Source organism: Chroicocephalus ridibundus, chromosome 21 (genome assembly GCF_963924245.1).
Source record: "Chroicocephalus ridibundus chromosome 21, bChrRid1.1, whole genome shotgun sequence".
In the NCBI taxonomy this organism is placed as follows: Eukaryota; Metazoa; Chordata; class Aves; order Charadriiformes; family Laridae; genus Chroicocephalus; species Chroicocephalus ridibundus.
This window is the reverse complement of record NC_086304.1, coordinates 2,940,965-3,203,124: the sequence shown is the minus strand read 5'-3', so window position 1 is coordinate 3,203,124 and position 262,160 is coordinate 2,940,965. Positions and strand designations below refer to the sequence as shown.

At 63.8% G+C, this 262,160-nt stretch overlaps 26 protein-coding genes, 3 long non-coding RNA genes and 1 other non-coding gene across 45 annotated transcripts in view; 21 read left to right on the top strand and 9 right to left on the bottom strand.

Annotated features, from left to right (window-relative positions):
• KIRREL1 (kirre like nephrin family adhesion molecule 1) overlaps positions 1-1,460 on the top strand; it is a 30,786-nt gene extending 29,326 nt beyond the window's left edge. For all 3 annotated transcript variants that reach the window (XM_063357292.1, XM_063357291.1, XM_063357289.1), the window contains one exon: positions 1-1,460. This exon is cut by the window's left edge and continues 1,075 nt beyond it. The gene's annotated coding sequence lies outside the window, so the exon portion shown is untranslated.
• Positions 1,461-6,546: 5,086 nt separating this feature from the next.
• Positions 6,547-9,245, top strand: LOC134525965 (uncharacterized). Its single transcript, XM_063357303.1, has 4 exons — positions 6,547-6,631; positions 6,884-7,207; positions 8,031-8,095; positions 8,248-9,245. Exons 1-4 carry the CDS (start codon positions 6,568-6,570, stop codon positions 8,638-8,640), a joined length of 846 nt encoding a protein of 281 aa, XP_063213373.1. The 5' UTR covers positions 6,547-6,567; the 3' UTR covers positions 8,641-9,245.
• Positions 9,246-9,918: 673 nt separating this feature from the next.
• On the top strand, positions 9,919-16,442 carry LOC134525964 (SLAM family member 5-like). Of its 2 annotated transcripts, none has more exons than XR_010073870.1 (7): positions 9,919-10,200; positions 13,087-13,428; positions 13,901-14,194; positions 14,313-14,432; positions 14,532-14,612; positions 15,350-15,474; positions 15,569-16,442. XR_010073870.1 is itself a non-coding variant. In XM_063357301.1 (7 exons), the coding sequence occupies exons 1-6, from the start codon at positions 10,128-10,130 to the stop codon at positions 15,464-15,466; spliced, it is 1,038 nt and encodes a 345-aa protein (XP_063213371.1). In that variant the 5' UTR covers positions 9,919-10,127; the 3' UTR covers positions 15,467-15,474; positions 15,569-16,442. The 2 variants fall into 2 exon arrangements, 1 of the variants encoding a protein (XP_063213371.1); XM_063357301.1 differs by having other exon boundaries at positions 14,532-14,623.
• Positions 16,443-22,000: 5,558 nt separating this feature from the next.
• LOC134525953 (uncharacterized) lies at positions 22,001-32,696 on the bottom strand. Its single transcript, XR_010073869.1, has 3 exons — positions 32,253-32,696; positions 24,977-25,376; positions 22,001-22,991 (listed from the first exon to the last, which is right to left on the bottom strand). It is a non-coding gene; the product is annotated as an uncharacterized LOC134525953 (long non-coding RNA).
• TRNAR-UCU (transfer RNA arginine (anticodon UCU)) lies at positions 26,635-26,708 on the bottom strand. The gene has a single exon. It is a non-coding gene; the product is annotated as a tRNA-Arg (tRNA).
• Positions 32,697-42,728: 10,032 nt separating the features above from the next.
• On the bottom strand, positions 42,729-46,848 carry LOC134526090 (uncharacterized). Its single transcript, XR_010073891.1, has 3 exons — positions 44,869-46,848; positions 43,004-44,745; positions 42,729-42,866 (listed from the first exon to the last, which is right to left on the bottom strand). It is a non-coding gene; the product is annotated as an uncharacterized LOC134526090 (long non-coding RNA).
• Positions 46,849-52,091: 5,243 nt separating this feature from the next.
• Positions 52,092-106,891, bottom strand: LOC134526091 (uncharacterized). Its single transcript, XR_010073892.1, has 5 exons — positions 106,749-106,891; positions 103,946-104,380; positions 102,032-102,940; positions 87,270-87,363; positions 52,092-54,040 (listed from the first exon to the last, which is right to left on the bottom strand). It is a non-coding gene; the product is annotated as an uncharacterized LOC134526091 (long non-coding RNA).
• Positions 106,892-106,933: 42 nt separating this feature from the next.
• Positions 106,934-134,407, top strand: CADM3 (cell adhesion molecule 3). 3 transcript variants are annotated; one of them, XM_063357533.1, is made up of 10 exons: positions 106,935-107,120; positions 122,771-122,911; positions 123,139-123,291; positions 123,519-123,656; positions 123,878-124,048; positions 124,561-124,651; positions 125,627-125,796; positions 128,890-129,015; positions 129,518-129,583; positions 130,068-134,407. In XM_063357533.1, exons 1-10 carry the CDS (start codon positions 107,051-107,053, stop codon positions 130,184-130,186), a joined length of 1,245 nt encoding a protein of 414 aa, XP_063213603.1. In that variant the 5' UTR covers positions 106,935-107,050; the 3' UTR covers positions 130,187-134,407. The 3 variants fall into 3 exon arrangements, with proteins under 3 accessions (XP_063213602.1, XP_063213603.1, XP_063213604.1); XM_063357534.1 differs by lacking the exon at positions 129,518-129,583 and having other exon boundaries at positions 106,936-107,120; XM_063357532.1 differs by lacking the exons at positions 128,890-129,015; positions 129,518-129,583; positions 130,068-134,407 and adding an exon at positions 127,691-128,845 and having other exon boundaries at positions 106,934-107,120.
• A 698-nt stretch (positions 134,408-135,105) lies between these two features.
• Positions 135,106-137,712, top strand: ACKR1 (atypical chemokine receptor 1 (Duffy blood group)). The gene is made up of 2 exons (XM_063357549.1): positions 135,106-135,452; positions 136,447-137,712. Exons 1-2 carry the CDS (start codon positions 135,432-135,434, stop codon positions 137,365-137,367), a joined length of 942 nt encoding a protein of 313 aa, XP_063213619.1. The 5' UTR covers positions 135,106-135,431; the 3' UTR covers positions 137,368-137,712.
• Positions 137,713-138,970: 1,258 nt separating this feature from the next.
• Positions 138,971-140,089, top strand: LOC134526081 (serum amyloid P-component-like). Its single transcript, XM_063357560.1, has 2 exons — positions 138,971-139,034; positions 139,287-140,089. The coding sequence occupies exons 1-2, from the start codon at positions 138,971-138,973 to the stop codon at positions 139,904-139,906; spliced, it is 684 nt and encodes a 227-aa protein (XP_063213630.1). The 3' UTR covers positions 139,907-140,089.
• Positions 140,090-140,398: 309 nt separating this feature from the next.
• On the top strand, positions 140,399-142,780 carry LOC134526076 (serum amyloid P-component-like). The gene is made up of 4 exons (XM_063357551.1): positions 140,399-140,642; positions 141,308-141,398; positions 141,600-141,769; positions 142,033-142,780. The coding sequence occupies exons 1-4, from the start codon at positions 140,579-140,581 to the stop codon at positions 142,626-142,628; spliced, it is 921 nt and encodes a 306-aa protein (XP_063213621.1). The 5' UTR covers positions 140,399-140,578; the 3' UTR covers positions 142,629-142,780.
• Positions 142,781-143,451: 671 nt separating this feature from the next.
• On the top strand, positions 143,452-145,808 carry DUSP23 (dual specificity phosphatase 23). 3 transcript variants are annotated; one of them, XM_063357563.1, is made up of 4 exons: positions 143,452-143,629; positions 144,823-145,135; positions 145,318-145,499; positions 145,669-145,808. In XM_063357563.1, exons 2-4 carry the CDS (start codon positions 144,866-144,868, stop codon positions 145,694-145,696), a joined length of 480 nt encoding a protein of 159 aa, XP_063213633.1. In that variant the 5' UTR covers positions 143,452-143,629; positions 144,823-144,865; the 3' UTR covers positions 145,697-145,808. The 3 variants fall into 3 exon arrangements, with proteins under 3 accessions (XP_063213633.1, XP_063213632.1, XP_063213634.1); XM_063357562.1 differs by having other exon boundaries at positions 143,456-143,629; positions 144,863-145,135; XM_063357564.1 differs by lacking the exons at positions 143,452-143,629; positions 145,669-145,808 and having other exon boundaries at positions 144,670-145,135; positions 145,318-145,503.
• Positions 145,809-148,003: 2,195 nt separating this feature from the next.
• IGSF9 (immunoglobulin superfamily member 9) lies at positions 148,004-160,232 on the top strand. Its single transcript, XM_063357519.1, has 20 exons — positions 148,004-148,524; positions 148,773-148,964; positions 152,896-153,048; positions 153,179-153,330; positions 153,572-153,689; positions 153,872-154,013; positions 154,221-154,366; positions 154,503-154,645; positions 154,727-154,867; positions 155,020-155,136; positions 155,444-155,594; positions 155,746-155,869; positions 155,967-156,142; positions 156,274-156,524; positions 156,731-156,815; positions 157,218-157,388; positions 157,606-157,651; positions 158,017-159,363; positions 159,667-159,812; positions 160,007-160,232. The coding sequence occupies exons 1-20, from the start codon at positions 148,467-148,469 to the stop codon at positions 160,216-160,218; spliced, it is 4,071 nt and encodes a 1,356-aa protein (XP_063213589.1). The 5' UTR covers positions 148,004-148,466; the 3' UTR covers positions 160,219-160,232.
• Positions 160,233-162,924: 2,692 nt separating this feature from the next.
• TAGLN2 (transgelin 2) lies at positions 162,925-166,346 on the top strand. The gene is made up of 5 exons (XM_063357552.1): positions 162,925-163,065; positions 165,288-165,492; positions 165,580-165,754; positions 165,829-165,931; positions 166,025-166,346. The coding sequence occupies exons 2-5, from the start codon at positions 165,313-165,315 to the stop codon at positions 166,164-166,166; spliced, it is 600 nt and encodes a 199-aa protein (XP_063213622.1). The 5' UTR covers positions 162,925-163,065; positions 165,288-165,312; the 3' UTR covers positions 166,167-166,346.
• An 895-nt stretch (positions 166,347-167,241) lies between these two features.
• CFAP45 (cilia and flagella associated protein 45) lies at positions 167,242-175,963 on the top strand. Its single transcript, XM_063357297.1, is given in 12 exon segments — positions 167,242-167,282; positions 167,284-167,380; positions 170,093-170,229; positions 172,151-172,292; positions 172,765-172,935; positions 173,172-173,350; positions 173,570-173,699; positions 173,964-174,110; positions 174,200-174,313; positions 174,569-174,762; positions 174,997-175,221; positions 175,420-175,963. Coding segments are annotated over 12 exon segments (1,701 nt in total). The 3' UTR covers positions 175,544-175,963.
• A 1,245-nt stretch (positions 175,964-177,208) lies between these two features.
• On the top strand, positions 177,209-181,661 carry VSIG8 (V-set and immunoglobulin domain containing 8). The gene is made up of 7 exons (XM_063357298.1): positions 177,209-178,837; positions 179,226-179,401; positions 179,723-179,924; positions 180,014-180,178; positions 180,390-180,512; positions 180,645-180,780; positions 181,351-181,661. Exons 1-7 carry the CDS (start codon positions 178,789-178,791, stop codon positions 181,520-181,522), a joined length of 1,023 nt encoding a protein of 340 aa, XP_063213368.1. The 5' UTR covers positions 177,209-178,788; the 3' UTR covers positions 181,523-181,661.
• A 2,202-nt stretch (positions 181,662-183,863) lies between these two features.
• Positions 183,864-187,103, top strand: CFAP126 (cilia and flagella associated protein 126). The gene is made up of 5 exons (XM_063357159.1): positions 183,864-183,948; positions 184,026-184,088; positions 185,568-185,648; positions 185,772-185,948; positions 186,476-187,103. The coding sequence occupies exons 1-5, from the start codon at positions 183,922-183,924 to the stop codon at positions 186,878-186,880; spliced, it is 753 nt and encodes a 250-aa protein (XP_063213229.1). The 5' UTR covers positions 183,864-183,921; the 3' UTR covers positions 186,881-187,103.
• A 1,301-nt stretch (positions 187,104-188,404) lies between these two features.
• Positions 188,405-199,173, bottom strand: SDHC (succinate dehydrogenase complex subunit C). Of its 2 annotated transcripts, XM_063357160.1 has the most exons (6): positions 199,091-199,173; positions 195,425-195,481; positions 194,486-194,587; positions 193,682-193,743; positions 191,307-191,470; positions 188,405-189,349 (listed from the first exon to the last, which is right to left on the bottom strand). In XM_063357160.1, the coding sequence occupies exons 1-6, from the start codon at positions 199,108-199,110 to the stop codon at positions 189,245-189,247; spliced, it is 510 nt and encodes a 169-aa protein (XP_063213230.1). In that variant the 5' UTR covers positions 199,111-199,173; the 3' UTR covers positions 188,405-189,244. The 2 variants fall into 2 exon arrangements, with proteins under 2 accessions (XP_063213230.1, XP_063213231.1); XM_063357161.1 differs by lacking the exons at positions 195,425-195,481; positions 199,091-199,173 and adding an exon at positions 195,141-195,145.
• A 1,260-nt stretch (positions 199,174-200,433) lies between these two features.
• MPZ (myelin protein zero) lies at positions 200,434-202,830 on the top strand. Its single transcript, XM_063357113.1, is given in 6 exon segments — positions 200,434-200,905; positions 201,426-201,592; positions 201,693-201,906; positions 202,000-202,135; positions 202,282-202,342; positions 202,481-202,830. Coding segments are annotated over 6 exon segments (957 nt in total). The 5' UTR covers positions 200,434-200,829; the 3' UTR covers positions 202,784-202,830.
• A 4,756-nt stretch (positions 202,831-207,586) lies between these two features.
• On the top strand, positions 207,587-212,194 carry NR1I3 (nuclear receptor subfamily 1 group I member 3). Of its 2 annotated transcripts, none has more exons than XM_063357435.1 (8): positions 207,587-207,849; positions 208,013-208,248; positions 209,319-209,449; positions 210,737-210,897; positions 211,017-211,231; positions 211,348-211,493; positions 211,619-211,910; positions 212,024-212,194. In XM_063357435.1, the coding sequence occupies exons 2-8, from the start codon at positions 208,070-208,072 to the stop codon at positions 212,151-212,153; spliced, it is 1,254 nt and encodes a 417-aa protein (XP_063213505.1). In that variant the 5' UTR covers positions 207,587-207,849; positions 208,013-208,069; the 3' UTR covers positions 212,154-212,194. The 2 variants fall into 2 exon arrangements, with proteins under 2 accessions (XP_063213505.1, XP_063213503.1); XM_063357433.1 differs by lacking the exon at positions 207,587-207,849 and having other exon boundaries at positions 207,944-208,248; positions 211,619-211,735; positions 211,805-211,910; positions 212,024-212,193.
• Positions 212,195-212,242: 48 nt separating this feature from the next.
• On the bottom strand, positions 212,243-217,041 carry TOMM40L (translocase of outer mitochondrial membrane 40 like). 3 transcript variants are annotated; one of them, XM_063357436.1, is made up of 9 exons: positions 216,604-217,028; positions 214,988-215,055; positions 214,807-214,899; positions 213,698-213,799; positions 213,480-213,585; positions 213,232-213,354; positions 213,031-213,107; positions 212,819-212,921; positions 212,243-212,734 (listed from the first exon to the last, which is right to left on the bottom strand). In XM_063357436.1, exons 1-9 carry the CDS (start codon positions 216,701-216,703, stop codon positions 212,595-212,597), a joined length of 912 nt encoding a protein of 303 aa, XP_063213506.1. In that variant the 5' UTR covers positions 216,704-217,028; the 3' UTR covers positions 212,243-212,594. The 3 variants fall into 3 exon arrangements, with proteins under 3 accessions (XP_063213506.1, XP_063213508.1, XP_063213507.1); XM_063357437.1 differs by having other exon boundaries at positions 212,573-212,734; positions 213,232-213,328; positions 216,604-217,041; XM_063357438.1 differs by lacking the exon at positions 214,988-215,055 and having other exon boundaries at positions 216,604-217,039.
• Positions 217,042-218,120: 1,079 nt separating this feature from the next.
• Positions 218,121-219,168, top strand: LOC134525950 (apolipoprotein A-II-like). The gene is made up of 3 exons (XM_063357283.1): positions 218,121-218,275; positions 218,685-218,904; positions 219,002-219,168. Exons 2-3 carry the CDS (start codon positions 218,702-218,704, stop codon positions 219,117-219,119), a joined length of 321 nt encoding a protein of 106 aa, XP_063213353.1. The 5' UTR covers positions 218,121-218,275; positions 218,685-218,701; the 3' UTR covers positions 219,120-219,168.
• Positions 219,169-219,439: 271 nt separating this feature from the next.
• UFC1 (ubiquitin-fold modifier conjugating enzyme 1) lies at positions 219,440-221,245 on the top strand. The gene is made up of 6 exons (XM_063357282.1): positions 219,440-219,619; positions 220,337-220,404; positions 220,562-220,625; positions 220,739-220,815; positions 220,920-221,010; positions 221,130-221,245. The coding sequence occupies exons 1-6, from the start codon at positions 219,497-219,499 to the stop codon at positions 221,199-221,201; spliced, it is 495 nt and encodes a 164-aa protein (XP_063213352.1). The 5' UTR covers positions 219,440-219,496; the 3' UTR covers positions 221,202-221,245.
• Positions 221,155-228,192, top strand: USP21 (ubiquitin specific peptidase 21). Of its 3 annotated transcripts, none has more exons than XM_063357280.1 (14): positions 221,155-221,197; positions 223,438-223,523; positions 223,597-224,395; positions 225,292-225,351; positions 225,621-225,744; positions 225,842-225,953; positions 226,042-226,179; positions 226,277-226,341; positions 226,433-226,536; positions 226,620-226,706; positions 226,827-226,905; positions 227,059-227,166; positions 227,789-227,899; positions 228,017-228,192. In XM_063357280.1, exons 3-14 carry the CDS (start codon positions 223,622-223,624, stop codon positions 228,178-228,180), a joined length of 1,926 nt encoding a protein of 641 aa, XP_063213350.1. In that variant the 5' UTR covers positions 221,155-221,197; positions 223,438-223,523; positions 223,597-223,621; the 3' UTR covers positions 228,181-228,192. The 3 variants fall into 3 exon arrangements, with proteins under 3 accessions (XP_063213350.1, XP_063213349.1, XP_063213351.1); XM_063357279.1 differs by lacking the exon at positions 221,155-221,197 and adding an exon at positions 221,617-221,692; XM_063357281.1 differs by lacking the exon at positions 221,155-221,197 and adding an exon at positions 221,617-221,692 and having other exon boundaries at positions 227,785-227,899.
• Positions 228,193-228,473: 281 nt separating this feature from the next.
• PPOX (protoporphyrinogen oxidase) lies at positions 228,474-233,258 on the top strand. Of its 2 annotated transcripts, XM_063357177.1 has the most exons (12): positions 228,479-228,893; positions 228,978-229,112; positions 229,980-230,095; positions 230,546-230,678; positions 230,782-230,926; positions 231,024-231,214; positions 232,032-232,092; positions 232,186-232,304; positions 232,413-232,526; positions 232,629-232,778; positions 232,857-232,899; positions 232,992-233,258. In XM_063357177.1, the coding sequence occupies exons 1-12, from the start codon at positions 228,807-228,809 to the stop codon at positions 233,126-233,128; spliced, it is 1,431 nt and encodes a 476-aa protein (XP_063213247.1). In that variant the 5' UTR covers positions 228,479-228,806; the 3' UTR covers positions 233,129-233,258. The 2 variants fall into 2 exon arrangements, with proteins under 2 accessions (XP_063213248.1, XP_063213247.1); XM_063357178.1 differs by lacking the exons at positions 231,024-231,214; positions 232,032-232,092 and having other exon boundaries at positions 228,474-228,893.
• Positions 233,259-233,345: 87 nt separating this feature from the next.
• On the bottom strand, positions 233,346-236,577 carry B4GALT3 (beta-1,4-galactosyltransferase 3). The gene is made up of 6 exons (XM_063357179.1): positions 236,163-236,577; positions 234,924-235,159; positions 234,649-234,839; positions 234,408-234,530; positions 234,108-234,212; positions 233,346-234,022 (listed from the first exon to the last, which is right to left on the bottom strand). Exons 1-6 carry the CDS (start codon positions 236,416-236,418, stop codon positions 233,527-233,529), a joined length of 1,407 nt encoding a protein of 468 aa, XP_063213249.1. The 5' UTR covers positions 236,419-236,577; the 3' UTR covers positions 233,346-233,526.
• Positions 236,578-241,688: 5,111 nt separating this feature from the next.
• Positions 241,689-246,770, bottom strand: ADAMTS4 (ADAM metallopeptidase with thrombospondin type 1 motif 4). Its single transcript, XM_063357047.1, has 9 exons — positions 246,337-246,770; positions 244,388-244,711; positions 243,994-244,126; positions 243,715-243,885; positions 243,322-243,608; positions 243,036-243,222; positions 242,735-242,910; positions 242,470-242,645; positions 241,689-242,361 (listed from the first exon to the last, which is right to left on the bottom strand). Exons 1-9 carry the CDS (start codon positions 246,472-246,474, stop codon positions 241,953-241,955), a joined length of 2,001 nt encoding a protein of 666 aa, XP_063213117.1. The 5' UTR covers positions 246,475-246,770; the 3' UTR covers positions 241,689-241,952.
• A 3,714-nt stretch (positions 246,771-250,484) lies between these two features.
• Positions 250,485-256,308, top strand: NDUFS2 (NADH:ubiquinone oxidoreductase core subunit S2). Its single transcript, XM_063357531.1, has 14 exons — positions 250,485-250,613; positions 250,746-250,852; positions 251,933-252,123; positions 252,754-252,874; positions 253,028-253,140; positions 253,276-253,350; positions 253,498-253,575; positions 253,785-253,870; positions 254,220-254,339; positions 254,469-254,598; positions 255,114-255,209; positions 255,450-255,533; positions 255,987-256,044; positions 256,158-256,308. Exons 1-14 carry the CDS (start codon positions 250,528-250,530, stop codon positions 256,193-256,195), a joined length of 1,383 nt encoding a protein of 460 aa, XP_063213601.1. The 5' UTR covers positions 250,485-250,527; the 3' UTR covers positions 256,196-256,308.
• Positions 256,309-256,608: 300 nt separating this feature from the next.
• Positions 256,609-258,324, top strand: FCER1G (Fc epsilon receptor Ig). 2 transcript variants are annotated; one of them, XM_063357265.1, is made up of 5 exons: positions 256,609-256,815; positions 257,222-257,313; positions 257,528-257,569; positions 257,868-257,888; positions 258,136-258,324. In XM_063357265.1, exons 1-5 carry the CDS (start codon positions 256,758-256,760, stop codon positions 258,190-258,192), a joined length of 270 nt encoding a protein of 89 aa, XP_063213335.1. In that variant the 5' UTR covers positions 256,609-256,757; the 3' UTR covers positions 258,193-258,324. The 2 variants fall into 2 exon arrangements, with proteins under 2 accessions (XP_063213335.1, XP_063213334.1); XM_063357264.1 differs by having other exon boundaries at positions 256,613-256,815; positions 257,865-257,888; positions 258,136-258,322.
• A 1,645-nt stretch (positions 258,325-259,969) lies between these two features.
• The window catches only part of FCGR2A (Fc gamma receptor IIa), an 8,719-nt gene continuing 6,528 nt past the window's right edge, over positions 259,970-262,160 (bottom strand). Inside the window, exons 9-12 of the mRNA XM_063357615.1 lie at positions 261,024-261,045; positions 260,822-260,923; positions 260,535-260,722; positions 259,970-260,115 (exon numbers count right to left, since the gene is read on the bottom strand). Coding sequence (XP_063213685.1) covers positions 259,970-260,115; positions 260,535-260,722; positions 260,822-260,923; positions 261,024-261,045 — 458 coding nt within the window. The remainder of the gene's footprint in view (positions 260,116-260,534; positions 260,723-260,821; positions 260,924-261,023; positions 261,046-262,160) is intronic.

Here is a 262,160-nt window from a genome sequence, read left to right as displayed (position 1 = left end):
AAAAACGCCCCTTCCCAGCCCATTCCCGTGCCCTGTGCCTTGATTTTGGGGACAGCTCCCCCCCCTCCCCATCCGTCCCGCTTCCCAACAGCCCCCACGCCAACCCTCGGAGCAGGGGGTGCCCCAGGGGATGGGGACTGGCGAGTTCACAGCAGCAATCCCCCCCCCAGCAGCCCCGTGTCCCCCCCCATACGCACACTGGTACCTACGGGACGGGCTCCCACCCTGCCCTTGTCAGCGGGACCCCAAGCAACACCCGGTGGAACCGTCTCCATCCCACCGCCGGCGTTGGCGATGGGGGGGCTACCTCTTATGAATGTACAGAAAGGTGTAAATAAGGGGGTGTCGGCACCCCCCCAGCCACCAGCGAGCGTTACCGCCCCCTCCCCAGCACGCTCCCACCCCGGCACCCCAAGGTTTGGCGAATGTTTTGAGCCGCGGCAAACCAAACCAGCTGGGAAGCGGGAGCTTGGCCAGTTCCCCCAGTTGCAGGGACTGGGAGGCACTGGGCAGCCGGGGCAATGGGGACCCCCCCGTTTCGCTGCCTGCAGCGATGACGCTCTCCCAGCCACAGAGCTGGGGGGGACGGGGGTCTTGTGGGGGTGAGTTTGGGAGGGAAGGTTTTGGCTTCCCAGTCACATTACTGCCCGAAGCTGTCCCCAAAGTCCCCCAGGATTAGGTACGAAACACGCCCCCCCTCCGGTGCCACGCGCGGCCACCCCATGGGGTGTCCCCCGGGGAGGGGGGTGACAGGCTTTGTCCCCATCCCACCGAGCACCTCGCTCCCAGCCGCCGATGGAGCCAGCCCCCGTGGGGCTGGAGCTGGCCCCGTGGCGAGCAGGTACGATACGGGGGGGTGCTGACAGAGCCATGGAGCCAACGCAGCCCCAGCGGCACGGCCGGGGGGGTCCCCTGCCCCTCGCTTTTCCCCCACTCAACCCACCCCCCCCCCATAAGGTACTGTCAGGACGGGCCAAACCCTGGAAGGTGCTGAGCCCGCGCCCAGCCTGAGCCTCCGACTGCAGGACTGCGTGCCATTTCTTGCAATGGTGCCTGATTTAACCCCCACCCCCTTCCTCCTCACACCCGAATCCCCCCCACCCCCCAGGGACAGCCCTGTTTTGGGGGTGGGGGGCTCCCGCCCCAGGTGCTGCACCCCCACATCGATAGCAATAGCCACCGCGGGCCGTGTCCCTCCCCAGCCACCCCCGGGGGCCCTGAATCAAAGCCGAAGCTTTAAATTAACCCCCCCCAGGGGATGGGGGGGGGAACGGGGCCCCCCCAGGCCACGGGCGAGCCCCCCGGCAGTGGGCAAGTGGGTCCCCTCCTTAGCACAGGCTGTTTTAGACCCCCCTAGAGACACGTATCTGTGATCCCCCACCCTGCCCCAAACCTCCCATTTTTTTATTTTCCATTTTCCTTTTTTTTTTTAAATATTATGTACTATATTTTTAGTCTTAAACACGATATATTATATATATTTAATTTTTTTATATATATATATATAAATATAAATGTTAAAAAAAAAAAAAGGGGGCTGCAGGTCACCTTTGTTCTGCGGGAGCATCGTGACGGGGTGGGGAAGGGGCCGGGGGGACGACAGAGCGGGGGCCGCAAGGTCTGGGGGGGACCCAGCGGTGCACGGCCAGCAGGGTCGGGGACAGGGGTGCTACAGGGACAAGTTCCTTCCCCGTGCCCAGCACAGGGCAGTACTTGGACCTCGGGTGCCAGTTGCGCCGGGCTCCGCCGACCTGTTTCACCGGAGCTTTTAGCCGGAGCTGATGCCAGGAGGGGCAGGGGAGGTCTGCCAGCCCCTCCGCACCCAGCCTGCCTTTATTTTATATATATATATTTGTGGGTTTTTGTTTTTTTTTTCCAGAAACCCCTGCAAACAGGCTCGCTTAACGATTTTGTTTCCCTACAAATGTAGCCTATTACTTGGTGTGTTTCCACGCCTGGTTTATTATGCATGAACCAAGCAATTTGCCTGCTGCTCCCGGGACCCATCTTTAAAACAAAAAAGGTGCTTTGTCATTCTTAATGGCTTTTGCTGGAGCGAGGAGCAGGCGGATGGAAGCACGGATAGACGGATGGATGGACACGGAGGGAGAGAAATTAAGTTTCTTCTCCGTCCATAACCCCTCTAACTCCAACACCACCGTGCGAACCAAGCCAGGCAGCTTCAAAGAGACGGGCTCAGCCCCGAAATCCAAGCCCCAGAGGTGTCTCTACCTCGCTGAAGAGGCAGCTTCCTTTCCCCAGGAAACAAATCTCCCCTCCTCGCCATCCGGCTAATTTATTCCCGAGCTGTATTCTAATTTATTCCCCAGGACGGCGGCAGGCTCACCGCCTCCTCACAGCGGCACAGAAATCTCTCGCCTTGTTCTTCCTCCCGCTTCCCTCGCGAGGCTGCAGCCTTCGGGGGAGCAGGGGGGAGGAATTCGGGGTGGGCTGCGGGATTTTATTTCTATTCCATCCCTGCAGGCCCGTTCTCCCCTCGATGCGACGGAGAGGAGGGCGGCAGGCAGGAGGCAAGCGTCTCTGCCAAAGTTTGCGGTGGTGGGTGAAACCCCTGCCCTCATCCCCACGTTTGTGGGGGAAGAAAAACTCCCCCGTGGACCAACACATACTCACCCTCAGGTCGCAGGATTTTCTCCAAAGTCCATCCCGTGCCAGCAAAACTGCCAACCCGCAGCCTGGAGCTTGTTTACTGGGGGGGTACAGACAGCCGCGATTTCACTCCGAGTCACCCTGACAGCTGCAGCAGGTTAAAAAAGAAGGAAAAAATAATTAAATAAAGATTCCCTCAAGAAAACCGTAATTTGTCTCTCAGAGCCCAGCACCCGATAATAACACGCTGTAACCAAACAGAGATATGATTCCCGTCCCTTCCCTCACCGCCGGCTGTCACGCTGGAATTTAATCTTTCAGCCCTCTGTTACCCAGGCTGGTGATAAAATATAATTTGATTTTGCTCCTAATAAATCACGAGCTCTTGGAAGGAAAAAAAGACAGAGGGAGGGTTCAGGTTCCCTGAATTTGTCTGCACGGCAGAAGGATGGAAAAGTGGGTTAACCCAGCACCCCAGCACCGTGCTCGGCATCAGCAGCCGCCCCCAGTGCTGGCAGACGCAGGAAGCAGCGAGGCAAAGCAGCAGTTACAGGCAGGTGCTGCCGACAGGCCTCAGTTTCCCCAAGTTCCCAGGGCTCCCGCAGGGCCGCAGCGGGAACAAACCACGAGGGCAGTGACTGTGGGACAGTCTGACACAGCAACCGCCCCTCCAGCTGCAGCCCGGCAGGGCCTACCCTGGGTAGGGTGGCTGCTTTGAGCAGAGAGAGGGACCAAGGGGGTGAGATTCCCCCCTCAGCCCCAGGCCTCAGTCCTCAAAGGGCTCAGAAGCCGGCCTAAGCGCCAGGCCTCGGCTCTCACAGGTCTCAGTGCCAGTCCTGGGCCTCAAAGGGCTCAGGAGCCAGCCTCAGCATCAGACCTCGGCCCTCACAGACCCCAGCACCAGGCCTCGGCCCTCACAGACCCCAGCACCAGGCCTCGGCCCTCACAGACCCCAGCACCAGGCCTCGGCCCGCACAGGCCTCGGGAGCCAGGCTCCGCACCAGGCCTCTGCCCTCACAGACCTCGGGAGCCAGGCTCCGCACCAGGCCTCTGCCCTCACGGGCCTCGGGAGCCAGGCTCCGCACCAGGCCTCTGCCCTCACGGGCCTCGCGACCAGGCTCAGCATTGGGCCTCTGCCCGCACAGCCCTCAGCTGCAGGCCTGGGCCCTCACACGCTTCAACGCTCACAGAGCTCCGCCTCGCCCCTTCAGGGCAACCGCCCTGTCTCACCTGGGAGGGGCGGGGCGGGGCGGGGCGGGGCGGGGCGGGGCGGGGCGGGGCGGGGCGGGGCGGGGCGGGGCGGGGCGGGGCGGGGCGGGGCGGGGCGGGGCCTCGCCGCACAGCACACACCCTCCCTCCCACACCCGGCCCGCCCGGGCACTGCGAGCCCCTCCCCGCCGCGGGGCCATTTATAACCTCGGCAAATCCCGCGAGACTTGGGGGGTGGTACCGTAGTCGTGTGAGAACGAGGCGCGGGGCGGGGCTTGCGCCAGCGCTGCGCCCACGGTACGTCATCACTGGGCGCTCGCTTCGCCCTCTTCCTACGTCATCACTGCGCGCCCGGCTCCAGGGGGGTGCGGGGTCGCCGGCGGGGGGAACCGAGAGGGCCCCGGGAAGGGCCGGGGGGAGCTCGGCGGCGGGGGGGGGGGGGGGGCGATGGTCTTGGTAGGGCCTGAAGGGAACGGGGCTGGGGGGGGTGAGAGGGCTGGAGGGTCCGGGGGGAATGGGGGGGGCTTGGGCCTGGGCCCCTTCGTGGAGCAGGTCATGGAGCCGTGGAATGGTTCGGGTGGGAAGGGACCTTAAGGACCATCCCGTCCCCCCTGCCCTGGGCAGGGACACCTCCCACCAGCCCACGTTGCCCCAAGCCCCGTCCAACCTGGCCTTGAACCCCTCCAGGGATGGGGCAGCCACAGCTTCTCTGGGCAACCTGCGCCAGGGGCTCACCCCCCTCACAGCCAAGAATTCCTTCCCAATATCCCATCTAAATCTCCCCTCCTTCAGTGTGAAACCCTTCCCCCTCGTCCCGTGGCTCCCCTCCCTGCTCCGGAGTCCCTCCCCAGCTTTCCTGGAGCTCCTTGAGGGCCTGGAAGGGGCTCCAAGGTCTCCCCGGAGCCTTCTCTTCTCCAGGCTGACCAGCCCGGCTGGAGCTCTGTGGGTGCGGTGCTCAGGGCCACGCTTTAGTGGTGGCCTTTGTAGCATCATGGAACAGTCTGGGTTGGGAGAGACCTTTCAGATCATCGAGTCCAACCATTAACCCAGCCCTGCCCAAACCCCCACAACCCCACGGCCCTCAGCACCGCGTCTGCCCGGCTTTTAAATCCCTCCAGGGATGGTGACCCGCCGCCCTCCCATGGGCAGCCCATTCCGATGGTTGACAACCCTTTCAGCAAAGAAATATTTCCTAAAAATCGATCCTAAACCTCCCCGGCACATGGGTTAACCGTTGGATTTGATCTTAAAGCTCTTTTCCAAACAATTCTATGATTTTAGGGCTGGAGGGGTCAGGGCTGGCATCTGACCCCGAGCTCAGGGGCTCTGGAGGGGCCAGGGCTGGGGGGACCCAAGGCTGGGGGACACTGGGGACCCTGGTGGGGGTCCGCCACCCCCATAACCCTGTTCTGCTCCTTGGCTGGGGGGCGGCGGCCAGAGCTGGGTCCCTCCATCCGCAGCCTCACCCACACGCAGGTCCCTGGGGGGACTGAACGCCGACACGCCGTCCCCGAGCAGCACGGGGGGTTCATCCCGGAGCGGGGACAGGACGACACGGCCGAGCCCGGAGCGGGGACAGGAGGGGACGGGATGGGTTTGCCGAGCACTTCAGGGCTCTCCCGGGGAAGACGCCGCTCGCAAAGTGCTAAATAGTGTTACTGCCGGCCCGGCCCCGGGAGGGAGCGCGCCGTAAGAGTGAAATCTCTATCCCAGACTGTCGGTGATGAATAATAAAACGCTGCGTTTCTCTTCTCAGCCCCCTCCGGCGGCCGTTTCTGGAGCGCTGGCCTAGTTCGCAGCACGGCGCTTTGGCGGGGGCTGGGGGGGGACACACACCGAGTGCCAGCGGGAGCCGCTCGCGGCAGCCTGGCGTGCTTCGGCCGCGGCGAAGGGGCTTCGCTCTCCCGAGTTCGGCTGCCCCTGCCCCTCGCAGCGCGGCGAAACCGGGACCCAGCCCCAGCGCTGGCAGGTTCCGCTCCGGCCGTGGCTGCGGGGGGCACGGGCACCCCCCCGTTTATGTTACCTCCTGGTTTTAAATGGGTGGGTTTTGGTCACCAGCGTGTGCTGGAGGGAAAGGGGGGCTGGCATCGGCTTGCCACGGGGGTCAGTGCCTCCTCCAGCGCTGGCCTGGCCCTTCGTCTCGTGCGATGGCAGCGCTGGGGGTGAGCCCCAGGCGTGGGGGGTGAGATGCCACCCACGGCACCCACCAGATCCCCGCAAAAATACCCTGTTTTCTGTCTGCGGCGGGTGACAAGCAGCCGGGACTGTCAGGGAGTCCTTTCCTGAGGCCACACTTCCCTCTGCTGGAAGGCCAGGTGGGCGCATCCTTCTCCAGCCAGGAGATCTCTGGAGTTACTGGGAGCAGAGAAACCCCCCCCCAGCCTCGGGTTGTCACCTGCAGGGAGAGAAACCGGGTGGGGATAACACGCAGCGGTGCCTCGGCCACCCGTTCTCGGGAGCTGAAGCGAGGGGCGCAGCCTGGCGGGGCGTCACTCCTGCTCCTCGCCCCCCTCCGCCGAGCCGAGCCAAGGGGCAACTTGGCCGGCGACTCATTGTGCCCTCCTTGTCACCCTGAGCTGGCTGCCGCGGGGCCGGCAGCGCAGGAGGTGAAGGAAGGGCTTTGCCGAGGTGTGAAATCGCGGCCGGGGGGGGGGAAGTGGTGTCGGTGCGATATTGCAAACGCGGACCCCCCACCCCCACTTTGTGCTTTCGGTTGCTGCAGGGCGAGAAGGCAGCGGAGGGTCAAGGATGGGCCGGTGCCGCGGCGGCCTTTTCGGGGTTGCCTTGCTGGCCACGACCATCGGCTTTGCAGGTGGGTGGAGGGCGAGGGAGGGGGTGTCTGCAAAACAGACGGGGAGGGAGGGCTGGGGTCAGCCAGAGCATCCCGCCATGCCAGCCAGACCCCCCCCAGCGGGGGCGTTTTGGGGTCCCCCATCTCTCTGTGTCTTTAGCCCCGGGGGGAAGGAAGGGGGAAATCGGGCTCCTGGCACCTGCCTTCGCTTTTTTTCTGCACCCTGTTTTTCCTGATGCACCCATTTTTTTCTGATGTTCAAATTACCCCAAGCCCGGGCGCAGCCCCGGCAGGTGAACGGCGTCCTGGGGGGGTCCGTGCTGCTCTCCCCGCTTCTGCCCCCCAACAAGACGGTGAAGGAGATCGAGTGGAGCTTTTCAGCCGGCGCCGGTGCCACCGTTGTGGTGGCAGGGTTCGGCCCCGGAGGCTTCGAGCGCCCCGACCCCAAGGACCAGTTCAAGGAGCGGCTGGAGATGTTCAACGCGACGGCGCTGAAGATCAGGGCCCTGGAGAGGGGCGACAGCGGGGTCTACGGGGCTCGGATTAAACTGCACCCGGCGCTGGTGGAGGATCAGTCCTTCAACCTCTCCATCTACGGTGAGCGGCTGCAAAGCAGGGAGGGATGGAGACCATAGGAATTATTTATTTTCAGGACGTGGCCCCTCCGTTGGCGCAGCTGGGATGTTCCCAGCCCTGGGGACTGATTCGCCCCTCTGTCCCCCGCCCTCCGCGTCTGCAAAGTGACGATTTGCTGTCACCTCGAGCTGAGTTCTCAGCAAGGCGTGTGGTTTTCCTGGCCACGAACAAGCGCGGTGCCTGCCCTCCTGCCTGCCCGGGGCTCAGCGTCGGCCGCTGACCAGGGCCCTGCTCTCCCCCCGCACAGCAGGTAGCCACTCGCTGCTCCTCGCTTGCCAAACGGTGGCTGCCGGGCCCAGGCGGGTGAGCACGTTGGCAGCTCCAGCTCTGAGCTCCCCATGCCATTTCCCGACCTCCCGGCTCTGGCACGCTGCGGCCGTGCCGGGCTTGAGCTAATCGGCTCTGGCAGCCGGCCACGGCAACGGGGCGTGTGGCCGGTCCCCGCGGCCACGCTGCTTCTTGGGCCGCATCCCGGCTGCTCCCAGCCTTTCGGTTGCCCCCGCGACGGGAGGGCAGGGGGGAGGATCCGCTTTTACCCGTGTGTGTAATCCCTTCCCGTCGCAGAGCCGCTGCCGGAGCCCGGAATCCGGAGCTGGCTGCTTTCGAAGAGCCCCGCGTGGTGCCACCTCCTGCTGGAGTGCCACCTACCCAGCGGGACGGGGGGCACTGTCGCCTGGATGAGAGGCTGGGGGGAGCCGGGGGGTGTCAGGGTGCGTGCCCTCTGCGGCGGGGTGCTCCAGGTTGGGGTGCAGCCCGGCTCCCCCAACACCACCCTCACCTGCAGGGCCTGGCGTGCCCTGGAGGAGCGGAGACGATCCATCCACCTGGCCAGCGTCTGCTGGAACGGAGGCAAGAGCGGCGTGGAGGGGTCGGAGGGAAGGGCGACGGGCTTTTGGGGGGTCTCCTGGTATCTCCAGGTACCCCCGAGCTCCCTCCTGCCCCCCAAAAGGGCTGTTTTGGCAGTCGGGCATCACCTCACTGCTGTCCTTTCCCCTGCGCAGGGGATGGCGTCAGGCCCGGCCGCTGGACCGTGGTGGCTGCAGGGATGCTGCTGGCAGCCTACGCCGCCAGGCTGGAGTTTCCCAAAGTCCCTCCGTGGCACCGTCCCCAATGAAGAAGGATGCGGTGACAGCTCAGACCTCCGTGCCCGCCTTCGCCGACGCTCTCTGCTTCACTCTGGCGCTGCCCGGCTGCTCCCTGTGCCGTGGGGACATCCCTGTCTGTCACATGCCAAGAACTTCTCCCAGCCGCAGGGAGCAGCTCCGGCAGCAGCGCGTGCCAACGGGAATGGCGACCTTAGGACCGATCCCGTGTCCTTGTCCTGGGTCCCACCCCGAACATCCCGGCAGAGGATGGAGCTGGCAGCATTTTCCGGCGCAATGGTGGGGGAGTGATGGACCCAAAGGTTCCCAAAGTTCGGTGCTTCCCAATGTCTGGAGCCGGCACCCCACGCCTTCGGGCAAGCCCCGGCGAGGTGCTGCCATCTCCCCGTCCCGCAGGGACCACGGGGGATGTCTGACATGGTGACGCTTCACCTCGCCGGGGACATCCCCGCCTGCAAAACCCCTCAGCGCCGGCTCGTGGGCAGGAGGGTTCAGCAGAAGGAAACCCCCGCCTCGCGCAAGGGCTGGTGTCACCCCCGGCCAGCGCCTGCCGCAGAGCCCCGTCGCCGGATGGATGGTCTTCGTGCCACCCAGCCACGTTGTTCCTCAGCTCTCAGACCAGCCAGTTTTCCCCGTTTCAACTCAGCAACTTTCATTTCCCCTCTGCCTTCCAGAGGTGTGGGAGGAACTGGCGGAGCGGGCGGCGCATCCAGCCCCTGCTCGGCTGCCCGCTCCGCTCGGGGAGACCCCGGCGGGCAATTTTGGGGCGTTCACTTGTCACAAACATCCCGTGTCCCTTCCCCAGGCCGCCCTCAGTTTCCCCAGCACTTTGAGGATCCTCGTTTGAATGCGCCCCGTGAGAAGGGCCGGAGTGAATTGTCCCCGGGGTGCAGGTTACTCATTTCGCTCAGAGGCAGGGGGCGGCCAACGCTGTCGCCCCCGCTCCGTCCCGCTGCAGGGAGAGCAGCCCCGCTGCGGGGGCTGCTTCCCCCCTCCCTGTTTTCCACTTCGACATGCTGGAGCTTTTAAATAAAAAATAAGCTTTCTGCGCCGCTAATGGAAAGCGCTTCCTCCCAGCCACAGCCCCCGCAGCAGCTCAGGGCTCCTAAATCTTGGCTGGGAGGGCTCGCGGGGGGGAGCAGGGGGGCAGTTTTCTGCAGCCCCCCCAAAGGGGGAGAGGTGGGGGGGGAGCCCGTGGGGATGGTTTGGCAGGTCCACGATTGCGTTGGCATCACCACCGCACCCTTGCCAGGGCATCCCATTCCGCAGGTGCATCCCCCGTGATTCAGCCAAGATCTCGCAGCCCCATGGGACATCCCTTCCCCTGCTGCTTTCGGCACCCAAGGGTGCTCAGGCACCCTCATACCCCCGTCCCCGGGAGCGGAGCTGGGGGTGGTCCCCCGACCCGGCTCTGGGATGCTCCTGCTGCCTGGCTTTTCCCAGTTAAGGGCTCTGGACATTGGGAAACCCCCGTTTCAACGAGCCCCCAGGGCCAGCGGGACACCCAGCACGGGCATCGCCGCCGTTAATCCGGGCACTGACGCGGGACGCGCGGGGTCGGGGGTTACCCGTCAGCCCCCACCACGCTCCCTCCGCATCCCCGCCGGCGTGGGTCCTGCACGCTTCCCTAATCATTTCTGGCGAGCTAATTAATAAGCTCGCTGCGCCCCGCGATGCAGGGCTTCCTACGGGTTGCGGCGAGAGGCGGCTTTGCTCCTCCCCGTCTCTCCTGCCGCTGACTCTGCCCACTGAGCCGCACGAAGAGCCGAGGAGGAGAAATGGAGGGGGAATTGGCCAGGAGCAAAGCCCGGCTGCCCTCGCTGCTGCTGGCGCTGCTGGGCCTTGGGCCAGGTGAGTGCGTGGGTGGCCGCCACCCAGCCGCCGTCCCGCGGGTGGCAGGGGGCTGGCGGTGGGGTGGGCTGCGGGCAGGGATGCCGACCCCATCCCGCCTTCTCCCTGCCCGCTGGGGGCTCATCCCGACCCGCCCCGATGCCTCCCCCCCCACCGCCATCCTCCAGCCCTCCGTGCTCCCCGGATGGTTTTGGGCAACGCTGGTTTCAAGCGGTCCAGCCTTAACGAGAGGTTTTGTAACGAGGCGGTGGCCGAGCAACCGCAGATGCCACCCCCCCGCTTCCACCGGCTCCATCCCCCTGTGAGGGTCCCCTCGCCCCCAACGTGTCGCCCCAAGGAGCCCTTTAACCCCCCGGGGCCGTGGCGGATGCGGCTGCAAAGCGGCTCCTTACGTAAAGCGGGAGCGAGGAATCCCCTTAATTCCCAGCCCGCTAATCCGCACGTTCAATAATTCCCATAAAACCTCCCAATTCCTACAGAAAGCATCTTATAGTACAGGCAGATTAGCCAGGGAGGGGGGACGGGGGGGGACGGGGTACCTTCCTAACGATTAATTAGCTTCACGAGCACGACAGGCTGTCACCGGGCGGTGATGGCACAAGGTGCCAGCCCTGCCAGCGCTGATGACAAATCTCTGACCCAGCTAGACGGAAAATAGGCTGTTAACGACGCTTCGGAGTTTTCCAGCTGCTTTCTTTGATCAAAATTATTTGATATCAGAGCGGAGCGCGGCGGCGGTGGGGGGGCGGGGGTGGGGCAGTGGTGGGAAAGAGCAAAACCCGGACTAAAATCAGCCCCAGAGACCCCCCCAGTCGGGTGAATCCAGGTGCCGAATGCGAGAGGATGCATTGGGCATCGACGCCTTTACCCCCTTCCTCACCCACCGGATCCTGCCGGGGGATGGGGGGGGTGTCAAGGCGGTGGGTTCCCCAAATCCTGGGGTAAACAGGATGAGCCGGGAGGATGCCGGGGGCGGGTAGGGGGGGGTGAGGCGACGGCCAGGCTCGGCAGAGGCCTGGCACCGGCCGCCTTTTCCCAGCCGTCATTTCCTCCGGCCGCTCATACAATAGCGCGGGGGCGGCCGGTGGGGACCCCCCCCACACACACACTTCCCCTGGAGAGCCGCGGATGTGCCAGGGGAGGGTGGAAAATGCCGGGAGGGGTGCAGGGAGGATGCCCGTGTCGCTGCCCGTCCTGCTGCCTCTTCTCCTGCCTCTTCTCCTGCCTGCGGGGTGCCCTGGGCCAGCAGCCCCTGGTTTCACCGCAGTGGGCATTGTCCCGCCAGGGAGGGACAGCCCATGGATGGCGGGACAGAGGGACAGAGGGACAGAGGGACAGAGGGACAGCACACGTGCACCTCCAGCCTTCCCACGGCCGACGCATCTGCCCAAGCTCCTCCATAAGAATCCCGATGAGCTTCCCCCAGGCATCCCCCCCCGCCCAGCTCCTTTCTCCTGCTCAGGGTGGTGGCTGTCCCCTACTGTCCCCCTCGGCGCCTGGGGACCCCCAGCTTCCCCATCAGCACCCCACTGATCCGCCCCCCCCTGACGTCCCCCACATGGGCTCAGCATCCTCCCTCCGGAGCCATGCAGCGACGGTGCCCGCGGCCGGGGCAGCATCAGGCGGGGCCCCAAAAACTTCACAAATTGCCCCAGAAAAGAGTCCGAAATTTGGTCAGGGTTAAGATTTCGGCCGGAAGAACGGGAATCGCGGCCGGGGATAAGCAGGATCAGAGCAACAAAAGCTCCGGCGACGCGGAGCGCGTCTTATACAGCGAAGCAAAGAGGCAGCTTGTAACGCGGGGCTGCGGGAGGGGTTTATACGAAGTAAACACTGGGATGGCTGCGTTTAATCTGCTTTAATATACTGGCACATCTGCTTCTGCCTCCCGCGGGCCTGGGGGGGGCGGCGGTGGGGGGCACCCAGGCCATGCGGGACCCCTCACCGTGGCGGGGACCCAGCCGGGATGAGGACAAAGCCGCTCGCCCCGACCTTGCCGTCCCCAGGGCTGAGCATCCCGGTCCCCGCGTGGGCCGAGGAGCGGGAGAAGGGGGGGCTGTTCTCCCCACGGCAGAGGGGACGTGGGGGGCCGCGGGGGCCGGCAGAGGAGACAGCTTGTAGGTAGGCGGGAGCTGCCAGGAGCGAGGGAGGTGGTGCCGAGCAGCTCCTGGCATGATTTTGCAGAGAGCTGGTGATGCTGCCGAAAAAAACCCACCCAAGCCGTGGTGGAGGCTCAGGCGAAGGGGCCAAAACTCGCCCGGGATGGAGGCAACAAACTCCATCCCGCCGGGAATCGCTCTGGTCCTGCACCCCCCGGGTGGCTCTGTCCCTCCCGGATGCAGCGGCCCCCCACCACGCAGGGACCCCCCGGCCGTCCCCTTAACCCTTGTCGATCTTTCGTAGGCATCTTGGCCGAGGGGCGGTTTAAGGCGGACAATGAGGTTTTGGAGCTGCTGGCTGGGAATTCCTCCCAGAGCCTCTTGGAACGTTGTACTGGTGAGAGCCCGGCCGCAGCCCCGGGGTCGGCAGCGTTCAGATGGGGCCGTTCCATCTGAACCAGTAGATGCTTTATATTTTTCCTGTGGCAACCAGTTTCCAAGCCCGGCATCCTTCCTTCCCTGCCGGAGCAGGAGGTGGCTCCGGCAGGACAGCGGGTCATCCTGGGGGGGACATCCCTGTCCCCAGCCCGGAGAGGAACCGGCCAGCGGAGGGGAGACCAGGCGGCTGCATCAGGGCAGGAAGATGCTGCTTCTTCCCCCCTCTCCCCAAAAAGGGACTCATCCCTGAGGGTCCTTCCGTCCCCAACTTGTCCCTGCTGTCCCTGTCTTGTCCCCGCTGTCCCTGTCTTGTCCCCAGACGCCCAGTGACTTTCAGCTTTGTCCACAGAGCTCCTCTTCGGCCAAGCCCGGGCGCAGCCCCGGCAGGTGAACGGCGTCCTGGGGGGGTCCGTGCTGCTCTCCCCACTTCTGCCCCCCAACAAGACGGTGAAGGAGATCGAGTGGAGCTTTTCAGCCGGCGCCGGTGCCACCATTCAAGTGGCAGAGTTCGGCCCCGGCGGCTTCGAGCGCCCCGACCCCAAGGACCAGTTCAAGGAGCGGCTGGAGATGTTCAACGCGACGGCGCTGAAGATCAGGGCCCTGGAGAGGGGCGACAGCGGGGTCTACGGGGCTCGGATTAAACTGCACCCGGCGCTGGTGGAGGATCAGTCCTTCAACCTCTCCGTCTACGGTGAGCGGCTGCGCGCTGGGGCCAGAAATAGAAAACCCTGAATGTGAGCACTAACCCCTTTTACAGGTGGGGAAACTGAGGCACGGAGCAATGATGGAGTTTGCCAGGGTAAATTGAAAGCCCTGAGTACAGGCACTAACCCCTTCTACAGGTGGGGAAACTGAGGCACAGAGCAATGATGGAGTTTGCCGGGGTAAATCAAAAGCCCTGAGTACGGGTACTAACCCCTTTTACAGGTGGGGAAACTGAGGCAGGGAGCACTGATGGGTTTCCCAGGGTTAGGTGAAAGCCCAACCTTTGTGCCCCAGTGCTTGCAGCCCCTCAAGCTCTGTAAAAGGCCAAATCCTGTCACCCCAGGGCTCCCTGGGCTGGCCATGCCGGGCCTTGCTGGGGACCAGCGTGACAGTGGGGACGAGCGGGGTGGAGAAAAATCTGCCACCCCATGGTGACCCGTCCCTGCCATGGGTCGCAGAGTCGGTGCCGAGCCCCCGGACCCGCAGCCAGCTCCTGGCCAGCACCCTGGAGTGGTGCAACCTGACGCTGCAGTGCCAGGGCACCGGCAAAGGCGCCGTCAACGTCACCTGGAAGAGGGACAACATCATCCGGGACCTGACCTCCGACCGCCACCAGCTCTCCCCGGACGGCACCACCTTACGGGTGGCCCTGCCACCCACCGCCGCCAACGTCACCTACGCCTGCACCGTCAGCAACCCCGCCGACCAAAAGGTCGTCCTCTTTGACCTGCAAGCCATCTGCCAAAGCGGAGGTGAGACCCTCGCACCCGGGAGGGGGGCTCGGGGGTCCCACACCTCCTGGGGTGGGTGGGCTCAGCCCTTGGCGGGGGGGTTGGCACCCCTCAGTTGCCTCTCTCTGCTCCCCCCCAGGGGGACAGACGTCCTTCTCCAAGTCGGGGTACATCGTCCTGACCCTCATCCTGCTGGCGGTGAGCCTGGGGGGAGCCTTCTGGTGCTGGCGGATGAATAGCGAGAAGGCGGCAGACCCAGGCAAGTGAAGCCCCTGCCCCCGGCATTCCGAGAGCCGGCACGGCTTTGGGGGGGCTGAGGGTGTTCCCCAGCCCCCCGTGATGTCCTGGTCCCCTGCAGCTGCCACCCCCACGGTCCCTGCCGAGGAGAGCCCCTCCGACCCCCAGTACACCGAGATCGTGCACCGGAGCCCCCCGGAAGGTAATGACCAGGTGAGGCCCCCGGGGGGGGGCTGGGGGCTGCTACCCGGGGAGGGCTGTGCCGGGGGGTCACAGTCCAACTGGGGGCGCAGCCACTCTGGGGGTCCTCAGCCATACCAGGGCGCCCCACCACACCGGGGTCACAGCCGTGTCGGGGGCTGGGACACATGGGAGTCCTGGCCACACTGGGGGTCCAGCCACGCCAGGGGTCCCGGTAACACTGGGGGTCCCAACCACAGCCCAAACTGGGGGTCCTGGCCACACTGGGGTCACAGCCACACTGAGGTCCCAACAATACTAGGGGTCCTGGCCATGCTGGAGGGTTCAGGCCAAACTGGGGGTCCCAGCCATGCTGGGGTCATGGCATCACGGGGGTCCCAGCCACGCTGGGGGTCCCAGCCACACGGGAGTCATGGCCAGACGGGGGGGTCTCAGCCAAACTGGGGGTCCCAGCAACCCCAGGGGTCCCAGCTACACTGAGGTCATGGCATCACGGGGGTCCCAGCCGCATCAAGGTCCCAGCCACACTGGAGTCACGGCCATACTGGAGAGTCTCAGCCAAACTGGGGGTCCCAGCAACCCCAGGGGTCCCAGCCACAGCGGGGTCCTGGCCCCAGGGGACACCCAGACACCCATGGGTGCACGGCTCTGCTGGGGCAGAGCATCCCGCAGGGGCTCCCTGGGGCCAGTGGGTCCCTCACCATCCCCCCTCCTCGTTCCCCCAAATTCCTGCTGCAGGGCCTGGGTCACCCCGAAAATAGCCAGGAGCAGAGCTCGCCGCAGAAAGCACCAGTCACCACCGTCTACGAGCAGATCCGCCGGGCGCCAGAGGACACGGCCGAGGAGGTGACATAGACCCTCAGGTGCGGCGGGGGCTGCCCCCAAAAGGGGACCAGGGACAGGGGGCGTCTGCATGTGGGGATCCCCCCCCAGCTGAAGGGTTCCTCTCTCCCCTAGGCACCCGCAGAGCCGCAGCATCGGGATTTTCCGGAAGGGCTGTAAAGTGCGTTGTGTGCCAAATCCGAACCCTCCAGCCCCTGTTTTGGCTCCGGGGATGGGAGGCCCCATCTCGGGGTGACAGCCGGACGGACGCTTCCCCCCCCTCTCCCCCTGACACCTCCAGTTTCTCTCCAACCTCCTTGTCTGACGCCCTCCGAGACTTTCTGGGGAGCGGGATCTCGGACCGAGGCAGAGACCAGCGGCGGCGAAGCTGGGGGATCTTCCGTGGTCCCCGGATGCCCCGGGATGCTCTGGGATGGGGGGGGGATGACACCGGGGTTCACCTCCCGCATGCCACCACTGCCAGGCTCGGCCAGGGCTGGGGACACTGGGGAGGGCACAGGGACACATTCTGGTGCTGGTTGGGCCGTGCCGCTCTGGCACAGCACTGTGGGTCCAGGATGAGACCCCTGGGGGGACACTGACCCCCCCCATCCTTCCCCAGCCCCCTCCCAGCCTCCAGCTCCTCGCGGGGACCTTCTGTGCGGTCCCACCCGCTTCACCACTGCCACAGAGACACGGGGGGGGGGAGACACCCCAGCATGTCCCCCCCAGCCCCGTCCCATGCGGCTCCATTGGAGGGGACCCGGGTGGCATCTCCGGGGCCAAAGAGGGATGCAGAAGGGACCGTCGCCCGTGCAGATCCACCAAGGAGCACCCCCGTTTCCCCCCCATCCCCCACACCGCCATAGCCGTTGCCCGTGCAGCTTGTGCACCGTCGCGACGGAGGGGGTGTCACTGCCTGTGTGTCCAGCACCTACTGTCACGGGGCCCCTCGCTCAGCCGGACCTCCCGCCGCTGTACAAACAGCAAATAAATGTTGGTGAGATCACAGGGGAGAGCTGGCAGGGGGGTGGGCACACGTGGGCACGCGTGTGCATACACGTGCATACATGCGTGTACATGCCTGTTGCTCTCTGTGCAGCCAGTCATGGACCCGTTGCACTAAAAGCATCCCCGGGGCCGCGCAAACTGCCCAGGTTGGGGGCTGCACCCCGAGAAACCCCAGCCTGCCCCCCCTGCCATGCACGGAGGGGGATGCAGTCACCTCTCGCTTCCCTTGTCGGAACAGCAGCCGCGGCGTGACCTCCGTTCATGGTCTGTGAAATGCCTGGGACCAGCCCAAACCCCACATTCCCCGCCTCCGAAACCCGGGGGGTTCCCGCAGCCCAACTCTCCGTCGCAGCCAGGACACGGCAGGAGAGCCCGGGGGTGCCAACAGCGCTGTCCCCAGAGACCTGCTTCTCTTTTATATGTCTCCTCCCACCGCGGTGGGGGTTCTGCTTCAGCGAGAGCTTCTCAAGCGAAGCCTTTGCTGCTGGCAGGGAGGAACCGGCCAGGCCCCAGTGGGAAACGCAGCCTCGGGGCAGGGGATGGGACAGCCCGAGTGCAGGGGACGGGACATCCCAGATGTGGTGGATGGGATATCCTGGTTGTGGGGGACAGGGCATCTGGGTACAGGGGACAGGACATCCCAGGTGCAGGGCACAGAAGGACATTCTGGGTGCAGGGGCCAAGAAATGCCACGTGCAGGGGACAGGGCATCCCGGGCACAGGAGGACATCCCACGTGTGGTGGACAGGACATCTCGAGCACAGGGGACAGGACGTCCCGGCTGTGTGTGGGGAATAGGACAACCCGGGCACAGGGGACAGGACATCTGAGGTGCAGGGGACAGGAGCATCCCCAGTGCTGGGGACGAGACATCCCAGGCTCAGGGGACAGGAGCATCTGGGCGCAGGGGACAGGAGCATCCCAGGCACAGGGGACAGGACGTCCCAGATGCAGGGGACAGGACATCCCAGGCACAGGGGACAGGACGTCCCAGATGCAGGGGACAGGAGCATCCCAGGCACGGGGGACAGGAGCATCCCAGGCACGGGGGACAGGACATCCTTGTGCTGGGAGCCCATCCTGGGTGCCTACCCCAGGGAGCGTGAGGACAAGCCATGGCTTCCCCTCCTGGCACCTTGGCTGTGGGAGCAATCCCTGGACATTGGCAATTTTTCCGCCCAGCCCTGGAAACAGCGTTATATCTATTTAAAGCAAGGTTTGTGTTCCGACCTGGTCAAATTAAGTTTAATTACCGACCTGCTCAGGCTGTTGGCGCGACGTCCGAAGCTGCAGCGCGGGAGCAGGCGTCGGTGTCTCCAACGGACGCTGTCTCTCGGTGTGGGGCCCGCCGTGCCGCACACCCCAGCCGGGGCAGGGGTTCTGGTGTCCCCACCGCTGTGTTTTTCTCCCCTCGCCCCGTGTCACCCGCCGTTACTTCCGTGGTACCTCCATCCATCCCCACCCTGTCCCCGCACCCCCGCTGCAGGCCCAGGTGGCCTCCGCCGGCCTCCGGGGACGCTGGAAATGCCCGCCAGCCCTGCGACATGACTGTGCTCTTCCCAAACGACGGCAAAGGGACAACGACTGACCAATTCTCCAAAGTTTTTAAGGACAAAAAGCCGGGTTTGGGTGAATTTCCCGCCGCAAGGCCCCGTTGCCACGGCAACGGCCCCGCGCGCCCGCCGGGGCATCTTCACCATGGGTGAGCCAATCAGTGCGCGGCCGCCGCGCTCCCATTGGTCGGAGCGCCTTGCCGCGCTCCCATTGGACGGATGGCCTCGCCGGGGTGGAGCGCGGCGGGGATTGACGGCGACATTGGACCAATGGAGCGAGGATATCCAAGGGAGGAGGCGGGCGGCGGCCAATAGGCGCGCGCCGTGGGCGGGACAGGACGGGGCGTTCCGGAAGCGGAGGGGACCAGGGGAAAATGGCGGCCAGCTCGAAACTGGAGCGGGGCGGCCCGGGGGGAAAGCGGGGCACGGCGGGCGGGTCCTCGACCGGGCAGGGCCCGGGGGTTCACCACGACCACGTTGTGAGGCAGCTGGACCTCGTCAAGGTGAGCGGGGGGCGGCGGGAAACATGACGGGGGGCCTGAGGGGGCCCAGAGTGGAGGCGGAGGGGCTGAGGGGATCCCCAAGGGGAGTGTGGGGGGGGCTGAAGGTGGGACTTGAGGGAGGCTGGGGGGGGCCTCGAAGGGTGATGGAGGGGGCTGAGGGGGGGGACGCGGGGATCCTGAGGGGGAACGGGGGGGTTGAGGGGACCTTGAGAGGGGTTGGGGGGGCTGAGGGGGGGGGCGGTCCTGAGAGGGCTCTTAGGGGGGACAGGGGGGGAACGGGGAGGCTGAGGGGGGCCTGGGGGGGGACTACATTCCCCCCAGGACCCACTGGGACCCCCCAGAACACTCCCGCACTCCTTCCAGAACCCCCTTGGGGCCCCGCAGGACACCCCAGAGCCCTCTGGGACCCACTGTTGTCCCTTCTGGGACCCCACCAGAGCCCCCCAGGACTCCCTGGGATCCCTCATGTTCCCCCAGGGCTCCCTAGAGCTTTCTGGGACCCCCCCACATTCCCCCTGGGACCCTTCCACACCCCTTTCAGGACCTCCCCGAGCCCCCCCTGACACCCCAGAGGCCTCTGGGAGTCCCCCCTCATATCCCCCCGATCTCCATGGAACCCTCCTGGGAGCTCCCCCACCCCCTGACAGCCCCCCAGAGCCCTCTAGTATCCCTTGGGACCCCCTGCAGCCCCCTGGGACCCTCCTGCACTCCCCCCCACCCCACCCCAGGACACCCCTGGAGCCCCCTAGGACACTCCAGAACCGTCTGGAACCCCTGGAGCTCCTCCTGGTACCCCCCACATCCCTCTGGGGCCCCACAGAACCCCCTGGGACCCCTCACATGTTCCCCCAGGACTCCCTGGAGCCTTCTGGGACCACCCAACGTTTCCCCTGGCACCCTCCCACATTCCCTCCAGGACCACCCAGAGTCCCCTGGGACCCCCCAGGACCCCTCTGGCACCCTCCCACATGCCCTTCAGGAGCCCCTAGAGGCCCTTGCAGACACGCCAGAGCCCTCTGGGACTCCCTGGAGCTCCTCCTGGTACCTCCCACACCCAACTGGGACCCCCTGGGACCCTCATAATGCCCTCTTCTCCCCCCCCCCAGGCGACACCGGCTCCTGCTAAATCATCTGGGAGCGACGGAGCCCGACGGAGCATCTCAGGGAAGGGGCCAGCTCTGGGTCTGGTCATTTTGGGCCTTTTTTGGGGGTGAATAAAAGGGGGTGGGTGTGTTCCTGGGGAGCTGATGATGTCATTTGGGGCACCCCAATGTCACTGGGGGGGTCATGATGCTGCGGAGGAGCACGTCAGTGGGGGATCCCCGAAAGAGGTGGGTCACGGCCCCAAAATGTTTGAAAATTCCTTGTATGCATTACAAAAATGTTAAAACCTGTAACTATGGGCGTGAGGCATTGAAATAGAAAACAATCTCTCATTTTTTTATATCTATTGAGAAATAATATTTGTTTATGTACGCAAAATGAGTTCAAAATAAAACCCTCTAAGGATTCTATGATTGATTCTGTATTATGTAAAAGATCTTAGAATATTAAAATACTTTAAAAATCTATTTATAAAAAGATATTAGTGTCAAAATAGATGCGTAAGCAGACAGCCTAAATTGATATTTTAGATCATAAGTGTTAATGTATAAGTCTAAGCAGATTTTCTATATCAGTGTAAACAGATAATGTAAATTCTCTAAATATATATATATATATTTGTGTAAATAGATACGTGAGTTTAAATGTATTTGTGCAGCCAGAAAGGAAAAAATAAATAAAATTTCATGCTCAAAAGCCAAAATCACTGATTTTTACGTTGTGGATGAGGTGCCCCCTCACCGCCTCCCTCCCTGGTCCCTGTCGGACTCGCTGCTGTCACATGCACACACACACCCAGCCCCAGTGCCCCCGCGGTGCGATGCAGCGTCCCTGGGGCTCATTTTGGGGGGAAAACCCTTGTTCCGCAGGTTTTGGGTGCAGAGGTGCTGGCTGGCCCTGCCTGGGCTGCGAGGGCGGACGGGGCCGGGAGCCCCGCGACCCGGTAAGCGGGTACGGTCCCTGGCTGGACTAAAGTGGGCTGAGAGCGGTCACTGCTCATCACACTAATGAGCGCTGGATAATTAAGGGGGTGCTGCCGCCTGGCGGCCGGTCCTGCGGGTGGGGAGCCGCGCGGGCGCCCTGGCCACGCCCCCCCAGCCGCCCTGGCCACGCCCCCCCAGCCGCCCTGGCCACGCCCCCCAGCCGCCCTGGCCACGCCCCCCAGCCGCCCTGGCCACGCCCCCGGGGGCGCTGTGCGTCAGTGCCGCAGCTCGTGCGCATGCGCGGCTTCGCGGCCCGACCCGGCGCCGAGCCTCGCAGAGCGGCGGTCGGAAGGCGAGCCGGGCCCGGCGGGCTCCCCACCACCCGGAGCGGGTTCTGTGCCGCCCGCCCGGCCCCGAAAGCGGCCATCGGCGCTCTGGTACCGGCTCTTACCGCGCTCCCGGACGGGCCCGTCAGCCTTCTGTGTGTCTAGCTCTACGGCCACGCGGTCCTCCAAGGCACCGGAAGTGCCTGTCAGTCGTCCAGAAGTTCTTTCTCGCAGTTCAGTCCTCCAGGACACGCCGGAAGTGGCCCCTCAGTCCTCCCACGGTCGTCTCTATGGCAGTTTGGGCCATAGAGAAAACCCCACAGAAAATGGTTAACCATTACCAATTAACCACCGTTAACAATTGTTAACCAGGGTTAAGCGGGGGAAAGTCCCCGCTGTGGGGGAATGGGCCCCAAAGCGGGACGGGAAAAGGAGAAGGGGAAGGGGCAGCTGCGGATAAATGACTTCGACGCCTTCAAGAGAGATTAGAGGGCGAGTTTCTAAACGCTTTCTATAAATATGCTTTATATGCATTTTAGAAACCTTACATAGCATATATACACCTTATATACCATATATATAGTGGTATATATATACCATGTATACCATTATTTACACTCATGTATATATTTAGACACACACACATATATATTTAGGGAATATGTATAATCTTTTTACACTTACATAGAATCTCTCTCTAGACTTAGGTCTACTTAGACTTTAACACTTACATAAACACCAGGACTATCTGTTTTGACGCGTCAGTATCTTTTTATAAGCAATTTTTAAAAAAATGTTATATTCTAAGATCTTTTATGTAATACAGAATCACAGAATGGTGAGAGAGACAGGATTTTATTTTGTACTCACATACATAAATTATTTTTTTTACATATATATATATATAAATGATTTTTCTCTCTTTCAACGCCTCACACCCACAGTTACAGGTTCTAGCGGGTTTTTTTTTAATCGCCCTCCATGAATTTTCAGACATTTTGGGGCCGTGACCCACCTCTTTTGAGGGGGAACCCCCTGTGACCCCCACATCCCCCACTCACCTGCTCCTCCGCCGCATCATCGCCCCCCCCCCGGTGACATCAGGGTGCTCCAAATGACATCATCACCCCCCTCAGACACCCCCCGGCTTTTTATTCACCAAAAAAAAAAAAAAAAAAGGCCCAAAACGCCCAGACCCAGGGCCGGCCTCTTCCTCTCAGGGGGGCTCCGCCACCGGCTGCAAACCTGGGCTGGGGCATCTCTCGAGCAGCACCAGACGCGCCCAACGAGGCACCTGGAAAACAAAAATCCCCAATTAAAGAGTTCAGCGGGCTAAATAACTAGCAGAAAAGACAGGAATTCCGTCAGACTGAGGGACGGGACAGGAGCTGAGCTACAGGAGGATTGTGGGGAAACAGCTCAGCTCGAAATACAGCACAGCCCGCAGAAGCCGGAGCCATCCAAACCCTTAAAATCAGGATTAAGACGAATTGATGCCATTTCGAACGTGTTCTGAGTGTAACAGCGAACCCTCCGGCCGGCGCTGGGCAACACCGGCCCCTTCCCGTTTCCCTGAAAAGGTGAGCGATAGGTTTACGTGCACCCAATAAAAATACGCTATAAAAGTATCTGACTTTCCTCTGGCGGTACTTTAGCTCGCACAGCTGGGAATTGATACCACGACACTCTCTCTCTCTCCCCAAAATACACAGTTATAATCGGACTGCGGGGCTTTTTGTGCGCTACACAAGGAGGAGGGACATCTGGCCGGCGGCACTGCCCGAGAGAGGTGCTGCTGGGCTGGCGGGGGAACGCGCCACTGAAAGCCGGACAGAAGTCAAGAGCACGCCGCCTAAATATTTGGAAAAACCCCGTTACGTTCGGTTGCCTCTTTTTAAAGACTTAGAGCAAATCCCTTCCTCGATCTCCACAGCACCTCGTAGGGCTTCAGCTCCCTTTCCCGCTCTCTCATCCCGTCAGAGCCCCCCGTCGGTCTCTGCTCCGCAGCTGCTTTATCCTTCTCTCCCCCGTCCCGGGGGTTCCCGCTCGGTTCCTCTCTCACTCACTCATCTCTCCGCTGCCAAAACGCTCCGTCAGGCTCCGGTGCTCCCAGGGGATTTGGCAGGAGCTGGTGTCACCTGGTGGGGGGGGGGGAGAAGAGTGTGTTACGGGGGTCCCAGTGGGGTGTGAGGGGTCCCAACGGGATGTGGGGGGTACCAGGAGGAGCTCCAGGGGGTCCCAGAGGGCTCTGGGGTGTCCTGGGGGGCACCAGGGGGGGATCTGTGGGGCCCTGGGGAGGTGTAGGAGGGTCCCAGAAGGCTCCGGGGGTCCTGGGAAAACATGAAGGGTCCCAGGGTGTCCTGGGGGGCTCTCGTTGGGTCGGGGGGGGGGGGGGTGAGCCCAAAGGGTCCCAGAGAGATGCGGGGGGTAGCAGGGGGCTCTATAAGGGGGTGTGTGAGGGTCCCAGGTGGCTCCAAGGGGTACCGGGGGGCTCTGGGGGGTTCTCAAGGGGTGTGTGGGGACCCAGAAGGTCCCAGAGGGCTCTGGGGTGTCCTGGGGGGCTCCAGAAGGCTCGGGGGAGTCCCATGGGGAGTCACAAGGGGCACCAGAGGGTGCAAGGGGATTCTAGAGAGCTCTGGGCAGCTCTGAGGGGGTGTGGGGGGTCCCAGGAGTGTCCCAGGGGGATGTGGAGGGTACTGGGGGGGGCGGGCTCCAGGGGGTCCAAGAGGAAACTGGGGTGTGCTGGGGGAACTCCAGGGGAATCTGGAAGGGGTGTGGGGGGTCCCATAATTCTCCAGGGAGTCCTGGGGGAACATGAGGGGTCCCAGGAGGTCCTGGGGGACACGGGGGGCATGGGGGGCTGTCCCAGGATGGTCCCAGGGGGATGTGGGGGGTACTGGGGGGACTCCAGTGGGTCCCAGAGGGCTCTGGGGTGTCCTGGAGGGCTCCAGGGGGCTCAGGTGGTCCTGTGAGCAGTGTAGGAGGGTCCCAGGGAGCTGCAGGGGGTCCCAGAGGATTCTAGAAGGCTCTGGGGGGGCTCTCAGGGGGTGGGTGGGGGTCCCAGGGGGGCTCCAGGGGGTCCCACAGGGCTCTGGGGTGTCCTGGAGAGGGTGTTGGAGGGTCCCATGAGGTTCTGGAGGGCTCAGAAGGGTCCCAGAAGACTCCAGAGAGTTCTGGGGGAATATGAGAGGTCCCAGGGTGTCCTGGAGGGCTCTGGAGTGTCCTCGGGGCCTCCAGGGGACTCTGGGGGTCCCAGAGGGGTCCTGGGAGCATGTGGGGGGGAGTCCCAGAAGGCTCCAGGGAGCCCTGGGGAAACATGAGGGGTCCCAGAGGGCCCTGGGGGGCTCTCGGGAGATGTGTGGGGTCCCAGAAGCGTCTCAGGGCGATGTAGGGGGTACTGGGGGAGGCTCCAGGGGATCCCAGGGATCTCTGGGTTATCCTGGGGGGCTCCAGGGGTATCTGTGGGGTTCTGGAGGGGGTGTTGGAGGGTCCCAGGGGCCTCCATGGAGTCCCAGGGGGAATGTAGGGTGTCCCTGAAGGCTCCAGGGAGTCCTGTGGGAACACAAAGGGTCCCAGGCATTCTGGATGGCTCTGGAGGGTCCAAGGAGGGTCCCAGGGGGATGTGGGGGGTACCAGGAGGGGGCTCCAGGGGTTCTCAGAGGGCTCTGGGGTGTCCTGGGGGGCTCCAGGGGATGCTGGGGGGTCCTGGAGGGGATGTGGGAGGGTCCCAGGAAGCTCCAGGGAGTCCCAGGGGGAACATCAGGGGTCCCAGGGGGTCCTGGAGGGCTCCAGAGTGGTCCTGGGAGAACATGGGGGGTCCCAGAGCACTCTGGGGGGATCTCAAGGGGTGCAGGGAAATCTCTCCTTTCTCCCCTCATTCCTACCAAATTTTACTTTGTGCGTGTGTGCACGCCCATGCTCGCTGTCCACATATTTTCTCTTTCTCAGAACAATCTCCTTCTGGCCTTTCGGGGCCCCCCCGGATGTCATGGCCATGACACCTACGTCATGATGAACGTGGGTGAGGAACACCCAGCACCACCAGGGGCTGGTCTCCCAAAGCAGCTGAACTCTGGCATTGGCACAGACACCACAAGGAGAAAAAGAAACCAGCCAAGCTCACCAGCAGCTGAGAGAGGGGGACTGGTTTTCCACCAGAGACTGGAAATCCCGTCAATGGGGGGGGTCTCGGCAGGCGTGCCGCGCGGCATGCTCGCAGGCGGAAAGGTTGAGGAAGGGAGTGTTGGGTGACCCAAACGCAAACGTATTTCTCTGCTCCTGATGAACTGAAATCGTGATGCGTCCTGGTCCTGGGATAAGGCTTGATCTTTGAAGGTAACCTTCTCTCCAGGGCGTGTAGAAAGATGGACGGAGACCGGGGTCCCTGTGGAGATCGGAATGGACCTGGCTGATCCAAGGACACCTTCTATATTTATTCCACAAGCTTCACGCGTCCAAGCGGCAAACCTGGCTCTCCAGAGCTGAGCGTACATCAAGACATCTCCAACGATAGGAACTTCTCTCTGAAGAGTGTACATGAAGCACCCAGGTCAAGCACCCTTCCTCCAACCTTCAGCACTTCTCCACCGTAACCAACGGCTGCAGCAGCCTGGAAAAGCCCCCTCCAGCAGCCCCCACCGAAACCCATTCACTGCACTCCCCTGCGGCTCCCCTCCTTCTCGTCTCGCTACTGACAGCAAGGAGATCGCGTAAGAAGTTACGTGCTAATACCTCAGAACATCCATGAAAGAAAAAGAGTCAATTTGCTACTTAGGAAGAGGAACCCCCCCAGAGATGTGGAGGTGGCTGCCACCAAACGTGCATCTTTTAAGTAAAACCAAAAAAAAATAAGAGCGTTTGGCAAAGAATTTCTAGAAGGTGGTGTCATAAATGTAGATTTTTTTAAGATCCTGCCAATTACGCCAATTTGTGACGGAAGAAATATTACGGATCCTACACAACTTTGAGGTAGCAGCAATTCAAGATTCATTAACACAGGACTAGGCTGTACGATTTTTTAACAATACTTATTCGCCATCCAGTTATCAGAGGGATTTAGTAAAATTTGCTATAATCAACACAGCAACGTAGCTAAAGGTTGGAAAACGGCAAGGTTCACCCAAAACTCACGACGGAATTTCCTAAGTCAAATTGCACAGGCACACAAACAGATACAGAGGTTAGCCTAGGAAATCAAGATGTTTCTCCTTCTGCAAATTATCGGTCCCAAACAATCTTTGAACCTTGAGAAATCTAATTGTAGTGAATTACTCGCTCTTCCCCTTCATCCGCAACCAAGAACACAAGGTTGGCCGGTCCTGCCGTCGCAACGCGGCCCAGGAGTTCTGCACTACCACAGGTGGAAATTCAGAATATAGACCTACTTTTTGGGGGTTTTTGTCCAGGCATTTGAAAAGAAATGACCTCATTTATCACACGAAATAGCCACAGAAGGCTGCCTAGCTACCTGATTTCTACTGGAAAGCACGATACTTTTCTTAAGAAGGTATCAAAGATGGGACCCATGAGCACTATCGGGGGAAAGAAGTGGGGTTAAAACACCTCGTTATTCCGGAGGTACCAAAAGGAATGAGGAAAGGGGAATACGATCAGAGAGAGATGCCTCAGAAAGGGAGCACACGCACGAACGTTACATGCATCAGCTGTGTCGTGAAAAGTCGTTATCTTCCCATCTGAAGCCCTCAGGGGCGTTATAAATGTAACGGATTGGGACCTATAAAGGAAGATGCATGAAAACAAAAGAGACACCTGCCTGGAGATCATCTCTGCCGGGACTCGAACCCGGAACCTCTGGATTAGAAGTCCAGCGCGCTCGTCCATTGCGCCACAGAGACCTCACCGTGAGCGCAGCATCCGCACCAGAACTGAAAAATCCCGCAGCCCCCCCATCACCGGAGGGTCTCAACACCCCCCTCTCACAGCGCGGTGCCGAGGCAGCGCGAAAACCCGCTGCCCAGATTGATCTCCCTTGCAAATCGCCAGCTCTCGGCACCCCCTTCTTCCACAGGGATGGGCGATAATTCTGGGAAGGATCTACATCTCTCTCGGCAGCAGGGATGCAGCAAAAACCTGGATGCAGGCTTCTATCTTCCTCTCTGGCAAGCTTTCCGCAGCACCTCTAGCTCGACCGAGGGCAGAGCTAAATCCTGGAGTAGAGTTAATTGCTGCATCTCCCTCAGCATCCTCACTGCAGAAGCCAAGAGAGATGAAAGCGGATTTAGCTTCCGACACTGAATGCTAACAATGAGGAAGAAAGCTCTGTCGCGACGAAAAATGCAGAAACCTGTGGCCTGAGCTGAGAAGTAGAAGGAAAAAGCAGCTATCGTGTTTTTATTTTCAGCAAGCTGTCAATCGAGGGTTTAATGTTTCTCTGTGGGCATCTTCCATTGGAAAAAAAATTAAGATTACATCAAAACAACAGGAAATATCCCTTTACATCCGCTGAGCTACTGAACAATCGATCAAACCCCGTGACGCGATTCTTTGTTGTGAACGAACACATTCTGCATTTCTAGAACGCGTGAGTTTTAGAGTATTGTTTACTCACAAAACATGCTCTTAATTAGGGACAAACGTGAAAGGCGAGATGCTAAAGCTGACGAGCTTTTACCTCGGGGTCGCTGTGACCTGAAGACAAAACCCAACCTAAGCCAGGTCCCACCAGCTGAGAACACCCCACCCCAAGGATAAAGCGATATGAGATTTGCCCTTCGATGGAAGCCGGCGTACAACTGACCGGAACGACGGATAAACCCTACCACCACCTGTACCAGGCACCAGCGTGAGAGCCTGGAACCTCAAAATAATTGTCTCAAAGCTTGCTTAAGCTTCTGCAAATCGACGGCCGGGCTTGCAGCTGGCAAGAAGCTCACTTGTGTCTATTTAGCACCTTCTGCAGACCATTCTCTTGCTTATCAGTCCCCACCCAAGATTGCCATCACCTGAAAAGGGTGTGGGTCTTTGCTTATGGGAGACCCTGCTGACCTGGGGGCTTTCCCAGATGTGTCCCGATACCCCAAACTCGCTGAGGCATGAGGACTGTGCTGAGCCAAGTGCTGCCCAAGCAGCAAGGGGCAGGAAGAGCTCATACGGCCACCGTGTCAAACGACAGTTAGCTGGGCAAAGGCCACCATCACGCTGACTGGTCAAGCTACGGACCGACCTGGACTATAACTGATGCGGTGACCCACCACAACTGGAAGCGAGACCCCCTCACCACCACCACGACTTGAGAACCACGGTTGGACTCGATGATCTCAAAGGTCCTTTCCAACCATGAAGATTCTATCAACGGGACGCCGCTGAAATTCCAGAGGACCGCCGAGACGTCGTCGGGCCCGTGGTGGTGACTACACTCTTGCCGTGCTCTGTAATACTGCTGCTCCTTTCTGCCTTTCCTCTACTTCCACCTTTACTCTATCACTCGTCTCAGCGACTATGGCTGGGGAATAACAATGAACCTGCGGTGAGCAGCATCCGACATCGTTTGTGTCTTAATCTCACGCTTGGAAATCATTGAGAACCTCTCCTGGGCCCAACGTAGTCGGACTGGGACATAAGTACCAGTTTAGACCGACGAAGACCTGGCGCCACTGACCGTAGGTGTGGACCACCCACACGGAACAAGCGCGTACGGATCCTGCGTGGGCCAAGTACACACTGATTACGGGAGCAACAGCGATCTATTAGCCCACCCCTCAACATGAAAAACGCGACTGGTCTATACAACTGTCTCATCGCGTATATAATCCCTGCTTTCCTCCGTATCCGTGTCCTCCATGCACGAGGCCGGGGCACCGCTCTGCACATAGCTAAGACACAAAAGAATAAATTCCGTTGGTAACTCCATGCTAAGCATCCGTGCCTCCCGTCTCGGCTGGCGAAGAACCGACTTTTACACAAACCGGGCCGTGAAATCACGTGGCGCTACCAAGAAGAGGCACGGCGCTAACAATCTCAGCACATCTAATGCAATACCAATGAATTTGGGTTTGGTTTTGTTTTTTTTTTTCCTTTTTACTGATGCTCTGGGGCTTTGGAAAGGTTTACGGTTGTCTTGACAAGTAAAATCCAGCTAGAAGTGGTGGGAAAGAAGGCAGGGGTTTAACTTCTATCAGATACAACCCTTCCTGCTGCAAAAGATACCCAGGAAATCGATAATCCTTGAACTAAATTACTCTGTGAACCAACCGTAGTGCCAGTCTGTAGCGCCGTCATCACAGCAGTGCCTTGAGAAAAACTCAAAGTCTAAAAAAAAAAAAAAATACCTATCTACAGGGCAAACAAAGGCTGCGCTTAAAAAAGTCATATAATAAATCTTAGACAAAGTTATAAAGCACTAATATAGAACAGAAAGGAAGAAAAAAACCTCCCCCCCAGCCTGTGGCTGCACGATGTGCATTCCTCACGAGAGAGGACAACAACCGGCTCTTGTAATATGATTTTGGGAGGCTGCTCCTCAAGAGCAGTGCCTATTTTCAAGCCATTAACAGTTCTGTCAGCAAGCGGAAAATCTGGAGCTGAAGTATTGAAATTAAACCAATCTCAGAAGGACGACTGTGGCTTTGTGGGCAGCCGCATCCCAGGGGTCGGCGGGCAGATGGGATTTGAAAGAACCCCCAGTTCCTCCTGACCGGAGCTTGTCGCAGCTCCGCAACCTGCCTTTGCTCTCATATGTCTTCAAATAACGCAGAGCCCAGCGGCACACGTGCCCGTCTTTGCACCTTCAGGGATTTGGCCACTCTCCCCAGGGTACCGGCTGTCCCTCTGCCGTCCCCCCATAGGACATACTTGGGAAGCAGAGACTGGAACGAGCAGCACAGAGGGGCAGGTAGCTTATTTTTGGTGCTGGGATGTGCCAACACACCCATTTCTGCGGGAAGAGATCACAATGGAGTTCAGTAAGTTGTGCAATATCCCTCTTTGGATACAGAGGAGGAGGTGCTTATAATGCGCGCGTGTCCCCAGCACGCAGAAGTGTGGTGGGAGTGAAAAAGCCGCAGGGGGTCCAAGCAAGTGGCAAAGTGGCCCACAGCTCATCCCTGATGGCCTCCCAGCAACAAATCTGCTGCAGACAGGAAGAACATGAGCAAGGATGCAGTGGACCGGGGTGAACCGAGATCACGTACTACCTTAGAAACAGGTGGGAAAGGCCTTTTGCAAGACACAGACTGAAGCAGTGAGATGGCTTCCTTGAGCCGTAAGGTGCCACCTCACGTCAAGCTGCTCTAGGGCAGCATCGTCAGTGCCGAGAGACTCGAAAAAAATCTCTTTGTACACCTAAACAATAGCAAATCCGTATCAGAGCTGGGGCTGTTTTAAGGCATTCGTGGCTAAAGGCTTTATAGTTTACACAACTGCCCTAGTACCGAATAAAACTTCCGAGAGCCACCAAAGAGCCAGTCCCACCACACTCAGGATAAAGCTTTAGAAGCCGCACGCTTGCAGGCCATGAAGCCCCTTAACCTGCGTATCCACAACGCAGAAGCGTTTTCCCCAAACCCTTACAATTTGCAAGGTATATTCTTGTCTTTTTCCTAAACTTGTGATCCTTTCTTTATTGCTCCTTCCTTCTTTCGCCAGCCATCCAAAACGCAGCCAGGCACCTCGCACTTGATTTCACCACCACATCCCATGCGTCTTTAAACCCTCCAGCGCCTTTCTGACCCTACCTTTGACTGTGGGACTGCGACGGTTCATCAGGGGCTCCTGTATTTTGCTCCCCCTGATAATTTAGGTGTCATAGCGAGACACAGAGCCAGTTTCAGAAGCTTTTGGGCTGGCTTTGGTGGCCGTCCTGAAGCTTGCAGGGCCAGGACACAATTCAGCAAGATTTTTCTACAAGCTTACAGTTACATTACAGAGGATGCTCTTTGAAAAACCAGCTCAGCTGTCATCTCAGTATCTAAGATTATATATATATATATACACACACACACACAACTGTTGCCCCCAGCCCCGTCCAACCTGGCCTTGAACCCTTCCAGGGATGGGGCAGCCACAGCTTCTCTGGGCAACCTGGGCCAGGGGCTCACCCCCCTCACAGCCAAGAATTTCCTCCCAATATCTCATCTCAATCTCCCCTCTTCCAGCGGAAAACCCTTCCCCCTCGTCCCATGGCTCCCCTCCCTGCTCCAGAGTCCCTCCCCAGCTTTCCTGGAGCGCCTTTGAGGGACTGGAAGGGGCTCCAAGGTCTCCCCGGAGCCTTCTCTTCTCCAGGCTGAACCCCCCCAGCTCTCTCAGCCTGTCCCCACAGCAGAGGGGCTCCAGCCCTCCCAGCATCTCTGGGGCCTCCTCCGGCCCTGCTCCAACAGGTCCAAGCAAGATTTGAAGCACCCAGAAGGCAAAACCACTCCCTCTTCCTTTATTCTTCACTGAAAACTGGCATTAGCAATCTGTGCACGCTGCTAGCGTCACGAGAGCCAAAAACCTTTTAGGTCTGATGGAGTTTGATGTCGCCAGCAGGACAGAGCCGTTCATGCTGCAAAAATTCAGGGCAGATTTTAGGGCCAAGGGACTGGAACCTCTCCTTTCTTCCAAGGAATGTTGACCCACCGAATCCTAACACAGCGTCATGTTATTTTCACTAAAAAAAAAAAAACCAACGCAAACTAGTATTTTACCCCTAAAATTACAAGTTTAGCTGCAAATTGCTATCCTCGCGCAGTGCTAGGGTTTGTGTATTGTGGTGAAGGCGCAGTGTCTTGGCTTACCCTGGATACCCGGCCGTGTCCGGGCAGGGTGGGCACAACCTGCCCCGTTTCTCCACGCTCAACTGGTGGCTCCAACCTCTCCCAGAGCCGGGAATGGCGGTGACACCCATCCAACACTGGGACATGGCGGTGATACCCTCCCAGCCACCGGGGCATGGCGGTGACACCCTCCCAGCCACCGGGACATGGCAGTGACACCCACCGGGGCATGACGGTGACACCGTCCCAGCCACCGGGACATGGCAGTGACACCCACCGGGACATGGGGGTGACACCGTCCCAGCCACTGGGACATGGGGGTGACACCCACCGGGACATGGCAGTGACACCGTCCCAGCCACCGGGACATGGCGGTGACACCCACCGGGACATGGCAGTGACACCGTCCCAGCCACCGGGACATGGGGGTGACACCCACCAGGACATGGCGGTGACACCGTCCCAGCCACCGGGACATGGCGGTGACACCCACCGGGACCTCCCAGCACCGTGCTGGCTGCTTGCCCAGGCTCTGCCAAGCTCCTTCCACCCCCACCCCAGGCCCCTTCTAATCTCCACGTTTCAGGTTTTGCCTCTTTTTTTCTTCCCCTCTGAAAAAAAACCCAACAAACAAACGCCAACTCTCACAGGATTTCTCTGGTAACCCAAATCCCGTCGGTCACTTACGCTCGCTCAGCCTGAGGTACTGAGGCGCCCCCTCTGCCGCTCCCCAGGTCTTGGTTTCAGCTCTTTTCCTTCCACAACTTGGTGTCTTCTTGCAGCTTCGGCCACCTCGGGTGTCCCGGCCCCCCCCGAACCGGCCCCCCCGGCTCCCCCCGCCACAGCGGGACAGGCCCCGCCGGCCCCGGCCCCCGCCCCGAGGCCGGCCAAGATGGAGGAAGGGGGGGGGGGGGGCGGCTCTCCGGGCGCCTTCCCGGCCCCACACAAAGCTCCCGCGGCTCCGGGCTCCGTCTTCTCCGCTCTCAGCTCCAACTTTCTGCGCTCCTCGGCTGGGCCCGCCCGGGCCTCTTCTACCTCGGCTTCCTCCCTCCTTTCCGGCACTTCCCCCGGCTCCTTTGTCCCCTCTCGGCCTGCCCTTTCCGCCCGGGGCGGCCCAGCCGGACGGGGTTTCCATGGGAATGGGGCGGGGGGGCGGCAGGGGAGGACGGGGAGAAGGGCTGAGGCGGCCGGGCCGCCCTTCCCGCCGCGGCCGGCCGGGGCCTGGGCAGGCGGGCGGCCCCTCGGGGGCCGTTTCCTCACAGGGAGCTCTTTGTTGGGGTTGTGGTTTTGGGGTTTGTTTCTTTGTTTGTTTGGGTTGGTGTTTTTTTTTTTTTTCCCTCCGCTGGAAGGGAAAAGTAACAAAGACAAAACAAGCAAAGTAGAACCATAGAATCATAGAATGTGTTGGGTTGGAAGGGACCTCTAAAGGCCACCCAGCCCTTTAAAGCAGGGACATCGTCAACTGGATGAGGTTGCTCAGAGCCTCATCCAGCCTGGCCTTGGATGTCTCCAGGTCTCCACCCCCTCTCTGGGCACCCTGGGCCAGTGTCCCACCACCCTCAGTGGAAAGAACTTCTTCCTCATGGCTGATCTAAACCTGCCCCGCTCTAGTTTAAACCATTGCCCCTCATCCTGTCGCTCCGTGCCCTTGCAAACAGCCCCTCCCCAGCTTTCTTATAGGCCCCATATGAAATACGTGGTGGAAAGCCCTCGTCCCCACCGTGGCCACGGCCGACGAGCCGCCATGGGAGCAGCCCCACTCGGGGAACTGCGGCCGGCTCTGCCCAGCGGGGTTTGCCCCGCAGATCCCCCACAGATGGGGGGAATCAACGCCGGGGTGTAACAAGAAGCAAAAGAGCCCCTCTGCTGTGGGGACAGGCTGAGAGAGCTGGGGGGGTTCAGCCTGGAGAAGAGAAGGCTCCACGGAGACCTTGGAGCCCCTTCCAGTCCCTCAAGGGGCTCCAGGAAAGCTGGGGAGGGACTCTGGAGCAGGGAGGGGAGCCATGGGACGAGGGGGAAGGGTTTTCCACTGGAAGAGGGGAGATTCAGATGAGATATTGGGAAGAAATTCTTGGCTGTGAGGGGGGTGAGCCCCTGGCCCAGGTTGCCCAGAGAAGCTGTGGCTGCCCCATCCCTGGAGGGGTTCAAGGCCAGGTTGGATGGGGCTTGGGGCAACGTGGGCTGGTGGGAGGTGTCCCTGCCCAGGGTGGGTGGAACTGGATGGTCTTCAAGGTCCCTTCCCACCCGAACCATTCTCTGATTCTAAAATGCATAAGAAACACCCTCCTTTACGGCCACAAGCTGGGCTTTTGCTTTTAATGTATGGTTCTTGTATTATTCTGGTTGGTTGTTTTTCCTTGAGGAATAAAAGAATAAAAATTAAGAGGTGTCTAACACAAAGGGAAGGTAAACTGGGGGGGTCCCTACGGAGGTTTAGCCAGGCAGCAGGAGCAGATTTCACAGAATCACAGAATGGTAGGACTGGAAGGGACCTCTGGAGATCATCTAGTCCAACCCCATCTGAGGATGGAGAACACATCAGTAGTGGTGGCAACACACTGCAAACTCTTCACGTGGGTTTCACCCGTGAAACCAATTGCTGCAGGACAGCAGTGGGCCCAAAGATCTTCAGGAGGTCGAAACAAGCCCATGGCATTTATTTAGGTAGCAGAAACAGACCCTACAACCCTACTGATCCTGAGCAGGAACAGCAGGATTGCTTTCTCCTCTCATCCAGAGAGGTGAAAGACCCCTACTCGGAAGCTGGGATCCCAGAACTGGTAAATGAAATGGCTCTGGAGGACACCAGCTTCAGGAGGAAGGCGATGTATTTAAACACGGAGGCTAAAGAGACTGGAAAGGGTGTGCTCACAGGCCTCCAAAAGCTCTTGTGGCTAGTTTGCAGAACCAGAGGGTGCTGCCTACTGATGCCTCGCCAGGAATCACGGGTGACGAGAGGCTACAAGAGTCTGCAGGTGTGCTGTGTGTCCCCTTTGCCAGGTCCCCGTTTTGCTGGGACTCTTCTGCTGCTGGTGGGAAGGATCTCTGTAGACAATGTTGTGTGAGAAGAGGCTGGACTGCTCTTCTACATCCCCTTTACCTTTCCTGGTACACCTGAGCCATGTTGGAGGAAGAGTCTTTGGAGGTCCACCACCCAACCTCCCGTTCAGGGCTAGACTTCCACTTTGTGGGATGCCCTTTTCATAAAGGTCTTTATGGAGAGCCTTAGTCCCATTTATTTCCTCTCTAACATCCCCTTATGCTGTGCTTTAGTTCTTCTGTTCCCATATATGCCCACTTGGTGCCACTCTTAGTCCACGTTTCTCCTCAGTAGCAAAGCAGCAAGTGCGAGAGCCTGTAGTAGAGCAGGAAAACAATGTCTAGGGCAAGCCAAACAGAAGGAAGTTTGGGAAAATAAAATAGGGTTGTCACAAGACCCATGGAGACAGTTCCTGCAAAGTTTTCCTACAGCAAGACCATTTCTTCATGCTGAGGGGTGCCAGTCCTCCGGCCACGGGAACTCAAGCACTAAGACAACATCGGATCTTACTCCATCAGCTGTTTAGGGTAACCTCAGAGTGCTTGGACATCCCGAGGACAGGCAGCTGAGCTGAAATGGGACTCCTGGGCCCATGGGCGGACGGTGTGGCGTGAGGCTGGTCAGGGTCGTTAAAGGCCTATTAGCGCCTTCAAGGCCAATGCCATTGTGGTGGGATAAAAAGCAAGCTCAACTGGCACCTCCTGGACCTTTCATCTAAGCCAAGCACTGTAGGAGTACCCACAAAGTGGTGTCACACCAACTTCTGCCTTCGCATCTGCAGACCAAGGACCTCACGGATCCATTCCTTCAATCAGGGAATGAAGGGATGTCAAATGAAGGGATTGTCCCCAAACCTTCTTAAAGAGGTCCCCGCCGACCTGTTCAAAATGGTGTGTGTTAAAGAAAGGGGACCGAGGGGGACTTTGTGCTCAGGGGCTGGTCCTTTGAGGGGATGTCCTGGTAGATTCAGGGCCAAAAGGATGAGGTCACCTCCTTAGCCAGGGGCAAGCTGGATCAGGCAGCTGAAGGAGTCCAGAAATGGTTCTGCGTAGGTAAAGGTGCTTCCTGTCTGCACAGTCCAATACTGCGGTAAGGCGGGGGTTCTGCAGACAGAAAACGTCTCTGAAACCCTTTTTGGGGCAGTTTACGGAAGATCTTCAAGTGCACAGGGAGCAGGTACAAACTGGCGCAGAGACAGTCCTGCAGGGGCAAGCAAGGTTTATCCGCAAGAACCATTCGTTTCCCAGGGCCCTGGAGGACACGCACCCATCCGATCCTTTGCTCTTCGCTGTCCCTTGGATTCCCCGGCTCCAGTGCGAGCACCTGAGGGGAAATCGAGCGTGGGTTAGGATTTACTGTAGCCCGATAGAGGCGAAGCTCCGCGTCCCACGTGGTGCCGGGGGTGAGACCGAGCACGTTATTTGCCACGTCCACAAACTGCACCGATGGCGTCGCGCTCTTCCTCTCTCCAGCTGATCAGGATGAAAGCCTATTAGTGGAACATACAAGCGGAAAATAGACATAAAGACAAACATGTAGATCCCTTCAGTAACGTAGGGTGTAAATAAGGCCTAAAAGAAGCTTGCCCGTATAGTACGTCAACATAGTTCCCTTTATCGGCCAGATTAGCACCATCTCACAACAGCGAGCGAAGCTGAACTTGCGATCGTATCATTGTTGTAATTATATGCTCAATATTAGCAGATGCTTTTTGGCATCTCGCCTCGTTAATGTCACAACCGAAGAAACAGAAACACCGTAACGGGGTGACTAAACGCGAGCAATGTCTCTAGCTGCGTGAAGGAACGGGGATGAGGTGGTTCACCTCTTTGCGGACGAGGTCTCAGCCGCCGTCCCTGGTCCGGGCTTGACTCCACGGCTGGAACCAGCATGGGCCAGTGCAATCGGGCACCTACAAGCACAGACAGGAGTAAGTCCGAATCCTCATGGGGCATTGTCCTGACCAGCAGTTTTTAACAGACCGGACCATTACTTGCCAGCCCCAGTTTGGTGGAAAAGTGGGATGATCTCCCCCCAGCCCTCCCAAACTGCAGCCTGGGGGCCATACAATTCCCGTTTTGCTATGAAAGCAAGATGACATTATCCCGCTTCTCCCTAAATAGGTGACTTCCACCCGTCTAAGGTTGTCCAGATTTTTAACAACAATTTGAGCATCTGCAACCAGTGAGATGTGCAATGCCACTGAAAGGATTCCTTGTCTTTTTGAGATATTCCACATATATGTGTGTATAAAACCATTCACATCGCTAGCTCTGCTTGGCTGGAGAGCTTTTCATTCGTATTTGAGCTTCCTAAACAGCAACCCGTATTTCATAGCTTACTAATAGCTACCGCTGCCAAATTCCCCTTCTCCCGTTTGGAAGAATACATGAATTTTCCTTCACTTGCAAGTCTACCGCATGTTTTGTGACTGCAATTCTCCTGGACCACGCTCATAAAACGTTGGGACAATTTGCATCATCTCTGCACGGTTCATAAATCTGGTTTTAATTGTTAGGAGCCGTCTCTGTCTCCGTGAGTTACGGAGACACATGAAAGATCAGGACGAGCGAGGCGTTGACCGCGCGGCAAGGACTCAGCCCCACAGGCCGAGCGTGAAGAACGTCCAACCCAGCTCAGGGCTCCACCGATAAAAGACCTACAAGCTAGGTTAGGTCAACGCTCGCGCATTTATTAATCGTGACTTCTAAAGGCGCCGTGAGGAATCGCAACCTGCCGACCTCGAAGGTCTGTGCCGACCCGATGCCTGCTCCTTGTCTGCAAACTCAAGGAGTTTGGGGAAAGACTGGGGGAAGGCGTGCTCTGGATGTGATAATCAAGCCCCGGTGACAGCTCAATTTATCACCGGGCACGTTTCGGCATTTGGACTCAGGAGAACGTTCCCCGTTGTCATTGCTTGCTTTTTACTCCCAATGAAAAATCTCCGACGAGATTCGCAGCGACGGCTCTCTTTGCATTCCTGGCGCACACTCAGCTCGCCAAGCAAGTCTGTAAATAATTGAGCACCCGCCATTCCCTTCGCAGCCCCCACCAGCACCAGCTCAGTTTGCTCTCCGCAGCAAATATTTAGTGAGGTAATCAATCCAAAAAAAAAAAAATCTTAATTTGGATAAGAAAATTAAATGCTTTTCCCAGATCTTGTATCCGATTATCTCTGGCATCCATTCTGCCTTTCTTAGACAGCCTTTCTCAGGGTAGGTGCTGTACGAGGAGATAATTATGGAGGATCAGAGAAGCAGTTCAATTAGCTCCAGCTAATGCTTCTTATTAGCATTTTGCTGGAGCTTGTAGAGTTTTTCAGCTGAAAAAGATAAACAAGCTCAAACATTCACATACCAAAGCTCAGACAAAAACAGAAACAAAGGAACAGGGAGAATGTCAGGAAAATGAGGGAAGAGCAGGTTAAGCAGCAGGGGCTGCCGCCAAACACGGGCAGCGTTATCGCACGGCTCGCAGGGCACGGATGCAACGCCTGGACTTTGGGGGCTTCGGCATCTGGGCAGGAGCACGTTTGAGTCACGGAGCACAGCCGGAGCCTGCTGTCATGAAGGAGGGAGTCCTAACGCCAGATCAGACGTCCAACAGGAGAGAAGATAGAATCACAGAATGGTTCGGGCTGGAAGGGACCTTAAAGATCATCTCATCCCACCCCCTGCCCTGGGCAGGGACACCTCCCACCAGCCCAGGTTGCTCCAAGCCCCGTCCAACCTGGCCTTGAACCCCTCCAGGGATGGGGCAGCCACAGCTTCTCTGGGCAACCTGGGCCAGGGGCTCACCCCCCTCACAGCCAAGAATTTCTTCCCAATATCTCATCTCAATCTCCCCTCCTTCAGTGTGAAACCCTTACCCCATGTCCTATCATAACACTCCCTGCTCCAGAGTCCCTCCCCAGCTTTCCTGGAGCCCCTTGAGGGACTGGAAGGGGCTCCAAGGTCTCCCCGGAGCCTTCTCTTCTCCAGGCTGAACCCCCCCAGCTCTCTCAGCCTGTCCCCACAGCAGAGGGGCTCCAGCCCTCCCAGCATCTCCATGGCCTCCACCGGCCCCGCTCCGACAGCTCCGTGTCCTTCTTGTGCTGAGTTGTGCCGAATTGTGCTGAGTTGTGCTCAGAGGACCTAGGGGGAGCCCAGGTCTGTGGTGCGTCTCTGTTCAGACACCCGCTACCGACATCGCTGACGGGCTCAGCTTTGGCCAGCGGTGGTTCCGTCTTGCAGCTGGCTAGAAACGACTCTGCCAGACGTGGGGGCAGCTTCTGGCATCTTCTCCCAGAAGCCACGCCTGCGCCTCCCCCACTACCAAAGCCTTGCCACGTGAAGCCAATGCACGGGCTTCTTAATAATTTCTATGGCTTGTTTTATACTGGTGGCCAGACCTTATGATCTTGTGTTTGATACCTGATGTCTCTGCAGACGCCCAGGTCACCTCCAGGGCTGGAGGGCAGTAATTTGGCTCTTACAACAGGGTCATTTCCCTCTATTTGTCCACCTTTCCCTGTAGTTTCTCATTCTGCTGCCAGAGTCCAAACGTCACAGGGGCAGCAGTGCCTGTCAGCGCCTAGAAAAATCCTCCTCTTTTTCCTAAAGACCTTTTGGAGAGACTGCCTCGCATTGCAATGTCCCTTACTACCGGAATCACCAAAGCAACGGAAAGTCCCTTGAACAGAGGCGTGATGCGACAGGTTTGAACTGATAAGTGATTGCTTTCTTCTCCTCTTGCGGTCGAAGGAGATTGTCACCTAAGGAACACGATAGCAAGGCAGGGCTGATAACAGCGCAAGCTGGTTGAGGATCCAGGCAGGCAGCCCCTGAAGACCAGCGTGGGATGTCCAGACAGAAACATGCTTCAGTTTCTCTTCTCAGACTGAGACATCCCAGATAAAACCCTTATCTGGCCTTTTCTCACATCAAGATGATGCTTCAGTCTCATTCTCAGAGCGCAGCAGGGGCAGGCGTCGAGGGAACAGCTTTAGCGCATCGTTTGCTTCAGCCAAAGCTGGATTTTTCCACCCAAAGGTGAGTTTGGTGGGGGCAGTCGTGTCCCCGGCTGCGCGGTGTCGCTGCCAGGTTGTAGTTTTGGTGTGCGCCACGGCACGGGCAGGCTGAGGACGGCTGTCGGCTCAGCCCAGCCGACCCGGGGATGCATCGAGGCAAAAGCGACGATGCCCTGGGCAGCCTGGGCTGCGGCGGAGCCCTCAAACATCACCCTGCGATTTTTCCCTCTCCACCCAGAGGCCCGAAAGCGTCATTTACAAACGCTCCGGCGCCTTTTCTGCCCGCCTTTAGACGGGGGAGGGCAGCAAAACGCTCCTTTTGAAGGAAGGGAAAGCAGGTGGGAAGAAGAGCGTGAGGTCTCCATTCGGGGAGGTTTTGCTGTTTGCTGGGAAAAATTTCAGCCAGAATCAATTTCTGTTGCTCTTACAAGAAGGGCTGGCTGCCACCCCAAACGTTTGAGGCCCAAACTATGAATCCGCTCCCACCAGATACTCGCAGAAGTTGGGCTTTTTAAGAGATACGATGCAGACGCCGCTCAGGTTTTGGGTGCCGGAGGGAATCCACAGCTCCCAGCCTGGCAAATGCCAGTCCCCCACTCGAAGCGCAGCCTTGCGCTTCCGTCTCCCCTCGTAAATTAAGAGGTGTCAGATGTTCCTTGGCACAAGGTCTCTTGTCATCCTCAGTACCACATCATTTGAACGCTTTCCTGCATGTTTTTGGCCATGCCGTGCAAGCCAGCGCTCGCTCTCAAATAATTTCCAGGCACAGGGGAGGGACTGTTCCCAAGAGGCTCTGGTTGAGGGCATCCTCCTCCGAGGAGAGCTTAGTGGCGTAGATACGCACCCCACCGTTACAGTTTAACCTCCAGACCTGAGAGCGGTCCCAGGCACGTTTAATTTTGTAACACGGATGCGCTGATCCCACCGCGTCCCAGCACCCATCCTCAGAAGCCTTGCGATTCCCAGGCTGCGTGGAGCCAGTTTCAGCTCCTCGGTGCCTCTTGCCACCCCTCCTGCAGGGATGCAGAAGCTCTGCCGAGCCTTCATCACTGGGGCTGTCAAGCCCACTGGTGAGAGTCATCTATCCAAATTTAGACAGCCGCAAAGTCGATGTCTCCAATGAGCTCATCGGTTTTTGGTCCCTTTATAGCCAGTGGCAAGAAACGGGGATGACTCACGCAGCAGTTGACACCTGTCCCAGCGTGAGCTGACTCACCTTCAGGAGGTGCCCCGTGCTCTCCACCGCCCCGCGCAGCTCAGACGTTCATCTCCAGGGTTTGCGTGCTGGAATCCAAGCGGATGTATCCCATTCCCCGGAGCAACGTGTCTCAGGATTGCTGACTGCTCGCACCTACCGACGCACCATTCACCCCATAACCGGGCCTTAATTTGCCCTCCACGACCCGCTCGGATGAGCTTCCCCAGCCACACCCCCTGTATCTGCGCATAAACCTCATTTTCTCAAGACAGGCTCAAAACTAAGGAGAAAATACAACCACCAGAAAGTTCAACTGAAAGTACTACAAAACCTTTCTTAGTTGCTGCGGCTGAAAATAGAGTTGCTCGCGCACACAGGCTGTTCTTCCTTTAAAAAAAAATAAATAAATAAAAATCTTTAAACTGCCTTGAATGCGTTTGTATTTATAGCTGAGAAAACACGGCTTCCCCCGCTGAAAGCCTGTGCGAATGCGACCGTTCGCTCAGTACGTGTGATGGAGGAGCGTGAACCCGCCAGGTGGCTGCAGCGTTGCCGGCGCGTGGAGTTCATTCAACCCTCCGCGCTCCTCCTGGGATTCCTGCAAGACGCAGAGCCCGAGCAGCAGCCAAAGCCGGCGGGTCGTACCCAACCCAGCAGGGGCCGGCACTCAAACCAGAGCGGGGCCGTGGGGCGGACTTTCAAAACCCAGGGAAAAGCCAGCCTGAGGCAGAGAGGTGGTTGGAAACTCATCCAGGAGGCCAGATCTCCTCTGGTTTCAGGCTGAAGTCCAGCTGGTGACCGCAGCTGATCTCTGGATACAGACCCGTATCACCCTGCCAGCACCAAAGAGGCCAGGTTTGCAGAGCTGCAGGCGAAAATTACTGGAGCCGAGACCACGCTCGTCCGAGAGCTCTGGTGTTTGTAGGTAAGCGCGAGCTCTTCCAGTGTTATTGCTGTTGTCATTTTATCAGCTTGCTGCAATCTGCTGTTTTTTCTATATTTGACTGTTTATAATTAGCCCGCTGGGTTCGCCATTCTCTCAATTTCTTTATCTGTTTCCTGACAGTTTTGGAGATGGCTCCGTTTTAAATATATACTGTGCTTTAAGAAAAGAAACTCTTCTCCGGCTCTCTTTGAAGCTCAGCACTCTGGGGAGAGTGCCAGTAGACAGGCTTTCGGCTCAAAGAATATGGGTAATAAGGGACAATTAGGTGGCAGCAAACATTTAATTATCAAATGTATCGGTGCTTCTTACACTGCCTGAAGTTAAGCAGGTGCCTTATACGCAGGCTCCTTCAAATACCAAATGCAAAAAACGTTTCAGAGCCAGCCCAAATGTGCAGATGAAGACGTTTAGGCTATAAATTAGGCAGAGGTTTTTAGCAAAAGCCTGGAACGGGCTTCACGTTGCATTTAGCATCCGCAGGGGACGGCGAGGCAGGTTGACAGGAGACTGCGCACCCTGTAGTAGAGAGGACCAGCTCCTGCCTGGGCCACGGCTGGGAAATGCCCCGGTCAGATGCCACTGCCCTCGAGATGTCCCGGTTCTGCTCGTACCTGGGGTTGCCCAAATCCACGTCCCTTCAAGAGAGTGGACTGTCCGAGGCTGAAGCCACCAGAGGTGTCTTACCTTGTCCTGGTCATCGGCGTCACTCGCTGTCTCTCACTGGGCAGTGGAAAACACACCAATTCCTGAGATCCCCAAATTTCTCTCAGCTGTGAAGAGCCACAGGCTCCCTCGTCAGCCTCGGCGGATGATGCGTAGGGTGGAATCAAACCTGGTGGAGAAGCTCGGAGCAAATCCCCTGCAATCCTTTCAAAGCCGGTGGGAGAGCAGCCTTGCTTAGGTGCCGCTCATCCGTTGGATGTTCCCCTGAACGGTCCCACCCTCCCCCCTGACGGGATAAATCCCAGCACCTGGATGGAGAGAAGCCCAGCCTGTGCCACCACGTGCCGCAGATGCACCTCACGTTTTTCAGAGACGAGGCTGACGCTGCTCGCAGGGACAAGCCGAGAACGGAAACTCGTTTATTCCAGGAAAACAAGGACGTGTTCCTGGAGACAAAACAGATTTACAAAACTCCTTGCAGCTCCAGGACATGCCAGGTCTTATACACCTCACTGCCGGAAAAAAGGGGTCAGGCAGACCCCCCACCGAGGGGCCACAGCACCACCTTGTCCTTGTCCCTCACCAGCCGCTCACAGAACATCTCCGGAGCCTGCAGTACTGAAGGCGAGCAGGATTCTTCCCGAAAGCTTTACCAAGCGCGAGGTAGGAATCCTCTGCCAAAAAAAGGGGGGTTCTCCTGTTCTCCAGCCCGTGTTCCCCCACTCAGCTCCGTCACTCGGACCCTACCAGAAACGACCACCCGCACTTGGGCTGGTCCAGCTTCGTGAAACATTTGAAAGAAAAAAAAAGCGTTGATTTAAACCGACTGAGAGCTGCCAAGGTTAATTCTTAAAACAATTTCCCATACATCCCGTATTCATCTGGGAACTTCTGTTCTTGCATCTTGCAAGGAACGGCACATCCCCCGGACAGAGGGACAGGCCGTGCACTCGCGCACCCAGCTTCCTAAATCTACACCGGCGCCTCATACTTCAGCAGCTCTGTGTCCCTTCCTGCGCTTTCTTTTTCCAGTCTCGGGACGGGGATGTGTTTCTTGTGCTCCAGCTCAAGCCAACGGTCTCCTCACTCCTTGCAAAACACGCCTGGGAACCCCAGCTATTTTGACCTGTCCCCCTTCTCTCGTTCTGCCTCCTTCATCATTTCAGGCACAAAATTCAGATTCTATGATTCTAAAACCTGGCCTGAGCGTCCCGTGGGTGGCATGGGAGAGGAGGGAGGGTGTCAGGGACTGCCTGGCGTGGGCGCTGCCTCCCTGGCGGCTCTCCTGCCGCTCTGCTTCATCGATGTCAAAGCTGGAGGCCTCTTTTCAACACCAGGTCTCCTGCACGTTGCGAGCCAGCAAATCGAATCACAGAAGAACGGTTCGGGTTAGAAGGGACCTTAAAGATCATCATGTCCAGATCTTGTGGCATCTGGAGGCAGAGCTCGGGTGGTCGGTTTATTTTTACCATGAAGTGTCAGCTTGGGCTTTAAAAATCCCATCGTGGTGGGGAACGCTCACTTACCTCTCTCCTGATGGAGCGCGGCTGCTGCTTCCAACGCCTCATCTCCCCTTCAACTTTCCGAACCTCCTTCCCGGGCAGCTTCTCTTCACCCACCTCCTAGGAAAAAAAAACCAAACGCGACCCGCTGCCTCGCAGGTGGTGTCAAACCTCGCTTTTCAGACCCAGGTCCAAGTTGTCTGAGGCGCGAGGGCCAAAATGGGCTCCTGTTCCTGCGGTGCTCCCCTCGGCGCTGTGCGTGCAGCGAGGGCTCTCCTCCGCCTGCTTTCCGCTGGTCCAGATACGCACAGTTCCCAGGGAGCAAAATCCCTCGGAGACGGTGCACAAGGGACGCTTGCTCGTGGCTGGAGAGTGCAGCGAAAGCAAGCGTTAATTCCACTTACAGGAGGAAATTGGCAGGAGAGCAACTGAATTTTCCGCCCAGCTCTAAAGTGCTCTCAAAGCTATCTAATTTATCACTGCGGCAGCAGCAGCAGCCATTCAAATGCTCTCCCAGCTCCCTGGCTTTGCAATCAGGCGATGAGATGACTTCATGTTAGCAGACGGATCCAAGTTCTTTGTCCGTCTCCAGTTCTTGGGTCCTCACCAGATCTTGCGGTTGCGCGTGGCCCTTTGGGCCCTCTGCTGCGCCGCGCCACCGTGGGCGGCTCTGAGAGGCGTAGACTCTGGGCTTGGTGCTTCAAACCACCACGCTCGCTCGGAGGAGACTTCTGTCTGCCCAGGGTGCCTGGCTGGGGCTTCGGTCTTCAAGGAGCAAAGGGCAGTGGGAGGTTGCGGTGGGCTGTGCTCCTTTCCCTGCGCCCTGGTGAGAGAGGAGCGGAGAGGAGCTACCTTCTACTAAGAGAATCACGGAAGGAATCATAGAAGAATCATAGCGGACAGTAACGTCTCTTGTCTGCGTACCAAAAGTTTTAGTTTAGCCTACCTCAGAAGAGACGTGAAGAAAGGAGAATATTTTGCTGCCTTCAGGAAACCAAGAAGCACCCTCCTGCACCGGTACGAGACGTGGGCAGCTCTGCGAAGGCCAGGCGTGCTGATAAAACAGGCGCGCTCGGAGAGAAATGTCTTTTTGAGCAGTTTCTGACACGCGTGTAACTCCCTCAGACAGCTTCGTGTGCCCTCTTGGACACGTGGGCCAAAACTCCCGGTCTAATTTCTCCTCTGGCAAGAAATCGAGAGGGAAGACGCGGCTGTGATAAATCACCGCTTCAGTGAGGTCTCTGTCGCTGCCACACGGGCTGCCCTCGTAAGCAAACTGAAAGGAACAAGATCCAGCCCAAGGCAACACCATTTCGCGAGGTCTTCTGGATGCTTGGAACAAGGTGAAGCTGTCAGGGTAAGTTCAGCGGCGTCAGCTCTGCCCTTCTGTTAAGATCCGCGACACGAACCGCAGCCGCTCCGCAAAGATTACCAGAAATATAAAAAATACGGCATCTCCCTCAGGAAGGCAAGAAACAGCTCTGCTGCAAGACACCGGCAAAACATCCGGAGACAATGACCAGAAGCTTCTAATTATCCTACTCCATAATAATTAATTGAAATGAGGAAGTACGCACGCAATATGAAAATGAAGGGATGTACTGAGGGGGATTTAGCAGCGTATTTTCCCCAGCTGTGGAGAGGGACAACAGGGGAACGGCTTCTCCCAGCTGAACCATCCCTGGGAACGGAGCAGGGAAGGAGTCCAGCCTCCAGTGGGAAGGGGGCAGGGGTGGACCAGGCTGGTGTCACTCACTCATGACTCAGCCACACTGACAATACCAACAAACCACCCCAAACCGCACCAACCTAAAAAAAACCACCAACCCCACGTGGCAAAGGCTGTGGTCAAAGAAAAAGGGGCACTTGTGGGCTCTGCTGCCCACCAGCCCACCGCTTCCATTTCTGCCCCCATGCCCCCTTCACTGGGCACTTCCCCGAGTCCTTCGTCTCCCCTCATCCCCGTCCTCCTTTGCCAGGTCCACCCCGTTTCCACCATCCTCTTCTGTGGTCTCCTCCCACGCTCTCGGTGCGTTTCTTCCTCTCTCCTTTTGCCGTGTCTCCTCACGCCCCATGTTCTCTCCACGCTCCCCTTCTCCCGCAGACAGAGAGCTGCCACCCCACGTCCCTCATGAGATCCGCCTCCCAGATGCTCACCCCCACGGGACACATACCAGCCTTTCTCCGTGCAGAAGTCATCTACCTGGGCTTCTGCAAAGCGTTTGACACTGTCCCGCACGACATCCCGGTCTCTGAACTGGAAAGGCACGGATTTGATGGACAGACCACTGGGTGGATAAGGAACTGGCTGGATGGCTGCGCTCAAAGGCCTGCGGTCAACAGCTCAATGTCCCAAGTGGAAACCAGGAGCGAGTGGCGTTCCTCAGAGGTCGGTACTGGGACCAGCGTTGTTTAACATCTTTGTCGGAGACATGGACAGTGGGATCGAGTGCACCCTCAGCAAGTTTGCCGACGACACCAAGCTGTGTGGCACGGTCGACACGCCGCAGGGAAGGGATGCCATCCAGAGGGACCTGGGCAGGCTGGAGAGGTGGGTCCGTGCCAACCTCACGAGGTTCAACCAGGCCAAGTGCAAGGTCCTGCACCTGGGTCACAGCAATCCCAGCACAAACACAGGTTGGGCGGAGAATAGCTGGAGAGCAGCCCTGAGGAGAAGGACCCGGGGGCGCTGCTGGACGAGAAGCTCAACAGCAACGTGCGCTGGCAGCCCAGAACCCCCCGCAGCCTGGTCTGCCTCAAAAGAAGCGTGGGCAGGGGGGCGAGGGGGGGATTCTGCCCCTCTGCTCTGCTCTGTGAGACCCCACCTGGAGCCCTGCGTCCAGCTCTGGGAGCCCTCAGCACAAGAAGGACACGGAGCTGTCGGAGCGGGGCCGGAGGAGGCCCCGGAGATGCTGGGAGGGCTGGAGCCCCTCTGCTGTGGGGACAGGCTGAGAGAGCTGGGGGGGTTCAGCCTGGAGAAGAGAAGGCTCCGGGGGGACCTTGGAGCCCCTTCCAGTCCCTCAAGGGGCTCCAGGAAAGCTGGGGAGGGACTCTGGAGCAGGGAGGGGAGCCATGGGACGAGGGGGAAGGGTTTCACACTGAAGGAGAGGAGATTTAGATTGGATATCGGGAAGGAATTCTTGGCTGTGAGGGGGGTGAGCCCCTGGCGCAGGTTGCCCAGAGAAGCTGTGGCTGCCCCATCCCTGGAGGGGTTCAAGGCCAGGTTGGACGGGGCTTGGAGCCACCTGGGCTGGTGGGAGGTGTCCCTGCCCGGGGCAGGGGGTGGGATGAGATGATCTTTACGGTCCCTTCCCACCCGAACCATTGTCTAAGTAGGGGAAAGCGGAGGAAAGGGGGTCCTTTACCCTCTCGCTAGCAGCTCTCTCCACCAACCGCTCCTCCTCCAGCTCTGTGGCTGAGACGATTGCAGCCAGAGCCCCCTGACACTTGGAAGCCATGAGGAGCGGAGCAGAAGCCAGGCTGTGCCTTTCCTCAGGCACAAAGGTGGGACGCAGGGACAAGGCACAAGGCTTTTTTCTTTTTGCAGCAACCATGCCTGGGAGAGACGCGGTGAGAGGGGGGCTGGAGCGTGAGAGCTCGGAACTGGAGATTTCGCTGAGGTCCTCCGCTAGAAACGTATTCACCTCGTGGCGATCCCTCGTTTCTAATGACTCTGAGACCCAGCAATTCACTGGGCTCACGGCCGTGTTGCCGGTGCTCCGGTTGCTCGGTCGTGCGACGCCCAGGCAAGCGCTTGACGGAAACTCATCAAATCACAACCAAAGCTGTTCTCATTCAAGACGGCAATTTCGACAAGGAAAAGGAATACGCGGCGGGTGTCGAAGGACAACGACACTATCACCAGAGAGGAGCCGAGGAGCGCAACCGCCTTTGTGAAGTTTTCCCACGTGGTGCAGATAAGGCTGGATTTACTGTGGGCCTTTGCTGCCCTAAACCTCGTACAATGGCTCCATCCATCCAGACTAAATAAAAAGTTGCGGCTCGCCCTGCCTTTGATGGGGAAAGAGAGAGGCCCCCCCCTCCTCTTCATTCTGGAAAAAAATAATGACATCAGGCTGCCAAGGCCCCGGAACAGAGACACCGCGCTACGATTTACAGGCGAAATACAACAGGAGCGAAGGTAGAGATCGCCTTCCTGACCTCGCAACACCCCAGCGCACAAACCCGCCCCGTCCCTTCACCAACTTGTAATGTTGAGGCAAAATGGGGTCCTGAGCCCGGGGCGGGGGGGAGGGTTTGGGACCCCCCCAGGTGGGGCTGGTCAGGGCCATCAAGGCTGTTGGTGCCCTCAGGGGCGCAGACACCTGCTTTTCAAGCGACGGCGGCACATAAAATCCTGCTCGGAGGACCGCGACGTCCAACATGCACGATGCACGTCCCTTCTACACGTGGCGGATGTTTTTCTGCGTCGTTACATCTCTCTTTTTTTTTTTGCAATATTCCGTGAAAGCGTAACTCAAAACACTTGACACGCAGAGAATTTTCCGAAGCCCTGCCTGGCACCCGCTGTAATGAAAGGCAGGATCGATCTGCTTAAACCCACTGAAACGTTTCGTCGCGGATTGGCTCCTGGGAGGAACCATACACAAGCGGGAGAAAACGTTCAGATCCGGTGCCTGGTGTGTGTACGACAGGACCGACGCCGGGCGCGCACGCGGCGTTTCGCCCCTACATCTGTAATTTTAAACCCAGGCGATTGTCGTCCCTGTTCTGGGGCTGGCTACATAACGCAGACCTGGAGGAGCTTCCCAAGTCGCTCTTAAATCCGGCGTTTACCCTGGGTCGCCTGAAGCAGTTATTTTAGCGAGACACCCCGGGGAGGGATTCAACCGGCTGTTTATAAACGCTTAAAACACAGGCACCTGCATGTCACCCAGGCACCCACAGCTGCCTTTACTGGCAGCGGAGGCAACGGGTGCGGGTCATGTCATCCTAAAGCAGGCAGCTGAAACAGCTTAAACGAATCTTAAACGAACTCCGCTCCCAAACGTAATTTAAAGAAGCAAAAAGACAGCAAAGGCAGGGCCTCCTTGAGGGCTCGCTCTCCTGACAGATTCCCCTCCTTGTGCAATGTCGGGATCGTATTTTGAGCTTGAAATTGCGGAAAATCTTTCATCCCCGAGTCTTAGGACATCTCTGCCTGTTGTACGAAAGATTCCTCCGCCGGCGATCGCCGCTGGGTACGCTAACAGCGCGCGCGGCCAAGTGACTTCCCAGCCTCTCCCTTGCGTTGCCGCCTTTCCTCTTCACGCCAAACCCTGCAGAGGCAACGCTGCCTCAAGCCGCTCTTCTAATAGGGCATTTCTTAGCTTTTTCTTTGTTTTCTTTGGAAAAGCCAGTGCTGGAGGTGTAAAAGAAGGTGCCCCACCGCTTGGAAATTTTGCTAGCCGCCGGCATTTGAATTGATGGGCCACCAAAAGGGAAAAAAAAAACCTGCCCCAAACCTGACGGCGCAGAGGCAGGAGGCCAGGGAGCCCCTTTCTTTGCGCGAGAAAAGGATTTGATAGCGGCTCTGAAGCCGGGGAGGCATAAGGGGACTTCTTGCACGGGTCTACGCTCTAAGCAAGCGTCAAGTCTTCTGTCCCGTCTCGCCGCAGCATCTCCAGGCACGCGGTGTGCCCCTCCGCCCGGCGACGCTTCCAGATTTTACGGTCTCTGCCCTTGGCTCGGTCTGGGTCAACGCTTTGAACTTCAGCTCCAAGGCGCGGGCATTCAGAGACAGATCATGACGCTTATTTATGACACCCGGAATCAGCTGGACCGTTCCTGTTCAACGTTCTAAACGGCTTTTTTTTTTTTTTTCTTTTTTCTTTTCTCTTTTTTCCCCCCCTCCAGGAGGATTACCACAGAGCACTACTCTCTGTAAGTTTTTGATCCACGCACCAAAAAATGAGCTGAAGGGAAGAAGGGAAGCCATCGTGCAGCTCTGGAGGAAGCAGATCCTGACGCCGCTGCAAGATCAGCGATCTCCAGTCGTCCCACCAGCCTGAGAAAAAGCTGCCGCCTCCCTCCAAAGTGCGGTACGGCTCCGGCAGCGTCAGGAAATGGCGCTGAAATAACAGCCCGGCCCGGGTGCAACCCTGACTTCGTGCCTTTGAAACCCATGTGCGAAGAGGGATCAGATGTGAGGAACGCAGAAGGGTTGGGAGGAGAGACAGCAAGATGTCAGACCTTCCGAGAAGCAGGTTGCCATGGCGACTGGCTCGTTTAACCCAATAAGGGTCAGGCAACCCCTCATGTTCAAGCTAATTTAATTAAAGAGGTGGGAAGGATGAGGAAAATACATTGGCACAGGCTCGGCTTCAGGACGCTGTTCCTCGGGCTGGGCAGGGTTCGCCATGCCAGGTTTTGGTTGGGCACCTCCAGCATCACGGGGCCCTTGGTAACCAAACGCAGCCCCTGGGGAGGAACGAACCAGAGAGGAAGGATCAGACGCAGAGGACACCCCGCGGCGGGGAGACGGCGTGCAGTGCCTCCCATCCCTCCCCCTGGCTGCCACGAGCGCATCTCTCCCAGGATGAGGGAGCTTCCAGCCGCACTGGATGCTCTTCTCGATGGGATCCTTGCCTGAGCCATCGGTAACGGGGCTTTATCTCCCTTCTGAATTTGAAATGCGGATAAAGCAAGGCTGGCAAGGTAATTATCCCTCACTGTCAAACATGGCTCTTGGTTTGCTGTCTGCAGACAGCTGGAGAGTGATGAGTCCCTTTGTGTTTGCAGCGGCCTTGGATTTGCTCCAGGAAAAGGTGCAAACAGGCAGGGAAGTTTTGCATTAACACGCCCCATCGGCACAGATTCCGCTAAGCCGGAGAGAAGGGGCGCCACTGAAGTGAGAGGGCAGCCTGGGCCCGAGCGTGAAAACGGCTCCGAGCTGAAAATGCAAATCTTCGGCACAGGGAGCTGATGTCAGACTCGCAGAAGACCTCGCCAGGCACCCAAAAAGTGCTGTGCCCTATGGAAAGTCTGGTCCTTAACGGCAAAGGGCTGGAGCCCCTCTGCTGTGGGGACAGGCTGAGAGAGCTGGGGGGGTTCAGCCTGGAGAAGAGAAGGCTCCGCGGAGACCTTAGAGACCCTTCCAGTCCCTCAAGGGGCTCCAGGAAAGCTGGGGAGGGACTCTGGAGCAGGGAGGGGAGCCATGGGATGTTGGGAATGGGTTGAAACCAAAAGAGGGGAGATTGAGATGAGATGTGGGGAAGAAATTCTTGGCTGTGAGGGGGGTGAGCCCCTGGCCCAGGTTGCCCAGAGAAGCTGTGGCTGCCCCATCCCTGGAGGGGTTCAAGGCCAGGTTGGACGGGGCTTGGAGCCACCTGGGCTGGTGGGAGGTGTCCCCAGGGCAGGGGGCTTGGAACTAGATGATCTTTAAGGTCCCTTCCAACCCGAACCATTCTGGGATTCTATGACTTCGAGAGGTTTCTCTGCCGTAGCGGGGTCACCGGGAGCTTTAGGTGTTACCACTGACCACCCTTTCACTCTCCGCCCGAAGGCGTGCTCCCCACGCAAGCGTTGGAGCTGCCACCTGCTCATTCCCTCCCCTCCTCTCTCTGTATCTCTGACCCCTGGCACCAGCTTCTCCTCCCGTCCCTGCGCTGACCCACAGACCCAGGGCACCCCTGGAGATCGCCGAGTCAAACTCCCCTGCTCAAAGCAGGGTCAGCTGGAGCAACCGGAGTGTCTTCTCGCTCCCAGCATGTCACCAAGTGCTGTCACAGGACACAGCCACCCATGGCGGGAGGTGCCACAGGCTCCGGCATGGACAAAATGTCCCCAGTGCCAGACTGGGAGGGCCACTAGAGCATCGCCCTACTGTCGATGGTCACCATCCCTCTGTTGGTGGACAGATGGCATGGGGGGATACCAGTGAGCCAGTCGCGTCCCCTCCCTCCCCAGTACAGATGTCGGCTTCGAGCACCCTCAACTCCAAAAGCAGCCCGGGGCCACCCACACAGAGAGAGACACGTTTTTAGGCAGAAAAACCCCATCCAGTGCATACCTCTTGCCGTTCATCACCCACAGGGTCTGGCTCCTTGCTTACTCCCGTCTTTTGGCGTCTCAGGACCCATTTCTGCGGCAGGAAAGGCTCGGTCTTGGGTTTTTTTTCTGTTAAAAAACCACCCAACAAACAACTCTTTCTCTTTTCTGAATCTTGTCCAAATTCATTCACTGGCCCTCTGCCTCCCTTCTGAATGACTCCAGGGGAGTCCTCAAGTCTCAGCATTATTATGTTTTATTTATACAGCACAATAAACGTACGTGGCACTTTCCAACACACATCAAACGGCGAGGTCCCTTTTCTGATGAGTGCACAGTTTGATTCAGAAAAAAACACTGTATGTAAAACGCAACAGTCTCCTGGCCTGCGTCAGCTGAGCTGCGCCGGTGAGGAGAATGATGCCTCTTTGCTGTGTTTCTCCAGCCCCTAAAATTTAAAGAAATGGAAGAAATCCCTTCGAATGGCCCCTGGTGACAGCACTCATAGAACGTGTGGGGTTGGAAGGGACCTCCAAAGGCCACCCAGTCCGACCCCCTGCAGTGAGTAGGGACATCGTCAACTAGATGAGGTTGCTCAGAGCCTCATCCAGCCTGGCCTTGGATGTCTCCAGGGATGAGGCCAGTGTCCCACCACCCTCAGTGGAAAGAACTTCTTCCTCATGGCTGATCTAAACCTGCCCCGCTCTAGTTTAAAGCCATTGCCCCTCGTCCTGTCGCTCCGTGCCCTTGCAAACAGCCCCTCCCCAGCTTTCCTGGAGCCCCTTGAGGGCCTGGAAGGGGCTCCAAGGTCTCCCCGGAGCCTTCTCTTCTCCAGGCTGAACCCCCCCAGCTCTCTCAGCCTGTCCCCACAGCAGAGGGGCTCCAGCCCTCCCAGCATCTCCATGGCCTCCTCCGGCCCCGTTCCGACAACTCCGTGTCCTTCTTGTGCTGAGGGCTCCAGGGCTGGACGCAGGGCTCCAGGTGGGGTCTCACCGAGCGGAGCAGAGGGGCAGAATCCCCTCTCTGGATCTGCTGCCCACGCTTCTTTTGATGCAGCCCAGGATACAACTGGCCTCTGGGCTGCGAGCGCGCGTTGCCGGCTCACGTCCAGCTTTTCACCCACCGCTCCCTGGAGCCGTTCAGGTTTACACCCCTGCGTCTCTCTGCTGCTTGCGCCAGGCACGTCTTTCAGGCCCTGCTGGGGACGTTGGTCCTCACAAGCAGCAGCGGCGATTCAGGGGTCATAGAATCCCAGAATGGTTCGGGTTGGAAGGGACCTTAAAGATCATCCAGTTCCAATCCCCTGCCCCGGGCAGGGACACCTCCCACCAGCCCAGGCAGCACGTCCTGCTCCAAAGGTTTTCACCGGCGAGACCACACCACGTACCCAGAGAGCGGCCGCCGCCAGGAGAAAGCAGAAGAGCGCAGGCAGGGAAAAAAAAAAAAAGAAAAAAATGCAAGCAGGAGAAAAGGGAGCTGCTTTTATTGGTGGAAACTGTTAAAAACCACCACTCTGAGCGCTCTGGGACAGCTTCAGCAAAGCGCGAAGCACCAAGCTGGGGAGTCCCTTGAGAGCGAAACGGTGAAAGAGAGGACAAAAAAAGCAGTTTTCCAAGCACCTGCGGGCGCTCCGCTGTATGCCCAGCAAAGCACAGTGCATTCCTTAGCGATTTGGATCATTTTGGACTCAATCTAAGAATACCTGGTGGTGAAGGCCGAATAATTAGTTGTGAGCATCTCACGTTTTCCAAAGAACTGTTCCCTCTGCGCACAGCTACGCTCCCCTAAAAAAACCCCAACGGTGAGTAAAGGCAAGGCTCGGATAAACAAATAAGAAAGGGAGTGCCTGGAGGCATTTGTGCTTCCCCGCGGGTGCACTGGATGCGCTTAATCCAAAGCTTTTTTCCTCCCTCAACCTGGTGAAAATCCCTCCCTGGGGGGTTCGGGAAACTTTTCACACTGACCTGCCCTGCGCGAGGTGCCGGGAGCCGACTGTCGACATCGCCGCGGCCGGTTTCCCCCCCGGGCTGGAACGCAAGCCGCGGTGTCAGCGCGGTTCGCACCCGCCGTGAGATGTTACCGCCGCGCAGCGTCAGAGGTGACAGCGTTACAGCAGCCCTGGGATCGCTCTGCCGGGAAGCACGACAATTGTTCATTTCTGTGCCGCGCCGCGTATACTCTCAGAGGTGGAAACGATGAAGCCTAAATCCATTTAAATTTTCTAAAACGCTTTTGGGCTGGGGAATTCTGCACTATTCAAATCACAGGGTTCAAATGATCTCAAATAGCTAGGGCAGAGAGGGGTGGGGGATTTTTTGGTTGTTTTTTCACTAAGTGACCCAGCGTAGAAAGTTCATAGAATCACAGAATGTGTTGGGTTGGAAGGGACCTCCCAAGGCCACCCAGCCCTTTAAAGCAGGGACATCGTCAACTAGATGAGGTTGCTCAGAGCCTCATCCAGCCTGGCCTTGGATGTCTCCAGGGATGGGGCCTCCACCCCCTCTCTGGGCACCCTGGGCCAGTGTCCCACCACCCTCAGTGGAAAGAACTTCTTCCTCATGGCTGATCTAAACCTGCCCCGCTCTAGTTTAAAGCCGTTGCCCCTCGTCCTGTCGCTCCGTGCCCTTGCAAACAGCCCCTCCCCAGCTTTCCTGGAGCCCCTTGAGGGACTGGAAGGGGCTCCAAGGTCTCCCCGGAGCCTTCTCTTCTCCAGGCTGAACCCCCCCAGCTCTCTCAGCCTGTCCCCACAGCAGAGGGGCTCCAGCCCTCCCAGCATCTCTGGGGCCTCCTCTGGCCCCGCTCCGACAGCTCCAACTCACTCCTCTGGATCCCTCCCCAAATCTTCACAGGTCTCCTGGGGAATTCCCAGTGAACACATCTCCCCACTGCATCCACAGAGAGGGATCAGCAGCTCTCCCTGGCAGGGGTGAGAAATGGGGTGAGGGCTGATGGCAGCAGGTATCTGAACCTCAAACCCTCTGTTCATCTGGACACCTGGACCTACGCCACCATCCAGAAGGAAAACCGCCCGGAATGCTGAGGGCTGAGACCAGAGCGGAGGTCCCCGTGTCACCGCGGCGGCTGTGAATCGCTGCCATCTGCCGCTCCGCGAACGCGGGGCCGCGGTGCTCTCAGCGCTCCAGAAGACCGAGAGTTTGAACACAGGCTGCCAAATTAGTTACAGAAATGTAATCACATCTATCCACCAGAGAGACCGCGAACGGCTGACGCGCGCGAGGAAGGCGAGGACCGGAGGTGTGCGGGAATGCAGATGGACTGGGACAGCCCTTTAAGGCAGTTCAGCGATAATTGTTGGGAGAACTCCCCAGCTGATCCCTTTTGCCGGTGCCGGGTTTAAGCTCCCTAACGGAGGGGGGGGGGCGGTCAGAGAAGTTCCTCTTTAACGATTGCCACTTCACATCCCGCCCCCTTACTCGAGGAGCAGAAAGTATTTCATTATCCCTCGTTATCGGGAAACATCTTCCTGTCGCTTTTAAAATGCAGAACAGGAATGCCGATGACAACGCATGGCTTTCCTCCGCGGAGACTGCCGAGTTAACCGCTTCCACGTGGGAGGGAGTCTGCGCCGGTGCTCGTATTCCTCTTATTCCTGGGAGAAATACATAAATACATAATCGCCCTTAATTCCTCCAGACAGGCGACCGCTTCGCAGGACTCTCAGGCTGTCACTCTCAGCTTCCAAAAAGGGACAACGTCAAGCGGCTACAAGCAGCCCCTGACACATTTTTGGGGCCAAACAGCACTTTTTAGCCAGCCAGTCTAGGCTCCCAGGCCAGAGACAGGGATGCTCCCCACGGAAACAGAGACGCTCCCCGCAGAAATCCTTGGTCTTTTCTAAAGCCCGGAGCTTCAATTACGAGGTACGGGTGACGTGTCGTGCTAGACGGGAGTCTGTGCAGGAGGAAGGTTCACCGGGAGAACCGGAGCCTACGCGGAGCAAGCATTGACCTCTTCCCAACGCAACGATCGTGTGCGTCTCCACCCCCTTCCTGCCCCTGCACCATGACGGTAGGAGCTCCCAGAGGGGGAACGCGCGTGTGTGTTGGTGCCACGAGAATCACGGCATCACAGAATGTGTTGGGTCGGAAGGGACCTTTCAAGGCCATCCAGCCCAACCCCCCCTGCAGTGAGCAGGGCCGTCCTTAACTGGATCCCTACACACCCGCCATTCAAGAAGCGCTCGACCTCAGCGAAAGGAAGAGTCGTAAACAGCCAAACTCTCTGTCTCGGTTCTCCTCGCGTGATCCGCTCTTAATAGACCTTGCACCTTGGCACCTGCGTGCAACGCTCTTAGGGAACCTGATGAAAAGCGGGGAGGGGAGACGCTGAGTAGCGTCTGTCGACCCACGGCTCCGGGCTATTAGGAAAGGAGACGGTGTTTAACGCATCGGAGAAAAAAGCGTGGGGGACGCAGGATCACTCCCAGGCACACGCGTGCGTGCACACACACACACACCCCGCCCCCACACGCTCAGATGTTTTATAGGGCGGCGGAATCAGCATTCGTTTTACAACTGACCTGGATTGCTAATGCGACGAAGCCAAGGCCCCCGGCACCGCTCGGAGGGCATGGTAACCAGCGCGCTCTCGGGGCGACGTGCACTCGCGTCAGTCCCGTCTCCGCTCCAGTGTGCCATCTGAATGGGGTCAGACATCAGGTTGGGTGGATTTTCCGCAGTTGGCCAAGCCCTTTAGAAAGCAGCTTCCGAAAAGAGAAAGGAAACGGGATCCAAAAAGTGACTCAGGAGGAGGAAATCAGTCACTCATTAGCTCTGGGCCTTGAGGGGAGAGCTCACCCGTCCCGCGGACCAGGGCGACACGCAGCTCGTACCAATCCAGCCTCTTTGGAGTGCCAAGGGGAACCACCAAAAAGAGAGAAAAAAACCCTTTATGGTCGGATTGACCCCACCCAAGGGTGGGAGCTGCGCCGCTGGGAAGGCAGGAGGAGACGGCGTGCCCCGCTCCAGAGGGCTGGTGGCAGCTGGGATTGACCGAGACGCTCCGAGAGGAGGAATCAATCCTTATCTGTTACAGCACCTCAAGCTCAGATGTACCATGGCAGAGCACGCTCCACCAGCTTGGAGCATGAATTTTGAAATAAACCCCTTTTTTTTCCCGCTTTGGGCGCAGTTTGTTGCTGATGCCATTGCGGTACCGCAAGTCCACATTCTCCAGAATTTCTGATGGACTCCGACGCGTGAGATTGGAGTCAATGAAGCACGTTGTTGTGGTTATTGCTCTGCTCCCGGGGTTTCAGCAGAACACACAGCGTTTGGGGCCAGGCATAAATATCAGCTGAGCGTAGAAACAGCCCAGTCGGGCTTTCGTTGGAAGTGCTGGGATACCACAGGAGATGCACTGTACGCCTTCGGAGATCGCTGCAGGCCAGGCGGGATAGTCCAGAGCATCTCAGCATCAAAAGCTTCAGCGTGAGCAGCTAAGCCCCAGACATCAACCTTACCATGAACAAATCGCCCCCCAAGATCTAGTCAGGTGGTGAGGTCTCCGTCTCCGGAGACATTCCAAACCCGCCTGGAGGCGTTCCTGTGCTCCCTGCTCTGGGTGACCCTGCTCTAGCAGGGGGTTGGACGGGATGACCTCCAGAGGTACCTTCCAACCCCTGCTAGTCTGGGATTCTGGGATTTATAACGTTGATAAGGGATGGGCATCAGCTGCAGACTCCAGAGCCTTCCACTTAACAGACTGCACGAGTGAGTTGAGACGGTGCAGAAGAGGGAGCGCTGCACGTAACGCAGGTGCAGAAGAAGAGCTGTCTGTCCAGGGTCTGGCATCGTGAGCAACGCTACATCCCTCCAGCAGCTTGTCCGGAAGGTCTCCGGGAAGTCGTGTCCACACTGACCTAGGGGATGTCTTGGATATCCTGGGTTATTTCAGCCTTAGCTACTCAAACTGTCAGGCCTGAATCCTCACCCCTCACCAGTGGACAAAAATTATAGAACCACAGAACGTGTGGGGTTGGAAGGGACCTCCAAAGGCCACCCAGTCCAACCCCCTGCAGTGAGCAGGGACATCGTCAACTAGATGAGGTTGCTCAGAGCCTCATCCAGCCTGGCCTTGGACGTCTCCAGGGATGGGGCCTCCACCCCCTCTCTGGGCAACCTGGGCCAGTGTCCCACCACCCTCAGTGGAAAGAACTTCTTCCTAATGGCTGATCTAAACCTGCCCCGCTCTAGTTTAAACCATTGCCCCTCGTCCTGCTGCTCCGTGCCCTTGCAAACAGCCCGTCCCCAGCTTTCCTGGAGCCCCTTGAGGGACTGGAAGGGGCTCCAAGGTCTCCGCGGAGCCTTCTCTTCTCCAGGCTGAACCCCCCCAGCTCTCTCAGCCTGGCCCCACAGCAGAGGGGCTCCAGCCCTCCCAGCATCTCCGGGGCCTCCTCCGGGCCCGCTCCAACAGCTCTGTGTCCTTCTTGTGCTGAGGGCTCCAGGGCTGGACGCAGGGCTCCAGGTGGGTCATCAGGTCAGGCCAAAGCAGACATTGTATTTTCTGGGCTGAATCACTCCCCAGACTCCAGCAGCTGCATTGACTATGTCTCCATTGACTGCAGAAGAGTGTTCAGACACCCAGCACACACATAGACAACCTCGGCTGGGTGAGTGATGATGGCTTTCCTCATCTACAAACTGCACGTCTCTGCAGAGCTCCCAATTCTGAAGGAATCGTAAGGCACCTACACTTACCTTGTCTACTCTTGGCAAGAGGAATCCCTCCTCCAATGAGGAACGCAAGAGCCTTCACCTCTCTGCACGCGTCCGCTGTATTTTTCACAAGCGTTCAGCGGGGATGAAACGGGGATGAGTCACGAAGAAACTCCTTCCTGTAACGGTAACACACGAGCGGGGAGACGCACATTATTCAGCTTAGTTACTGGAATGCCAATGTCCAAAAACCCCAAACCCCAGCCAACCACACAAGTCAAAGGTATTTACGGCCTTCACCCAGCACAGGTTCAGGGATGAACCTCTGCAGCATCCTCTGCCGGCTCGGCAGCAGGATGCTCCGTGCGATGAAGCTCTCCTGCCTCCAGCCTCCCCGCCCCACAGCCGGGAATTCCTTCTTTCTGCAGGGATATATCTCCTACGGCCGCTGGGAACAGCTCTCGCCTATTTGGGATTTGCTTCCTGATGTCTTCCTCAGGCGGGTCTCAGCGTCTTGCCCGCGTTCGCAACCCGGGGTCACGTCCACGCAGCAATTGTGTGTGGTGTTCGGGACGTATATTCGCCTTGTCCAGGCGCGAAATCGCACCACCTTACATAAACCAGTAAAACCACATAGGAAGAGCGTAAGAAAGAGAAATCTTCGCGTTAAATCCTACCTCATTTGGTAATCTGCTGTAGTTTTCCAAGTCGGGGCGGCTCGGTGCCCGCTAGCCAGATGTCGGCAGGTATCCCAGCCGGTTCTGTGCCGTGGCACCCTGGGACTGCCTTTGCCCGTGCCCCGTTTACCCGCGGTTTCGTATATCAAAGATTTTTCCCTCCTTTTATACAGAGCCGTTCGCTTTGCTGGCTGAATCCAAGAGGAGGAGGGAGGGAGGAGTTCCAGCCACGGAGCTTTTATTCGGGTCCCCCCCCGCCTCTCAGGAGGGTAGAGGCAATATTTCTCCCGGGTTTTCGTTCGCTCCGTCTGGCTGCTGCTAAAGCCGGACCTCAGCCTGCGGTCCCAAATCGGAGAAGGAGCAGAGTTCTGCCGCTGAGCAGTTTTAGCAGCAGTTTTACTGGGTTTGGGGTTTTTTTTAAATCTATCCAGTGGTTTCTTTACGGCATACAAACTTGCAAAGCTTTCCCTTGGAATGTTTTTACAGCCAGCCCAAAGCTCCCTGATGTGTTCGTAACGAGCCTCATGTATGTATAATTTAGGATATGTTTAATCTCTCTGCCTCTGTAATAATAAAAAAATTTAAAAAAAAAAAGGTACTGTTTTGGTTGGTTTGGGGCTTTTTCTAAAATATTGGTTTTGGTTTTTCCCAGGCTGACCCAAGAATCTCGTGTGGTTGAGGGAGACGGCCCCGGCAGGGACAGGGAGGAACTGATGTACCAGAGACGATGACCGTTGCTGGGCTGAGACTCCATCCCTCTCTTATTCCTTGTGCGTTGTTTTTTGGGGTTTTTTTTATTATTTTTTTTACTTGAAGTCCTAGCTGCACGTGGTTCGTTTGCATCCAGCCTGAGACGGATGGTGCCCGGGTTTAACGAGGTCGCGTTTTCCCACCGGTTCCATTTGTAGCCATTTAATGTTCAGCTCTGAGTAGCAGATTGAGTTAAAGGCTATTTAAAAGTCTATGATGCGCACAAGCATTCTGCCCCATTTTTATTCTTTTGCGTGTTTGTTGATAAGCACCTCCGGGCTAAAGGTGAAGCCCATGGTTCACTTCTTGGGGGGAGAAGGCAATTTGGGACTTCTGGACGATGCTGTGGCTGCTGAGATACTCCGAGGTCCTGCTCCTGACACGCAGAGCAAGCGCGTATCCCGCACAAGGGTAAAAACACAGGGTCGATGCTGTGCAAATTCAGGCAAAACCCGTGGTTCTGCTGAAGCAGAAACATTTTACGGAGACCTTGAGAACGGGATGAGCATCAGTGAAGAAAGGCGGTTCTTCCCTCCACCGACCATTGCGCACCGGGAAAGTCTGGGCTCAGGTTCCGTCTCGCCAGACCCGAGCTGAAAATTTCTGCTTGGTCTCTTGCGCAGGATGCAATTCCCTGACGAAATGGAGATGTCAGGAACTATTATGTACCTGCGCTGGTAATTGAACAGAGAGAGATCTTCTAGCCAGGGGGCAGCTCCATTCGGATGAGTTTGGAGATGTCCGCATCTCCAGCACGTCAACCTCCATCAGCTGGTTTGTAACTTTAAGGGCTTTCTGTGGCTACTCTTGGAAAGCACCTCGGAAAACGAGCTCCACGCAGTGCTGGGGGCACAGCGCCTAGCCACGGGCTGCGTTGTCCTACGTGTTGTCCTATCCCGAGCGCAGGCAGTGATGGACAACACGCATCTGACAATCCGCATGCTTCCCCAGGAGGTCAGCGCCTTTGCCGTTGGAACTGCGGCTGCGGCGGATACCATCAGCCCTCCGACGTCTGCACCGTGGGCCCTGGTCTCGCTGGTGTTCACATATAGGTCGCGCCACAGCGCCCGGTTGTACAACACTCGAGCCACACGCGCTCTTCATCCTCCACATGCCTCATGAAAAATCGCACCTACCAACGCCCCGTGCGCCCCCCGAAGCACAGAGCACGCGTGGAGAAAGTCCAACGTGGCGGTAAGTGGTACAGAATCACAGAACCACAGGATGGTGGTGGTTGGAAGGGCCCTCTGGAGATCACCCAGTCCCAGCCCCTGCCAGAGCAGGGTCACCCAGAGCAGGGGGCACAGGAACGCGTCCAGGCGGGGTTGGGATGTCTTCGGAGACGGAGACCCCACCACCTCTCTGGGCAGCCTGGGCCAGGGCTCTGCCACCCCCACAGCAAAGAAGTTCCTCCTCGTGTTGAGATGGAACTTCCCATGGTCAAGTTTGTGCCCGTTACCCCTTGTCCTGTCACCAGGCACCGCTGAGAAGAGCCCGGCCCCATCCTCCTGCCACCCCCCCTTGAAGTATTTATAGGCGTTGGTAAGGTCCCCCCTCGGTCACCTTTTTTCCAGCCTAAAAAGCCCCAAATCCCTCAGCCTTTCCTCATCAGAGAGGTGTCCCAGTCCCCTCACCATCTCGGTACGGTGACACGCTGCCCTGCTCGGAGAGCCCCCGCGCCGGCGGTACGGAGGTTGACGTGCAGCACCCGGCGAAAGCCATTGGCATCCCAGATGCTCTGCACGCCCAGGACACGGCACCGACACGCAGCACGCGCCTCCACGCCTGCCCTCTTCCCGCAGGGCAGTCAGGACCTTGAGACCAACAGCAATGCCCGGCAGGTTTTCATTTAAAGGCACCGCAAAGGACGCTGCATCTCTGCTGCACCTCTTTGCACTAAGTGCCTTTGAAGCAATTTTACTCTAAGTTCCCTCTCGGCTACTGTCAAGTTATTCTTTTCCTCTGTCAAAACCTTTTTATTCACTGGGAACCTCAGCAGGGTTCTTCACTTGTTAATATTGCTGATTAAATTTCCTAGTCTCTAACGTAAATATTCAAAGAGACTCTTCCCTCTTCCCACCGCTTAAATAGCACAGAGCGTGCATTTACATCCATCGCCTCGTGCAGCAGGGCCCTGGACGAGCTGGAGAGCTGGGCCCGAGCAAACCTCGTGAAGCTCAACAGGGCCAAGTGCAGGGTCCTACACCGGGGTGGGGACAACCCTCAGTAGGGGCTGGGGGATGAGGGGATAGGGAGCAGCCCTGCGGAGGAGGACTTGGGGGTCCTGGTGCATGAAAAGCTGGATGGACGTGAGCCAACGCTGTGCACTCTCAGCCCAGAAGGCCAACCGCATCCTGGGCTGCATCAAAAGAAGCGTGGGCAGCAGATCCAGAGAGGGGATTCTGCCCCTCTGCTCCACTCGGTGAGAGCGCTGTGTCCAGCCCTGGAGCCCTCAGCACAAGAAGGACACGGAGCTGTTGGAGCGGGGCCGGAGGAGGCCATGGAGATGCTCCAGGGGCTGGAGCCCCTCTGCTGTGAGGACAGGCTGAGAGAGCTGGGGGGGTTCAGCCTGGAGAAGAGAAGGCTCCGCGGAGACCTTGGAGCCCCTTCCAGTCCCTCAAGGGGCTCCAGGAAAGCTGGGGAGGGGCTGTTTGCAAGGGCACGGAGCGACAGGACGAGGGGCAATGGTTTAAACTAGAGCGGGGCAGGTTTAGGTCAGCCATGAGGAAGAAGTTCTTTCCACTGAGGGTGGTGGGACACTGGCCCAGGGTGCCCAGAGAGGGGGTGGAGGCCCCATCCCTGGGGACATCCAAGGCCAGGCTGGATGAGGCTCTGAGCAACCTCATCTAGTTGACAATGTCCCTGCTCGCTGCAGGGGGTCGGACTGGGTGGCCTTTGGAGGTCCCTTCCAACCCCACACGTTCTGTGGTTCTATGAAATCGCACAGGGCACGCGCAGCTGAGGGCAGACGTGATCCCTGACGTACATCCCCAAAGCACGCCGGCAAGACCCCGAGACAGCAATGTCGCGCTTCCCAGCCCCACGGGCACTGGTGACCCGCCTGCTTCGCTGCCTCCCACCATCGCTACCTACGAGAAAGGATGCAGGAAGCCTCGCGTCGGTCTCCAGGACGTCCTGGGTGAAGTCCGGTCCCCGCAAAGCTGGACAACGGGGAGGCAAAGAAGGAAGAAGGTGAGAAAACCCTCCTGGATGTGTGGCGTGTCGTTGCAAATAGCAAAGCTCTGTGCTTCAGAGGAGGGCCGTAGGGCAGGCGAGGGCACCGTGCATCAGGGCTTGGCACTTCTCCAGCCACGAGCGTCTGTTTCCTTTGCTGGCTCCAGACTCCACCTTGGCAGGGGAGCCCTGGGAAAGGACTGCACCCTCTGGCCCAACGAGCTGTTCCGGGGCTGAGCTGGGGATTTCAGACTGGGGTTCTCCTCCCCACCATCACCGTCTGCTCGTCTTTCTACGTTTAATCTTTCATTTGTCTCCCTCCTGTAGCGCGAGGCTCCGGCGCATCCCTCCGGGCCCTGAAGAACTCATGCCAATGGTGGGAGAAGCCAGAGGTCCCTCGAACAGGGGCCAGACTACAACTGGCGTTGCAGGATTCATTCCTTTGCAGGCTACGGCAGCAACTCCTCCCCTGCTTACAGAAGAAAGCTCACGCTCCTTGAAGGGCTTTACCTCTTGCGTTAATAAGAGTTGCTTAAGGAGAGCACTTCTAAAGAGGGGCATAAATCTTTGACGAGGCTTCACGAACACACCGAGCGACGCCCGGCCAGATGAGTTAAACAGGCGGCGAGCCCGCAGGAAGATTATTTCCATCCCACTTCGTTCTTCAAAGCGCTGGGACAACAGAGCCCAGGAGGCGAGTGGGGTACCGCAGGCAGCCGGAGCCTGCGCCTCTTCGTGTTCCCTTACGGCACCCCACGATTACCATCAGCTCTATCCCAGCGCCGTATTTTTCTCTCCTCTCCTTCACCATCAAGCCTTTCTGTCCGTTCCCGGGCAGAAGGAACGGCATTCTTTTCCCTGGCATACGAAAGACTATAAAACCTGCTAAGTATCGATCTCGGCTTCAGCATCATCAGCCAAACACCGACATTGCTTAAACAAAGGGGAGCGCGGGCGGCATGTCACTCCTGCTCTTGGGGACAGCCGCAGGGAGGTACGTCGAGGTGGAGAAAAGCTGTTATCGATTCAACTCCACGTTGCGAAGCCCTTCCCCTTCCTGCATTAAGGGCTAATTTTAGGCTGGGATGATTTGATAATGCGGTGGCGCTCGTCATGCAAAGCCATTTTTCATTTCCCGTCCAAAGCGGGCAGACGGGGAGCCAGGGCGGCGCTGGGTGCTGGGCAGCCGCGGGGGCCAGCACACCTGGAAGCCATGGCAGCTTCATCTTGTGCCCCGCTGCTTCTCCGCTGATGTCTCTCCCCCTCCCATCCTGTCCCCAGATGCTCTGGCTTCCCTCCTGCCACAAGCAGGAGGGCTGGACGTAGGTGAGGACACCTCCAGAAGCTCCAGCCCCTCTCCGGCGGGGTGCCAGGTGGCCGTGCACCCCGTGGAGGTTGCCCAGGCCACAGGGTGAGCTGTGAGCACCGGCGCTGCTCCCCAGCTTTGTGGCCTTCAGTTTCCCTTGTGCAGCAGCCAGGGCACGAGGTCGGTTATGAAGCCAAGGCTCGTCCCAAAACCCAGCTGGGACTTGAATCCGGAGTAAATTCTGTCGTCGCAGAGCTGATTCCGGCAAATCCGCGGCTGACGAGAACAGCATACGCAGGAGTCTGGCGCCAAGACAAGACTCTGCCCTGAGCTCTTCCCTGGACAGCCGTGGGAAAGCCAGCAGCACCCGAGACATTGCTTAACGAGAGCAAGCCCATCCCAGGGAGCGTGCCCCCCCCTTCCCCAAAAGAGGTTTCACCAGCTAAGAAACACCGCTCAGAGCTGTGCTGAAAGCCCCCGGCGTGGGCGGCGCAGACCGGGCTGGCCACCACGTCCCAGCCCCTAGCAGAAGCCTTGGGTATCTATTTATCTGTATCGGGAGGTGAACAGGTAGCGTTTGGTCCCTCCTTCCTGCGGCCACGCTGCAAGCGCTGCAGAGCAAACGGCCGGGAGAGACGTCGGGCCGAGAGGAGCTGCACGGAGCAGGAGATTACCCTCGGCCTTTCCCCAGCCGCGCAGAAAAGATGCGATGTTTTATCACTGCAGGACAAACCGCGGTCCTTCCCACCGGGCTCCTGGGAACAGCCAGGGAGGGCGATGCTCCCATCCCACCCCGACATGCCACCTCGGAGCCGATGGAGCTGCAGCCGCCCTTTGTACGGCTTTGCCTGACGCTGCGGCTCCGATGCCAACGGAGTCACATCGTCACCAGCCCCCGCCTGAAATGACGGTGCAGAGCCTTGACGCTGCCTGGCCGGAGCGGGGCGAGGCTGCTGGCACGAGCCCAGCCGCTGGCCCTGCACGCGTCCAGCAGAAACACCGCAGCTCGCCTGCAGCCAGGCAGGGAATCGGAGATGATGGAGGAGCCGGGACCGGGTGGGAGGCAGGGGGAAGGGACGCCGCGAGCTCACGGCTACCTGGGGCAGCATCCCTCTTCTCCCAAGGGAAGTACCAGAAACACGGGGGAAGCGCGTCCCTCTCTTGTCCCGCCGTACTCACCCCAGCCCCGCTGCCCTCCCCACCACTGTCCTGGTCGCTTCCAGCCCACCAGCCCTCGAGGGGCCCTCATAAGCCCAGGCTTCTCCTTGCCCCACAAGCCGTGCCACGGTCGGGGTGGGGGGGGAACGACTCACAGAATCACAGAACAGTCGGGGTCGGAAGGGCCCTCTGGAGATCACCCAGTCCCACCCCCTGCCAGAGCAGGGTCACCCAGAGCAGGGGGCACAGGAACGCGTCCAGGCGGGGTTGGGATGTCTCCGGAGACGGAGACTCCCCCACCTCTCTGGGCAGCCTGGGCCAGGGCTCTGCCACCCCCACAGCAAAGAAGTTCCTCCTGGCGTTGAGATGGAACTTCCCATGGTCAAGTTTGTGCCCGTTAGCCCTTGTCCTGTCGCCAGGCACCACTGAGAAGAGCCCGGCCCCATCCTCCTGACACCCTCCCTTGAAGTATTTATAGGCGTTGATAAGGTCCCCCCTCGGTCAGGACTGAGTCTCACGGAGTAGACAATTCTCTCAAACGCCTGTGTGAACTCATCTGATGCTTTGCACGCCCAGATGTGTCTCCAAGGAAGCTGGGGAGGGGCTGTTTGCAAGGGCACGGAGCGACAGGATGAGGGGCAATGGTTTAAACTAGAGCGGGGCAGGTTTAGATCAGCCATGAGGAAGAAGTTCTTTCCACTGAGGGTGGTGGGACACTGGCTCAGGGTGCCCAGAGAGGGGGTGGAGGCCCCATCCCTGGAGACATCCAAGGCCAGGCTGGATGAGGCTCTGAGCAACCTCATCTAGTTGACGATGTCCCTGCTCACTGCAGGGGGTCGGACTGGGTGGCCAACGCCATCCTGCTCCGCGCCGGCTTTCCTGAGCTGCAACACGCTCCGTCCCCGCACAGCTCCAGCTCACGGCACGCGGGTTTGCAGCCCGCGGACAGACCTCCGCCGGGCCTGGCGTTCTTTTGAAGCTGAACCAGATCAGGCTAACGATTTGCCTTGCAGGAAACAGTACCAAATGCTCCAAGTACATTCCCTATTTAATCTTCTGTCACTAATGAGCCAGAGCCACCAACTTTTACTGTGCTCTGTGATTCCTTCTCATGCAAGTAGTTCCATGGAACAGCTAAGTTTGCAATTCGATATGAGAACGCTTAATTATCATTACTGATAGAGCATCATATGCTCCTAATTTGTGGCAATAACTTCAGAAACAAGCCTCTTCTTCAGAGATGAAACAAATCTGCTCTTCCAGCTCTTTAAACATGATAAAGAGGAACATGCTAGAATATCTTAAAGTACACCGTTTGAGTCACGCTTCCTTTAATAACTTTCCCGTTTTCAAAACACATTCTATGATTCTGTGAAATGGGGAAGTTTCAAACGTTTTTCAATCATTTTGGCCACCCACCTCCAGCAGAGTCGGGTGTAAGTTTGCAACTGTTGGGCACGAGAGATCAACTTGGAGCGGGAACAGAGACAAACTCTCTCTGGAACACTCTGGAACACAAACACTCCGGAGAATGGCTGGAGAGCAGCGCTGAGGAGAAGGACCTGGGGGCGCTGCTGGATGAGAAGCTCAACACGCCCCGGCAACGTGCGCTGGCAGCCCAGAACCCCCCACAGCCTGGGCTGCCTCAAAAGAAGCGTGGGCAAGGGGGCGAGGGGGGGATTCTGCCCCTCTGCTCCGCTCTGTGAGACCCCACCTGGAGCCCTTCGTCCAGCCCTGGAGCCCTCAGCACAAGAAGGACACGGAGCTGTCGGAGCGGGGCCAGCGGAGGCCCCGGGGATGCTGGGAGGGCTGGAGCCCCTCTGCTGTGGGGACAGGCTGAGAGAGCTGGGGGGGTTCAGCCTGGAGAAGAGAAGGCTCCGGGGGGACCTTGGAGCCCCTTCCAGTCCCTCAAGGGGCTCCGGGAAAGCTGGGGAGGGACTCTGGAGCAGGGAGGGGAGCCATGGGACGTTGGGAATGGGTTGAAACCAAAAGAGGGGAGATTGAGATGAGACGTGGGCAAGAAATTCCTTCTTCCGAGGGCGGTGAGCCCCTGGCCCAGGTTGCCCAGAGAAGCTGTGGCTGCCCCATCCCTGGAGGGGTTCAAGGCCAGGTTGGCCGGGGCTTGGAGCCGCCTGGGCTGGTGGGAGGTGTCCCTGCCCAGGGCAGGGGTGGAATGAGATGATCTTTACGGTCCCTTCCCACCCGAACCATTCTCTGATTCTATGAAACCCACCCCAGTCTCTTGAAATTTGTGCCCCGTGTCAGAGGCCATTGGGAAATGCGGATCTGTGGGTCCGGACAAGCCCAGGTAACACACTGTCTTCTCCCAAACAACACTCAGGCTCATTCCTGCTTTTGATCTGACATGGGAGAAGGGGGTTTGCAGCAACAGTGGAAGCAGCAGGGTAGGAGTGAACTGAGCACGAGAGGGGCTTCCGCGGAGACAAAACTCCAGTTTTGAAGCCGCGGTGGCCCGTGGGGATTAGTGACTGACTCGAAGAATTTAAAACCAGCCATCTCTGGTCTACCCATCCCCATTTCCAGCAACAGACAGCGAGGGAAGGATGTAAGAACAGGGTAAGCATCCCTGGCATGCTTTCTCATCCCCCAGTGACCTGTGGCTCAGGGATTTCCCAAGCCCGAGACGGTATCTTCAGGTTTAATGGTCCTTGAGGCATTTTTTCATCCGTTAATTTGTTCAGCTGCTTTTTGAAGCCACGCAGACCGGTACCATCCACAGTGTCCTCGACTAACCCCCGCGCTAAGTCAAGTATTTCCTTCTGGTTGTTTACAAAACCAGGAAAACGTTGGAAACCAAAGCTCCCGTCTCTCTTTAGACACCTGGAGCAGAGCCCCAGGGTGGCTCCGGACTCCAGTTTGACAGCAAAAGGGATGCACAAGTGATGGGAGCCAGGCCCTGGCTGAGCAGAGGCAACGCGAGGAAATGCTGCTGCTTTAACAGCCAGAGAAATGTAAAGCGATTGCAGAAATACTCACCGATGCCCCCGTCCTCAGCTTCGGCCTCCTGCCGCTACAGAGCTCCCTGGGAGGCGAGACTGCCCGGCTCTCCAGCAACGCCGCCCACACGGCGTGTCCCGCGGTGTGCCGCCCTCTCGCACAGCTCATCCGCTCACCCGCCTTCTCCGACCCACGCAGGCTTCCCCATGTCCCGCTCAGGTCTCATCACTCCATCCCTGGAGCTCTTGGTTTCGCTGCCGGCAATGGTCCAGGCTCCTCTTCTGGCCACGCCAGGGCCCCAGGCTGATCGTCTCTCCAGTGGTTTCATGCCGTAGCAAGGCACGGTCAGGTGTGCCATGGCTCCCAGAGTGCCTCCTCCTCCCGTAACGGGCTTGGCTGAGTCTATAGGAGAAGGCGGAACGTAGCAGAGGCCAGCGGGACCCTGGGGCGGGAAGGATTCATCCCCTTCCCCGGTGTTTCCTATCGCGCACTGTATCTCCCGGCTTTACAACCTCCCTGGCTCTCTATTTATATCAAAGGAGCGCGCAGGCAGGGAGCGGCGAACAGCCCTATTAGGGAGAACCAGGCTGCTATAAATAGTCCCATCAGTAATTAGCTGCAGAACTATTCGTTAAATAGGGAAGCATGTAAACAAGAGCTGGAAAGTTTGCAAGGGTATGTAGCGATAGGACCCCTCTGTTTGCAAGGGCACGGAGCGACAGGACGAGGGGCAATGGCTTTAAACTAGAGCGGGGCAGGTTTAGATCAGCCATGAGGAAGAAGTTCTTTCCACTGAGGGTGGTGGGACACTGGCCCAGGGTGCCCAGAGAGGGGGTGGAGGCCCCGTCCCTGGAGACATCCAAGGCCAGGCTGGATGAGGCTCTGAGCAACCTCATCTAGTTGACGATGTCCCTGCTCGCTGCAGGGGGTCGGACTGGGTGGCCTTTGGAGGTCCCTTCCAACCCCACACATGATTCTATGGTTCTACGAAACACTAGGGCTGAGGTCCTCAAGCCATACTCCGTGCCCCACGAGGCCACGGGCTCTGAGCCACTTCAGTGTCCCCGATGGATCCCAAGGGGAGCACACAGGAAAAGCCACGCAAGGAGGAACACGGTACCCAGAGCCTGAACGCGTATGTCGGGCTAGATGTCAGGTTAGGTTCACACTTTCACCACCACCTCTATCCCATTCCACGGGCTGGAGAACCATTTTGCGTGTCATTTTTTGAGCCAATGCGTCATTTCCAGCTAAAACGCCGGCTGCCCTGCTGTGACCCAGGAGCCTCTGACTCTGACCCCATGCCCACAGCAGGCTGGCGCTTACAATTTGTGCCTGCAGAGGACAAAAGTCCTCCCCTGGCTGATGATCAGCAGGCAGCGATCCCTCTACGCTGCTGTGCTGTCCCGAGCAAGGAGGGATAGCTCAGCACGGTGTACCCTACGCCCGGCGCTGCCAGGACACGTCCCGTGCCCTGCAGCAGGGCTGCCGGGACGGGACACGGAGGCAGCACCAGCTGAGACCAGGGGCTGCCACCCCATCCTTGGTCCCGCAGCCACTTTGCTCTCACACCTCGCGAGGCTGCCCCACAGCCCAAACCCGTACCTGGTGCCGGCCACGGAGCGCGGGACTGTCCACATCTGCTTCATCTGCTCAACCCCAGGTTGCCAACGCCTCCTCTGAGGCATCTACAAGAAGGTGCCTACAGCCGAGCCGGTGTCTCCCGCGAGGACAGTACAGGCCCCGGGGAGCGATTTGCTCTCCAGCCCCAGCAAGGCCTAGAGGAGCTCAGGTCTCCTGAAGACACGCTTGCCCTCCACACTTACGCCTTGTTGCCCACACGCGAGGGCGGAATTCATCCTGCAGCTTTCACAACAGCTGGGGAAGAGCAGGCTCCCCTCGTGCCTTCGTCTCATCCTGAGGCGTCTCCTCCCGAAAGAGAAGGATACGGCACACCTCGGCCCCGGGCGGGGAGGCGGGAGCCATCGGAGGAGTTTCAAGATCGCTCTCCGGCAGGAGCAGCCCCAGGCGCTGCTCAGCAGAGCAAGCGAGGGCACGTCAGCCCCGCTAAGCAGTTTGTGTGCCGGCTGGTTGACCACGGGAAGGGCCAACCTGGGCCAACCATCTGCAGGACGCGGTGCCAGGCTGCCCCCACCCCGACCCTGCAGGAATCACTGGAGGGGAAGGGAGAGGTGGAAGCTGCGGCGGGAGGAGAGCGGGCCCATCACCGGCACTGTTCTGAGAGCACAAAGACGTCGGAGGAGGAGGAGGACCTCAAAGGGACGTGCAAGCAGACGCAGGCGGATTGCCGGGTGGGGTGAAGTAGCAGCACGGTTAAGGACGTGGAGGGAAAGCCATGCCGTACTGCTCCCCCACAAATTTGTCAGTAAACATGCGTGGAGATTAAGAAAATTCCCTGTGCTGAGCAGCCTGACCCGACTGCAGCCTGTGGACCACTTTGTTGGTTCTGGCAAAAGGCTCAGCGCCAGCACCTGGAAAAAATGCCAAAGATAACCCGCGTGTGATACCCAGACTTTCAAAAAATGGCAGGTGTCTCCTTCGTCTGCAGGAGTCTGCAGCCCAGAGGGCTTGGAAGAGCCCCGGTGCCTTGCCCCGAGCCCTCAGCAGGCTTTCTAACGGCTTGTGCTCCCATTCCTGGCTGGACATAGCTTGGTTGAGCGGTGCTGGATGGCCACACTTCCCTGCACGGGGGATAACCGGCAGAGCACAGGCGCGGGATAACGCACCAGAACATCAGCCTGATCGAGGGACCAACAGGTCACCAGGAGCTGCTCGCTCTGCTGCTGGCTGGAGACGGTCAGGAAACATTCCCAAGGACCACAAGAGACTCCGATGTGAACACCAGGAGGCAGAGACTGACTCGCCTGCATTTGGGAATCTTGGCCAGCAGCCTCCGCAATCTGATTTTGCCGTGTGTTTCCTGCTCTCCCCATTTGTTTCCTGCTCTCCTGTTGCCCTCTCTATAAGCGTGACATCCAGGAAAAGCCGATCCGCAGAGGCCCTGGGGTAATTTGCCTTCCCTTCAAGGCGCCTCTCAACTGAGAAGGGGTTGCTGGAAGTACCGACCCACGCACAGCGCCAGAGAAGATGACGCTTAACTCCCAAGTCACCGAGTTTAAGGGCACAGTGTGGCCAGGAGTTCCCCAGACCTCCAGCCGCGACAGGAATCGTTTCATTCTCTTCATTCCGAATTGGCCCGTTTTAATGCCTGTTCTCAAGGAACATCGCTTCCCCATCACGTCAGGGGACCACATATTCACTCTGTCTTAACTCCTTTCCTGTATCACGCCAGTAATTCCAGTTTCCCGGACCCTCTTCCCAGCACAGCACTGGGGATTCCCGTGCACGGGAAGAGGCATTTTTGTCATCGCCCTTTCCAGAGCTCCCATTTTCAATTCTGCCCCCTCCCTCTGAATTGTCCCCACGCACAGCTCTCTAAAGAGCTCCGCTCTGTTTGTCTGAAAGGTTTTCAGGCTCTGAGAGGGGCTCATCCATCAGCCGGAGATTTGGCAGCTTTCCTGGGACTGTCAGTTCCCAAGAACAAACAGCTGCAAAGGCACCATCCTCTTCCCGGAATCGGGGAGGAGCACACATGGCTTCAGCCCATTGCAGAGAAACAGCCAAGCGCCAGAACTGCTGCCCTCGAGCCAGCAAAGCTGAGCTCACGGGCCATCTCGGGACCCAACCGGTCCCCTCCTCGTCTCTGCTCGCCTCGGAGACAGCAGCATCTCCACGGCGCCTTCGGACGCGGAGCCGAGCGGAGCACGAGATTGTGTGCTCCCATCCGGCACAGCCAAGGACACCGGACTCGTATCCTAGGGGACACCGATGCTTGAAGCCACAGGCACGACAAGAGCCTGCCCCTTTGCGCATCCCCGTGCACAAACCGTCGCCGTGAATCCGTCGGCTGCCCGCCGCCCGTATGGAGGAGCCTGTGTCGAAGGAGCCTGCGATGTCCGCACACTTCTCCCACGAGTCCTGCGGCTGTGAGCACACCTTGCTCCGTGCGGCAGGCACCGTTCCCACTCCTGGCACCGAGCCCTTCTCCAGCCAGGCTCTACAGCTTGTCCAGCCAGGACGTCTCTTTGTGCTAGTAAATTAAACGCATCCAGGATTGTTCTCCAGCGCTAATGTCAGCTGGCATCACCCAGCCCACATCCAGGCCATCAAACTCTCTTCAACCTCCACAAGCGAGCTCAACGCACAAATTTGCTCCCGAGCACAGTCCCTGCCCAGAAAAACCTCCCCGTGCTCATCCAGGAACGGTTTGGGAGAACACGATTTGGCCCGAACCAAACCCATCTAGAGATGATGGCCACCCAGCCTCCATCCCCTCACGCCGTTTAACCCACCAGGGCGGGCATTTGGTCTCCATCCCTGCAGGGAGATGGAGTTTTCCCCCAGGGTGGGAGGGAGCGTGCGGAGCTACGTGTCGCGGCGAGCCCCGGCAGGGGCGGCGGGCTGCGTGCGTACCTCCGGGGACGGGGGATGCCCCCGGGGTGTCGGGGACCCGGTGGCTCAGCGAGTTGGAAGCGGGACGGTTGCGTTTACCGCCTTGTTGGGGGAGAGTTGCACACCCCCAGAGGTCTTCAGCAGGTTCTTCTGGGGAAGGAGTTGGGCTTTTAGATGTGACGCATTTGAGGAAGAACCGCTGGCTGTGTCCTAGAGGAGCACACCACAAGGAGACCGGCCCAAGGCTTGCCTCTTCTCCATCCTGCTGCCCTCCGGACCCTCATTCGCCCCTCACCCCACTGCACGCGCTGAAAGCGGCACAGGGCCATCGCTGAGCTCCCCTTTCCAACAGCAGGTTGGTGGTACCAGCTTGTGAGTCCCTAAAGCCCAGCAGAATGGAGACAGACCAGAGGCCCGACACGAGCTCTGGCCTTTGGGGAAGGTTGTGGCTCACAGGTTGCCTCTGACCACTGGTGGGGAAGACTGTGTCCAGTTCTGGAGCCCTCAGCACAAGAAGCACATGGAGCTGTCGGAGCGGGGCCAGAGGAGGCCCCGGAGATGATCTGAGGGCTGGAGCCCCTCTGCTGTGGGGACAGGCTGAGAGAGCTGGGGGGGTTCAGCCTGGAGAAGAGAAGGCTCCAGGGAGACCTTGGAGCCCCTTCCAGTCCCTCAAGGGGCTCCAGGAAAGCTGGGGAGGGGCTGTTTGCAAGGGCACGGAGCAGCAGGACGAGGGGCAATGGCTTTAAACTAGAGCGGGGCAGGTTTAGATCAGCCATTAGGAAGAAGTTCTTTCCACTGAGGGTGGTGGGACACTGGCCCAGGGTGCCCAGAGAGGGGGTGGAGGCCCCATCCCTGGAGACATCCAAGGCCAGGCTGGATGAGGCTCTGAGCAACCTCATCTAGTTGACGATGTCCCTGCTTTAAAGGGCTGGGTGGCCTTTAGAGGTCCCTTCCAACCCGACACATTCTGTGATTCTATGGTTCTAAGATGAGAGCTGGAGTCACCAAGAAGATCCTTCCTTCACAGCGCTTTGCTTCCCTCCAGCTCCTGTTGTGCCTGCCAGGATGATCGCTTTGTTATTTATTTCTTTTTTTTTGCCTTCAACCCTGAGAAGTCACATTGAACAGCTCTGTTATTATTCAGAGCTTACGTAACTCGTCACACAGCAAACTGTGATGCCTCTTCACTGCTGGCTCACCGTCCGCCAAACACCGCGGGGCTTCTCCCTCCCAACAGGAGAGGACCTCATTTGCACAGACAGCTTGGCACGCCGCGAATGCATTCAGAGCGACACCTCGGTCACCTCCGGTTACTGCAGCACCTGGATCTTCTTCACACCCCTGGAAGGCCTCTAGGTTTTCCCCGCTTCCAGTCATCCTCCTTCCATCACCTGGCAGAGGCATCGAGCAGAAGCCAGGCTGTGGTGCTCAGAAGACAGCCGAGGGTGCTCCCGGCTCTCTAGACAGCAGGACCCAACCTCAAGTACACCACAGGCTGCTCTGCCATGGCCTTGGACCTGCTGGGATGTCCAAGACCTTGGACTTGCTAAAGATGACCTTTAAAGGTCCCTTCCAACGCAACACATTCTATGATTCTGGGGAGCTGCACCCAGGAATGAGTCTGGATCGAAACAACACGGACGCTGGGGAGATGCACCATCACCTATGGGGAAAGGGAAAAGCCCACAGAGGAAATAAAGGGCTGGAGCTCACTCCCTGGAGGAGCTGGGCAGGGCCTGGAGGTGGGATGTCCAAGAGTCCTTAGGGAAGAGCCACCACCAGCCCTGAGAACAGCCACCGGAGGCAGGGCCGGGCCTCTTAAAGCGGGTCCCAGCACGCTGGCACGGACGCTGGCGAGTCAGAGCTGTTTGGCCACGGGAACGTCAGCATCGGCGGGTGGCTCGGTACCCATGCCGAGACCGACAGCAGCAGCAGTGTTGACCAGTATTCCTTAAACACAACAGCTAGACAAATTTCCCCCCGTTTTACCACACCTTCAGCCTGTCCATACCTACCCGGTACGGCTATGAGGGTGCTTCACGGCATCAGAAGCCTCGCTAAACATCGATGTGAACAATATCCACCGCTCCTCCTTTTTCCATGCAGCCAGGCACCACATCGTAGGTGGTGACGGGGTTGCTCAGGCACGCTGGGGAAATCCCTGCTGGCTCTTCCCAGACATTCATTGTCCTTTACCTGCCTGAAAACGTCCTCCAGGAGATGGGGCTGACCACCCTGCAGCTCCCCAGGCCCTCCTTGCCCTTCCTGAATGATGGATCTGGGGAAGCAGCATCTGCCTGGACGGTGCAGACACGCTGCACGCACAACAAGCGCAAGGGAGAGCCACTGAACCTCGCTGACGGCCCCTCCGAGCCCCTTCCCTTCCCCTCCAAGTCATCCAGACCTCTTTTCCTGGAGCCTCTCTGGTCTCTCCCTTCGGGAACCAGGAACGTTTCGCAGCAGATTGTGAGCCAATTGTGAGCATGTTGCAGGGGTGAAGCGTTCTTCCCCATCATCCTCAGAGGCAAATCTTCACGGAGGTTCTGCCCACACTGACACGGGGAATTCGGAGCGGCCCGGGCTCAGCGGATTTGGCAGGAGGCGCTGGGACATCTGCACCGCAAGAGCACGCAGGGAGCGGACGCTACTGGAAGAAGGAGAAACTTCCCTGGACTCAAAGGAGACGGTGCCGAGTTTTCTGCACCTCAGAGAGTCCGACGACTAAAGACAAGCCTGGAGGCAACACTCCTTTCTGCAAGTGGGGAGGGGAGAGTTAAAGAAACCCTTTTTAGTCTTATTCGATCTGATCTGTCTCTTTGAGGTATCTCTGTTAAGAATTTTAGCTCACATTACAATAGAACCTGGCTTGTTGGAGTTTGAAAACCTCTGGGTTCCTTTAGAAAGCTGGCTGCAAGAGCAGACGAGGACAGATCACCACAAAGCTCTGGCCAGCTCTGCCTTCACATTTATCTGAACCAGAGCAATTCACCTGTCAAATAAGAGGTGCCCAGAGCAAGCTGAAACACTTTCCTGTCTCCAGTGACCGTAAAAGAAGTCAAGACATCCCATTTAGCACCCACGGAGACGCCTATCCCTGCATGCCGATGGCTTCATGCAATGTTGACCCGTCATGGCTCTGATCTGGGTGGCCGCGGCACCTAAACATCAGCACCCAGGGCCACCCGAGATGCCCCGCGACCGCGTGTCCTGCATCCCATGGGGCAAGCCCCGCCAGAGGGGCCGGAGAGGGGAGGACAGGGAAGGACGCTGCAGTCCAAGCCTGGCGCACCCACCGTGCCCGTCACACCAGCAGGACCAGCCTGCACCCTCAGAGGCGCCTCCCGTCCATCCTCCATCGCCTCGATAACCCACTTCGCCTAGCTTCGGACACAATTAGCAGCCCGTTAATCGCCCATTAAGCGCTCCTCCTGGTTGTTGGAGCAGCCCTGGGATGACAGCAGTAAACACTTGTGTTTGGACAAGCCAGGCTTCTCATCTTCAACTTCTGCCAAGTTTTACAGATTAAGCTAAAATTGCCTTATTTAAAAGGAGCCTTTTCTGGAATTATCCAGAAAATCTGGGATTATCTCTTGGTTTCTGCCACCTCAAGCCACCGTCTCGGGAACAGAGCAAGCCCAGCTGAGCTCCAGGGAGCTGCACATGAGCCCATACCCACATCCCATCCCCACGCAGCAGCTCCCCACTCCACAGAAAACACGGAGCGCGATCCCGTCTCCCGGAGCCCTCGCTCCCCTGCTGATGGCAAACCCAGGACCCCCCTGCCTGGAGATGTCCGGAGCCCGATACCGGCGCGCTCCCAGTAAGCAATGAACAGATCAGCTGACAAACGGCCGTCTAGGAGTTAATGTTTCATTGAGCGATTTCAGCAGGAATTAGCAGGAAATTTGTAGCTGGCCTAAAGTTGAAGCATCGTCAATAGGAAGGGGAGTAAGGTCACTGCACAAGAAGGGCTGCCTGATCTCGAGGTCCAGGGTAAAATCGCTCCAAGGGAATTTTAGCAGAGGAAAAGAACAGGCACGTGGCTCAGGCACTGATCCTAAGGATTTCTGCCCAAAAAACGGGAGTCCGTCAGAAATGACAGAACTCCGTTTGTCCGGCGCCACAAAGCGCGGGGGCTAAGGAGAGGCAGAAACGCTTGCTATAAATACGACAGGGAAGTAAACACCATGGAGGGAGAAGACCTATTTAATCCAAAGCACAAACTGGCACAAGAATAAATAAATATAAATTTGCCATGAACATAGGCTGAAAATTAATAGGATTCTAACCACCAGAGAAGTAATGTTCTGAAACAACCTTTTGACAAGCAAGAAACCATACTGATCTCGGGATGGCTTTTGAACCATTTATAGTTCATGAGAGGACAAGGACAATAGTGGACAAGGCGGCTAATGTCTTAGAAATCTGAGTATACAAACATCAGAAACAGAACAAACAGGAGGAGCTCGAATTCCTCGTACAAAGCAAAATTCTGATTTAATTGGCATAACAGGCTTGTTGGGATAACTTATGTCTGGAATACTAATATCCAACTGTATAGCTTGTTCGGGAAGGGCGAACAAGGAGAGAAAGGAGGATCTCAAGAGCATAGGTACGTTCACTGGCTCTGAGACTGCAGGAGGAAAGAGTCTTTGAATAAGAACTAAGGAAGGAAAAATAGGAAAAACGGGCGCCGCTAGAGCAGAGCCAGACAGAAATTCAGCTAGGAAGAGAAAACGGACCAGCCATTTTAACGAGGGCTTCGCAATATCATCCAAAAACCAGTATTTGGTGGTAGCACGGGATTTTAGCGACTCAGGATGGCTTGACGGGGATCCTGTAAATCACTGATTGCTTGGCAACTTTTACGACTGCGTTGGCAGAACAGCTCTTATCCAAAAGGTACAAGAGACAAACGAAAACCCTAAAAAGCTGAAGTTTTTCTAGATTCAATTCCGGCCAAAAGGGAAGAAAAACAAGGAAAAAAATTCAGCTGCTTCATAAAGTGGTGAAATTGGTGAGGAAGAGCCCACGGAAGGGAAATTTCCTGAGGTGCTCAAGAGAACTCATGGCTACTTAGAAAAACAACTGAAAACTGTTCTCATGAGGAAGCAGCAGGAGGAATTTAGTAAAAGACCAACTTTTCCAAACTAGAAACTTTGCACTGACGCCAAGCGTAGGGCAGGAAGTAAAAAGAAAGGAAAAAGACTTCAGGTTATTTGGGATGGAGAGGAAGAAGAGCAGAGGGAATTCAGGAGGAAGGCAGAGGGTGCGGGCCCCCAACGAGACACAACCTCGGAGGGCTCCAGAGGAACCCACCACGGCTCCCTGGGGCAACGGCAAGGGGTGGTCCAGGGCTTCACCGTGCAGGAACGCCGCCGAGAGGCCACGGTCACAAGCACGAGGCTCTTTTTGCTACAGCCTTTACTCAAAAGGGAGCCGCTCCAGTTCGCTCCAGCGGCAGAAGCATGAAACTGGGGGTTGGACTGGATGATCTCCAGAGGTCCCTTCCAACCCTATGATTCTACGATTCTACGATTCCATGAAATCCAGGGAGGTTGGACTGGATGATCTCCAGAGGTCCCTTCCAACCCTATGATTCTACGATTCTACGATTCCATGAAATCCAGGGGGGTTGAACTGGATGATCTCCAGAGGTCCCTTCCAACCCTATGATTCTACGATTCTACGATTCCATGAAATCCAGGGGGGTTGGACTGGATGATCTCCAGAGGTCCCTTCCAACCCTACGATTCTACGATTCTACGATTCCATGAAATCCAGGGGGGTTGGACTGGATGATCTCCAGAGGTCCCTTCCAACCATACGATTCTACGATTCTACGATTCCATGAAATCCAGGGGGGTTGGCCTAGATGATCTCCAGAGGTCCCTTCCAACCCCTATCATTAAGGCGATGATAACAGATTAGGAAGTTAACTTTTGCATTAGCTGTGCTTGATGACTTCCACCACGGAGGGGTTCTGGACCTGCCAGTCCAGAGCATTCAGCAGATTTCTCCAAGAATCCTCCCGCCACCCCAGAGAAGACGCCACGTGCGGGGGTTTCCGCATGGTTTTTGACACCGTCTCGTATGACATTCCTATGGATGAGGTAGAGAAAGTCAGCTAAGCTTCTCTAAAACAAGTGCAAAACCGTCTACTACTAAAAAAAAAAATAATAAAAAAATCTACTCGGGAGATGGTTTTAGCTCAAAAAGGGAAAATATATCAAGAGGCAATCTGGCTGAGGCCTAGTGTTACTCAGTGATTCATACCTGACTGCCATGGTGGCATAAAGACTTTTCTTATTAAATCCGCAGGTGGATCAACTTGGAAGCCAGGATCAGAATTCAAAAGGACCTTGATAAATTGGGAGAAAAGAGTCCGCGAAAAAAAAAAAAAAGAGGCTGCAATTTCGGGACGACACGTGCCCGGAGCCTACGTAAGGACAGCCCATTTCGGCAACACGTATTAGGGAACAAATAGCTTGATAGAAGCTCCACGGACAAAGGCGGATACCATACCGATACAACCATCCCGCGCTGGAGTGGATAAACTTGCTTATAAGACGGGGCTGAACAAACACCTGGGAGGAATGATCCTTTCCCAGGTCCCTGACCGCTCCCTGCCCAGGAATATATCTTTTTTTCTTATTTCTAGTCCAACCTTCCCTCGGTGCAGTTTGTCCCCATCACCTCTTGCCTTCTCCATTTTTCCTGGGTGTCTTTTTTCCATCCACTCCTAGTCGTTTTTCTTTGAACCACCCTTTGAATGCATTTACTTATTTTTAATGGCATTACGAGGGTCTGAGCAAAGACGCGTTGCATTAACGTGTAAATAACCAGCGTATTAATCTCAGCAACAAGGTGGGTGCCAGGCATTGCATACGGACGCTTTCTCCCACAAGGATGACAAAGTGTGTTTGTTTCTCTATAATTACAAGCGGGAGTACACCTCCACACTTCACACTTCAGCTCTGCCTGTCTATTTATTGCAGTTTTGGCAAATTCATATGTCACCGAACGGGACCCTCTTGTTTTATTTCTTGACTCCCCACCCCACCCCACCCCACCAAATTTGTCTATTTTGCTGTTTGGAGGATTTTTTTTAATTTTTTTTAAAGCTGTCTCAGGCGTTTGGTCACGCATTTGTGTCCCTTCTTGCTGCAGCCCTTCATCATTTATCTGATGGAGGATATCTTAGGGAGCCCAAATTAAGCATTCCTCCTAAGCATTAAGCTTGCAACCCATTTCAAAGACCTTCTTGTGCCTTTTGCAATATGACTAAGAGGAGGAATCCTTCATCTTTAAGATCCTGGGAGTGAATTCCCTAAAAATAGAGGGAAGAGGTGCAGGATGGGGGGGACCGGGATGCAGCCTGAGCATCATTCGTGGTATCCATGCACCACACTTGGTACATTGCAGTATTAAGGTGCTGACCTACTTGCTTGCCTTTAAGGTATATTAAATACGAAATGCAACAGAAAAAAAGAGTGAGTCTGTCCCCCAGAGAGACCTGGAAGTGTTTATGGTTATGGTGGCAGCGCAGGAGACCATCCAAGGCTACAGGGCCAGCCCTGGGTCTGTTCACGGACCAGTGGCCCCAGGTGCTGAATCCCACCCTCAACACAGACTTAAATCATAGAATCAGAGAATGGTTCGGGTGGGAAGGGACCGTAAAGACCATCCAGTTCCACCCACCCTGGGCAGGGACACCTCCCACCAGCCCAGGTTGCCCCAAGCCCCGTCCAACCTGGCCTTGAACCCCTCCAGGGATGGGGCAGCCACAGCTTCTCTGGGCAACCTGCGCCAGGGGCTCACCCCCCTCACAGCCAAGAATTCCTTCCCAATATCTCATCTCAATCTCCCCTTTTCCAGCGGAAAACCCTTCCCCCTCGTCCCATGGCTCCCCTCCCTGCTCCAGAGTCCCTCCCCAGCTTTCCCGGAGCCCCTTGAGGGACTGGAAGGGGCTCCAAGGTCTCCCCGGAGCCTTCTCTTCTCCAGGCTGACCCCCCCCATCTCTCTCAGCCTGTCCCCACAGCAGAGGGGCTCCAGCCCTCCCAGCATCTCCGGGGCCTCCTCCGGCCCCGCTCCGACAGCTCCATGTCCTTCTTGTGCTGAGGGCTCCAGGGCTGGACGCAGGGCTCCAGGTGGGGTCTCACAGAGCGGAGCAGAGGGGCAGAATCACCTCCCTCGCCCTGGTGGCCAAAATAGCCTTAAAGATTTTTTAATTTTTTTTTTAATTGAGTATCTGGTGCATATCAGTCTATTTAGAGACATCCCGAGCTAACCCTGAAGTTATTGCTGAATATTGGTCCTGGCAAATTGTCTCCAGAGCAAACATAAGGAGCCCTGGCAGAGCCCAATACAGGTGGTGAGGGCTCCGTTTCCTGCAGGTCCTTGTCTCCTTACAGATCTCCTTGCAGTGGCTTTTTGACCTGCGATGCTAAATTTGGGGCGCCGGGTGGCAGGGCGTCAAGCGAGGCCAAGAACAACAAAGAGCCGTGAGACCGGCAGGATCTCATTTCGCGCCGGGGATGCAGCCCAAGGACGCGGGAGGCGGCGCGGGCTGCGCAGACCGCGTTAGATTCGACTGTCCCAAACACCACGGATGGAAAACACTGACACTCACAACGACCTTCTTTTCTTGTGAAGATGTTGGGCGCTGCCAGCCTCCAGCATGGACCTTCACACCCCTCGACGCTCAACTCCCCTTCCCCACGGAAACCAAATACTCATTCTAGTTTTCGGTCCCCCTCCTCTAACGCGCTATTTGTCCCTACAAGTACTCCCCCCTTCATCTGTGATGCCCGAATTTCCTTCAGAGCTGTCACAGACACACTTTCTGTAAATCCAAATACCCGCTACCACCCAGACCCCATTCGTCGAGTAGCTGCTAACGCCCCCTGGGACACCGCAGAAGCGTGTCGGGTAAAATCCCCGCCAACATCCCAACGGCCCGTGCCTTAAGGCTGGGGATGTTTTCTGGCCACCTTTTCCTTTTTGCCTTACATATGAGTTCAGGCAGCTGGAACTGCTCTGATGAGTCTTTCTGCGAGCTTTCCAATCCATCTGTTCCTGATACTCGGTGCTCTCCCGTCACCTCAGAGCCTCCAGAGTTGGCATTTAACACTTGTTAGCTTTTCCTGATTCCATTTTTATGTAAATACACATTTATCATGTTTGCCTGAGACAAAAGTACTTGTGGTTTCCAATTCCCCGGTGCCGCCTGATGCTTGTGCGCGCAGCGCTTAAATGCCGTGACCCTTCTGCCGGGAAGACGGCAGAGTTTCGAGAGGGGCCTAAAGCCAATTATTGTATTTATTGTATGCTGAAGGGTAATGAGTTGGTTAAACTTGCCATTTGTGCTGCTCTCATTCCTGAGTCGCGTGCCCAGCAGTGCCAGGCACAGAGAGGGTCTCCACTCCGCAGCAGATCCCTGTGGAGCTCCCTGGGGAAAAAGGCAGGCGAGAGGATCCCTCACACCATAAACGAGGTGAGAAGAGCTGCCAGCCAAAGACACGCGTCTGGGGACTTGGGCGCAGACCTGCGTTGGCTTATTAATCCTCGCAGAGGGTTCACTAAGCTTGTGTCCTGGTTTGAGCTACACTTTCTGTTCAGCGATTTTACTTCTTAGCTCGGCCGCTCCTAACTCTCGGAAATTAACAGCGCATTGTGCCAAAAACAGTTCGTTCTCAGAGCGACAAGACCAACGTTCACAGTTTGTGCCAAGGAACGGCACGCAGGGAGGCTCTTGCTGATACTTATGGCTGTAACAACCCGGGTCAGCTCATTCCGTTATTTGCCCCGTTGGAGGGTCGGAAGCTGAAAAGCGCAGAGGGGTCCCACCTGCGGGGAGGAGCGGACGGGACAGGTGACCCCAAGCTGACCAACAGGGTACTCCATCCCATCTGCCACACACTCAGTATAAAAGCTGAGGGATCAAAGGGTCAGCTCTTTTTCTTCAACGGTCGACGTCCGAGCAGGGCCCTGGCTGCTCATCTGCCTTTGATCCCGATCCGTGTGTTCCTGACTCCAGCTCCGGAATCCGGTTCCCACCCATCGCTGTGCCCAGCCTGGGACTTCCCCAGTGCCTGCCGGTGACGGCATCCTGGGAGCTTAATATGGTTTTGTATATACTGTATCCATTTCATTATTTTCCTTTTTATTTTATTATTAATATTTCATTTAAGTAGTTTAGTTTCTTCTAAACTCATAAATCTCTTTATCTCCCCTCCTCCTCCTCTCCGTGTACGAGAGGTGGGGGGAGAGCATCTGTCGCCGGCCATGGGCCAATTTGGCCAAAACCACAACAGCTTGCAAGGAGGAAAAAAAAAAGAGAGGCTAAGACTGTCGTCTGGATTCCCAAGTTCCTGACTCCAAGCTTCTTGCTTCCCAAGAAGACTACGACTGAGAAAACAGTCCAGGAGCTAAGCAGACCAAAACACGAAGAGCGGCCACGTGCGATGAGCATGAGAAACTGAGTTAGGCTTGCCAGAAGGACCGATGAGTGAGCACCAGCCAGGGAGCACTACACCATCAGCATGGATGGACACCACACTCTGCCTGGGTGGAGGGCTGGAAAACTCCTCAGCCTTCACAAGATCGTCGTGAGACCCAAGACCTGTTTTCTCCTCCACGAAAGGTGCCACCAAATTATTGCAAGTTCCCTTTAGACTGATCTAGTGACCCAGATCTCCTTGCAAATCTTGCTCTCGGTAAGGAGGTCACACCTCGCTTCACAGGAAAGGAAGAACAAACCCGGGGGTGGCTTCCTTCAGGATGGGCAGAAACGGGACTCCCTTACAGGAAGAAATCTTGGAGATAACCGAGAATTCCTGTCCTGGACGAAGGCAAAAACTCACGCAGACTGCCTGGGTCTGCTAGTATGAGAGTCAACCACGGCAGATCTACGGGTGGAACTGAGGAAACCAGAACAGAGCCAGGAGGTTCAGCAGATGGGAAGAAAGGTAATTCTGTGCCAATATTTAGAAAGGTAAATGAGAAGAGTTGGGTAATTACAGGCCTGTCAGTCGGACAGGGAACAGCTGACTGTTCTACAGCAGTTCACAGAAAATAGACTTTATCAGCATAACCTGTTATCTTGATGGAATGATAAATCTGGGCGATAAAGGTAAATTAATAATTTAATGATAATTAAATGTGAAGACGATTTCATTTGGTCCCATATGACATTATGACCGTGAAACTCCAATGGTAAAATCAACACCACCCCTATAAAATGGGCTGACAGCATCACAACCTGCACTGAGAACGTGCCACCACCAGGAGGTCTCCAAAGCATCCTGCAAAACCCAGCTCTCGGACGGCTGCTAACAAGTAGGACGGACACAACCCTAAATCCCACCTGCAAGATTCCTCTTACCTAATCGCGGCTATACCCCGTGCCAGCATCACCATCTCAGCTGCCACCTCAGACTCCGGTTACAACCAGAGAGGACGTTCGGCCAGGGAGAGCCAGTTGAGGGCTCCAGCTCAAATTTGGACACCTACACGGGAGCAGGATGATCCCACAATCAATGGAGCTGGGATTCAGCACAATGCTGACTCATAGTGCTGCTTTGGATGCCGGGGGGTATCCCAGGCATCCGCATGGAGCTGAGCGATCAAACACAGGGTCTACGGGAGACTCATGTCCAGGTGGAGCACCCTGGGGAATCTTAGAACTTAGAGACTGGTATTCAGGTAGCCAAACCAAACCCTGGAGCTCTAGTTGGCGAGGTCTGAAGAGAGACTCAAGTGAAGCCAGTGGCTGCTCTGCAACCAGAACATGGATTCAGTTGTCCACACGGATGTCTGGTGCCATTTGAGATGCCCTGGAGACCCTGCTTTGCCTCCAACTCTCATTCCAAAAGGGTGTGGGACTCCAGTAGGTCCTGTGCCACAACTTCCATCCGTGGGGCGACTTCTTGTGTACTCCAGGACTTCTCACATCTCTGGACATCTCTGCCTGGGCAAGCAAAGTCCACCTCACCCCACGCAGAGATAGAATCAAAGAATGGTGAGAGTTGGAAGGGACCTTAAAGATCATCCAGTTCCAACCCCCTGCCCTGGGCAGGGACTTCTCCCACTAGACCAGGTACTGGGGGCTGTACCGGGGCAGCTTTGAAGTGTCTTCCTGCGTCAGCTTCCCAAGTAGGGCCCTGTGAGAATGGGATATGCAGCCCCTGCTTCCAGCTCAGGTACCTCTTGTCTTGCAGGATCTGAGTTTTAGAGGAAAAACCAGTCGCTAATAGCCCCGCAGTGTCATCTAGCAGGGCCAGCCACGGGTTGCTCCAGCTGTACACCTCGGGACGCAGGGCCTGGATTGACGCCGGAGCATCCAGAAAACTGCACGTTGTCCATCAGCGCAACGGCATCGGCGTCTGGGCCAGGCACATTTTGAGCAGGGATTGAAGAAGCTGCACGGTTACCTGCGGGTACGTTCACGTGGCGTGACGCAGTGCCAGATGGATGTCCATATCTCCTGGAGGCAGAAAGAGGCCTCGCAGGTATCCCATTTCCTGGACAGATATTCAAAGCTCTGGGACGTTGCACACACATTTATCTCGGCTTCCTGTTGCTGTGATTAGGCATGCTCCTAGGGAATCCAGCTTTTCAGGACACGGAGGCTCCAGGCAGCCTTCTTTCTGGTTCCCAGATGGCCTCAGGGAAGAAGCGGTCAGCTCACTCACGCTCCTCCAGGCACGCTCAGTAATTAATGCAGTTGCAGGCACCAGAGGAAATTTATTCTCCTGAAAGTCAAGGTGCCAGGGAATACAGACAGATGAAACTCCAGGATCCTGCGACTGCAGGCAGTGGGTAATTCACATGGAGACATCAACGGAGGGACTATCACTCAGCCAGGTGAGACCCTGTCCTGGCTTCTCTGCTCTCCTGAGACCCCACCTGGAGCGCTGTGTCCAGCTCTGGAGCTCTCAGCACAAGAGAGACACGGAGCTGTCGGAGCAGGGCCAGAGGAGGCCACCAAGATGATCAAAGGGCTGGAGCCCCTCTGCTGGGAGGACAGGCTGAGAGAGCTGGGGGGGTTCAGCCTGGAGAAGAGAAGGCTCCGGGGGGACCTTGGAGCCCCTTCCAGTCCCTCAAGGGGCTCCAGGAAAGCTGGGGAGGGGCTGTTTGCAAGGGCACGGAGCGACAGGACGAGGGGCAATGGTTTAAACTAGAGCGGGGCAGGTTTAGATCAGCCATGAGGAAGAAGTTCTTTCCACTGAGGGTGGTGGGACACTGGCCCAGGGTGCCCAGAGAGGGGGTGGAGGCCTGGAGACATCCAAGGCCAGGCTGGATGAGGCTCTGAGCAACCTCATCTAGTTGACGATGTCCCTGCTCACTGCAGGGGGTCGGACTGGGTGGACTTCAGAGGTCCCTTCCAACCCCACACATGATTCTATGGTTCTATGAACAAGACGTTCACAGGACAAGGACGGTGGCGGCACCAGGACCAGGGGTAAACACCTGCCCTCCAGCTTGGCTGCTCAGAACTCAAGTTACAAGGACGGTGGCAACTGCAGACACCCTCAGATAACAAGCAACGAAACTGTTATCCCTTTTAATTTACCGTTGATATGTTTTCTAACATGGAGCTCTTTGCCGACGCAGAGGCCGGAGAGAGCAGTAGATTTAGCAAGAATATAACGGGCTCGAACGGTATTTGTCAGGGCTGGTTTCTCAGGTCAGCCTGAGTGTCTGTGCTTGAGAATTAATTTGTAAATAGGAGGTTTATAAATCAGAAGTTCATCATCAACACACACACACACTCTTCAGGAATTCACCGAGGGTTATACAGGCACGGTCTGTATCCCTAATAAGCTTTGGGCATGGGGTCTATTACCTCTTACTGGAGGGAAGGGAGGAATAAAAATCTCAATTTCTAGTTAGTCACAGAGATTTGATCAACACATTTGCGTTAATGACCTGTGTAGCGCAAATTGCATGAAATCCAAAGAGACGCAGAGAAGAAGATGTTACGGACTATGGGTGCCCAGAGCCCCAAGCCCACACTTTCCCCCTCAGCTGCTTTCGGGAAAAGGAAAATTTTTGTTTCTTTGTGCAGCACCTGATACCGTAAACCCCCGGCATAATATATAAAGGGGGTTCGCTGGTGCTGCTGCTGTGCGGATACGAAATAGTCATAAGCAAGTGGGAGAGAACTGCGGCGTATCCTTACCTGGCGGGGTCAGGCTCTGCATACGGTGCTCGCGAGTACACGCACCGCGTGCTGCGATGGGCGTCATTTCAGGAGGGTAATTTTTCACCCGCGTCTGCAACAGAAAAACAGCGCGGTTAATACATAAGAGCCTGTGCCAAGCGCCAGCATCGGCTGTTTCACCGCAGCACCTTGACTCCATCGGCACAGGGCGAGGAAGACGGGCTGACCAGGTCCCACAGCCTTCCCCAACCTCATCCTCAATTACCAAATTCCCTCATTTTTCTCCTCGGCCACGTGGCAGCTCTTGTCTGGATGTGTCCCTAGCTACGAGGGGCAATGGTTTAAACTAGAGCGGGGCAGGTTTAGATCAGCCTTTAGGAAGAAGTTCTTTCCACTGAGGGTGGTGGGACACTGGCCCAGGGTGCCCAGAGAGGGGGTGGAGGCCCCATCCCTGGAGACATCCAAGGCCAGGCTGGATGAGGCTCTGAGCAACCTCATCTAGTTGACGATGTCCCTGCTTTAAAGGACTGGGTGGCCTTTGGAGGTCCCTTCCAACCCGACACATTCTATGGTTCTACTCTCTCCATCTGCTCTAATGGAGCAGAAAAACCTCCCTCATGGGTCTTGAGTAATTGGGGCAGGTAAGAGTTAAAAATCCTGATGACTGAGGGGGGATCTTATCAACGCTTATAAATACTTCAAGGGGGGGTGGCAGGAGGATGGGGCCGGGCTCTTCTCAGTGGTGCCTGGTGACAGGACAAGGGGTAACGGGCACAAACTTGACCATGGGAAGTTCCATCTCAACACAAGGAGGAACTTCTTTGCTGTGGGGGTGGCAGAGCCCTGGCCCAGGCTGCCCAGAGAGGTGGTGGGGTCTCCATCTCCGGAGACATCCCAACCCCGCCTGGACGCGTTCCTGTGCCCCCTGCTCTGGGTGACCCCGCTCTGGCCGGGGCTGGGACCGGGCGATCTCCAGAGGGCCCTTCCAACCACCACCATCCTGCGATTCTGTGATTCTCCCAAATGCTCTCACCACTCTTCCACAACTGCATTTTCTGCACCAGCAGCAGCTATACCCCTGCTCCGTAGGTCTGGACCAAGCGTTCCTCTCAACCACCACCTCCCCTGCGCCCTCGGGAGAAGGGAGAAGCCGTCTCCAGAAGCCCAAATTGGTGGGATAAGCCGCTGTCAGCTGAGCCCGCTGAGCTCCCCTACTTATTCCGAGCGAACTGCTCACTTTGAAGGGATAAACAGTCTGATTAAACTAACAGCTCTTCCTTCCTCGCAGTGATTCTCTTTGAAGGATACAGGCAAAGCCGGAGCGAGCGCAATCTCCAGCAGCAAATCCACTGCTGACTCCTCCTGGGAGAGAGCAGAACGGGAGGAGGAGAGGCAGAGCGGGAAGCTGGTGGAGCTTTGCTTTATATCAAGTAATCTCGTTATTGCAATTTCGGAGCTAAATGGTAAATAGGCAGGAGTGCTGGGCAGCGCAGCAGGAAGCAGGCCTGGGTCACCGGGTAATTTAGCTGACATAAACGATACCCTGTGCCTGGACGGTCGGCATCTGCTGCCAGCACGAACCTTCGGCATCGCTCAGAGTATCAGCGGGGCTGTGCGATGGCCGTATCCTGGAGTCGGAGAATCATGGAATCATGGAGTCTCTTGGGTTGGAAGGGACCTCTAAAGGCCACCCAGTCCTTTAAAGCAGGGACATCGTCAACTAGATGAGGTTGCTCAGAGCCTCATCCAGCCTGGCCTTGGATGTCTCCAGGGATGGGGCCTCCACCCCCTCTCTGGGCACCCTGGGCCAGCGTCCCACCACCCTCCTTGAGTCATGGGATGGTTGACACAGGAGAACTGGGAAAGATTAACAGCTAATTAAAGTCAATCAGCACAGGGGTACTAACAGGCTTTATCAGATGAATAAAGAAACTCAATCGGTCTGTTCGTGTTCGTCCCTGGAGCAGAAGGGGAACAGCGGTGGGGAGGGCAGAGCGGATACGGAGAGCAACTCGGGCGTTGGCCTGGCGTAAGCTTGAAGCATCTTTATACAACCTGACCAGATGTAGGAACAAGGAGGGCGATCCGCCTTTTCCAAGGAGAGTCGGTGCTCTCCAGTCAGCCCCGGGGCACAGCAGAGTCTCAAGTGGTCCTGAGGAGCCCCGGATGGGCACAACCTCCATCGCAGCGGCCAGACTGGGCCCGTACGTTGCTATTAGTGTTTGTTCCCTTGTTTTTCTAGGTTTGACTACAGCATATAAGGGATGACCATCCATCCCGGGTATCTTCCAAGGCAGGATCACACGCAAAACACCCCTGCTGCGTTCCCAGGCACAAGAGATTCCTCAGTCAAAATTCCAAGCGTGAAAACCCCGTGATGCTCGCAGCTCAGATCGGAGGAACCGCTCCTGCCAACCACGTGTTCAGCCTTTGCAGTGTCCTGGGTGGGTTTATCTCACGGACCCCGCTCATTCCCGGGTCCCCAGCCTGCTTCCCGGGCCAGGACTCGGCAGTCCGAGCAGTCTCTCTCCATTCTGTCCCGCACACCTCTCCTTCGGCTGCGCCGGCTCCTTGGTGGAGCTCAGCACCTGCAGCGCTCACCCGTTTCACGCCGACACGGTGCCGTCTGTGCTCCACATCTTTATTTCCAGACAGATTAACCAATCTTTTCTGCAGCTACACATTACACTGCGTTGTGCTGCGTTCCTGCACTGTTCCGTGCGGTTTGTATCTTCATCATTCCGTGTACAGCCTCAGGGCTTGTTTACCACACATCAAACCCTGAACAGGGAATCTTTAGCTTCCTCTTGCATCTATCTGCGGCGCTCATCACCCAGAGAAGCAAGTCTCGGAAATATCAGGGAGGTTATGAATTTTCACAGTGCTCTACGACATGAGGAGATATAGGAGATATATTCTCCCCTTTCAACCCGGTTCCCAGACGTGCCTCTCTCAAAGGCAGTCACAGAATTATGGAATCACGGAATCCTGGAATCGCCGAGGTTGGAAGGGCCCTTTCAGATCATCAAGTCCAACTGTCACCCTAACCCTGACAAAAACCATCACCAACCCGTATCTCTAAGCACCACGTCTGCACGGCTTTTAAATCCCTCCAGAGATGGTGCCTCCACCACTGCCCTGGGCAGCCTCTTCCAATGCTTAATAACCCTTTCGGTGTAAAAATTTTTCCCAATATCCATCCTAAACCTCCCCTGGCACAACTTGAGGCCATTTCCTCCTGTCCCATGGCCTGTTCCTTGGGAGAAGAGCCCGACCCCCCCTGGCTACCCCCTCCTTTCAGGGAGCTGTAGGGAGCGAGAAGGTCTCCCCTCAGCCCCCTCTTCTCCAGGCTGAACACCCCCAGCTCCCTCCTTGGACATCCAGCAGCACCGAAGCTTCATCAGCGCTCACACTGCTCCTGCAGCTGGGGCCCTGCCCAGCGAGACCCCCTTCGCTCCCCACATGGTGCTCTGAGTGCTGCGGGTGTCCTCAGAAGAAAACCAAGTTGCCCGGGAAATCAGAGCCTGAATATACAGTTTGTTTGCCACAGGCAAAGACGAAGTTCCCTTATTTCTGGTATTTCCTACGACCTCTGTGCTTGTCTTAACCCTCACAAGGTTGAACCACCTTGCTAAAGCCAAGGTACGCAACACCCACCGCTCTCATCTCTTGTCTCCTCACGCAAGACAACCAAAATGGTCAGGCACAATTTGACGCTGGTAGCTTCAAGCTGGAGAAAAGTCAGGTCCTCCTCAAGCAGAGCGGGGTTATGAGAAGTCACCAGCACCCTGAAGTCATTGCCAAGAAGAGGCTGCCGTTTGTGGTAGTGATTTCTTCCTCCTCGGTCTTGCGCACGCTTGGATCCATTTCCATGTGTTTTGCTAACGCTGCCTTCTCCCTGGCTCCCAGCTGAAGTTTGGAAGTTGCCCAGTAGCCTCCTCCAGCTCCACTTAACATAAAGGGCTGTTGTTTGCTACACGGCAATGCCGGGGCTCCCCAGCCCGTTAGCACGCGTTCCCGGAGCTCAAGCTACAACAAGTTGGGCAACAGCTACTGACCAACAGGCAACTGTTCAACGCAGCTCAAACCACACGAAGCCCACACAAGACCTGAGACGCCATGCTGCCCGGTCAGTGCAAACCCTCTGGGGTTCTGCAACAAAGATAACGGGAATATTATCTTAATATCTTGCCTACAAGAAAGCTGGGGAGGGGCTGTTTGCAAGGGCACAGAGCGACAGGACGAGGGGCAACGGCTTTAAACTAGAGCGGGGCAGGTTTAGATCAGCCATGAGGATGAAGTTCTTTCCACTGAGGGTGGTGGGACACTGGCCCAGGGTGCCCAGAGAGGGGGTGGAGGCCCCATCCCTGGAGACATCCAAGGCCAGGCTGGATGAGGCTATGAGCAACCTCATCTAGTTGACGATGTCCCTGCTCACTGCAGGGGGTCGGACTGGGTGGCCTTTGGAGGTCCCTTCCAACCCAACACATTCTGTGGTTCTATGATTCTATGATTACTGGGAAACTGAGACAAACCGGTGCTCCCAGTTTGGTCCCTGACTGCAGAAGCGCTGTAGCTGCTTACCAGGACTGAAAGCCCTGGCCACCCACAAGGGAAAATGACATATTTGCTTTGCAGTCCAACAGTTGCTTTTCCAGTGCTCCGTGTGACAGCCCAGAGATGTCCCTAGGTGTGCGCCGTGCTCCATCGTCACTCCCTTGTCCACGGGGCCAAGCAGCTCAGCAGGGTCGGTTCCATGTGAACTTCTTTCTTATTGCAGGTTTTCCTAGCCTGAAACGGAGGAAAAAAAATGGTTCTACAACTAATAATAGAAGCTGTGAAGAGTTAAAATGTCCCAGGAGTAGAAGAAGCTTTGATTCATTTCTCCACATAAAAAGTTTCTAATTATACTGAGTCTTATCTCTGTGCGAGAGTGGATTCATAACTCTGCCTTTGTCCTTGATGTGCTCAGCAGCAACGGCCAGATTTCGGACGGAGCAGGGATGACAGTTTCAGAAAGAAAAGCGGTTCCCGGGCATCCTTCAGGGAGGAGGGGCACTCATCCGAAGCCTCAGGAGCCCCGGAGATGGGTATTGAGTAAAAGCACAGATTTTGATGAAAATGCAGGCATAGCTCTAGCCATGGAGCGGCTGACCTCCCAAGGTCTGATCCCGAGCCGAAGGGTCCATCCCCAGGAGCTGCCGGTGCTTGCACAGCACGCTCGCACAGCACGGATTAACGCGCAAACGGGAAACCCTCTCTTCTCACCATCATCAGAGTCAACAGCAGCCCTACGCGCCCCAGCTCGGCGCTGCATCCCCGCTTCCCAGGCGTCTCCTGAGAGCGCGGGAGAACGCACCGGCGCTTCTGTCAGGACAAACCAGTCAGCCAAGCACTTAAAGCAGCACTCAAAATCTCCTTGCATAACTTCCGAAACAAAAGGCTGCCCGGGGAGCCGTCCTGCGGAGGCAATCAAACACGCTCCCTCTTGCTCCCTCCCACACGGAGGGCACGTTATCGTGACGGGTTTCTGCATCGCATTTCCACCTCGGGTTTCTGTCGAGCGCGCAGGCACAGGCATCCACACGCACACACGCTCTCTCTCCCTTGTTTTTACACAATGCCCGTAGTCGAAAAATTACACAATTTGCAGTTCGACGCAGATAGGAGACACCATTCAAGATGCAAGTTCTACATAGCCCAGTTAGCGACAACAGCAACATCAACGGTGACGAAAACCTGCTGCCGTAGGCCACGTCGACCACGGGGACCACAATATGGGATAAACGCTCTTGCACCCAGCAGAGAATGAGCCAAGAGAGAGCCTGTTCCTCTCCCAGACCCCGCACCCGGCAGCAGCCAGCTCTGAAGGCTGATTCCAGTCCTGTCCAATACATTCCAGTCCTGTCCAATATATTCATCAACGACCTGGACGAGGGGATAGAGCGCACCCTCAGCAATTTGCTGATGACACAAAACTGGGCGCACACACGCCTGGCCGCTCCGCAGGCATCCTCCTTGCTCCTCCCCAGCCTCTGCAGCACCAGGGACGGTAGAGGAGATGTCCCCGCCTGCTGCCTTCAGGCTCCGCTGGTGGACCTCCGAGGTTTCCCGATCCCTTTTTGACCCTGCCGTTACCGTCTTTCCTCTGCCTCCCCCAGCAGCAAGTTCCTCGCTTTCTCTTCCTGCTGTGTAAAGATGAACTTGCTTTTATCTGCTTTAAACTGCTCTCCTTCTAGACCCATCAAGTGCACGTAGTTCTAGTACTGTGGGATTTGGTGAAAGACAGCTCTGCCTTCATCTCACTCACCACCTCCATGATGTCACAAACCTCAGCCACATTCCCCCTCGTACCACCTTCTCCTCTGCGAACTCCAGCCCTTCTTTCCAGTCTCGTAAGGCAGTTGTTTCATAGAATCAGAGAATGGTTCGGGTGAGAAGGGACCTTAAAGATCATCTCATCCCCCACCCTGCCCTGGGCAGGGACACCTCCCACCAGCCCAGGTGGCTCCAAGCCCCGTCCAACCTGGCCTTGAACCCCTCCAGGGATGGGGCAGCCACAGCTTCTCTGGACAACCTGGGCCAGGGGCTCACCACCCTCACAGCCAAGAATTCCTTCCCAATATCCAATCTAAATCTCCCCTCCTTCAGTTTAAAACTGTCCCCCCTTGTCCCATGGCTCCCCTCCCAGTTCCAGAGTCCCTCCCCAGCTTTCCTGGAGCCCCTTGAGGGACTGGAAGGGGCTCCAAGGTCTCCCCGGAGCCTTCTCTTCTCCAGGCTGAACCCCCCCAGCTCTCTCAGCCTGTCCCCACAGCAGACGGGCTCCAGCCCTCCCAGCATCTCCGGGGCCTCCTCCGGCCCCGCTCCGACAGCTCCGTGTCCTTCTTGTGCTGAGGGTTCCAGAGCTGCTCGCAGCGCTCCAGTTGGGGTCTCACCAGAGCAGAGCAGAGGGACAGAATCCCCCCCTTACCCCCCAGCCCACGCTTCTTTTGAGGCAGCCCAGGGTGCGGGGGGTTTCATCCCCTTGCTCATTTTGGCTGCTTCTCCGCACCTCTCTCTAACTTGAGATGCCGAGGCCAGAGCTACGCAAGGCGCAAGAGAGCTGCAAAGCGACGCCTGGTGTCTCCACGAGGATGCCCAAGACACTGTTGGCTTTTTGGCTGCGGTCGCGCACTGAGCTGATGCTCTCAGAGAGCCACCGGTGGCTCCGAGGGCTCTTTCCTGAGCCGTACGGGCCAGTTCCAAATTCAGCATTGCGCAGCAGAGTTTGGAGGGAGTTAAACAGAGGAACGCTTGGCGCAACCTGCTGCGGCCGCCTCCGGGAGCAGAGACCTCATGAAGTTGGACACGGGAGCGGAGAACACTTGAAAATGGAGCACATTCCTAATGCAGCCCCCTGTCCTGCAGGTCTCCGGCTTCCTGAGCCAAGGGTCTAGCAAGAACCGGGGGTAAGAGAAAAGCACCTTTTTGCCCAGGCTAAAGTTGACCACCCTGGACCTAAGGTCTGGTTCCAAGTGAGCCCAGAAGTTTCCAGAAAGACCTGGGGTGGTCACGGACAAGGAGGATTTTTGATCGCAAGGAGCAGATAAGACACGTTGGGTAGACACAAGAGTAATTAATTACAGGAGAAGCAAATTATTTCAGTGCTACCGCACACGGCAGCACAAAACCCAGCTGGAACGGGAACAGTCCAAGCCTCCTCAGGCCATTTACCCCTATGGCAGATGGGGATTAGCAGCCTCCTAAGCCAGGCTAAGGACTCCACAGTTAAGGGTGTAGTTTGCGCTCATTTATAAGCCCGATTTCACAGCCTATATTTCTCCAAAAAATTCTTTGCGTTTGAATTTCACACGCGTTATCTGCGGCCGGAGCAGAATTTTGTGAAAATGTGAGCTGAAAGGAGGAGAGAGGAGGGATGAGAGAGAGGAGAGAGAAGACAAAGTCTTTCTATTCCAAGAAATGTCTTCTCCGCAAACAGCTTGGCATTTATGGCTCTTGGAGAGCAATTCCTGATGTCCAAGGATGAGATCAACCCAAAGCTGAGGGAGAGAGCACCATCCTAATCCCACCAATTTCAGGACAGCTGGGTGTCTGCTACGTAAAGCCTGCGTTCGTGACAGGAGAGTAAAACTGGGGCCACCGGCAAGAGTTACTGATGTGTTCCTGGACACCACGGCTCCAAAGTATCTGCTCTTATTCCGGGTTTCCTCACGTAAACGTCCTTCTGTCCTCAGCCACCAGCTCACACCTTAAGCTGTCCCGTCTCCCCTTGAACCCAGGGTCTCTGCAGGTCTCCAACACGCAGAAGGACCGACCATTTACTCCCACCTTATTTCTGACCTTTCAACCAATTATTTATCCTTTCCAGCGCTTTTCTTCTTATCCTCTGGCTCCTTATTTTCCTTATGGCCTTCAGTAAAGGACATTGTCGGAAGCATTTCGGGAATCCCAATAGAGTCTGTTCGATAAATTAGCCTTGTCTGAGCCATCAGAGAACTCCACTGCCTCTTTCCCCGTGAATCACGTACATCCATTTGCCCACAAAGACCATTCTGTGGCATTTGGGGTGTTATGGGGTAAACAAAAGTCAACCAGATCTTTTCTGGAGCTCTTTTTCAAATTTTCCACACTTTCCAGCCTTTAGATGCAACGACAGTTTGAGAAAGCGCTTGCACACCACCATTTCTAATTCAGCAGTCTCATTCTTGCCTTTCTTAAAAGCTCCGAAGCAAGACAACCAGCCCGGGTGTTTTATCCCTGTCCATTTCATCAATTGGATCCATAATCTCTGCTCCGGGCTTTTCAGTTTTGAACGTACCCTCTGATGAGTCCCCACGAAGGTTAATTACAGCATGGGAATCTCCGCGTTTTCTTCTACAATCAACAATAACGCAAATAATTGCTTCAGCTTCTCTGCAACGGGCTTGTCTTTTCTAATTGCTCCTTTTATACTCTGATCATGGGCTGGCTCCGTCAGCTCCTTGGCACGCTTCTTGTTGCAGATACATTGGAGGAAAATCTACTCTCTTCTTCTTTAGCTGTTTTTTCAGATTCTTTCGGCGTGCCCCGTGAGCCAGGAGCTCAGTGATGCGTAGCCGACGCAGGGACGCAGTACTGCTGTCATCCTATCTAGGTCGGGCCTTTCTTCCCACAAGGTTTCTCTGGTTTTACTGGGACAGTTACCCTGCCCACTTCCTCCAGTTTACAACCCTCTGCCAAAGAGCAGCACCTGGCTTACGGTGCCGCGGGGATTGTCCACCTTGCCCAGGTTTCCGATACGCCTGTTGTGTTCATGTCTTCATGGGTCACGGCAATTCCAGGCACAACTACAGGTTGGGCAGAGATGGCTTGAGAGCAGCCCTGAGGAGAAGGACTTGGAGCCTCATCCAGCCTGGCCTTGGATGCCTCCAGGGACAGGGCCTCCACCCCCGCTCTGGGCAACCTGGGCCAGTGTCCCACCACCCTCAGTGGAAAGAACTTCTTCCTCATGGCTGATCTAAACCTGCCCCGCTCTAGTTTAAAGCCATTGCCCCTCATCCTGTCGCTCCGTGCCCTTGCAAACAGCCCCTCCCCCAGCTTTCCTGGAGCCCCTTGAGGGACTGGAAGGGGCTCCAAGGTCTCCGCGGAGCCTTCTCTTCTCCAGGCTGAACCCCCCCAGCTCTCTCAGCCTGTCCCCACAGCAGAGGGGCTCCAGCCCTTTGATCATCTTGGTGGCCTCCTCCGGCCCCGCTCCAACAGCTCCATGTCCTTCTTGTGCTGAGGGTTCCAGAGCTCTCTGTTGTCTTATTTTCTGGCCAGGTCCCTGGGGAACCACACTGCTGGGGACGTGGCTGCTTTAACCATGCAGAAGATGTCACAACAAGCAGAGCTGGCACGTAAAAAAACCGTCTCATTTCACAGGAAAGCAAAACTGAGATACAGATTTGCCTGTTCAGTGGCTTGACGTTTATCTTGTGTCACAGACTCAGTCATTCAGGAAAAAACGTGTCATATTCCTGTTACCTGCCCTTTTGTCACTAGCCTACAGGCGTGAGCCCAGGCACGGCAGAGAGGGTTCCTGCCCTCATGCTCCTACTCATGTAGGAAATGCCACCACCCCCTTGAGGAGCCAGAGCCAAGAGAAGCTGCGAAACACAGAAAACAAAGCAGAGAAACCAGTGTTATCACCAAACCCAATGAGACAGAGCTTCTGGGACCACCTGAGACCTTCCACATGGACAGACTGAGCAACCTTTCCATGTCCCCTCCGGTCCGCCAGCTACTACATCCCATCTCTGCCTGAATTCACGTCGCTGATTTCGCGTAACTGAATTCATCCTGGTCCTTCACCCACGGACAGGACACACCAGGCGGTTTTGACTCACACATCCCTGGAAATGGAGACGTTTCCATCCTGGACTGAACTTTCTGGCCCGTGATTTTTACCGTGAAGTCGTCTAATCCCATTTGGAACAAACTCTGCTTCGCGTGAAGGCGGATTCGCGTGAAGGAGATGCAAACGGGTCGCAGCCATCCGTGCGCCCGCTTCTCACGCGGTGGGAAATGGCGAAACATTTCCTCCCCCATCTCCTACCACAGGTGTCTGCCACGCTGCCTTCAATTCACCCCATCCCAAGCTGGGCGCTACCCCGTGAGCCGTCCTTTATAGAGAAGCCAAGCTCTGGCCTCCTTGCCAGAATTTCTCCACCTCCTCCAGTCAGCTCCGCTGCCAGCTGCAACAACTGCGATCCCCACCCTGCACACACCACTCTTTCCTCTGAATTTGCCTTCGCCTGTATTTGAATTGAATGTAAATCTGCCATTTCATGCACGAGCATCATGGGACCCTCTTCAGCTTCTTGCATTCAGCCCTAGATTTGGCTCTCCTGAATCATTTATTTTTTTCCCTACAAATTTGCCAGCTCGCTATTCAGCGAGCATCCTGAACGTCCTCTCCGCATCCTCTGTGAATGCACGGATCGGCATGAATACCAGCACGGACCTCTGTACACTGCCACCGGCACCCGCTGCCACCGTGAAAATGGGCTCGATACTCCTGCAAACGGTTATTAATCTACGGGCCTGCCCCCTCACCCCTTGAAAAGTTTGTTTTCTTGTAGGTCACTGACGCAGGAACCCGCTCAAAACACGTGAAGCCCCATGTACAAGTGCGCTAGCTGGACATCAGCCTGGCCCACCAGGTCGCTCACACCTTCAGAGAGCTTGGAAATGCTCCTGAGCTTTGACTTCCTTCTCTAAGAGCCCAATAAAACTCTTCCCCAATACACTGTATTCATTCAAGCACCTAACAAAATTATTCTACGTTGCTGTTCGTAACAACTCAGAATCGTGGAGTGGCTTGGGTGGGAAGGGATCTTAAAGATCATCTCGTTCCAACGCCCCTGCCCTGGGCAGGGACACCTCCAACTAGACCAGGTTGCTCCAAGCCCCGTCCAACCTGGTTGAACATTTCCATGGAAATGTCCTTGAGGCTGTTTGGACACTAACTCTGGTTCCTAAATCAGTCCATGACTCCTTTCACTCATTAACATCACGTTCCTGCATCCCTCCAAGATGGGTTTAGGCATTAAAGCACAAGCCCCTTCGCAGCTGAACACTACTGTGTTCCTCTGGCACCGTTGGGTGGCTGCTCTTGACTTGGGCAATGCATTGATGTGCTCCAAAACCTCTTCACCGACACTTCCCTGTGAGGGAGTCCCTCAGCCCCATCTCCCACTGCACAGCAAATGAAGGAACCTTCCTGGGACGAGCGGTAACACAAGGCACTCGTTTGCTTCTGCACGGTAGCTTTGTTTTCTTCACGTGTCCTCCCCGCTCCTGATGCGCACACCTCAGGACAGAGCTGCCTGGACGTCTTCCTGAAAATTGGCCTCGTCAAAGGACTTTTAACCTCTAAATATACATAGTGCCAGAATACAAACGAGAACAAAATGTCTCTGGAAATAGGGGAAACTCAGACTGGTGTCCCTGCGGAGTGAATTTGTCCTTCAACCCCAGCACAGCAACTTTGGGTGGTTTCCTGGCTTCTAAAACACTCCAGTCCCTCCTGCAGCTCTGCAAAGGCTCCTTCTTGGCTGTCAGAGTCCGGCTGGGCATCGGCTGCCCAGGACCCTCACCACGCCTGGTCTCTCGCCACGGAGCACCCTCTGCCCGCTCCCGTCGTCCCTCCGCTCCCGCAGCCCCACCAGCTGCTCCAGATGGTCCCCCTGACCCACCACTCGCCCCCAAAACCACCCAGCGGCCACCATCTGCCACAGCAGAGGACAAGGACCATCGGCTCAAGACCTTCACGTGGCAGCTTTAAATATTCTCCATGGCAGAGCCAAAGATTTTCCTCATTTAGCTGCTCCCTTTAATTTCCTTTTAACTGGCTTCCTCTTTTTAATGTCATTTAAATACTTCTAATTCCTGCTGCCGCCGCAGCCAACTTTTTTGGCTCTTTCTCCTCGCAAGGAATGTCAAATTTGAGTACTTTACATTCAGTATTAAAAAAAAAAAAAAAGCATATCTTTGATAGACAGATGATTCTGTGATATATTGATCCAGGTTCTGTGTATTACTCTGGAATAAATCAAAAGTTACTTCTCCCCTTGGAAGGTCTTTCACCGGTTGCTCCCCAGATCGCCATTTATGGTGGCTAAAACTCATTTTCTCCCCCAAAACAGAAGCAGCCTCAAATTTTGCCCAGTTGTTCAAGGCATTTCCCCCTAAGAACAAAACTCTCATTTTCAGTAGCTGAGGATTGCGAAGCTGGATCTATAAAATGTCAATGTTTCATGGATTAAACCATTTTAACTAACAATTTATCTCACTTATTACATGCTCAGGTGACTAACTAGTTCTGGAGCTGATACCGTCTCCTTATAACCGAGCTTTTGAATTATGCTCTGAAGTTTGAGAGTCACCAAGGAGAAAGCGCTGTTGCATCTGTCTTCTTCTGTTAATTTTTCTGCCAGCTTTCCAAAGAACATTTTCTTTTTGACTGGCATTTTGCATTGTTTTGTTTGCAGCTATTTAAATGCATTGTTTTGACACCATGCACATTTATACTCAATACACCATTAATTGGGGAGAAACTCATCCCTTCGCAAAAATAAAATCCTCCAGAATAAATCCCTACGCTGTTTGCAACGTTTTCCACACCGAAGCTACAGAAACCCATTGTTCAAAGGGCAACGGAGGCTCCAGGGGGGTCTTCAAAGCTCTGCCGTACCTGTACCAGCGTATGGAAAAGCATTCTGCCCATCCCGAATTGCCAGCCAGGATCCGGAGTCAGCTCGGAGCTGTGCGGCAAGCCAGGAGCTAATAAATGTCACCGCATCCGCACAGAGTCGATTAGAAACGGCCATTACACAGAATCATAGAATCCTAGAATTGCCGAGGTTGGAAGGGACCTTTCAGCTCATCGAGTACAACCATCACCCTAACCCTGACAAAAACCATCACTAACCCATGTCCCTAAGCACCGCGTCTGCACGGCTTTTAAATCCCTCCAGGGATGGTGCCTCCACCACAGAATCACAGAATCACAGAATCACAGAACCACAGGATGGTGGTGGTCGGAAGGGCCCTCTGGAGATCACCCAGTCCCACCCCCTGCCAGAGCAGGGTCACCCAGAGCAGGGGGCACAGGAACGCGTCCAGGCGGGGTTGGGATGTCTCCGGAGACAGAGACCCCACCACCTCTCTGGGCAGCCTGGGCCAGGGCTCTGCCACCCTCACAGCAAAGAAGTTCCTCCTCGTGTTGAGATGGAACTTCCCATGGGCAAGTTTGTGCCCGTTACCCCTTGTCCTGTCGCCAGGCACCACTGAGAAGAGCCTGGCCCCATCCTCCTGCCACCCTCCCTTGAAGTATTTGTAAGTGTTGATAAGGTTCCGCGCTTAGTCGTCTTTTTTCCAGCCTGAAAAGCCCCAAATCCCTCAGCCTTTCTTCATCAGAGGTGTTCCAGTCCCCTCACCATCTTGGTAGCCTGTAATCCATTTGGATTTTGGCCACCAGCCTGCGCAGCGCAGGCCACGCCGCCTCTCCGAACTCCCACTGAAGGTGAACGGACTGGCGGAAAAACTTTGTTTGTAATTTGAAAATGACCTGAGCGGGTTAATCTGCCTCGGGAATTCACTCTGATGGTCAGGACCTTATTCCAAATCCCAGCCAGCTTCCAGCCATCAAATCCTGCTCCAGTTACTGCTGTCCTCCAGACTGGAAGACCTGTTAACAGAGCAGGATTTTTTTGCTGAGACACTTAGGTACCATGGCTAAGTAAGCCCTTAATGCTCTTAGAAAGTCAATAGTTAAAGTAGATAAAGGTTACCCGATACTCCAGTGACCTCCAAATCTTCCCTGGTCACTGCGTCTCAGAACAGCACCATCCATCGTTGGTTCCTCCACAGCTAACGCCTAATGCTACGTTCAGCCTTATTAAAGCATCTATCGAGCTCCAGCTGAGCAAATCACCAGCCCCAACCATTTTGTCATCTGCACAGCGCACCAGAGACACTGGAAGAGGGGAGATTGAGATGAGATGTGAGGCAGAAATTCTTGGCTGTGAGGGGGGTGAGCCCCTGGCGCAGGTTGCCCAGAGAAGCTGTGGCTGCCCCATCCCTGGAGGGGTTCAAGGCCAGGTTGGACGGGGCTTGGAGCCACCTGGGCTGGTGGGAGGTGTCCCTGCCCAGGGCAGGGGTGGAATGAGATGATCTTTAAGGTCCCTTCCCACCCAAACCATTCTCTGGTTCTATGACACAACAGACCACACAGCTGGTGGAAGCCAGGCTGAACTCACCATACAACCCTGCCGCGTTTGGGGTTTGGTGTCCTCTCCTGTCCTCTCTGCTGCTCTGGGCTGGCTGCGGTCAGCCAGGAATAAATCCTGCTTTGATGAGAATGGGTTCGAATGAGATAGTTCCTAGATGTAGCAAAATTCCAGTTCTGGGAGGAATCCCCAAGCGCGGCCGTGGGGTTCTGGCTCCTGACACCCAGCCGAGCTGTGATCCGACTCACAGCAACGTGGCTGGGGAGTAACTACCAAAGCCTCAACAGAATCAAGGACGAGATATTTCTGTAGAGAATATTTCTGTAAAATCGGCTTGGTTGCAGGTTAACGAGTTCGATAAAAGCCTGCCCTGGTCTGGAACAAGCATTACAAACACCCAGGCAGTAAGCAAACGTAGGTGAATTGCCTGGACCTTGATCTTGATAGAAAAAGGAGTTACGGAAGTCAAAGAAATACCGAAACATCTGGTGGCAAGCTCTGCAGGACAGCTGGAGCAAGCCACAAAGAGAAGCAGTCAAACACCTAGACACGATCACATCCCCGCAAGGCTCTATCTCCCCGCCCAGACGGCTGCGGAGAAGTGGCAGGCTCGCCGCTTTGATGAGAGAGATCAAAATGGCACGAGACTCCGGCAAAAGTGCGATAACGGCGGACGACAGGAAGGGACTTGAACCACCCACATGCAAACACACGGCACGGTGGGAGGCGGTTCAGGTTCAGAGCATCTCCACGCTGCTGCTCCGTGCGATGGCTCACCAGGAGCAAGGAGAGGAGTGGGGAGAAGTGGGGAGGCCGTTCTTGACTTCTTTTTAAGCGGCACACGGGAGCGAATCCATAAAGTAGCTGAGACGCTGCGGAACAGCAGCCCCAGCGCTCTTCAATTCGGCGTTGCACAGGGAAGCCGGGGCCAAAGAGACACTAAACGGAAGCAAACGCTAAAAATCAGTGTGAGGCTAATTAAGCGAAGCCTAAGTGGGTTTTGAAGAGCAAAATCAGCAAAGGTATAAAAACAAACAACAGGGCTGAGCATGTCAAAAAGCCATCAGGAAAACACGGGGCCGGGAGACTGTCAAGAGGTTAAAGGAAGCAATTACGGGAGATGAGGATATCGCAGAGATGCTAAATGACTCTCCTCCTTCCATCTTCCACACCTTCCCCAGAGATTTCTATGCCTTTGCAGAGCCTCCAAGGAGATACTATCCATGGCTGGGGCTAGGAAACACGATTGCTTAAAGGGAAATACGTTACCGAGCCCGTTTGATGATTTCTGACTCCATCTCTCTCTTCATTCTCCCTCCATCCTCCCACCCCACTTCCAGAGAGAGTATCCACTGGAGGCACTACAAAGGAAAGGCAGGAGCTTCTGCTCTGACCCTAAAAGTCAGGAGACAGGTGGCAAGACACCAGAAAAGGCCAAATTTGGATAATCAGAGGGGAAAACCTTCTCCAGAGGTGTAACAAGAGAGCGGTCAACCAGACTGGATTTTTTAGATCGGGGGGTGGGGAGAAATTATAACTGGCATCGCTAAAGTATTTTGGAAAGTGTTTTAGCTCTACATTCCAGCTGGTGGAAATAACACCAGGGTGGTTTATTCTTCCTCTGCAGCATTAATATTAGCTGCAGCCAGGACACGGGGCTGGAAGGTTTTCACGGGGCTGGAAGGTTTTCACGGGGCTGGCAGCTCTTAAACCCATGTCAGCGGGAGGTGAGTGAGATCTGGATGCTTCTGCCCAGGGGTGCCACACCTACGTGGCGTAGCTGAAAAAACCGGTCCCGCACCCGCAGCCTGTACGTCCGTACCTGGCACAGACCTTTACACTCGGCTGAAGGATGCTGAAGGGTCTGGAGGACTCAAGAGAGGCACGTGCCCCCAGGGAGCAAGGAGACCCGGAGGCAAACACGGCTTTGAACGTGACACCCACCTTCGCAGCCCCGCGTTGTCACCAGCACCAGAGACCCAGCGAGATTCCGGCGGGATGGCACTTTTGGGGGTCTCCCAGGCGAAGCGCAGCTGAGGACCACCATCCATCCCGGCCACGGATGTACCCCCACGCAGGGCAGCTCCAGCTCCCGGGGGCTCCGGGACGCCTTGGCAGAGGAGGCTGCGTGACATCAACCCCCTCGGCCGTTTGTTAACACTCGGTCCCCGGCAGCGGCAGATGCTCTGAGGCTGAATCACAGGGATTTGTTGCGGCGAGAGTCGCCTCGGCACCTGCTGCACGCTGAGCGCCTCCTCTTCCTCTGCCGCCGGCCCCCTGCCCTTCACCGGCCATCGCCGCCCAGGAGCCGCCTGTGTGACGGAGAGCGTGGGTGCTGCACCCGCGGAGGCAGGGGACACCCTGCTGCCACGCACCTGCCTGGCGGGAGACAGAGAAAGGGTTAAAAGCACCGCCTGGAGCTACGGAGGCTCCAGCCTGCGGCAGGGAGAGGGGATGGGAAGGGGGGAGTGGGCTGCGGGGAGCGGGGGGCTGAAGGAGGGGGCTCGGGGCGGGGGGGGTGCTCCGTGCACTGCGATTATCTCCGGTGACGAAGCCGCCACGCCGCAGGCGAAGCCGCCACGCCGTAGCCAGCGGCGCGTCCTCCCAGCCTCCCTCCTCCGGCGAGGGAACCGCCACACAGCCCCGGGGACACCGCGCTCCCGCACGTCCTCCTCCAGCAAAGACATCTGAGGAGAGGCTGGAGGATCACCAAAGGCGCCAAGAGACCCGCTGTCACCCGAGACCCCCCCTCCCCGGAGGACGCTGCCCCCCCAGGAGCCACCCACACCCTCCCAGGGCCCGATCCGGCATGGTCCCTGTCCATGAGCCATCCCAGGAAACCCTCTCCAGCTCCCCTGCCCCATCTCACCCTCCCACCGGAGCCTCCCTCGCCCAGGATCGTGCCTCAGGAGGAGCAGTGCTCGTATTTGCCCTGCTCCTGGGGGAAGACATGGCATGAGCTGCTCTGGCATCCCCCAGCTTGCCAGAGCCGCTTTCCAAAGGCAGCCCTTCCTCCAGCTAAAGAGCTGGGGAGAGCCGCCCGTGGCCTCACTTGGCCCCACATCTTCCCCAGAGCTCCACACCCTGAGCACCGAAGCGATCGTTGGGGCCAGAGGCAGCTCCTCGAAGGTCAGCTGGATGAGGCCAGCATCACCTTCCGGGCCACAGCCGGACAGAGGGTGAAAACTGAGGCAGAGCGGCGATGCGATCTGACCACCAGAAAGCTGTTCCTCCCACAGCCCCTTCCCACAGAGCCGGTGACTAAGAGAGACATCCCTCTCGCACAGCGTTTGTGCAGGAGAGCATCAGGGTGCGGGAAAGCTCGGTGGAAAAGCACGTGAGGAGGAGTTTACACTGACGTGTGGAATGAATGTACACATTTTTTTCAGACCTACTAAAGGCAAAAAGGGGTTAATTTCTCCCCTAGGGCTGCAGGAGTCCAAGCTAGAAATGTTTGGGCTGGCGCGAGCGAGCGCTCGGGTGCTATCATCTAATGGATGATAACATGGATGGATAACTGGATAAAGGAGTTGCCTGGGAGATGCCATGGGATAGCAAGGGCTGGACGCTGACTTTTAGGGACTGGCCGCCAAGGACTGGAACAAACGCAGATTTCACCCCAAATGGGATTCGGCTGCAAGTCTGAGCGAGGACCGGTGGTGAGACCGGGCAGTACGTGAGCTGCTGCAGTGAAGTCCTCAACCCTGAGGGACCAGAGCCAGGCTGAGCCACCCTGGCGAGCAGGGGTCGCACCCCAGCACCTCAGCTGCAGCCCTTCTGACCCCAGGGAGCACCACGGGGACCGTCCTGTGCTGGAGCTCCTCCGTGCTCAACCGGCTCAACAGCCCGCAGGAGTGGGAGGAAACCAACGCTGGGCCTTCAGCCGCAAGAGCCGCGGGAGCTGCTTTGCAAACCGACATGTGCTGAGCACGTGGCACGGAGGAGGGCAATGCCGGAGGGCGCAGGGCACAGAGGAGAGCGATGCCAGGGCACAGAGGAGGGTGATGCCGGAGGGATCAGGGAGGCCGATGCCGGTGGGAACGTGGCACAGAGGAGGGTGATGCCAGGGCACAGACGAGGGCGATGCTGGAGGGAGCAGGGAGGGTGAAGCCAGAGGGAGCAGGGCACAGAGGAGGGCGATGCCGGAGGGATGAGGGCACACAGGAGGGAGATGCCGGAGGGCAGCCACCCGCGAGCAGTGGCACATGGCAGCAGGCACCGCTGCCCGCCGCTGCCTGACACTGCCTGCACCCCACAGCCCGCGCCAGCCCCCCGGCTCAGCCTGGGGCTCTGCCATGGCCGTCCCAGGCCCACCGGGAGAGCCACCGAGCAGCGGCTCCCGGCCTGGCGGGTAGCCCGGCCCACACCGGGACCAGGCGGCCCTGAGGACACGGCCCGGGGGCTGAACCCAGAGCCGTGGCGGCACTGCGGCCGCCCCAGGCGCCTCGCTGGGTCCGGCGGGACGCGGTGGGCTCCGACAGGGACAGGGCCGTGCCCTGAGGGAGCGCCCAGGGCCGTGCCCTGAGGGAGCCCCCGGGCCAGGCCCTGAGGGAGCGGGACCTCCCGCCGACCATCCACCCGCTCGGGGCGGGATCGGGACCGGGGCGGGGGGGACGGACGGGACACCGTGACAAATCGCGACTCGGCTCGGAGCGGGCCCCCTCAGCCCGGGAGCGGGGACCGCGGGCACCCCCGGGGACCACCCGCACCCCCCCCCCCCCCACAACCGCCGCCGCCCCGCGCCCACCTGCCTCCCGCGGGGGAGCCGCGCATGTGGAGCGCACCACCGGCGCGGCGGGGCGCGGGGGGGGCCGGCGGCCGGAGCGGGCATGTTTACACGGGGGCCGAGGGGGGCGGCATCGGCGCGGCCTCCCCCGCCCCCCCCCCGCCGCCGCGGCGCGAATGGTCTCTTCCTCGCGCTCTATTTAATCCCCGCCGCTGCCGCACCGTCGGCTCCAGACCGGAGAGCAGCGAGCGAGCGCCCGCCGCTGCTGCCGCCGCCTCCGCGCCGCGGCTCGCCCCGGCCCCCGGGCATCCCCCGCCGCCACCATGCTGCCCCTCGGCCTGCTGCTGCTCCTCGCCTGCGTCGGCGCCGCCCGGGGAAACCTCTCCCGCGACGGTGAGTGGCGCCGCCGGTACCAGGCGAGACCTCCACCCCGCCACCACCCTCCCCTCCCGCCATCGCTCATCCCGTCGCGGCGGGGCGAACCCCTCCGTCCTGCGGCGGGGGGACCGGCGGGGCCGGGCCGTGCCGTTATGTGGGTCAGGCGCGGCGGGGCCCGGCAGGTGCCGCCGCCCCGGCCCCGCCCCGGCCCTGCCCTCGGGGCCCGCCCGCGCCGCCGTCGCCGCCGCCGGGGCGCGGGTGCGGCCGCCGCGGACCCCCGGCGGCCGGCGGGGCTCAAGGTCACGGCGGCGCCGGTGCTGCCCGTCGTGTCCCCCCCATCGCCGCGTACCGCCCGGGGCGGGGCCGGGGCGGCGGAAGGTTCCAGACAGGCCCCGGCGGGCGGCGGCGCCCGGCCCCTCCCGGCGCTGCCCGGTGGATGGAGACCCTCCGGTGCGGAGGGGCCCTCCCCGCCGGGAGGATGGCGGTGGTGACCCCCGGGGGGAAGGCAGACACCCCCGTGGGCGGGGATGGAGCCCCCAGGGGGACGGCGGTGACCGCCCCGGGGTGGGGAGGGACCGTTCCCCGGGATGGGGCGGCTCCCCGCTTCCCCCCGGCAGAGCGGGAGCCGCCCGGTCGGAGCCATCCCCTCCCCGGGGCGGTGGGCTCGGGGAAGGGCGGCCGCTCCCCGGCGCGCCGGGGTGTGTGGTGGCATCCCGGTGCGTGCCCGGTGCCGGTGCGGGAGGCGCGGGCTGGGCTGGAGCATCATCCCCGCAGACAAAGGCTGTTTACCGGCGTACGGCGGGCGAGGCAGCGGCGTGTGGTGCTGCAAAAGCGAACGGGGGGGGGGGGGGGGGGTGTTTTTTGGTGGGGTCTCGCCAACGGCTGCACCTTGTTTTCCATCAGCGTTGGGCTTGCGGAGCCCTTTTGCTCGACGCTCGGGGCCTGCGATTCCCGCCGGGCTGCTGGCGGCTGCGTTTTGCCATGTCGCGACTTGCTGGTCACGATAAAATTGCTGCCCTGTGGGTTTGGAGGGGGGGAGCAGGTCGTGGGGAGATGCTGCAGCCGTCTCGGGGGGGAGGTCTGTGCGTTGTGTTTTGGGAGGTGGCAGCAGGTGAAGGTCCCGTCGCCATCCGAATCTCTGCCTGCGGCTCATGGGATGCAGGGGGGTAATTCTGGTGTGGGAATGTGGCCCTGGGATCAAGGGTCCCATGGTGTGGGGGTGGGAGCAGCCCCCCACCCACCATGGTCTAGTGGGAGGTGTCCCTGCCCATGATGGGGGGTTGGAACTGGATGATCTTTAAGGTCCCTTCCAACCCGAACCATTCTGTGATTCTATGAAGTGAGGAGAAGCCTCCCCCGCCTTCCCCAGCAGGTGCCCCCCCCGTGGCCCGTCCCTTTGATGGAGGAGGTCGCTGTCACAGGCAGAGCCGTGGCTGGGGGGTGGTGTGGGCTGGTGGCTGCGTTCCCATCCACGAATCCCAGGATTTATTCTGGTTACGGCCACGGTCCTCCCACAGGAACCCGAAAGAGTCACTTGGTGGTGGGTGATGCTCAGTCCCACGGCGCAGGGATGTCCTGGCATCCCGTGCCTGGTGATGGCAATGCTCGGCGTGTGGGTCGGAGCCGGGCAGGAGGGGGTGGCTTGAGCAGCCCGGCGAGGGCTCGCGTGAGGAGGGGGTGGCCGTGACCTGGAGTTGTGTGTAGTCCTGGGGCAGGATGCAGCCCTGGATGATGACACTGCAAGATTTCTTCCAGGGCTGGCCTGCTGCTGGGGCCCAGCCCTGGCCATGAGCTGCCAGGCTCTCCATTGTCCAAATGGACCCTCAAAAAGCCTTTGGGAGCAGAGGAGATGGCTGGCTGGAAGATGTTTGAAAAGAAGCCACTGGCTTCGCGGTCAGAGCCTTTCCCTCACGCTGCCGGCATGGCTCTCCGACTTGGAAGACCCCTCCGCAGCACCCTTCCCGGGGCACAGATGGAGTAGCCATCTCCTCTCCGTGAAGAAACGCTCCTCCACTGCTCTGGATTTCAAAGCTACAACCATGGCGGGGCCTGACGGGACCCTTTGAAGCCGCCTGGGTGCTGGAAGCGCTGGTGCTTTCACGCCGAGGCCGTGTTTGTGCACTTGGCTGGTGTTGTGCTGCTGTCGGCAGATTTCTGAGTGTTTGGGCTGGATGCGTGGTTGTCCTTGCTGCGAGGATTATTCCTCCCGTGGAGTTATTCCACTCTAGAGTTGTGTAACCCTTTTGTTTGAACAGTACCCTACTGTTGTCCCATGGGAAGCCACAACATGCCTAAACCAGACTTCTTGGGGCTGTTTTTCCCCTGTGCTCTGTAGCAACCTCATCCTGCCGTGGACTCTGAGCATCCCTCGATGCGCAGCACAAGGAGCACCCCCATCCTGCGGCAGCAAGGGAGGAGGCTGGGCGGTGGCACAGCAGGAAGCTGAGCTTGGGCCTCGCATGCAGTTACCTCCCGCCGTACCGGAGCTGCTCCACTCCTTGGGTGTGCTTCGCTTGCTGGAAGAAGCCTCAACGTTGAGGGTCTTAGAGCTGGGTCTGCCTGACCAGGTATAGGTCATAGAACCACAGAATGTGTTGGGTGGAAGGGACCTCCAAAGGCCATCTAGTCCAACCCCCCTCCAGTGAGCAGGGACATCGTCAACTAGATGAGGTTGCTCAGAGCCTCATCCAGCCTGGCCTTGGATGTCTCCAGGGATGGGGCCTCCACCCCCTCTCTGGGCAACCTGGGCCAGCATCTCACCACCCTCATGCCACAGCAGAGGGGCCACGACTGCTCTGTCTCCCCCTGTAGGTGCCAAAAGTGGTTACGTGGCTTGTGCCCATGTTGCTGCATTGGCTGAGGAGAACCTGGAAGACTATCTTGAGATGTCTGAAGCCAGGAGAGATGAGCTTCCTGCCTGGTGTTTGCAGAGAGGCAGGTTCAGGAGACTACTGGAAGGTGGCTTCATCTTTCTGAAGCTGGTGGAGGTGTCTTCTTGGCAAGACCATGCAGGAGGAGCTTTCTCTGTCCTGGGGAAATGCCTTGTGCTTCCAGCTGTTGTCCTTTCTGTAAGAAGTCATCCGCCCTGCCTGCGTGGGAGTGATGCCTAGTGGTAGGAGCACAGGGCTGGGAGAGAGGTTTGGACTCCCGTGGGGCTTTTACCCTCTCTAGCCCTGGAGCAGATGATGGCTGTGGTTCCTGTAGTCCTGCTCCCTCAGCTTTTGGGGAGACGCCAGCGCTGGTCCTGAGCCAGGTTGCGGGAGGCTGTGTGCGACCTCCAGCCTGTGGCATCACTCCTGATCCCGCAGCGGGGAGACGCCGGGAAGGGAGCCCTGGTGCGCAGAAATGGGATGGTGGAAACCCAGTTGTTGTCTGAAGCTCAGGTTAATCCTTTGATTGCTGCTTACGGCAGTGCTTTTACCCAACTAATGTGTGCAAATGCCCTGTTCTCGCATGTCGTTAGGGCTCACCATATGGTACAAGTCTCTTTCTGTGCCAGCACGAGCCCTTGGCACCGGAGTAGAGGAAGCAGTGACATCCCCGATGAGGCGGTGGCGTGCGGGCATGAGAAGTGGGGAGTGCGACCTATCTGCGTGGCTCGCTACCTGGATGGCCTGATTTCGGATGACTCTGATCAGTCGCCTGGGGGAAGCGAGCTGTTCTCGCGGCGGCGATGCAGCTGGCATCGGCGCGTCAGCCGGCAGAGAGCATCCCTCTGCAAGCAGCCGGGAGGAGGGAGCCGGCTGGGGAGCGCAAAAGCCACCGCTCAGCTGTCTGGCACAACGCGTTAGGCTCAACAGGCAATGCTGGATTTTAAGACAATGCATGGGATCAAGCGCTGCAGAGCTGCCCCGCCGCATACCCAGACGGTGAAGGGACGGGCTGGCACCGCTGCCATGGGACAGGAATTTTGCCGCTGTCATAGAATCATAGAATGGTTTGGGTGGGAAGGGACCTTAAAGATCATCTAGTTCCAACCCCCTTGGGCAGGGACACCTCCCACCAGCCCAGGTGGCTCCAAGCCCCGTCCAACCTGGCCTTGAACCCCTCCAGGGATGGGGCAGCCACAGCTTCTCTGGGCAACCTGGGCCAGGGGCTCCCCCCCCTCACAGCCAAGAATTCCTTCCCGATATCTCATCTCAATCTCCCCTCCTTCAGTTTGAAACCCTTCCCCGTTGTCCCATGGCTCCCCTCCCTGCTCCAGAGTCCCTCCCCAGCTTTCCCGGAGCCCCTTGAGGGACTGGAAGGGGCTCCAAGGTCTCTGCGGAGCCTTCTCTTCTCCAGGCTGAACCCCCCCAGCTCTCTCAGCCTGTCCCCACAGCAGAGGGGCTCCAGCCCTCCCAGCATCTCCGGGGCCTCCTCCGGCCCCGCTCCGACAGCTCCGTGTCCTTCTTGTGCTGAGGGCTCCAGGGCTGGATGCAGGGCTCCAGGTGGGGTCTCACCAGAGCGGAGCAGAGGGGCAGAATCCCCCCCTCGCCCTGCTGTCCTGATAATGCCTCAGGTTTTGGCATGGTCTGCGATGCTGGGGTGTTTGCTGTGGTGACTTGGTCTGCTGGCCAGAGGAGAAATCCCCACCAGCCCGGGGGTGTTGCTGCTGAAGCACGAGTTGAGCGGCTCCCAAGTGTTGGGTACCTTTCCTTCTCTGGAAGGAGATGGAAGGAAGCACCCAACTTGCCCAGGATTCCCTGCTTGTGAGGTCTCCGGCGTGCTAGACGCTGCCTCTTCTCCCTCTGCCTGGCGTTCTCGCCTCACCAGGGGTGTTGGAATTGCTGGAGTAACTGGAGGCGTCTACATCTGGGTAGTCACCCTGGTGCTGGCACGGCCAGGCTCTTAGCCAGATGGAGGAATGTGCGTTAAAGCTAACATTTTTGTTTGTTTTTGCTAGGTTGGTTTTAACCTAGTTTTACCCCAATCCAGGGTGTCGTGTGACCATTCAGGTCCTTGCAGGAGAGGAGCGTTGTGAGGGGAGGATGCGGTGCAGGATGTGAACGCTTGTCCGAGGTGCCTTCGCAGGTGGCAGTGCCAGCGTGGTGGTCTTGGAGCCTGGTGGGCTCTGCTTGCGCGCTGCTGGGCTCCTTCTGGGTCCCACGGTTTGCTGCTGCGTTCGAGCCGCTGCAGAGCATTGTCTGCTTGTGCAGGACCCTGCTGGGAAGTGCTCTGCTCCCTGTGCCGGAATCTGACCCTGGGATCCTGCCTTGTCTCCATCTGAACTGCTCTCCGGGCTCCTTTTGCAGCCCAGGCAATGGCTTGGCCGTGCAGGTCATCTGACGCTGCGTCTGCACAGGTTGAATTGCCTCCTCGTAGCTTGGCTCTTGAGTGACTCCGTGGGACCTTGAAGGTGATGCCAGGGCTGTAACACCCACGTAGTCAGATGTATCTGATCCTCCTCCTCCCAATTACTGGGTCAGCTCAGCTTGAACCATCTGGTCCAGTTCTCTCCCCTCTGCTCTTGGCCAGGCACCCGCAGCCGTGAAGCGATGCAGCAGCGGAGCCTTCATCATGCAGTGATGGAGAGCTGTCAGTGATCTCCCTGGTGCCTCGGTGAGGGCAGGCGGGGGACGAGGCTCTCCATCCCGCTCCGAAAGAGCTCCTGCTGTCACCCAGGGCTTGTTGCAGCCTGGTCGCCGTGGCAGAGGGAGGGCTGTGCTGGCTGCGGGGGGGGAAAGGAGAGGAGCCAGGAGTCGGACGCAGTAATGCCGTGCGTTGTGTTTGGGCAGCCCTGACATCAGAAGCACTAATTCAGAGGAGGCTACCCAAAAACGAGCAGTCAATAGCGGCGGAGGGAGGCGGAGAAGCAGAGATGAGGGCTGGGCAAGAATGTGCTTAACCATTGCGGTCACTTGCCTGGCGTCACGTTCTGCCTCCGCTGTAATGTGGCCTGAGGGCGCGGGGACCGGCGGGCCGGCGTCGGACGCCGCAGCTCCCACCGCTCGGGGCTTGTGGAGGCTCCCCTGGTGTCCCAGGGACGTGCTGGAGGGCAGCAGTGCTTGCCGCAGAGCCAAATGGCATCATCTTTCCCGGTGTCCCCGGAGTCTGTGGAGCAGCAGAGCTGCGAGCTTCCCCTAGTTGCCAGGGGGACCTGGCCCATCCTCAGGGGATGCTCCAGGCAGTTCTCCATCTACAGATGTTCTTCCTCAGCTTACAACGCTTCAGATGGTGTATTTACTGACGAGCCCCGTGTGGTGCATCAGCTTTTCCAGACCACTGCTTTTGCTGCTGCTTTCAGGCCGTCGTTTCCCAGGGAAAGCAAGTTCTGATGCTTGTGGTCGGAGTGGCCAGCGGTGCGGAGAGCGGGCCACCGTCCGTGGTGGACCACCGTCCATGATGGGCCACCCGCTGCACTGGTGCCGCACAGGAACGGGGTTTAATTCCTGAGTCTGGAGATGAGCGCGGGGTTGACTGTGCCAGGAGACAGACCCTGTTGCCCCACGCAACCTGGAGACCCGTTTTCCAGAGGTGGGATGCATTCAGGCTGAGAGAGTTGGGGGGGCTCAGCCTGGAGAAGAGAAGGCTCCGGGGAGACCTCAGAGCCCCTTCCAGTACCTGAAGGGGCTCCAGGAAAGCTGGGGAGGGGCGGTTTGCAAGGGCACGGAGCGACAGGACGAGGGCCAATGGTTTAAACTAGAGCGGGGCAGGTTTAGATCAGCCATGAGGAAGAAGTTCTTTCCACTGAGGGTGGTGGGACACTGGCCCAGGGTGCCCAGAGAGGGGGTGGAGGCCCCATCCCTGGAGACATCCAAGGCCAGGCTGGATGAGGCTCTGAGCAACCTCATCTAGTTGACGATGTCCCTGCTTTAAAGGAATAGGTGGCCTTTGGAGGTCCCTTCCAACCCAACACATTCTATGGTGGTGTCCGTGCCGGCGCTGTGCCCAAGGCAGCAACTCCGTGTGCTCCGTTCCTTGCTGTCAGGCCCGTGCTCTGCTCCCAGTCCGAGGTGGGGTGAAGCCATGGGGAGATGAGCGCGGTGGTGTGGCATGCTGCTGATGGTGTTGAGTGTTACGGGGCTCTGCTCTCAGCTTGGCCTTCAACACCTTCACCCCCAGCAGATGAACGGCAGCAGCAGGTTGGCGTCGTGGCACTTTCCTGGGGAGCTCTGTTTTGCCTCTCCACATCTCACCGGCTTTGGTTTCTGGCTTTTTCTGTCTCCCTTGGGATGTTGAGGACTCCATCTCCAAAAGGGACAGGCCGTGCAACAGCAGAGATCACGGAATCATGGAGTCTGTTGGGTTGGAAGGGACCTCTCAAGGCCACCCAGTCCGACCCCCTGCAGCGAGCAGGGACATCGTCAACTAGATGAGGTTGCTCGGAGCCTCATCCAGCCTGGCCTTGGATGTCTCCAGGGATGGGGCCTCCACCCCCTCTCTGGGCACCCTGGGCCAGTGTCCCACCACCCTCAGTGGAAAGAACTTCTTCCTAAAGGCTGATCTAAACCTGCCCTGCTCTAGTTGACCTACTTGACCTGGTGGGCCACGGCTTGAGCACTCTACGTTCTCCCTGGGCATCCGCTGGATGCAGCTGGGCACGACAGAGCGTCCACTGCAGCGCACTGAACCTATATTTTAATCTTTTTGAAATGACTCTTCCCTCCTGTCTTTCTGGGAAGTCAGGAGGAGGCGTTGGTGTGTGCTGCGCGCTGGCGGGCGTGCTGTCCCCGAGGAGGGCTGCGGAGCTGCCAGTGTTTCCCCGTTTCTTATTCCTCTTATAAATACTGTCTTATACAACCCTGCGCGTTTAATCCTCGTCCGCTTGGGAGTGACAGTTTCTCGTGCTGGCCTGGGCAGAGCTCGGCTGCAAGCGTTTAGATGCCTGCGAAGCAACAAGCGATGTACCAGGGCATCCGAAGCAACCGTTTCTGAGACACCTCGCTGGGCAGGCGGGAGATCCTTAAAACAGAACTGTCAAAGCAAAGAGCTCGTTCCCTTGGCAACAGTCGTGTCGGAGATTGGCCTTAGGGTAGGAGCTAAAAAACATGCTCAAAAAAAAATAAAAATGTAGTTCTGGGCTGTTTGCTGTCAAACTGGAGGAGGGCCCTGGGAGAGGGGTCACGGTGCCGGAGGGAGGACCGAGACGGGAGGACGTGGGTGAGTTTGCTGCTCCTTCCCAAGGGAGTCAGTCCCCTTCTGGAGGGTCCCAGGAAAGCTCTGACACTGGGGATGGCTGTCACGCTGCTTGGGTGATTTGTGGTGACCCAGAATGGAGCTTTTCCCTCCCCACACACCTTGTCTCTGTCCTGCCTCCCCCAAGGACTTGCCTGGTTTTAGAATCACAGAATATGTTGGGTTGGAAGGGACCTCCAAAGGCCACCCAGCCCTTTAAAGCAGGGACATCTTGAACTAGACCTGGTTGCTCAGAGCCTCATCCAGCCTGGCCTTGGATGTCTCCAGGGATGGGGCCTCCACCCCCTCTCTGGGCGACCTGGGCCAGCGTCTCACCACCCTCAGTGGAAAGAACTTCATCCTAAAGTTTTGGCAGGTTCGTGTGCCCGTGCTGGGGTCTCGGCTCTCCCGGGCGGGCTGTGGCGTTGGGCTTTGGCTGATGACTTGCGGGTTGGGGTGGCGACCGGTCCTCTCGGCCGCGGGATTGCCGGTGGCCTCGGAAGGAGGCGATCGCTGTGCCTGGCGCCGGGATTTCCCTGACAATGCCGCGCTGCCTTTTGCTGAGCTTAATTGGCCACCAGACTGGTGTGAATGTGCAAACACGACCGAGCGGAGCCGCCAGCGGTGGCCTGCGTTTGTGCGGCTGCCAAAGCTGCAGGCAGGAGCTGCCGCTGCCATGGGAGGGGTTCCCCCGCTCCCTCATCCCCCGTCCCAGCTCTCTACGGGGGCTCGGCCGGCCCTGGGGCCACTGGAAGAGCGGTCAATGGCCGGGGGGAGGGATGACCAGGCTTTGATAGGGCAGAACGCAGAATCCTGCTGGTCCCAGAGGAGAAGCCGCTTCCCAGCTCGGCTCTGATGCGTGGTGGCGGAGGAAGGCATGCAGCGAGGATGTCCCCGAGGGCACGCAGGAGGGCTCTGTCAGCTTGCTCAAACAGCAGCCGGCCGGGGCTGGAAGAGGAGGAGGAGGAGGAGGAGGGGAGCATCCTGTGCTCTGAGAGCTTCGGCAGCGCTTGCAACCAGCCTCTTCTCTCCAGCTGCTTTTTCTGATTGATTGCTAATTGCTGGCCACGTTTCAGTTGCTTAACCCTGGTCGGATGTCACGGGGAGCTGTCAGCGTTCACCCAGCCCTGGGGCAGGGTCTGGCAGGGAGGTGACCGCATCCCTGCTCCGTGGGAGAAGGATGCGGCTCTGCAGTTTGCTGGCACTGCTCGGGGCCGAGTGTCGGTGCACCATGGACCAGGACCCCCCTCGCCTGCGGAAGGCTGGGGGCTGCTGGAGAGCATCCATGGGGTCCTGCAGGCTGCGACCGAAGGCTTTAATGGGGTCCTGGGAGAAGCCCAGCAAAGGCGGAGGGTTCGGAGCAGGCTGCGATGAGGAGCTGGATCCTCTTGCTTTCCCCCTTTCCCAGAGCATCCTCTGCTTTCAGAGGAATAAAACAGAACGTGGTGTTTAGGGTGGGGAGTGGGGGGTTTTCGCAGGGGCCGCACTCGAAGGCATGAAGCCCCTGCCCTTGTCTGAGCGCTTCACTTGCAAGGCGCGAGCTGCCATCACGTTGGGAGCTTGGACAGCAGGTCCCCTTGTCTCTCCCCCCATTAATCTCTGGGTCTCACACCCCACATCGCAAGCCCCCCAAGTGGAGGGCTGTTGCAGAGCCAACCGTCAAAGAGGGACATGTCGTAGAACCGTAGAATGTGTTGGGTTGGAAGGGACCTCTAAAGGCCACCCAGCCCTTTAAAGCAGGGACATCGTCAACTAGATGAGGTTGCTCAGAGCCTCATCCAGCCTGGCCTTGGATGTCTCCAGGGATGGGGCCTCCACCCCCTCTCTGGGCACCCTGGGCCAGTGTCCCACCACCCTCAGTGGAAAGAACTTCTTCCTCATGGCTGATCTAAACCTGCCCCGCTCTAGTTTAAAGCCATTGCCCCTCGTCCTGTCGCTCCGTGCCCTTGCAAACAGCCCCTCCCCAGCTTTCCTGGAGCCCCTTGAGGGACTGGAAGGGGCTCCAAGGTCTCCCCGGAGCCTTCTCTTCTCCAGGCTGAACCCCCCCAGCTCTCTCAGCCTGTCCTCCCAGCAGAGGGGCTCCAGCCCTCGGATCATCTTGGTGGCTTCCTCTGGCCCCGCTCCGACAGCTCCGTGTCCTTCTTGTGCTGAGGGCTCCGGAGCTGGACACGGCGCTCCAGGTGGGGTCTCAGGAGATCTGAGCCTGCTTCAGCCTGGCCCTCTACCTGCTCCGTTCACCTCCTGCTGCCCGTGTCCTCCTCTGCCGTGCTCTTGCTTGTCCCATCGGAGCCGTTCCCATCTTGCCTCTTGCTGTAAACCCTTGCAGCCATGAGAGGTGTCTAAATGCTGCAGGACTGGAAAAGGGGGTTCACTCTGGGGGTGTTGCAGGAGAGCCCCTTGCCCTGCGGCTCCCGGAGGGATGTGTCCTCTTTCCAAGAGCTGGAGCGTGCGGCCCGGCTGGCTTCCATGGGAAGAGGAGCGCGGGGTGGCATCGAGCAGATGCACCGAGACAAGAGCAGGTTTTTCCCCCCCCCCCCATAACAAAATCTGGAGCAAGTCAGCTGCCGGCGAGGAGGAAGCCTGGAAGTTGGGCTCTGGGTATCCCAGACTGTGGATTCACACGCCGCTCAAATCAGCTCGCACAGCAGATGTCTGAGCCCGCTTGGCCGGGTTTGCCATCCACCGAGTTCAAAACCGCCACCTTGGCGGGGGCCGCTCCGGTGTCACCTCCCGGGGAAGGACGCCGGCGGCTGGAAATGGAGCTTTGCAGTTCATGGCTGCTGAGCGAATTATTAAAATACGGTCCTCGGAGAGGAGATAGCTCACCTCCGAAAATGTCTGTGTCAACAGAGATAAATTGGATCTTTATGGTGAGGAAAGTAGACGAAATAGAAAAGAATGAGGAAAATGACAAGTGTCTTTTGTGGGCCGCAGCTGAGGGCTGGAGGCGTTGGAGGGATTCGAGCAGGGGGTGTTTTCCTCTGGGGCTCCTCCTGCCCCAATGGAAAGGCTTTCGCAGACGGGGGGGATGTACCTGGCGGAGGCTGGGAGAGGGTCCTGGCGGCTCCGGCTCTTGGCAGACCCCCGCCGAGGTTGGCGTGGGCAGCAGGGCGTCCCCCAGACGCTCCGCGAAGGCTCTTCCCAAGCATCGCTCGCCGCTTCCCTGAGGATGCTCCGGGTGAAACGGCTCCCGGAAGGCGGAAGGCATGCTGTGGCGCTTCTTGCGAAAGCTGCGGAGGGTTCGTGTGGGTCGGGGAGCGTCCCGGGCTGGGAGCTGCAGGGCTGTGAGAGGGTCTGTGCTGGAAGGGGACGCGTGCGCTGGCGGGTCCTGCTGGGCTCCGGGAGCGACGCGGACGTTGGTTTTTTCCCCCCTCACAAACACAAATGCAGCGCACACGCACCCCCCGCAAAAGTGCGCAGGTTTAATTAACGAAATATTGATTTTTCTAGGGCGTCGTGCGTCTCTGATTTCGCTGTGCTGACCGTGCAGCAGCTCTTGGCCAAAAACGGGGGGCTGACGAAGCCCTTTTCTCTGACGTTTTGTGGGGTGCCCGGGCTCGCTCTGCCTGTCCCCGGGCTCCGAGGCGCTGACTGAGCCCCATTTCTGCCAGGTCCGGCCTCCTCCAGGAGGGTCCCGTGGAGGCAGAGCCGCGTCCTCTGCCTGCCAGGACGCCTCGCTGTTGGCTCGCCGTCTGCAAAATGACATTTCACCCCCTTGCGGGATGATGGTGGGGGCCTGATGGGTGATGGCGGGGCGGGATGGTGGCCAGCGAGGCTCGGGATGGCCCCTGGGAGGTGCAGGTCTGAGGGATCTGCTTCCCCCTCATGGAAGCCGTGAGCGTGGGAGGGCTGATGGCCGAGCGGGCAGCAAGGGGTCCCGGGCACGGCGCGGGGAAGGCTGGATTCAAACACCGTCAGCTTCTGCTTCACCTCATCCCTGCAGGGCAGCGCTGGCGTCCTTGGGGCCGTGCGTTTGCCTTCGGAGCAGAGCAGAAGCCGTCCGACGGGGAGGGAGGACGGGGACGTTGTGCCAGCCCGGGCTGTCAGGTGGCAGCGGCTCCGCGCTGGCAGCAGTCGCTGGCACGGCGAGGGCGGATGCTTCCCTGAGTGTCCGGCACCTGTCCCCGGGATCACGGGGGCTCTTTTAACCGGCTTGCCAGGAAGACCTGAAAGCTTTTGCTGCAGCCAGCTTTCCGGAGCATCCTCGTGACTCCGAGCAGCCGTGATGTTGCCCAGGGCCCCCCGGGGACCCCTGTGTGACGGGTGCCTGCCTTCTCGTAGCAGCACCCCTCGCTGTGCCGCGGTGGTGTGAGCAGGGTGGCTTTAAGCAGCCCTTCGTCTTCCTTGGGCTTCCCTGACCGGGAGGATGCGCTGGGCTGTGCCGGCGCTGGAGCTGCTGGATTTGGGAGCAGTCACGGTGCACGTGGCATCTTAGAATCACGCGATGGTTTGGGTGGGAAAGGACTTTAAAAATTATCTCGTTCCCTGCCCCTCCCACCGCCACCTCCCACCAGCCCAGGTTGCCCCAAGCCCCGTCCAACCTGGCCTTGAACCCCTCCAGGGATGGGGCAGCCACAGCTTCTCTGGGCAACCTGGGCCAGGGGCTCGCCCCCCTCGGAGTAAGGAATTTCTTCCCCACATCTCATCTCAATCTCCCCTCTTTTGGTTTAAACCCATTCCCAATGTCCCGTGGCTCCCCTCCCTGCTCCGGAGTCCCTCCCCAGCTTTCCCGGAGCCCCTTGAGGGACTGGAAGGGGCTCCAAGGTCTCTGCGGAGCCTCCTCTTCTCCAGACGCTTCCTTCTTCAGCGTCCCCAGCTGCAGGATGGCGGCTTTGCCCCTTCTGCCCCCCTGCCAGAGGGGGTCTCACCCGCGAGGATGATGGTGACGCTGCGGAGGGACGAGGACCCCGCGGGAGGGGGCGCAGCTCCCCGTGGTGGGACTCGCTGCGCATGGGACCCTGCCGCCCCCCGGCGTCTCTGCCCCTATTCTGTCAAGGGCCAGCAGGTTACAGCCGTGGCGGTTTTTAATTAAATCAAGCCGCGCCGGCGCAGCGGCCCAGCCGTGCCCATCTGTTCCTCCAAGCTGTCGGGCGCGGAGGCGAGCGAGGATCTGGGTCGTGGCGGAGGGGGGCAGCGCGGTGCCGGGGTCTGCGTCCCCCCCACCCGGCACGAGCCGGGGGCACACGTTGGTGGGTGGGAGAGATGGAGGCGGCTCTGGCAGGAACGTGGTCTCCGTGGGGCTGGAGACCCATCTTGGTGGTCCCAGCCGTGAGGGAGGAGGGAGGTCGTCAACAAGGCCAAGCCGCCATGGGTCCGTGCGGTGCCCTGCGTGTCACCCGCTGTGGGGGAAACACCTTGCTAATACCTTAACGAGGCCAGCGGTGTGGCGGGTGATGGTAATGGTGTTCATTAAGAGATTGGGTCTGTTCCGTGTGGGTTTTAGACCCTGTCCTCAGTTGCAGCCGAGTTGGAGCGGTTTGAGTTTGGCCAACAGCGGCTTGCGACAGCCTCAATCCCTTAATTAGGGCAGTAGCAGCACAACGGCGTCGTTAACCAAATTAAAACAAGACAGATCTCCCCAGTCAGGAGGAGAAGACGGAGAGCTGGCACCTCGCTCCCTGGCCGAGCCGCAGACCCCGGCGAGCGCTGTGGGGCCGTGGAAGCCGGGCAGCTGGAGAGGAGCAAAACTTCAATAGCAAACACGAAACGTTAGCGACGGGGAACTGCCCGGGGCTGGAGACAGTCGTCACCCTGGGAACATTTTTAATCCGAATTTGAGGCGTTTCTGGTAATCGTGGCTGCTGGGAGCGGGCAGGGAGGAAGTCACACGCTTTCCAGCCCTGACTTTCCTGGAGTTTAACGGGAGCCAAGCGATCCCTGGGGAGCCCGGTAGCCTCATCCCTCCTGCCCTCTTCCCTTCTTCCCGCTCCTTGCGATGGGGGAACTTGCAACGTGAGCGAAAAGAAAATTCACCGTCCTGAGTGGAAAATGGGGAAACTCAGCCGAAGCTGCTTCCGTCCCTCCCCTTCCGATAACCGGAGCGTCTCCCAGGCAGCGAATATCACGCCGGAAAACGAGCCCGTGAAATCAGGAGCGCGTTGCAGGCGGCGTGGGCACCCGGGCAGCATCGCCCAAGGCTCGGGGGTCCCGAAGCCAAGTCCCTGCCTAAATGTGAGTAATTCGGTCCAAGACAGACGGTGACACTTCGTGAAGCCCCGGGTCCGGCACCATGAGCGAAGCGCGAATAGCAGCAGCATCCGTGTTCCTCCCTCTTGTCCATGGGGCTGCCTGTGGACCCAGCTGGGCGAGGAGGCTGGGAGAGCCAGCGTCCCCCTTCTCCCCATTCCGCTCAGCTCCCTGGCACATCGGCTTTCCCAAAATAGCCGTCCTTGGGGCCGGCGGGGGGGGTTATCTGATCCTGTTGCTGCTCTTCTCTGCCCTTGGGCTGCTCGGCAGCGTGGAGCCCTCCAAGGAGGCTGAAGGAAGCGAAGGACAATGTCTTAGCTGAGGAAACGCAGTCTGGGAAGGGACGTGCGTAGCCCAGGAGCAGCCTGAGCAAGAGAAAAATCCCCTTAAGGAACAACACGGAGAGCAGGCCACTGACTGCGCCCCACAGGCTGCTCTCCGTGGACCACGGATGCTTTTGCTGGTGGCCGGCGGAGCGTCCCGTTGCGTGGGGCGCTTGGCAGGGAGGCACCCCGGGCGCGATCCCGGCTTGCTGGCACTGCCAGGGCGGTGGAGCAGAACTTGCCACCTCCCCAGGTGCCTTCAGCCTGTGCCGCTGCCTGTGCCAGGCTCTCCTGCTGCCTCCTGGCGTACCCCTGCTCCTGCTGGATCCGCTCACGCCTGGCAGGCGCCAGCTGCCTGTACCTTCCAGCAGCCCCAGGGGCCGTGCTCGGAGCCAGGCCTGACGCCGATGTCTCCGTGCAGGTTGGCATGGAGCCACCGCCTGGGGACGGCAGCGTCCCCGGGAGCTGCGGTCCCAGCGGGTGCTGTGGGTCGGGCCGGCGGGACGGATCCTGCCCGCTGGTGCTCGATTCTGCAGCTGGGCTGTTCCCTGCTGGGGCACGGGATCGCGCGGGACACCCAGGCTGACACATGCCCGCGAGCAGGTCCCTGTTGTCCCCAGGGTGCGCAGGACGGCGCGTGCCCTACAAACCCCTTGTCCCTGGAGAGGGACGCGCACCCACAGGCACGTGTGTGTGCACATCCCCGCTCACGGGGCCGTCTGTATCCCAGCCATAGCCGTGCACATTGGCATACGCTCGCGCTGACGCTCTCCCTGGATCCAGGCAGACCTCTGGCAGTACCCGCTGCTCTTCCCCGTGCCCCTCCGTGCTGCCACCGAGAGCAGTGCCCCAGTCCCTGCCCCGGTCTGTGTAGCCGGGCCATCCGGGGCTTGGGGTCATTGGGAAAAAACCTATTCAGCCCCACGCTGGAGTCCTGCTCGTCCCAGGAGTTTCGGGGACGCCGCTGCGTTCATCCCTCCCTTCCCTTGGTGATGCTTGGCCCCAAGTGGGGAAAGGCGATGCCCGTGGTCCCCGCCAACCTCTCCTGTCTGTCTCCAGAGAGCCAGCCCACGACGTCGGACGAGACCGTGGTGGCCGGTGGGACGGTGGTGCTCAAGTGCCAGGTGGAGGATCCCGATGACTCCTCACTGCAGTGGTCCAACCCTGCCCAGCAGACCCTCTACTTCGGGGAGAAGCGAGGTACGTGCGCAGGAACTGGGGGTGGGAGAGGGCTGCCTCGGGGAGAGGAGGCGGCCCCAGGACCCGAGCGATGGTGGGGCAGAGTGGACCGGGGCTGGTGGCACCCCAGAGGGTGATGTTCCCTCCCGTTCCCCACCTGCAGCGGTGCCACCAGGCAAAACACGAGCGAGCGAAGGGGTGGGGTGGTATTGAGCCCATCGTTCACCCAGTTGGCCCTTTTCCCCCAGCCCTGCGAGATAACAGGATCCAGCTGGAGAGGTCCACACCCAACGAGCTGACCATCAGCATCAGTGACGTGGTGCTGTCGGATGAGGGGGAATACACCTGCTCCATCTTCACCATGCCCGTGCGGACTGCGAAGGCCCTGGTCACCGTGCTGGGTAAGCCGCTGGTGGCAGTCCCCCCCGGACCTGCTCCCAATCTCCTCCTGCCTCAAGATATTGTCCGTACTTCAGGACAACAGTTCATCTCTGCTACTCCCGTATCCCTACCCGTTAACTCCTCCTGGCTGTGGTTATTGACGCGTCTCTGCACGCGCGGCCGTCTCTGGGTGGCAGCACGCACCCAGCTGACAGGCGGTTGTATTTCTTGCCTCCTCTTCCACCAGGAATCCCCCAGAAACCACAAATCTTCGGCCACGAGCAGCCCATCGATGAGGAGAAGATAGCCCGGCTGACCTGCCGGTCCTCTGGCAGCAAACCTGCGGCCCAGCTCCGGTGGAAGAAGGGCAACAAGGAGCTGAAGGGTGGGTGCCCACGCAATGGGGCTCTGCCCCAAGGGACGGGTGGCTGGGGAACGCCGTGGAGGCAGGTGAGGGGTTGCAGATGTGCTGGACCACACTGGCATCCTATGCTACTGCCAACGAAGGGACGGGGACAGGGCGTCCCCTGCTCAACGCACACGTCAGCCTCGTGCCTCTGCCGGGGTGCTGTGTCCGTCAGCTCTGACGGTCCCCTGTCCCCACAGACGAGGGCACCGAGGTGGTGGAGGACCCCAATGGAAAGACCTTCACGGTGAGCAGTCGGGTGGAGTTCCGCGTCACCAAGGAGGACAACGAAGCTGAGGTGACCTGCACCGTGGACCACGAGTCCCTGCAGAACTCCGAGAGGTCAACTACGCAGAAGCTGCAGGTCCACTGTACGTGGCGTGGGGGGATGACGGGACAGGGCCACGTGGGGAAGGGGACAGGGGTGTGGGAGATGGAGGAGGCCTCGGCATCGCCGCAGCTGAGCAGGCATCACACGCGTGGCCCTGCGTTGACGCGTACGTGCCGCCATGGCGCAAACACCCGTACAAGCTCCTCAACCTGCGTGCACAGCCTGTTGTGCGTAGGGGCGCCGCACGGTGACGTTTCCCCTGCCTGTCCTTGTCCCCTGTGTCCTGCCTGTCCCCGTCTCCCTGACACGTGCCATCCCCTGCTCCCTGCCTGCGCCAGCGTCCGCGTCCTGCCTGTCCCCGTTCCTCTTGTCTTGCCTGTCCCCGTGTGAGGACACGGCGAGGGACGGGGGAGCTGCGCTCACGCCGCACCCCTGCGCGCACGGAGCGGGGGCTGAGGCAGGGTTTGGGGGGTTTCGGGGTGCCGGCAGACCCCCGCGCGCCGTGGGGCAGGGACCAGGCTGTCACCCGGCTGTCCCTCTCCTCTTTTTCAGACAAACCGACGGCGAAGATCGAGCCGCATCCCCAGTACCCGCGGGAAGGCGAGAAGCTCCAGCTGCAGTGCGATGGGCAGGGCAACCCCATGTAAGGGTCCCCCCCCGCCTCCTCTTGCTCCTGCTCGGCCCCCCCCCAGGCCCTGGCCATCTTTGTGCTCCCTCTGCCGGGCTCCCAAAGCCGCCGCTTCGCCCTCCTGTTACGCTTTGAGAAAACCCGTAACAATTCATTGTCGTTCAGACGATTATTCTGTCACCCGATGAGCCCTCCCCACCCGGAAAGGGGAATCGGGCAAAGCAAGAAAACACAAGGGTGGAAATATAAATAGATTTAATAGGATAAGGCTAAATAATTAACAATAACGCTAAAGATCCAGTACTAATCCCGATGCTAATATAAGGTATCCAAGAATTCTGTCGGTAGAAGCCGTGCGCTGCCAGCAGTGGACGGTAAATGTGGGACCCTGCGAGCGCTTGCGGCTTCGGGAGGAAGGGAAGGGCTGGGGGCTCCGGCACCGGGGCGAGGAGTTTCTCTGGACCGCCGCCATCGAGGGAGAGAGAAACTACGCAGCAAACTTTCTAATTTATATCGAATGTGCCGTTCACGGTATGAAATAATCCTGTTGGCCAGCCTGGGTCAAACGCCCGGGCCTCGCTCCTCCTCGTCCCCGCACCTGGCCAGGCTTGAAAACGCCGAGACGGTGAATCCCACGTAGCCTAGTCAATATTTTCGCGAATTCAGACGTTAAGAGTCTTCCAAAAGTGGAGTTTTCCCCAGCGGTAGAAATTAGTCCTGTGTTGCTCAAGCCGGGACGCCTGGCCAGAGCTCGGGCAGAGCGTGGGCGCAGGGCCAGGCGCCCCATGGAGAACAGGGCGAGCCCCCGTCTTCCCCCTGGAGCAGCAGAGCCATCCCGGCTCATCTCTAAACGGGGTGTTTCCCTCCTGCCGAAATACTCCCGCACCGTCATAGCCCCTTCCACTGCCCAGCCACGGACCCTGCTCCCCCCTGAGCACCCCCAGGGTGCCGGGGAGGGTGACGGTGCCTCACCGCCATCCCGCTCCGCAGCCCCCAGGAATTCCTATGGGAAAAGGAAGGCAGCGACGCGCCCCTGCAGCTGAGCTCCGACAGCGTCCTCATCTTCCCCTTCCTCAACAAGAGCGACAGCGGCACCTACGTCTGCACGGCCACCAGCTCCATGGGCAGCGTCGTGGCCAAGTACAACCTCGACGTCAGCGGTAAGCGGGGGCCGCAGGGCGCCCAGCGTCACCGGCTTCTCCCGGCAGCCGCCGGTTGGCACGGCCACCTCCATCCCGGCCGGGTGTCCCCGTGAAGGGGTCCAGGGAAGGCTGTGGGTGGGAGAGGGGCTTTGGCGCGGGGTGCGTGCAGATGGGTGCTGGCGGAGTGCTGCGTCCCCAGCTCCTCCAGCCGCATCCAGCCCCACTGTCCTTCCCCGCCTGGGGCCGAGAAGGGCAGAGACCGGTTTGGGGGGGTCGGGGCAGGGACACGGCACGGCCCAGGCTGAGCTCGGTCCCTGTTGGGGGGTGGGAGAGGGTGCGATGGGGGAACCGCAGGCGGGATTCTGCTGGAGTCTCTGGGAGAGGAGGAAAGGCCAATGCTCCTGAGCCTGGCGCAGGCAGGGAGCCTCCGTGTGTCGCCGCCATGAGCCAAAGAGGATTTCCAGACGGTGCCAACCCTCCCGAATGATGAGGTGCCCTGGCCGCCCTGTCCCAGGCCTCTGGAGATGGGCCCCGTGGCTTGTCCTGAGCCGCCGGAGCTGCAGGCTTGCGTTGTGTCCTGTGCCCCCAGAGCGTACCGCTGCTCGGCACCCGTCCTCCTGCGGGAAGGGGCAGCACCGGCCGTCGCCCCGCGGGGTGCCGTCCCCTCGCTGCCTCCCCCTGCCCCGGCTGTGCTCTGCCGCTGTGTTCGCTGTCGTTGTGCCCCGTTACGTCCAAGCGCTGTGTGTCGCTCGTGGAGCAGAGCTGCCTGCTGCGCGGGGCTGACAGTGTTCTCCTGCCCGTCCGGTGACGGTGCTGCCCCGCTCCCTCTGCTCGGCACCCAGCCCCTTGCCCGGCAGCTTTCCCGTGTCAGTAGGAGCCTGTTTCCCTGCGGTTTTGGCCATGGATTTGGGATTATCCTCCTCTTCTACCAATTCTCTTGCCGTCTCTCTCCTCTCTACCAGCCTCGGGCTTTCCATCGTCCAGCACCCGTACCTGCGCTGGCTCTTCCCTTTCCCATCCCCTTTCCCTCCCCTCCTGTTTCGGGCACTCTCAGCATCCTCCCCCTCCGACGTGGCTGTGGGCATGGCAGCAATGGCACTTTGGCCACCCTGTCCCCCTGAGTCCCTCTCCTGTGCCTGCCCTGGAGGAGCCCAGCCCCATGCAGTCATTCCTTCGTCACCCCTGTGCCCCCCCCCGGTCCCCTTGGGCGCGGGGTCTGCCCTGGGAGCTGGTTCCTGAGCCCGGCTGCGAGCACCCAGCAGCACCCAGAGCCCCCTGCACCCGTCCAGGAGCCCTCGGGTGCTCCGCACCCGCCCGCGGGCTTGCAGCACCATGCGGGGTGCTCGACGCCATCCGTGAGCACGCGGCACCCGCCGCAGCGGCGTCTGGCCCCCGCTTGTGTCACAGCCCCCCCACGTCTAAGTTTAGTTCCCCTTGTCAAATCCCTGCCCCCTCCAACCTCTTTTTCCCCGGAGCCACTCGGGTTTCGGGCACCGTCACTGGAGGAGCCGCCTTGCCCGGCCCAGCAGCGAGGGAGAGCGGGGACGGAGCGGTCCCTCGGGGCGTGCAGAGGACAGCGTAGGTGGCACCTCGCGGTGGGTGATGGTTTCCAGCCACCCCAGTCCCGGGGCTCCCAGGCCAGGAGGGTCCCAGTGGGTTCCCTCACGGAGGAAGGGGTGACCGGCAGTGCTGGCAGGGTAGGAGATGGGAGAAGACGCTCGCAGTAGAGGACGGTGGCAGGAGAAGAGGAGTAGGACCCGCGGCCAAGAAAGGGGTCGTGGAAGGAGCCGCTGAGAAGAACGGGTCCCATCAGGCTGGGGGGAGCCGGGGTCCCCTCCAATGGGCTCTGTCACATCTCACTGGCACCTCCCAGGGTTGATTCATGTCCCTGTGTTTTTGTTGTCCTCCCCAGATCTTTCCCAGCTCCCCACCCCACACGTTCACTCCACTCCAGCCCCTCCGCCAGGCCCTTCCCAGCCCATCTCTCATGCTTCCATGGCCACCGCTTCATCCTTCACTCCAGCTCCCATCCAAGGTACCGTAAGCTCCTTTTCTCTCTCTTTATGGACCCGCTGCTCCCCAGCCCGGCGGGAGAAGTTCCACAGGAGGATGGTGGCCCAGCCCTGGCCCAGGGACAGCCTTGCCACGTCCCAGGTGCCACACTCCGATCCCTGTGCAGCTGCTCGTTGGTGCGTGCGGACTCCGCAACCGCCGTCCCGGCCCTTCGGGGTGGTGGCACGCCACAGAAAGAGCCGAGGCCACGGAGCCTGGGCTTCATCGTGGTCCTTCCAGCTCTTCCTGGCAGGTTGTGGCAGCAGCTGCCTGTGCCTTGTGTCCGCGTGAGGTCTCGTCCCTCTGTCCTGTCGCCTCACTCGTCTTTCCCACCCCATCCTGTCCCAACGCCGCCTCTGGATGTTTCTGTGACTCTGTTCCCCCCGAGCTCATGGGGCACAATGCGAGTGGAGCGGAAGGAGGATTTGTCCCTGCGTCCCGGGGCTAACGCAGCGTCCCGGCGCGGTCTGCGCTACGAGACGCAGCTGAGTTGGGACTGGCTTTGTGGTCCCAGCTCCTTCGGGGTGCCGCGCGTGGCCGTGCCAGCCTGCGCGTCGCCTTCCTGCTAGCACGGTGCAGGGGAAGCGCGAGCCAAGCCTGGCTCCGCCACGCGCTCAGCCGCCCCTTTTCGGGGCAAAAATCCCCCCGGTGAAGGATGGGGCGGTGGGATCGCGGCCGCGCCTGAAGGCAGAGGTACAACGGGCTGCACGCAGCCTGTTGCCGGTGCTGCTCCCGGGGGCACAGGGGTGGGTTTGCCCATCGCAGCTCTTCTCGGCCACCTTCGTGCCCAGGCAGGGACCCCCAGCGCAGCCATGGGGGCTCCTCTCCACTCACCCCGATGGCCGTTGCTTTCCCCTCCTTGCTTCCCCCACTGCCTTCCCTTTCCCTCCTCCCGCCCCGACAGCTCTCATCTGCAACGGGATCGAGCCGATGGCGCCGAGCCGAGCGGGATCGGGCCCTCCGTGGCGGCCGGTGGGACGAGCAGCAGCCTCTGCAGCGCAGCAGGGTCTGGTCTGCAGCGTCTCCTCTCTCTTTTCTCTCCCTTTGCCGTCTGGGCAGATGCCAGCCCCGTGCCCTCGACCTCCAGCACGTACCACGCGGTGATCGGCGGGGTGGTTGCCGTCATCGTCTTCCTCCTCCTCAGTCTCCTCATCGTCTTGGGACACTACCTGATCAGACACAAAGGTACGGGATGGGGGAGCTGCGGGGGGCGGGGGGCGCGGAGCCGAGACCCCCGGTGCTGTGGCAGAGCCGGCAGCGCAGGGCGTGCTCCCCCCTCGGTGGGTCCCTGGGAGCAGGGCTGCGTCCCCGAAGCCAGCGGGCAGCGTGGGGCAGGGGTGAAGGGAGGCAGCTCCCCACCCTGCGGATCGGCCCCGTGTCCGGAGAAACCCCAGCGCGGCCACCGGAGCCCTCCTGGGTTCGGGGGCTGCTCCCCACGTCCGTGCCGGCACCGACCCCAGCGCGGAGATGTCCCAGGGAATCCTTGGAGCTGGGCAGCACCGGGCAGAGGCAGCCTCCCCCATTTCTCCATCTCTCCTTCATGGTTTGGTACCCGCCGCCCCGAGACTGCCCGTGCCACTGTCCCCGTCTGTGCCGGATCCCTCCTCTCCTTCCTCTTCCTCCTCCTCCTCCTTCCCCTCCATCATTTCCATCTTCCCCATCCCTGGACTTTTCATCCGCCCGGCAGGTATGTGCGTAAGACACGGGGAGACGGTCACAGCCAGACATCGGCAAAACCCAGCAGAGGTGATGTGTGAGTAAGAGTCCCCCATCCCTGCCCTCCCAGCCCCACAGAGCTGCCGCCTCTGCCCCACGCCGTGCCGGCTCCGGGGGGCATCCAGGAGCTGCCGCTTCCTTGTGGATGGCAATTTTTGCAGAGAAACCTCCAGTTTTTTGAGGGGGAACAGGGACAGGGATGCGGGGAGGGGCGGAGGGTGGGGAGGGCAGGAGACGTGCCCGGAAAAGCCGTTGGAAATGCCTCTGGAAGTGCAGTTCCAGCCTCTGGCTAGAGACGAGCGCGAGAGCCGGGAGCAGCCCGGGGGACGCTCGGTGCCCGGGCAGGGCTTGTCCCAGGGAAACCGGTGACTTTTCCATTTCAGGCCAAACCCAAAGGACTTTTCCTCTCGCCTCCGCTTTCCGGCCGGCCCTCGGGCTCTGCCACCCCTGCTTGCGTGGGAGCGGGGAGCCGGCAGGGCCCCCCCCGTGACGCTGACCCCTTTCTGCCCCCCCCTCCCCAGGCACTTACCTGACCCACGAGGCCAAGGGGTCAGACGATGCCCCGGACGCCGACACGGCCATCATCAACGCAGAGGGCGGCCAAGCCAGCGGCGACGACAAGAAGGAGTATTTCATCTAAGGGCGGCGGAGAGAGTGAGAAATGGAGCCAAGAGACCCCGATGGAAACGGAAACCAGACCACAAAACCCCACTCAACCCAACAGATTTTCTCTCGTGCCCGGCAGGGGCAGACGGACGGATGGACGGACAGACGGACAGAGGGATGGCGGGACAGAGAGCAGAGAGCGACCGGCCCTGAGACATGATGCTTCTTCTTGAACTTGTACAAAACGTTATTACTACGAACAGCGAAAGCCCCCGGCCCCGTTTGCTTGCTTGCACCTCCATCCCTGCGCCCGGCGCTCGCGCGAAACACAGACCAACCAGTGAGTGAGCGACTTTTCCTTCTTCCTTTGGACCTTTGCTTTGGTTTCGTGGCTGCTCTTTGCTTTGGGCCCTTGGTTGGGATGTTGGGCTGGGGTCGATGTAGCTCTTTCCTTTTGTTTTCTCTCCATTTTGGTTTCTTTGACATCCAAGGATAAAATCAGCTCCGGGCTCTGGCGCAAGCTCGGGGGCAGCTGGGAGGCTCCTCTGTCGCCAACGCTCGCCCCATCCCTCCCGCCGAGAGCCGGGACCCACGTTCCCGTCGTTCCCCCCAGCCTCGGCTGCCGGACGATGGCCCCAGCCTCAGCTGGGACGGGGACCGTGGCCGGTGGGACGGGAGCGGGATGCCGGCGGGCAGCGTCTCCGCCTCCGAGGTCGTGGTGTGGGGCTGGGATCGAGCCGGCGGGGGGGGGACGACCCCGGCCCCTGCCCTGATTTTATCCTTGGTGGTTCTTGTCGAACAGTGTCCATTCGGGAGGAGAGCCGTCCTCCTGCGGTTGATGTGTGATGGGGGGGTGTTGAGCTTCCAGGGTGGGAACCGCTGAGGCCCCCGGAGAGACGGGAGCGCTGCAGCTCCCCGGTCCCACCCCGGCGGGAAGCGGGGGGAGGGCAGAGGTTTTGTGGGGGCGAATCCAGAGGAAAAAAAAAAAAAAAAAGCCCCGACTTTACAAATTCTCCGGTTGGAAACATCAATTTAAACCATCTATTGAGAGGTTCAGTGCAGGAGGCCACCTGCGCCGGGAGCACCGGGCAGAGCCGGGAGAGCCGGGGGGGGCCTGCGGCCATCGCCGTTCCCCTCTTCGGCTCCCGGAGCCTCTGGAAAAGGTAGTTTGGACCCTGATGGTGGCTTCAACCAAAGCTCACGCAGCCGGTGGCACCGCGGGAGCTGAGCTGGAGATGACCCGCTCCCCAGGAGCTGTACGGAGAGGGGCTCCATGGGGGTCTGCTTCTCGGAGCTCGCTGTCCCCCTTCCCTCCCTGGCCCCTTCCCAGGGCACGTGTGAGCTTGGAAAAGGCCGTTTCCCTCTCGGCTCCAAGGGGCGCAGCCAACAGCGGCCAAAATACCCGGGTTTAGCGTCTCGGTGGTTTGGGGGTCTCCGAGGAGGCTTGGGGGGGCCTTGCCCCACCTCCTGCCTGTTCCACTCTCTCTCCCACGACAAAGCCAAGAAGCTTTCCCAACCTCTCCAGCATGTCCCCGGGGTCCCCTTGGCCCATCCCAACCCCACAGCCACGGGAATGGGGCTGCAGGGACGACGCGCTCCGGCATCCACAGGACACCCCCCCCTCGGGGAGCCAGGCCCCATCCCTCACCCTTGGGATGTGGTTTTCCCAGTTTCCCAGCATCTCTCGGTCTGGACACAAGGGGTTTTTGCAGGAGCCACCACCCTTCGATGGGGCACCCCTTCCGTTTCGGGCTGTCTGGAGGAGGAGAGCCCTTCGGGAAGGAGCAAAAGCCCCGGGTTGGCGCGGGTGACCTCACCTCGGAGGTGGAGGAAGAGCTTGCCGTGGGGCACCGGGTGCCCGTGGGGCAGGGAGCGTCACCGCGCGGGAGGAGGACGCCCAGGGGGAAGCCGTCGCGGAGCGAGCGGGGCTGGAAGGGGGCTGGGGCCGAGCAGACGAGGAAGAAGAGGCACGGCTCGGCGGCAGGCGCCGGGTGGGAGCGAGCGGGGACGCGTTTGCGGCACGGGCGCGGATGTGGCTGGTTTCACCGCGGCCAGGCGGGGTGTCGGGAGCACGCGGGCAGCGGGGTGGCAGCGCCTCCAGAGAGAAACGCGGGAAGCCTTCATCGTACGCGGCGAAGGAAACCGGCCGTTGTTGTTCCTCCCTTCCCATCTCCTGGAAGAAGGAAGTCGGCCTGGGGTCCCAACGGTAGCGCCGAGCTCGGTTTGAGGGATGCAGCCGCCCGTTCCGAGGGATGCAGCCCCTCGTTTTGAGGGATGCAGCCGCTGCCGCCGGAGATAACACTGCAGATGCCGCCGCTCTTAGCGACTCCGCTGCACACCGAGCATGCGTGACCGTGCAGCCTTGACGCTTCGCTGAAGATCTTTCACATCCACTGCCGAATAGACCCAATTTCTTCAAATAAAACCGCCAGGACGCGTTTTTCAAGTGCAGTTTAATCTCGTCGTAAGTCTACGTGCCATCGGTGGCTACAAAGCAAGCCCCGAGCCGGGGGTCTGGGAGGGAAATGGGATAACTGGTCCCTAGGGAAAGGGAGGTGGGAGCCGAGGTCGGGCAGGGACGTCGGTGGCCCGTGGAGGCAGCGCGGGCACGGCCGTGGCTGGTTTCTCTCCGGAGCTGGTGCTGGTGGTGGCCACGTAGCCCTGGTGAGAGCGGGCAGGATTTGACCTTTTTGATGTGCCTCGTGCTGTGGGAGGTGGCAGGATGCGGCGTGGGGAGGAGCGGGCGCGGGCAGGACACTGGGGCAAGACCTGCTGCCCCTGGTCAGCCGTGGGTGGGCTGGGTCTCACCCCGGGTGGGCGCGTTGTCCCGCGACGGCCGCGGCGAGAGGCCAAGCTACGGCCCCAGGCGCCGCAGGTCCTGGGAGCGGTGGGAGCGTGACCGCGAGGAAGAGACCGTCTGCAAGAGCCCAAGGGCTTTGGTAGGTGCAAGAGAGCAGTAGGCACGCTGCCGCCGGGGCGATGGAGACCCCGTGTCGCTGGTGAGGGGGTGGCAGGTGGACCAGGTCACACGCCGTGGGGTGAGCCGTCGGTCACCGTCGCGGGGCTGCGGTGGGGCACGTCGCGGCGGGGGAGAGCGCGGTGATGGTGCACCCACCGTGCTGCCGGTGTGACGGGACGCGCCACGTCGTGAGCGTGATGGAGAAACCACTCGGAGCTTGAGGCCCTGACGAGTAGATCAGGTCACGGGGGTGAGGTGTGGTGGGAAACGCCGTTTTGGGAGCCCCGGGGCCATGGTGGGGTACCCGGTGTGTTGAGTCTTCTGGGGTGGTGGGCGCACGGTGTCACCGGCGTGCAGAGGAGCAGGTCCACGGCCGTGAGTGGGGGCACGAGGGGTGTCAGCCGTGAGCTGCAGCGCACCGCGAGCGTGTTTGGTGACGGGGTGGGGGGGGTGATGGGGTACACCCTGCGTTGGGTCTGGGGCACGTCCTCTTGTACACGTGCGCAGCGCTGGGGGACACCGGGTCAAGGAGGGTTGGGAGGTCAAGGAGGGTTGGGTCCACCATGTCGTAAGAAGCGGAGGTGACGTGGGGCGTGGGGAGGGGTTGACAATCTGCACCTTGGCGTTCGCACGGGGGTGGCACTGCCAGCGGTGCGGGGAGGCGGTGGGGGACACGCTGGCGCTGGTGTGGCTGATGGTGGATGCGCCGCGCGGCAGGGGGGAAGAAACGACGGGGCGGGTGGTGACATGGGGGACACCCCGTCACGGCGCAGAGGGGACACCAGGCTCCCGTTCCTGGGAATATTGTCACCTGGGAGAGCCCAGGGCACCAGCCACCTCCCCGGCCCTCGGTGGTCCCTTTGCTGGGGGGGGGGGGGGGAGGTCCTTATTGACCACGCGGGCAGGGGACCTCCAGCCCCGTGTCCACCCTGTGCCACCGCGGTCACTCGTGCTGGGTCCGGGGGCATCCCAACCGGGACACGGCCAGCGCTGGGGGATGGAGGAGGATCCGGGACCCTGTGGCCCCCCGTTTGCACCCAGGTCCGTTCACCTCCCGCTTCCCGGCCGGCACTGAACTCTCAATAGACACGAAAGCCATATTTGTAGGGAGCTCTGGAGACGCCGTGGGGCGGCAGCGGGGCAGGGCAGAGGACGGTCTGTGTTGTTGTGCTGTGTTCTTCTTGTATGTACATAAAAAGGGAGACGACGAACGTTGATGTGACTTTATAACCTTTCTAATATCCTGTGCTAATCTCGGAAAATAATCCTATAAATATATCTGGATTACACACCTTCCCTGTCTCTGCGCATCTCTGCTCCTGCCCGCGCGCGTCGGACGCTGCCGGGGCCGGGGATGGGGGGGACACGGGGGGGAACCGAGACCAGGGGAGGGGACAGAACTCAGCCTGGGCTGGGGACAGCATGGGGGGGGACACGTCTGAGCTCATCGCACGGCCCGCGGAGGCACAGCTCACCCCCCAGCACCCCCCAACTGCAGTCCCCATCACCTGCCAGTCCCCAGGCCCCCAATTCCCCCCACCACTGCAGACACCCCCCCAAATTTCCAGCACCCCCCCAAACCACAGGAACCCTCACTCCCAAGCCCCTGTGCCCCCCCCCCAAGTCCCACCGCCCTCCACCGGGCGCGAGGGCCACCAAGTGCCCCCGGTCCCCGCCGGTTGCCCGCCAGGCTGGGCAGGGAGCCCGTGACTCAGCCCCAGCGCCACGGGGTGACCCCGCAGGATCCGGCCATCCCCGGGAAGAGCTGGGGGTTTTCCACGCTGAACGGGAGCTGGAAATGCCCACGGGGTGTCCTTGGCACCCGCATCCTGCACCCCCCCAAAAAACACCCACCCGGGTGCCGGAGCCGCCATCCCCGGGATGAAACGCCGCGCGTGCCTGAGCCCGGGCCGGCAGCGTCCCCGCGAGCCGGGGCGCCTGTAGATAACAATTCCTAATTAATTTAAAGGTGTTCTGCCAAGAAGTGATTGTTTTCCTGCTCGAGAAATTGCCGGCTCATGCCGGCGGCTCGCCGCCTTTACCGGCAGCGGTGGCCGCCCTGTTTCCTCCGGGGCCTGGCAAAGGGGGTTGCCAGCGCGGGAAGGCTGCCATTAACGAGGCGGCTCTTATCTCCTTACCGCAGCCCTCTGCCTCCCCACCGGGCGAGCGGGAGGAGCGGAGCCCGAGGGAGAGCGAGCGGGACGTGGGGGGCTCTCGGGGAGCGTGTCCCGCCGCGCGTGGTGCCCGTCGGGGACCGCGCACCCCTGAGGGCGCACCGCGGGGGGGAGACGGAGGAGCGGGCGCCGTGCCAGGACACACCATGGGCAACTGCATCCCGGTGGTGAGTTGTTTCTCCCTCCCCTGACGCTTCTCCCCATCCCGCTGGGACGCAGGAGGGCGCGCGGCGGCCAGCGGGGTCCCGTCTCGCTGCCGGCCAACGCGCGCTCGCAGGATGGCTGCGTGGGTTTGCCCTCGCCCGCTGCAGGGTCCGCACCCCGCCTTTTGAGGCCGTAAGGAAATTTGGGCTTTCGCGCCGGCCCCCCGGGACGATCCCACGGCCCCAGGGTATCAGCTGCAGGCGGGCTCCCCTCGCCCCACAGCGTGGCCCTCCCCGATAAATGGCTCCGCTCGACCCGCGCTGGGGCCGTACGCGAATCCCCCGGCATCGGTGGGGCAGCAGCTCCGCGGCCGGCAGCGGCGGCACGTCAAGGGGTGTCTTGAGCGATGCCGTGGGATCTTTCTGCCCTGCTGAGGCCGCGGCTGGAGCCTGGGGTCCAGTGCTGGGCTCCCCGGTTCAAGAAGGACGGGGACCTGCTGGAGAGGGCACAGCAAAGGGCTACCGAGATGGTGAGGGGACTGGGACACCTCTCTGATGAGGAAAGGCTGAGGGATTTGGGGCTTTTTAGGCTGGAAAAAAGGTGACCGAGGGGGGATCTTATCAACGCTTATAAATACTTCAAGGGCGGGTGTCAGGAGGATGGGGCCGGGCTCTTCTCAGTGGTGCCTGGTGACAGGACAAGGGGTAACGGGCACAAACTTGACCATGGGAAGTTCCATCTCAACGCCAGGAGGAACTTCTTTGCTGTGAGGGTGGCAGAGCCCTGGCACAGGCTGCCCAGAGAGGTGGTGGGGTCTCCGTCTCCGGAGACATCCCAACCCCGCCTGGACGCGTTCCTGTGCCCCCTGCTCTGGGTGACCCTGCTCCGGCAGGGGGTGGGACTGGGCGATCTCCAGAGGGCCCTTCCGACCACCACCATCCTGTGGTTCTGTGATCGCGGGCACCCGCGGCCGGTTGGGCATGTCGCCATCGTGACGCCCGCGGGTCTCCTCGGCAGAGCCCCAGCATCCTGGAGAGCAAGAACTCCCTGGACCTGATGGACATCCTGGGCAACCTCTCCTACGACGTGACCGCCTACGAGGACAGCAACGGGACCTTCCCGGACTACGACGCCGCGCCCTGCCACAACGAATACTGTCCCCTCTTCCAGCGTGTGGCCCCCACTTTCCTGGCCGTCACCTGCGCTGTGGCCACCCTGGGCACCGGGGCGCTGCTGGTGGCACTGGCCAAGCGGCCACATGCCTGGGGCTGGCCCCAGAGCCGAGCGCTGGTGGCCCAGCTGGCGGTGGGGATGGGGCTCTTCACCACCCTGCTGCCGGCGGTGGCGGTGGGCATCGGGCAGGGCTGGCGGCTGGGCACGGGGCTCTGCAGCCTCACCCACCTGCTGTGGCACTGGAGCCTCTTCGCCCAGGGGCTACTGGTGGCCAGCGGCTCCTGCAGCACCGCCTGGTGCCGCTGGGACCCCCGGAGCCGACGCCTGACCGTGGCCGTGTGGGCCGGGGCGCTGCTGCTGGCGACGCCGGTGGCTCTCGCCAGCGGCACGGTGGCGTCCCCGGTGACGAGCTGCGTCCGCCGGAGCGTGGCCATCCTCTCCCCCGCGTACCTGCTGCACCTCGCCTTCTGCCTCTGCCTCTTCCTGCTGCTGCCGGCGGGGCTGCTGGTGGCCACGCTGGCCGTGCCGCGGCTGAGGGCGGGCTGGCAGCCGGGCGTGGGGGCGAGCTGGCTCTTCTTTGGGCTCTGGCTGCCTTACGGCGTGGGGCTGGGGGTGGATTTCCTCCTGCGAGCCCGGCTGCTGCAGCCCAGCTGCGGCACCTTCGAGCACTTTGACTACGTGCTGGGGCTGGGCGAGGGGCTGGGGGTGCTGCACTGCTGCCTGGGGCCCGCCGCCCTGCTCGCCGCCCGCCTCCGCCGCTGCTGAGCTCCTGGAGCTGCAGCCCCCGGCCCCGCGCCAGCCCCCGGCACCGTCCCCTCTCCCCACCGCGTCCCCACCAGCCCCCCAGCTCCTGCCCCGCAGGCAACGCTCCCCCCGGGGAGGGCAACGTGGCGCTTCTCCTCCCTCCGTCCCCTTTCCCCGGCGTCTCAGCCCCACCGTTTGGGGCCAGACACCCCGATTTGCTCAATCCCCGGGGTGCCTCAAGCATCTCCTCAAGACCCCAGGGGGTGTCAGCCCCCCAGGCTCGGCCCCAGCTCCGTGGGGAGATTCCAGCAGCGGTGATGTGAAGCGACAGAGGATTTTTTCCTCCCTCCCGACAAGCCGAGATAAATGTCCCACCCGTGAGCACACGGGATTATCCACAATATAGACGTCTGCCAGAGCTGCTCGCCACGCTCGGTTCATGGCAGGGGCTGGGAGGTGTTGGGGGGGACCAGGGGGGTGACATCCATCACCTCCGGCCAGGCTGCCGAGGGCTGGAAATGGGAGGCGTGTGCTCCTCGTGCCTCCCAATTAGCAGGAGAAGTTCGTTCCGGAGCTCTGCAGGCCGTCAGCGGGACGCGAGGTCGTTTATATCCAGCGCTGGGAGTCATCCGAGCCGCGCTCCGCCATCCCCACGAGGGACGGCCGCGTGCGGTCACAAGGCAGACGGGAGGCGAAATGGGTGCGGATGGAGAGCTCGGGGGGCGGGGGGGGGACGATGGAGGGGCGCGAGCCTGCGGCCGGGACCTGCCCCCCCCCACTCCCGGCTCCATGGGGTCGGGGGTCCGGCACACAAGGAGCCGCCTGGGCTGCGACAAGCCCTGTGGGACCTGGGGGCTCATCCCCGGTAAATTGAGGGACTGACTGGTTGGGGAATGAGCCCACGTTGTCCCCAAAAAGGGGGTGGCCACCCACAGCATCCCACTGCTGGCCTGCCAGCCGTCCCCCCCAACCCCAGCCCGGACCCCCCCCCCCCAACCAGCACCATCACTGGGGAGCCTGGAGCAGACGGGACCCTCCTCCTTCCCAGCCAGGCTGTCCCTGGGCAGGGGGCACAGAGCTCTGCCCGGGTCCCGGTCGCCCGCGAGAGGATGCACAGACCACGGATGCCCTCGGAGGACACCGGACCCTCGGCCGTTCCGCTTCGCTGCAGCTTCTTCTGCCACCTGGTGCCCACGGCTCCATCTTCGGGCTCCGTCCCTTTGGCCAGGACGGGGCGAGCGGAGCCCCCGGGGACGTGCCCGAGGGCCGTGGGTTGGGGGGCAGCTTCCCCTGTCCCCCTCGGAGGAGCCGGGATCAAACCGGGTCGCTCCCACCGGGGGGGTTGAGGCGAGGGGACTGTGGCGAAGCGGCGTGTCCGGGGTGCCGCGGCCGCCCGGGTGGGCACGTGGCCGGGCGCAGCTCCAGGGGGAACCCCGTGCAGGCGGGTGACCTGGGGACTCGTGGCACGTCCACGTCACGGCGTGAAATCGCTCCTCCCGGGCATGCCGGGCGGCTGGGGACGGGATTGGGGGGAACGCGGCTCCCCTCCCACCCTCCGGCCCCATAAACTCGGCGGGCAGCAGCCCTGCGCCAAGGCGGCTTCTTCCTGGCACCGATCGGGACCATGGGCCAGCTGTGGCTCTGGCTTGCCATCCTGGCCGGGCTCTCGGGGATCGTGGCCCAGGAAGGTAGGGGTGACACCGGGGGACAGGGCAGGTCCGGGGGGGGACATGGCAGCAGCTCTCGGACCCCTCTGGTCAGTGCCAGAGCCCGGTTGGCGTGGGGGGGGGGGCGGTGCTGGAGCAAAGCGGGGGTCAGCAGAGGGGACATCAGGGACGTGGAGTCGCCCAGAGGGGACCGAGGAAGGCTGAGAGGCAGTTGGCGGGGGTGCAGGACACCCCAACCTCCCGCCGCATCCCCATCTCTCCCCCCCCCCCCAGACCTGTACCGAAAGGTGTTCGTCTTCCGGAATGACCCCAGCAACGCCTACGTGGTGCTGAGGGCCAAACCGGAGCAGCCGCTGCAGAACTTCACCCTGTGCCTGCGCTCCTACACCGACCTGACGCGGCCCCACGGCCTCTTCTCCTACGCCACCAAGGCGCAGGACAACGACATCCTCCTCTTCAAGCCCAAGCCCGGCGAGTACCGCCTCTACGTGGGGGGAAAATTCGTCGCCTTCCGCGTCCCCGAGGGCCGCGGGGACTGGGAGCACGTCTGCGCCAGTTGGGAATCGGCCACCGGCGTCGCCGAGTTTTGGTTCAACGGGAAGCCCTGGCCCCGCAAGGGGCTGCAGAGGGGCTACGCGGTGGGGGCGGAGGCGGCCATCCTGCTGGGGCAGGAGCAGGACGCCTTCGGGGGCGGCTTCGACGTCTACAACTCCTTCTCGGGCGAGCTGGCCGACGTCTACCTGTGGGACGTGGGGCTGTCCCCGGACAAGATGAGAGCCGCCTACCAGTCCCTGCGCCTGCCGCCCGCCCTCCTGGCCTGGAGGAGCCTGAGCTACGAGGTGAAAGGCGACGTGGTGGTGAAACCCCGGCTCCGGGAGGTGCTGGGGCCATGACAGCCGGCCGGCTCCAGGGCTGGGGTGGCCTCAGCCCCCGCTTTTCTTCCCCTCCCCGTCCCCGTCCCCCCTTCACCTCCGCAACCCGCCAAGGAGAAGGTGCCGCCTGCGCGTCCCAGCCCAGGCGCTGCGGTGGGGACGGGGCTCAGACGGAGCTGGGGAGGGCTGGGGGCACCACTCAGCCTGGCAGGGTGTCCCCCCCCCGAGCGCCAGCACCCGCCACCCACCCGTCCCCGACGCCTGGGGCACCCTCTCCCATCCCCATGCCCCCCCCGAGCCGATCGGCAGCCAGCTGCTGCCGGCAGGACGCGGATCCACGGGCTCCAGCGCTGCCCGACCCCACACGAAACGGCAGAAGTGAGCGGGGACAGGCAGGCGGGGGGCTCGGCGCCAGCCCTTGGCGACGCAGGACCCATCCCCGTGCGCGCCCGCCGTCCCCGGGCTCCCTGCCAGCCTGCTGGGTCGGCAAACTCCCGGGCTGGCAAACCAGCCCCAGCTTGCCAAAGAGCCCCGCTGGTCACTGTCCCCGCAGGCGTGGGGCGAAGGTCCCGGGTGAACGTCGCCGTGGCGGAGCCGCACGCTCACCCCGGCACAGAGCCTGAGCAGCCCCAGGGCCGCGGCACCGCTGGCCCTGCGCTTGCCCCTCAGCGCCGAGCCGGGCTCGGCGGTGCCATGGGGCGGCTGTGGCTCTGCCTCCTCGCCCTCGCCGCGCTCTTCGGCCTCGCTGCCCCACGAGGTAGGGACTTGGGGGGGGGAGGGACGGAGCTGCGCCGGGACCCCCTGCGGGTCCCACGGGGAGAGCAGGAGGTGCAGTGGGGGGCAGCGGGTGCAGTGGGCGCAGGGGGGCACGCAGCGGTGGTGGCAGGGGGGAGCAGTGGGGCGCCCTGAGCACTGCAATGGGGGGTGCAGTGGGTGCAGTGAGGGGGGCAGTGAGGGGGGCAGTGGGTGCAATGAGGGTGCGGTGGGTGCAGTGAGGGGGGCAGTGAGGGGTGCAGTGGGTGCAATGAGGGGTGCAGTGGGCACAGCGAGGCGTGCAGTGGGTGCAGTGAAGGTGTAGTGGGCGCAAGGAGGGGCGCAGTGGGCACAGCACAGTGCGCCGGGGGTGCCGGGGGGGCAGCAGGGGCGGGAGGAGGAGATGCCCCGGCGGCGTAGCCGGAGCCAAGAAGGGCACCCCGAGCGACACAGGGTGGGGACAGCAGCCGGGGGCGGCAGGGACACAAGGCCGGGCACCACCAAGAGCGACGCAGGGCTGCGGTGGGGACACGAGGGTCCCACAGGCTGGGACAGGCAGCCCCAGGGGTGGGGACAGGGGGACAGGGAGACGCGCGCACACACACACACACACACACACACACACACACGCCCCCCGGCCATCCTGCCCCTTCCCTCTGGGTGCTGCAGAAAAAGTGACGGCCCAGATCCAGGCTCACCCGCCGGCACCCACCGTGTACCACCAGCTGACGCTCTCCTGCGAGGTCTCGGGGGACCCCGGGTAAGGCGCTCCCCACCCTCCCGCGGCCTCTGGCACAGCCCTGGCGTGGGGGCAGGCAGCTCCGGCATCCCCGGCCCCGCGGGCAGCAGGAGAAGAAGGGGCTGGAGAGGGAGCGCCACGGTCCCTCTACGTCCCCCCACCCCGTGGCATGGCCACCCTGGGGTGTCCCCCCCAGCCTGAGTGAGACCTGGCCCGGCTCAGCCCCCAGGAGTTCCTGTGGGAGAAGGAAGGACATCGTGACCCCCTGCAGAAAGGCCCCGACAACGTCCTCCTCTTCCGCTCCTTCAACAAGACCCACTTGGGCACCTACATCTGCAGGGCCACCGGCTCCCTGGGCACCGCCGTGGCCACCTACAACCTGTGGATAGACGGTAGGGAGGGGACCGAGGGCACGGCCGGGGACAAGGGCTCTTCCCCTCCTTCCCGCCACGCCGTGCCCATGCCACCCCCATATCGCAGCCTACACGTGGTGGTGAAAGCCACCTCTGGGTCTGATGCCGGAGGCCACCAACCTCCAGGTTGGTGGTGGCCTCCTCGTTGGCACGCTGCGATCCCGTTTCCCCTTGGGGGGACCTTCCCGGGTGCCTTCTCCACGGCATGGAGCAGCCACCTCTTTCTTTCTTGCCTCTCCCAGATCTGGTGAACAAAGTGTTCGTGTTCCCCCAAGCGACCAACGACTCCCACGTGCTGGTGAGGGCCAAACCGGAGCAGCCGCTGCAGAACTTCACCCTGTGCCTGCGCTCCTACACCGACCTGACGCGGCCCCACGGCCTCTTCTCCTACGCCACCAAGGCGCAGGACAACGACATCCTCCTCTTCAAGCCCAAGCCCGGCGAGTACCGCCTCTACGTGGGGGGAAAATTCGTCGCCTTCCGCGTCCCCGAGGGCGTCATGGCGAGCGAGCACGTCTGCGTCAGCTGGGAATCCGCCACCGGCATCGTGGGCTTTTGGCTCAACGGGAAGCCCTGGCCCCGCAAGGGGCTGCAGAGGGGCTACGCGGTGGGGGCGGAGGCGGCCATCCTGCTGGGGCAGGAGCAAGACGCCTTCGGGGGCGGCTTCGACGCCCAGAAGTCCTTCGTGGGGGAAATGTGCTCCGTGTACATGTGGGACACGGGGATCTCCACCTCGGGGGTGATGGCGGCCATGAACAACCGCCCCGCCAATGCCCCCATCTTCGGCTGGAGGAACTTCCCCTACACGACCGTGGGCGAGGTGTACCTGAAGCCCTGAGGCCCCCCCCCCAGCTCCCGCCGTCTCGCTCGGGGTGGCTGGCGAGCGCTGGGCGAGCCGTGGTTGCCACCGGGCCTGTGTCCCCCTTCCCTGCTGTGTAACCCCCCCCCACCCCCAAAGCGTCACATAAATGAAGAAATGGGTTTGAAACGCAGCAACCGAAGCCCCCCCACAGCTCAAGTAATTAATCCAGGCTTCGGAAACGCGTTGGGCGAGGGGTGGCGGGACAGGAGGAAGGGGGACGAGCCGGGGGAAGGGGCTGCCGCCAGCCCAGGGACCCCATTCCCCCCCGCCCCGGGGGACACCGGGGAGGAGCAGGGGGACAGAGAGGGGGCACCCAGCGCTGGGGGACGTACACCCTGGGCACGGCAGGGGGACGGGGACGGGAGGGACAGACCCGTGTACCGGTGCCCCTGCGGGGTACAGTCTCGGTGCCCCTGGGGGGTACAATCCCCGTGCCCCAGAGCCTCAGGGGGGGCAGCCCCGGTGCCCCGGAGCCCTTGGGGGTGCAGCCCCGGTGCTCCGGAGTCCAGGGGGGTGAAGTCCCGCTGCCCCCGGGGGTACAGTCCCATGTACCGGGGGTGCAGCCCCGGTGCCCCGGAGCCCTTGGGGGTGCAGTCCCGGTGCCGCGGTGCCCCGCGGGGTGCAGTCCCGGAGCCCCGGGGGTATAATCTCGGTGCCCCGGAGCCCCGGGGGGGGCAGCCCCATGTCCCGGGAGGGTGCAGTCCCGGAGCCCCGTGGCGGGGGGGGGTGCAGTCCCGGTGCCCGGAATCCCGGCGGGTGCAGCCCCGTGTCTCTGCGGGTGCAGCTCCGGTGCCCCGGAGCCCCGGGTGGCGCAGTGCCGGTGCCCCCGGGGGTACGGTCCCGTGCGCCGGCGGTGCAGCCCCGTGTCCGGGCGCCGGCGCGGCCCCTCCGCTGTCGGTCGCTCCCCGCCTGCGCCGCCGCCGCTCTGGGCTGACGCTGCCGGGCCCGCCCCACTCCGCCGCCGCGCGGCCTCCCCGGTACGGCGGGGCGGAGGGTTCCGCGGGCCCCGGGCCTGCGGGGGCGGCCGGGCCGGGGCGGTGCGGGGCCCGCTGGGGACAGGCCGCGGGGGCCCAGGCCCGGCCGTGCGGCCTACGGGGGGCTCGGGGCGGTGCGGGGCGGCCGCGGGGGGACGGGCCCGTGCCGGGGGACGGGCCCGGGATCCGGAGGGCGGAACCGGGGGGGGGGTGTCCCAGGGAACTGGCTGGGGGTCCCGGGGGGTCTGGTCACGGTCTCCCAGCGGGGTGGTAGCAGGGGTCCCACCGGGCCTGAACTGGGGGTGTCAAGGCACTGGGTAGAGGTCCTGACCTGGGGGTCCCGGGGGTCTGGCCGTGGTGTCCTGGGGGTCCCAGGGGTCTGACCATGGTGTCCTGGGGGTCCCGGGGGGGGGGTCTGGCCGTGGTGTCCTGGGGAGACCTGACCTCGGGGTCCCGGGGGTCTGACTGTGGTGTCCTGGGGGTCCCAGGGGTATGGCCATGGTGTCCTGGGGGTCCCGGGGGGGGGTCTGGCTGTGGTGTCCTGGGGGGCCTGACCTGGGGGTCCCGGGGGTCTGACCATGGTGTCCTGGGGGTCCCAGGGGTATGGCCATGGTGTCCTGGGGGTCCCGGGGGGGGGTCTGGCTGTGGTGTCCTGGGGGGCCTGACCTGGGGGTCCCAGGGGTCTGACCGTGGTGTCCTGGGGGTCCCGGGGGTCTGACCATGGTGTCCTGGGGGTCCCGGGGGGGGGTCTGGCTGTGGTGTCCTGGGGGGCCTGACCTGGGGGTCCCGGGGGTCTGACCGTGGTGTCCTGGGGGTCCCAGGGGTATGGCCATGGTGTCCTGGGGGTCCCAGGGGGGGGTCTGGCTGTGGTGTCCTGGGGGGCCTGACCTGGGGGTCCCAGGGGTCTGGCCGTGGTGTCCTGGGGGGACCTGACCTGGGGGTTCCGGGGGTCTGGCCGTGGTGTCTTGGGGGGGGCCTGACCTGGGAGTTCTGGGGAGTCTGGCCATGGTGTCCTGGGGGTCCCAGGGGGGTCTGGCTGCGGTGTCCTGGGGGGGACCTAACTGGGGGTTCTGGGGAGTCTGGTCATGGTGTCCTGGCGTGGGAGGGGGGCCAACCTGGAGGTCCTGGGGGGGCTCTAGCAACAGTCTCCCAGGGGTTTCCCCCCCCGGGTGTCCCCAGAGCAGCCCTGTCCCCAGGGCACATGTTGGCGCAGGCCCACGGTGCCGGTCCCCGCAGGCGATGGGGGCGTGTGAGCCCCCCAACTTCTCGTGGGTAGCAGAGGGGCGGCTGGCGGGGCTGGCCATGCCGCGGGAGCCGGGCCACTACCGGTTCCTGCTGGGCCAGGGCGTGCGGCACCTGGTGTCGCTGTCGGAGCGGGCACCGCCGCACCACGGCTGCTGCCCCGCCATCCGGCTCCACCGGCTCCGCATCCCCGACTTCACCCCCCCGACGCCCGAGCAGATCCAGAGCTTCCTGCAGCTGGTGGAGGACGCCAACGCCCGCGGCGAGGTACGGCGGCGGGGACTCGTCACACCGGCGTGGCATCGCGGGGAGGAGGAGGAGGTGGCGGCACCCAGGTTACACCGAGGGGGTGACGCCATGGCGGGATGGCGGGCAGCGCGGGGGGCTACCGCGGGGACACCGCGTCCCTCCGCGCCGGCGCCAGCTGAGGGTGTGACGCCGCCGGCCAGGCCGTGGCGGTGCACTGTATGCTGGGGTGCGGGCGGACGGGCACCATGCTGGCCTGCTACCTGGCGAAGGTGGGGAAGATGAGCGGCGACAACGCCATCCGGGAGATCCGGCGGCTGCGGCCTGGCTCCATCGAGACGCAGGAGCAGAAGGAAGCCGTGATCCGGTTCTGCCAGCGCCTTCGGTAGGTGCAGCCCCGCGGCGGGGAGTCCTGGCTTTGTGGCACTGCGCTCCCCACAGGGGCTCCCAACGCCGTGCCGGGGCCACAGCCGGTGGCATTCCGGGTATGGCAAGCGGGAAGGGAGCTGCAGGTGCCAAAGCCCAGTTTGCCAGTGGGATCTGCCCCTCCGCAGCACTGGAGAGGACAACGAGGAGCCGTGAGCGCGACCAACTCCCCGAGGCAGCCTGTGATGGACGGGTTCGATGGAGACGGTCACCCCAAGGTGCTGCTGTCTGTCCCCTCCCGCATTAAAGGACTCCCTTGTGGCTTCTCTCCAGGTCTGTGTGTGGGGAACTGGGTGGGCAGCACACGGGGCTCTGCCGGGCTCCGTGACACCCCGCTGCGCCCCACGGCTCGGTCGGCGGCCACGGGGGTCCTGGCTCTTGGGTCTCTGCCTGGCCTCGGCCCTCGGGGACAGCCAGCAGCTCCACGGCAGGCTGGCCCCGGAGCTGGTCGCCCGCCAAAGCGGTGACACCACGTGGAGGGCGGCAGCCGGGGGCCAGCCCGGGACGTCGACGCTTAAAGTGAAGCTTAGACGGAGTTTAGGCATCCCTGTCCAAATGTCCAATCCTGAAAATCTCTTCTCAGCTGCTCCTAACCTTGGTGGCATTTAAATCCTGAGTGCAAGGAGTGTCACCGTCACCATTCCCGGCCACGCGGCACATGGCCGGGAGCGCCTGGCGCTCACTGGGCACAAGTGCCGCATCCGCACTCCGGGCTGGTGGGGCCATCGCCTCTGCCAGGCAACTCCACAGCCCCCAAATGTTGCCCTGGAACCCCAAAATATTGTCATCTATCTTCCCTCGGGAACGAAGCACCGGGGTGGTGGCACTGGGCACCATTGACAAAATGGCTGTGCCCCGCTCAGAGCCGTGGCCGGGGGCAACTGACTGTCTCGGGGTGGCTGTAGCACCCTGATGTCCCCCTCTCCTGGGCCCCACAGGGCCAGCGGTGGGACCGTCGGGGACGGAGGAGGTTACTGGGGGGATGTCTTCGCTGCAGGGTGCGGGGCACCCCAAAAAGCAGGGGGTAGAACGCAGCCCCCACCCCTGCCCGGTGCCCCACGGCCCTTCCCCGGCGGGGATTCCGGAGGTACCCGTGTCCCACGGGCGATGCCGTGGCTCCGGTGGGCTGTGACACCGCACCGGGATGTGGGGCCGCCCGGGGGTGCTCAGCTCTGCCTGCAGCCCTTGGCTGGGGTGGCGGGTGGCGGGGGGGACAGCCCTGGGTGAGGGGACAGGGACAATGGGGACGATGGGGACAATGGGAATGATGGGGACGGGGCAGCGCCGTCCGGTCGCCGTGCCTAAGCCTGTGGGAGCCGCAGGACTCACATGGGCCCGTGAGATGCAGGAAAGCAGCTTAACCGCAGAATTATTTACTTTAACTCCTCTTTCTTTAGCTCTGGCCTTAATAGTCTCCCGGGCTCAGGGGGCCGGGCCAGGCCGGGCCGACGGGGGGGACCGTGAGACCCCCCCCCCTGCCCCATGGAAGGGGGGCCGGGACGGGGGGCTCTGCCGCAGCATCCCCAGCCCAGCGCTCGGTGCCGCTGCCAGGACTCGGCGGTGCCGCGGAACAGGGCCCGGCATGGCGCGCGGTCTGCCGCCATGGCCACGCTCGGCCCTTGATGCCGGGCTCCATCGTGGCAACGGGGAGGCGGGGGATGTCCCCTGCCCGGCGTGTCCCCATCCCAGGAGGCTTCCCAGAGCCCCCAGCCTGGCGGGCAGCCCAGCTCCGGCTCAGTCTGGCGGGATGGGGACGCCGGGACACGGCACCAGTGGCCATCCCCGCGCCAGGGACGCATTTAGGATGGGATTAGAGAGGAGGCGGCCGGGGCAGGGAAGGGCAGGTGGGGAGGGAGCCCTGGCGCGACGGCGGTCACGGGGGTGACCCCTGCCCACACGTGCGCTGCCGCCTGGCCACGGGGCTGGGCACGGTGCCGGGGCACGGTTTGGCAGGGTGTGATATGGTGTGGGATGGCTCGGCACGGTGTGATATGGCGTGGTGTGGCTTAGTATGGCTTGGCAGGGTGTGATAAGGTGTGGTATGGCTTGGCATGGCATGGTGTATGGTGTGGTGTGGCCGGGAAAGGCTTGGCACGGCTCAGCACAGCTCGGCAGGGTGTGGTATGGCACAGCATGGCATGGCACGGCATGGTTTATGGTGTGGTATGGCAGGGAAGGGCTTGGCATGGCATAACACGGCTCGGCAGGGTGTGATGTCGTGTGGTATGGCTTGGCACGGCTTGGCATGGCATGGCTTAATAGGGTATATGGCGTGGTGTGGCACGGCACGGCTTGGCATGGCTTGGCAGGGTGTGATGTGGTGTGGTATGGCTCGGCATGGCACGGCGCGGCATGGTGTATGGTGTGGTATGGCAGGGAAGGGCTCGGCATGGCATGGCACGGCTCGGCAGGGTGCGATATGGTGTGGTATGGCTCGGTATGGCTCGGCACGGCATGGTGTACGGTGTTCCCCCTCGTGTCCCCGTCCCGCTCCCACCGGAACTACAACTCCCAGCAGCCCCCGCGCCCGCCGCCGCTCCGCCATTGGCCGCCGCGGGGGCGTGCTGCGCCGGGCTCTCCATTGGCTGTCGCCGTGGCAACGGGGGGCGGGGGCGGGGCAGGGGCGGGGCCCGGGGCGGCCCCTCCCGGCGCCGCGGGTTTGTTTGCGGCCGCCCGGCGGCGGCCGGAGGGAGCGGAGCGGAGCGGGGAGCGGAGCCGGGCCCAGCCCAGCCTCGGCGGGACGGGCATGAGGAGCCGGGGATCGCGGAACCGCCAGCGCCCCCCACCCGGGGTCGGTGCGCCGTGGGCGGCGCCGCGGAGCCCGCCCTGAGGCGCCGGTCTCCCGGAGACGTCGCGCCGGACCCCGGTGACCCGCCGCCCGCCCCGTCCCGTCCCGCCGGGGCCGCTTGAAGGGGGGATCTGGGCTATGCGGTGGTGGCTGCGCGCCGCCGTCCTTAGCCTGCTCGCCGGCGCCGGCGCTGAGGGTAAGGGGCCGCCGTCCCGCCGGGCCGGGAGCCCGGGGCTGGGGCGGGAGCGGGCGCGATGCCGGCGGGGCCGGTCCGGCCGGTGCCGGGCCCCCGGGAGGCGGCGGGGCCGGCACACACGTGGTGCCGCGGCGGGGCCGGTGCGGTCGGTGCCGTCGGGCGGGAGGTGTCGGGGTCGGTGAGGGGGGGGCGGCAGGGTCCCGTCCCGCCGGTGGGGCTGACCCCCCCTCCCGCCTCGGTCCCCGCAGGCAGCGGCCAGAGCGAGTCCCGGGCCGTGGTGGGGCGAGTCGGGGAGAGCACGGTGCTGGGCTGCGACCTGCTGGATGCCCACGAAGACCGGCCCCCCCTCTACGTGATCGAGTGGGTCCGCTTCGGCTTCGTCCTCCCCATCTTCATCAAGTTCGGGCTCTACTCGCCGCGGGTGGACCCGGAGTACATCGGTGAGTCCCATGGCCGGGGCGGTTATGGGGTCCTGGGGAGTCACACGAGGTCCCCCCAGGCTGGCTCCGGTGTCCCGTGTCCCCGCTCTCCTCGGCAGGGCCCCAGCCGAGGGCCGCTGCTGTCAGACCGCATTAATCACGCTCCTGGGGCGGTGGGGAAGCGCAGGGCTCCCTCCGGCCCCGGGCAGCAGGAGGGGACGTTGTGGGGCTGGTGGGAGTCCTCACGCCAGGGCAGAGTCCCCTCCTTGCGCGGCAGCTCCAGGGATGGCCGGAGCAGGAGGCACCGGGGACGTGGGTACCCAGCTCGGCTGCGGTGGGGGTCCCTGCCGGGACAGAGGGTGGGAGAAGCTCCCGTCATGCCGGCTATCGCTCCCATCACTGTGGCCTCTGGCTCCCGAGGCCTCCCCCAGCACCATCCACTTGGGAATGGGGATGGGTGAGCACCCACTTGCTGGCACCGGGGCTGTACCGTCTGCCGGTGACCGTACCGGCTCAGTACTGGGGCCGGTAACAGCAAGGTGCCCTGTGCCAGAGGCTGCGGACCCCCGGGTGCTGCCACTCCACCGCCTCGGTCCACGCGGGTCACTTGAAGGTTGAGCCTGGGGAAGGGATTTTGGCGAAGCCACTAATTGGCGGTGCTGGGCTGGCCGGGATTTGGAGCAAAGCTGTGCTGGGGAAGGTCTGCGGCGTGGGAGGGGGATATTCTCCTCTTTACGGGATATTTAAAGTGAAGCGGTGGCAGACCTTGAGGGATCCCTGCGAGAGGGATCCCAGCGAGCGCGGAGGTGAAGACAACGGGAGCATCCCTCGGGGATGGCTAGGGAGGAGGGAAGGGCTGGCAGCTGTGGCAGCGACGCACCAAAATCCTCCCACGGGACGGGGAGGGCTGGAGAGACGGATCCTGCCCGGGTCAGGAGCCTGCGCCCGCTGCCCAAACCGGCCCTTGCCAAAAAAATGTGCGTCAGGCCGAGGTTTGAGCCAACCGCTCTCCTGCCTGGCCGCGGGCAGAGCGCTGCTGCCTTTCCCTGGGCTGTGCAGACCGATTTGGGGGGAACGCCTCGGCTCTCCCCGCTGCCAGCCGGCACCTGGGAACACCTTGGCTCCGGAGCCAGCTCCGTGGGGCCGGCGGTGACAACAAACCCGACAGGTGACGGTGACGATGAGGCACCTGCTTTGCTGGGGCTGGGCTCCTGTTACCTGAGCCCGGTGCTGCCTGCGGGGGCCCCTCGGCCGCAGCAGCTCCGGTTACCCAGAAAGGGGCTGGCAGCGTCCTGCCCGCGCTGCCCTCATCCCTGCCCGCTCCTGCCCGCGCTGCCCTTGGCCCGGGGAGCAGGTTGGGCCGCTGGGGATCAGCGCCGGGGGTGGGGGGATGCGCTGGGGGAAGGGGTCTGGTGGCTGTAATGAGGGCGAGGTGGGTGGGCAGGGGGGGCTGGCGGCTGTCACCATGGCAGCGGGGCGGCTTGTTTTCAATCCTCTGGGGGCTGGGAAGGGATGGAGGGAAGGAAGGGGCCGCAGGGTAAGGGCGAGGGCAGCCTCTCCTTCCAGCCTTGCCCAGACAGAGCAGATCAAGTGTCACCCCACGGCCGGGGAGCCCCCGCTGTCACCCACGTCCCTCGTGGGGCAATTTGGGGCATCCTGGGGACACTTGAGGAAGCGGAGTCAGCTCTCCCCCAGCTGCCACCGTCCCCCACGGTGTCACGGACCGCTGTCCCCTGCCGTCAGCTGGCCTGAAGCGGGCTGGTGGTCCCTGGACGGGCCGCCTGCTCTGGCACCCCATTGCCGGCGGCGAGCGCGGGCGGCTGGGGCTGCAGCCCCCTTTGTGTCCCTCTGAATGACGGTTGCCAGGCACTGGGGGATGCTGGTCTGGAGGGCAGCGGCGGTTTTGTTATCGGCAGGGGGGTGGAAGAGGAGGAGGGGGCTGAGGCCGGCACGGGGCGGGGGGTGGGGGGGATTAGGGGGAGGCTGGGGGCTGTCCCCAGGGCGCTCTGATCCCTTCCAAAGGGACCTTTGTTCCCTTCCTGCTGCTCCCGCCCGGCTCCTGGGGCTTCGAGCTGGCAGCTGCAGGCAGGGATGGGGTTTCCCAGAGCTCCCCGGAGCTGCCCCGCTTCCCAGGGCTCGGCGCGGGAGCCGGCTCTGGGGTGAGCGGTGAGAGGACCCCTTGTCCCAGGGGATCTTCTACCGTGGCTCCCACCCCTCCGGCTTGTCCTGCCGCCCCCCTGCCTCACGTTTGAGGTTTGCCCAGGGTGCTGTGAGGGATGCTCGAGCGCGGGATGCTGCCGGAGGCGCCCCGCTCCCCCCGTCTGTCCCCGGCATCTGCCGTGGGAGTACCGGAGTGGTCCGTGGGGAGAGGGGTGGGAGATGTGGCGAGGCAGGGGGGTCTGCAGCGGCTGGAAGAACCTCCGGGCGCTTTTGGGAAGGGTTTGCGCGTGTTTGTGTGCTGGGCCCGCACAGCACCGCGTGGCCTCGGCGCTCGGCATGCCATCCCGTCCCTCAACCGCCTACTCCCTGTGCCCAAACCAGCCTGCCCGGCTCCCACCGCTCCTCCTCCTCTTCCTCGCCAGGCTCGTCTGGCGGGAGGCAGCTTCCCGCTGCCGGTGGCACCCGCGTGGTGCCCAACCTGGGCTCCGGTGGCTCCGGCGGCTCCGGCAATGGATGGGGACCACCCGTGACACCGAGCTCCTTGGTAGACCTGATGGGTCGGGGGGGTGAGGTGGGGGGGGGTGTTTGGCAAAAGTTGCTTTGTTGGAAACGCTTCAGGACGATGCTGTTCCCGGGGAGCTCTGGGATGTCGACGGGAGCTCTGGGATGTCGACGGGAGCATCGTGGGCGGCTCCGGTGCCTGCGGCGCTGCCACGGGGCCATGGCCCTGCCGCGGCCCGCTGTGAGCGAGTCTGTGTCCCCCGGGGCGATGGCACTCCTGGGGCTAAACCCTCATCCCCAGCCTGGAGCAGCTCCGGGGTGGGGGGCACGTAGCCCCGGGGGTGCCGGGCGGTGGGCGCGCTGCCTGTGCACCCCGGCTGGGGCTGAGCCAATTGCCTGCTGCTGGCCTGAGCCGATTATGGCTCTGATAATAGCCCAGGGGATTAAAGAGCTGCGCTCGCTGTCGCCTTGCGCCCTTATCCTCCTCCTCATCAAAGAGGCCGTGGGGCGCGGGGACGCTGCCGGCTCAGGGCGAGGGCCCCCCTGGCCCGAGCGAGCCCCCCCCTCCGCCGCTGTGCCCCTGGCAGGGGGGTCTGTCGTGCTCGTGGCTGTGAGACGGGCGAGGGGTTCGGCCTGAGCCCTCCCCGTGCCGTGGGGAGAGGGGACGGTGCGGGGGTGCCCGGGGCTTAGCAGGGCTCCTAAGGGTGAGACGGCCCGGGGGGGCTCCCCCGGGAAAGGGCGGCTGAGGCTGTGGGGGAATGGTTCCTGGAAGGCAAAGGGGGAGGGATTTTGCTGGCAGCTCAAGGGGGTGGAGGGGCCAGCTCTTGCCCAGCCGCCGGGAGCGATGCTCCGGGCGCAGGGACCCCATTACCGGGGGCTGGTGGTGGTGTGGGGGGGGTCCCTGCCACGGCCACCCTAGGCAGGGACACGTGGCGGAGCCCACTGCCGCGTCTTCCCCCGGTTTCCCGGACAGCAGCAGGACACGCGGCGCTAAACGTCGGTGTGACCAACGGCCACCACGGCGTGGCTGCCCCGGCTTTTGTCCCGCGGCCGTTCCCAGCCCCCTGCGGCGCCGGCTGAGGCAGAAGCAGCCCGAGCGTGGCCCGGCCGCGCAGGCGGGCCCTGCCGCTGCCAAGTGGGGCAGTCGGCCCCGCTTCCCCGGGGAAGCCGCTGAGCCCGCGGCGGGGGCGAGCGCGGCGTGGGCAGGCGCCCCGGGGCGGCGGGTGACCTGGGGACATGGCTGCCCCCGAGCCGGCAGCGCCGGCCGTGACGGCAGCGTCTGGCTGCGCAGGTCGCGTGCGGATTGAGGAAGGCGCCTCGCTGCGCATCGACCTCCTGCGCGCCGAGGACCAAGGCTGGTACGAGTGCCGCGTGCTCTTCCTCGACCGCCACAGCACCGACGCCGACTTCCAGAACGGCACCTGGATCCACCTCACCGTCAACGGTACCGGCTGATCCCACCCTCCGTCGCTGCCCGCCCCGGCGCCGGCGAAGATCTGGGACTGGGAGCGCTGGTCTTCCAAGACCAGTTGAGCCAGATCTGGGGGTGTGAGGGTCTGGATTTGTCTTGACAGCGCCCCCCACCTTCCTGGAGACCCCCCCTGCCTTCGTGGAGGTGCGGGACCAGGACGCGCTGAGCCTTACCTGCACGGCTGTCGGCAACCCCCAGCCCGTTGTCATCTGGAAGAGGAGTGACCTGGCTGTCCAGAGTGGGGACACAGTGCAGGTGAGGACGGCAAACCACCGGTTACCCCCCGCTGTGATGCGTCCCCCCGCCCCCAACCTCGGCCAGGGTCTCGCGGGGCAGCCGGGCGTGCAGAGCAACGCGACTCCGCTCGGCTGGAGAGCGGGCGCCCGTCCCCGCCGCCGTGGCACCCGCCTCCTGCCACCGGCCCTGCCCGCAGCGCCGTGTTCCTGAGGGTGTCCTGTCCCTTGGTGGCCGTGCCATGCACCCGATGCCGTTGCAGGTGAGGAACGGGACGCTGAGCATCGCCGTCGTGGAGCGCGCCAGCGCCGGCACCTACACCTGCCATGCTTCCAGCAAGGAGGGCACCATCACCCACACCACCCGCGTGCTCGTGCAGGGTGAGAGCGGGTGCTCTCCCAGCCCTGGCCGCCCCACTGGGTGCTGCCGCAGGGCACGGGGGGAGCCACGGCACAGGGGGGGGGGGTTGGTTTTGGGGCAGGCGCAGGTATGGCAGGTTTCGGAAGCAGCTGAGGCCGTCCCCTGCCCCCATCCCTCACCGTCCCCTCGCCCCACACTGCAGGGCCACCCGTCATCGTGGTGCCACCCCAGAACGTCACCGTCAACATCTCGCAGGATGCCTTTCTGGCGTGCCAGGCCGAGGCGTACCCGGGAAACCTCACCTACACCTGGTTCCAGGGCAGCACCAATGTCTTCCACCTCAGGTACGGGGATGGGGACGGGGATGGCATCACGGTGGCCGCGGGCTCCTGCCGGCAGTGCCGGGGCCAGGAGCCTGCTGTGGCCCTGCGGAGCCTGGATCTAAGCGCGACGGGTTGGCTGGGTGTGTGGCGAGGGGGGTTCGCTCATCCCAGGGCAGCGGGGACGGTCCCGGCCGCGCCGCTCACCGCTGTCACCCCTTCCCCTCGCAGCCGCCTCCAGCCTCGGGTCCGCGTCCTGGTGGACGGGAGCCTCTTGCTCCAGCGAACGACCCCGGATGATGCCGGCAAATACACCTGCGTCCCCAGCAACGGGCTGTGGAAGCCACCGTCTGCCTCGGCCTTCGTCACAGTGCTGTGTAAGAGCCCCGCGGTCCCCTGCGAGCCCGGGCCACGCTGTCCCCGGCTCCGCTCAGGAAGGGGGTGCCCCTTCAGTTGCCCTGGGGACCCCCTGCCGCCCTCACGCGGGCCCTGACGCCCTGTTTGTCCTCGCAGATCCGGCGCAGGTGACCGCCATGCGCCCGGAGACCCACCTGCCCAAGGGGATGCAGGGTGTGATCCGCTGCCCCACCAGGGCCAACCCCCCGCTGCTCTCCGTCAGCTGGACGAGGGACGGGCGCCCGCTGGAGCTGGACAAGGTACGGCCGCTTGCGCCCCCCCCGCCTTCCCACCCCCCCACCCCGAGCCCCTCGTCCTGACCCCGCATCCCCCTCTCCCAGCTCCCTGGCTGGTCCATGAGACCGGACGGCTCCATCGTCATTGCGACGGGGAACGACGACGCGCTGGGAGTGTACGCGTGCACCCCGTACAACAGCTACGGCACCGCTGGCGAGTCCCAGCCCACCCGTGTCCTGCTGAAGGTGAGCCCGGGCGGTGGGCGCGCTGCCCGAGCCCCCCGAGCCCTGCCCTGCCCAGCAGCCCCGGCTGCCCTGCGTGCCCCTCGCCCGGCCCTGCTGCGGGTCTGCGCCCCGTCCCGCCTCCCGACGAGCCCTGCAGCGTCTCTGCTTTCCAGGACCCCCCCGCCTTCACGGTGCGCCCCAAGGAGGAATACTTCCAGGAGGTGGGCCGGGAGCTGGTCATCCCCTGCGCCGCCCACGGGGATCCCCCCCCAACTATCACCTGGACGAAGGTAGGAGCCGGGGCTCCGGGGAACAGACTGAGCCCTCTTGGGAGGTGGACGCTGCTTTTGGCTCCTGGGGCATCGCTCCAGGACAGTCCCCGTGTCTGTGTCCCTGCGGACGCTACAGGGTCACATCTCTCCTCGTTCCTGCGGGAGAAAGGGCTCGGGGCACTTTGCTTGCGTTGCCCCCTAAGAAATCAGGGTAAAATCCTGCCCCTCAGTTCCTGAACCCCGGCCCCACGGGGGTGGATCGTGTCGGCTGTGCCAGCCCTTGGTGGTCGCCCCCCGTCAGCGTTGTCCGTGCCTTGCCGTGCAGGTGGGCAGCGCGGGGAGGAGCGGTGCCCAGGTGGACGGGAACAGCAGCCTCGTCTTCCGCCCCCTCGTCAAGGAGCAGCACGGGGTCTGGGAGTGCGCGGCCACCAACCAGGTGGCCAGCGTTAGCACCGCCACCTCCGTCCACGTGCTGGGTGAGTTGTCGGTCCCCGGGAGGGAGGTGCCGTGGGTGCTGGGGTGGAAAACGCCGGCCTCCCTGTGCTGGAAGGGATGGGAATGCCCCTGCACGGCTGTTGTCCCAGCTAACCCGGTCTGATGGGTCTTCTCCTTGCTTCCCCCCACCAGGTACCAGTCCTCACGCTGTCACCAACGTCTCCGTACTCCCGCTCCTGCTGGCAGCCAACATCTCCTGGGAGCCGGGCTTTGACGGGGGTTATTTCCAGAGGTTCAGCGTCTGGTACACACCGCTGTGAGTCCCCGTGGGCAGGCTCCGGTGTCCCACTCCCCCCTCCTCCGCCCCACCTGGGACCCTCAGCTCTGGACTCACAGGTCCCGCATCCTCTCAGGGTGAAGCATCCGCCCCGGGCGCATCACGACTGGGTGTCGCTCTCGGTGCCGGTGGGGGCTCAGCACCTCTTGGTGGAGAATCTGCAGCCGGACATGAGCTACCAGTTCAGCGTCCTGGCCCAGAACAAGCTGGGCAGCGGCCCCTTCAGCCAGATCGTCACCTCCGTGCCCAGGGGTAAGAGGGGACCCCTGTGCTCCCCAAAGCAGCCCCCGTCCCCCCCGAGCCCTCAAACCCATGGAGGCTCCTGTGTCTGCCCCGCTCTCCGCCTGCATCGCCCCCCACCCCAGCATCCCCTTTCTCCTCAGGCTTCCCAGTGACCACAGTGCCTCCGGAGCCGCCGGCCATGACCGTGCGCGTCTTCCTCTCCCCGCCGCAGGCTCTGACCGCCAACGAGACCGCGCGCGGGGTCCTGCTGCGGTGGGAGCCCCCGGCTCAGTTCTCGGTGGCGCTGAGCGGTTACGCGCTGGAGCTGCGGCAGGACAAGGGCGGTTGGGAGGTGCTGGACCGCTCCATCCCCAGCACCAAGACCCAGGTCCTGGTGCCAGGACTCATCAAGGTGGGAATCGGACCGGCCGCTCCCTGGCTGCGGGGGCAGTTCTGGGGGGGCCGCAGGCAAGGGAGGGGGTCAGATCTCCTCGCATCGCTGCTGCCCGGAGCTGGGACGTGTGGCAATGCCGCGGAGCTGCTCAGCTCCGCAGCCCTGTGGGCTGAGGCTTGGTTGGCCACCGTGCCGACAAGGCTAATGGCCCTTCGCTCCCCCAGGACGCCTTCTATGAGTTCCGACTGGTGGCCTTTGCTGGCAGCTACATCAGCGATCCCAGCAACACGGTGAACGTCTCCACGGCAGGTGAGCCCTGGGGGGGACAGAAAGCGGAGGTGCGAAGTGCCCGGCGTGGTCTGGGATCTTCCCGAACAGCGAGGTTTCTCGTCACGCCGCTCCCACCCCGGAGCCTCCCGGCTGCGCTAGACCCGGGGCCGCAGCACCCAGAGCAGGACGCCATGGGAACCCCCATCTCCGTGTGCGGCTCTGGTGTGACTTTGGTCTTACGGAGACCATAGCGGGAGAGCTCCGCGCGGAGCATCCCGGCACGGTGCAGGGCACGGGGGTCCACCCGGCGGCAGAGCAGCCCCGAGGGGCGAGAAACGAGGCTTTGCTGTTAATTCCTGTGGTTCTGGCAACATGAGGGAGGCCGTGCCGGCGTGCTCCGCAGGTAACCGAGCCTCTGACGGTGTCTCCTCTCCGGCCTAGGCATGGAGGTGTATCCGTCTCGCACCCAGCTGCCGGAGCTCCTGCCGCAGCCGGTGCTGGCCGGGGTCATCGGGGGGATCTGCTTCCTCAGCGTGGCCGTCATCTTTAGCACCATGGCCGCCTGCATCATGAACCGCCGGCGAGCCGCGCGCGTCCAGAAGCGAAGGCAAGGTAGGAGCCGGCCGGATGGCTGCAGGCGCCTGGATCCCGGGGTTGGCGGAGAGCTGGAAGCGCAGGGCCCGGGTGCCCGGGGAGGGGACAGGCCAGCCCCGGGGCTGGGGGGCTCACCAGGGGCGGTCGTAGGGCTGAGTTTGGGTGCTGCCGTCGCCTCATCATCACTTTGCGTTGCTCGCCGTGTGATTCCCCTTGTGTTCTCATGACCTTCCAGATCCACCACTCGTCTTCTCCCCCAGCAAGAAGCTTCCACCTCCGCAGTAAGTCACGCCATGGCCACGCTCCCTCCCCGTCCCGCTCCCTCCCTGTCTCGCTGCGCTCCCCATCGCTCACCCGCTGCTGGCTGGGGGCAGAGGGACAGTCTGAGGGGCGGCCGCCCCCCCACCACCGCCGCTGGCCGCAGAGGGTGGCATTAGGAACGGGGTGCTGGGGTTCCCCGGGGAGTTTGGGCTGAAGGAAGGATCAGAGAGCGCGGGAGCAGGTCTGTCGAGCCCCGCAGCAGCGCTGCGGGGTCACGGTCCCTGCCGCCACGGTGCCCGGCACGCGCTCTCCCGGCACAGGGGACAGTCAGACGAGCCCGGAGCCGGGATGGAGGATGCTGCAGCGTCTCCCTTCTTCCTTACAGAAATTCTCGTGGCTCTGGTAGCCCAGACAGCACTGTGAAGCTGAAGCTGCAGCCGTCTCCCTACCGGAGCCTACGCCGGACGCTGCTGTGGGGCGAGAAAGCCGGCACCAGCCTGGGTCTCAGCATTGCCGGGGCTGGCTCGCGGTACGCCCTGTACGAGAGCCACGTCGGGGAGCACGTGCCCCTGGAGCGCATCTGCCGCGGCCCCGACGGACGCTTCGTGGTGGAGACCGACACGCGGCCGCAGGAGAGCGGCTTTGGGGGGCTGCCCTACGCCCAGCCGGAGACGCACCCCCCGGGGCCGCAGCCCTACCTGCAGCTGCCCAAGGAGGAAGAGGAGGAGGAGGAGGAGCCCATCTGGCGCAAGGGGGTCTCTCTGCGCCCCCGTCCCATGGGCCAAGCCGGTCGGGGAGCCCGTGCCGCCGGCTACCGCCAGGGCCGCTACTTTGGCTACGGCAGCAGCAGCCCCGTGGACGAGGCGGCGGCGGCACTCTGCATCATCAACATCAGCCCCGTGGCCTCCGCCGCCGCCGCCGCCGCCACCCTGCCTTACAGCACCCGGGAGGAGCTGCGCGACAGCCCCCCCAGCGCCGCACCCTGCCCCAGCCCCGCCAGCGCCCTGTGGGACTCGCTGCCCCTCGAGGGCTCCTCCCGGCCCCCCCTGGCACCCCCGGCCACCCCCAGTCCCAGCCTGGGGTGCAGTCGGCAGCCGGCCGCCCCCCCGGCCCAGAGCGGGATCCTCCAGTACCTGAGCCTGCCCTTCTTCAAGGAGATGTGCGTCGACGGCGACTGGCCGCCCCCGGAGGAGCTGGCTGAGCCCAGCCACGCTGGTGGCCAGCCAGACCCCGCCGCCAGCCCCCCACCGGGGGCTGGGGGCTCCCCGCAGGGCGCGGGACGGACGCTGTGCCCGGACTGCAATGACACAAGTGCCAACGTCACCCCCGCTTTCCTCAAGCTCCCCAAACTGCCCGTGGGTCCCGCCAAGGCCTCGCTGCCCGGCACCCCCGCCTGGCCTGGCTCCCCCGGGGCCACCCTGCAGCCCCCCACCCCCCCGGCTCACCCCAGGACTGAGGCCATGCCCCCCTCCGGCCCCGCGGAGCCCCGGTGGGCACCGGGCCGGCCGCCGGACCCTGCGCCCCCGGAGAAGCTGCTGCGGGGCAGTTTGACCAGCCAGAGCAGCGGCCGGGGCAGCGGCTCCTTCTTGCGGCCCCCCTCGGTGGCGCCCCCCCTGGGGGGCAACTGCCTGGCCCCCCGCCTCGGGGAAGGGGGCAGCTGGCCCAGCGGAGGCTCGGCGGCGGAGGAGGGCAGGGCGAGGATGGATGCGGCGCTCGGCAGCACCGGGAAGAGGTGAGCCGCGGGCAGGATGCCCGGGGACGAGCCGCCTCATGCCGTGGCAGCTCCCAGCCTGGCCCGCGCTGGGCGGGGGGGGTCCTGGCGTGGAGCCGCCATGCTGCCTCCCACCCCCTGTGGCAGCGGGGGGACACCCTGCTATGGGGTCGCCGCCATCCTCGTCCTTGGGGACCACCCCAGCTCTCCCTGCAGCATCCCTGACCCCCCCCCGCCCTCCCGCAGCATCCCTGCCAGCCCCCCCCCCCCCCGCATCCCTGGGGGTGGCCGTGTGGGGACTGTCCTGACGCCCGTCCCCCGCAGGAGGAACACCTCGGTGGACGAGAACTACGAGTGGGACGCGGAGTTCGCCCTGGAATCCGACATCCTCCAGGCGCTGCAGCTCTACCGCAGCGGGGACCCGGCCCGACCCGTCTCCACCATCGCCCTGCGCGACCTGGAGCGGCAGAGTGAGTGTGGACCCCCCCTGCTCCCGGACGCCCCCCCACACACACACAACCACCGTGGGGCTGTTCCCCCCCGCTTCCCAGAGCCAGGCCATGGGGAGAAGGGGGGTGGCAGGGCCCTTTGGGACCCGCGTCCCCGGGGGTGGCCCCGCGGGTGGGTGACGCAGCGGGGCCGGACGCGTCCTGTCTCCCCGCAGAGCCCGGCGGCGGCTCCTCCCCGGTGAGCTCGGTGTCGGCGGAGGCGTTGGCGGCGGCGGGTGCCCCCCCGGAACGCGGCACGGCCTTGCGCCAGGAGCTGGCGACGACGTCCCGGCGTCGCAGGGAGGTGACCCAGCAGCAGCGGCGGCAGCAGCGCCTGGACCCCCGCGGGTGCTGCGCCGAGCGCTTCGAGTTGGCCACCCTGCTCTAGGGAGGACCCCCCCACACACCCCGGGACCCCCCCCCTCCCCCGGGCAGAGAGCGGTTGGGGGTGGAATAAAGAGGGGCGAGAGCAGCGATGGCTCCTGTGTGTCAGGGGGACGGGTGCCACCCTACCCCCCAACCCCGGGGCACCCACCACCCCCGGCCCCAGGGCATGCAGCCCCCCCACGGGGTCCTGTCACTCCCCCCGACACACACCCCCCCAAATACCCCGTCCTGGTGCTCCCTGCACCCCTGGGGGCCTCTCCCCATCACCCCCCCTCTCCATCCTCCCTGTATCCCCCCGCCCCCCCCACATCCCCTCTCCTCCTCATCCCGCTGCATCCCCCTCCTCCATCTTCCCCGACCCCCTCCCGTCCCCCCCCCCAACTTCTCCGTCCCCCCCCAACTTCTCCGTCCCCCCCCAACTTCTCCGTCCCCCCCCCATCTTCTCCGTCCCCAAGCTGTGCGCAGGCTCCCCTCCTGGTGTCCCCGTCGTCCGTCCCCCCCTCGAAGGGTCTCCCCGTCCCCCCCCTCCCCTCCCGTCTCCTCCCGGTGCCCCCCCTAGAAGGGTCTCTGGCTGCCGCCCCCCCCCGGACGGGTCTCCCGGTGCGCCCCCGCCTCCTCCCCGTGTCGTCCCCCCCTCAGAAGGGTCTCCCGGTGTCGTGTCCCCCCCCCGCTTCCTCCCGGTGCGCCCCCCCCCCGTCCCCGCTCCCGCCCCCCCCCCCCACGCGGGGCGGTCGCTGGCGGCGGCTCAGCGCGGGGCGGGGCCCCGCGCGCCTCGTGCCCTTATATGGTCACGCCGCGGGAGCGCGTCACGGGGGCGGGGCCCCGGCCGCGCTACGTCATCGGCCCGGCCCCGCCCCGCGCCGCGCCGCGCCGGGGGTCGCCCCGTGGGCTCCGCCGGGGGTCACGGCGGGGCGACCCGCCATGTCCCCACGGCCACCCCCGGGGGCCCCCCCCCCCCCCCGCGTGCCAACCCGCCGCGTCCACCCGCGTCACCCCCCCCGTCCCCCGTGTCACCCCCTTCTGCCCGTCAGCGTCACCCCCCCGCCCGCCCGACGTCACGTCGTGCCCCCTGGTCCTGCCCCGTGCCCCCCGGTCCCCCTCTGTCCCCCGCGTCAGTGCCACCCCTGTCCCCCCACGTCCCCTGCGTCCCCCCGGCATCCCGCCCTGTGCCACCCCCTCACCTCCGTGTCGTCCCCAGCCCTGTCCCCATGCCACCCCTGGGGGTCCTGCCCTGTGCCACCCCCGGGGGTCCTGTCCCCTTATTGCCCCCACGCTGCCCCCAGGGGTCCTGTCCCCAAATCACCCTCTCTTACCCCCTGCCCGCGTGACTCCAGGAGCCTGCCCCTGTCAGCGTTTTCCTGTTCTCCGTGTCACCCTGTGTCACCCCCATGGGACCTGTCCCCCTGTATCATCCCCGTCCTGCTCTCTGTCACCCGGGGACTCCCCCCGGCCATGGGTCCTGCCCCCCTGTGTCACTCGTAAAGCTGTCGCCGTGGGACCCGCCACTGGGCCACCCTCGTCCTGTCACCCCCAACCCTACCCCCATTCTTGCACCTCCTTGTCACCCCCTGACCTCGTCAGCCCTGTCCCTAGGGGTCACCCCCCTTCCCCATGCCACGTGCCACTCCCCTGCCCTGGTTCCCTCATCCCCGTGTCCCTCAGCCATGCAGCCATGTCACCGAAGCCACGGGAAACCCCACCAGAAATCCCCGGGGGACACCCACAACCCAGGGGGGGGGAGCATGGGGGACATCGGGGACAACACACAACCTGCCACGTGGCACCCATGGGTGCAGGAGGGGCACTGGCCACCACGGGGTGGGGGGGGGACGCTCCACGGCTGGTCCCCAGCATGATGGCAGCTGAGCTTCAGAGGACGGTGGCACCTCGGGCTGGCTCGGGAGGGTGGGTGCAGAGCCCGGGGTGGATTTTGGGTGCTGAGGGGTGGGTGGGGTAGCGGGGACGCCGCGGCGGTGGCCCTGCCACCCATTCCGGAGGCGGACGGTGGCTTCGGGCCGAGGTTTTGTTTGTTGTTTTGGTCGCGCTTCCCATGGAGACGGGACTTGTGCAAGCGCCATCGTCCCTCCCTGCGCCGCCGGGGACACGGCGGGTGCTGGGGAGGCCGAGTCCCTGCAGGGCCCGCAGCCCCCCGCGCTGTCCCCCTGCCACCATGGTCAGGCCCTGGTGGTCCCTGCCACCGTGGTGACCGTGCCCCCTTCTACCACAGCCGCGCCCTGTCACCATCACAGCGTTGTCCCCCCTCTGCCACCGTGCTGGTGGTTGCCACCATGGTCATCCCAGCCCCCCTAACCCCCTGCCGCTGCGGCCACCCTGTCCCCACCAAAACCCTGATGTCCCTCAAACACTGTGTGGCCAGCCTGTCCCCACCGTGGCCACTCTGTCCCCTGCCACCGCAGCCACCCCGTCCCCACCACAACCACCCCGTCCTCACCTGGGCCACCACGGCCATCCTCTGGCCACCACAACCCCCCTGTCCCCCTGCCACCGCGGCCACCCTGTCCCCCGCCAAAGCCCCGACGTCCCCCAGCCACCGCGGCTGCCTCGTCCCCACGGCAGCCCCGATGTCCCCACGCAGCCCCAGTGGCCCCCTGCCACCGCGACCCCCCGATGCCCCCCACTACCACCACGGTCCCCATCCCGCGGGGCCGGGCGGGGCGGGGCCGCCCCCGGGGCGCGGTGGTGGCGGGGCTGCCCCGGCCCCGGCCCGGCGGACCCGCCCCGGGAGCGGGCGGTACCGGGCCGCCCCCGGCCGCGCTGACATCAGCCGTGAAAAGGGCGCGGGCGGCGGCATCCGCCACTTGCCGCACCGGGACCGCGGGACCCGCAGGTAGCGGGGGCGGGGGGGGGGCGGGGGGGACACACACCGGGTACCGGGCAGCGCCCACGGGCACCGGGCGGCAGGTGGGGACCGGGGAGCGGGATGGAGATGGGCACCGGGATGGGACCCTGCCCTAAAATGGCCGGGACGGCGTTGCCCCCGGGGGCCCGGAGCGGGACCGGTGACACCCCCCCCCCGCAACCCCCCCCCCCCCGCCGGCGTAACGGCTCCGGGCAGGGCCGGGCGCGGCGCCCGCGGAGCCGCCGGGACACGCGGCCGCGCCCGGGAAGCGGGACCCGGGTGCGGCTTCCGGCCCCGCCGCCCCGGGGGTGTCCGTCCCCGTCGTCCCCCTCCCCGCTGCCGCCGCCGCCCCTCCGAGCTGGCACAGCGACCCGGCCGAGCCCCGCTCCCCTCCCCGCCGGCCCCGTGTCCCAACCGAGCTGGGTCCGGGTCCCCTCCCCGGTGCCCCCCCCCGCCCCCCCGGTGCCGGCGGGATCCGCAGGGTGGCCCTGTCCCCTATGGTCGCCTCCCCGCAGACCCCTGGGGGTCCCAGAACGGCGAGGTCCCAGCCGGGGGTCCCCTCCCCGCCGGCCCCGGGGGTCTACGGGGACCCCGGGGTGGCCGCGCCCTGGGGGCGGTCCCCTCCCTGCTGGCACCGGGGCGGGGGGGGGGGTGTCCATGGGGTCCCCCAGGGTGGCTTTGTCCCAGCTGGGATGGGGACGGCCCCCTCCCTGCCGGCCCAACGGGGACCCCGGGGTGGCTGCATCCCCACTGGTGTCCCCCCCCCGGCGCTGCCCCCGGGACGCCTGGCGGATCCCCGGGGTGGCCGTACCCGGCCACGGTCCCCTCCCCGCTGTTCCGGGGGCTGCTATGGGGGTGTGGGGGGGTGTAGGGGAGTTGGGGGCGGAGGGGGGGGGTGCAGCCCCCTCCCGTGGGGTCCCGGCGGGGCTGGGCTGGGCTGGGTCCGGCCCCCCCCCACGCTCCCGGCTGGGCAAGCCCCAGCTGCGCCGGGAAATCAGCCCCGTCTGCACCAATTTCAGCTCCTCTTTGTTTCCCAACCGGTTTGGCCCCCGGCCGGCCGCTCCCCGCGCCCCGGGGGGGGCCGGATCCCTCCCTGCGGGGGCTGCCCGCTCCCCAGCGCTCGCCCCGGCCGGCCCTAGGGTGGCCAGCGGCTTGCGGGGGGATGCTGTGCTAGCCCAGGGGGGGGTTGTGGGGTGGCCATGGCGCTGAGGCTTCGCACGCCGGCTTCCCCGGGCTGGGTCTCGGAGCTGGTTTTCCTCGTGTCCCGATAAGCCGGGGTGGCTCGTCGTGCCTGCTCCTGGTGACGGGAGCCCCGGGGGTGTGACGGGTCCCAAACCCAGCCCGGTCCCGTGTGTGTCCCCCCCACGGCGTGGGCCGGGCTGCCCCAGGCCGGCAGCTGCCACATGTCCCCAGCTGGGGCGCGGGCACCGGGGCTGGCAGGGGCACCCGCACCCCTGGGGGAGCAGCATGTGCTGCGTGTCCCCCGAGTGCCAGGGGTGCAGGAATGGCACCGGCGGCCATGCACGGCCCAGGGACACTCGTGTGCCCGTCACTGGTGGGCAGAGGGGGTCCAGACCACCCTGGCTCCAGCGCGTCCCCGTAGGCACCTGCACAGCCTCCACCCTCCCCAGTACGGGTGGCACCGGCTCCGATGGCACCTTGGCAAGGGCGGTGCTTGCCCACGGGGCCCGCTGGGTCCGGCTCCCTGCTGGGGGTGGGGGCACCTCTGCCGGTGGCCCTGGGCCCCGCGCTCCCATAGCCGGTCCCGGATCTGGCACCTGGCCCGAGCAAACGGGCGAGCTCTGCAAACAAGCTTCGACGGGCAGCGGGCGCCTGCCAAATCCGCGCCGGGACAGGGATGCTCAGGGCGGGGGGTGCCCCCACCCCCGGCACGGAGGGGCCGCGACGCTGCCCACCCTGCCCAGAGCCAAATCGCCCCCTCGCCCTCGGGTGGGCACGGACCCGGTGCCCGCTGCTGGCCGGCGGGGCAGGAAGCCATCAGGGCAGGGCAGCGGCTGGCACCGGTGATAAGGCTCCGTGCCGGACGTCCAGGCAGCCCCGCCGGGCAGGACGGGGCTGTGCCACGCTGCTGGGGAGCAGCCACCATGCCTGCTGTCCCCTGCTGTCCCCAACGACCGCAGCGCGGGCAGGGGGCTGTGCTGGATTCCTTGGCGCCACCGGAGCCGCTGACGGGGGTCCAATCTCTGCAGACCCCCCCCCTTCCCCGCCGTCAGCATGGCAAACCGGGGACCGTCGTACGGCCTGAGCCGGGAGGTGCAGCAGAAGATCGACCGTCAGTACGACCCCGAGCTGGAGCAGATCCTGGTGCGGTGGATCCTGGCACAGTGCGGCGGCGACGTCGCGCAGCCGGCGCCCGGTAGGGACGGCTTCCAGCAGTGGCTGAAGGACGGCACCGTGAGTACCCCCAGGGCCGGCTGGGGGGGGCGGGGGGGGGGGGGTCACCGCGCTGTGCCACCTGACCCCCGTCTCCGTCCCGGCCAGGTGTTGTGCCGGCTCATCAACAGCCTGCACCCGCGGGGCCAGAGCCCGGTGGCCAAGATCCAGGCGTCCGCCATGGCCTTCAAGCAGATGGAGCAGATCTCGCAGTTCCTGCAGGCGGCCGAGCGTTACGGCATCGCCGCCACCGACATCTTCCAGACCGTCGACCTTTGGGAAGGTGAGTCAAGGTGGGCGTGCGGGGGCCGGGGGCCGTGGGGGGGGCCGGGGCTGAGCCCGCCTGGGGTCTTGCAGGGAAGAACATGGCGTGCGTGCAGAGGACCCTGATGAACCTGGGCAGCCTGGCGGTGGCCAAGGGCGACGGGCTCTTCGTGGGAGACCCCAACTGGTTCCCCAAGTAGGTGGTGGGTGCCGGGGGGGGGGGTGCGTGCAGGGCGGCGGGGGGGTCCCTCGGGGAGGCTGACGCCCCTCCGCCCGCCCGTGCCCGCAGGAAGTCGCAGGAGAACCGGCGCGTCTTCTCGGAGGACAAGCTGAAGGAGGGACAGAGCGTCATCGGGCTGCAGATGGGCACCAACCGGGGCGCCTCGCAGGCCGGCATGACGGGCTACGGCATGCCCCGCCAGATCCTCTGAGCACCCGCACCCCCCCCCCGGCCCCGGCATGGCCCCCCCCGGGGGCCGGCCCCCAGACTGCCTTAACCACCCCCCCCCCCCATCCTTTTCCTGCCGCGGACCAGCCGGGTGCCCCCCACCCAGGCACCCGCCCCCCCACCCCCAGCCAGTATTTCCAGGACCAAAGTCTTTTTTTTTTTTTATTATTATTATTTTGCTGGGCGGGGGGGGGAGGGAGCGGGGAGGGGGGGGGTGGAGCTGCACTCCCTCCCCGCTGTGCCCACCCCCCCCCACCCTCCCAGTGCCTTGGGGGCCGCAGTGCCCCCCCCTCCAGCCCCAGCACTGTGCTGGGGGGCAGCGGCCCCCCCCCCCCCCCCCGCGCCTAAATAAACGGCTCTTCTTGTACCCAGGCCTGGGCGGTCATGATGGGGGGGGTCCGGGGGGGCAGCTCTATGGGGGGGGGCGGCTCCCACCAGGGCAGGGTGAGGGGAGACGCCGTGGGGGGGGGCGTGATACAGGGCCCCCCCCCCCACTCCGGGCCTCGCACCACACCATGGGGGCAGCTGGGCCATGTGGAGGGGCGGGGCTGGGATGAGGGGGCGTGGCCAAGGCAGAAGGGGCGGGGCCAAGGCAGAAGGGGCGGGGCCATGGTTGTGGGCGGGGGTGAGATGGGCGGGGTAGTGGCCGCGAGTGGGCGGGGCTGAGGTGGTGGAGTCCACGGCTGTGGGTGGGGCTTCGAGGGGGCGTGGCCACGATTGTGGGCGGGGCCGCGGTTGGGGCGGGGCTGAGGGCAGGGCTATGATGGGGAGGCCGTGGCTGTGGGCGGGGCTGCGTTGGGCGCGGCCATGGCTGTGAGGGGCGGGGCCAATTTGTGGGCGTGGTCGCGGGGGGTGGGTGTGGCTGGAGGGCGTGGCCGGGCGGCGGGACACGTGACACCACCACCCCCCCACCCCCCCCCTCCGCTGCATGTGACACCCCCTCCCACCGCCCCGCGCGGCCCCGCCCCCGCGCGCGCGCGGCGGTTGCCAAGGGAGCGCACGGGGTGAGGCGGGGGAGGCGTTGCCATGGCGACCGCGTGCGCCGCCGCCGCCGCGGGATGGTGAGAGCGGCCCGTCCCGGCGGCCCGGGCCCGGCGGGACGCCCCCCACCCTGCCGGGCCCCCCCCCCCTCACAGCCGGGACCGGCGGAGGGCCCGCAGCCCTGCGGTGGACGAGTCGCTGTTCGGGGAGAGCCGGGTAAGGGGCGCTGCCGGTCCCTCGCACCGGGGAGGAGGGGGGGGACGGGGGGGGTGGGCCGCGACCTCTCCGGAGCCCTCGGGAGGCTCCCGGGGTTCGCACCGCCTCTGCCCCGGGCCTCATCCCACCCGTCACGGAGGCTCTTCACCATGTTCCCTCCATGGTCCCCCTTCTCCGAACCCACCGGGCCGGGGGATGCCGTCGCCAGCCCTCCCCGGGCCCTGCTCCCCCAGGCCCGACATTCCAGAGGGCACGAAATCCACCACCACCCCCCCGGAGGTGCCTCCATCCCCCTCCACACCCTGGAGGGTGATTAGTTTAATTAGCGAAGGCGGCTCAGGAGTTGAGACACCCCGGCAGAGGAGAGGAGCCGGCGTTACGGGGCCTGTACGTTAGCTCGGGGTTATTCCCTGTGGGATCGAGTCCTCGGAGCAGGGGCTGGAAGCTTCCAGAGCAGCTGGTTGCCAACATATTTAGCCTTTCATCAGGGAGCGAGGGAATCGGTCCCCTTGGAGACGGCGGCGGAGCCGCAGCCGGGTCTCCGACCTCCTGGCCGGATGCCCCCGGCCGCTGGGAGCGGAGATAAACAACCCGCGGCAGCTCCTTCCCCTCCGCTCCCGTAAGGAAAAGGCTCGTTTCCTCCGCGCTCGTCCCCGGGCTGTCCCCGGCCTCCCGCAGCCTCCGGAGGACGGCGTTTTTCCAGGCGAGGTGGCCGGGAAGGCGACGTTTGGGACGTGCTTCTTCCCCCCACCACCACCACCACCTCCTTGACGGACTCTCCCCGGGGCGGGTTGGGTTTACGGCCGCGGCCGTTGGCTCTCCCCACCCTCGGTGGCGTCTCCGACGCACATCGAGGTACAAGGGCCGGGCGGAATTTGTCCCATCTCACCCTCGCCGTCTCTTCGGCCGACAAAAGGCGTGACGGAAGGTCGGGGATATCTCCGGGGGTGTCCGCGGCGAGGGGACCACGCTGCCTTCGAGGCACTCGTCCCTCTGCCCGGGGGGGAGAGAACGTTTGCGGCTGCAATTTCCTCTCCTGGATCTTTATCGCCTAGAAACAAATCTGCCCGACGAGACTCGCCAAAACCCCTTGGGTTGTTTTTTTTTTTCAGAAAAGGGAAAGGAAGCGTGTAATGGCGATTACCTCCGCTCCCAGCCGGCGGCCGTGCCCAGGGTTTGGGAGCGGGTCCGTGCGCCTCGGACGCCCCGCAAAGCCGAGCAGCCCCGGGGCAGGTTTACGATCTGTTATCGCGAAGGCCTTCAAGGCAGTTAGATAAAAATGTCGTAACACTCCTCTGGGTGTTAATTGACTTCCCTGAGATTAATCCCGGTCTAGTCCCAGGAGTTCTCCTGGCTTCGGGGACAACGTGCGAGCTGGCTCAGGTGAATAACACTATTATCTTTGTTTGCGCGGGTGTTTCGGTGCCAAACCCTTTAATTCAACAGCTCGCGCTTGGGGCCCCGCGGTGGCTGGGATGCCGCTCTGGTACCTACCGTGCTGGGCTGCCGCAGAACCTGTGGTTCGGGATCAGCAAACCCACAAAAAGGAAATACGGCGGACCTGTAAAATGGAAATATTGCCGGCAGCAAGTTCCCGGGGAACCGCTCGGCACCCGGCCGGCTGGAGGATTCGCTCCAGCGGTCGCTTAGGGTTTTAAAGCTGAACTAGTAAATAGAAATACAAGGGAAACCATGCATCTGCGTGCGGCTTAGAACAGCTCTCGTGGTTCCCTCACCCGGGGGAGGGTTTGGTGGGACGCCAGCGCCGCGGCTGGGCTCGGGGAAGCCGAACCCGGGGCTGACCTGGGTCTCCTGGCCGGGGAACCATCCCGCTGGGCTGCCGGAGCTTTGCTCCGCAGACGCCGGTGCCTGCTCCCCAAAATGCTCCTTCCCACGGGATTGTCAGCGGCTTGGCCGGGGGTGGACGGGATTCCCGTTCCTGCCTCTCTCAGAGAGCCTGCGGCCGGGTCGGAGGCTCCGTGGGGCAGCCCCTCGCATGTTTGGGACATCCTTTGGCTGCTCCCATCCCCTCGGGGGGCTCCCAGCGCCCACCCTGGCCTGGGGGTGAGGAGTGAGGTCCCCAAGTCACCCCCCCCCCCCGACCGGGGGACCTTCACTAGGTGGCAGTCTCGGCTCGAGCAAAGGGACTGGCACCAGTGCGGGCTGTACTGGGAGGACTGGTTTCTGCCCAGTGCCGCCTGCCGGTTGATTCTGTGATGGATTCTGTGAATGGCCTGCAAGGCCAGACCTTGAGCCCCAGACCTGGCCCCCCCGCCCCCGCCACCTCCCCAGGACCCCCCCTGCCAGCCCCCAGCGAGTTTGGGTTTTTTTTTTCCCGGGTCCATGGGGCTCAGCAGGACAGAGGTGCCGGTGGCCACAGGTGAGCGGGGCAGGGCTACCGTCATCTCAAGGTGGCCGAGATGATGCTGGAGCGTCAGCTCGCCCTTTACTTCACATCTGTGTGGGAGACTGACGCACAGGTGTTGGGTTTTTTATAGTAAAAAGCCGTGCTCTGGGGATATTTTTGGTTCTCCCCATGTCCCAGAAAACCTTTCCCTTGCCCAGACTTTGCTGGTCTGGGCGGTGCGAGAGGGCGTTTGCCATCCCGAGCTCACGGGTCCTCTTGTGCCCAGGAGCTGGGGGGCAGAAAGACGGGCATGGAAGGGGGATGGTGGTGGGGGATCCGCAGGTTAACGCCGTCCTTTCTTGCAGACCTTGCAGCGGTCGCGCTCCGGCAGCCCCCTGGTGATCCTTCGGGATGCGCAGACCGCTCCCAAAGCGTCGCCCGCTGGCGAACGCAAGCCCGAGACCATCCGGCTCATCACCAAGGACTTCATCCGCCACCTCGTGTAAGTCCGGGCCCAGCTGGCGGCTCCCAGGAGCTTTCGGGGCCCCTTTCGCGTCTGTCACAGCACCCTCTCGGAGGTTCTCCTGCTGTTTGCCGGGACATCTCCGGGGGGGGGAGGAGGGATGGGCTCCCATCCGCCTAGGCTTGGGCAGCGACGGAGCCGGCAAGCGCCGGGCGTTTTACAGAGGCACTGAATCATCACCAGAAGCGCTGAAAAGCGACCTAAAACTTCCGCAGCCAGAAAAGCTCCTTCTGGGACTAACAACAACCCCCCCCCACCCCACCCCAAACCTCGTCACGTAGCAAAGGCTGCCGCCCGTGCTCCGATACCCAAAACCCCCGTGTGGAAAAGGCAGCGGAGCGTCGGGAGCACACCGTTCCTCTGCAGGGATGTTTTATAAGCAAGGCTGAACTGTAAGAACCCCGGCCCTAATTACTACGCTCGTTAAAAGCCTGCAGCACATAGACGAGAATAGGGCCATTAGCCCAATTTAACCTCATTTTGACCTCCCTAAATTTTCCTTGTAGTTGCACGCGGGCGCGAGGTTCGTCTTTCGCTTCCTGTTTTGAACCTTCCGCGTAATGCCCTTAACGCCCCGGAAAAACGTGCCAGCCGGGGTTGGGGTTTTGAGGGGAGCGAGGAGGCGCAGAGACACCGGTTTCGGGCTTTCGCGGCTGGTTTTATGAGACTCACGTTTTTATTTGACCCAGCGCCCCAAAGCCGAGGGCCAATTTGCAGCCGTGTCTGTCTCACGGCCGCCGCTCCATCCGAAGCCGATGGAAACTGTTTGTGCTGCTTCCATTCCTGAAAATCAGGCCCTAGACATCCCAGGCCGGTCACCCAAACACTGGGAACGACTGGGCCAGTGTATTATTACATTTATTAGTGCCGTTGTGACCATTAGCCATTCTTTAAAGCGTCCTGGAATCCGATGCTGTGATGCGGCTCTCCAGCGATCATTATGCAGGTATCTGTTCATATTCACGAGGGTGGATGAAAGGTGACACACAATAATAATGAGTAAATTCTTAGTCCCGAACATCTTCAAAGTGCTCTATGCATTTGGTTAATACACGCTTCTACGCCACACGCGTCACCATGGTATCTGAGTAATACCAAGAGTAATTAACTCCTTACAGGAGTTACAGGCTGCTCCTGGAAAACAGCCCCGTGTTATTATCCGCATTTTTACAAGTGGGGAAATGGGGGCACCGAAAGCTTCGGTGATTTCCTCTAAGCCACAGGGTTGAGTCACGGGCAGGAGTCGGTGGCTCCGCAGTGGCCGGGGTGGCGGCGGGAGGGAACCTTCCGCGCTCCTTTGTCCGGGCAGCTCCGCGTTTCCTCACCTCATGCCCGCTGGATTCCCAGGGCGAGCAGAGCCGAAGCCGAACTGTGCGGATCTGGAGCCCGAGCGGGCTGGGTGTCATTAAACAGAGCGAGAAAGCAGCTTCTGCTCCCCGGAATCTGGCCGCAGGAGCAGCGACAGTCAGTCTGGGGGGGAGGAAACGGGACGAGCTGCGTGTCCCGCTGGAAAAAGGTCAAGGCAGTGGTCAAAATTTTCCCAAACAAGGTCCGGGAAAAGTCACGTGGGATTGAAATGCTTTCGGCATTTTATTTATTGGGGCTGACTGGGAATGTTTGGGGGGTTTTCCCAGGAGGGCCCTGGCCACCCCACCGAGCATCCCGTCATCCCCCCGCATGCATCACAGCGCGGACACGCTTTCACGGCGCTTTCTCTTTCGTCCTCCCCCCACTTGGGTCCCCCCTCCGGCCCCGGTGCTTCCTGCATTGCTCCGGGGTGACTCCGGGGTGACTCCGGGGCTCCTGGGCAGCCCCGGCAGGTCCCATGTCCCTGCGGAGAAGGGACTGGGGAGCTGTTGGAGGCTCGGTGCCGCTCACTTCTTTCTCTCCCTGTGCCCAGCGTCCCCGCGGAGAACCCAGCAGCCTCCCTCGTTATGGGGCAGGAGGATTTCCAGCGCATCAAAGCGGCAGCCCGAGTCCTGACCAAGGAGGAGCGCGAGGCCAAGCTGGCAGCCCTCAAAGCGGAGAAGGAAGCCGCTCTCGTAGGCATTTTTTCCCCCCTTGTCCCATCTTTCCCCGCTCACTGGCAGCTCCCGGGCCGTGGGTGGAGGTGGGTGAGCCCGGGGAGAGCTATCCTTGTGGGTCAGAGATGCTCCAGCTCGGGGGGCCACCGCCTTCCTCCCTTTTTCGCCCCCGTTTTGCTGTGCCCGTCGCTGCCGGGGCAAGGAGGCAGCTCAGCCGGGTGTCTTCTCCCGTCCCCGTCGCAGAAAGGGTTGTGCAGGATCCCTGGGTTTGCCCGCTCCATGGCTGGGGAAGGAATCCCACCCTGGCTTCCCCCCCTCCCCAGCCCACGGTGAGCCATGACGAAGCTCCCGTGCTGCGTTCCCGCCGCCCCTTCCCAAGGGAGCGGGGTGTCTGAGCCGGGGCTGTGGGGAGGGCTGGAGGAGCCGGCCGTGCCCCTGGATCTCCCCGGGGAGGGCGTCCGGCTCTCGGCAGCCCTGCCCGATCCCGCAGGAGGCCGTGAGCGAGCGCAAGAGCGCGGCCAAGGAAAAGGCCGCGCTGCAGCAGCAGACGGGGAAGCTGAGCGAGCTGGAGGAGGAGGCGCGGGAGCGAGCCCAGAACCTGCTGCAGCGGGCCAACAGGATGCGCATGGAGCAGGAGGACGAGATCAAGGAATTCAGCGAGGTAGGGAGAGGACGGCGGCTCCCCGGCATCACCCGGCACGGCAGGACCGAGCTGCTCGCTCCGACGGGCCGCCGTGAGCTCCCGTGAGATTAACCGAGCCACTCTAGACCCAAACCCTCTTCTACTTGCAACTCAGGATCTTCCTCTCCTTCCCTTTTCCCCCCCGTCCGTGTGCCTGTCCCTGCTGCCGCTGCCCTGTCTGGCTCGGAGACCAGGGAGACCTGTTGTCCCCGCAGCTGATCCTTGGCGCCAAGTGCCACATGATCCGGGACACGCAGCTCCTGGAGAAGCAGCTCATCGCGAAAGAGCTGGAGGAAGAAGAGAAGCGCTTGGCCACCATGATGGAGGTGGAGAGGAAAAAGGCCGAAGAGATGCGGGAGGAGCTGGAGCGCAGGAGGAGGCAGGAGCTGATCAGGTTTGCAGAAGGCTCCCTTTTCCCCCCAGAGGCATCCCGTCCTCTTCCCAGACTTTGTGCCGGAGCTGGGATAACTCCCGGCTTCGCACCGCAGCATCTCTCCCAGTCACCGCTGCTGGGCCGGGCAGCACGAGGCAGCGGACGGATGTCTCTGCTGGAATTTCTGCTTCTGGGAGTGGGACGGAGCCGGAGGGAACGCTTCCGCTCTCTTCTTTGCAGAGGGAGGCAGGAGATCGTGAAGCAGATGGAGCAGAACGCGGAGGAGCGGGCTGTGAGAGCCGAGCAGCGGGACCAGGAGGCTCAGGAGATGCTGGCATACCTGGAGAAGCTGAAGATGGAGGACCTGAAGGTGCCACCAGTGACCCGCTGGGGAGCAGGGGGTGGGACAGAGTTAGATTTTCACCTTCTTGGAAGGGTGACGCAGCGCTGGGTTAAACCAGACTTGATGTGTGGAGCCAACAGGCGGCAGGATTAAAGCTCTGGTCTCTTGGGGAAGTTGGGGCATCCTCGGGAAGTTGGGGCATCCTCGGGAAGTTGAGGCATCCTCAGAAAGTGCTGCCGTGCCCTGGGGAAGGCAGACCTGGAGGAGCTCGGACCCTCCGCGTCGTTTCAGGACTTGGAGCGGAAACAGGAGCAGCAGAGGAAAATCCAGGCTGAGATTAAACGCGTCAATGACGAGAACCAGAGGCTGAAGGAGGAGCAGCGGGAGCAGGAGAGGCTGGCGGACGAGCGGGTGCTCGAGTACCAGAGGCAGAAAATGGTAAGAGGACGGCGTGTGACCCTGGCGCGGGCCCAGCGGTGGCAGCAGAGGTGCCGCCGGAGCTGCCGCGCCGCTCTCGTCCCACGCAGGAGCGGGAGGCCGAGTTTGAAGCTGAGCAGGAGAGAATCCGTCGGGAGAAGGAGAAGGAGATGGCGCGCTTGAGGGCCATGCAAGAGAGGGCCCAGGACCACCAGGCAGAGCAGGTGAGCGGCTGACGAGCCCCGGGCTCGCTCGCCACCTTCTCCGTCACCCCCCCAGCGCATCGGAAGCTCCCCTGGATGTGGTGGGTCTGGACCAGCGCCTGGAGCCGGGTGAGGTCCCCCAGCAGCGCTGGCCGTGGCGCTGGGGCAGAACCACCGGCAAGCTCTTCCACGCCTCCCCCCCGGCTGCGGGAAGCCCTCCGTGTGCCCTCCAGCGTCACCAATGTGTCCCCCCCGGCCCCCATCGTGCTTTGGCAGGACGCGCTGAGGGCCAAGCGCAGCCAGGAGGCTGCCGAGCGAGAATGGCGGCGCAAAGAGAAGGAGGCGGCGCGGCGCAAAGCCGAGTCGGAGCAGATGCTGAAGCGGAGCCGGCTGGAGCAGATGGCCCAGCGGGAGCACGGCATGGCCGTGCAGGTGCAGCAGGACCGACACGAGTTCGAGAGGATCCTCAGGTGAAAGGGGGGACGACGACGGTGCTGGGAGCTCGCCGGAGAGATGGAGGGACCCTGCCCTGCGAAACGGGGCTGAGAGATGGGTGACACGGTGGCAGGGGGGCTACCGTGGGGGCTCCCAGTGACAAGTTGGCATAATCGGCGGCTCCGGTGCTGGCCGAAGCCCCCGTGGGTGGGTTATCGGCACCTACAGGGGCTGGAGCCCCCTTTCGCCTGCCCCCGTCCCTCCGGCAGGGTCCAGCAGGAGCAGATGGAGAAGGAGAAGGCGGAGGAGGCGCGGAGGGCAGGTCGGCAGCTCGCCCACGCCGACGACGTCCGGCGCCAGATGCGGGAGCGTCAGCAGCAGCTGGCGCGGGAGCGGGTGGCCGCCTTCGAGGAGTGCCGGCGGCTGGAGGAGGAGGCTCGCCAGCGCAGCCAACGCATCGCCCAGTTCAAGCAGCAGAAGATGCGGGAGCTCAGGTGACGCGCTGCCGCTGGCCGCGCGCATCCCCGGCCTCCCGCGCGTCCCTCCTGCCTTCCCACCGTCTCCTGGCCCCTGGGCCACCTCACGGGTTCTTTGGCGTCCTCATCCGACAGGATCCGCTCCGGGGGGAGCTAAAGCTCAGCTCCGGCGTAGCGCGGGGTGCCTGATGAGGTTTTTTTGTTTCCCCTCCGCAGAGCCTCCGGCATCCCCGAGAGATACTGTGCCCAGGTGGAGCGGAGGGCCCTGCACCGAGCGAGCGCAGCCCCCGGCCAGGCTCAGCCCCACCAGGAGCAGAGCTCCGGCTCCCCGGCGACTTAAGGCTTTCCGTGTTCTTAGGCTGAGTTTTCTACTAACAGAGATGTTTTATGGAGCAGACGGTGTCTTTCATCCTTCCCTTCTTTCGGATTTGCGGGCCAGGAGCTGCCCCTTGAGGCTGGGGTAGCCCCAAGGTTCATCATCCGACCTCCCCGGGACACAGACCACCCCTTGCCCGTCTCCTCCGGGAGAGAGATGTCCGAGGTGGCCCTCGTCCTCGGAGGGGCCAGGAGTGTCCCCAAGCCCTCGGCACAGCTCGGTGTCACCACCGAAGCAGCTCAGGTGTTCCCAGCCTGCGGGGGGCGGGGGGAGCTCAGGTAGGGTCCTCATGAGCCGGGCGGGCTCTTCTCCGCACACACATCAAGCCCTGGCAGTGCCACCTTCTCACCGAGGTGTCACCTCCGGGCCCTGCGGGCAGCGGCCTTCTTTCAGCGGCAAAGCCAAAAAGACGGGAGCATGATGCAAACATTCAAAATCCATTTGGGATAGGGACTGGCAGCTTCAGAGGGACGGGATCCCATGGGAGTGGCTCTGATTAATTGTCAGAGCAGCTGAAAAATAAGGAGAGCCGGCAAAGGCGCGACTGCCCAGGGCAGGGGGGGACGGCTCGGAGGACTCTGCCGGGAGCCCTGAGCTGGGAAAATCGGGAGGACGAAACGCCGCAGCCTCTCGTTATCTCCTCCCTGTCTCTTCTCCAGCCGCTGCGTGTCCCCACGTGGTGACGGAGCCAGGCGCCGCGGTGCCCTCCCTTTCGGGGCAGGGGCTGAAGGGCCACCTCAGAGCCGACCCCGTGCAAGCCCTGATGGCCACCGAGCCCTCGGCGACCCCTCGGCACCCGTGGCCAGCCCAGAAAGCATCCCCGGTGCCCAACACCGGCCTCGGCCACCCACACCCCCATCCCTGGTGCCCAGTGGCCACACGCCAACCGTGTCACTCTGGGTCACCGCCTCGGCCGGGCTGTCACGGCCTTGTTCTAGGCCAGGCTGAGCCCGGAGGGTTTCAAAGCCACCGAGGGGGCTGTGACCACCGGCCGGCCGGGGTGGAGCGGCTTCCCCACCCTTCCTGCGTGCGCCGGGCTCCCTGTGGCGCCGAGGAATGCAGGAGTCACCGGGGTCGGGGAGCCGGCACCGCGCCGGCACCGAGCCCCGCGCCGCGGTGAGCCACGGCCCCGTCACGGCAGGAAGGGCCCCGGTGATGCCCCGGGGGCCAGGCCAGGCACAGGACGGGGAGGGGGGGCCCCGAAATCACAGACGCGGCGAAACGTGTGCCGGGCTCGTCCCCAATTCCCAGCACGGGGCCGGTAAGGGTTAACCGGCAGCGGTGAGCTCAACTTGTGGCCAGTAAATGGAGCAGCTCTTGGCCCCGGGGAGTGTTTGGTGTTTGGGACCGGCTGGGTGGTGCCGCCCGGCCGGCCGGGGCAGTCACGGTCTGGAAAGCACCAGCATGGCCGGGCCGTGCCGCAGGGCACTGCACGGGTGAGGCGGGCATGGGGCCTGACCCACAGCGCCGGGGCAGCCCAGTGTGGGGCTCGGCCAGCCCGGCCCCCCCCCCCCCCCCCCCCGCCAAGGGACACAGGCACGGAGAGTGCCCCCGGCCGGGGCTCCCCATGGGGCTCAGCACCCCCAGAGTGGTCCCCGACACCCGCTGCCGAGCATCCCTGGCCCCCAATCCTCCACCTATGGCCGAGCATCCCTGTCCAACCCCTCCATCCGCTGCCGAGCATCCCTGGCCCCCAATCCTCCACCTATGGCCGAGCATCCCTGTCCCAACTCCTCCATCTACAGTCGAGCGTCCCTGTCCCCAAATCCTCCATCTATGGACGAGCATCCCTGTCCCCAAATCCTCTACCCACTGCCGAGCATCCCTGACCCAACCCCTCCACCTATGGACAAGCATCCCTGTCCAACCCCTCCATCCGCTGCCGAGCATTCCTGTCCCCAAATCCTCCATCTATGGCCAAGCATCCCTGTCCCAGCTCCTCTGCCCGCCACTGAGCATCCCTGTCCCCAAATCCTCCATCTATGGCCGAGCATCCCTCTCCCAACTCCTCCATCTACAGTCGAGCATCCCTGTCCCCAAATCCTCCATCTATGGACGAGCATCCCTGTCCCCAAATCCTCCATCTGCTGCCGAGTATCCCTCTCCCAACTCCTCTAACCGCTGCTGAGCATCCCTGTCCCCAATCCATCCATCCACCGCCGAGCATCCCTGGTCCAACTCCTCCATCCACCGCCGAGCATCCCTGGTCCAACTCCTCCATCTCACTGCGGAGCATCCCTGTCCCAACTTCTCCATCTACGGCCGAGCGTCCCTGTCCCAACTCCTCTACCCGCTGCCAAGCATCCCTGTCCCAATCCCTCCATCTCACTGCCGAGCATCCCTGTCCCAACCCCTGCCCTCAGATTCCAGCAGGTTTCGGCCCCTCTCTTCCTCCCCTCCGGCTGTCCCGGTCTCCTCCAGCCCCACGGCTTGTCCCCTCTGCTGTGCTGAGGGTGGCCCAGGGTGTGCTGCCCCTGCTGCCGCCATGCCACCATGGCCCCGCGCAGCGAGCCACGGCCTGGAGCACCAGCCACCGTGTCCCAGCAGTGCCGCCATCGTGGGCCCGCTGGGTGCCACCGTCCCAGTAGCCCTGTGCCCTCTCGCGGAGGCCGGGGCGGGGGGGCAGGACCAGAGGAGGGATCTGCGGGAGCTTAAGCCCATGGTCAAACCACACCTTTAAGCTCTTCCGATCGTCCCGAGTGCCCCGACACCAAAAGCCTTTTGGGACCTGCGTGGGGCCAAGCCGGCACTTTCATGGGGCGATGCTCGGGCTGCTCCGTGGGTGGGTGGGGGGGGGAGTCCCAGGCAGCCTTTTCCCACCGCCCACCCTCAATTCACCAGTGCCCACCCCGGGATACCAGCCACCAGGCACCGGGAGGGGCGGGGGGGGGGTCCATGGCCCCGTGATCCCTGCTCCGGGTGCCCCAGGGTGCTGCTGGTGCCCCCTCGCCCGCGCTGCCCCCGCCGTGGGTCGGACTGGATGGGAGCCCATGGCATGGCGATGCTTAATTAGCAGGTAGGGAGTGGAGCAGGGCGGCATCGCTCACGCACAGCTTGGAGCCACTCAGTCATCCCAAAGGCATCCGCCCCACAGGGAGGAGCGCCCCGGCCCCAGCATGTAAAAGCAGCCCCGCGCGGCCGACTGCCCCGTCGCCTCGGAGCCTCCTCCGCTCCCTCTCCTCCTCGCCACCCGGCACGGCTGCAGCGTCATGGCAGGGCACGGCGCCAGCCTGCTCCTGCTCCTGGGTCTCCTGCCAGGTAGGCGCTGAGGGGATGCCCGCTCTCAGACCCGCTCCTGCAGCCACGCCGACGAGGATGGAGGCCGGGAGTGGGTGTGGGAGGGGGTCCCTGCCCAGCCGCGTGTCGGATGCGCCCCGTGGTCAGCAGAGAAGCCGGGGCTGGTCCTGCCCTGACACCCACCCGTGGCACAAAGGAGCTGGGCGGGTGGCATGGAGCCCACCGCGTCCCTTTGTCCCCGACTCAGCTTCAGGGGACGCAGCCCCACCGGGAGCCCCTGCCCCGTCCCTGCTCCCCGTGGGTAGGGCGCTGCAGGACGTGGGGTCGGGATGCGTTGAGGGGGGGTGTGGGTGGGTGCAGGTGTCCCCGCGCTCCCCAGCCGGCCTGACGGGTGCCGCTCTCTCCCCAGCTCTCCTCCTGGCCGTCAGGATCAACAGCAAGGGCCGGGAGGTGCTGTACCTGGCCAAGGGCGACTCGGTGAAGCTGGGCTGCCCCTACGTCCTGGAACCCGAAGACAACGGTCCCCAAGGTTTGGGCATCGAGTGGATCCAGATCACGCCCGAACGGACCGGCCCAGAGAATGTGGTGAGTGTCACTTGTCCCAGCAGCCGCCGTCCCCACCGGGCTGGGATGGACCAGCTGGGAGCCCAGTCGAGCAGGCAGGGCAGGCAGGGCAGGCAGGGTCTGGAAGGGCAGGGAAGGATCAGGTCGGGTCCGGATGGGCAGGGAAGGACCGGGCAGGGAAGGACCAGGCAGGGTTCGGAAGGACCGGACCGAGCCCAGCAGGGCAGGCAGCGTCCGGCAGGGCAGGGGAAGGTCCGGGCAGGGTCCGGGCAAACGGCAGCCCCAGGTCCCCCCCAAACCTGGCCCAGCCCACCCACTCTCCCCACTTGCTTCTCCAACCAGTTCCTGTCCTACCATGACCACCACGTCAACTACGGCAGCGGCTCGGGGCTGCAGGACCGGGTGGCCTTCGTGCAGAACGACCCCAGCCAGTACGACGCCTCCATCCGCCTGGCCGACCTGCAGGTCTCCGACACCGGTACCTACCAGTGCCGGGTGAAGAAAAACACCGTGGCCGTGCACGAGGTCATCGTCACTGTGCAAGGTGAGCCTCGTCCCCTCCGTGTCCCCTTCCTCCACACCCCCAGGTGGCCCCCGGTGGCCCTGGCGGTGACGGTGTCCCTCTCCCTGCAGAGAAGCCGGCCACCCCGCAGTGCTGGACCGAGGGGGAGGTGATAGAAGGGAGCAGCATCCTCCTGCGGTGCTACAGCCGGGGGGGCACCTCCCCGCTGGCCTACCAGTGGGCCAAGTTGGCCGATGGCTACGGCGGGGGACGCCTGCCCTCCGGCACCATCCAAGGTGGGTGCTACTGGGGGGCTGCACCCAGCCAGGGAGGGGACGAGGGGACACCCAGGGGGTGCCCATGGGTTGGGGGTGTCCCTGCCTGCGAGCGCTTGGTGGTGGTGGTGGTGGGTGCCCACGGCTGCGCGCGGCCGGCTGGGTGGGTGTCCCCGTGTGTGCCCGTGCCCGAGAGTGCCGGGGCTGACGGGACCGTCCCTCCCCGCGGCAGGACGTGCTCCTGGCGACCTGTTGATCCGTAGCCTGTCGGAGGTGCACACCGGCGTCTACCAGTGCCGCGTCACCAACCGCGTGGGCTACTCCGTCTGCCAGCTCAACCTCAGCCCTGCGCCAAGTAAGTGCCGCCAGCCCGTGGGAAAAGGCGCTGCCGGGGGTGGCCCTGCGTGCCAGGGTGCCACCGGGGGCAAGGTGACCAGTGGGCAGCCGGTGGGGAGGCCGGCGGTGACAGGTTGTGCTCCCGCCCCAGGAGGAAGGCAAGCGGGCATCATCGTGGGCTCCATCCTGGGCTCCCTCCTCCTCCTCAGCCTGCTCGGGCTCCTCATCGGGGCGCTGATCTGCCGCTACCGCCGGAAGGAGTGCCAGCGGGCCTGCAGCGACTGCAGGTGAGGGCCAGGGGGCCAGCGGGCACCGGTGGGAGCCACCGGGCACTACTGGGGACCAATGGGCACCGCTGGGGACCGATGGGCATCACTGGGAGACTGATGGGCACGCCGGGTACCAGGGACGGATGGGCACTCTGGGGACCACTGGGGACCGATGGGCACCAGCGGGTGCCACTGGGGACTACGGGAGACCAACGAGCACCACTGGGGACCGATGGGCACCACCGGGGACCGATGGGCATCACTGGGAGACTGATGGGCACCTCCAGGCACCACCGGGGACCGATGGGCACCGCTGGGTGCCACCGGGCACTGATGGCTACCACGGGTACCACCAGACAGCGGTGGGGACTGGTGGGCACCACGGGGCGCTGACGGGCACCGCTGGGAACCGCCAGGTGCCCAGGGGACCCGATGGGTGCCAGCGGGCGCCGACGGGCGCCAACGGGAGCTGGCGAGCGCCACCAGGCACCGGTTGGCAGCGAGAGAATGAAACCAGTGGGGTGCCAGCGGGGATTGCCGGGTGGGTGCCGACGGGCGCTGACGGTGGTGCCGCCCCTCTGCCCGCAGGAGCAGCACGGGCGGCACCATGACCCGCGCCTGCAACGTCTGCGCCCACCACAGCTACTCCCCCCACGGCATCAGCTACATGCAGTGCCAGCACGGCGACGGCGACGAGCGGGCGGCCGCCCTCATGTGCAACGAAGGCATCCGGCACCAGGTCGCCTGCCCGGCCCTGTAACCCCCCCCACCGCCTCCACCTCACCGCCCCCCCCTTCCCCGCCGCCCCACGACCCCCGGCCCCGCGCCCACCCGGATTCGGCTCCGCGGGAGGGAAGGACGGCGCGGCCGGAGCCGGTGGCATCGCCGGGATTCAGCGCCAAGCGACGCAGGGCTGAGCTGCCGGGCAAATCCAAGTCAGGAATCCCCTTCCCTCCACCCCCCCGCAACGAAACACACCTGCAGCATCCAGCAGACCACCCCCCCCGTGGGTTCATCAAATCTTCTTTTGTTGCTTTATTATTATTATTAATTTTTTTTTTGGCCCCTTTTTTTTTTTTTGTATGGCGTCTCCCCCCCCACCCCCCCAACTCCCAAGCCACTGCCCGGCTCTCGGGGCGGCTCCTGGAGGTTTCCCCTCCTTATTTCAGCAATATTTATTTCTTTATTTCTCTCCGGGGGCGAGCAGGGACGCGCCAGCCCCGAATCGTCCCAACCGGCTGCTCAGCAGCCGCCCCCCCCCTGCCCCCCCCCGCCCCCCGCCTCCGGCCCGGCATCGCCGGTGCCCCCGCATTGGCTTTAGCAATTGGGTGTTATTGGAGCCGAGAAGGCCATTGGCATCAGGATTTGCAGTTCGGAATACGGAAAAATAGAAATAAAAACAACGAAAGGAAATAAAAGTGAATTCGAAGCTGTGCCGTCGTGGCGGGGGCCGGGGCGGGGTGGGGGGGGAGGCGGCAGGTGTACGGATTACGGAAGGTGCCGGGGAGATGGCGGCAGCGATTCACCGGGGCGGCGGAGGGACGCCGGTGCTGGGATGGGTCAATGGCGTGGGGGTGTCAGGGCACCCGGCGGCGCCCGGCCCGCTGCTGACACAACCCCGCAGCACCCATGGGTGCTCCCGGAGGCAGCCCCACGCCGGCCGGGACGCCGGGCGAGCCGGGACGTGTCCGGGAGCCGTCACCTTGGGGGGGGGGGGGGGGGGCGGGTCCCGGGAGTTCTGGCAGGGGATGGGGCACCCTGAGCACCCCACGGCGGGGGGAGCCCCGGAGAGGGGCGAGGGGCAGCCCCACGCGGTGAAGGGGACGCCCCAACCCTGACCCCAATCCAGGGTGGGGTGGGGGCAGCCCTCGGGATGGAGGGATGGGAGCAGCCCTGAGAGAGGGGCTCGGGGGCGCTGGGGGGGGGGGGGGGGGAAGCTGGCCATGGGACAGCAAGAGGGGACAGAGGTGGCATGGAGGGGACAGGGAGTGAAGGGAGAGGGGACAGGGATGGGGACGGAGGAGACAGGGGTGGGGACATGGGGATGGGGTGGGATGGTGGGGACAAGGGTGGGATGGAGGGGACAGGGATGGGGATGAGGGGACAGGGATGGGGACGAGGGGACAGGGATGGGGACGAGGGGACAGGGATGGGGACAGAGGGGACAGGGATGGGATGGAGGGGACAGGGATGGGGATGAGGGGACAGGAATAGGGACAGGGGACAGGGATGGGGACGAGGGGACAGGGATGGGGACAGAGGGGACAGGGATGGGATGGAGGGGACAGGAATAGGGACAGAGGGGACAGGGATGGGGACAGAGGGGACAGGGATGGGATGGAGGGGACAGGGATGGGGACGAGGGGACAGGGATGGGATGGAGGGGACAGGGATGGGGACAGAGGGGACTGGGATGGGGACGAGGGGACAGGGATGGGGACAGAGGGGACAGGGATGGGATGGAGGGGACAGGGATGGGGATGAGGGGACAGGAATAGGGACAGGGGACAGGGATGGGGACGAGGGGACAGGGATGGGGACAGAGGGGACAGGGATGGGATGGAGGGGACAGGGATGGGGATGAGGGGACAGGAATAGGGACAGAGGGGACAGGGATGGGGACGAGGGGACAGGGATGGGATGGAGGGGACAGGAATAGGGACAGAGGGGACAGGGATGGGGACAGAGGGGACAGGGATGGGGATGAGGGGACAGGAATAGGGACAGAGGGGACAGGGATGGGGACGAGGGGACAGGGATGGGATGGAGGGGACAGGAATAGGGACAGAGGGGACAGGGATGGGGACAAGGGGACAGGGATGGGATGGGATGGAGGGGACAGGAATAGGGACAGAGGGGACTGGGATGGGGACGAGGGGACAGGGGTGGGGTGGGGGAAGGTGTCCCTGCCCAGGGCAGGGAGTGGCACTGGATGGGCACTAAAGGTCCGTCCCGCCCCGCCCCGCCCCGCCCCGCCCAAACCATCCCCGCATTCTGGGACTATTAACCCGGGCCGCGCCAGGCCCCGCCCCCCGGACACACCCAGACAGACCACGCCCCCTCATCAAACCACGCCCCCTCGTCAGACCACGCCCCCGGGTACTCCCCTCGCCAGGCCACGCCCCCAACGCCGTTGCCAGGAGACGGCGCGCGCGGCCCATGGCGGCCCGCTACAGCGCGGGGCAGGTGAGGGCTGGGGGTGGGGGGGGCTCGGACGGGGCCCGGGCCGGTGCAGGCTCTCACCGGCCCCGCTCTCCCCGCAGTACGAGGACGCCTTCAGCCCCCACCGCCTGCAGAACTGGAGCGTGCCCCCCCCCGGCCGGCAGGTACCGACGGGACAGAACCCCCCCCACCCCCCCGGGACCCCCCTCAGCCCAGCCCCGACCACCGCGGGAGCCCCGGACCCCCCCTCAGCCCTGGTCTGGGTCCCCAGGATCCCCCGGGACCTCCCCAGCTCCATCCCGGACCCCCCCCGGGACCCTCCAGCCCCAGCCCCGACCCCAGGGACCCCCCTCAGCCCCGGCCCAGACCACCGCGGGAGCCCCAGACCCCCCCTCCGCTCTGGCCTGGGCCCTTGGGATCCCCCAGGTCCTCCCCAGCCCCATCTCGCACCCCCCTGGGACCCCCCAGCCCCAGCCCAAACCCCCGGGACCCTCAGGACTCCCCTCAGCCTTGGCCTGGGTTCCCAGGACCCCCCAGGACCTTCTCAGCTCCATCCCGGACTCCCCCAGGACCCCCCCAGCCCAGGACCCTGGAACCCCCCTCAGCCCTGGCCTGGGCCCTCGGGATCCCCCAGGCCCTACCCAGCCCCATCCCGGACCCCCCGGAACCCCTCAGCCCCCTCACAGACCCCCGGGACCCCGCTCAGCCCAGCCCCGACCCCAGGGACCCCCCTCAGCCCCAGCCCAGATCACCTCGGGAGTCCTGGAACCCCCCTCAGCCCTGGTCTGGGTCCTCGGGACCCTCCAGGTCCTCCCCAGCTCCATCCCGGACCCCCCCGGCATCCCTCAGCCCAAGCCCAGACGCCCGGGACCCCCCCTCAGCCCTGACCTGGGTCCCCAGGACCCCCCCAGCCCAGACCCCCGCAGCCCCCCTCAGCCCTGGCCTGGGCCCTCGGGATCCTCCAGGTCCTCCCCAACCCCATCCCACACCCCCTGGGACCCCCCAACCCCAGACCAGACCCCCGGAACCCCCCTCAGACCTGGCCCAGACCCCGTAGACCCACTGGGACCCCCCCCAGCCCTGGCTTGGACTTCCCCGAGATCCGCTGGGACCCTCCACGGCCCCAGCCTGGACCACCTCGGGCCCCCCCATGATCACCCCAGCCCCAGCCCTGATCCCCTGGCCCCCCTCCAGCCCCACCCTGGACACCTGAGACCCCCCAGGACCCCTCAGCCCAGTCCTGGACCCCCAGGACCCACTGGTACACCCCCCAGCCCTGGCTTGGACCCCCCCCCCGGGATCCCCCAGCACCACTCCAGCCCAGTCCTGGACCACCCGGGACGCCCACAGCCCCAGCCCAGATCACTGCGGGACCCCCCTCTGCCCTGTCCCTGACACCCAAAACTCACCAAGACCCCCCCCAGCCTTGGTTTGGACCCCCCCCCACCCCAGGACACCCAAGTCCCCCTGGGATGCCCCTGGGACCCTCCTCAGCCCTGTCCCTGACACCCAGAACCCACCGAGACCCCCTCAGCCCTGGTTTGGACCCCCCCAGGACTTCCCTCAGCCCCAGCCCGGACACTCAGGTCCCCCTGGGACCCTCCCTGGACCCCCAGCCATACACCCGCCCCCCGCTCCCCCAGCGGCCCTCGCTGCGGCAGGGCTCCACGCCGATCGTCGCCGATGACCGGGGGCACCTGCTCCCCAACGTGCCCCGCTCCCAGGTGAGCCAGACCCACGGCCCGTGGCGGGGGGCCAGAGGTGGCCGCTCCTGCCCCTCGGCCAGCACCGGGGCTCCCTGGGACCCCAACACCCCGGCCAGACCCCGCTCCCCCTCTTCCTCCCAGGCTTCCCCGTGGGGGACGTTTGTGGGGACCTGGGAGATGCCGTCGCGGATTCCCCCGGCCCGGCTGGACCTGACGTCCCGCTCGGCCGCCGCTGCCGGCCGGCTCACCGCCTGGATCCGCCGGCCCACCGCCCTGACCCGCGCCCGCAACGGCCTCCGCACCGACATCACCGGGAAGGTCGGTGGTCCCCCTCTGGGGGTCCGGGGCTGGCGCCCGCTGGGGCTCTGGTGTGGCCCCCCCGTGACGGGGTCCATCTCCCAGGGTGGCTCTGTGGTGGTCCCCAGGCTGGAGAGGGTTTCCAGGGCTGGGGACCAGCAGATTTCAGGGGTGTTTGGTACAAGGAGGCAGCGCCCGGTGCTTGGGCCACCGTCTCCCCCCTTTTTCGGGTTGGGGCTCCCCCCGCTTCACCCCAAATCCGGGCTCGTCTCCCCGGGGCTGGCTGGGTGCCACTGTGCCGGCAGGAGGAGCTCACAAGCTGCCGTTCTCCTCCTCCAGGAGAAAAGCATCCAGGAACAAGGACTGCCCTGATGCGAAGGGGGTTCCTGGAGCCCCCCCAGCACCCCTTTCCCGCTCCCTGCTTCTCCCCAGGGACTGCGGCCATGGGTGCCTTGTCCCCCGCGTAGAGCAGCCCCCACCCCAAGTGCCCCCCCCCTCCCCGTCCCCATCTCTGTCCCCTGAGCGTAGCCCGAATCTCCCTCGCGCAGCCCCAGGAGCCTTGGTCGGACGTGCAGACCACCACGGAGCCTTCCCGAAGGAGCAGGAGGGCATCCAGCGAGGGCATCCATCCCGCCGGGCGAGCGTCGGAGGAGCCAGCTGGCCCTGGGGGTCCCACAGCCCTGGGGTCCCATCAGCCCGGCCGCACGGGGGTCCGGCGGGAGGGGGACGCGTCCCCGCAGCCCCCGGCAGCGCTCCAGCCTTCCTCCCAGCAGGACAAACCTGGGGGACAAACCCCCGGCTCCTGCCAGCCTGCGGTGACAGACCCCTGCCGTGGGGATACCAGGTCGCCCCAAATCCCAGCCTCGGTGCCCCCGGGGGCCAGCTCTCGTCAAACCGCTCCCGTTGCCAGCCCAGGGGGCAAATCCCCAGGGCTCAGGGCATCGCGGGCGTGAGAGTCGGGTGGCCACCCCGCGCTGGGCTCTGAGCTGGCTTCGCTCGGCTCCTGTCCCCTCCGCAATCCCGCCAAACCTCCGGACACGCAGAAACCGCCTTCCCACCCCCGGGGTGAGGAAAGCCCAAGCGAGGCCAACAGTGGGACAGCCCCACAGGGCCCCCCGCTCGTGTTTTCATGGCAATTTCGAAAAATACAGGTTTAAAAATAAATAAATAAAGCCCCGCGTTTGGTTTCGGTAGCTCAGGGCGGGTCCGGGCTGCCCAAGTCCATGCCGCGTTTCGGTGTGGGATACGGTGCCCCCTCCGGGCTTTATCTCGGCTCATCCCATTTAATGTTTTGTGCTGGAAAAGTGGGATCCCGCGTGCGTCTGGAGCCACTGACGGCCCGCTCAGCCTCTCCCTGCACCCAGGAGGGAAATCCCACCACCGCAGGCGGGTCTCACCCATTCCTCCACCGGTCTCTTGCTGGTGGGGGGGGTGGAAAGGGGCAGCTCTGGCCTCCTTTCCCCGCGCTGCAGCCCCCTCCCGCTGCTCACGGAAGGGAAATAAAAGCCTGCGAAGCGCAGCTGAGAGCCACAACGAAGCCTAACTTCGTTAGCAGCTGGCACGCACCACAGAATAGCTCATTAGCCAGCAGAAGCGGGTTCCAAATAAAAGCCATTTCAGCAACTGCAGGAAGTAATTGGTTTAAAGCTAAAATACATTCATTTTTCACCCAGGAGAAGCTCTCTCCCGCTGCGGCGGGCAGCTACGCCGAGCAGGGTTCGGCAGTAAGTCTTTTCCCTCCGCCACGCTGCCAGCAGAGGGTTTCTCCTCCTTTGTGATTTCTCATCTCCGAGGCTCTGCGTCCCCTCGGGGCCGCGACGCCTTCTGCTAATTAACGGAGCGGCAGATTTGTTAGGTCCGGCAGCGGGCGGGAGGGCCGGGATCGATGACAGACGTGAAAGCAATCGCGTGGAAAGGAGCCTGGCCGGCGCGAGGGATCTCGGAGAGCGTTGCTGGAGCGGGTCCCCTCCTGCCACTTCAGGTCTCCATCAAAAGCCCGATGAGGAGAGCAGCTGCTCCCCGTAAAGCCAACATTTTGCCAGCTGACGATGAGAACAGGAAGGAGGATCCTTCCCAAAACAGAGCCGAGACTCTCGCTGGGACAGAAAAGCGGGACGGAGCTCCCGACAGGGAGCATCCTCTTTGCAAAGCTTTGCTCCTGGTGGCAAAACGTTAAAAATGGGCCAATTTGAGCAAAAAGCCTCTGGACCTCAGGGCAAGCGTTTGTACCTGTGCAAACAACCGCAGGCCAGGTAGGAAATTCCTTTCTGCCCGGGCTGGCAGCGTTTCAGACAACGTGGCCCCGCCGGCAGCAGCTCCAAAGGTCGGGCACCTCACCTGCCTCTAAAGCCAGCAAACAGTTGGTTTTTCCATCGCTCGGCTCCTCCGGGAAGTGGCGACTCCCCGGGGATCTCGGAGCCAAACACCCCTTTCCCGGCCAACCTCTCCTCGAGCAAACAGACACCAAACTCTGCAGCTCAGTGCGAAGGATCAAGGCTGCTTTATTGCAAAGGGGGACAAGTGACAATTGCCGAAAACGAGAGCTGGTGGCAAGACGCGATCAGAAAACCACGTCTCTCCCATCGTGCCAGAGACGGATTAACTTCCTAACAGGGCAAAACGGATCATTTTTCACTGGCAGAGGCTCCAAAGCTGGCCGAATTTCAAGGGTAAGGAGTGGGGACTGAACCTCTGGGGGTCTGAGCACCCCATGCCAGGCTCGGGAAGTGCAGGGTCCCGGCACGGCACCCATCACCCATTCTCCTCACGGGTGCCGGCGTTGGCAGCTCCGCCTGCTCTCCCTGCCCTGCCACGGGCTGCCTCAATGGAGATGCTTGTCCTGCGCCGAGCCTACACCCGCGCTACCAGCCGTCCCCGAGCCCACTCGGACCTGCGGGGACACAGATTCAGCATTGTCTCAAGCTTGGGGACAGAGCAGAGAAAAGAAACGCCCTGGAGTTTGCCTGGAAGAAGCCAGGCAGCTCTGTGGGAGCGACTAAACGTGTGGGGATCGGCTGTTAATTGGTGCCCGGCTTTCCGTGGCTTCTCGGGCGTGCGGCGTGGCAGGAGAGAGCCCGGCCTGTCCCTGCCCCCCCCCACCCCCAGCTAAGAGGGGGTCAGCACATCAGCCGGGTTAACGAAAAGCAACTCTGATCATCCACAAGATTCGCAAGGAGGGGAAGAGCCACCTTCCCCGCACGTTTGTAGTTACTCAGGAGCCTGTCCTCCCGCCTCCCCTCTCCACGCACGTCTTGAGGTGGGCCAGGACGGAGGAAATCTTCCAAAAAACCAGGGAGGCCGTCAAGGGGGAGGCACCTTCACATCGCCGCCAGGCCGGCGGAGGAGAGCAGGGTCAAGATCAGGACCAGCACCCCGGACTGGTTGACCTGGGGGATCTTGAACCCCTTCCCCATGTCCCATGCCTGCGGGAGAGAAGAAACACAGCAGGTTTAATTCAGCAGGGCCGGGACGGTCCCTGATGGGGGATGTGCAGCAAAGCATCATCTTTCTGGTAAAAGCTTAGAAAACTGCCCCAAAAAACAGCCTTCGGACCACGGGGCACAGACCAGAGGGAGGGCTGCAAGCGTGCACCACTGCAGGGCAACGGGCAGGGGTGTCCCTGGGTGCAGGCACACGTGCTCCGTGCCAGGGGAAGCTGATCCCCCACCGACCCCCCCAAATCTATCGGCAAAGCCGCCCGCGAGCTCTCCCTAATCCCCGACAGCCGCAGCGCGCCAGGTTCGCTTCAAAAGCGGCAGCTGCTCTCCGCTCGCTCCTCTCCTGCTGACAGAAATAGGTTATAAAGCACGGCGCGAGCCGCACATCTGAAGCGGTGCTAACATCCCCCGGGGACAGAGCCGAGCGGGTGGGGATGAACCGCAGCCCCCGCCCCCGGCACCTCCGGGGTACGGTGCGAGCCACGGGGGCCAGCTGAGCCCCTGTGGCAGGGAGGGACGCTGGAACGGCACCCCGGAGCTGCGTGTCCTTGGCTCCCAGGTGGGTTTGCCCCCCTTCACCTGACTTTGGCCAAGGTGGCAAGTGCAGCCCGGGGGGCGCAGGCCTCCTCCCGGCAAGCCCCTGGGCTCAAAAAAGAGAAGCACCTGGGGCAGAGGCACCAAACCCACCCTGCTCCGGGTTGACTCCCCTTCTGTCATCCATGGGGTGCGCTGCCGGGGCTGGGGGGGGCGGGGGAGGGGGCCAACGCTGCTGGTTTCCCTCTCAGCCAATTTAATTGGCATCCTAATATATATGCGCAGGCAGAGACTTCAGCACGCATTCGACTCACGACGCTCGGAACGAGCAGCCGGTTATGACGGCTCCGTTTGCCCCACAGCGTCTCCAGGAGCGAGCGGGGGCTCAGCCGGCTGCAGGCCCCGTGCTCCCAGACCTCCTCCGACGGCGAGTGACTTAGGAAGCGGATAACGAGCACTCGCAGCACTGCCGGCCACCCCAAGGGCCTGCAGAGAGGGCTCCTCTCGCAGCACACGGCTGTCGTTCACCCCGACGGCTCGGCCAGGCACCTCCCGGCGCTCTGACACGAGCACCTCGTAACGGCTGCTCTCTGGCACAGGATGCAACATCCAGCAACGCTCGAATCCCGTGTTTCCACGCTGGAAACTCTGGAAGCTGTCAGCGCCCGCAGCGCCTGCCCACGTCTGCAGCGCGGCTCCGCACGTGATGCTCCCCCCCCGCCCCGGCCCAGAGCAGGAGGATCGTGTCACGCTCCGGGCCAGCTGCCTTTGCAATTTGCTCCTGTAAAAACTAACCTATCTGGAGCTACAGAAAACATAAAAATCAACTACAAAAAGCGGCACGTCTTGTACCGTTCCCAGCGAGAAACTCTCAGCTCTGCAGCCCCCCCCTCCTTCGTCAAACACAGGAAGCTCGGCTGAACGGAGCTGCTTGTTCCACGCTTCGGCCCAGGGCAAACATCACACGTTACTTTCTGCGCAGGCAGCGCCGTCTCCAACCCTCCGCCACACGTTCTTCTGGGCTCATCAAATGCAATAAAGCACTTGGAAGATCACAGCGCGACGGCTGCGTGACGAGGGTGAGATAACGAGCCACGGGTGGCAGCTCTGCAGGGCTCGAGCCCGCAGCTCTGCGGACACGTCCCCGGCTCTAACGCTGCTCCTGACACCCCTTGTCCCTCTCCCGCAGCCGAGGAGCCGCGGGGGATGCTTCAGCCAGCTGGGCCGCCCGGCGAAGTACCAGCGTCGCGATGCTCTTTGCAACTTAAACGTACCCAAAAATAGCACCGAGGTTCTGAAGCGCTCGAGGTGACTAATTCCCATTTCCAAGGGCACCTTCCCCAGATGCCGCAGCTGGCAGACGTTTCCCTTCCCTCGCGCCCCCGGCCCCTCGCGGGGGGCTACTCACAAGGTGTCGGATTCCGTTCCAGGTGTGGTAGGAGAAGGGAAAAGCCAGAGCGAACTTAGCAGAGTAGATGAGAGCGGGCCCCAAGCTGAGCGACTTCACCATGGCCAGGTAGTGGGGAAACTGTTCCGGGAGCAGCAGTGCAGCCAGACCAAAGAGGGAGACTCCTGAGAAAGACAAAGCCCATAGGTCAAGCCAGCAGAAGCGTTTCCAACCCCTCTCTGCCCGCAAAGAACCCCAGGCCACCTCTAAATCTCTGGTTTGGTGACACAGCCTCAACCACCATCAGCTCACGGCAGCCTGCGGAGGAAGGAGGAGGGAGAAGGGCTCTGCCGGCCTGGTGGCAGCGCCAGCTGCACTGTGACACTGTGCCCCGGGGTGCCGAGGACTCAAACTGGGGCAGCAACGCCCTGAATCTGGGTCCTGCAGCAGGGGCTGCATTACTCATACAACACCCAGAGCCCAAACTGGCCTGAGCTCACGCAATTGCAGCCAAACCAGCCCAAATTCAAGGTTAAAGGGACAAAGAAGTTTGGAAATGTGAGGTGGCGGTTCTTCAACAAAGTCCCCAGATCCACATCTCGGGACAGAAACCCCTCCACCGCCACGGCAGCGATGTAGCGGGGCTGCCTTGACAGGGACCAGCAAAGGAAGCGGCAGACAAAGAGACAGCCCGACACGCGTGGCTGCACGAGCTGCAGGAGCCGCGGCAGCTTCTCCTCCTCCTCCTCCTCCTCTTTTCTAGGCCAAGAGGCTTGCTCCAGATGGTGCTGCCAAAAGCACGGGAACGATCGCAGCCAGCAGTCAGCCCGGTCGCGATTCACCCTCCGCTCAATAGCGCCTGATTACACTGCGGCACGCAAGCTCGAGCACCTCGGCTGCGGCCGGCGCTGGCAGCGCGAGTCAACCAGCTGCTTCCTCGCTCAGCCACTTGTCTCCTCAACGGCCTTTGTGCTCGCCCTGCAACAAGCGCAGGAAGTCAGAGGCTCCTGTAATTACAGGCCTTGACGGAGAGGAGCTGAACACACACTTCCCCCTCCTCCTCCTGGCTGCTGAGCTCTGGTGGGCAGAAGCGACGTTCCTTCGTGCTCCATCACCCTGGGAAGGGGACGACTTCCCCTCCGGCAGGAGGTGATGGATCGGAGCAGAAAGGCAACACTGAACCTGCCAGCTCGGCCCGTCTGACAGCAAGTTGGATGGGTCAAGCTGACAGCCACGGGGCCAGGCACGTCCCGAGCTCCTGGAGATCCCAAAGCAGCGTGGTGCCAGCAGGGCTGCCATGCGATGCCCTGGATCCGTGCACGGAGCAGGGCACGCAGCCACCCCGCAGGAGCCAGCTGGGCTCGCAGGGTGCAGGCGGGCAAAGTCACCTTGCCGTGCCGGGAGCAGGCGTCTGTCAGCCGCTCCCCCGCAGAGGCTGCGTGCCGCTTCTTCCCGAGGCAGAGCTGGGCACGAGCTGGATCCTGGGAGGAGCAGAGCCTGCGGACAGAGGCTCACCAGGGCTCTGCCGCGTGGATATCGGAGCAGGAGGGCACGTGGGTGCCCTTTTCTAGGAGCCCAGCTCCTAAGCCTTCCCAGGAGGCCAGGATGGGAAGGAAGGGCAGGCTGCAGCCCTCGCTGCTCCCTCTCACTCCGCCAAGCGAGGAACCCAAGTCCTCAGTCCTGCGCTTCTTTTCTGAGTCCCTTCACCCCCTCCACGCCTATAAACACCAACCCAGCTCCCCTCCCTCGACCGGAGAAGCACCTTCCTGCTGCCATGAGAGGGCATTAATGGAAATAAAACAGCCCTTCACAGTTAGGCGTCCTATCGCTTAGTCAAACCATGCAAGTCAAATTGCTGGAGGGAGCTGATCAGTTTTGATGCTGGCACTGCCTCCCTCCCCAGCGGGATCGCTGGGAAAGCAGCAGCCGCTCGCATGAAGCTGAAAAACTCCACCTGTGCTATGGGAAAATCCTCTGAGCCCTGCCGGCCTGTCTGTTTTTCCCCTCACACAGGATAAAGCAGTAAAAAAAAAAAAAAAACCAGCCACGGAAGAGAAGGGCTGAGAACCGGAGCAGCCGATTGTCCTTTTCCAGGCTGGGCAAGGCCTCAAAGAAAGCAGCCAGGTGCTGCAAAGGCTTTGAAGGCTTTTACATACAGAGGAGCATCGCTCTCTTTGCAGGACTGGAGCCACTCGCAGCACGAGAGGGAGATATTCAGGGTACAGAACGAGCCGAGGACAAAGCACAGGTTTCCCAGGAAAAAACCCATTGCTGAAGCCCAGGGATGGAGGAGAGAAAACGACCGCCCGGAGTCACATCTCCGAATCAGTCAGAAGGGTCTTCCCTCCCACAGCCCCCACCCTCCGTCGCCACAAGCGGGAGGGAGATGCACGAACCTAAGCTCAGCGCAACGCCGGTGCCCCGGTGCGTGATGGACATCGCCATGGGCAGGGACCACCTGAAAAACAACCAACCTCGTCAGCAAAACAGGGCACAACACCACGGGAGGCCTCGGCGGCCGCCGGGACAAAGCACAGCCCGTCTATTCCTAGACAGCTCCGTGCTGCTGGGCGGGTTATTTCTGCTCTCGGAGTTATTCAAGGAATCCAGCCAGAGCAAAAGGGGAGAGACGGGGGAATTTGCAGAGGCAGCTTGGGAATGGCAAATGCCACTGGCACGGGTTTGGGAAGGGGAAGGGCGTCTGCTGAGAAAGCTTAAAGGGAGATGAAACAGGAGAAGACCGTAATGCTCCTGCAGTTGAGGAACAAAAGGGCAGGGTTTGGGCATCCAGGCTCACAGCTAAAGCAGAGAACCTGGAAAAGTGACCTGGAGGTGGCCCCAAAGAGGCCGTCACCTTTCTGAGGAGGGAATCCGAGAGCCCCACATTGGCCTCCTGCCCCCGAGGACTGCCAGCTCCGCGGGGGGATGAGGCAAAACAAAACGCTGCCCCGCACCCCTGAGGCGCAGCTCTGGGAGCACCGTACCCCTCCGCAACACCCCATACGGAGCGTCGTCACCTCCCCGGGGGAGGCTCCCGCAGCTCAGACTGTTCACAGTGCAATTCAGAGGGTCTCTGCCCGAAGTGGCAGTGGGAACATGCACAGCCCTTGCACCCAAGGGTGCCTCCGGGGACGGGGCTGTCGTGTGCTGGAGCCCAAAGGTGCCCTGGTGCGAAGCCAAGGAGGCCGAGAGGCTCTTACTTGTAAATGGTGACATGAGGGGACAAGGGACGATTGGACTTGGTGTTCTTCTCCCAGAAGCGGGCCATCTCCTCCTTGGCCGTCGTTCCCATCGGGACGATGCTGCAAAAGAAGAGGAGACGGGAAGCGCAGGGCGACGGGCAGCGTTTTACCCCCGCCCGCTCCGCCGGGCTTTGCCACGGCGGCTTTCCATCTCGCAGACCGCGAGCTCCCGGCTGACCTTGACTACGGCAGCACAAAGAAGGGCTCCAGCTGTGCACAGACGCGGGTGAGGACCGGATCGGTGCCAGCTCTCCCCAGGGAATAATAATAATAATAATAATAGGCAGGACGGGAAGCTGCTGCACTGGAATCCACTCAGCCGGCGGAGCTGAGCCCCCCCCACAGCCCTCGCCCAGCATCACCCAAATCAGGGTGTAGGATATCAGATAACACATTATATAATGCTGATAACACGCAACCTGCTCTTTACTGCCACGGTAATTGCACACTGTACCAAATAAAGAGCTCGTCATTTAATGTTCCCCGAGATTACACAGCAATTACACTTACAGCCTAATTTAGCAGAAAATAACGATTTCTCCCTAAGCCCGGCAGCATGAAGCACGGGAACAAGAGGGTTTGTGCGGCTCCCAGCCCTCCGCAGGTGCAAAGCTGTCGCACAGAGGGGTGACAGGGGTATCACCGCCCCCACGACGGACCCAGGCCCACCTCAGCAGCCAGCCAGGCTCTCCCTTTATCCCGTCCGCAAGCCCCAGCCCCCCCATAAATAGGCCGTGCCCTCGTGGTGGCACCAGGCGGTAAGTGCCCGGCCAACACATGGCGTTGGTTGACCAGAATTACTAAGCGGATGGAGCTCGCGCACACTGCAAAGCCTTAGACGGGATCCCTGGGGGAAGAACTTAATCCCGTTACTCTCAATAAAACCTCGGCACTCACTGTCGCACAGAAAGGCCGGGGCCAAGCCGAGCCAGCAGGCATCGCCGACCGACACACCTGCAAGAGAGAAGACAGAAAGGCTTTAGTGAGCGCCAAAGAAATGCCTGAAAACACCAGCAAGACGGGGCCGGGGAGGGGATTCGCCACTTTGGGGTATCTTCGGTGTCTTAAAATTGATCTTAACACGAGAGGATCTGGGGTGTTCCTCGACAAACCTTCCCTCTCCTCTTAACTAGAGTCTCTAGACTCTGCCCGAGGGTTCATTCTTTACGACACCCTGTAATTAGTCTGCTCAGCTGTAATACCTTGTTTGTAAGACAGACATAAACAGCGCTCTAAGCTCCCGGCTATGCCGAGGCAGTCCATTTTTCACTCTCACTACGGCAATTATCGGGGCGGGCGGCACACGTCCCCACAAAAGCACATCTGCCGAGCTCCGCGGAAAGGGCTGGTTCAGGCCACCGCTCTCCGCGCGTCCGAGATGAAGACGTCGCCTCCCCTGCCTCCAAACGCTCGTTTTCATTACAGCCTTTCACCGCCGCCATTCGTTAAGCTCCGAGCGCCGGCGAGACGGGAGGCGGCTGTCACAGCCCAGCACACACGGCATTTCAGCCGCGCCGAGGCTCGGGGCAGGGAGGTAAAAAAGGGATTTTGTGGTGCCCCAAGGAGTGGGTGCCGCTCTCTGCGGAGCGATTGTGGTTAACGGCGGCTCTTGACATTCAAGGGCATCTCTCCAGGAACGGGGAGGAACAGGCCCCCAGCCCGGCGCAGCTCGAGCGTTTGCAGATGTGGGCTGGAATCCGCGGCGCCCGCTCCTCTCCCGGCCAAAGCCCGACAGGCAGCGCCGCTTTTCCTGACGACACGACGAGAACAAGGTGTGTCATAACGTTTGGCGCGCTCGTCTGCGGCCCGGCGACAAACACTAATTAATCTTCCCGAACGCACAAGCATCTGTACCAGCATCTCCCGCTGCTTCGTTAACAGCGGGAGAGAAACGAAGCTCCGCCGCTCTTCAGTTGTCATACAGCCGGGCTCAAGGACGCGGTAGGAAAAACATCTGGAGGTCAGCTCTTCACCAGGTGTAAATGCAAAACAAAAGTCATTATTATTAACCACTCCGAGTTCCTGTGTAAATGATCGTTAGGATGTTTCCTTTCAAAATCCTCCCTCGCGTTCAAAAGCTGGACTTGAAAAACAGCAGGTTTTTAGGAAGGCGTCCTGGCTGGAGGCATGAATTTTCGGCAATGCGGAATCCAGCCCGTGCTGCAGTGCAACGTTTCTAGATTGAAACCCCTTCTTTGAACCATCTCTGGTTTATCAAACGCCCTCCCTACGCGCGGCCTGACGGCGAGACCGAGAGCTTCAGGGGGACACAGCGAGGGCTGCGAGCCCAGCCAAACCTCCGCGCCCACCATCGCGTCCCAGAGCCGCCGACAACGGATCCCCGGAGAAAATTCTTAGGAAACACACGGGAGAACCCCCCACCACGTGCAGCTCACGCACTTCCCAGGCCAGAGGGTTTCAATCCGTAACAAACGGCATCGACACCTCCCGACCCACCCCACCCCCCCAGCTTTCAGCGCGGATTCTCACAGCTGAACACGACCCAGAGAATCCGCTCCCTGCTCGTCCCGAGCCCCCGCGCCAGCCACCACCTCCCGGTTCCTGGGTAGGGGAGAGGAGGTGAACGATAAATCTCTACCCGCAGACCATTAATGATTTATACCCCTCGCTCACGCCCCCCCTCTTCCGTCCTCTTTTCCAGATTAAAAGGCCCAACCTACTTCACCTCTCTCTCTACGGAAACCGCTCGACACCTCTTCTGGGGGCTGGGGCGGTGGAATCCGGCTCCCAATCACACACGATATTCCAACCAAGATGAAAACCCGCAACGCATTCGCATTTTTTTTCCAAAGCGAAAACTCCCCAGCAGGAACTCCGCATCCTCTTGGCTCGATTTTAATTATTTTTTTCTTTTTTCTTTTTTTTTTTTTCAGACGCAAAGCATTGCGGCTTCCTTCACCGCGACGACTACGGCTCGCAAAACACAGCCCTCCAGCTAAGCAATCAAGGTCACTCTGTACCAAGGACCTGTCCTCTTCATTATTTATCATTCTCTAAATTGTTGCATCTTCTCCCGCTCTCCCTCCATTAACTGCCCTTTTCTTCCAGATCACTGACAAACACGGGCTTTTTTTAAAAGAATTAACCCCCAGAACACGCCAAGAGTTTCCCACAGCGCCCCACCAACTCCCGCTCTGCCCCGCGCCCCGGGAGGGTGCAAAAACTGAGGGGACACCCCCGGCTGGTGTTGGTTATGGGGGATTTTAAGGGGGGGGCAGCCGCTCGCGTAGGGCTGGAGAAGGACAAGCGTCAAGCGGCAGCTCCGACGAGACATCTATAAACGCCCGGCAGCGGAACACACGCAGCTGCGTTAGCTCCGGAGGAGAATCTGGGGAGTCGCGGGGGGACAGGCCTGGAGCAGCATCAGCTCAGCGTCACATCGATAGACGGTCGTTAACGTTTCTCCTGCGAGACAGGTCTATAAAAATCACTCGGATTTCGCCACGGAGGAGGCAAATGAGAAGCAATTATATATGCTTTTTCATCTGACAAGCCGAAGGAGATGCGCAATGAAGTCATCGGGCTGCAAAGCCAGAGCGAGCGACGTCTCTCTCTTGTTTTTCAAGCGGCGGCTGTGGGGCGCCCGCCCCCCCAGCAGGTATCGGAGCCCCCCCCCCTCCCTCGCCCCTTCCTGCTGCCAGCAGATCCTGCCTTTCAACAAACCCCCACACGCAACAAAGAGCTTTCCACAAAAGCACCGACTGCCGCTAGAAGGAGAATATATTAAGAGAATGAAATCCCAAACACTGTCTCCCGGCTGATATCAAAGAGAACATCAGGAATGGCGGGGGGGGGGGGGGGACGGGGAGGGAGACGGTCACAGCCTCGAGGAGGCACAAAACTTTCCGGTGGGGGCGAGGGATGGGAAAAGGCACCTTCGGGCCTGGCGAACACAACGCCCGTTCCCCACCGCTGCCCAGCACCCCCGGCCATGGCGGGACACGCTCCCGCCCAGGACTACCGACCTCCTGCGAAGCCACCAGCGCCCTGGGGGGTGGCCCTGAGAGGTGGGGGACACCCCCCCCCAGCGCCAGCTGGGTGGCGACGGGGACTTTTGTCCACCTGGTCAAGGCCACCAAGAGCCACAGGGGCGAGGGACGGGGAGGGAAGGCGCGGGCCTGCCCTTCTCTGAGGGCCCTGAGCCGCCAGCCGCCCCCCCCCAGCCCTGCCCGGCCCCTGCAGCCGCCCCGGGGGAGCGGAGGGGGGGGGGGGGGGGCGATGCCTCACCGGTTCCCTACGGCCGCGGGACCGGGGCGGGGGCTCCGCAGGGACACGGGCCTTAAACACAGCGCGGGGAGCGGTGTCGGTGCTTCCAGAGCCCCAGCGAGCCCCGGGGGAACGGCCGCGCCCGGGGGGCACTGGGGGGGGCCGGGCCTAGGGGCGGCGCGGCCCGTCCCCGCACCGGGGGCCGTTACCCACGGCCGGGACGGGGCACCCCATGGTCCGGCCCGCCCGGGGCTCCGTGAGAGGCTCCGGCCCCGCGACGCGTCCCCCACCCCCGCCCCGCCGGGCTGTCCCGGCCCGGTCCCTCCCGGGAGTCACCTCAACGCCAGCGCCGCCATCTTGGAGCGCCCCGCACGCCGGAAGCGGCCGTGACGCACTTCCGCCCCTGCCGCCCGGGGCTGCCCGTTACCTTCCATCACCCCCGGGGCTGCCCGTTATCAGCCTCGGGGCTGCCACTTACCCCCTCGTTAACCCCCCCGGGGCTGGCCATTAACCCCCAGTTAGCCGCCCCGGGGCTGCCCGTTACCCCCGCGTTATTCCCCTCGGGGCTTCCCGTTAACCACCCGTTATCCCTCGTTAACCCGCCCGGGGCTGCCCCTTACCCTCCCGTTAAATCCCCCAGGGCTGCCCGTTAACCCCCAGTTAGCCGCCCCGGGGCTGCCCGTTACCACCTCCCGTTAACTCCCTCGTTAACCCCCCCGGGGCTGCCCGTTAACCCCCGTTACCCGCCGTTAACCCGCCCGGGGCTACCTGTTGCCCCCGGGGCTGCCCGTTACACCCCCGTTACCCCTCATTAACCCCCCTGGGGCTACCTGTTGCCCCCCCGGGGCTACCTGTTGCCCCCGGGGCTGCCCGTTACACCCCCGTTACCCCTCATTAACCCCCCTGGGGCTACCTGTTGCCCCCCCGGGGCTGCCCGTTATTTCCCCGTTACCCCCCCACAAGGGGGTACCCCCCACCCCCCGCCCCGGGGGTCAAAGACCTTCTGAGGAAAACCCCGCTTTGGAGCGTTTCACCCCAAAAAACCACCGCTCGCCCCTTCACAGCAGCCGGGGGGGGACACACGACGTCGCGTGAATTCCCGCCCCGGGCGGTGGCACCTTGGTGGCCCCCCCATGGGGACGGACGTGCCCCTCGTACGGTGGCTCCGTGCCCTGAGGGGACACACACACACACACACACACGGGCCAGCGTCACCCCCTCAAAGCTGCCTTTTCACCCCAAAATGGAGCCGGAGCAGAGGCCGCCGGGAAGGCGCTTGGCCGGAGCTGGCTGAGACCCCCCCCACCCGCCCCATGGCGACCCCCACCCGCCCCATGGCCGTGCCCGGGGCTCTACAGCCAGGGCAAGAGCCGAGACTCGGCCTCGGTGTTAATTAGAGTGAGCTTTAATTAACGGCTGGATGGGGATGAGGGGGAAGGTGGCCTGAGGGAGGGGGGGGAGTGTGTAGCCATGATGGGTGGCCTCGGGGACAGCCCCCACCGGCTGAGGGGGGGTCCCCGGGGACGCCCGTGGGCCATCACCTCACCCCTGGGGAAACTGAGGCACAGCGGCGGCAACGACGCCCCTGTCTCCGTGAGAGCTTGGGACAGCACCAGGGGGTGCCAGCAGCCGACCCGCAGCACAGGGCCGGGGGGGGGGGACGCGCCGGTGACCCCCAAACCCCTCCAGGCGGGTCCACCATCCCCGGCACCAACTGGGGACCGGTGCCCTCCGGCTCCGGCCGCATTCCTGCCGAGCCGCCTCCGCCACGGGCGGGAATGCGGCCGGACAAAGGGTGCTGTGTGCCCGTGTGTCCCCGTCCCGTCCCCCCCCCCCAGCACCACCCGCTTCCCCCTCCTCGCCCATCGCCAAACTAAATGTCCCCTTTCAGCCTGGGGCACCCGGCACCCCCTGGCCCCCACCCCCCCGGCTGCCCGGCTCCCATTGGCCCGAGGCCGGGGCACCGCTGGCATCATTCGGCGCCGCTTGCTCTTAAACCTCGGCCCCCGTCCCGCCGGCACCCTTCGGCACGGCCCTCCATGCGGCTCGGAGCCGGACGGTGACAGGTAGCCACCATGTCGCAGGGTGCCGGGGGCAGCGGCGGCGGCGGCCGCCTCCTCCTCCTCCTCGCCGGGCTCCTCTCGGCGCTGGGTAAGATGGGGACGGGGAACTGGGGATCCTTCTCCCAAAATCCTGGATGTTGCACCCAGGGGACCCCTGGGAGGTGGCCGTGGGGCTGGTGGCCACCCACACATCTCCTTTTGGGACCGATGGTGGCAACGCTCCGGGGACATAGCTGGCGTGTCCCGGTTCCCGTCACCGGGATGCAAGGAGAGTCGCGGCACCAGCCACCTCCCCGGGGACAGGAGCGGGGTCCTGGGTGCCGGACCTATCGCCGGAGGGGTCGTGGGTGCCGGACCCAGCCCCGCGGGGTCCCTGGGCATCACCCGATGCCGGGACACGGTCCCCATCGTGCCACCCATGGGGATGCCAGGGCGGAGGCTCCCCGCGGTGGCACAAAGAGCCGCTGTCCCCCGCCAGCCCTTGTGCTTTCTCCGGGGCCAACAAAAGCCCTTTGGTGGCAGCACGGGGCTGGCGTGGGGACGTTGACCGGCTGGTGGCCCCGTGCCGGGGTCCCCCGCGGTGCTGACGGGTTTGTGCCCCCTGGCAGGGCCGTCCCCGACGTCCTCCATCCACGTGTACACGCAGCGGGAGGTGTACGGCACCGTCGGCTCCCACGTCACCCTCTCCTGCAGCTTCTGGTCCAGCGAGTGGATCTCCGAGGACATCTCCATCACCTGGCACTTCCAAGCCGAGGGCTCCCGTGACAGCACCTCCGTAAGCGTCCGCCCCGCTCCGGGGACGCGGGGGTGGCCCTGCCGTGCCCGCAGCCACCGTCACCCCCTTCCCCCATCCGTGTGTCTGTCCCCGTCGTTAGATATTCCACTACGCCAAGGGCCAGCCCTACATCGATGACGTGGGCAGCTTCAAGGAGAGGATGGAGTGGGTGGGCAACCCCCACCGCAAGGACGGCTCCATCGTCATCCACAACCTGGACTACACCGACAACGGCACCTTCACCTGCGACGTCAAGAACCCCCCGGACATCGTGGGCAAATCCTCCCAGGTCACGCTCTACGTCTTGGAGAAAGGTACGGTGCCAGCGGTCCCCTCCCTGCCTCAGTTTCCCCGCTCCGGCTGCGGAAGGGGGGGGCGGTGCTGACGTGGCGCTGGTGTCCCCACAGTGCCCACCCGCTACGGCGTCGTCCTGGGCTCCATCATCGGCGGGGCTCTGCTGCTGGTGGCCGTGGTGGTGGCCCTCGTCTACCTCCTCCGCTACTGCTGGCTCCGCAGGCAGGTGGCCCTGCAGCGACGGCTGAGGTGAGTCCCCCCCACACACACACCCGATTGGGGCAAAACCACCCCAAAACGGGGCTGCCGGGTGGGATTCCCCCCCCCAGTTGGCGTTCCCCCCTCCCCGGTTGGCCTTTCTGAGCCGTCTTTTTCCCTTTCCACCCCAATTTTAGTGCCATGGAGAAGGGGAAGCTGCAGCGATCGGCCAAGGACGCGTCCAAGCGCAGCCGGCAGGTGAGTGCCGAGGGGTCGGTGGCGGCGGGGGGGCGGGGGGGGGGAAACACCTTGTCCGAGGGGGTGGCGATTCCCTCTCCGGCCTTTCGGGGTGGGAGGAGGGGTTGGGGGGCACCGACGTTGCCCCCTTCCCCGCAGGCGCCCGTGCTCTACGCCATGCTGGACCACAGCCGCAGCACCAAAGCGGCGAGCGAGAAGAAAGCCAAGGGAGCCCCCGGCGAGTCCCGCAAGGATAAGAAATAGCGGTTAGAGGGCAGGGAAGGTACCGGGGGGGAGGGCGCCGGGGCCCCCCGACCCCCCAAAGTCGTCATGACCATCGAGATGGAGCTGCGGGGGGAGGACGGCCAGGCCGCCCGCCCCCCGCCCGCCGTCCGCTCCCCCAGCAAGGGCAGCCTCAAGAGCGCCCTGATGCACATCATCAAACCGAATTCGGGGACCTGACACCCGGCCGCCGGCGGAGGAGGAGGAGGAGAAGGAGTTGGGGGGTGCCGGGGGGGAGCATGTCCTGGCCCCCCCCCCCCACCCCCGCCATCCTCCTCGCCACCTCCAAAAAGCGACCGTCGCGGGACGCGGGACCCGGCGAGGAGCGGGGTGTGGTCCTCGCCCCTGGTCCCCCGGCCTCGGGGACACCCCCGGTGTCCCCCCCCCCGCCCCCAACGCGATGTGTGTCGTCCCCCCCCCCCAACAAAGCCCCTCGCTCGGTACCTTCCTCTGCGCAAACCGCTGCCCGGCCCCGGGCACTGATGTAATTTTTTCTATTTGAAGACGCAACCACTGAATTTTGGGTCTGTCCCGTCCCACCCCCCCCCCGCCCCCCACCGGGCTGCCTCGGTCCCCCCCTCCCCAGGGACCGTGTCGCCCCCATCTCTCCCCGTCCCTTTTCTCCCCCCCCCCCCCCCAAACCAGTCTCCGGGAGGGTTTTTCTGCCCCCGTCGTTGCTCCTTTTCTGGCCGTTTTCTCGTCTCTCCCCGCGACCGAGGACAAATGACGTCACGGGGTGGCCCCCGCCCCGTCCCCTCCGTCCCGCTCCCGTCCCCCATTAACCCTCCCACCCCGTAACCCCCCCCGGCCCCCCCCCCAGCCTCGGCCGGAGCCTCGTGGAGGAGGAGAGGCTGCGGCCGGGCCGGAGGAGCTGCCGGTGCCCATCACCCCGCAGCCGGGCGCCGCTCCCCGACGTGTTTTTCTACGCCCTGGTTCCGTGCGTGTCGTCCCCCCCCCCGCCCCCGCCCCCCCCATCATCCCCACGGCGCCATTAATAAAACTCACATCTCCAGTTCGCCCCGGCTCGTCGCTGTTCCCCCCTCCTCGAGGTGGGGGGTGTCTGGGGGCGGGGGGGGGGCTCAGAAGGTGGCTCAGCACTTGCGAACTCATTGCATGGGCCGCCCGCCAAGCTCTCACGGAGACAGGGGCGTCGCCGCCGCCGCCGTGCCTCAGTTTCCCCAGGGGTGAGGTGATGGCCCACGGGCGTCCCCGGGGACCCCCCCTCAGCCGGTGGGGGCTGTCCCCGAGGCCACCCATCATGGCTACACACCCCCACCCCCCTTCAGGCCATCTTCCCCCTCATCCCCATCCAGCCGTTAATTAAAGCTCACTCTAATTAACACCGAGGCCGAGTCTCGGCTCTTGCCCTGGCTGTAGAGCCCCGGGCACGGCCATGGGGCGGGTGGGGGTCGCCATGGGGCGGGTGGGGGGGGTCTCAGCCAGCTCCGGCCAAGCGCCTTCCCGGCGGCCTCTGCTCCGGCTCCATTTTGGGGTGAAAAGGCAGCTTTGAGGGGGTGACGCTGGCCCGTGTGTGTGTGTGTGTGTCCCCCCTCAGGGCACGGAGCCACCGTACGAGGGGCACGTCCGTCCCCATGGGGGGGCCACCAAGGTGCCACCGCCCGGGGCGGGAATTCACGCGACGTCGTGTGTCCCCCCCCCCGGCTGCTGTGAAGGGGCGAGCGGTGGTTTTTTGGGGTGAAACGCTCCAAAGTGGGGTTTTCCTCAGAAGGTCTTTGACCCCCGGGGCGGGGGGTGGGGGGTACCCCCTTGTGGGGGGGTAACGGGGAAATAACGGGCAGCCCCGGGGGGGCAACAGGTAGCCCCAGGGGGGTTAATGGGGTTAATGGGGGCGTAACGGGCAGCCCCAGGGGGGCAACGGGGACCCCCGGGGGAGTTAACGGAGGCTAACGGGGAGGGTAACAGACAGCCCCGGGGGGGGCAACAGGTATCCCGGGGGGGGTTAATGAGGGTTAACGAGGGAGTAACGGGTAGCGCTGAGCCAGACGGGCCCGGGGGGGGGAAGGAATTCCCCCCCCTTGGGGCTCGGTGCCAGCCCCCAGCCCCATCCCGCAGCTCCGCTCCGGAGCAGACTGGGACCGCTTACCCCCACACCGACCCCGCGCCGGGGGGCTGCGGCCACCCTGTCGCCCCCCCCCCCCCCCCCCCGCCTTCCCCAGCCCAGACTGCGAGGGAGGGGGCCCCCATGCTGACACCCACCGCCCCCCCCCGCCCCAAGCCCTGCCTCCGGGGCTATAATTGTCCTTTCCCTAATAAGTCTGCGGAGCGAGCGGGGGCCGAGCCCGACCCCGCTGCCCCCAGGGTTGGGGGGGGGGGGGGGGGGGGTGGGGGGGTCCCCTGGGCCCTGCCTTTCCCTTGGCCGCCGTCGCTGTTTTTCTTTCCAGGGAGTTATTTCTGCCACCGCTGCGGCTCCGCCACGGGTCCCAGCGTCCCCGGCCACCCCACGGCATCGGGCGCCCCAGGGACCAGCCCCACACCCCCCACCCCCCCCCCACCAAACCCTTTTGCAAATCCCCCAAATGGCTTTATTTTAACCACCCCAGAGCACTTTTTTTGGGGGGGGTGGGGGGACTTCTCATGGCCAGCAGCAGCCCAGGCGCGTCCCGCGGCTGCTCCCGGTGATGCCGCGGTGGGAGCCGAGGTTGGGAACCGCCGCCGGAGCCGACCCCGAGTGAATCTTCCACGCCCGGGGGGATGCGGTACCCCGAGGCCTTCGTCCCCCGAGGAAGAGGAGCGAGTGGCGGCCTCTTCCATCGCCGCCGCAACGGGTGGGGGCGGGAAACGAGGCCACGGCTCCAGGGGCGGCCCCGAGACCCGGCGGCCGATAAATTAAGTGGAATTTCATAGGAAAAAAAAAAACCACCCCAATTAGATCCCCGGGGGGTGGGGGGGCGGTTTGAAGTCACTCCCAAAGCGCCAGCCAAGGGGCCCCATCCCAAAGTGCGTACGGGGGCGGGGGGAACCCTCCGTCCCTGCCCGCACCCCCCCAGCAGGGGCAGCCCGGGGACCCCCGGGGCTGCTTTTAACGGGGGGCTTCACCCCGCTCCCCCCGGGAAGGGGGACCTGGGGGGTTCCACCCCCCCCACACACACAGACCACGCAGCAGCCCGGCTCCTCTTCCCCGCTGGTTTATTCTTTACACATGCTAAAAGCCCCCCCCCCCCCCCCCTCCCCCAGGGGAGGGGACGGGGACGGTGACAATGAGAGGAGCGTTGGGAGGGGCAGTGTCAGGATGGGGAACATCCCAGTGCTGGGGGACCCCCGGTTTCCCCATGGTGGGCTGCAGCGAGACCTGTCCGTCCCGCGCCCTCCCCGCAGTGTCCCACCCGCGGGACAGGACGGGGGGGCTTCCCTCGCTCAGGGGACACCGGTGTCCCCCTGCCCCACACGTCCCCGGCGGCCAGCGTCGCCACGGACGGGAAAAGCTGGGGCTGCCCCAGGGCAAGTGGCATTTCCACGCCATGCCCCCCGCACGGGGGCCACCTCCACGCCGGGGGCCACGGGATTCAGCCGTGTCCCCCCCACATCGACCCCCCCAGCTTCACCCGGGGTCCTGGCTCAGGGGTGGGCGAGGGGTAGGGAAGGGCTGAGCCCCCCCCCCGGCCCTGCTCGCCGAGGACGGGGCAGCCCCGGCAGGACGGAGGTCAGGATGGGGCCGTGCCCTCGTGCAAGAAGGGGGTGTCCGCCGCGGGCGGGGTTGGGGTGGGGTGGGGGGTCCCGGGACCCCGCAGCCGCTCAGGGCCCCGACTCCTTCTTCCGCTTCTGGAAACGACGGAATTTCCCCTGGATGGCGAGCGCGGCTTTCTCCGTCTCGGGGGCGCTCAGGTCGATGTCGATCTCTTCCTCCTCCTCCTCCACCTTCTTGGGGTCCACGGCTTTGGCTGGCGGTTGGGGGGGGGGGGGAAAGGGGGGGGGCTGCCCTGGTTACAGCCTGGCACCCCCAGACTCGCCCCAGCACCCAGAACCCCCCCTCGGCAGGGGACACGCAGGGGGGCACCCCATCACCCTCCCAGGGGACAGGGGAAGGACAGAGCAGGTCCCCAAATCCATCTAGGTGCCCCCCCCCTCCATGGTGGGGACACCGATCCTGGGGGTCCCAGGTGCCGGGGCAGCGCGGGGGTCCCGGGGGGGGGAGGGAGGGGCATGTGACAGAGGTAACACTGGTGATGGGGCACCCCGTGGGGCGCACCCCGCCGCTGCCGGGGGGTCCTCACCTTCCTCCTGCCCGCCGGGGGCCTCTGCCGCGGAGGGGGGCTCATGGGGGCTGCGCTGCGGAGAGAGAGAAAAGGGGGAACCCGGGGGTGACACGGGGCCCCCGGCAGCAAACCCGCACCGGGGGAGGGGGGAACGGGGGAGACACGGGCTCCGCTTTGCCGGAGACCCCCCCCGGGGTCACCCCCCCGCCTCCAGCCCCCCTCTTCCCCGGGGGTGCAGCATCCTCGCCGCATTCCCAGGGCAATTCCGCTCCCGGCCCGTTGCTATAAAAATAAGGGGGGAAAAGGGGAAAAAAAAACCCTTGTGGCACCGGCACCGGCACCGGCACCGGCACCGGCACCGGCGTCTCACCTCGCTCATGGCCGCTCCGGTGCCGGTGCCGCCGCCGCTCCCTGTGTGCGGCGCCCCGCGCTCCGCCACGGCTTTTATAGGGGCGCGGATGAGTGACAGCGGCGGGCAGCCAATGGGAGGCGGGGGGGCGGGGCAAGGTGGGGACACGCCCGCCCCGCCCCCCCCCCGCATGTCCCCTTCCCCCCCCAACCTCGACGCCCCGCGGAGCCGGAGCCGGTGGGGGGACCCGGGGCCATCGTCACCCCCCGGGGTCCTGCCGTCCCCCCGGGCACCCCGGAGGTGGGGGGGAGGGACACTGGGGGGGGGTGTGTGTGTGACACAAGGACACCGGTGGCACCTCCCCGTGGCGGCCGGTGACCTTCCTCTGGGGTCACCGATGGCAGGACGGCCACCGGTGTGGTCCCCATCCCCGCCACCACCCCGTGTCCCCCCGCCTGTCCCCCGTGTCTGCCGTCCCTGTCCCCGTGTCTCACACACTGTGTCCCTGTCCCCGCCTGCGTGTCCCCCCCCTGCCCCAGTGCCGCCTGTCCCCGCCCGCCGCAGCCTCCCTCAAGTTCAAGGTTCAAACTCCACGGGACTGCGACGGTGGGGACAAGCGGGGACCGGGTGGCCCCTGGCTACGCAGCGGCGAGCACCGGGCACCGGCGGGCACCGGGTCCCAGGTACCGGCACCGACAGACACCGGCCGCCTTCGGGGGTGTCACGCGGTGGTGACCGGGGCGGGAGGTCGCGGTGGCGGGTCGGCGCACAAAGGCATTGCGCCAGGGGGACATGGTGGCTTCGAGGGGACACGTAGGGGACACACACCCCGCCGCTGTCCTACAGGCTCTGTCCTCACTGCGGTCCCCCCCAGTCCGGGCACTGTCACCGGCGTCTCCGGCCATGTCCACGTCGAGCCCCTCGGACGCGGAGAGCAGCCCCCGCCCGCCACCGGGTCCCCGCGTCCCCGGGGGGGAGGACACGGAGGCGGGGGAGGAGAAGGTCTGCGCCGTGTGCGGGGACCGCGCCACCGGGTACCACTTCCACGTCATGACCTGCGAGGGCTGCAAGGGCTTCTTCAGGTGGGGGCTGCCACCGCCGGGGGGGACGCGGGGGGGGGACAGGGGACGGGATGGGACAGGACAGAGCTGGGGGGACAAGATGGGATGGGGCAGGACAGGATTGGAAAGGACAAGATGGGATGGGATGGGATGGGATGGGATGGGATGGGATGGGATGGGATGGGATGGGATGGGATGGAGGAAGGGGACAGGGCAGGAGGGGACAGGACAATTTGGGATGTGACAAGATGGGCTGAAATGGGACAGGACAAGGTGGGATGAGACAAGTTGGGATTAAACAGGATGGGATGGGACAAGGGGACAGGGCAGGATGGGACAGATGGGATGGGACAGGGCAATTTGGGACGGGACAGGACAATCTGGGACAAGATGGGCTGCAATGGAACCAGATGGGATGGGATGGGATGGGATGGGATGAAACGGGATGGGATGGGACAAGACGGGATGGGACAAATGGGATGATGGGACAAGACACAACGGAATGGGATGGAACAAGATGGGACAGGACAGGACGGGGTGGGACAAGATGGGCTGCAATGGGACAGGATGGGATGGGACGGGATGAAACGGGATGGGACGGGACAAGGAGACAGGGCAGGATGGGACAGATGGGATGGGACAGGAGAAGATGGGCTGAAATGGGATGGGACAGAATGGGATGGGACAAGTTGGGATGAAATGGGACAGGACTGGACAGGGGGACAAGGCGGGATGGGACGGGATGGGATGAAATGGGATGGGATGGGACAAGGGGACAGGGCGGGATGGGACGGGATGGGATGAAATGGGATGGGATGGGACAAGGGGACAGGGCAGGATGGGACAAAGGAGATGATGGGACAAGACACAATGGAATGGGATGGAACAAGATGGGACGGGACAGGACGGGGTGGGACAAGCCGGAATGGCCGCTGCCACCCCACGCTTGGACCACCCGGCTTCTCCGGGACACAGCGCTGACGGGGTCCATGGGGCTGGAGGTGTCCCCTGCCCCGGGACATCCTGTCCCCCCCGGTGACAGCGACCGTCCCCTCATGGCCGTGCCTGTGTCCCCCCCCCGCCACCTCCAGGCGCTCCATCAACAAGGGCGTCCGCTTCACCTGCCCCTTCTCCCGGAGCTGCCCCGTCACCAAGGCCAAGCGGCGGCAGTGCCAGGCCTGTCGCCTCCAGAAGTGCCTGGACGTGGGCATGCGGAAGGACAGTGAGTGACATGGGGACAGCGGGGGGGGCGGGGGGGGGGGGGAACGGGACGACACGGCGGGAGAGGGGAGGGGGTGACGCAGGGGAGACCTGGGGAGGGAGGCCCTGGGTGGGAGGACATGGGGAAAAGGGGACGAGGGGACCTGGGGGGGGACACAGGGGACGGAGAGGACTGGCCTGGGTGGGGTGGCAGGGGAGGACATGGGGGTAGAGGGGTGAGGGGACAGTAAGGGATGGGGGCACAGGGGTGACAGCAGGGGACAGAGGTGACAGGAGGGGATGGGGGCACACAGGTGACAGCAAGGGACAGAGGGACAGAAGGGACAGCAAGGGACAGGGGGACAGAGGTGACAGGAGCAGATGGGGACACAGAGGTGACAGCAGGGGACAGATGTGACAGGAGGGGATGGGGACACAGAGGTGACAGCAAGGGATGGGGGTACAGGGGTGACAGCAGGGGACAGAGGGACAGAAGGGACAGCAAGGGACAGGGGCACAGAGGTGACAGCAGGGGACAGAGGGACAGAAGGGACAGCAAGGGACAGGGGGACAGAGGTGACAGGAGGGGATGGGGACACAGGGGTGACAGCAAGGGACAGGGGCACAGAGGTGACAGCAGGGGACAGAGGGACAGAAGGGACAGCAAGGGACAGGGGGACAGAGGTGACAGGAGGGGATGGGGACACAGAGGTGACAGCAGGGGACAGAGGTGACAGGAGGGGATGGGGACACAGAGGTGACAGCAGGGGACAGAGGGGACAGGAGGGGATGGGGGCACACAGGTGACAGCAAGGGACAGAGGGACAGAAGAGACAGCAAGGGACAGGGGCACAGAGGTGACAGCAGGGGATGGGGACACAGGGGTGACAGCAGGGGACAGAGGGACAGAAGTGACAGCAAGGGACAGAGGGACAGAGGTGACAGCAGGGGACAGAGGGACAGAAGGGACAGCAAGGGATGGGGGCACAGAGGTGACAGGAGGGGATGGCAACACAGGGGTGACAGCAAGGGACAGAGGGACAGAAGTGACAGCAAGGGACAGGGAGACAGAGGTGACAGCAGGGGACAGAGGGACAGAAGGGACAGCAAGGGATGGGGGCACAGAGGTGACAGGAGGGGATGGGGACACAGGGGTGACAGCAAGGGACAGAGGTGACAGAAGGGGATGTGGAGCGAGGGGGCGAGGGGCACCCCGGTGGGGAGAGGGGACGGCGTGGCAGGGGCTGTCTGCGCCGCCGGCGTCCCCGGTGCCCGTGCCGGGGGGGGTGACGGTGGCGGCGGGTGGCAGTGATCATGTCGGCGGAGGCGCTGCGGCGACGGCGGGCGCAGCGGCGGGCGCGGGAGCGGCCGGGGGGGCTGACGGCGGAGCAGCGGGACCTCATCGCCATCCTCATCGCCGCCCACCGCCGCACCTTCGACTCCAGCTTCTCCCAGTTCGCCCACTACTGGGTGAGTGGGGACATCCCCCCCCCGTCCCGTCCCCCCCCCACCCCCCCCCCCAGCCCCTCTCCGTCCCCGTGAGCGTCCCGTCACGGCGCTGATCCCCTCCCCGGCCTCGTCGGCCGTAGCCCGCCGTGCGCCTCTACGTGCCCAGCCCGCGGCCGCAGAGCCCGTCGCAGCCCGGTGACCCCGTCGCGTGGCCGCCGTCCCCGCCGCCCCCCCCCGACTGCCTGGCCGAGGACGTGCTGCCCGACGTCTTCTCCATGCTGCCCCACATCGCCGACCTCAGCACCTTCATGATCCAGCAGGTCATCAACTTCGCCAAGGAGATCCCGGCTTTCAGGTCCGCGGGGGGTCGGGGCCGGGGGGACGCCTCCAACGCCACCCCCCTGCCCCCCGTGGCCCTGACACCCCTCCGTGTGTGCGTGCGTGCGTGTGTGTCCCCCCCGGCCCCGGCAGGACCTTACCCATCGACGCCCAGATCTCGCTGCTGAAAGGAGCCGCCCTGGAGATCTGCCAGATCCAGTTCAACACCGTCTTCAACGCCGAGACCAACGCCTGGGAGTGCGGGCAGCACTGCTACACCATCCAGGACGGCGCCCTGGGTGAGGAAGGGGCCGGGACGGGGGGAAAACACGGGACGACGACACACGCACACGACGCGGTGGGTGGTGGCCCCGCCACGCGTCCCATCCCAGCTCACCCCCCCCCCCCGGCGCGCTCCCCCCAGCAGGTTTCCAGCAGATCTACCTGGAGCCGCTGCTCAAGTTCCACATCAGCCTGAAGAAGCTGCGGCTCCACGAAGCCGAGTACGTCCTGCTGCAGGCCATGCGGCTCTTCTCGCCAGGTAAGCGAGCGCCGGGGACGGCGGCGGGGCGTCCCCCCGCCTCCCCTACCCTGACACCCCCCCGCCCAGACCACGCCGGCGTCGCCCAGCGGGACTTCATCGACCAGTTCCAGGAGAAGGTGGCCCTGACCCTCAAGAGCTACATCGACCACCAGCACCCCATGCCCGAGGGCAGGTACGTGTCCCGGGGGGGGGGTGGTGGCACAACGGTGTGTGTGTGTGTGTGTCCCCCCGCCCTACACCGGGTCCGAGCCGGGCGCTTTTCCACCCCCCCCCCCCCCCCCCCAGGTTCCTCTACGCGAAGCTGCTGCTGCTGCTGACGGAGCTGCAGACGCTGAAGGCGGAGAACACCCGGCAGATCCTCCACATCCAGGACCTGTCCTCCATGACCCCCCTGCTCTCCGAAATCGTCAGCTAGAGCCCACGCCGCCCCCCCCCCCCCTCCCCGGTTACCCCCCCCCGCCCCCAGGGGGGGGTTCTCCCCGGCCGCCACCGCACTTTACAGGCCAAAGTAAAGCTCCTTTATTTTTCCAGGCTCCGCGGCTGCGTGCGCCCGGAGGGAAGCGCGGTGCCGGGGCGAGGAGGGCGGCGCGGGCGAGCGCCGGCAGGGCAGGGGGGGGGCAGTCAGAACAACCCCCCCCCCCCCCCTCCTCAGCCCAAAGGTGCCAACGGCCACCCCACGCCGTCACACAGTGTCCCCCGGACGCCAGGGACACCCCCTCCCCGACCTCCGCGGGCTCCTTCCCCCCCGGCAGCGCGGTGCGAGAGCGGGGGCCCGGCCGGTGCCCCCCCCCCGGCGGCGCGGCGGCTCCCTGAGCAGGACGGTGGCACGTGCCAGCGGCCCCCCCGCCGCGGCCCCTCAGCCCACGATGACGCTGAAGCCGCAGTGGAAACGGTTCTTCCAGTGGTTGAGGAAGGCGCCCAGAGCCAGGGTGACGGGCAGGGGGGGCAGCTTCTTCTCCAGCACCCCCCCGACGCTCCAGTTACTGTCCAGGAGCCCTGCCGGGGGGGGGGGGGGGGACACACAGGGTCACGCCCGGCCAGCTCTGGGACTGCCGGGTGCCCCCACGGCTCCTCGCTCACCTCTGAAGACCATGTTGGCTTGCGGCAAGTTGAGCTGGTAGCCAAAGGCGAAGGTGGTGTCCTGCAGCCGCGTGTTGGCCTCCAGCTCCACCCCGACCTGCACCTGGCGGGGGCGGGGGGGCGGGTAGGGGCAACGTGAGGCCCTGAGGGTGGGGGGGGTAAAAGGGACCCACGGGGGACAGGGACGCGTGGGGGGGGACAGGGACGCTCACCTGCTCGTTGGCTCGGTGGTAGTAGCTGGCGTGGGCGCCGCCGTAGCCCACGTTCAGCGTCGCCACCCACTTCTGAGCTGGAAGAGAGATGCAAAACGGAGGGCGAGGGCAACCGGGGCGTCGCGTGTGTCCCCGTCCCCCGCTCAGGGTCTGGGTGGGACCCTTGGGGACGTGCCCGCCACCCCCCTGGCCCCCACCTACCCGTGTATTTGCCCGCCAGCGTGAGGATGGCACCTTCCTCCCCCGGCCGCCGGTGATAAACCATCTCCCCGCCCAGCACCAGGCGGGAGGTGACGCTCTGGAGAAAATGGGCCACCAGGATCACTGCGGGGACAGCACGGCCCTCAGCGCTCGGTGTGTCCCCCCCCCCGCCGCCTCACGCCGGGCCCGGTAGCTGTGGGGCGGAATCGGGGCTGGGGTAGGGGACGGGGAGGGACACCCCCGCTCACCGGACTCGCCGAGGAGGTCGGGGTTGCCCAGGGTGAGGGTGGCGGTGCAGTCGTCCCCCCGGTACTCGCCGTCGAATTGCCACGTGACAAATTTGGCTTGGTGCGTCTGCGAGGGGACGGGCAGCGCGGCGGGTCCTGCCACCGTCCTGGGGTGACGGAGACCCCCCCACACCCCCCGTACCCCCCGCACCCCGGGGTGCGCTCCCAGCCCGTCCCACCTGGAAGACGGCTTTGGTGCGGATGCGCTCGGCCAGGAGGTGCAGCACCTGGGCGTTGAGGCTGCCGCTGTTGTCCATGTCCCCAACCAGCGTGGGGAAGGCCTGGGGACAAGGAGGGGGGGGGGGGAGTCAGCGGAGGGGACGGTGACACCCCCTGTGCCTGGTTTGAGCTGCGGGCTGGGACCCCCCTCGCCCGGAGATAACTGTCACCCATCCTGGTGGCACCCCTGTGCCGCCCAACCACCCTCATTTCAGAGCCTCACGGCCACCCCGAGGCCACCCCCCATCCCAGAGCCACCCCAGGGCCACCCACCGTGGGCCACCCAAAGCCACCCACCATCCCAGGGCCGCCCTGAGGGCGCTCACTATCCCAGAGCCACCCCAGGACCACCCCGAGGCCACCCACCACGGGCCACCCCGAGGCCACCCAACATCCCGGGGCCACCCTGAGACCACCTTGAGGCCATCTACTGTCCCAAGGCCACCCCGAGGCCACCCACCATCCCAGGGCCACCCCAAGGCCACTCGCCATCCCAGCGTCACCTCAAGGCCACCCACCACCCCAGGACCACCATGGTCACCCTGACGCCACCCACCATCCTAAGGCCACCCCAAGACACCCCAAGGCCACCCACCACCCCAGGGCCACCCTGAGACCACCCTGCCACCATCTACTGTTCCAAGGCCACCCTGAGGCCACCCATCACCCCACGGCCACCACGAGGCCACCCCCCATCCCAGAGCCACCCCAGGGCCACCCACTGTGGGCCACCCAAAGCCACCCACCAACCCAGGGCCGCCCTGAGGGCACTCACTATCCCAGAGCCACCCCAGGACCACCCTGAGGCCACCCCCCATCCTGGGGCCACCCTGAGACCACCTTCAGGCCATCTACTGTCCCAAGGCCACCCCAAGACACCCCAAGGCCACCCACCACCCCAGGGCCACCCTGAGACCACCCTGCCACCATCTACTGTCCCAAGGCCACCCTGAGGCTACCCATCACCCCACGGCCACCTCGAGGCCACCCCCCATCCCAGAGCCACCCCGGGACCACCTCAAGGCCACCAACCGTCCCAGGGCCACCGTGGGCCACCCCGGGGTCTCACCTCGGTGGGGCTGAGCTGCCGGTCGCCCACGAAGGTGGCGTTGAAGTGGTAGCTGGAGAGGCCGAGGGTGCTCATGTGCACCGCGTGCGTCACCTGCGGGGACAGCCCCTCAGCAGGGGGGACGAGGGGTGGCAGTGCCCCCACCCCCCGCCCCCAGCGCGTCCCCCTGTGTCCCCCCGACCTGGAAGTGGCTGCTCAGCATCTTGTTGACGATCAGCTTCACTCCCTCCATCTGCTGTGGGAAAACCTCTGGGAGACACGGCGGGGAGATGAGGGGGGCCACCACTGCCACCCCCCAGAGCCACCGCTGCCACCGTGTCCCCCCCCCCCCCCGAGCCACCGCTGCCACCTCCCAGAGCCACCGCTGCCACCGTGTCCCCCCCCCAGAGCCACCGCTGCCACCCCCCGGAGCCACCGCTGCCACCGTGTCCCCCCCCCGGAGCCACCGCTGCCACCCCCCGGAGCCACCACTGCCACCGTGACCCCCCAAAGAGCCACCACTGCCACCCCCCGGAGCCACCGCTGCCACCGTGTTCCCCCCCAGAGCCACCGCTGCCACCCCCCAGAGCCACCGCTGCCACCGTGTCCCCCCCCCCATGCCACTGCTGCCACCGTGTCTCCCCCCAGAGCCACCGCTGCCACCTCCCGGAGCCACCGCTGCCACCGTGACCCCCCAAAGAGCCACCGCTGCCACCCCCCGGAGCCACCACTGCCACCGTGTCCCCCCCGCAGAGCCACCGCTGCCACCCCCCGGAACCACGGCTGCCACCGTGTCCCCCCCCAGAGCCACCGCTGCCACCCCCCGGAGCCACCGCTGCCACCATGTTCCCCCCCGGAGCCACCGCTGCCACCCCCCGGAGCCACCGCTGCCACCGTGTCCCCCCCCAGAGCCACCGCTGCCACCCCCCGGAGCCACCGCTGCCACCGTGTCCCCCCCAGAGCCACCGCTGCCACTGTGTCCCCCCCAGAGCCACCGCTGCCACTGTGTCCCCCCCCCAAGAGCCACCGCTGCCACCCCCCGGAGCCACCACTGCCACCGTGACCCCCCAAAGAGCCACCGCTGCCACCGTGTCCCCCCCCAGAGCCACCACTGCCACCCCCCGGAGGCACCGCTGCCACCCCGCCCTGGGCCAGTCCCCCGGTGCCACCCCACCTCTCCCAGGGCCACCCCCAGGCCACTCCCCCCCGTCACCCCTGTGCCCCCCAGCACCAGCCTGTCCCCCGGCACCGCCGGGACCCCCCACTGCTGCCGGGGCAAGCGAGGGACCGGCCCCGCTGTGTGTCCCCGGTCCTGGTAACCCCCACCCCGGTGCCCCCCCCCCCGACCCTGGTGACCCCCCCCCGTCGGCCCGCTGTCACCTCCGACACCAATGTTCCCGCAAACTGGAGTCCCCACCAGCCCGGTGCCACCCCCGCCGGTCCCGGTGCCCCCTCCCGGCCCCGGTACCCCCAGCCTCGGTGACCCCCCCCCCCCGGCCCGGTGTCCCCCCAGCCCCAATGTCCCTGCAAACCGGTGTCCCCATCACGCCAGTGCCACCCCCGGTCCCGGAGTCCCCTCCCGACCCCGGTATCCCCACCAGCCGCGGTGCCACCCCCGACCCCGGTGTCCCCAGCCCCGGTGCCACCCCCGACCCCGGTGCTCCCTCTCGACCCCGGTGTCCCCTCAGCCCCGGTGTCCCCCCGGCCCCAGTGTCCCCAGCCCCGGTGTCCCCTCAGCCCCGGTGTCCCGCCTACTCCGTGTCCCCAGCCCCGGTGCCCCCCTCGGTCCCGTGACCCCCGGTGCCCCCCCGTCCCCACCTTTGCACTGCCGGTGCAACTCATCAAAGCTGCCGGGACTACCGAGCGGCTCCCCCCGACGCGGGGCGCGGGGAGCGGCGGGACCCAGCACGTTGCCCATGTCCCGGCCCGGCCTTACGGCCGCCCGCCCCCCCCGTCCCCGCCGGGCGCCGCCATCGCGGCCGCGGGCGCCGCCGCCGCCGCCGCCGGAAGCGGCTTCTCGAGGCCGCGCCCGCGCGAGGCCGCCGCCGCCATGACGGGCACGGGCAGCGCTGGCCGCCCATTGGCTGAGCCCGCGGGGGGGCGGGCCAGCGCCGGAACGTGCTCCTCTGGAAACCCAGACCCGCGCTGCGACGTTCCGGGGCTCTCGCGTTCCGGCCCCGGGCCCCCGCGTCCTGAGGGTCCCCCCCTGTGTCCCGTGTCCCCTCCGCGTCCCGTGTGTCCCCATGTCCTCCCTGTTCCCGTCACCCCCTGTCCCTCCGTCTCCCGTCATCCACCCCCTCCATGTCCCGTTCCTCCCATGCCCCCTCTGTCCCCCTCCCCATGTTCCTGGATCCCCTGGCTGTGTCCCAATTCCCTCCTACGTCCCCCACCATGTCCCCTCTCTGTGTCCCCCCATGTCCCTTCCCTGTGTCCCCACGACATCCCGTCTCCCCGCCATCTCCCCCTCCCTCTGTCCCCTCCTTGTCCTGCATCTCCACTCCCATGTCCCCCTCCTTGCCCCATGTCCCTGTCCCATGTCCCTCCCTGTCCCTGTCCCTGTCCCCTGCTGCCGTCACCAGCAGCTTTCCTGGAAAAGGGCTTAGAGGGGAAGGGGCCCCGGTGGCCCCACAGGTGACCCGGGGGACAACGAGTTTTTGTCCCCGGTGCCACCCAGGTGCCCTTTGGCCGCGTGTCCCCAGACAGTGCCGGCACTGGCCCCCAGCCCGGCCCCACGGCGGGGTGTCCCCAGGGTCTGTGTCCATCCCCCCCCCCGCCTGCCCCATGGGTGCCCCCTCCGGGACCCCGCGCTGAGTCACGGCGTCACGTTGGCGGCCGAGGGTCAGCGATAAGGCGGGCGACGACCTTCGCCCCACGGCAGCCGGTGGTGACCGGGGCGGGCCGGGGTGTGCAGCCCCCGGGGTGGCCCTGCCGAGCCGGGACCCCAGGGTGCGGCGGCCACCGGAACCCCGGGACGGGGCAGAGGGGCTGCGGTGGGGGGACCCTGGGGGTCCCGTGGGGTCACAGCCCCAACACGCCGTGGGGCCACACGCCTCACAGGGACACTGCGTGCCACGGGGCCACCACTGGCCGTAGGGCTCCAACGTGCCACAGGGCAACTGTGTACCTCCAGAGCACGAACGTGCCATGGGGTTACCACGTGCCACAGCGCCACTGCGTGCCATGGGGCAACCCCCACTGTGGCAGCCCTGGCCCCCAGGACCCCCCCACAGCCCAAACCCCTTTGTCACCCACTGCCCAGGGCCACGGGGCGTTGGGGACGCAGGGACAGGACCCGGGGTGTGGGGCCAGCCCCGGTGAGGATGAGGAGGGGCCGTCCCCCGCAGCGACCCTTACCCCCGCCATGTTTACCCAGGTGGTGGCGGGGGCCGGCACGGCCCCCCCCAAGACCAGGGGCGGGAGCTGGCCCTGGGGGATATAAGCAGCCCCCGAGGGGGCACCCACAGCCCCACACCCCCAGAGTCCTGCTCAGGTGAGCGGCAGACGGCACCCAGCGCCCGGGCAGGAGGGGGGTGTGGGGCAGGGATGGGGCAGGAGGGGGCTGCAGGGCAGGAGGGGGCCGTGGGGCAGGAGGGGGCCGTGGGGCAGGGATGGAGCAGGATGGGGCTGTGGGGCGGGGGGTGCTATGGGGTGGGATGGGGCAGGAGGGGGCTGCGGAGCAAGACAGGGCTGCAGGGCAGGGATGGGGCTGTGGGGCAGGAGGGGGCCGTGGGGCAGGAAGGGGACTGAGGTTCACGGGTGGGACGGGGCAGGGCTGGGGCAGGAGGGGGGAGAGTGGGGCAGCCGCGGGGGAGGGCTGGGGCGGGGGAAGGGGCTGTGGGGCAGGAGGGGCCAGCAGAGCCATGGGTCGGGCTGTCGGCCGCTGACCCCGTCCCCCGCAGCCCCCAGCCCCGCCGAGATGAAGGTGCTGGCGGCCGCCCTGGTGCTGCTCTGCGCCGGCTGCCTGCAGGCCGCCATGGTGAGGCGGCAGGCCCCGGAGGAGGAGCCCGTCCCGCCGCCCGTCGACGACTTCTTCACCCGCCATTTCCAGTCCTTCTCCGACTTCGTCACCAAGGACCTGCCCCAGAGGCTGCAGGCCCAGGAGCTGCGCAGCCAGGCCGAGTACGGGGCGGGGGGGGACGGACACAAGGGATGGGGGGGGGGGAACGACGACAACGGACGCCCCTCGGCCTCCCCTTACCATCCTCCTCTCCCCCAGGGCCTACCTGGACCGGGCTAACAAGCAGCTGACGCCGCTGGCCCAGGAGCTGCGCACCAACGTCGTCGGCTTCTTCTCCTCCCTGCTGGACCTGGGCAAGGCCGAGGGGCAGCCCTGAGCCCTGCCGTGGCGGGCCCCCCCCCGTGACAATAAAGCCCTGGAGCTGCCACTGTGTCCCTGGTGCTGTGTGGGGTCGAGGGGGGGGGGGGGATGGGGACGGGACACGGGGGACACCCCCCGGGGAGGGATGAGTGCGGCTGAGACCCGACAAAACTCATCTCTGCCAGCACCAAAGATGGAGGCGCCGCGGCGGCGTCGCGCCCTGCCCGTGACCGTAGTAAAGATGGCGGCGCCACCCACACCACCACCACACACCCCCCCCCCGTCACCGTCACCGTCGCTGTCGCGTCACGCCCCTAAGCAAGATGGCGGCGCCTCCGTCGGCGTCACTTCCGCCCCCGGCCAAGATGGCCGGCTTCCGGCGGCGGCGGGGCGATGGCGGATGAGGCGGCGCGGCGGGCGGTGGCGGAGCTGCCGCTGCTGCGGACGGCGGCGGGGCCGCGGGACCGGGAGGGCTGGGCGCCGCGGCTGAAGGAGGAGTACCGCGCCCTCATACAGGTGCGCCCGTACCGGGACCCGCCGGCACCTCCGGATCGCTCCCCGGGCCCTCGCCGCTTCCCCTCCCGGTTCCTCCCACACTTCTCCCTCCCCCGTTTCAACCCCCGGTTGCCCTTCCCGGTCCGTCCCCCGGTTCCCTTCCAGGTCCATCCCCCGGTTCCGCGGTTCGTCCCCCGGTCTCTTCCCGCCGCCTCGGTTCACCCCCCAGTCCGTCCCCCCGCCCCGGTCCGGTCCCCGCTCACCCCCGGTCCGTCCCCCGGTTCCCCATCCTGTTCCCTCTCCGGTCCCCTTCGCGGTTCGTCCCCCGGTCTCTCCCTGCCGCCTCGGTTCACCCCCAGTCCGTCCCCGCTCACCCCCGGTTCTCCTTCTGTCCCGTCCCCCGGTTCCCGGTCGCCTTCCCGCTCCGTCCCCCGGTTCCCCGTCCCGTCCCCCCTCTGGTCCCCTTCGCGGTTCGTCCCCCGGTCTCTCTCCCCAGCCTCGGTTCACCCCCCGGTCCCCGCTGTCCCTCCATTCCCCTCCCGTCCCGTTCCCGGTCCATCCCCCGGTCCCTTTCCCGATCCGTCTCCCGGTTCCCTTCCTGCATCCCGGTCCCCTTCCAGGTTCCCCTGCTGTCCCGTCCCCTCTCTGGTCCCGGTCCCCTTCGCGGTTCACCCCCCCGCAGTCTGTGTGTGTGTCCCCCCCCCCGGTCCCCGCTCACCCCCGTCCCCCCCCCGGCAGTACGTGGAGAACAACAAACGCGCCGATAACGACTGGTTCCGCCTGGAGTCCAACGCCGAGGGCACCCGGTGGGTGAGCGGGGACGACGTGGCGGGGGGGGGGGACAACGGACACGGGACCGGGCCTCCCCCCCCCACCCCACCCCGGAGACGCTCCGGTGTCCGCTGGGGGGGTCCCGGGACTGAGGGGCCGGCGGGGGCCGGGCCCTCCCGCCATGTGCCGCAGGTGGTTCGGGAAATGCTGGTACGTCCACGAGCTGCTCAAGTACGAGTTCGCCATCGAGTTTGAGGTGAGGAGGGGGGGGGGGGGGGTGGGGGGGGGGGGCAGCCGGGGGGGGTGTGTGGGGCTGCTGACCCCCATGTCTGTGTCTGTCCCGTCCATGTGTCGTGTCCCCCGCCCCAGATCCCGGTGACCTACCCCGCCACCGCCCCCGAGATCGCCATCCCCGAGCTGGATGGGAAGACGGCCAAGATGTACAGGTGTGTGTGTGGGGGGGAGGAATCTGGGGGGGGGGGAAATGTGTCCCTGGGGGGGTCGGGGGGGGGGTCTGATGGCTCCCCCCCCCCCCCACTTCTCCCTGCAGGGGTGGCAAAATCTGCCTGAGCGACCACTTCAAGCCTCTCTGGGCCAGGAACGTCCCCAAATTCGGCTTGGCCCATCTGATGGCGCTGGGGGTGAGTCGGGGGGGGGGGGCGGGGGTGTCTCCATGGCGGGGGGGGGGGTGTGTGTGTCCGTGTGTCCCCACGGGGGTGGGGGGGTGTCCCCGTGGGTCGCTCACCCCCTGTTTCCGCAGCTGGGCCCCTGGCTGGCCGTGGAGATCCCGGACCTCGTGGCCAAAGGCATCATCCAGCACAAGGAGAAGTGAGCGATGGCGGCCGGGGGGGGGGGGTTGGGGGCTAATGGGGGGGGTGCTGCCCCCCTCCATGGGAGGTGTCACACCCCCCCCCCCCAGCTGCTCCCCCCACCCCCCCCATCCTGCTTTGCTGCTGCCCCCCAATAAACTCTTCATTCCCCGCCTGCTGCTCTGGGGGTTCCTCGGGGGGGGGGTCTTGCCCCCCCCCCCAGCCCTCGGGGCTCCGACCTTGTCGTGACGCTTCCACAGAGGACGCTGTCGCTTTAAGAAGACGTGGCGCGGCGGCCCCTTTAAGAGCGGGGGGTGGTGGGGGGGGAGGACGCCGCTCGGTTTCCATGGTGACGCGGTGCGTCACGCGTAGGGTGGGGGGGGGGGGGCGCGGCGCGGCGGCGGCGCGTGCGCGGCGTGAGGCGCGAGGCCGGGCGGGGGCGGGGCCTGGGGCGGGGAGGAGCAAAGATGGCGGCGGGCGGTGCGGGAATTGTTGCCATGGCGGCCCGCGGGAGGTGCGGCGGGAGGGGGGGGCCCGGCGGGGGCGGGGGGCACCGGCGACACCGGAGGAGGGGGGGGGGGGGGGGGGGACACGGGGAGGGGGGAGGGAGGGTCGAGGCGGGGAGGGGTTTTGCGGGGCCCGGGGGGAGGAGCAGGCAGCGAGGCCTGGTGGGGGGGACAGCGGAAAGGTTCCCCCCCCCCTACCCCGCCCCGGTACCGGGCAGGGGCTGGGACACGGAGGGGGGTACCACGGCCCCGGGAGGGGCGGGGAATGGGTGCTGTGAGGTGGGGGAGAGCAGAGCAGGGGACAGTGGCCCGGTGGGATGGGGGGGGCGGGGACGGGGACAGGCAGGAGGTGGGGGGGGGACACAAGGCGGAGGATGGGGACAGGCAGGGGATGGCGGGGACGGGGCTGGGAGGGGCAGGTAGGAGATGGAAGGGGACAGAGATGGGGGGACAGGGCTGGGCGGGGGGGGTGACAGGTAGGAGTTGGGGACACGGACGGGGGGACAGGTAGGAGACGGGGGGCAGAGGAGATTGGGGGGACAGGTAGGAGATGGGGGGGACAAGACTGGGGGGGACAGGTAGGAGATGAGAGGGGTTGGAGATCTGGGGGGGACAGGTAGGAGCTGGGAGGGGACAGGAGATTGGGGGGACAGGTAGGAGATGGGGGGGATGTAGATTGGGGGGGACAGGTAGGAAAGTGGGGGGGACAGGGCTGAGGGGGGCCAGGTAGGAGCTGGAAGGGGACGGAGAGGGAGGGGACAGGAGGTTGGGGGGACAGGTAGGCGATGGCAGGGACAGGGGTGGGGGGGACACGTAGGAGATGGGAGGGGATGGAGATTGGGGGGGACAGGTCTGGTGGGGGGGACAGGTAGGAGATGGGGGGGACAGGAGATTGAGGGGACGGGTACAAGATGGGGACAGGGCTGGGGGGGGACGGGCAGGAGATGGAAGAGGATGGAGATGGGGGGGACAGGTAGGAGATTGGGGGGGACGGGGCTGGGAGGGGACAGGTCTGGGGGGGGACAGGTAGGAGATGGGGGGACAGGGTTGGGAGGGGACAGGTCTGGGGGGGGACAGGTAGGAGATGGGGGGACAGGGTTGGGAGGGGACAGGTCTGGGGGGGGACAGGTAGGAGATGGGGGGGAGAGGGCGGGGGACAGGCAAGGCAGGGGGCGATGGGGACAGGTAGGGGACGGGGACAGGTAGGGTCCTCCATATCCTTATGGAGGGGGACGTGGCGGGCAGGGGGAGGCAGGGGACAGTGGCCAGGTGGGCCATGGGGCTGGGGGGCCATTGCCATCGGCACGGCTGACCCCCGCGGGGCCCTTCCCCTCCTGCTGGCAGCTCGCGGCTCTGGCCGTGCCACAGCCCCCGCGGCTGCACCGCGGCCATCGTCCCCCCGGAGCCGCTCTCTGGGGACAGCCATCGCCACCCAGCACCGGCGGCCTCGCCGTGGGGCCTGCACCATCCCCCCCGCTGCCGGGTGCCCCCATGGCGCAGGAGCCGGGAGATGGCTGCCCCCCCCAGCCGGCTGTACCGCTGCTCCGGGCAGTGTTTTGGTAGAACCCGGAGCGGGTGGGTGGGAAGCACCTGCTCCCGGTGGTGCCGAGCACCCCCGCGAGTCACCCGCCGGCTCGGGGAGCGCGGCACGGCACTTGCCTCCCGTTGGTGAGGGGGACCGTGGGGTCTCGCCGGGGCCGTGCTGTCCCCCGGTTCCGTCCGGTGACCTGGAGCATCTCTCCTTGTGCTGCAGGGCCCCCGCCGACGGGACTCTCTGTCCGGCCGCTTGCCGCGGGGGGCTGTGATCGGTGCTGGCGGGAGGAGGCGCGGCGAAGAGAGGTGGGTGCGTGCCCCGGTGTCCCCACGCACCGTCCTGGTGCCACCGGCATCAACCTCCTCCCTCTTCCTGCAGGGCTTCCCTCTCGGCCGTCCCCACCATGCCCCAAGCCTCGGAGCACCGCGTCAGCCGGGCCAGGGACCACGCCGTCGTCACCTCCCAACCCAAGGCTGCTGCCAAGCTGCCCAGTGGCCACCGGGCCCTCAGCCAGGAGCGCCATGCCACCGCCCTGGCCTCCGCCGCCGCCAACGGGCTCTCCCCGGCACCCAAACTTCGCCTCCTCCCGCCCCGGCCCAGCACAATGGAGGACCGCGGCAAGAAGCTGGAGCTGGAGCGGGGTCGGGCCTCCAAACGGGGGGAAGCTCTCTGTGTCTCGGCGTGTCGGCGGGGGCCCGTGAAGGCAGACCACGCGGTGCGGGTGCCCGGTTCTCCGCAGGCGGGTGCGGTGCCGGGCAGCGCCTCCTTCTCCCTGCCCGCCGGGGCCTCGCTGGCGGAACGTCGGCGGAGCAACCTGGCCCGTTCCAAATCCATCAGCATCGGGGACCTGAGCCAGGGCGGTGGCGGCGGCAGCGGCGGCCGCGCCGAGGACGTGGCGACGGTGCTGAGCCGGCTGGTGCTGAGGGACTGCGGCCACCAGCTGAGCGCCGGCTCGCTGGCTCTCAGGAGGAGCTCCTCTCTCCGGAGGGTCAACGTCTCCCCGGGGCTGGACGGGAAGCCGTCCGCCCCGCTGCTCTCCGTCCGCCCCGAGGGCTGCCCCCGGACTCGTACTGCCCCCGACCCCACGTATGCCCACAGCCCCGACGTCCCGGCGCCCGGCAGCCCGCCCCTGGGCAGAGCCCCGGCACCCGGCAGGACCGAGGAGAAGGCGGCAGCTGTAAGAGCTCCAGGATTTGTCCCTGGCGCGGGGCAGCGGCTTCGGGTGACGCCCCCAGGGTGGGACGGGGATGGTGGTCTCACCTCTCCCCGCTCCGTTCCTCCTCGGGGACTCCCGCTGCGAAAGGCTGGCGTCCCCTCGGTGCTGGGGGGGGGGCCGTGCCCGTTTCCGCATCCGCCTTCTCCCCGCGGAGCAGCCAGGCCCTGTCCTCCACTTGCCCCGGGCCACGTGTGGGGATTAGGTGCCCTGAAATCCCGGGGCCGTCCCTGCGCCGGTGGGGGACGGGGACACGGTTTGGACCCCCGCGGTGCGTCGCCTCACCGGTGGCAAAGGGCTGTCCCCCGTTCCCCCCGAGCCGCCCCGCTCCCCGCGACGCTCTCCCGCACCCCACCGCTGCGGCACGGGGCAGGCGGCTGTGTTTGCCTCCGCTCCCCGTTCTCCGGCCGCCCGCTGTCCCCCCGAGGTGGCTCTCCTGCTAATTAATCCCCCCGAGATGAGCCTCCAGCAAGGCCCAGAATAGCCAGGGGAAATCGGATCAGCTAATGAGCTGTGGCTTAGAGAGGCGAAGGGAACCCGGCAACACCGGTGCGGCAGCGCCATCCCGCCGGCCGGGCGGTGCCGGAGCCGTGCCGGAGCCATGCCGGGGCTGCAGGGAGCCACCTTGGTGGAGCTCCCCCGCAAGCTGCACCGCACCCTGCTCACCAAACGGGAGCTGCAGGGCCGCGGCACCGACATCTCCGAGTCGGTGGTCCACACGGCCGTCATGGGGCTGCTGCTCGTCAGCGGCGAGGTGAAGCCTCCGCGGCCGTTGGTCCGTCTGTGGGGAGCCGAGGGGCGGCCGGAGGGGTTTGCGGCTTGGGGACGGGTCTCACTCCTCTCCCTTTGCGTCCCCGCAGACCCATCACACCCTGCTGCTGGGCTCGGGCCACGTCGGCCTCAGGAACCTGGGCAACACGGTAAGTGCCTGCGTCCCCGCGTCCCCCGAGCCCTCCCGTCCCTCCGTCCTGGGTGTGGAAGGGACCCGGGGTCCCCCTGGCTTGTAGCGGCCGTGACGAAGCAGTTCCCTCCCGCTGTGACCGGGGCGTCCCCAGGGATCCCCCAGCCCCTCGGGGGTCCCCGTGGCACAGACAGGGGTGTGAGGCGACGGTGGGGGACAAGCCGAGGCCCGGTGGCCCCCCCCCAGCCTCCGCAGGGCATCACGGCGTCCCCGCCGTTCTCCTGGCAGTGCTTCATGAACGCCGTGCTGCAGTGCCTGAGCAGCACCAAACCGCTGCGGGACTATTGCCTGCGCCGGGACTTCCAGCAGGAGCAGCCCCCCGGCCCCCGCGCCCCCCAGGAACTCACTGAAGGTGGGACAGGAGGCCCCCCCACCGATAATCTCCCCCCCACCCCGCCCCAGCTCTTACATAAACCCGCTGACACCCGGCTTGTCCCTTGTCCCCGCAGCCTTCGCCGACGTCATTGCCGCCCTCTGGCACCCCGACTCCTCCGAGGCCGTCAACCCCGGGCGCTTCAAGGCCATCTTTCAGAAATACGTCCCCTCCTTCACCGGATACAGGTGAGGCTTTCCTCCCCCGACCCCCCACCCCCGCCACCGCCCCCCCTCCCCGGCTCCCGGAGGGTGCGAGGGCTCCGTCCCGCCGCAGTCAGCAGGACGCCCAGGAGTTCCTCAAGTTCTTCATGGACCGGCTGCACGTGGAGATCAACCGCAAGGGCCGCAGGACCCCCAGCATCCTCTCGGACGCCCGGCGCACCCCCGTGCTGGAGGACCCCGAGACGCTGAGGTGAGGCGGGGGGGGGAAAAGGGGTCCCCGGGGCGGGGGGGAGCGGGGTGGCCGGTGGAGGGGGACGCAGCCCCGACCCCCCTACCTTTCCCCGCAGCGATGATGAACGCGCCAACCAGATGTGGAAGCGATACCTGGAGAGGGAGGACAGCAAGATTGTGGGTGAGCGCTGCCGGGTGACCCCCCCCCGGACCCCCCAGTCCCCTCGGAGCGTCCCTCTCTGTCCGGCCTCACCCCCCTGCCTCTACCCCAGACCTCTTCGTGGGACAGCTGAAGAGCTGCCTCAAGTGCCAGGCGTGCGGCTACCGCTCCACCACCTTCGAGGTCTTCTGCGATCTCTCCCTGCCCATCCCAAAGGTAGGGACGAGGCAGAGCCCTCCCCGTCCCACCCAGTCCCCCCCCGCCCCCCCAGCCCCCCGCCTGACCCTCTCCCCCTGCAGAAAAGCTTTGCCGGCGGCAAGGTCTCGCTTCACGACTGCTTCAGCCTCTTCACCAAGGAAGAGGAGCTGGACTCGGAGAACGCCCCGGTAAGAGGTTGGGGATGGAGGGGGGAGCTCGGTGCCCCCCCGGCTCGGTACCCCCCCGGCTCGGTACCCCCCTGGCTCAGCGCCCCCGGCTCCCTCTCACCGTTTCCGTGCCACCGGCAGGTCTGCGACAAGTGCCGGCAGCGGACGCGGAGCACAAAGAAGTTGACCATCCAGCGCTTCCCCCGCATCCTGGTGCTCCGTATCCTTTGGGGAGCGATGGGTGGGGGGCCTGGGGGAAAGTCCCCGAGACCCCCGGAGCTGCCGGGGCTCGGGGTGGGGGGTGTCCTGGGGGGCGGGGGGGGGGGCCACCTCTCCATGTGCTTGTGTCCGTGTTTCCCTTGACGCTGGCCAGACTTGAACCGGTTCTCCACCACCCGCTACTCCATCAAGAAGTGCTCCGTCTTCGTGGACTTCCCCCTGCAGCAGCTCAACCTGCGGGAGTTCGCCAGCGAGAAGGCGGGTGAGAAATGCCGGGGGGGGGCGGGGGGGCACACGGGGGAAGGGACAGGGGGAACTCGTCCGGGGGATGCTGTGGGGGGGACAGGGCCGGGGGGATGCCGTGGGGGGACGCTGTGGCGGGGCGGGGGGGATTGCCGTGGGGGAAATGCATCAGGGGGATGCCGGGGTGGGGGACATGCTGGGGGGACACCGTGGGGAGGGAGTGGGGGGGGGGAACGTATTGGGTGGATGCCGTGGGGGGGACAGGGCGGGAAGGACGCGTCAGGGGGATGCCACGGGGGGGATGGGGTGGGGGGAATGCTGTGGGAGGGACAGGGATGGGGGGACACTGTTGGGGGGACAGGGGTGGGAAGACGCATCGGGGGGGACACCGTCAGGGACACGGGGCAGGGGGGGGGAATGTATCAGGGGGACGCTGTGGGGGGGACGCGTTCATAGGGATGCCGTGAGGGGGACGGGGGGATGCTATGGGGGCGCAGGGGGAATGCGTCGAGGGGACGCTGAGGGGGGGGCCAGGGTGGGGGGAATGTGTCAGGGGGATGCTGGGGGGGGGGGGGGGGGGGACGGGGGATGGGAGGGAAGGAGTCAGGGGGATGCTGAGCTGGGCCTCCCCCCACAGGCAGCCCCGTCTACAGCCTCTACGCCCTCTGCAACCACTCGGGCAGCGTCCACTATGGGCACTACACGGCCTTCTGCCGGGACCCGGCCGGCTGGCGCGTCTACAACGACTCCCGGTAGGTGCCCCCCGACCCCGTCACCCGCCCCCCCCGCCTCTCCCGGGCCCCAGCGCCCCCTGCCCCGTGCCCATCCGTGGCGGCGGGGGCTGAGGGTGCTGCCGGGTGCTGCCGCAGCGTCTCGCCCATCAGCGAGAACCAGGTCCCGTCCAGCGAGGGCTACGTCCTCTTCTACGAGCTGGAGGAGCCCCCCGGCAGGAGGCCCTGACCTGTCCCCCCCCCCTGCGGCGAGGGCCTGCACGGAGTCCGCGCTGCCCCGGGGCGGGGGCTTTTGTCAATAAATTTACTATAAAAAAAAGAAAAAAAGAAAAAAAAAAAAAAAGAAGAAGAAAAAAACTATCCCAAAACCTCGAAAAGCCGAAGTTTGGAGGGGGGAAGGGGCTGGGGCTTGGGGGGGCGGGGCTAAGGGCAGAAGAGGGCGTGGCTACGGGGTAAGGGGGCGGAGCTACGGAGAAGGCGGGGTTACGGGGAAGGGGCGGGGCTAGGTCAAAGAAGGTGGAGCTGCGGCTAAGGGGCGGGGCTATGGTAAGGGGGCGGAGCTTGCTGGTGTTGAGACGTGATGGGATAGGTTGGTTTTAAGGGCGGGGCTAATGTGAGGGCGGGGCTTACCGGGACTGGCTTCCCTTGAGGGGCGGGGCTAGCAGAAGAGGGGGCGTGGCGTACTCAGTGAGGGGCGTGGCCTACAGCTGATAGGCTGGTGAGCCGAGCGGGCGGGGCTTGGAGAGGGGGCGGGGCGCGCTGCCGCTGGTTCCGGGGGGGGTGGTGCCGGCACCTGTCCGTCAGGGTCCGGCGTCCTGCCATTGGCTCTCCACCTCCTTAGCTCCGCCCTCCGCCCCGGCAGCGGCGGGAAGGGGCGGGCCCGGTGCCGGTGCCCCGCGTTCAGTCCGGCCGAGCCCCCGCTCCCTCCATGCCGCCCACCGTGGCCGTCGTGGGGGGCGGTATCAGCGGCCTGGCCGCCTGCTACCACCTGGCCCGCAGCCCCCGCCCGCCCAAGGTGAGCCGGGACCGTGTCCGGGGGAGGGGGGGGGGACGGGGACGGGGACCGTCGGTGTCCCCGGGGTGACGGCCGTGTCCCCAGGTGCTGCTGCTGGAGGCCGGCGCCCGCTTCGGGGGGTGGCTGCAGAGCACCCGCGCCCCCGACGGGGCCGTGTTCGAGCACGGGCCGCGGGGCATCCGCCCCGGGGGGGCGGCGGGCACCGACACCCTGCACATGGTACGGGGCGGGGGGGTGGGGGGGGAGGTGGCGGAGGGGTCCCAGGGTGCCGGAGTCCGGGGAGGGCGTCCCAGGGTGCGAGATTGGGTCGGGGGGGGGGGGGGGTGTCCCGGGGTGGATCCCGGGGTCCCAGGGTGCGGGGGTCCGGGGGGGGGGGCGTGGGGCTGGCTGCAGGGGGCCGAAGGGTGTCTGGGTGCTGGGGGACAGGGGTCCCGGGGTGGGTGCCGGGGTCCTTGTGGGTGTAAGGGGCTGGGGGTCTCTGGGGTGGGTGCCGGGGTCCTTGTGGGGGTCCCTGGGTGTCTGCTTGTGTCGGGGGGTGGGGGGGGGGCGGGGGGATGTCGCTGGATGGATCCCGAGGTCCTGGGGGTCCCTGGGGCCACAAGGGCATGGGGGGCCCTGGGTGCAGGGGTCCGGGGGGCCCTGGAGCTGTCTGCAGGGTGCTGGAGGGTCTCTGGGTGCTGGGGAACAGGGGTCCCTGGGTGGGTGTAAGGGGCTGGGGGTCCCTGGGTGGGTCCTGGAATTCCTTGTGGGGGTCCCTGGGTGGGTGCCGGGGTCGCTGGGGTGGGTGCAAGGGGCTGAGGGTCTCTGGGTGGGTCCCGGAATTCCTTTTGGGGGGCCCCTGGGTGGGTACAGGGGTCTTTGTGGGGGTCCCTGGGTGGGTGTAACGGGCTGGGGGGCCCCTGGGTGGGTACTGGGGTCCTTGTGGGGGTCCCTGGGGTGGGTGCAAGGGCTGAGGGTGTTTGGGGTGGGTGCCAGGATACAGAGGGCTCCCTGGGTGGACGCAGGGTGCCCTGGCTTGCCACGGGGGTGTCGGGGTCTCGCCGAGGCTGCCCCATGCCCGTCCCATGCCCCCCCTGCCCCCCCCAGGTCTCTGAGCTCGGCCTGGAGGGTGACATCCTTCCCGTCCCCGGGGACCACCCGGCTTCCAGGAATCGCTTCCTCTATGTCAGGGGGGCCCTGCACAAACTGCCATCGGGCTTGGGGTAGGTGGACACAGAGGGCCACCGAGGGTTCCAAAAAAACCCAAAATCCAACCCAAAAAAAACCCCAAAATCCAACCCCCCCCAAAAATCCAACTCCAAAATGCAACCCAAAAAAATCCAACCCAAAAATTCCAACCCAAAATCCAACACCCCCCCCGCAAAAAAAAAAAGAAAAATCCAACCCGAAAAATCCAACCTGAAAATCCAACTCAAACCCTCCCAAAATCCAACCCCAAAAATCCCACCCCAAAAACCTCAAAATAATTCAACCCCCAAAACCCCCAAATCCAACTCAAAGAAAAACCCCCAAAAAATCCAGCCCTGAAAAATCCAACTCAAAAAAAAAAAAACAAAACCAAAACCAAAACACAACAACCCCGAAAAATCCAACCCCCCCAAAAAAATCCAACCCCAAAAATTCCAAGCCCTGAGCCCTCGGTGGCCCCCCAGGGCCTTGCTGCGGCCGGTGTCCCCCTTCTCGCAGGCGCTGCTGTGGAGCGGGGTGCGGGACCTGCTGGCACCGGCCGGGACGGAGCCCGACGAGAGCGTCCACGCCTTCGTTCATCGCCGTTTCGGCCGGGAGGTGGGCGCCGATAACGCCGGCGGGGGGGGTTTATCGGTACCCGTCACTCCGCGGGCGGGGACCCATCTCACCCTCCCCGCGCCCTCGTCCCCTCTCGCCGTAGGTGGCCGACATCGCCGTGGACAGTTTGTGCCGGGGGGTTTTCGCCGGGGATTGTCGGGCGCTGAGTATCCGTTCCTGCTTCCCCGCGCTTTTCCAAGCGGAACGGCGACGGCGCTCCGTCCTGCTGGGGATGGCGCTGGGCTCCGGTGAGCGCCGCGCTTCGGGACGGGGGACACGCACACACACAAAACCCCCCACCACCACCACCTCGGTGCCACCGCTACGTGTCATTGTCACCCGCAGGGAAGGAGCGCGGGGCCGAGTCGGGGCTGAGCCGCCGGGCGCGGGCCGAGCGCTGGAGCCAGTGGTCGCTGCGGGGGGGGATGCAGACCCTGCCCGAGGCTTTGGTGGCGTTTCTGCGCCCCCGCGGCGTCGAGCTGCGGTGCCACGCGCCCCTGCGCCGCCTGCGCCCACGGCCCGACGGCCGATGGCAGGTAGGGCCCTGGGCTGAGGCGGGGGGGGGCCAGGATACCCCGGTCCCCTTCCCAGTGCCCCACCATTGCTCTCCTTTCCGCCCACCCCATCACGCTCCCCCCATTGCCCTCTTTTTTCCCCCCATCGCCCTCCTCTTTTTTCCCCCCATCGCCCTCCTCTTTTTTCCCCCCATCGCCCTCCTCTTCCTTTCCCCATCTCCCCCCATCACCCTCCTTTCCCCCCTCTTTCCCCCCCTTCCCCCTCCATCGCCCTCCTTTCCCCCCTCTTTTCCCCCCCATCGCCCTCCTTTCCCCCCATCGCCCTCCTCTTCCTCTCCCCATCTCCCCCCATCGCCTTCCTTTCCCCCCCCCATCGCCTTCCTTCCCCCCCCATCGCCTTCCTTCCCCCCCCATCGCCTTCCTTTCCCCCCCCATCGCCTTCCTTCCCCCCCCATCGCCTTCCTTTCCCCCCCCCATCGCCTTCCTTCCCCCCCCATCGCCTTCCTTTCCCCCCCCCATCGCCTTCCTTCCCCCCCCATCGCCTTCCTTTCCCCCCCCCATCGCCTTCCTTCCCCCCCCATCGCCTTCCTTTCCCCCCCCCATCGCCTTCCTTTCCCCCCCCCATCGCCTTCCTTCCCCCCCCATCGCCTTCCTTCCCCCCCCCATCGCCTTCCTTTCCCCCCCCCATCGCCTTCCTTTCCCCCCCCCATCGCCTTCCTTTCCCCCCCCCATCGCCTTCCTTTCCCCCCCCCATCACTCTCTTCCCCCCCATCGTGCTCCTTTCCCCCTCCCCATCATTTTCCTCTCCCCCTATCGCTCTCCTCTTCCCCCCCCCCAGCTCACCCTACCCGACGGCACCCTGACGGCTGACCACGTCATCAGCGCCCTCCCAGCCGCAGGTAGGGGGGGGGTGGTGGTGGTGGTGGGGGGGGGGGGTGCCCTGGGGGCAGGGAGGACGAGGTGACCCCCCCCAACACCCCTTCTCCTCCCAGCCCTGGCTGAGGTGCTGCCGGAGGAGGCCGAGCCGCTGGCGCGGGAGCTGCGCCGCATCCCGGCCGTGTCGGTGGCCGTGGTGAACCTGCAGTACCAGGGCGTCACGTTGCCCGTCACGGTGAGGGGGTGTCCCTGACACCTGCGATGTGTCTGTGTGTGTGTCCCCCCGCCCCCCCCCAGCACCCAGGGGCATCCCCATCCCGCTCACGCCGCTGCTCCTGCCCAGGGTTTCGGGCACTTGGTGCCCTCCTCCGAGGACGCTTCCCTCCTGGGCATCGTCTACGACTCGGTGGCCTTCCCCGAGCACGACGGCACGGGAGCCGGCTCCGTGCGGCTGACGGTGAGCGACCGGGGATGGAGGGTCGGGGAAGGGGGGGGGGCACAGACAAGGATGACCCGGGGCCTGGTAGTGGGGGCTCACGGTGCCACCGGTGCCGCGCAGGTGATGCTGGGAGGCGCCTGGTTCGGGCAGAGCTTCGGGGACCCGGCCTCGGCGTCACCGTCGCTGTTGCTGCAGCGGGCGCAGGCGGCCGCGCGCGACCAGCTGGGCCTGGAGCCCCCCCCGACACGCTCCATCCTCAGGGTGCACCAGGTGGGTGACGGCGCCACGGGTTTTGGGGGCGGGGGGGGGTGTCCCACGGGGCTCACCAGCTTCTCCCCCCTCCCCTAGGCCTGCATCCCCCAGTACACGCTGGGCCACTGGCAGCGCACAGGTAAGGGGTGGGGGGTGGGGGGAGGAGGGTGTCTCCTGGCCCCCCCTCCCCGCCCCCCCAGCATCGCCCACCGGCCGTCCCCGTCCCCGCAGAGCGCATCGGCCGGTTCCTGGCGGAGCGGCGCCTGCCCCTCAGCCTCATCGGAGCCTCCTACGCCGGCGTCTCCGTCAACGACTGCATCGCCAGCGCCAAAGCGGCCGTGGGGCAGCTGCTGGGGGGGCTGCGCTGAGCCCCAGCGTCCCCCCCCCCGTGGCAGTAGGACAAAGTGTTGGTTGTTTTTTTTTTTTTTTTTTAATTGAAAAACCCTTATAAAGGTCCAGGGAGCGGCTCATAAATAGAATAAATAACCGTGTGCCGGCGGCGCAGCCTGCGACCAGCCTCAGGCACCCGCAGCCTGTGGGGAGATGGAGCCAGGCGAGCCCCCCGGCTCTCCCCCCACCCCTTCCCGGGGGTGCCCCCCAAAAACAGGCACCGGCCCCGCGGCTAGCAGCTCCCCTGCGGTAGCCCCCAGGGCTTGCTGCTCCCCCCAGTCTCTCCAGCGAGGCCACAGAGTGACCAGCCCGGCTGCGGCTCCCAGTGCTGGGTTCTGGTAAGCACAGTCCATGCCGGGGCCGCAGCGGCCACCGGCTAGTGGCCACCCTGTGGCAGGCTCTGGTTGTCCCCACGGGCAGGCAGGGCACCCATCTCCTGTGCCACAGCCACGCTGACGCTGCTCCCTGGGTGGGCATCGCCGGCCCCGGCAGCCTCGGGGCTGCGTTGGGTGATCCCCGGTGCCGGCGGGGAGCCGGTGGCGCCCCGGGTGCCGTTACCCGCCTGCGGCTGCTGCCCAGCGGCCGTGGGCAACCGGGGGGACAGGGCCAGCCCCTGCTCCCCCCACCCCGCAGCGTCCCGGGGCAGCTTGCGCAGCATCTCCTCTCGGAAGAGGCTGCTGCTGCTGCGGTACCTCTGGCCCTCGTGGCCCGGCACCGGCCCCCGGCGGCCCCGGCCGGCTCGAGGGTCCGTACCGATGTCCACCGTGAGGTTGGTGTAGAGCGGGTGGAGGTGCTTGGCCAACAGCGTGTACGTGAGGGAGTTCATCCCGTCCTGCGTCCACATCCGCTGCGTGCGGATCAGCAGGTCGAACCTGGAAGGGACGAGGGGAGCGTCAGCGCCGAGCCCCCCGCTGGCTCGCCCCCCCCCCCCCCCAGCCCCCCCGCTGGCCCCCCAACCTGTGGGGGTTCTCCTCGTTGCCTTTGTCGCTCTTGTGTTTCACCATCTTGTAGTGGCCGATGGAGACGGGCGGGCGGGTGATCTTCATGCCGGCCAGGCGCACCCTGCGGACGAGCCCCCGCGTCACCGAGGGCGTGGGGACACCGTCCGCGTCCCCCCCCCCCCCCCCCGCCCCCAGTGCGGCGGCAACAGCCCCCACACGTTTGTCCTGCACGGTGCTGCCGTCCCACGGCAGGTGCCTCCCGGTGGGACACAAACGTGGGTAACGGGGAGAGCGGCAGGTCCCCACGACGTCCTACCTGGTGGCGATGTCATCGTCCTCGCCGCCCCAGCCCCAGTACTCGTTGGGGAAACCATTGATCTTCATATACTGGTCGGGGGTGAGAGCTGAGACCCCCCCGAAGTACTGGGGGTAGGGCAGGCTGCGAGAGAAGGGGCAGAGGCTGAGCCGGGGCCAGTCCCAGTCCCGGTCCCAGTCCCGGTCCCAGTCCCGGTCCCCTCGCTCCTGGCTCTCCCCCAACCGCCGCCGCGGTCACCCACCTGTATCCGAATTTATTCATGGCGATGGAGACGTGTTTGGGGTTCCAGGGGTCGCAGGTGTAGAGGTTGTGGTCGTTCTCGGGGATGAGGTCGACGTCGTGGAGGAAGAGACAGTCCCACTCCTCGTCCTTCAGCGCCTCCTTCACCCCCACGTTCAGCAGCTTGGCCCGGTTGAAGGTGGAGTTGCCGGCCTGGGGAAGTGGGGAGGGGCGAGCCGGTTGGCAACGGTGGCCCCCACGAAGCCCGGTGAAGCCCCCGGCACCCACCGGCCTCACCTGGTGCACGACGTAGATGCCGTACTGCAGCTGCTGGCGCTGCAGGAAGGGGTGCAGGTAGTAGAGGAGGTGGCCCAGGTGGGTCTCGCGGTTGCGGTGGGGGATGATGACGGCGGTGCGGGACCGGGCTTCGCAGGTGGAGGGTTGGTACCGGCCGCCCTCCTCCACCGCCGGGTTCTTCGCCTGGATCTGCTCCAGCGTGGGCACCCGGCTGAAGCTCACCGTCAGCGGGCCGACTGCGGGAAGCAGGGTGTGGGGGGGGAGGCGGGGACGGCACCCATGGCGGGGTGCGGGTCCCCCCCTGCCCTGAGATGGGGGGGAGCCTGCCCGGACCGGCTCTGCCTGTCCGGCGGGTCAGTCGGGGCTGGACGCCGTGGGGCCGGTTCTTGCCCTGAGGGGGGGACCAGTCCTTGCCGGGTTTGGGGGGGGGGGGGGGGGCGGGGGGGCAAGTTTCTGTCCCAGGAGTCTGGTTCTTCCCCCGCGAGGGGCCCATTTCTCGCTCTGGGGGAGCCGGTTCTTCCCCTGGGGGAGGGAGGCTGGTTTTTGCCCCGGGGGCGGTGGTGGGGGGGTGGGGTTAGGTTCTCGCCCCAAGAGGGCCAGTGGTTCTTCCCCCCGGGGGGGGGGGCCCGGTTTTTGCCCCGGTTCTTCCCCCAGAGGGGGCCTGGTTTCTGCATCCGGGAGTTTGGTTCTTCCCCGGGGGCGGGGGGGGGGGGACAACACTTCTTTCCCTGGGGAAGATCCTGGTTCTTGCTCCGAGGGGGAGCCCGTTCTTCCCCCGGGTGGAGGCCGATTTTTGCCCCGGGGGGGGGGTGTGTGTGGGGGTGGGGGGCAGGTTCTCACCCCCCAAGAGGGCCAGTGGTTCTTTCCCCGGGGGGGGGGTGGTTCTTTCCCTGGGGAAGATCCTGGTTCTTGCTCCGAGGGGGAGCCTGGTTTTTGCCCCGGGGCGGGGCGGGGGGGGGGGGGAGGCAGGATCTCGCCCGAGGAGGGCCAGTGGTTCTTCCCCCCCCACCCCGGGAGGGCCCGGTTCTTCCTCCGGGGTGGAGCCGCTTCCTGCCCCGGGAGTCCGGTTCTTTCCCTGGGGGAGACGCCGGTTCTCGCCTCCGAGGGGGAGCCGGTTCCTCCCCCGGCGTTGGGGGCCGGCCTCTGCCCCGACACCTCCGGGCCCCCCCACACCCCCCACACCCCCGGGAGCCACCAGAGCCGGTTGCCGCCCCCCCCCCCCCCCCGCCAACCACTCACCGAGGAAGGGCGACCTCTCGGGGCAGAAGGGGAGGGGCTGCGCGGGGTCGGGGCGGGCGGCCCGGCGGGGCAGGAGCCGGCTGAGGTTGGCGTAGACGTCGTGGGTGCGGGTGTAATCGAAGACGGGGCCGGCGGCGCGGCCGAAGAGGGAGGTGAGGTTCCGGAACCCCCCCAAGGAGAAATAAGCGACGAAAGCGAACTGGCAGCCCACCAACAGGGCCAGGCTGCAAGGCCGCTCCAGCAACCGCCGCAGCATGGCGGGGCGGCGGGCGGCGCCCGGATCACCGGGGAGCGGCGGCGGGGCCGGGCCGCATGGCGGGGGGGCTGCGGGGAAGGCTCGGGGGGGAGCCCCGGGCCCGGCCGGTACCTGAGGGCGGCGGGAGCGCCTCAACCCCGCCCGGCCGCCGCCGCCATCTTGGAAGGCAGAGCGAGAAGGAGCGGGGCGTGCTGACGCGGCGGGGGCGCGCTGACGTGGCGAGGGCGTGGCCACCACGACGTGGAAGTCCTTAAAGGGGCCGCGCTGAGGCGGGGAAGCCCAGGGCGGCCAGCGCGCTGGTGGTGGGGCGAGGGAAGGGGCTAGCGGAGGTGGCTAGCGGAGGGGGTGAGGGCAAGGCGTGGTTTTCCATCCTGGCGCCGTCTCCGGGGGCGACACCCCACGACGTTCGGGGTTTTGGGCGGCCGGTGGGGCAGCGGTCCGAGGCCTCCGTGGCCGGGAAAGCCCCGTGGCCCGCGGGCCGGCGCGGAAACGGTTCACGGAATCACGGAATCCCAGACTGGCCGGGGTCGGAAGGGCCCTCTGGAGATCGCCCAGTCCCACCCCCTGCCAGAGCGGGGTCACCCAGAGCAGGTGGCACAGGAACGCGTCCGGGGGCGGTTGGATGTCACCGGAGACGGAGACCCCACCACCTCTCTGGGCAGCCTGGGCCAGGGCTCTGCCGCCCTCAAAAGTCAAGAAGTTCCTCCTGGCGTTGAGATGGAACTTCCCACGGTCGAGCCGTTCCCTGAAACCCAAAGCAGTGGAGAGGGGAGATATCGCTTCACGCGACGTCGGGCGCCAGGGGGGAAAACCCCCCAATCCGGCGCCCCCCGGCCAGCGATATTCCCCCATTATTTGCGCACGGAACATTCTCGTTATTCCGCCTGCCCCATCCGTAACTCCACCCAGGCCGACGTGTTCGACGGCGAGCCGCGTCGCCGCGCCGCAGGGAAGGGACGCCGTCCGGAGGGACGTGGGCGGGCTGGAGAGGTGGGTCCCTGCCGACCTTGCGGAGTTCAACCAAGCGCAAGGTCCTGCACCTGGGTCGGGGCAATCCCGGGCAGCGACTGGCTCGAGAGCAGCCCCGGAGAGAAGGACGTGGGGGATGCCGGCGGACGAGAGGCTCCACATGAGCCGTCAGCGCGCGCTCGCAGCCCAGAAAGCCCATCATACCCTGAGCTCCATGGGGAGAAGCGTGGCCAGCAGGGCGAGGGAGGTGATTCTCCCCCTCTACTCCACTCTCGTGAGACCCCGCCTGGAGTCTCGCCTCCAATTCTGGAGCCTCTACGACAAGAGAGATAGGGACGTGCTGGAATGTGTCCAGAGAAGGGCCACGAGGATGATCAGAGGGCTGGAGCACCTCTCCCGCGGGGACAGAGTTGGGGTTGTTCAGTCTGGAGAAAAGAAGGCTCCGAGGAGACCTTACAGTGGCCTACCAGGATCTGAAGGGGGCCTACAAGAAAGCTGGGGAGGGACTTTTTAGGATGTCGGGTCATGGTAGGACTAGAGGGAATGGGTTAACACTAGAGCTGGGTCGATTCTGGACGTTAGGAAGAAGTTCTTCACCGTGAGGGTGGGGAGACACTGGCCCAGGTTGCCCAGAGAGGGGGTGGAAGCCCCATCCCTGGAAGTTTTTAAGGCCAGGCTGGACGGGGCTCTGAGCAACCTGATCTAGCGGGAGGTGTCCCTGCCCACGGCAGGGGGGTTGGAACCAGATGGTCTTTAAGGTCCCTTCCAACCCTAACGATTCCGTGATCCTATATTCATTAGGATGACCGACCAGCCTTTTCGCACGCGCGTATGGAATTTTGCCGCGTCGGCAAAACACTTCCGCGCCAGCGTGAGCGTCCCGGTGGTCGTTTGGGTGAGGAGACCCTTCCTCACCTTTATCCTTTTAAGGTATCGAGTCGTCTCAGGACAGTATGAGTTTGAGGTGAGCTTGGCAACTCCTTGAAGATAACGAGGATGTTCTTTGAAGCAGCCGTAACTCCCCTAATTGGTGTAGGAGTACGTACTTGACGTACAGAAGAACCTTGAAGTGATTAACTACTTCTGGTTGTCTCCTCGTTATCGCTATCTGTACCATCAGCTCAGTGGCTGACTATTTTTACACCGCGAGAAAGTCAATAATTAGCTGTTTTCTCACACAGTGAGAAGGTTAGTAAGAAACAACTATTTTAGAAGGAAAGCAGAGGCCTGTCTTTGGTGACAAAGGTTGCGCCCGTCACCCCTCGTCCTGTCGCCGGGCACCGCTGAGAAAAACCCGGCCCCATCCTCCTGCCACCCCCCCTTGAAGTATTTATAAGCGTTGATAAGATCCCCCCTCGGTCGCCTTTTTTCCAGCCTAAAAAGCCCCAAATCCCTCAGCCTTTCTTCATCGGAGAGGTGTCCCCGTCCCCTCACCATCTCCTCACCCCCTGGTTCTCCCCAGGGGGTGACAACAGGCCTGGTCCTGTCCCCTCAGGGTCTCTGGGGTGCTGGGCCAGTGGGTCCCCCATCCCCGTGGGGTTCCTGAGGCACTGGGTTGGGGGTTCCCCGGCCCCACGGGCTCCCGGGGTGCTATGGCTGGTGGGTCCCCCATCCCCATGGGGTCCCCAAGCACCGGGTCAGTGGGTCCCCCATCCCCGTAGGGTCCCCAAGCACCGGGTCGGTGGGTCTCGTGTCCCCTCAGGGTCTCTGGGGTGCTGGGCCAGTGGGTCCACCGTCCCCATGGGATCTCCAGGCACCGGGTCTCTGGGTCCCCCATCCCCGTGGCATCCCCAAGCACTGGGTTGGTGGGTCCCCCATCCCCATGGGGTCCCCGGGCACCGGGTCAGTGGGTCTCCTGTCCCCTCAGGGTCTCTGGGGTGCTGGGCCAGTGGGTCCCCCATCCCCGTGGGGTTCCTGAGGCACTGGGTTGGGTGTTCCCCGGCCCCACGGGCTGACGGGGTGCTATGGCTGGTGGGTCCCCCAACCCCATGGGGTCCCCAAGCACCGGGTCAGTGGGTCCCCCATCCCCGTGGGGTCCCCGGGCACCGGGTCTCTGGGTCCCCATCCCCATGGCATCCCCAAACACTGGGTCTCTGGGTCCCCCGTCCCCATGGGGTCCCCAAGCACCGGGTCGGTGGGTCTCGTGTCCCCTCAGGGTCTCTGGGGTGCTGGGCCAGTGGGTCCCCCATCCCCGTGGGGTCTCCAGGCACCGGGTCTCTGGGTCCCCCATCCCCGTGGCATCCCCAAGCACCGGGTTGGTGGGTCCCCCATCCCCGTGGGGCCCCCGGGCACCGGGTCTCTGGGTCCCCATCCCCATGGGGTCCCCGGGCACCGGGTCAGTGGGTCTCCTGTCCCCTCAGGGTCTCTGGGGTGCTGGACCAGTGGGTCCCCCATCCTCGTGGGGTCTCCAGGCACCAGGTCTCTGGGTCCCCCGTCCCCGTGGCATCCCCAGGACACTGGGTTGGGTGTTCCCCGGCCCCACGGGCTGCCGGGGTGCTATGGCTGGTGGGTCCCCCAACCCCATGGGGTCCCCAAGCACCGGGTCAGTGGGTCCCCCATCCCCATGGCATCCCCAAACACCGGGTCTCTGGGTCCCCGTCCCCATGGGGTCCCCAAGCACCAGGTCTCTGTGTCTCCATCCCCGTGGGGTCCCAGGGCACCGGGTCAGTGGGTCTCCTGTCCCCTCAGGGTCTCTGGGGTGCTGGGCCAGTGGGTCCCCCATCCCTGTGGGGTCTCCAGGCACTGGGGGCCCTGTGGGGCAGCCCCGCTCCCGGGTCTGCTGGCCCCTCTGCGGGCAGGAGCTGAGCCACGGGGTGGGCGCGGGGCTGGGGGGACACGGGGGGTGCCCAGCCCCATGGCAGCCGGCAGGTTTGGGCGGTGGGATATGGGTCCGGGAGTGCTCGCTCCCCGCCAGGGCTGGCCAGTCTCTACGCCGTGGGGCTGGTGGTGGCCGCTTGGCTGGCACCGGCGGGCAGGAGCCCGGCAGGGATGGCGGCGGCAGGAGATGTCGCCAACAGCCCCGTCCAGACGTGAGCGCGGGCAGCGCGGGGGGGCACGTCTCCCTCCTCCGCGGAGGAGCTCGCGTCGGGAGGGGCGGCGGCACCGTGGTGGGACCCCCACATTGGCACCGGCCCCCGGCACCGCTCTGACCTGCAGGTGCCCTCCCGGGGCTCGCTGCGTCATCCTGCCGCTGCAGTCCCTCCTCTTCGGGGCCTTCCTCACCATCGTGTTTTACGACCAGTTTGGTGGGGTGGAGGCGGTGGTGGCCGTGGGGGGGGCACGGGCATGACGTGGGGCTGGTGGGGGGCACCGGGGGCAAGTGGGGGTGGCTGCGTGTCGGCGGTGACGTCCCCGTCGCCCCCGGGTCGGGTCGATCGTCAGGGATGAGACGCCCCCGGCTGAAGGAGAGGAACCGGGAGGGGCTGTGCCCCCCGAAACCCAAACCGGTGCTGCTGCGGGAGGGGTCCGGGCAAGGTGCGTGGGGCCGGGGGGGGGGGGCTGCGGGGACGGTGAGGGGGATCCTGGGGGGCTCACGCCTCTCCCCTTCCCCCCAGACGGGCTTCGTGCTCTGCTGGCCCTTCCCCTGGAGCTGCCACCCCTCAACCCCTCCGCCCCCCGGCCCCCGCGTACGGCCCCCCCCTGCCCAGCCGCTGCGTCTGAGCTCCCGGAGGATGCTGGAAACGCCTCGACAGCAGCTTTGCGCCGGGATGCGGAGCCGCCATGGAGCGTCACCACCTCCGAACCCAGCACCGGGAGCCCTCTGACACCACCCCCACCACAACGCCCCTCCCGGGGGTGGGGGAATCTGCCACCCCCAAAGCTGGGGCAGCACCCAGCCGACGCAGTGCTGAGGTCCCTGGGGCTCCCCGGCAGAGCGGGCACCCAGCCCCGCCATCCCTGGGGTGCAGGGCTCCATGGAGGGGTGTGTATGGGGGGGATTTTCTGCCCCGTGACATCTTTGGGGGGGGGGGGGGGGGGCTGGCAGCGTGGCTGGGCCCTGTGTGCCCTGCAGAGAGGGGGACAGACCCACGGCCGCCCCGAGGGGCTGCGCGCGGTCGCTCGGGAGGAGGCGCCCAATAAAGTCCCGTTCCGGGCAAAGCTGGCGGTGCCCTGTTTTTGGGGGGGGGACACACGGGGTTGGGGGGGTGCTGCTGGCACCTTGGGTGGGGGGGAAAAGACGCTGGGGAATGACAGTGGGAGCGGAGAGGGAGGGTTAACGCGGCCCCGGCTGCGCCCGAGGGCCGCGGCCGTGCCTGGCACCGCCGTGCCCATCACCACGCGTCACGCCAGCCGGCTCCATAAATAGCTTTAAATAACAGCACTGCAATAAATTACAGCTGGGGGGGGTGCGCTGGGAGAGGGGGGGTGTGGGAGGTGCTGCAGCCGGCGCTGGGGGGGCCCGGGATCCTGCCCGAGGGACCCCCCCCCCAGCTCTGCCCGCCGAGGGGCTGAGGTAGATGCGGTTACCTGCACCGGGGGACGCTGCCCCTGCTCCCGGCGGGCGATAAATAACCGAATAAATAGGCGCAGCGGCGCCGAGCCGCGTCCCGGCCGCGCTCCCGCCGCTACTTGTCGCGCCGGCGGTTCCTGAGGATCTCCAGGATCTCGGCTTTTTGCTTCTCCCAGGCCGTCGTCGGCCGCCTCCGCGCCCGGGGCATGAAAAAGCTGTATTTCAAACGCGGCGGGCGCCGCTCGTCCACCACCAGCGCCTGCAGCACCAGGGGCTCCCGCAGCGGCCCCCGGCCGGCCAGCGTCTCGGTGGCCGCCGTTGCCCCGCTGTAGCGCAGGGTCGCGCCGCCGGCCAGCACCACGTCGGTGGGGGAGGGCACCAGGACGAAGCCACCGTTGAGCAGGGAACCGCCCGATGGCCGCCGCAGCGCCAGGAAAACGTCCTCGCCGCCGGCCGCCGACATCTGCCGGACCAGGAGGTGCGTGGCCCCCGCCGGGATGGTCACCACGTCGTTGTAGCCGTAGCTGCGGGGCGGAGGGGGTTGGAAGAAGGCGGGGGGGGGGGTTGGTGGCAGCCTGGGGGTGACGTGCGTGTCCCCAGCCCGCCACCGCCGTCACCCTTGGGGTGCTCACCGGGGTTTGGTGAAGGAGCCGTAGACTTTGGTGCAGCCGGAGCCGTCGCCGCCGCACGTCATGCACTTATCGAACTTCTTCTTGGAGCCGATGACGCGGTCGCAGCCGGCGGGGACGCAGCGGCCCTGCACGCACACCCCGCTGCTCTCGGGGGAGCAGGGCGTCCCGTCGGCCACCTGCGGCGCGGCACGGCCTCAGCGCCCACCGGCGGCACCCGGGGGTGCCCGGCGGGCAGGGTTGACGGCGGGGGGGGGGGGACACTCACCCTCGGCTGCAGCACGTGGTAGTAGCCCAGGGTCTGGGACTGGCAAGTCAGCTTGCACTGGTCGCGCTCGGGGACGCCGCTGTAGCGTGGCACCCAGTCTTGGGGGGCCGGGAGCCCCTTGACGAGGTCGGGGCGATGGTTGTAGGCGGCACATTGCTCCTCCCGGAAGGCGAGCGCTGCCGGTGAGGTGGTGGGGTACGGTCAGCAGCCGGTGGCAGCCTGCGGCCACCCCCCCGCCCCGCCCCCCGGGGACCGGTGCCATCCCCGCACACCCCCCCTGCCCCGCGCCGGTGCCACTCACGGGTGCTCCCGGGACACTCCTCCACGTTGCAGGACTGGAAGCGGGTGCGTTTGCCCTGGCAGTAGCGGCCGCCGTGGCGCGGCGCCGGCGCGGCGCAGTCGCGGTGGGAGAGTTGGACGCCGCCGCCGCAGGTCCGCGAGCAGCCGCCCCACGGCCCCCACGGCCCCCAGTTGCCGTCCACAGGTGTCTGCAGCCGGGCAAACCAAACCCGGGGGGGGGGGGGGGCGGTCAAACCGGTGCCGGCGACTGGACACCGGCCCCGCTGCCCCCCGACGCCGGGACTTACGGTGAGTTCCTGCACGCGACCGGTGCTGACGCAGAGCCCGTCCATGCAGGCCCTGCCGGGCGCGCACGGCGTGCCGTCGGCCCAGGGGAAATGCTTCGTCTGACAGACGGGGCGGCCGCCGACGTGGCCGGTGCACCAGAGCGCGGCGCAGGGCGGCTGCAGGTCGCCGCAGTGCCGCGAGTCGGGCCCGAAGGCGAGCTGGCATTGCCGCAGCACCGGGTAGACGCTGCCCGGCAGCTCCGAGGGCAACCGCAGCCACTCCGGAGGCTGGTCCAGGAGGCAGTGACCTGCGGGGACACGGCACCGCTGCACCGGGGGTCCCCGAGGGCAGCGGGATGGGACGTGGCTACACCAGGACACCCCCCCACCCCGGCCTCCAGTGCCGGGACGTACCGTGGCCATTGTCCAAGAAGTCGGTGATGAAGCGGGTGCTGCACGGGGACCACATCTCGCCGGGCTCCAGGGAGGAGAGGACGGGAGCCATGACGCGGCGGGTGGCTCCGGAGCGGCTGTTCAGCTCCCGGCAGGGCTGGGAGTTGTCGTGCAGCATGTTGAAGACGTGGCCTGTGGCCGGGGGACGACGGAGTCAGCCCCTGGCGGGGAGGGGGTCACGGGTGGCAGAGGGTTCCCCCCCCCGCCCCGCCACCCTCCCCACCGGCCTCTGCCGCTCACCCAGCTCGTGGGCGGCCGTGAAAGCCGACTGCAGCCCGTCGTCCTCCACGATGGCGCAGCTCCGCTCGGGGTCGCAGACGGTGCCCACGTCGGCCATGCCCAGCGTGTCGCAGGTGGCCGCCCCGCACAGGTCCTGGGGGCAGGCAGAGTGTGGGGAGGTGTGTGTGTGGGGGGGTGGGAAAATCGGGGCACCCCCAAACCCAGCCAGCACCCAAACTGCCCGGGAGGGGCCCTGGGGACCCCGCTGGCCCCCCAAACCCATGGACACCCCAGGGGCTTGGCCAGCACCCAAACACCTTGGGGGGGACACCCAGGGACGTCGCCAGCCCCCAGCCACCCTGCAGAACCCCGAAGAGCCCCGCGCCTCCCCCCAGCCGTCACGCCCCCCCCTCACCTGCCGGGTGAAGAAGATGGCGGTGTCGAAGTGGAGGGGACTGTCCTCGTCGGGGACGTTGAGCCCTTTTTGCCACTGGCAGAAGTCGCGGAGCATCTGGGCGGCGTTGGAGGTGACGGGGGGCCCGGGGGTGTCCTGGCCCAGCACCACCAGCCGCGTCACCCGCAGCTCCACCGGGTTGCCCAGGCTGCCGTGGCGGAAGGAGCGGGCGGCCGTCGCCAGCACCGTCAGCAGGTACCGCCGCAGCCCCGCGCCGTGGAACCGGGCCATCGACTCGTCCGCCACCACCAGCGTCTCCACATACCGCGGCACCGAGACGAAGCGCTGCCGGGAAGCGGGGAGCTGGGGCAGGGGACCGGTGCCCCCCCTCCCCCCAGCACTGGTGACACCGTGCCAGTGTCCCCCATCACCGTACGTGTCCCCCATCACCGTACATGTCCCTGTCGGTGCCCTCCAGTACCGTGCTGTGCCCGGTGCGCCCCATCGCCTCCAGCCCCACACCAGTGTCCCCCCTCCCTCCTCGGGGGGTCCCGGCCCTGCTCCGGGAGGTGGAGGGGAAGCTCGGCCCGGTCCGCTGTGTCCCCCCCGATCCCGGTCCATCCTGGTCGGGTGTGTCCCGCCTCATCCCGCCCCATCCCGCCCCATCCCTCCTCATCCCGGTCCACCGTGTCCCGCCCCATCCCGCCCCATCCCGGTCGGGTGTGTCCCGCCTCATCCCGCCCCATCCCGCCCCATCCCAGCCCATCCCGGTCCGATCCATCCCTCCTCATCCCGGTCCACCGTGTCCCGCCCCATCCCAGCCCATCCCGGTCCGATCCATCCCTCCTCATCCCAGTCCGCTGTGTCCCGCCTCATCCCGGCCCATCCCGCTCCATCCCCGTCCACTGTGTCCCGCCCCATCCCGCCCCATCCCGGTCCGCTGTGTCCCGCCTCATCCCAGCCCATCCCGGTCCGCTGTGTCCCGCCTCATCCCAGCCCAGACCAGCCCATCCCGATCCGATCCATCCCGCCCCATCCCCGTCCGCTGTGTCCCGCCCCATCCCAGCCCATCCCGGTCCGCTGTGTCCCGCCTCATCCCGGTCCATCCCGCCCCATCCCGGTCCGCTGTGTCCCGCCTCATCCCGGCCCATCCCGCTCTATCCCCGTCCACTGTGTCCCGCCCCATCCCGGTCCGCTGTGTCCCGCCTCATCCCAGCCCATCCCAGCCCATCCTGGTCCGCTGTGTCCCGCCTCATCCCGGTCCATCCCGCCCCATCCCGGTCCGCTGTGTCCCGCCCCATCCCAGCCCATCCCAGCCCATCCCGGTCCGCTGTGTCCCGCCCCATCCCAGCCCATCCCAGCCCATCCCGGTCCGGTGTGTCCCGCCTCATCCCAGCCCATCCCAGCCCATCCCGATCCGATCCATCCCGCCCCATCCCCGTCCGCTGTGTCCCGCCCCATCCCAGCCCATCCCGGTCCGCTGTGTCCTGCCTCGTCCCGCTTCATCCCAGCCCATCCCGCTCCGATCCATCCCGCCCCATCCCGGTCCGCTGTGTCCTGCCTCATCCCGGTCCATCCCAGCCCATCCCGGTCCGTCCCGGTCCGGTCCATCCCGCCCCATCCCACCCATCCCGGTCCGCTGTGTCCCGCCTCATCCCGGTCCATCCCGCCCCATCCCTGTCCGGTGTGTCCCGTCTCCTCCCGGTCCATCCCGTTCTGTCCCGGTCTGGTGCGTCTCACCCCATCCCGCCCCATCCCAGCCCATCCCAGTCCGGCGTGTCCCGCCTCATCACGGTCCATCCCAGCCCATCCCGGTCCGTCCCGGTCCGGTCCATCCCGCCCCATCCCACCCATCCCTGTCCGGTGTGTCCCGGTCCATCCCGGTCCGGTGTGTCCAGCCCCATCCCGTCCCATCCCGGTCCGGTCCATCCCGCTCCATCCCGCTCCGCTGCATCCCAGCCCGGCCGTACCTTGGCTCTCCTCGGGGCCGGCCCCACGCGGGCCCGTGTCCCGGTTCCCTCCGGTGCCGTGACGGGACACGCGGGGCCGGGGGCAGCGGCGACAGAGGCGACAGAGGCGACCAGGAGCGCCAGGAGCGCGCGGCGCATGGCCCGGGCACCGCGACAACACGGCGACACCGCGACAGCGGGAGGTGACAGCGGGTCCCGCCGCTCTGTCCCTTTTAACGGGCGGCCCCGGGGGGGGCGGAGCGGAGCGGAGCGGGGCAGCCCCGGCCCCCCCCGCGGCGTTCCGGGAAGGCTGAACCGGTCCCCAGGGAGCGGGGCCGGGCCGGGCTGGGGGATCCCCCTCGCCGGGACCCCCCCGCGCCGGGATTGCCCTCACCGGCACCCCTCCTCCCTGTCCCCTCCACCCTCCTCATCCTCCTCCTCCCTCCCTGTCCCCTCCACCCTCCTCATCCTCTTCATCCCTCCTGGTCACCTCCATCCTCCTCATCCTCTTCATCCCTCCTGGTCCTCTCCATCCTCCTCATCCTCTTCATCTCTCCCTGTCCCTTCCACCCTCCTCATCCTCCTCCTCCCTCCCTGTCCCCTCCACCCTCCTCATCCTCCTCCTCCCTCCCTGTCCCCTCCACCCTCCTCATCCTCTTCATCCCTCCCGGTCCTCTCCATCCTCCTCATCCTCTTCATCTCTCCCTGTCCCCTCCACCCTCCTCATCCTCTTCATCCCTCCCGGTCCTCTCCATCCTCCTCATCCTCTTCATCTCTCCCTGTCCCTTCCGCCTTCCTCATGCTCTTCCTCCCTCACCATCCCCTCCAGCCTCCCCATCCTCTCCATCCCTCCCCGTCCCCTCCATCCCGGCCCGTCCGGTGGCAGCCCCTCCGTCCCCTCCCCATGTCCGCCCTTCCCAGCAGGGCCACCCGCTGTCTCACACCCGAGTCACCTCCTGGCCCCCGGCCGGGCCAGGCAGGACACAGGGCCACATCCTGCTTCCTCCCTTCTTGGAAAGAGGGGGCTGGGCCCGGATGCCCTTCCTGCCCAGCACCCCCAGTACCCCCAGTGCCACCAGTACCCCCATCCGGGGGTGCCCTGCGTGGTCCTGGGTGCTGCCGTGCCCCGGTGCCGGTGCCATCCCCGCTGTCCCCGGGACAACAACAGGGTGACGCGGCTCCATACAAAGGGAGCCGGCGGCACCCGGCGCCGCTGCACAAAGGGCCTCTGTGCCGGTGCCGCGCCGGTGCCCGGCTGCACCCATGGGACCCCGCCGGCACCACAGCCCGGCCTGCCGGGGCTGGCACCCGCCCGGCGCCCACCGGCGCCCGGGAGCGGCGTCGCCAGCGAGTGCGGAGCTCACCGGGAGCCACCCCGGCACCTGCTGCGGCGGCACATGCAGCATCCGCCGGAGCTGGCATCCCATGGGCCGTGGCATCCGCCGGCTCCAGCATCCGGCACAGCTGGCATCCCTGGGACCTGACATCTGCTCTGGCCGACATCCGCCACATCCAGCATCCGCCATGTGCAGCTTCCGCCAGCTCCGGCATCCGCCAGCTCCGGCATTCCCAGCTCCAGTATCCCCAGCTCCGGCATTCCTAGTTCCACTATCCCCAGCTCCAGCATCCGCCAGCTCCAGCATTCCCACCTCCATCATCCCCAGCTCCAGTGTCCCCAGTTCCAATATCCCCAGCTCCAGTATCCCCAGCTCCAGCATTCCCAGCTCCGGCATTCCCAGCTTCGGCATTCCCAGCTCCAGCATCCCCAGTTCCAATATCCTCAGCTCCAGTATCCCCCAGCTCCAACATCCCAATCTCCAATATGCCCCATCTCCAGTATAACCCAGTTCCAGCATCCCCAGTTCCACTATTCCCATCCTCGGTATCCCCAGTTCCAGTATCCCCAGTTCAGGTATCCCCATCCCCAGTATAACCCAGTTCCAGTATCTCCAGTTCCAGTATTCCCAGCTCCAGCATCCCCCAGCTCCAGTATCCTCAGTTCCAGTAGTCCCATCCCCAGTACCCCCAGTTCCAGTATCCCCATCCCCAGTATCCCCATCCCCAGTATAACCCAGTTCCAGTACCCTCATCCCCAGTACAACCCATCCCCAGTATCCCGAGTTCCAGTATCCCCATCCCCAGTATCCTCATCCCCAGTATAACCCAGTTCCAGTGTCCTCATCCCCAGTACAACCCATCCCCCGCATCCCCCAGCTCCAGTGTATCCCCAGTTCCAGTATCCTCAGTTCCAGCATCCCCATCCCCAGTACCCCCAGTTCCAGTATCCCCATCCCCAGCATAACCCAGTTCCAGTACCCTCAACCCCAGTACAACCCATCCCCAGTATCCCCAGTTCCAATATCCCCATCCCCAGTATCCCCAGTTCCAGTATCCCCATCCCCAGTATAACCCAGTTCCAGTACCCTCAACCCCAGTACAACCCATCCCCAGTATAACCCAGTTCCAGTATCCCCAGTTCCAGTATCCCCATCCCCAGTACAACCCATCCCCAGTATCCCCAGTTCCAATATCCCCATCCCCAGTATAACCCAGTTCCAGTGTCCTCATCCCCAGTATAACCCATTCCCAGTATCCCCAGTTCCAATATCCCCATCCCCAGTATCCCCAGTTCCAATATCCTCATCCCCAGTATCCCCAGTTCCAGTGTCCCCATCCCCAGTATAACCCAGTTCCAGTACCCCCAGTTCCAGTATCCCCATCCCCAGTACAACCCATCCCCAGTATCCCCAGTTCCAATATCCCCATCCCCAGTATAACCCAGTTCCAGTGTCCTCATCCCCAGTATAACCCATCCCCAGTATCCCCAGTTCCAATATCCCCATCCCCAGTATCCCCAGTTCCAATATCCTCATCCCCAGTATCCCCAGTTCCAGTGTCCCCATCCCCAGTATAACCCAGTTCGAGTATCCCCATCCCCAGTATAACCCAGTTCCAGTACCCCCAGCTCCAGTCTCCCCCCGCCGTGGGGCACCCTTGGGTGCTGGCGGGGGCTGGGCGTGAGGGGGGGGGGGGGGGCTCCTCCAACCCCAACCCCCCCCCACCCCGGGGTGGCCCCGCGCCAGGGGGAGGTGGCCAGTGGCCAACATCTGGACGGCATCACCCCGCGCGGCCACCGTGACTCACGCCGGGCCGGGAACAGCCGTGACGTGGGGCCGGGCGGCCGCTGGCGTCACCGGGTTGGGTGACGCAGGGTGTGACCCCGCGGCCGAGGGGACACGGTGGGGTGGGAGGAACGGGGGACACGGAGGGTCCTGGCGCGGCCGGGTGGTCCCCGTGTCCCCTTGGAAGGGGGGACAAAGCCAGATGCCGGAGCGTGGGAACTCCCCGAGCCGGAGGGGGGACACAGGGGACAGCTTGGCCAGGGGACAGGATGGCGTTGGTCACCCCTACGTGGGGACACCGCGGGGGCCAGGGGAGGGGACAGGGGCCACATCCAGCCGCAGCGGTCCCCGGGTGGGGAGGCCGGGGGACATGTGTCCCCCCTCCGGCACTCCAGGACACCCCGCTCCTCCTTCGCCCGGTGCATCCCGCTCACTCCGTCCCTGTCCCCTCCGTCCCCATTCCTGTCCCCTCTGTCCGTGTCCCCTCCGTCTCCACCCCTGTCCTCTCCATCCCATCCCTGTCCCCTCTGTCCCCTCTCCCCTCTGTCCCCATCCCTGTCCCCTCATCCCCATCCCTGTCCCCTCCATCCCACCTGTGTCCCCTCCATCCCCATCCCTGTCCCCTCCATCCCCATCGCTGTCCCCTTGTCCCCATCCCTGTCCCCTCCATCCCCATCCCTGTCCCCTCCATCCCACCCGTGTCCCCTCTGTCCCTATTCCTGGACCCTCGTCCCCAGCTCTGCCCCCTTCATCCCATCCTTGTCCCTGTCCCCGCCATCCCACCCCTGTCCCCACTGTCTCCGTCCCCTCATCCCTATCCCTGTCCCCTCCCTCCGTCCCGTCCCCGTCCCCCCGGGACCGCCCCGTCCCCGCCGCCGGCCTCTGCCCGGCACAAAGATGGCGGGCGGCTCCAGCAGCCGTTCCCCGGATGTTTCCCTTAGCAAAGATGGCGGCGGAGCCGCCCACAGCCAAGATGGCGGCGGCCCGGCCTTCTCCTGCCCTCCCCAAACATGGCGCCCGGCCCCCCCCCCCCCACCCCCGCGCCGCGGCGCTGTGGGCGGGGCGGCGCACGCGCGCTGCCAAGGGCAAGATGGCGGCGCTGCGGGCGCTGGGGCGGCTGCGGGCACCTTCGGGGCTGCGGGCGGCGGCGGCGCGGCTGGGCCCTGCCCCGGCCCGGTGAGAGCGGTGGGGAACCGGCACCGGAGGAAGGGACGGGGGAGGCCGGGAGCGGGGTGGGGGGCGGCGGGGCCTGGTCCCTGGCCTGGGCCTCCCCGTGACGGCCCGGCGCCGTCCCGTCCCGTCCCGCAGGTCGGCTCAGCAATGGCAGCCCGATGTGGAATGGGCCCAGCAGTTCGCCGGCGCCGTCATGTACCCGAGCAAGGAGACGGAGAAGTGGGTGCCGCCGCCCTGGAACGGTGAGAGGCGGCGGGGCACGGGGGGGTCGAGCCCTGGGGGGAGCCCCGGAGGGGGGAGGCCGGGGAGCCGGCAGGGTGTTGGGTGGCCTGGGAGGGGGCTGGAGGGGCCCTGAGGCCCTGGGGAGGCCCCTCGTGGGGGAGGCTGAGGCTCTGGGGGGGTGTCAGTTGTGCTGGGTGGTTCCTGGAGGGGGGAGTCGAGGCCCTGGGGGGCACCCTGAGGTGCAGGAGAGTGCCCCCCACCCCCCAGAGGGACAGTGAGAAGGTGTTGGGTGGCCTGGGTGGTCCCTGGAGGGGCCCTGAGGCCCTGGGGAGGCCCCTCGTGGGGGAGGCTGAGGCTCTGGGGGGGTGTCAGTTGTCCTGGGTGGTTCCAGGGGGGAGCTCCCTGAGGCCCTCAAGGGTGTCGGGTGCCCTGAGTGGGTCCTGGGGGGACAAGGGGACCCTGAGAAAATGTTGGATGCCCCGGGAGGGCGTCGGGTGGCCTGGGTGATCCCTGGAGGGGCCCTGAGAGGGTGCTGGGGGCCTGTGGGGGCGCTCAGTGGGTTCCAGAGCCAGACTGGGACTCGTTGGAGTCCCTGTGGGTGCTGAGGGCTGTCTGGGAGGCACCTGGGACCCTGTGGGGGCTCGGTGGGTGTCAGCTTGGGGGTGACATGGTGCCTGGGGGTGCCCTGGGTCAGTCTGGAGGCACCTTGGATGCTTGCTGGGGCTCGGCGCTCAGGGGAGGTACCTGTGGCTGGAGCCCAGTGGGTGCTGTGGAGGGGGGTCTGGGGGTGTCCTGGGCATTGGGAAGCCGGCTGGTTCCCTGTGCTCCGGGAAAAGCAGGGGCTGAGCCTCCCGGGAGGCAGCGGGAGGCCCTTGGACCCGTCCCAGGGGTCTTGCGTGGGGCCGAGACGGGAGCTGGCGGCGGGGACGGCCGCGTTCCTGATGTCCGTCCAAGCGCTGAGCTCGGCTTGGCCGTCTGTCCGGTGTCCGCGCTGCGTATCTGTGCTGCCGGGAAAGGCTGAGGGCGCCCGGGGGCAGCGGCGCTTCTGGGGATGGATGTTCCTCCCTGCCTATGACTCTTCTCTTTCCTCCCCCGAGCAGACAAGGACCCTCTGGCTCACAAGAAGGTCTCCAGCTTGACCATAAACTTTGGGCCCCAGCACCCGGCTGCCCACGGGGTGTTGCGGCTGGTGATGGAGCTGAGCGGGGAGACGGTGAAGAAGTGCGACCCCCACGTCGGCCTCCTGCACCGCGGCACCGAGAAGCTCATTGAGTACAAGACCTACCTGCAGGTAAGGTGCAGCGAGCCCCCCCCCGTGCTTCCCAGTCCCGGGGGGCTGGCGCCTGTCCGCCGGCAGAGCGAGGGGTGTCCTTTTGGGGTGAGGAGAGCAGGAGACGCGGGGCGCTTGGATCGGACACATCAGCAGCCTCCTCGGCTCGCTGGGAAAGGATTTATTTGCCTGGCGGGGTTTGTAAACACGCCCTGCTGATTTATTATCCCGATCGGGTTTAACCTTTCGGCTGGCGGGAGAATGGAGCTTGAAATAGCCTGGGGGTGGCGGGGGGGGGAAGCGCTGCCTTGGCTGGCCGCTGCGGCTCGCGACAGAGACAGTTCTCAGCTGGTGTGTGCCGAGGTGGAGGATTGGGGCCCTCGCCGGTGTCTGCGAACTGGAAAACTCTCGCCGACGGAGGTTTTGTGTCCTCCTTCACGCCGTATCCCAAGGCAGGGCTGTCCGCTCCAGCCCGGGGCCGGAGCTTTTGGGCTGCCTTCGTTGGCTGCTGCCGTCCTCGAAGCGCCCTGAGCCGGGAAGATCCTGTGTCCCGGTGCTCCCCGGCTGCGGCGAAGCCTCCGAGCGCTCCTGGCAGTCCCAGGTCTTTGCCACCGCTCTCAGGGCCAGTTTTTTTTTTTTATTTTTTGGCAGGCGCTGCCCTACTTCGACCGTCTCGACTACGTCTCCATGATGTGCAACGAGCAGGCGTATTCCCTGGCCGTGGAGAAGCTCCTCAACATCCGCCCGCCTCTGCGGGCGCAGTGGATCCGAGGTGAGAGCGGCCCCGGATTGTTTCGGGCACGGGGCTGGGGGGGGCTGCAGCTCCCTCCCCTCCGCCGAGGGCTCGTAGCTCTGGGCTTTCTGGGGGCTCAGACCCCGTTGGGGGGCTGGAGGCGCTCACCCGCTGCGTTCCCTCCGCCCCCAGTCCTTTTCGCGGAGATAACCCGGCTGCTCAACCACATCATGGCCGTGACCACTCACGCGCTGGACATCGGGGCCATGACCCCCTTCTTCTGGATGTTTGAGGAGAGGGAGAAGGTAAAGGGCAGCGCGGCCGCGTCGGGGGGGGGGGGGGGTCGCCAAGGGGGCGGATGTGGGGCTCAGCGCTGCCCGTGGGGCTGTGCCGGGGCGGGGGGGGGGGGGCGTGCAGCGGGATCTCTTTTGTCCCCGCAGATGTTCGAGTTCTACGAGCGGGTCTCGGGGGCGCGGATGCACGCCGCCTACATCCGTCCCGGCGGGGTGCACCAGGTAAGGGCGGCCGCGCCACGGTCTGCCGGGGGACGTGCGGGGTGTCCCCGTGTCCCCAGGTGGGCGATGGCTCCTCCGGTGTCTCCCCGCCCACGTCCCCGCTGCCACCGGCCGTGCACGGGCTGACCTCCCTCTCCTCCCGCGCAGGACCTGCCCCTGGGGCTGATGGACGACATCTACGAGTTCGTGAAGAATTTCTCCTTGCGGATAGACGAGGTGGAGGAGGTGAGGCGGGACAGGAGCCGGCTTTCTGCCCGAAACCTGGGAGGAGGGGACAGTCCCCGCTTCCCGGCATTCCGAGGGCCGGGGTCTCGCGTTGTCTGTCCCCTGGGCACGGCCAGCGTGGGGTTACCCCCGCTGCGGCAGCGGTCACGTGGGGTGGCAGGAGAAGGGGGCGCGCGGTCGGGGAGGGGCTAACGCCCTGCCGCCCGCAGATGCTCACGAACAACCGCATCTGGAAGAACCGCACGGTCGACATCGGGGTGATCACGGCGGAGGAGGCTCTCAACTACGGCTTCAGGTGGGTGCGGTGGCTCCCGGGGACGATTCGAGGCGGGGGCTCAGCCTTCTGCCACTGCCCAGCTGCGTTGTTCCCCCCCCCCCTCTGCCCTAATCAGAGCCGTCTTGGGGACCGGTGACTGTCAGGACAGTGCTACCCGGTGGCAGCGGCTGTGGCACCGTGTCCCTGCCTGGCTTTACCCACCTGATGTCCCCATGCCGTCCTCCCGTGTCCGCCGCTCAGGGCTGCGGGGTGTGCGCAGGCCGGGGGGACGCGTAGCTGCTTTCCCCTGTGTTGGCATCCGCTTTTGAGGCGCGGGGTGGGGGGGCCCCCCCCCTGTCAGGCTGCTCACCCGCCTCCCTCCGCCCAGCGGGGTGATGCTCCGGGGCTCGGGGATCCACTGGGATCTGCGCAAGACCCAGCCCTACGACGTCTACGACCAGGTGGAGTTCGACGTCCCCATCGGCTCCCGGGGCGACTGCTACGACAGGTACGTGACACCCCGGCTCTGCCGGTGGCCGTGGGGAACCTCGGCGGGGTCCCACGTCCTCCGTGGGGGCTGCGGTGAGGCCGTGGCTGCCCCTCCCGGGGGTCCTGAGCGGCGCCGGGTGTCCCGCAGGTACCTGTGCCGCGTGGAAGAGATGCGGCAGTCGCTGCGTATCATCCTCCAGTGCCTCAACAAGATGCCCGAGGGGGAGATCAAAGTGGACGATGCCAAAATCTCCCCTCCGAAGCGGGCAGAGATGAAGGTAAACACGCTTCCTTCCCCCCCCCCCCGCCCCCCCGCAACCCCCGCGGGGCCTGCGTGCCAGCACCGGTGAGCAGGAAACGCGGTTTGGTGTAATCAAGACGCTCGCGCTGAGGATTTTGCCGGGGGTCGGTTGTCTGCCGCCGCATCCGTCCCCCGGCTCGGCTGGGGGCTGCCCGGCCTCCTCTGTGCCCGGGGGCTGGGGGCCGGGGGGGGGGTTTGCTGCCCGCTGGAGCCCTGCGTGGTGGTGGTGGGGGGAATCTCCCTGCCCTGCCTCGTGCCAGGCCAAAAAGCCGCCCTGGGGAAGGCAGGGGGTGGCAGGGCGGAGAGCCGGCGGTGCCCTGCCTCGTCACCCCACGTGCTCTGGCCAGTGGCCGTGTGAAGGCGGCCACCACCCTGGTTCCCACGCTTTGTTCCCCGTCACCAGCCGCCGAGGCGCGGGCAGGGGACGGGGCAGCGTGTTCTGCCCGCGCCGGGCCGCGCGCCCGCCGTGACGGTGGCCTCCTCTCTCCGCAGACCTCCATGGAGTCCCTGATCCATCACTTCAAGCTCTACACGGAGGGCTACCAGGTGCCCCCCGGAGCCACCTACACGGCCATCGAGGCCCCCAAGGTGCCACTTCTCATGACGTTACGGGGGCAGTGGGCTCTGGCACGGTGAAGGGTGTCCTGGTTGCCCTCTTGGGGACATTGCGGCGCTCGTGTCACCGGCTGGGTGGGCTGTCCTGCCCCCAGCACTCTGGGGTCGCCCCAGACTGGTGTGTGTGAGGGCTGGACGCTGCGGCTGGGAGACAGACCCTGCGCCCCCCGGCCGTGTCACCGCGTCACCAGCCCTGTCCCCGTGTCCTTGCAGGGCGAATTCGGGGTTTACCTCGTCTCGGACGGCAGCAGCCGGCCCTACCGCTGCAAGATCAAGGCTCCTGGATTCGCCCACCTGGTAGGAGAGGCCGGGGCGGCCGGCGGCGCCGGGGCCCGCGGCGAGGGTGGGGTTGGAGCCGGAGGGGACAAACGCAGCCCGGGACGAGCCACCTCCTCGCTGGCGGGCCAGGGCGGGGGTCCGTGGGCTACCCGCTGCGTGTCACCTCCGGTCCCTCTGGGACCTGTCGTGCCTCTGCCGCTGGGGCTGGTTTCCGTTCTCTGCTGATAACTGACCACTTCCCCCCCCCCCCCCCACCCCCCCCGCCTCCTGCTGCCCCCTCCCCTGCTGGCCCCGTGGCTACCACGGCCCCGCTGCGGAAGCGGTGAGCCCCGGGAGGCCGAGCTGCCCCCCCTCCCGCCTGAAGGGGCCCGAGGCCGGGGTGATGGGTGCTTTGGGGGGGCGGCGGCGGGGAGGTGGTGGTGGTGGGGGGGGGGGCTGCAGCCTGACGGGGGTCCCTCTGCTCTGCTTCAGGCCGGGCTGGATCGCATGGCGCAGGGCCACATGCTGGCCGACGTGGTGGCCATCATCGGTACGTTCCCTCCTTGGGCTTGGGGGCTCCTTCCCCATTCCGGGGGAGGCGGGGGGGGGGGGGCTGATTGTGCCCTGATCCCTCTCTCCTTTCCCCCCCACCCCACCCCCCAGGCACGCAGGACATCGTCTTCGGAGAAGTGGATCGGTGATGCGTCGGCCCCGCTGCGCCCGTCTCCCGCTGCGCGTGCAGCTGCGGGCGCTGGGAGCCCGCCCCCCCTCCCGCGCCCCTTCCTCATCTGAGTCAAATAAAGCCAAAAGCGGCTCCTGCTTGTCCAGCGCCTCTGTGTGTCCCCCCCCCACCCCCCGCCAGCGGAACCCCGCCGAAACCCCGCTCTTCCTCCCTCTCCCACCAGAGCTTCCCCTTCCCGGCCTCCTCCCGGCAGCTTCACCCCCCCTAAACCCCGGGGTGGGGGGGTGCTCCTGCAGTTCCCCCCCCACCCCCCCCAAGCTGATGGCAGCAGGGCTGGGCGGGGGGAGGACGAGTGACACTTGGGGGCAGCTCGCCTGGCCCTTGAGCCACGTCCCCAGCGGGAAGAGGGGACGCCTGCGCTGGCCGGAGACGGCGGGGCGGGGGGGGTGTGTGTGGGGGGGGAAGCGGGGGTGAGGGCGGCGCAAGCCCGGGTTGGGGGGGAAGAAGGCGCTGGCTCTGCGGTCACTGACTCCGGCACCATCGCCCCAACCAGCCGGACCCCCCCGGGGCCGGGCCGAGGCATGGCCACCCGCCTGCTGCTCGTCACCACCCTGCTGCTGCTGCGGACCCCGGCGGCAGGTGGGGACGGGGGACAGCGGGGGGGGGGTGTCCCTGGGGCCGGGGGGGGGCGGCTGGGTGGGCGCGTGGCCGTTGGGCTGGCTCCTTTGAGGGCATCCTTCGGGACAAGCCGGGATGCGTCGAACCCCGCCGTGGGGGGGAGGCTGGTGGCACGGAGGAGGGGGCACCCCAGGGGTGGGTCCCGGTGGGCTCTGGGTCTCTCCCATGCTGTCCCGGGGGGGGTGTCTGTGCCACCTGCCCCCCGTAGCCCCCGGCCCCTCCGCCGCCGCCTCGGACAACGCTCGGTGGCGGAGCCGAGCTCTCGGCGGCCAGGGCGGGCGCAGGATCCGTCCCGGGGGTGATGCTGACCCCGGGACCCCTTCGTGCTTCCCCCCCCCGGCCCCCCCCCCACCTCCATCCTCCCCAGAGGCCCTGATGGAGCCGGAGCTCTGCTACGTCCTGGACGCCATCCTCTTCCTCTACGGCCTCATCATCACCATCCTCTATTGCCGCCTCAAGGTGAGCGCCGGGATCCCACCTGTCCCCAGCTAAAACCCCTCTTACGCCCCACTTTTTTTGGGGGGGGGGACACCCCCCCACCCCCGTGGAGGCCACAGCGGGTGCCCCAGTGCTTCCCCCACCCGCTCTGGGGCTGTTTCCTCTTCTTATTTCTTAATTTTTTTTTTTTTTGTCTTGTTTTTTGGCTTTTGCCCCCCCCCCCCCCCCTTCGCAGTTCCTGACGCCCCGAGAGTCGCAGCAAGGAGCCGGCAAGGAGGTAACGGGGGGTGGGGGGGGAAAGGGGGGGCCGGGACTGGGGTACCCCCCCCCCCCCCCATCCCAGAGGGTGCCGCAGCCCTGGAAGGGGAACTGGGGGCCGGGGGGGACACGCTGGTGGTCCTGATTTTGGGGATGGCGAAATCCAGGAAACCTCACGGCTTCCTCCCGCTTCCCCGGGGGGGGGGGGGTGTGTGGGGTGTGGGTGTGCCTGTGCCCCCCCCCACCCGCCCTCCCCCGGCTCCGTTCTGCCCCCCCCCCCAGCTCTTTTTCTTTCTCTTTCTCTTTCCCCACAGCAGAAGGAAGAAGCCATTTACACCGTAAGTCAGCTGGGGGGGGTGACACATCCCGGGGGGGGGGACACACACCTGTCCTAGGGCTTGGGGGGGGGGGGGGGACACGCTCTACCTACCGCTGTTGTCCCTGGTGGGGTCCCCGTCCCCCACCCCATGGGGAAGTCCCTGCCGGGGGGGTGACAGTCTGGAGGGGGGTGGCAGTGGGGGTGGGGGGGGGACAGGGACATAGCCCCCCCACCCCCCCCACCCCGTAACCCCCTTTCCCGCGCAGGGGCTCAGCAGCGAGGGCCAGGAGACGTACGAGACCCTCCAGATGAAAAGCTCCTGACCCCCTCTTGCGCCGCAGCCCCCCCCTCCTCCTCCCCCCCCTCCCTCCCCAGCAGCTGGGAACCCCCCCACCCATGGCGCCCCCCCCCCCCAACCCCCCTTACTGGGGCTGTGGTGAAGAACTGGAGCTTTTTTTTCCCTGGAAATGGTTGGTTTTGGCCCCAAACCGCCTTCGGCCGGGACCCCCTGAGCCTGGGGGGGGGGGGGGGGGGGGGCTGAAGCTGCCTGGGGTGTATGGTGCTGCCCCCCCCCAGTAAAGCAGCACCATCTGCAAATGGGGCGGGGAGGGTTTCTGTGACCGTGGGGTGAGAGACGGGGACGGTGGCACCGTCACAGGGCCATCCCCCCCCCCCCCACTCCCCGGGGATGGTGGCACCGTCACAGGGCCAAACCCCCCCCCCCCCCAGGGACAGTGGCACCGTCACAGGGACCTCCCTCACCCCCCCCACCCCCAGGGATGGTGGCACCATCTGATGGGGACGGAGCCCCTGGGACTGGGGACACCCCTGGGGACAGGGACACCCCGGGGACCGGGGGACGGTGGCACCAGCTGTCACAGGGCCCCCCCCCCCCCCCCCGGGGATGGTGGCACCATCTGATGGGGAACGGTGGCACCGGCTGTCACAGGGACTCCCCCGGGGGACAGTGGTACCAGCTGATGGGGATGGAGCCCTTGGGGCCAGGGACACCCCTGGGAACGGGGGACACCCCTGGGGCTGGGGACGGTGGCACCGGCTGTCGGGGGGGACACCCCCCCCCCCGCCCAGGGACGGTGGCACCATCTGTTGGGGATGGGGACACGACAGGGGGACAGTGGCCCCAGCTCCCGGTGGCAGCTGCCACCTCTCTCTTGGCGGAGGGAGACGCTCCCAGGAGAGAAAACCACCATTTCCACGTTTAACCAAAAAGCTGCATTTTGGGGCCAATACCACGGAAACGGCTCCTGGGTCACCCCCCCACAACCCCCCCCCCCCCCCCCCCCCGGCCCCACAGAGCCCTTTTTGGGGGGTGGGGGGGTGTGAGCCTTCGGGGGGGGCCCAGCAGGGCCGGGGGGGGAGAGGCCTGGGGTGGGGGGAGCTGGGTGGGAGCACTGGGAGGGGAAATGGGGGGGACGGGGGAGTGCTGGTGGGGGGAAACGGGGAGCACTGGGGCACTGGGAGGGGGAATGGGGGGCACTGGGGGCACTGGGAGGGCGACTGGGGAGTGCTGGGAGAGGAAACGGGGCACTGGGAAGACTGGAAGGGGGAAGGGGGGGCACTGGGGTGGGAAACAGGGTGTACTGGGGGCACTGGGACTGGGGAGTGCTGGGAGAGGAACCGGGACACTGGGAAGACTGGGAGGGGGAATGGGGGGCACTGGAGTGGGAAACCGAGAGTACTGGGGGCACTGGGAGGGGAAACAGGGAATACTGGAAGACTGGGAGGGGGACTGGGGAGTGCTGGGAGAGGAAACGGGGCACTGGGAAGACTGGGAGGGGGAAGGGGGGGCACTGGGGTGGGAAACAGGGTGTACTGGGGGCACTGGGACTGGGGAGTGCTGGGAGAGGAACCGGGGAGCACGGGGAAGACTGGGAGGGGGAAGAGGGGGCACTGGGAGAGGAAACGGAGCACTGGGGGCACTGGGCAGGGGACTGGCACTGGGGAGTGCTGGGAGAGGAAACGGGGGCACTGGGAAGACTGGGAGGGGGAATGGGGGGCACTGGGGTGGGAAACCAAGAGTACTGGGGGCACTGGGAGGGGAAACAGGGAATACTGGGAAGACTGGGAGGGGGAGTGGGGTCACTGGGGAGAGTGGAAGGGGAAGTGGGGGGCACTGGGAGGGGGAATGGGGGGTACTGGGGCCACTGGGCAGGGGACTGGGACTGGGGAGTGCTGGGAGGAGAAACGGGGAGCACTGGGAAGACTGGGAGGGGGAATGGGGGGCACTGGGGTGGGAAACGGGGAGTACGGGGAAGACTGGGAGGGGGAATGGGGGGCACTGGGAAGAGTGGAAGGGGAAGTGGGGGGCACTGGGAGGGGGAATGGGAGTACTGGGGGCACTGGGAGGGGAATGGGGGGCACTGGGGGCACTGGGAGGGGGGCTGGGGAGTGCTGGGAGAGGAACAGGGGAGCACTGGGAAGACTGGGAGGGGGACTGGGGAGCACTGGGAGGGGAATGGGGGGCGCTGGAGAGGAAACGGAGTACTGGGGGCACTGGGAGGGGGAACGGGGGGCACTGGCCGCCCTGTGTAGCCCTGGACCCCCCAAACGCCGGGACCCCCCCCCCTCCCCGCCCCCCCCCCCCCCCGCGCTGGGCGCTGCCCGCCCGGATCGGGCCCCGCAGGAGCCGTCGGGGGGTGGTTACCCGGGGCGGGGGGGGGGGGGGACACACGCATGAGCGCAGAGGGGGTGTCCCCAGTGCCCCCCCCCCCCGGTGTCACGGGACGTTCTCGTAGGTGTCGCTCGGGAGCCGCCGCCGCGCGTGGGGTCCCGGCAGCACCGCGTAGGTGACATCGGGGGGGGGCGCGGGGCGGGGGGACCCCGGGGGGGGCCCTGGAAGAGAAGCTGCTTTGGGGACCGGGGCTGGGGAGGGTGACACGCGGGGGTGGCGTGTGTCATCATCCCCCCCCCCCCCCCCCCCCCGGTACTCACCCCCGGTGACCACCACCTGGGCGTACAGCACCTCCCCGGCCTCGGGGGGGGCGGGGGGCTCCGGTGGGCGACCCTGCGGCTCCGGGGGGGGGCGTGGGGTCCCTGTGGGGACAAAGGGGGGCAGACTGGGGGGGGCGGGCGCTTGTCCAGCGCACGGAGAAAGGGGCTTCGTGGTCGGAGCCCCCCCCCCCCCCCAACTCACCTGCCCCGGCTCTTCCTGGCGGCTGCAAGGCAAGGGGGGGCGGGGGGGGAAGCGAGGTGTCACCCGGGGTGACAGGTCGAGGGACCTTCGTGACTCCCCCCCGGGACCCTGAGCCAAAAGACCTGGGACCCCTGAGACAAGCCCCCCCCCCGGGACCCCCCTGGGACCCTGAGCCAAAGGACCTGGGACCCCTGAGACAAGCACAACCCCCCCCCCCCCCCCCGGGACCCCCCTGGGACCCTGAGCCAAAGGACCTGGGGTTCAGCCCTGCGCATCCAGGAGGGGGGGGGGCACTCCAGGACCCCAAGCGGGTGGCACCAGAGACAGGGGGACACGGGCTGCAAGCAGGGAGACCCCCCCAGGGTACACCCGGACCCCCCTGGATCCCAAGGCAAGGACCCCAGGGCTCGGCCCTGCACCCCCGGGGGGGGATGGGACACCCCGGGACCCCCCAGGACCCCAAGGTGGACCCCAGGGCTCAGCCCTGCACCCCCGGGGGGGGGACGAGACACTCCAGGACCCCCTGGCCCCCAAGTCAAGGACCCCAGGGCTCGGCCCTGCACCCCTGGGGGGGGGGGACAAGACACTCCCAGACCCCCTGGACCCCAAGTCAAGGACCCCATGGCTCAGCCCTGCACCCCCGGGGGGGGACACACATACCCTGGGACCCCCCAGGACCCCAAGGCAAGGACCCCATGGCTCAGCCCTGCACTCCCGGGGGGGGGGACACACATACCCCGGGACCCCCCAGGACCCCAAGGCAAGGACCCCAGGGCTCAGCCCTGCACCCCCGGGGGGGACACAAGACACTCCGGGACCCCCTGGCCCCCAAATCAAGGACCCCATGGCTCAGCCCTGCACTCCCGGGGGGGACACACATACCCCAGGACCCCAAGGCAAGGACCCCAGGGCTCAGCCCTGCACTCCCGGGGGGGGGACACACATACCCCGGGACCCCCCAGGACCCCAAGGTGGACCCCATGGCTCAGCCCTGCACTCCCGGTGGGGGGACGGGACACCCCGGGACCCCCAGGACCCCAAGTCAAGGACCCCAGGGCTCAGCCCTGCACCCCTGGGGGGGGGTCACACATACCCCCGGACCCCCCCCGGACCCCAAACCAAGGGCACTGGGGCCTC

What these genes read in the sequence shown, in the direction of transcription:
- LOC134525965 (XM_063357303.1), top strand. Translation starts at nt 6,568, where the DNA reads ATGGGCCGGTGCCGCGGCGGCCTTTTCGGGGTTGCCTTGCTGGCCACG. An exon ending in CACGACCATCGGCTTTGCAG is followed by an intron (nt 6,632 to 6,883) that starts GTGGGTGGAGGG and finishes AATTACCCCAAG; the next exon opens with CCCGGGCGCAGCCCCGGCAG. An exon ending in CTTCAACCTCTCCATCTACG is followed by an intron (nt 7,208 to 8,030) that starts GTGAGCGGCTGC and finishes CCTCACCTGCAG; the next exon opens with GGCCTGGCGTGCCCTGGAGG.
- LOC134525964 (XM_063357301.1), top strand. Translation starts at nt 10,128, where the DNA reads ATGGAGGGGGAATTGGCCAGGAGCAAAGCCCGGCTGCCCTCGCTGCTG. An exon ending in CTTCAACCTCTCCGTCTACG is followed by an intron (nt 13,429 to 13,900) that starts GTGAGCGGCTGC and finishes CATGGGTCGCAG; the next exon opens with AGTCGGTGCCGAGCCCCCGG. An exon ending in CGAGAAGGCGGCAGACCCAG is followed by an intron (nt 14,433 to 14,531) that starts GCAAGTGAAGCC and finishes GGTCCCCTGCAG; the next exon opens with CTGCCACCCCCACGGTCCCT.
- CADM3 (XM_063357532.1), top strand. Translation starts at nt 107,051, where the DNA reads ATGCTGCCCCTCGGCCTGCTGCTGCTCCTCGCCTGCGTCGGCGCCGCC. An exon ending in GCAGAAGCTGCAGGTCCACT is followed by an intron (nt 124,049 to 124,560) that starts GTACGTGGCGTG and finishes CCTCTTTTTCAG; the next exon opens with ACAAACCGACGGCGAAGATC. An exon ending in GATGGGCAGGGCAACCCCAT is followed by an intron (nt 124,652 to 125,626) that starts GTAAGGGTCCCC and finishes CCCGCTCCGCAG; the next exon opens with CCCCCAGGAATTCCTATGGG.
- ACKR1 (XM_063357549.1), top strand. Translation starts at nt 135,432, where the DNA reads ATGGGCAACTGCATCCCGGTG. An exon ending in TGGGCAACTGCATCCCGGTG is followed by an intron (nt 135,453 to 136,446) that starts GTGAGTTGTTTC and finishes TCTCCTCGGCAG; the next exon opens with AGCCCCAGCATCCTGGAGAG.
- LOC134526081 (XM_063357560.1), top strand. Translation starts at nt 138,971, where the DNA reads ATGGGCCAGCTGTGGCTCTGGCTTGCCATCCTGGCCGGGCTCTCGGGG. An exon ending in GGGGATCGTGGCCCAGGAAG is followed by an intron (nt 139,035 to 139,286) that starts GTAGGGGTGACA and finishes CCCCCCCCCCAG; the next exon opens with ACCTGTACCGAAAGGTGTTC.
- LOC134526076 (XM_063357551.1), top strand. Translation starts at nt 140,579, where the DNA reads ATGGGGCGGCTGTGGCTCTGCCTCCTCGCCCTCGCCGCGCTCTTCGGC. An exon ending in CGGCCTCGCTGCCCCACGAG is followed by an intron (nt 140,643 to 141,307) that starts GTAGGGACTTGG and finishes TGGGTGCTGCAG; the next exon opens with AAAAAGTGACGGCCCAGATC. An exon ending in CTACAACCTGTGGATAGACG is followed by an intron (nt 141,770 to 142,032) that starts GTAGGGAGGGGA and finishes TGCCTCTCCCAG; the next exon opens with ATCTGGTGAACAAAGTGTTC.
- DUSP23 (XM_063357563.1), top strand. Translation starts at nt 144,866, where the DNA reads ATGGGGGCGTGTGAGCCCCCCAACTTCTCGTGGGTAGCAGAGGGGCGG. An exon ending in ACGCCAACGCCCGCGGCGAG is followed by an intron (nt 145,136 to 145,317) that starts GTACGGCGGCGG and finishes GCCGCCGGCCAG; the next exon opens with GCCGTGGCGGTGCACTGTAT. An exon ending in CGGTTCTGCCAGCGCCTTCG is followed by an intron (nt 145,500 to 145,668) that starts GTAGGTGCAGCC and finishes GCCCCTCCGCAG; the next exon opens with CACTGGAGAGGACAACGAGG.
- IGSF9 (XM_063357519.1), top strand. Translation starts at nt 148,467, where the DNA reads ATGCGGTGGTGGCTGCGCGCCGCCGTCCTTAGCCTGCTCGCCGGCGCC. An exon ending in CGCCGGCGCCGGCGCTGAGG is followed by an intron (nt 148,525 to 148,772) that starts GTAAGGGGCCGC and finishes CGGTCCCCGCAG; the next exon opens with GCAGCGGCCAGAGCGAGTCC. An exon ending in CTCGGCAGCACCGGGAAGAG is followed by an intron (nt 159,364 to 159,666) that starts GTGAGCCGCGGG and finishes CGTCCCCCGCAG; the next exon opens with GAGGAACACCTCGGTGGACG.
- TAGLN2 (XM_063357552.1), top strand. Translation starts at nt 165,313, where the DNA reads ATGGCAAACCGGGGACCGTCGTACGGCCTGAGCCGGGAGGTGCAGCAG. An exon ending in GACCGTCGACCTTTGGGAAG is followed by an intron (nt 165,755 to 165,828) that starts GTGAGTCAAGGT and finishes GGGGTCTTGCAG; the next exon opens with GGAAGAACATGGCGTGCGTG. An exon ending in GACCCCAACTGGTTCCCCAA is followed by an intron (nt 165,932 to 166,024) that starts GTAGGTGGTGGG and finishes CCGTGCCCGCAG; the next exon opens with GAAGTCGCAGGAGAACCGGC.
- VSIG8 (XM_063357298.1), top strand. Translation starts at nt 178,789, where the DNA reads ATGGCAGGGCACGGCGCCAGCCTGCTCCTGCTCCTGGGTCTCCTGCCA. An exon ending in GGACCGGCCCAGAGAATGTG is followed by an intron (nt 179,402 to 179,722) that starts GTGAGTGTCACT and finishes TTCTCCAACCAG; the next exon opens with TTCCTGTCCTACCATGACCA. An exon ending in CAACCTCAGCCCTGCGCCAA is followed by an intron (nt 180,513 to 180,644) that starts GTAAGTGCCGCC and finishes CTCCCGCCCCAG; the next exon opens with GAGGAAGGCAAGCGGGCATC.
- CFAP126 (XM_063357159.1), top strand. Translation starts at nt 183,922, where the DNA reads ATGGCGGCCCGCTACAGCGCGGGGCAG. An exon ending in CCCGCTACAGCGCGGGGCAG is followed by an intron (nt 183,949 to 184,025) that starts GTGAGGGCTGGG and finishes CTCTCCCCGCAG; the next exon opens with TACGAGGACGCCTTCAGCCC. An exon ending in CCAACGTGCCCCGCTCCCAG is followed by an intron (nt 185,649 to 185,771) that starts GTGAGCCAGACC and finishes TCTTCCTCCCAG; the next exon opens with GCTTCCCCGTGGGGGACGTT.
- SDHC (XM_063357160.1), bottom strand. Translation starts at nt 199,110, where the DNA reads ATGGCGGCGCTGGCGTTGAG. An exon ending in ATGGCGGCGCTGGCGTTGAG is followed by an intron (nt 195,482 to 199,090) that starts GTGACTCCCGGG and finishes TCTCTCTTGCAG; the next exon opens with GTGTGTCGGTCGGCGATGCC. An exon ending in CCTCATGTCACCATTTACAA is followed by an intron (nt 193,744 to 194,485) that starts GTAAGAGCCTCT and finishes GTTGTTTTTCAG; the next exon opens with GTGGTCCCTGCCCATGGCGA.
- NR1I3 (XM_063357433.1), top strand. Translation starts at nt 207,959, where the DNA reads ATGGTGGCTTCGAGGGGACACGTAGGGGACACACACCCCGCCGCTGTC. An exon ending in CCCAGTTCGCCCACTACTGG is followed by an intron (nt 210,898 to 211,016) that starts GTGAGTGGGGAC and finishes CGTCGGCCGTAG; the next exon opens with CCCGCCGTGCGCCTCTACGT. An exon ending in CACCCCATGCCCGAGGGCAG is followed by an intron (nt 211,911 to 212,023) that starts GTACGTGTCCCG and finishes CCCCCCCCCCAG; the next exon opens with GTTCCTCTACGCGAAGCTGC.
- TOMM40L (XM_063357437.1), bottom strand. Translation starts at nt 217,030, where the DNA reads ATGGGGACACACGGGACGCGGAGGGGACACGGGACACAGGGGGGGACC. An exon ending in TGCTGAGCAGCCACTTCCAG is followed by an intron (nt 214,900 to 214,987) that starts GTCGGGGGGACA and finishes CTGTCCCCGCAG; the next exon opens with GTGACGCACGCGGTGCACAT. An exon ending in GCACCAAAGCCGTCTTCCAG is followed by an intron (nt 213,586 to 213,697) that starts GTGGGACGGGCT and finishes GTCCCCTCGCAG; the next exon opens with ACGCACCAAGCCAAATTTGT.
- LOC134525950 (XM_063357283.1), top strand. Translation starts at nt 218,702, where the DNA reads ATGAAGGTGCTGGCGGCCGCCCTGGTGCTGCTCTGCGCCGGCTGCCTG. An exon ending in GAGCTGCGCAGCCAGGCCGA is followed by an intron (nt 218,905 to 219,001) that starts GTACGGGGCGGG and finishes CCTCTCCCCCAG; the next exon opens with GGCCTACCTGGACCGGGCTA.
- UFC1 (XM_063357282.1), top strand. Translation starts at nt 219,497, where the DNA reads ATGGCGGATGAGGCGGCGCGGCGGGCGGTGGCGGAGCTGCCGCTGCTG. An exon ending in AGTTCGCCATCGAGTTTGAG is followed by an intron (nt 220,626 to 220,738) that starts GTGAGGAGGGGG and finishes CCCCCGCCCCAG; the next exon opens with ATCCCGGTGACCTACCCCGC. An exon ending in AAGACGGCCAAGATGTACAG is followed by an intron (nt 220,816 to 220,919) that starts GTGTGTGTGTGG and finishes TTCTCCCTGCAG; the next exon opens with GGGTGGCAAAATCTGCCTGA.
- USP21 (XM_063357280.1), top strand. Translation starts at nt 223,622, where the DNA reads ATGCCCCAAGCCTCGGAGCACCGCGTCAGCCGGGCCAGGGACCACGCC. An exon ending in CCGAGGAGAAGGCGGCAGCT is followed by an intron (nt 224,396 to 225,291) that starts GTAAGAGCTCCA and finishes GCGTCCCCGCAG; the next exon opens with ACCCATCACACCCTGCTGCT. An exon ending in TCTCCCTGCCCATCCCAAAG is followed by an intron (nt 226,537 to 226,619) that starts GTAGGGACGAGG and finishes CTCCCCCTGCAG; the next exon opens with AAAAGCTTTGCCGGCGGCAA.
- PPOX (XM_063357177.1), top strand. Translation starts at nt 228,807, where the DNA reads ATGCCGCCCACCGTGGCCGTCGTGGGGGGCGGTATCAGCGGCCTGGCC. An exon ending in GCACCGACACCCTGCACATG is followed by an intron (nt 229,113 to 229,979) that starts GTACGGGGCGGG and finishes TGCCCCCCCCAG; the next exon opens with GTCTCTGAGCTCGGCCTGGA. An exon ending in CAGCGCCCTCCCAGCCGCAG is followed by an intron (nt 232,093 to 232,185) that starts GTAGGGGGGGGG and finishes TTCTCCTCCCAG; the next exon opens with CCCTGGCTGAGGTGCTGCCG.
- B4GALT3 (XM_063357179.1), bottom strand. Translation starts at nt 236,418, where the DNA reads ATGCTGCGGCGGTTGCTGGAGCGGCCTTGCAGCCTGGCCCTGTTGGTG. An exon ending in CGAGAGGTCGCCCTTCCTCG is followed by an intron (nt 235,160 to 236,162) that starts GTGAGTGGTTGG and finishes TGCTTCCCGCAG; the next exon opens with TCGGCCCGCTGACGGTGAGC. An exon ending in AACGAGGAGAACCCCCACAG is followed by an intron (nt 234,023 to 234,107) that starts GTTGGGGGGCCA and finishes CGTCCCTTCCAG; the next exon opens with GTTCGACCTGCTGATCCGCA.
- ADAMTS4 (XM_063357047.1), bottom strand. Translation starts at nt 246,474, where the DNA reads ATGCGCCGCGCGCTCCTGGCGCTCCTGGTCGCCTCTGTCGCCTCTGTC. An exon ending in CACGGCCGCCCACGAGCTGG is followed by an intron (nt 243,886 to 243,993) that starts GTGAGCGGCAGA and finishes CCCCGGCCACAG; the next exon opens with GCCACGTCTTCAACATGCTG. An exon ending in CTTCTTGGACAATGGCCACG is followed by an intron (nt 243,609 to 243,714) that starts GTACGTCCCGGC and finishes GTGTCCCCGCAG; the next exon opens with GTCACTGCCTCCTGGACCAG.
- NDUFS2 (XM_063357531.1), top strand. Translation starts at nt 250,528, where the DNA reads ATGGCGGCGCTGCGGGCGCTGGGGCGGCTGCGGGCACCTTCGGGGCTG. An exon ending in GCTCTCAACTACGGCTTCAG is followed by an intron (nt 253,871 to 254,219) that starts GTGGGTGCGGTG and finishes CCCTCCGCCCAG; the next exon opens with CGGGGTGATGCTCCGGGGCT. An exon ending in CGGCCATCGAGGCCCCCAAG is followed by an intron (nt 255,210 to 255,449) that starts GTGCCACTTCTC and finishes GTGTCCTTGCAG; the next exon opens with GGCGAATTCGGGGTTTACCT.
- FCER1G (XM_063357264.1), top strand. Translation starts at nt 256,758, where the DNA reads ATGGCCACCCGCCTGCTGCTCGTCACCACCCTGCTGCTGCTGCGGACC. An exon ending in TCCTCTATTGCCGCCTCAAG is followed by an intron (nt 257,314 to 257,527) that starts GTGAGCGCCGGG and finishes CCCCCTTCGCAG; the next exon opens with TTCCTGACGCCCCGAGAGTC. An exon ending in AGGAAGAAGCCATTTACACC is followed by an intron (nt 257,889 to 258,135) that starts GTAAGTCAGCTG and finishes TTTCCCGCGCAG; the next exon opens with GGGCTCAGCAGCGAGGGCCA.